Raw genomic sequence first — 288358 nt, forward strand, 5'->3', positions numbered from 1 at the left:
TGGAAATCTGCTCACTCTTTAGGTCCAACTGCTCGGAAGAGGTAGGGATTTTTTTCTGTATTCCCATGGCTACAGCTATTGCCAGTTCAGCCCAAACAAATGCAAGGTTTTAGTCCCAGCCCTCTTTTAAAGTAACATAGCTTGTTTCCACTGAAGACTTGTTAGTCTTTTCTTATTCCCATTTTGCTGATCATTTTGGCTGTCTTTGGGTTAGGCATCTACTCTGAATGGAGGTCAGCTGTGAAAGCAGGCTGGATTTCAGCCTTTACCTGACTGCAAAAAAGTAGTCCATTCTTGGTATTTCATGTCTTTTGTTTCTTTGATGGTCCTCCACAGTAGCCCTGTGTTTTTCAGTCTGCAGCTAGAACAGATGTGCTTTATCAGGGAGTGAACGAACTGTGAAAGATACACTCTAATCAATCAGGAGGCAAATGTAGCTTCTCTGCTGGGTATTTAAACAACTGCATGTTTCCCATGGCTTTGATCAGTGTTTGTGTGGTTACAGCCTCCCCCTAATGCTCTGACTATTGACTTCAGGGAATACCATTTAGCCCCCTCTTTTTAGACTACTTTCCATCTCTTGTTTTCCTAGATGTTCTTATAGCTTTCTTATTTCTAGGTCTGTCAATGTGCTGAGAGTATTCTCTTTGTCTTAAGTTACCAAAGTTCATAGAAAGCATCTATCACCATTAAACCTTCCTGATACTAATTACTGAGCACTTACTATAGTTACCATGGGCTGCAGAGTCTCAACTGAGCAGAGTTAGTCCATGCAGTGGTGAACAAGAGTGAAACTTGAGAATTTTGCTAATTAAAATCTCCTCCTCCCTGTCTTGGGAGGAGATAAGGAAACAGCGCAAACTGATTTATTTTGGCACACTTTGCTAATGTTTTAATTCTATACAGCATCCATAATTATATTTGCTGGAGGGAATTCAAGGCATTGCTAAAAATACTTTTGCAGGATATCTTTAATCACTCAGAAAATAAAATTTAAACAGAAATTAAATTGTGTGACATCTGTCAGCAAAGCTACAGATGCCAGGTCAGTAAGGAACAGTAAGTAAGTCTCAGTTATTACTGACATACACATTATAGGATGCTGCAGTTTCTGCTCTTGCCAGTGCCAGACATGATGGCACAAATCTTTTCTTCTGTCAGTCTGGCATGGCTGCAGTGCAGCTGCAGTGTAGCTCAAGCAAAGACCAAGGGGAAAATATCAATTCAACTTCAAAGCAGGTCCCAAGGGAAGGACAGGCAGCCTTGGCCAAAGCCTCCCTGCATTTCTTTCAGGAAGAGCTTTCCCCAAGGTCACCAGCTGCACTATCTCTGAATTGGCCCTGAGCCTGGGAAGATGGGAGGGGGCTCAGGGCCCTGATATGTCCAGTTAGCCCAGTTTTGTCTTTACTGAAGTCCCCTGACCGCTTCAGCAGACATTTGCTGACCTGTTTTAGGTCATTTTCTGGTCCTGTTTTAGTTTTCCCATCAAAGGCCTCAGCCATGCCAACATACTTCTCTCCACACAGAGTGCTGCATGGGTTCTTAACATCCAGTGTTGATGACCTTATGACTATTGCATTCCAAATCATAATAATATCCATGGTCATCTCAGATACCTTGTTAAGTAAGGCCTAGGAAAGTGTTGCCTAGACATTGGTGGCTGTTCCCTTCACTATGGCATGGAGCTGGAGCATGCACCAGAAGCATTAGGACCTCTGGTGCCTGTCTGAAGTATTCTTGCTCAACATCCTCCTGTTTTCCTCCTCTTCCTCCTCTTTGTGGTATGGATAGGCTGGTGTCCAAATCTACTGAATCTTAACAGCCTTGTGTTGCTGTGGGGAACTTGTTACCAAATGGGTGTTTCAGAAAGGCATGTCTATTTTAACCAGGAAAAAAACGCAACCCACCTGTTTGTATAATACTGCTAAAATGTGAACTCTAATGCTTTGTAAAATCCCAGTTTAGTCAGGAAAACTTCAGTTTTACCTCAGTGTAACTACTCAGGCTTTTCTGGAAGTTGTAAGTAAACTGGAAAACATTGAACTGTTTTTGTGTGTGAGAGAATAGATGGAGGTGTAGTACTGCTGACATTAAATCACAGTGGCTGCTTGACTTTCTGTCAGCGTATTTTGCAAGTGTTCCTAGAAATTAGGCGTATATCATAATTGAGTTAATAATGTTAAAGTAAACAAAAAAAAAGCCCTGCAGACACATCTATGCAAATGGATTTTAAAATTACAGTTGGCACCCATGTAACATTTTGATTTAATCTGGGGAGACTGCATTTTCAAACCAAGTGCTAATGCTAACACTTAGTGCTGGTCACCCAACTACATCAACACACCCATTTCAGCAGTGTGAATGAATTTTTAAGGACACACATAATGGCTCTTGGGCCAGAAATCTCAGCAAAACAGAAGAGGTGCTCACAGAAATTTGATGAATTTATGATCCACTGCAGTTTCTGTTGTGCAAATGCACAAACCCATAGTCTGTGCAGTCCATAGCTTGGAAACAATTCTAGGTTTCTTTCTGATACTCAAACAGTAACTCATGAAGCCAGCACTGTTTAATCATCTCTGCTTGGCCAGGAGACTTGTGTGTTGGCAGATCTGTCATGCCCTATTTGCACAGCCCTTCCACCTCTTGATTAGACGGCAGCTACATTCTGTTTCTGCAGGAGATTCCTGGAACCAGGCAAATCCATGTGGTATGGCAGGCTTGTAGCAGCTCTCCACAAGAGCAGGGGCTCTTCTAAGTATGTTTGACAGATATTTTTGTGGGTTTTTTGCATTGACTTATGAATACTGATCAAAACTCAGGATCTCAGTGTGTGTTATTAGGAAACTGCTATTTAGAATATATTTTGGTCTCCAAACTGTTTTGATAGTATAAAGCGATCACTAAAAAATATTTGAGCACACGCACACCACCACCCCCCCCCCAATACATGCATATTTTTTTAATTTATAATTTATATGCATGTAATATTATTCTAGTATGTACATTATAAAGCATGCACACAGAATGCGAATTACAAAAGGGTAAACTAAAGATAAAATAATCACCTTTAAAATTTAATTGTTTTATTTATTAACAGTACTAAATGTATTTTCTTGCATGGATTGTCTTCTTGCAAACCCTTTGGGTGCACACACCTCACTTTCAAAACCAGTGACCTAGAAAACAGGCAAAAGCTCAAGGCGAAAAAAGAAGACAAAGACCAAAAAAAAAATATTTACTCTTTGGCCCTAATGTACCCTGTGCAGGAGGTTAAAGACTTTCAAAGTCTGCTCCAGGACTATGGAAAGAATTCCCTCAGGAGCTAAAGCTATCACAAACATCATCATCCAAATGAAAACAAGATTTCTTTAACCTGCCTTTATGACATAAATACATTGCAACATATATATTAAAGAAAAGCACCCAAATTATCAAAGCAAATCATTCTACAAAGCTCTCCCCTGGGGCAGAGGAAGGGAGAACAAACGATGTGTTGCTTAATGCGCTACTGGAAAGCAACTGGATATTGCTGCAGCGGAGTGAGAACGTGAATAGACTAGCATGTTTCTACTCTATTAAAAAGCTGTACCAATGAGAATTATATGTCCATTTCAGGTCAACAGGCATATGCATTCTTTTTTTTTTTATTGGATACTGCTTGTTTAGGATTCTTCTATTGTCTTCTTCCTTCTGCAGTGGCACTGTGAGTAAATTCCTTCAGTGACTGTGGAACCGTAAGTTACTATAAATCATTGACTCTAGCTGTGTGTGGCTGTAAAATAAGCCAATTTCTTGAGCTCACTTCAAGAAGCTTTCTTGGGTCATATTTCAGTAAAGCTGGATTGCTTTGTTAGCACAACTCTCAATATAGGTCAACCTTTAAATTACTTGCTTCCAAAATTGGTTCAAAGAAGTATTCTGAGTCAGAAATGCAGTTGATACACAAGACGGTGAATCCCAGCCTTCCTGGAGGTACAAAACTAGTTTATCTGAAGGGTCAAGTTTATTCCACACTGGTGCCTGGCTAACTCTCCTAGTCATTCATTGCATGAGTTGGGACAGACCTGGAGTCAGGAATTTTTCCGCCCGTGTCCTTTGCACAAGGGGAAGTACTAGGAAAGACATGCTGTATGCTCCCACATCATTTATAGCAAGTTACTCACCCAGTTTCAAGGTGCATGTGGGAGTAGGAAGAGGCTAACTTCATACTTCATTCATTGCTTTCTTGATTATGACAGGAAAGGACTCTAGGTTTTAGCAGTGATTAGAGCTGGCTAGAAACATGTGTTTTGCATCAGAAATGTAATTTCTGGGGGAAAAATTGTGTTTTTATAGGCAATTCTTTTTTTTTTTTTTTTTTTTTTTTTTCTGTATCTTTTTTTGACTGAGGTTTCTAGGAAATTGCATCTCTCACTGTAGCACAGTGCTTTCCCTCTGACTGCCCTGGCTGGTTTGTTGTAGGAGATGTAGTTTGACCAGCTTGCCATGCCTTTGGGAAAGAATGGGACATCTTTACTTGAAACAACAGCTCTTTTAAGCTATGGAGCTACACCACAATGCAAAATGAAAGTTTAAAATATTTTTTCAACATGATTCTCTCTAACGATGTTTCCTAACCAAAAGCTTTGGAATTTTACGTTCTGTGCTTCTCCAGGATATACTTTGCACCAGTACCTTTAAACAGTCAAATGCAGCTATCAATGTCTTTGAGTGCGGGAGAGTAACCATTGGTGAAAAATATAAACTTGCTTGACAAGTGTAACGATAAATAAAACTGCAGCAGAATTTGCATCTATTAATAGAATCATAGAATCACAGAATAGTTTGGGTTGGAAGGGACCTTAAGGATCATCTAGTTCCAATTCCCTCTCCCATGGGCGGGGACACCTTTCACTAGACCAGGTTGCTCAAAGCCCCGTCCAACCTGCAATAAAGTCTCCTCTGAGCCTTCTCCAGGCTGAACAACCCCAACTCTCTCAGCCTTTCTTCATGGAAGAGGCACTTCAGCCCTCTGATCATTTTCTTGACTCCTCTGGACCAGCTTTAACAAATTGATGTCTTGCCTATAGCTGAAGCCTGATTCTTGGTGGTGACTAAGTGCTGGTTTTATGTAGGAAATGTTGAAATGTCAACTTTCTTTGGGATCATAAACCAGGATAAAAACAGATATTGACACTTCCTAATTTCCTGAGCTTGATGTAAAACAATATCTTCCTTGTAAGTTTGCATAAACCTATGACTTAACTTTTCTCAGGTATTTAATGCTTCTTATGAAGCTGATCTGAATACGAAGTAGGACACTTTAGTAACATTTCTATAACATTTTGTATAATAGCTCAGTAAGTATACTAGCAACCTGCCTCTTGTCCTGTCTTTCATAAATAATGCATATTTAGTATCAAAGCCAATATTTTAAAACTACAGCAGACATCGAAGTCACAAACAAATGTTTATGTGGGAAAACAAAAATGCAGGATTAATTCTGTTAGTATGGACTATTTTAATCTTGGATATATTAAACCTTATTTCTGAGTAATGGTTGGCTTTGGAGTAAAAGGTTACAGTAAACAGCTGTGGTGTGATGGCAAGTAGACTGAAAGATCTGTGACTAGAAGTATGACTTCCTAGTATTTCTAGAAGTATGTCTGAAGAAATAAATGAATATTATTGAGAGTCAACATAGTGCTTAAATGGCTGTTACAGAAACATGTCATTCTTGTTCTGAAATTCTTGGTCAAAATATCACCACTACCCTTCTTTGGGTATATTTCTTCATTAACAAATGTGCACTTGATGAATTTTTCTACTCTTCTGAGTGAATGAATTCATTCATGCTTCTGCAGTGTTTTTAGGACAGAGCAACCTACTTTCAACTACAGTAACCATGACTGCTCCTGAAAATCTAATAAACATTATATGTGGCATAACTAATCTGTAAATGACAATCAATACTAGTAGGGTTTTATGCAATGAAATTTTGTTTCAGACTTGTGGAAAAAGAGTCATTGCTGAGTGGCTCCAGAAATCTAGTATCATTTTGGTTTTACCCTCATCTTAAAAAAATAAATCCTATTGTCAAGTTATATGGAAATTAAAAATGTATGAAGTTTCATTCTGTCACTCCTTCACCTACCAGCAAAGGTGGTTTCACACTTATTGCTGGAAGGGTTTTGGCCAGTGTGTGCAACCCAGTAAACACAGATGCAGACTCAGTCCTTTGAATTGCGGCTAAATGCAGCTGCTGTCGGAGCTGGAAGCACAGGCACAGTAAAGTTCTAGTGTTATGTGGTCTGGAGTGCATTTTAAAACAGGTAGTGCTCATGCGGAGGACTATAGACCCTTAACTCCCCTTCCCCTCCGAGTACGTATATCCCCAGATGTTGTTGCTGGTGATGATAATAAATAGTGTTATTACTATAGACCCTCCATCATGTTCAGGAGAAATAAAGTGCAAATTTGAGTGCCCTGTTCCAATTATGCATTCAATGCCATGAAGTATAGGCAGATGTTCATGTTACTGCAAACAAGCTAAGATGTAAACAGGCAGTGCCTAAGCTGCATTTTGATCCCTGTGTGGGTGTTCTCACTCTGCAGTGATTGTGAAGCACCATCACTAAGTGTGTGAACCTGCTTTTGAGTTGGGAGAGTGTTCCTCATAGTCCCCTCCAGTGTTGGATGCATGGGTTATACGGTTCACTTCTAAGCTCTGGAGATGCTGTTAACTCTTTCAGGACAGTGGAGATGCATTTCTCTGAAGTTATGACCCTGCACCAAAGTTAGGAAATAGCATGGACAAAAATCTCACAACCTGCATCAGGTATCTTCGGTCTGTCACATCACCAGCAAGCCCACATGACTGCACTATGAAAACTTGCCTTCAGAGATCATGTATTATTGCTGACATGCCCTCTTCATGTCCTGTATGTCTGATGTAAATCTTCGTGAGTTATCAGGGTACCTAAATATGGGAACAGATCAGCTTCCTATTCTGCATCCATGTGGGGCAGCAGGGGAGAGGTGTGATGAGCTTGCAGAGCATGTCAGCAAACACTGGTGGATTAGGAGCCTTCTGCCCTGGGATCAGCAAGGGTAGACAAGTTCCCTCACAACACCTAATGTACGCTAGCTCATTGCTAGTGAGCATTGATATTTTCTTCAGAAGTCCCAGTAGATACTGTGACTGATGGCAAACACTGGCTGCTGTGCAGTTCAGCTAGGGTAGATGCTTGTTAGCCTGTCCCAGTAAATTCTGCAAAGAAGAGGTTTCCTTAGTAACATCTTCAGACAAGTATGGAACAGAGTAATTTTGCATAGGAAGGAAGCAGGAGTTCAGCTGGAAAGAAAATCTCTTCCCAACCCCTTTAGTTTTTTCACTGTGGGCTCTTGCAAAATGTCTTAATCAAAGTTGGCAAACTATGTTTTGTCTGTGGCAGTCAGCTTCTGGTCTGCACTGGGGACGTGTGGCCTGCAGGGTCACAAACAAAATGCCTTATGTCTTTGAGAAGAGTTTTGGCCGTTGAATCAGCCCATGCTTGGTTCAGCTCCTTTTAGACATTACCACAGACTGTAAAAACTTCCTTATTAAATTCTCCATCAACCCCATTGTCCTAGCATTTCCTGCAAATAACATGGTAACCTGGGGTAGGGAGTGTTACCCCTGAGCTGGTTGTGGACTTTGTGCATCTCACCACTGTAATTCTTTGTCTTCAGTCTTCTTGTTTCACATTCTGGCATCTGTGACACTCTTTAGCATTGACTGGTTTCTGCTTTTCATCTTGCTCACACCTTTAGCTGTTGAATGGAGCTGGAGAAAGTCCAGACATCTCTCGAGTGCCTTATTCCTCAAATCAAATCCATCTTTGCAGGCTTGGGTTTGGCTTTTATTTTTGGCTAATGAAGATAGTGATAACAGAATTGCTATGGTGATACTTTTTATCTTCACAAAAATTGTGAAACCTTTCTTCCACTCTTTTCCAAGGTCTTTCTTTCGTTTTCAGTCTCCTGTTGTACAGATGCATTCTGCTGCATTTTTAGCTGTTACTCATCCTTCACTGTCTGGTCTCTTGTCCTTGCTTATTGCCTACACCACTGAATTTGTCCTTTGTATTTTACCAGGTTGTCCTGGTCCCATATCCAGTGTGTGAATAAGGTAATCATAAACCACGTACAGCTGCTTGAGAAATTCTTCTAATAAATGTTCAGCAGGCAGAGTCAGTGCAACAGTCCCAGTAACAGACAGTCTGTCCCTTGCAAGGGATCCTGGCACAAAAACCTCTGTCAGGAAGCGGTTACTGCATCCCAGCTGCTCAAACAGTTGAGAGACTCCCCAGACACCTTCTTGGTTTTCTGTCCAGCTCAGTTCAAATGCAGAGATGAACATTGCCATGTGTCCTGTGACAGTTTTCTTTTCTCCACAGACTACAAATGCTTTTACACCTTTCTTTTTTCTGGAGACATGCCCTCTACAAAATTTAAACTTTATTTTGTACATGCATCTGAATCTTTTCTGCCTTGTCTTTTCTTCACACAGTGGGATGATGAGCTCTTCCAAAAAAATCTGTCATAGGCTGAACAATCATTGCCTAATCTTCCTTCCTTTTCAGGTTAGAGTCTTCACAGGTTTCAATCTTTTTTTCTGTGCCATTTCCTCTTGGGGGTCCCCTTGAGTAAGACTTTCTTTCAAAACATTTTGCTGAAGACATGATTGCATCTCCTTTAGAGTTCTTCCTGAAATAAATTTGTCATTTGTTCATATCTTTCTCAGTCTTTCAGCAGCTACCATCTGTCATGGGCTGCTTATGTCCACTTTTTCCTTAGCTGGATAATATCTTTTTTTCCTAGAACCCATCTTACACTTCTGACTAGCCCCTCTGAATGGCCTGCACTGGTAATTTTCTGTTCCCTCTCTTTTCCTCCCTTCACAGACATTCATCTGGTATAACTCACTCCAGGTTTTCCTTAGGCTGTTTTACAGACTGCTGGCACTTGAGTATTCCTTTCTTTTCTATCATTCATATGAGCTCTTCTAATTCTTCTTGGTTATTTTTCACAAAACATGTCTTCCCTAAAATCTGCATGCTATAATGTCCTTAGGTGGTTATCTCTTGTAGCACCACTATCCATGATACATTTACACTGTGAATATCCTACACTTGAAGTAAAATGTTTGCATGATTTGCAAAGGCTTTGATTTTTAAGTTTGTAAGAACCAAGCTGGAGTCCATTGTCTATTACTGGCATTATCAGTATACTATTCCTGGCAAATACCATGACTACGGCATCAATTATGTGGTCGTCATCTGTGTCATATTTCTGGACAGAAGAAATCATAACTGAGAGACAGAATAGAACCTTTTTCCACATGCAGTCACTGAACAGACAGGCCCCCTGCAAACTGTATGCTCAAAGCGGGGTCAGCTGGAGCAGTTTGGCCAGGACCCCTGGGGTACTCCCAGTGACTGGCCTCCAGCAAAACTTTGTGCCTCTCATCACAGCCCTCTGAGCTCAGGTTGTGCCCAAGGGACAAATCTGCGTCCACCAGTGCAAATACTTTTTATTAGTACACTAGTGAGCCCAACTTTGGATTCTGGTTTTTGCTCTAACTTTTTCAATTCACACTTAGTAGTAGCAGAATTTTATCCATTCGCTATTTGTCTACTTCTTGTAAATTTTTATTTATTCCCCCCCCCCATGATTTCTATACTTGTGTTTAGTGTTGTTTTCATTCGTCCTCATGGGCCTGTCTGACTGCTGTGAGTGCTCTTGCTAATGACGCTGAGGCATCAAGGTCAGTTTGCTGGACACCAGTAGCTGGTACCCCAGAATGTCCTGACTGGCATGTGAAACATTGATGTTCACTGATGGATAAAGCATGGGGCCTACAGGGCAGCCATGCCCTACTGGAACAGCACATGGGGTCAGACAGTATTCTATAGGGCACTTTAAGAGAAGTAAATTACTTATTTAGGCAACTGAATTGAGTCCCTATTACCAAATCCATGTTTTTCAACCCTTCCCACTGGCTGACATGACGCAAACTTATTTTTTCCCAAAATAACTATTTTTTCCTCTTTCTAAAAGGTATTACTTGTCACACCCAGATTTTCTTTGCAAAGTCTGGACAACAGCTGCAGATACCACATCAACCTGACTGAAGTTTTGCAGGGCATAATTTTAGTCTTGCAAATATGGCAGCTGTGGGGAGATAGGTGCTCCCGATCTGAGCTTGTTTCCAGGCTGCAGGCAAGTCTTTATCCTGCTTCTGGCAAAACAGACTGCTTGCCTTTTGAAGCCTCTCCCTAAGCTTTCACTTTTGCTCTAGCTGTGTATGCTGTGCATCAATCTGTGGTTTGCTAATTTAAACCACTGTTTGTTTATCTCCTTTGTCCTCCAGAATTTGCTCTTGGGCTTCTGCCAGGCTGCAGAGCACACATGCGTATTTTGTGGGGGGGAAAAAAATATCCAGTTTAAGTCAGGAGTTTTTCCTTTGTCTTGATCCTCTCCTTCCTGTTCCTACAGATGACATAGATCTTTGGAGGCCACTGAGCAAAGAAGTAGCTCATCTGTTGTAAATGACCTGAAAGTGTTTTGCCTCTTATATGTTTGTATTTAAGAGATATTATTTCTGGAATAATATATATATTCTGGAATAATATATATATTCTGAAATAATATATATTATATATATACACATACATACGCACGCACAGTTTTGTCCCAGGTTCAGTCTTTGTAGGACTGCAGCATGTTTGCGGGTGTGTCATGTCAAGATCTCTCCCTACACCTACATGTTAGGTCCATACCTCCTCACTATCTGCCATGAAAGAAGAGCTGGACCCTTCTGGCCTGGTCTGCCCACCTCTCTGTCGCACTCGGGAATGGGTTGGAGATGATGGCCATCTCTCAGCCTGACTGAGGAAAGGCACTAAAAGCCCCTGCTGGCCTGGTCAAGTGAAAGCAAAGCAGCAAAGTGTGGTCAGCTGTGATGGCCTCTGGTCCTCCACTTCTTTGTACTGCAGGTATCAGTCCTGGAGCAGAGCCCTGCTTGGGAGCAACAGAAGGATCGTATGGGAAGTTACAGTAGTGTTTTGCTGTGACATATCTTTGCTGAGGAAATACAGTGCTGATGGGCTAACAAGAACGGCTTCAATAGGAATCAGTTAACACAAGCCTGAAGCTAAAGCTGGGCTTTCAGCATAAATAAACTAACCAGAAGCTTTTTGCATATTTGTGTCAGAAGGGCTCATGTAGCCAAAAAGGAAAAAAAAAGCTTGTGTGACCCGCTTCCCCTTCTATAAATAGAAGAGGTCACTACTCATATAATTAGAACTGAATGCAGGATATATGTTGGCATACGTAAAGCAATATATCTGTCGGGAATAATATGTATTTAGTCTAAATCTCTCCTTATAAGAGGGAGGTTTAGGTCACAAACTTCACAAGGTTTTCTCGACTAGGTTGAATGGTAACAGGTAGAATGGACCACCAGTGGCCAAATATTCTTGTTTCCAAAACAGGTGTTGGCCAGCCTTTCTGTAAATAAATGAAGAATTTCATGATCTTTTTTACTGGAAAAGGCTCTACATAAAGCCCTCGAGCCTGATTTTCCTTTCAAGCCCCTGTAACTGCAGGGGAGGGAGGAGAGGGGCCAAGAATCAGTTATCCCCACCCCGATCCTGCCACGCCAGAGTCTCAGCTGTGACACTGGAACAGAAATTACGCCCAGTTCATTTCTCTCAGTGGCACCAACCTTTTTGCTGCTCTGAGCTGTTTTAGTAAATTATGGTTTGAGGGTCGGCTGTGCTGCCCTCCTCTTGCCATGAATCATGTGATGAGCTGCTGAGGATGAAACGGTGGTCTTCCTGTGCTCTTGCAGATTTTTAAGTGGAAAGATGTGAGCTGTCCTGGCTAAGATTTTGACATAATCTTCCACTACGAGTCCCTCCAGCAAACAGTACAACTTTATTACCCGGTAGCTGATAAAGGATGAGTGGCTGTTACCAGTTTATTGCTAAGTAGCAGGAATCTGAGAATTTTTTAAGACCCTACCTCAACTGCAATCCATCCCAGGCAGTTCCTCGTGGTAGCAGGCTCAGCCAGGCTGGTGCTGCCCCAGCCCGCACAGCCTCTCACCAAATGCCCACTTCAGCCACGCGCAGGGATAGAAGCCCAACTGAAGCGAAGAGGAGGTGCTGGGTTATTTATTACTACTTTGCTCATAAGATGACAGTGGAGTCTGGAACATTTCAAGTTGTCTTTATGCATACATGGCATGGGTGTGAGGCACAGACAAATGGTCTTTATAAGGCAATGGTTCCTGGGTGGCTGAGGCAATGTTAGTGGGGATGATCCATGTTCTGCTGCTGTGCAGACGTGGGCAGAGGGAGAAACCTCACACTTCCCCACATTCATTTCCCCCCTCTCTAGGTGAAATAGGTCACGGGGGCTGGCTGAGGTGACTATAGTGGGAGCCCACACCTAGATGCTGGAGCAGGGTTGGGACGTTTGAGGCAAGGGGGAGCTCAGAGTCCTGGCAGCCACCGTGCAGAAGGCATCAAAACTGAATTGTACCTGAGGGAGAAAGAGGGAAAAGTATTTTGGAACCTAAATTCTTGGCAGCAGCAGAGGCTGAATTAAATATCAGCATTGCTACAGTGGCGGTCTCTTTGCTGCAGGGAAGCCAGGATCCGCACCACATTTGCAGTTAAATTTTAACTACGCATCTAAGTTGCTGTCTTCCACCCTTAGCCTGTGCTGTGGCTGCTTATATTTTGGAGCCGTTTTCATCACTGACAGATTTGGATTCGACCCAGCAACCAGAGGATACAGTCTTTTCTCAAATATATCAGGTGACAAGTCACCCTAAAAGTTTGCTGTCCCTGATGTGGGATCACAGTTGCTCTGCATGCATCCATACTCTGGAGCAGCCCCTATCCTCTTACATGTCCTGATGGCTCCTTTTTGAGGTATAGAGAGTCCAGAGCTACAGACTACCTGGTTTCTTCCCAGAAAATAAAGCATACCTTACACCAAAGCAGAGACATTTTTACTGAGCATAAGGCTGGGCAAAAAGTCTACAAAAGACATCAAAATATTGCAGAGAAAATTTCCTTAATTTTGGGATGTGACCTATAGTACACATTAAAACAAACAAAACAACAACAACAAAAAAACACAACCCCCCACAAACTATTCAAGATCTGTAAGAAGTGGGAATCATGTATATGAGATTTACTTACTATGTTTTATTTCTCTGAAGCAATGTAATATAGCTGCACCTAAATCTGCAGTTTTATGTCTTCCTCATGTTGAGAGGATGAATGCTTCTAAGCAGTTTCTTCCAGGCATGTTTTGTATGCTAAAGGTGGCTTCTCTTCAGACATCAGCTTTATGTGGACAGGGAAGATGTTCCAGCTGATGCCCACTGTCCTTTGTACAGTCACGGACTCTGCTTGAAATCGTTGCCATCATTCAGTAATAGTTGAGCAAAATAGATACAACAGAGATTAAGTGGCTGGATTTATTCAGTGTATGGTCTTCATCATTGGTAAAGGTTGTGAAAGCTTCTTGTTGCAAAGTGTATGCATGGGAGTAAAACATCAAGATCGGTGGTTTATCTAACTGCTCCTGTTTAACATAACTGCTCCTCCTGGAGAGAAAATTAACCTCTTGACTTGGGAAGCAGGTCAGATTTAGAACCATTAGATCTGTATGGATTCCTGGAGGAGTAAAAGCATGAAACAGGTGTCTTTTATCACAGGATATTGGGAAGATAGTGAAGATGGCTAAAGTTCAGCTCCTGTGAGAGTGGCTCTAGGGTGTTTCATTCCTGGGAGGGTTTGATTCTGCATTTTCTCAGCCCAGCTTTATCATGAACTTCAGGATAGTTAACCCTGATCTACTCTCATACATGTGACAGCAGAAGCAAAAATTTTGCAACTCCTGAGACTAACAAGCTGCTCCTGAACAGAATCATAGAATCATAGAATCGTTAGGGTTGGAAAGGACCTTAAGATCATCCAGCTCCAATCCCCCAGCCATGGCCAGGGACACCTCACACTAAACCATGTCAAGCAAGGCTCTGCCCAACCTGGCCTTGAACACTGCCAGGGATGGAGCATTCACAATAACAGATATAATAGATAATAATAATAATAGATGCATAATAATAATAGATATATGTGGTATAATAGATGTAAATTTATACTGAGGAGCTAAGGCTTGTTTTTATGACAGCCATGTTTCCCTTTTGTCATCCCTATCTCATTACATGGGAAAGTAATTATCATTCCCATTTTGCTGCTAAGAAAAGGGAGAGAAAGAGATTCAGCAACCTGCCAAAGGCAAAGCAGACAACTGTCGAAAGACCTTGAAGTAAGATCTCATTTCTCAGCACTTTTGAGTCCTTTGCACATACAGGCACTATGCTCCATATCAGGGCATGGCTCTGCTCTCTTAGAACTCTGGATAACCACCCACTAACCACCCTAATGCAGGTCTGATGTGAACTCACAATTGTGAATTATCCATAACAGTAATGGTAAGGCCATATGGACGAGGACAGATTACACACGATGAGGAAAAAAAAAAAAAAGAGGTCTTTAGGGGCAAAACTGCTTTTTCAAACATCTTTTGAACACAGTTGAACTGGCAGAAAGATTTTGCACCACTTCAACACCTTTCATCAGACGGCTGTGATGCGTTTGAGCTGCCAGCAGGAGCCTTCCCAGTGGAATTAGCACCCCATGGAGTCACTGCTGAGTGTAACACCCCTGGAAGCAAAGGAGCAATCAAATGCTAAGCCTCTCGGAGGGTATTTTCCATCTGTTTTTTTCACCAGCATGCAACATGCTCCACCATTTCTAGGGAAGCAGGACTGTGTGATCTCCTCTATGTCTGTGTTCTCCTGTCGTTAACATCTTTCAGTCTACTTACAGCTTTGACCACGTCTAATACAAGGGTATATGTCTCAGACTTCCTTCATGTCCAGTATAAATGTTACCAGGGAGAGGAGAGAACTGAGTGTGACTGAGCACAAGATCTGTCCTAGTGACTTCTGATCCTGATGTCTGGGTCACACAGCTGTGTTTGGCAGAAAACACGTGGCTGGCAACCATATGTGCCATGAACTGTGTTAAGGCTTTACCTACACAAGGCAGCCAATCAAGAAACAAAAATCCTCAAGGACTTCAGTAATGACACTACAAATGGAACCTGTTGAAGTGAGGTAATGAATGTAGTGAACAGTAGGTGTTATAATATTTGGGGTTTATAATATTATAATTACTTTCTTAAAAACTGTCTGGCTTTTCACAGATCTTAGGTTTTAACCTGTAAAATCCCCAACATACTTTGAGATAGGAAGGCGCTCAAAGTGTTCATGTACTTAATTGTAAGCCAAACTAATTAACCAATTTACTCAGGAAAATAAGTGCTCAGGAACCTCTTTACTGATGAAGATCATATGTTGTCAATTGAAAATGTGTTTCTTCTCCAAGGAAAAAGCACTGGGGGTTTTTATGTGGAACAAAGACATTCAGACTTTTTTCCATTTTTTTCAGGGATAAAAAAAGAAGGTTGAGAAGGAAATTTTGTGTTACCTCCTTCACACATGCTTCATATATGCTCTTATTTTAGGGTTTCTCTGGGAATAACATGATACTGGAGGCACCAATCCTTCTCTCACTCTTTAGCTCCCAAGCAGAAGGAAGCAGATAGACTAACATCAAGTGGACATGGTGCATGGCTCAAGCACCTAATTATTGTGTATGTCAGCAGCATGACATACAGCAGAAGTTCCCTGACTTTTGCACAGGGAGAAAGAGTATAGGTCAGACTTTACACTGACACTCCTTCAGTCTTGATCTGGGGCTCTGCAAACTCTCCATGTCGGTCTCTTTTCCCAACAATCAATAGGACAAGGAAATGGTCTCAGGCTGCTCCAGGGGAGGTTTATACTGGATATTAGGAAAAAATTCTTCACAGAGAGGCTGTTCAGGCATTGGAACAGGCTGCCTAGGGCAGTCGTGGAATCACCGTCCCTGGAAGTGTTCAAAAACCATGTAGATGAGGCCCTCAGGGACATGGTTTAGTGGTGGGCTCGGCAGTCCTGGGGTAATGATTGGACTTGATCTTTAAGGTCTTTTCCAACCTCATTGATTCTATGATTTCATGATTCTATGGCTTTAAAAGTAAACCTTTTCTTCTTGCTAGTTGGAGTTAGTCTTAAATCTCAGTTCAATATGCAATATGCAAAGGTCAGAGCTCCAAATGCTGCTGATACTTCAATGGTGAGAGAACTATGGCTGAAAGGAAAAGGGAAGAAGGGAGAGAGGAAGGAAGGAAAAGAAAAAAGGAAAGGAGGGGCAGAGGAAGGGTGGGAGGAAGACCAGTTTACTGTTAGGTTACCAAGGCAAGTACTTGAAGAGAAAATAATTTTACTGCTTGGGCTACCGTAATTATTTCCCCTCTGTGTATGCTTAGGATGGTGCTGACATTAACGTCAAAACCGCAGTTAAAGTAGTCACTTATGTACTCACTGACACAAATGAACACTGAAGCACAAAATTTAAAAGAGAAGAATTTAAAAGCAAAGAATTTAAAAGAGAGCAAAACTGCAGTTGCACAGATCCAGTATTTCCTAACGTCTAAGTGCCTGAATTTGATATCCAAACAACATTATTTTTAAATAGCTTCATATTTTAAATAGCTTTAAATATTGAGTCAATGCAGTTTATAAAGCTCTTGGGATCAGAAAAAGGCAGAGTATGGTGCCAGGAAGCTTCACAGCCAAAGCAGTGACAGCCGGAGGTGGCGATTTGAGGCTGCTTTCAGTTTTTATAAGATTGATGCATTTGGAGAACAGGACATCATGTGAGTGGCAGAAGAGAAACAATCTTTTATCCCATGGTCAGTAGTCTGATTCAGAAAGCAGTATCTGAATATTAGTTCTCCTTTGCCATAGCCAAAGCAACCCCACTAGCATGCTACCATGAGTCCTGCAGATTTCAATTGCTGTCTGGCTTCCAAAGGTCAGCCATGTTCATCCAGAGTGTCCTGCCCAGGTGGTTAAAGTTCTCTTCTGGCTGGGGGCTCAGCCTGTGGACAACACAGATACTTCAAAATACAGCCTCTAATTCCTAAACCTCAAAGGTCTTCCATATAATCTCCAGTTGTGGTCTTCCTGGTGCCTGTCATCAACGGAGGATCTGTGGCCATGATGCCAAATGAAAGAAGGAGCATAATTTTCCCCCAGTTCTGTATGTTGTTAGTGAAGGAGGTAAACAGCACACTCGAGAAGAGCGAATTGCTGCTGAGGTGCATATAGTCCCTGTGATATGTTGTCAGTGGAGAGGGGGAAATGGAGAACTTGATTACTCTCCAGTGACTGTATAGAGTGTCTGAGTAACATGTCATATGGATTGGATTGCTTCCCAGGGCCAAATGCTTAAAATTATGGTGAAGTGGCACCTGTATTCCACCTCTTGTTTTTTTATCTTCCTACAGAACCTTTCTTAACAGGATTTGCCAAAAGGAGAAGGCAGTTTCCTTTTCTGTATTTAAAAGACGTATGGGCTTCAGTGTGAGGAGAAAAAGATACTTGGTAGACCCAGTGTATTCTTATTTATCATGTAGATCCTGAGGTTTGATCCAGCGCTGTGTTTATAAGGGCAGTGCTGCTGTCCCACTGAGCATTCATTTTAAGGAGAAGGGCAGTCCTTGAGTTCAAATGCATGTCAGAGTTAGGGCCCCCATTTAGGAAACAACTAAATTCACAGAAAGCAAGTAAACAGATTGTGATAATAGGAGGGTTTTGTGGTGAGGGGTGTCTTATCAATGCAGAGAAATACTTGATTGGGGGTGTAACAAGGACTTAATAAGAAAGACATAATAATATTACATAAGACATAACACATCTAATAATCACATAATAACATTGTGACATTATGTTATAATATGACATAAGACATAATTACAAATAAAAATGACAGCGTAGAAGTTCTCTGAGTGGTATCCAGTGAAAGGACAAAAGGAAATAGGCACAAATTAAAACACAAGGAATTCTGTTTAAATTTAAGAAGGAACTTCTTTTACTGTGGGGGTGTTCAAACACTGACACAGGCTGCCCAGAGAGGTTGTGATCTCCATCCTTGGAGTTATTCAATCCCCAAACATGCAACAGGTTCTGGGTGACTGCTTTGAGCAGAGGGCTGTACTGGATGATCTCTATGATTATGTGGCTCTGTGAAAATCCACTTCCAAAGGAGATGAAATATGGCAGCCTTGACAGCATTGTCTCCAGTAAAAGCTGGAAGTCTAGGAGCCATAGGTTGAATCTGAAAGGCATCAGTGCACAGTGGAAATGCTGCATTAATGATGTGTTTTCATTAAATAACTTATGAAGAATCATGGTTAACAACAGATCACAGATCTCTTCTGTCCCTGTGCTGTGGGATTTGATCACTAGTAACACAAAAAAATAATACAACTGAAGTAGAAATCTGTGCTTTTGCCACTGTCCCAGGCTCCAGTATTTGTACAGACAACTATGTTTCTTGCTTAATCATTCATGAAATAGAAGCAGTGAAACCAGCAGAAACTGTTGTCAAAAAAAGATGTTATGGAACACTGTCCTTAAAATACTACATGTGTATTGTGCCAGTGATTTCCTGAGTGCAGCTCAGTGGAAGTTCTTCAGTGTTTCAGTGTCTGTACTTTGTGAGGCAGAAACATCATTAGTTAAGGAACCTGGAACCTTTGGGGAGATTTTTAATGATGTACTTCAATGAATGTCATTTTAATGGAGCATAAATGTATAAATAAAATCTGTGTATCCTTGTTTCTCACGCTGTGTGTTCTCAGCCTGAACGGTTATTTTTCAGTGAGATTTAAATTCCTTTCTGTACCTTGTCTCACCTTTGCATCATTCCTTAGATACCAGAGCATCCTATGAAACCTGATTCTGTCGGTTTCATCTTTGACTGGACATGTATGTACTGAATGGACAGGCAGGGCAACTACAAAGGCCGGGACTGTGATGGAGAGACAAGAAGAGGCAGATCATTGCAGGTTTTTGCTGTTCTTTTAGCTACCTTTGTGTGTGTGTGTGTGGGTGAGAAGAACCAATACTTTTTGCATTTACTTTTGCCCGCTTCCTACTTCTAGTTCTACAGCAGCATTAATAACATACCTGTTTATAATGCGAAAACTTTCTCTGACAGCCAACATCTTTAGGTTGAACTTCATGAGGACTCTGCTCTGAGTACATTTACCTCTGTCTTTCCATTACTCTTGGATGTTAATCTAGCATAATCATCAGGTATTAACCCTAATGTTAAAATAGATTACTGAGATAAAGCCCATTAAAATAATCAATGTTTGGTCTCAGACAAAAGAAACTCCAGCTGCCAGCATTTGGGGGTGGGAGGCTGTACTCACCAAAGTGACATATTGTGTCATTAACATATAGGGACTATTCGTGCCTATTTTGTGCTCAAATGCTCTATTCCTGTTCTGGTATCAATGCTAATCTGGAACAACTCCAGTGAAATAAATAGCAATAGCAGATAACATCGTAGCATCTGTGTGAGGTCAGAGCCACTGGTGGACGAGGAGCTTGTGGTTAAGGCAGTGGACTGGGATTTGGAAAATCAGTCTCCTTCTCCACCACAGATTTCCTGTGTAAGTTCAGTATACAGCCCAATCCAGAAAAGCAATCACATGCCTAACATGCATCCCAGGTGGAATTTGGCATCCTAGACCCAAGTGACAGTAAACCTTCCTCATTCTGCAGTACCTACCTTATCTGAGACACCTGCATTTTCACCTGTAGTAACTAATAACTTCTTATTTCCTGAGCACCCCTTGGCTCTGTGCTGGGCCTTCTGTCTCTGTTTTATTTCCAGCTTTGGGCTCATGACCCGAGCACTCCTGCCCTTCTAAGAGACCAGTCTGATAGCTGATTATGCCTAATCCAGGCTGACCGCTCGGAGTCAGCAGCAAGGACAGGCATTCACATTAAAATGTATCCTGCTACAGGGCCAGTGTTAGTGCCAGTAGTGCTTGCTTTACATGAAATAGCCTTGTTGACAATCCTTTCCCCACAGGGTAGCAGATTACAAACATGAAGCCCTATGGAACAAGCTTCTGTTTATGTTACTTGATCAGGATAAAAGTCCTGCCTGTTTAAAGCCTTAAGCACCCAATATCCTCACCAGCTTTGTGTCATAAATCCTACCAACACGTCTCAGACTTCGCGCAGGCACTTTCTAAATGGCCTGGTCAGTTTTCCTATTGGCAGAGACAACTGAAGTTACCATTTTATTAGGTAGCAAGTGTGATATTTGATGTATCACAGGTGCTACATGCAAAAACTCCATGTCTGTGCAGGCAGTGTATGCAGAGGAGACCTGCTCACATGCCGCAATCTTATGCAGGGGCAGCTGTTTTCTACAGATCTCCCCACAGCATCCTGGTGACAATCCCGATGGTACATGTGCACTGCAGACTGCTGAAACCTTTTCACCACACATCTGTATGATGGGACTCCAAGGAATATCCCTGTCAGACAGCTTCAGCTGTTACAAGAAAGATGAAGCCTGGAGGAGAATGTGCTATTTCAAATGCATGCACATATATTTATTTTCTAATTTGCTAAGGTTTAAGATTATACAGATATGCAAAAGTGGTTTAGCCTGGAGTTAAGGCAGCTATGGAGGGTGTGCAAACATAAAAGGATGTGTTGTTTTGGCTTCTTTGTTTAGAAAAATTATTAAGTTGGGTTTTTTTTAGGTCTTGTTGGGTGTTTTTTTTTTCTTCTCTGAAACATGTGCAGCAGGAAGGATAGAGCCTGGCGTGTTTCTATATAGAACTTATTTAAAATGGCCACTTGAGAAACTGGTGCGCTCCCCTGTCTGCTTTTGCTAAATGATTGGCCAGGCAACTGAGAGACAGGAATGGATGGAGAACCTCATGGCTGTCACCCATTACTGCTGTAAAGCCCTGACAGCTGAACAGCAGTCTAAGAGGTAGAAGATTGTTCTCAACTGCCATAAGTGCAATCAGGGGAGACACTTTTTGGAAATATGATCTTCAACTGTATTATCAAATTTGGTTTATGTATCAGCTGCAGATGCCCATGCACATTTAAACCCTATGGAGTTTTCCTGGGTTCCGCAGAAGCAGTCATTTTTCTCCTTCTTAGTAGCTGGTGCAGTGTTGTGCTGTTGACTTTCAGCCTGGGAACAGCGCTGACAACACCAATGTTTTTAGTTGTTGCTCAGTAATGTTTACTCTGACCAAGGACTTTCTGAGTCTCATGCTCTGCCAGGGAGGAGGGGAAGCCGGGAGGAAGAAGAGACAGGACACCTGACCCAAACCGGCCGAAGAGGTATTCCATACCACAGCACATCATGCCCAGTATATAAACTGGGGGCAGTTACCCAGAAGGGCTAGATCACTGCTCGGTCAGGCTGGGTATCAGTCGGCGGGTGGTGAGCTGTTATATTCTCTCCCCTTATTATTTCCCTTATCATTATTATTATTGGTGGTAGCAGTGGTGGTTTGTGTTATACCTTAGTTACTGGACTGTTCTTACCTCAACCCGTGGGAGTTACATTCTTTCAATTCTCCTCCCCATCCCTTCGGGAGCAGGGGGGAGGAAGGGGGGGAAGAGGCAGGGGCAGTGAGTGAGCGGCTGCGTGGTTCTGGATTGCCGGCTGGGCTTAAACGACAACAGGAGTAAGGCCCATATCTTTGCATATGGTCTGAAGTTCTCCTAAATAACAGGTAACCCAGGAACAGACTGGGCATAATATACCAACACCTATAGCCAATTAAATTATCATCCTAAAAGCTTATGTTTAGTGGCCAAGCTTTCAGACTGTGTCAAGACTTGCACAGTCTGTGGGAGAAGTAAGCTGTGCATCCTTTATTCAGCAGAGTTGGGAGGCTGTGAACTCCACCCACTGGTCACCCACATTTGGCTACCTAGTCAACGTCCTCGCAAGAACTGCTTACAAGATGCCACTCGCAAATTACTGAGCACTCCTAACCACACAGAAAACACTCAATTTGGGAGCATCTTGCCAAAATAAGCACATCCTCACCCATATTGGACTGTCTGTATGAAGGCAGAGGCAGTTAAATATTTCTCTGGAAGATGTTTTTTCTTGCTGAAAAGGTCCTTGTTTCAGTGTTGATGTACTTCCAAGCTCTGTCAATCCTCTTCATGTAGAAATCCCTGTTCTGCAAAACACACTGAAAAGCTTGGCCTTTGGATCTGTTTTTTTTTCTTACCCAGAAGTAGGTGGAGTAAAGGCATCTTTGAAGGAAAAGGACTTGTGGAAAACCAAGTTCAGCAAGTCTGAATAAAAGCAAAGCCCAGGGCACTCCCTACTTTGGTACCCTACTTGCTCCTTACCTGTGCTGAGCTTCATTCCCAGCTGAGAGCTTTGTCCATCCCTGAGGAGGCAGCAGATGTCAAAGCAGAGATGGCCAAAGCAGTTCACTTGGACCTATTGCTTCTGTTGTCTGCAGAGGCAAGCTGCTATTGCTTATCTGGCTGCTAAATTCTGCACAGCTCCACGTGTTTTCTTATGCTCATTTTGGATTGAACTAATGTGCGGATTTGCAAATAATTTATATGAATCTGCCACTGCTTGCAGTCAGTACCTTTCCAGAGCCATGGCAGGCAACTGGCTGCCCAAAGTCGTGAAGTTTGGGGAAGCAGAGTAGGAATGGGTTCCAGTCGGGGATGATGGATATTCTGAGTGAAGGGTGGGTGTATTGGGCTTGTGTGGGTACCTGCAGCATCTGGCATTTCTGTTTTCTGTTTGTTGCCTAAGGGCTAGTTGAAAAATTGCCAGGATTTGCAGACAATTTTGAGGGTGCTGGCTGTAGGTGGAGGGGGCAAGAGGAAGTCTTGGTTCATGGTGATCTTGGGTAGGTGGAAGGACATGCAGCTCTGGGGGGAAGAGGTAAAATGTGCTGGAGACTGGGAGTGAGGCTCTCTGGCTGGGTCACTCTGCAGGATGGAGATACGGAGCCCATCTGCGATCATTTCAGGAGCACAAGAGAGCTGAAGGAAGCTATGCAGGAGAAAGAGGAGACTGGAGTTCCTCTCACGAGAGGAGTCTCACCAATGGCAGGTGAGAAACTTTTGAGATCTGTCTGTGCTTGGCTCTTTGTGAGGTGCCAGCATCCTTCTTCCTGGCTACTCAGGAGGCAGCAGGGGAGCAGCTGGAGGCACATGGCTTCTTCTTGTGTTCAGCTCTGCCAAAGATGAGGAAACCCTCAAGATGAGATAAAGCAGATCTGATAGGTAGCTTATACTTGCATGTTTTCAAGCTTTTGTTTCCCTCCACAAGATAGATGAAGGAAAGGAAAAGGGAATGTCACAAGGGAAAAAAAAAAGTGTAGGGTTCAAAAAAACCACTAAGAATCATCTCCTTCATTTTTTGCCATTAAAAATATTTTTTCCTGCTTTGAAACAACCCCAATTGTCTAATTAACCCCAGTAAGGAAATGGAATTTCTGTTCTTTATAAAAGTCTGATGTGCTGACGTTTTCCATCCTCAACTAGAACAGGCACAGAGAGAAAACTCAGTGCAACAAGAACTGAGACTATGTTGAAGGAGGGGTTGAGGGAGGCCATAGTTTCATGTTACATTTTCTTTGTGAGCATTGCAGCCCTGGATGTGTTTTGGTTTGGGGCTTTTTGGAGTCCTGTTAACTGAGTTAGAAGATCAATTCACTGATCCAGTTTACGGGACAGCCCCGTACTCAGTGTTGGTACAACTGTGAGGGCAGCATGGTAACAGTGCAGAGCTGAGAACAGGCAGCTCTGGAAAGGCCTGTCAGCTAGCTTTGTTGGAGAATAAAAGGTAACATGGAACTATAGCATTATGATTTTCACCCATGAGTAAAATGCAATCTTTTCAGGAATTAAAGACAATGGGTGGTTAACAATATTCCATAACACTGTACAAAAGCAGATGTTAGGAGGAGAGGAAGAGCCTAACTAATCATAGAATCATAGAATCATAAAATCATAGAATAATTAGGGTTGGAAAGGACCTTAAGATCATCTAGTTCCACCCCCCCTGCCTTGGGCAGGGACACCTCACACTAAACCATGTCACCCAATGTCTCGTCCAACCTGGTCTTGAACACCACCAGGGATGGAGCATTCACAACCTCCCTGGGCAACCTATTCCAGTGCCTCACCACCCTCACAGGAAAGAATTTCCTCCTTATATCCAATCTAAACTTCCCCTGTTTAAGTTTTAACCCGTTACCCCTTGTCCAATCACTACGATCTCTAATGAAGAGCCCCTCCCCAGCATCCCTATAGGCCCCCTTCAGATACTGGAAGGCTGCTATGAGGTCTCCATGCAGCCTTCTCTTCTCCAGGCTGAACAGCCCCAACTTCCTCAGCCTGTCTTCATACGGGAGGTGCTCCAGTCCCCTGATCATCCTCGTGGGCCTTCTCTGGACTTGTTCCAACAGTTCCATGTCCTTTTTATGCTGAGGACACCAGGACTGCACACAATACTCCAGGTGAGGTCTCACAAGAGCAGAGAAGGAAGCATGAAGGAAGATTCTCAGGTCTATTATCTAGGTATATTGCTATTCACTAGCTTGTGTGGGGGCTGCATATTTTAGTAAATACTCCCACCAGAGCTCAAGAAAATAAACCTGTTTGTTCTTTAAGATAACCACTCTTATCAGCTCAGGATGTGGGTAATTAGTAGACTTCAGTATCCCATGATGTTTTGGGAACTCAGTTTTGAATTGAAAATCTATAATTGTGTTCATAGGAAAGGCTGGTCTGGAAAAATGTAACTTTATTTACAGTGACTTCACTTCTGTCCAAACTGATCTGAGTCAAGTAGCTGCAATAATTTGTGCAGGTGACTGTTGATACAGTAAGAGACCATAAATTATTGTTGAATAGCCACATATTGAATAGGTAGGAGAACAGGTTTCTTGCATGCATCAGTTAATTAAAGTACAAGCTATAAAGGCAACTGAGCGTGAATTATGGTGAGGCTAAGTTCCTATTGTCTGAGTCACCCATCGAAGGAGGAATTCAGAGTCCTTGTGCGCTGCAGAACTCACAGTTAGGCAGGGACTGGAAGGCTGCCTGACATGAAATAAATTAGCTGCGACTTGACAAGGAGTAAGGACGCCTCAGTCATATCTCTTTACCCTGACATGGCCTCAGAGGCTCCATCTAACCTGCAGCACCTAGGTGTGCTTTCAAGTTCCTGCAAAGGTGTGCACATCTTGGTCATGTCCTATGGGGAAAGGCACAAATATATGGGCTAAATGTGAGCTGTAGTGTGCTTCAGCAACTGCTCAGTCTGGATGCCTGAAGAACCAAGGCCCATAAGTACGCTGTAACATACTTCAGCCACTGTTCACCTGAAATAGTAGCCAGAATAGGTAATCCCCAGTGTGCAGCCTTCAGGGACTGCCCATGTCCTGTACTATATGATATTCCTGCTGAACATCAGTGTTTCTCAGAGATTCAGTGCTTGTCTTACAGTACTGATGCAACTTCAGGGTAGCAGAAATGAGTTTTAGAGAAGCAAAGGACCTGGCTCAGTCAGTTATGTACAGGTGGTTTAAATGCCACCTGAGTCCCTGAACTGTTAAAGATGGCTTATCGATACATACATATGCACGTGTTTGTAGAAAACAAAGTATGAACAAATTGGGGTAGAAAAGTTGTTTAAAAGGCAGAAACCCCAAGTGCAAATAAGGCAGAAGAAATTTTTTTGAGAAATTATAACTTTTGTTTATATTTTGCTTATTAAGGTCAAACCAATCCACCTAGAATGAAAGGAAAGCAGTTGCTGGAGGAAAGCTGTTATCTCGAGTAGAAAATGTAATCACAATCTTAGCCATACAGGTTAACAAAGCACATTGCTGTCCCATTTCTGTAAAATTTCTCCTTCACATAATGTCCCAGGACAGAGAAACCCAGGACCAACTTCAGAGGCCTGGAGGTCTTGGGAATGACAAGTGCCCAACTCCTGGCTCCTAATAGCCACAGTATTCCAGAGTCTCCTCGCTCTGTCTGGCCAGAAATGTTGGTGTGTGCTGACAGCTGACCAGCAGGGCCTCTTTCAGACCAGAGGTTTGAGTCCAAGTCCTGGTGGCCATTTGCTAAGATGGAGCAGCTAAATGGCTGAATCTGTCTTTTCATTTGGCTTTCAAGCTCAGCCATGGGAAGGGCTGAATGCATCTGCTTCTATCTTCACAGCAACTTGCATCCGGAGCTCACAGCATGTCCATAACCAGATCTGTGTCCAACCGCGCTCATGCTGACCTTCCTCTGTCAAGGGCTGTTAAAACACAATCTACCAGACATGGCAGCCAATTTGATGTCAGCAGTTTTAATAACAGCTAGACTCTCCCACCGGTGCATGAGCTGCAGAACAAGCTGTCAGTTTCACATCTCATGTGGTTTCAGAGTGGTTTCATGTGGTGTGTACAATATCACTACAGAAACCGTCTCCCTCAAGCTTCTTTAAAAGTCAGTACCATGTGTGATCTCTGTAAGTAATGCATCCTTCCAGTGGTCCCTCTGTGTTAGTGTACCTGCATATTAATCTAAAATTTAAACACAGCTGATGAATAGAGACCCAGTTAGGGATCAGCCAGTTAGGTTGTTCCTAATGCCATTTTCTATCTGTGCGTGTACATACTTCAGTATGTGCAGTCTTTTCTGTTTTGATCCTAATATGTTAACCAGGTGGATGTAGTGTCAGTATATGGTAGGGTTTACCTTTGGCACCTGCTAGCAGAACACACTTCCTAAGGGTAACTCAGAGGGAGAGTCACAATGGACATATTGTTCCCCTGGGACACTGTGGCCTCTCCCCACTAAGAGCCAGTTTTCTGTTACATCTTTGGCAGAAGGAAAAGGTAAAGCTCAGTGGAGATGCAGCAATGTATTTTTCACTGAAGATTTACTTTAAAAAGCAACAAGAAAAGGTAAATAGAAGACACTTCAGGAGGGTCAAGGATTTGGATTTGTTTTCTTTTTCTTCATGATCATGCTATGAGTGAGGTGATGTAAAGTGAGGCATGAAGTGCAGCATCCTGTGCAGTGAGTGTGCAGCTTTCTTTGTGCCCAACAAATGATAAAGCTTGCCATGTTGAAAGACCTACCCCACTTTATGACCAGAAAACAGTCCAGCAGCTATGTTAAAAATGGCTGTGCCTTCAGGCAAAGCTCAAACATCACCTTCCTCCTCAGTGGACATGGAGATTTTTCTCTTGAAACATCCAGGCCTGTTCATAGACCAGGCTGTCCTTGCCCAGAGCCCAGCAAGGAGTAAAAGGAAGCTCCCTCACCCCACATACCTGCTGTTATCTCCCAGTCTTCTGTCCCCAAGCCACACGCAGCATTCCTCATTTCTACCCTGACCATGCAGTCAACACAGGTGATATGCTCCTTGGACAAGCCTTTGCTGCGAAGGCCGTGGAATAGGGATGGGGCACAGCACGCTCCTTAGCTGGTCCATAGCCAGCTCTGTGCACAGCGCCAGCAAAACACCATGTGTTGGGCTTGGTTTTGAAAAAAAAAAAAATATATATATATATATATATATATACAGTGAATAAATGAAACGATTAATGAGTGAGTGCAGTACGATTGCCCTGGAGGTTGCTTCACTGGTTATGCCCCATTTCTGAATACTTTTCTGCTTTGTGGAGATGAGGGATGTAAACCTGTCTGGGAGAAGTCTAGCGTGCATAAGCTCATACCTCCTTCTGCATCAGGCTTTGCCTTTGGCAGTATCTTAACATTCTGTAAGTTGGGTATTCATAGAACTAGAGGCAGCTTTGGTGTTAGGGGGTGACCCTGGTGACAAACAAGATTTCTCATTTCTTTATTTTTCAACATTTTCTGCGGCTAAAACCAACAAATCATAATTATTACAAATGCTTAGGTGAACTGGCAAGAAAGTCAGAAAGCAATGTAAAGGAATGGGTTGGTTACTGGTCACATCATGAGGGTGAAGTCTCAACCTGTACTTTAAATCCCTATGTGCAACAGGAAACATTAAACCACAAAGTCCTTGTTTTTCATATTCCACTTTTTATACTTTGTAATTCATCAGAAGGTGCCATGGCAATGACTTGGGGGACATTCTGAACTGACTTAAGATCTTTTCTGCTTGCCCAGTTCAACTGGTTTGTCTCTCCAGGAAGTCAGACCTGGCATCTCATGACCTGTCAGGAAGGCTTCTGGGCAGCTGAAATTTTCTTGCTCCAGCCTTAAAATCTGTCTAGTGACATCCAGTCCATAAGTTTTAAAAATGTGATCACTTGGTATTGTCCTGAGATCCCAGCTCAACTGATGGATGTCATAGACCTGTTTTGGGGGTGGACCAGGCCTGTTGGCTGAAGGAAACTGTTGGACTGGCCATATTATAGGGAGCTGAAAAAAGCATAGCCAAGGAGATGGGTGTTACGGTGCAGAATGGTGCTCTATCCTTGGCTCTGTCACAGAAACCTCATAAATGCTGATAAACCCAGACTTTTCAAAGTGGCTGCTGGTGGTGTTTCTCTCTTCTCTTTGCCTGCTTGAGAGCTGGCTGCTTCATTTATCCTCAGGAAATCAAATCATGTGGAGATAAAACTAAAAAGGTAGGAGAATGTACTCTCTCTTCCTGGTATGTGTAACTTTCACTTTTCTGCAAATGGATTCAATTTCCTTTCGCATAGATATTCTGATTGCCTGCTCCAACTCACAGATTCACACAGCAAGTATGGAGTGGCACAGGGAAGGAGGAAGTGAAATAAGGCAGTATAGTTTACAAGCATTTTATAGCTGTTGTTCATTAACAAAGAGCTCAGTCTCCAGTGAGTGGAACAACTTTAATGTTCGTTTTGCCCTTGACATTTTTCTTACACTGACACAAGCTTAAGGCAATGCCTACTGTGAATTTCATTGTAAGCCTGTTTCTGATTCTATTTGCCTTTTTATGAAGCAGGATGTCTAGTTATCCAGTAAGTGGCAGCAAATGGCTTAAAAATTCATCAACAGTAAATTGTTATCCAGTGAATCTTTGACCAGTGAATGAACAAAAGTAACGGATTTTTGTACACAACTGCAGTGGGTGAAAGAAAAGGGAGAGCTGTGTGCTCTCCACACCTGCTAAAAGTGTTCTTACAAAGAGCTTGCCTTTAAACCAATAGAACTACCTCACTTCACAAGATGCTTTAACAAAAACGATGCATCTATTCAATTTGGAAAAGCTCAACCTGCCTAAGCCAAAAGATGATCCATTTGGCTTTGTGGTGATGTCTTATCCGCATCTCCTGCAGATGATGAGGAAGCTAACACTGAAAACAAACAAAAAACCCAAACCTCCCCCAAATGCCTGGCAAATAGCCACCTTATCCCTGTTTTGTTAAATACCCTGGAAGGTGAATAAATAACGAAACGAGGTGTTCAGAAAAAGAAACACTGAAAAAGAAATGCATTTTCAGATAGCCTACAGCTTCCAGCTTCTTTTCACATTTTTCTTTTTTTAAATAGATTACAAACCAACATTATTATTTATGAAGTGAAAGGAAATGGGAACAAATATTTTCCACAAACTGTGGCTAAAATAGCACTGAAGTTTCTAAAGAGGAAATGTCATAAAGGACTACCTAAGAAAGAAGACACATCTGGTAAAAGTTTCATGAAAAAACCCAAACTATAGTATGTTGAAACAGCAATTAGAAACATTATTCTAAGCATTTGTCTTCTGTTTCTAATACAGATTCTTTTTTTCAAAGTGGAAAGACATATTAGATTCATCTACTTCTGAGATGGAAAACCTCCAGGGCAGTGGGCTGGATAGCAGCGCAAGCCATTAACAAGCCATTTAATGTGCACATGAGGCTGCCCATGAGGCAAATTTCATGGGTAGTTCTGGACATTCTCAGGTGGGGTAGGAGTTACACATTAGTAAATGCTGTGCTGGAGTAATCTCTTATAGTGAAACAATGAGTGCTGTTGCCAACAGTAGAGTATAGAAACCCTTCATGGTTTCCATCTTATTTCCAGGCAGATACAACTGTTTATCAGCCTGAGATGTGTAAGTGGTTACCTTGCCTCTGCAATTTAAAGCAAGGCAGTGAGGCTGACAGGTCGTTGTGGGGGCTCTATTGTCACTGCAGTACAGAAGATACTCAGTCCAGCACTGTCTTTCCATTTGACAGAAAACACCCAGCTAAGATACTCATATGGATGACTGAAATAAAAATGACCCAAGAAAACTGAAAAGGGAGTGAACCTAATTCTGTATGAACAGTCTTTCAGAGACATATATTGAGATTACCCTTGAAATAGATGACAGCTGATGGGTCCTACTGAATTTATCATGATCATTTGAAGCTGCTTTGATGGGGCAAGGGACTGGAGCCATCTCCTTTAAGGTGAGTGGGTCTAGATGCTACAGTGTCTTCAACTTTGAGATGTTACTGAAGTCAGCCTTGAAATGAGGTCTGGTACAGACAGGTTTTCCCTTCCCAACTGTGACACTACAATTTAGGATGACTGAATAATTCTGGGGCTTGGATTTCTGCTCTACTGGCAGGAGCAATTCAAAAGGTTAGTGGTGATATTTAAAGCTCTACATGAGCAATGAGCTGATTGTCAGAAGGATCTGAGAAGTAGCCATGCTTCAAAAAAATAAAAAACCCCAACCACAAACCCACAACAACTATAGCCAATGGCAAGTAGGGGTTTTGTTGTTGTTTTGTTTTGTTCTTAGTAATTGAATAATTGGAGGCAGAGCCTCTTAAACCCAAGTCTTTGTTTTTGCCATGTTAAAGACCTAGACTGCAAATCTAGGAGTATTGAGGGTATGTGAGAGGTAGTGAAGCAACTGGAAGAGACTGCCTGTATCACCGAGTCCAACCTCTTCTATCATAGACAACCCTATCACATGCTCACTCAGAAAGTTTTTTCCTCCAAAGGAGGGGTCAATACACCTTCCTTGAGTCTCTGCTTTATTGCTTATTATGTGCAATGACACCGCACCGTCATGCTTGTGTCAAAGCTGTCCTACGTCAAGTATCCCACTCAGCCCAAAGCAGAGGCCTGTTCTGAACTTTCTGTTCCCTGAATCCCATATCTAAACTGGTCCTTCTGCATGATGGAGGTCTCTTTGCCGTTTGGGTGTCCTGCTTCCTGCTGGGGAATAATGCCAAATAGAGCAGGAGGTGAGGAGTAGCGCTGTTTGCTGGAGGGGACGGCAATCAGTGGAGAGGCAAAGGGGAAGGAAGAGGAAAGACAAGAGGACAGTGGAAAACCAGAAGATTAAACAAAGAACAGAAAAAGGCATAGAATAAGATAAAAAGATAAAAGATGAAAGAAGATAAAGCCTCACATGGCCAGGCTGTACAAATTATGGGTTATGGGTTTCGTTTTCATGAATCTAGAGGTTCTGCTGATGTACCTGAAGAGTTGTGATAGTTACTCTCTGTGTGTGTTCTAGTACGAAATCACATTGCATATATACAGGTGAAAAGAATCATATTCAAGGTTTCAGAGGATGCCTAAGTAAGGTCTTGCAGTGTGGCGTTCACATTTCCCTCCTCCCAGACATACCTCAGTAGTTGCATCCTGTGTTTGTGGTTTGCCTTTTCCATGATCATTTCACAGAGATGTCTCATAGGGTTCTGTTGACTTCTGTGTATGGATCTTGCTCCATCATTCCCAGCTTCTCAGGTGCCACGTCAGTTTTTTGGTTTAAAGTTTTTCAAGCTTTTGGCAATCAGCCATCCACCCTGCTCTCCAGCTGTTGCAATTGCTGTCACTACTGAAGTGCATGAAAGAAGGAAACGTGGATTTTTACTATGGAAAGAAGTTCCTTATTTTTCAGAACACATGTCTGAAGTGCTGGCACAGTCTCTATTGTTGGGCTGCACTAAACAGTATGCTATTTTCCATGTGATGTAGGCAAAAAGACCTTAAGAAGGGCATCTGTGCTGATGACATAAGATGGACTCTGAGATTTCGTGTTCAGGCTGTTATTGCTTGGTTTAAATGTCCTGGTTTTTTTTTTGTAACAGCCAGGGCACACTACTCTGTGCTTCCTGCATCAGATAGACTAAGGTATATAATTAACCATATAGAATGATGTATGAAATAAAAAGACATCATAGTACCTGTAACCCTGTAGTGTACCTATAGGTAACACTCATAAATTTTAAGAGGGTGTGTGCTCTCCAGGGACCATGGTCATATCCAAGGTGAGGCAAAATCCACTGGAGTGGGCAAATGTGGTAGAGCAGGCTGATAAATCTGGGCTGCTTTTTCCCTTTTGTATCTATCCCATCAGTATCCTTGTCTCAGCCAGGAAATAAGACAATCTGTGGAGAGTACTGGAAACCACCCACGGGAAAATTAGCAACCTTTCAATGACTTCTATAAAATCCTGGTTGTCAGTGCCCTTTAGTGCCACTCCTATAAATGTGAGAGGGGAACCTCAGAGCAGCTAGAAGCTTGCCCCAAGGTCTGTGCTGGGATAAGATGGCACTCGACCACATAGCCACTAGCCTGTGGCTGAGGGTGGTCATGGGTTTGTGGTCTCCTGGCAGTGACACATGCACTGGGGAGCTGGTGTGCTGCTCAGGAGCATCCACAAAACAACACTGTCATCCTTGCTGTGATTTCCCAGAGGATCAACGCTAATAAAGTACACTATTTCCAAAATGCCCCACTTAGCAGCTTGCTGAAAGGGAAATTTTGCAGTGCTTCCCACAGCTCCAGATAGTGGCAGTGCTTTAGCTCAAGCCTGATTGTGCTACAGTCTGCTTCCCTAAATAAACTGTAAGCTCCCAGTTGCCATTGACCTATCCAATTGCATTTCAAAGAAGGGCTTGCAAAGAAACAATGATTCTGATGAGTTTTCCATGAAGACCAACTGCTGTGCAGAAGAGAGACCCAGAATCACCTCCTCCCCCAAGAGAAGAATGGTCAGCAGCAGCAGCTCTTCTGGAGCAGCAGGACCTGGGGAGACAAGCTGAGGTGGGAGGGAGCTGGGGGGAAGGGTGCTGGTGTCATGGGAGTCTGCTGAGTATGAGAAGCTCAGCTTTCAGGATGCAAATCCACAGGAAAAGGAGGATTCATTAGTTTGCAGCTTACAGGAATCTTTCTGAAGCTGTTCTCACAGAATGTTCTCACCTTCAACAGAGGCTGACTTCTTGTCAGGAAAAACTAGTAAAAGACACTTAGAAGGCTTGGGACTGGTGGCTCACAATATATCTGCTCCTAGCCGTGGCCAAGGCTTTCTATACAGTCCTGAATAAGTCACTTAATTTTTCTATGCCTCAGTTACCTCATTTATAAAACTGGAGTAAAGATACCTTTTATCACCAATTACCTTTGGTAGCTATAAATAACGTTTCTTAATCATTGTAAAATCTGAAAAACCTTGGATGACATCTTTTTCCCAAACTTGGTATTGAATTTCCTACTTTTGGAAAATAATTTGCCTTCCCCTACAAGTATTTCAAAGAACAGCATGTAACTTTGCTGTGATTGAGATAATGGCATTTAAGAAGGAAGGGATAAATAAAAGCAGTTGCCTGACAGAGGAAGATTAGTCCAGACCAGAGGATCAAAGCCAACTCTTTCGTTCAGAGGAAGATCCACTTCCTACTGAGATGTTGATGATAAGGTCCTCAACCAAGGGAAGGGAAGAGAGCATCCTTTGGTTGCCTGAACTTCCCCATCCCGAGTGTGCCCACAGGGGAGAAGAGATTTACCTAAAGGCTTATTCAACTCCTCCTTTCTGAATAACACCCTAAGCAATGCCTTTACTATCTTACCATGTAGCATATAGGGAAAAACTCTTATTTTTTTCCTTTCCCCTAGCCTCCCTACCAGCCTTTCCAAGTTTCTCTTTCAGAATTAAACCCTCTGCATCTAAGAGAGCACATGTCAAAGCACTTCTAGATTCTGGCGGCTCCTTTTTCTTCCAGCACTTTGAAGTTTAACTTGCAAAACCAGCCCCTCTGACACAAAGTTCAACACAAAGAAATATGCTTCCAAATACAAACTGCTCGTGTCTGGGTGGCCACAGATTCAGCCAGTGACCTTTTCTTCCCTGGTTAAGTCCTATATCCAGAAAGAACCTGCACACCTATAGGGAAGATCAGGGCAAGAGCCGGGAAGGTTCATAGCTGCAAGGCACAGTGGCCAGCGGGCAGAACCCCCCTGGGAAGGCTGTTGGGGGAAGATGGTTTTACTTCCCATCAGGGCCACCCTCCTTACTCACCTTTCAGACTCTTCAGTCGGTGTGAGCAGCAGGTTGGGCCCATCAGGCATGCTCTGGAGAGGATCCCCTGAACTTTCAGGTTTGGCAGCATTTCTGAACGGGTTCTGCTTACCTTTCCCCTGTAAAGCTTTGCCTCCCTCTCTCCTGCCTGGAGACCCTAAGGGCATGTGCTCTCCCTGTGCCAGACTTCACCCTTCTCTGCCAGGCAGCTATGCAGGGATCTGCCACTCCAATCTTAGAGCACCGAAAGAACAAGCTAAGAAGCTCCTTTGGTTTGAGAGAAAGAGCCCCATGAATATTCCTTCTAAACTAAGGAAAAGTGAATATACATCCTTTGTCTACCTCAGACTCTGTGCCTACTCACTTTAAGCAGAAAACAGCGATTTTGGTGGACTGCATTTCGTGCAGAGAGGCCAAGCATGGCCTTTATCCCTGCCTTCTGGGTAACCTTAGGACATGCAAACATGGCTTGGATTTTGTGATTGTGCTCATAGGATAAAGACTGAACTGCAGCGTTAAGCTTCTCAATGCTCAAGGAACACTAAGCCCACTATGACTTGCATGGTGAAATGTTTATGCAGAGGATTAAGAGATTCCTCAGATAAATGTGTTTGTTTTGACTGCTTATCTGCCCTGGGGAGGGCAGAGGAACAACTCACATGCTTTTACATCCAACAGTAACAGTCATTTCTAAGAAAACTTAGAAGTAGCATGTTTGGAGTTAGACTGCAAATCTTCAGTTTCTGTTGAATCCACTTATCTTACATGACATTTCCTTACTAGGCTTGTATTATTTCCTTGCTCATATTGTGATTGTTTGGTTTGGTTTTGTCTTCTACGTTTCAGTAAAGCTACACTGAGAGTTACCTACCTGTGTGTTTTGGGCTGACAATTTTTGTCACTCTTCCAGTGATGGGAGAGGAAATAATTCATCCTAGGAATCAGTTCAGGCTTTGCAGCAGTATACACACCAGTATTACAGCTCTAGTTTTGGCTGCATCTGCCAAAGACACCTGGCTTTCTGAGACTGGCATAGGTAGTCCCAGCCTCTTTGCAAGTGCTGAATTTGCTTGTGTTTGCAGGTAAACCTACATAGTGTAAAGCTGATTTACCTAGGTTCTTACTCCCCCTTGAATCTTCTCTGTAGTACTACAGTTTCTAAGGATTTCTACCAAGTTATCATGTACCAAACAAAGCAGCTTATCTGCAGCACAGTGAGATGCCCTCCGGCTGGCAAAGGGTCTTAATTTCTTGCTCTCTAACGTGTTTGCTGCTTTGCCAGTCCATGATCCTGTGCAGCTTCACGTGTCTGAGAAGCAACCATAACCCCTCATGATGATAACAATGCTCATCCATGATAAGTGGACAACTGTTGGCAATACCACAGGTCCCTGTGCAGTTAGAGGTTGAGGGCAATGAGGAGACCAACAGAGCTCATGGCTGAAAATAACCTTTTGTGTAGCACACAAAAGAGCTGGAAGCCCTGCCCAGGAGCCCCAGGTCTGTGCTCACCAGGCAAAAGTGACAGCCAAGGGGTGGAGAGTTTTTGAAGCCGTTGCTTCTAGAGCTTGTCTCTGGGTCATAGAGCATGTTTAATGTTAATCTGTCAAGATCGCAGACTTACCAAGTGCCAGCACCCTACGGTTCATTTCGTTTAAACGTGGAACACAAAGGCTGTGAATTTATTCAATATTGGCACTGTTTGTTTAAACCACGGTATGGTAAATCTAAAATGAATTGCATTGTTATTTTTAACACTGAGTGACATTTAAATGGATGAAACTTTACAGTAGCTCACTCATGACGTGTTTTATCTGAAATAGTTCTGTACACTTATGGTGGTGAGCAGTAACAGCATAAGCTTTAAAGCTCTACAGAATCTGACAGTGCCTTTTCGGAGGGTCTGTGCCCCAAAGCAAGAGCATGGGGTTTAACCTGTGTACATGGCCAGTTTTCCACAGGTGAAGAGTGACATGGTAAAAGTTGCTACTGTAGGAGAGACATGGTTCCCAGGGCTACCCAGGCTCTCAGGTGTTGAGTGCCAGGAAGCACTCAGGGCTGGCAATGATGGGTGGCAATGATGCTGAATGCCAGCGATGCTCGGTGCTGGCAGCAAAACTGGCAGTCTGTGACTGCACAGTTCTGTCAATTTCCAATAGGAAGTAGTGGCACACATATACCTTAGGCAGCTTCTCCAAGTAACTTCTTTAGGGTGAAGAATTCCACTGGTCTATTTTGCTTTAAATGTCCCGAAGATTTTGGTGGAGAGACCGTCTAATTATGTGCCCACTGTAAAGGGGTCTGGGTGTATGTCCTCCAGCTGATGCAACACAGGGTCCCTTCTTTAATATGTTACTTGATCCTGTTTTCCTCTCCTCTTTTTTAAGAGGATCCTTTAGGGTGTGTGATCTCATAGATCTGATTAAAAAGAAGAAGAAAGAAACAGATATGTGTATGAGTGTATGTCCATAATACATGTTGTAGCCACCCCAGCAGTTCTTCCCTCTATTTACTCAAAACTCTTATCTCACCATTTGGTAACACCATCTGGCCTTGTAGGTATGTAAATGCCTTGTTCTCATCTGGAAGGGGTCAGGGAAGGAGGCAACAAATAAATGTGGGGAGGTGGGTGCCCCGCTTCTGCCCATCCCTTCCTCCATCTCTCCTTTGACTCCTGAAAGCCAACAGTTGCATGATGCAGATGTTTGTGGCCCAGGTACTCCCATCTGGGAAGCAGCTGTTAGGACACTGAATAGAGACATTATCTTTTTCCTGTGGCTTTCAATACATGACAGGAAAGGTCCTGGCCACCTTCTGCAGATGCAGCAGCTGGGGGTTGGACCAGGCATCACTAACTCTGTCTGCTGCACCCCTCTATTGTCTGCATCCCTTCTGTTTCACCTGCAGCTCAAATTAAAACAACCCTGTACCCGTGTGTACCTGCCCCTGCACTAGTCAGTAGCAGGGGGCTCGATGCAGACAGTGAAGCCCACTGGAGATGTGCAGTAGACACCCCAGCAGCAGAGCTCCAATGGGTAAGGTTCAGCTTGGGCAGCCTTGAGCCCCTGGCTGAAACCCCTTTCTGTAGGGCTGTGCATGGGAAATGGGACTGTCCTTGGCTGCAACACTGCTCCCTATGAGTCCAGGAGGTGCTCAGAGCCCTGCAGGTACCAAGATCCCCTGACAGCACATGAGGTTTATCAACAGGAAAGCAGTCACGGCAGCAGGGTTGTGAAGGGGGCTATAAACTGAACCGCAGGCAAGGGCTTTGAATCTCTGGGCTGTACAGCCCATATGAGGGAGAAAAGGTGCAGAAAGGAGCTGTCATCTTCTCACCTACTTAGGGGTATGAATAGCTGAACTGTTCTGCAGGTGAGCTGCTTTGGGTGTTGGGTGTTCTTTGTTCCCAGGGATGCTGCACAGTTCCCTGGAAGAAACCCTCCCACCTCTGAATTTCACAGGGTTTTATATTCGCTGGTCAGATAATTGGGAAGAACAGATGCTTGTCTGTCTTCTCCCATTTCCCTCTTCAGCAGCTGAGATGAACCAGCATGGGAGGCCATGCTGCTATTACCGCTGCCTTTTATTTTTTCTTCTTGTTTTTGTAGTTCGTTCAAATGAAGGAGCCAGTTGACTTTTTCACTGGCAGCATTCTCCCCCCTCCAGGCAAAAGGAGAGAAATTCAAGAGCTTGATCTGCTTCCCAGCTTGCTCTCCTTCCAGTTCTGGTTCCCACCCTCCCTGGGGCTTGTATTCTGCATGGACCAGACAGCAAGGGCCAACAACCTGTCAGCAAACGTCTGCTGCTGCACTGCAGATGATGTTCACCAGCACCATCCTGTACCTCATGTGTGTTGGTCTACTCTAGACATGCTGTGTCACGGTTTAATTCTCAATATCTACATCATTGTCAGACCTCGGCAGAAGTAACTGAAGCCTGTGTTACTCTAAAGAGAGTTCAATTAATATTTAGACAAATGCAACATAAACCAGTACTGGACAGGTAGCTTCACTGATACCACACAATGTGACTCGATGCAACAGGCGTGCTATCCACCTGTACAGATTAACTGGGGCACGGTGACAGTGCTTCCAGTTTACTATGAGATCCAGCTGTGTGATTTCAAGGTCTTGCTGAAGGCGTGCACAAAAGACCACCTGCGTGGAAGGGGGCATGCAGCTATATGGAGCAGGAAATAATAAATCATCAGATGCAAATGCAACAACACCATATTGCTCTCTTGTTTTTGACAGTTGAATCTACCTGGTCACAGCTTTGTGATCCAAATCTGCTCCTGATCTTGCGTTTTTGGCTGGTCCTTGGGCATTTCTGAAGAAAGCAAATTATCAAATACTCCGTTGCTGATAAACCTTGTGGTATAATAAGTAAACAGAGATATAAACTATACAGTTTGATTCCCTAGACCTTATCTACTACAGAAGCTTCTGTCTTAGATTAATATAACTTATCAGTTTAAGTGTATGAGGCAACAGCCCTGGCATAGTAAATGCAGCTTATAACAACAAAAAAGACACAAGTGTATGCTGATCTTGCTTTAAGAGTTGCAATAACCTGGCGGAATTACCCTTTAAAGATACAGACTGGGTCTATAAAATGACTGCCTGCCGACCTTTTTGAGAGGAGGCCAGGCTTTAGCTTGCAAACCATTAAGGGCATGAATTGTATCTTCTCTCAGCCCCCAGCACAATAGAGCCCTATCAAAGCTGTGGTTAGAAGAGCCTTCAAGCTGATTAATCACACCACAATTTGGGTTTCTTCCCTGCGAGCACTTAATTAGATTGAACTCTGCTAATTTAAGAGATAACAAGATAAGGTAAACCCAGCAGAGTGTGTGTGCTGCCTTTATCTTTTATCAGCGGGAGGCTTCCTTTTGTCTCTTTTCTCTTACAAGTGCTTAACTTGCAATTCCCCACGACGTGTTATCAGCATTCACCTGAAAGAAAAGGAACCAGGACTCCCTTTCTGCAGGGAGCAGGCAGCCCTGGAGAGGAGACCCTGCGGAATGCGCAAGTCAATGAGCACTTTGCCGGCCTTCAGAGGGGAACAATGGCCATTGTTTAAAGCCAAGTGGGGGTCCCATTGACACGTAAACTGTGCCTGCACACACACACACACACGCACGGGAGTTAGCTACACCTAGTACTGCACTCCCTACAGCTACACAGCTACTCCCTACAAATTCCTATTCTAAGTACAGAATGGGTAACTACTCCCATATAAACCACACTGATTGTAAAATAATGTTTAAGGCTGCTCTGACGAAAAGGACTCTGACTGATTTCAGTGGAAGTGACATTCTATGAAAAATTGTCCATCTATCCATATATATACATATACATGTATGTAAGCCTCACAATCGATGTACCTAACTTGAGGGTGAACTCTGTACAAGTTTCTAGTTGCAGAACTTGTTTGACTTGAAAGATTTGTTGGTTTCATAATTTCTAACCTCAAACACCCCCAAATAATGAATCAGATCTCAAAACAGTTATTAGGATCTCAAAAATGTAAGGAACTTCTGAGCTTATTTGTTCTCATTTCTTCAAGTGTTTGATATCATGTTTCACACTCTTTATAGTGAAGATGAAGAAAAAAAAGATTCAGTGGAAGCTGACATTCTGTCTAATAGTTTATTTCCAGGAGCCAGAGGCAGGAGATAATTGTGTTAAAAAAAAAAAAAAGGGGTAAATTAAAAATAGAGAGGTGCTGTAAAATCACAGGATGGAGACACCAAAACTGTGTGTTTTGTGAAGTACTAGGGAGTATGGAGTATTGTGCACAGTTCTGGTGTCCTCAGCATAGAAAGGACATGGAACTGTTGGAACAAGTCCAGAGGAGGTCCAAGAAGATGATCAGGAGACTGGAGCACCTCCTGTATGAAGACAGCCTGGAGAAGAGAAGGCTGCGTGGAGACCTCATAGCAGCCTTTCAGTATCTGAAGGGGGCCTATAGGGATGCTGGGGAGGGACTCTTCATTAGGTACTGTAGTGATAGGACAAGGGGTAATGGGTTAAAACTTAAACAGGGGAAGTTTAGATTGGATATAAGGAAGAAGTTCTTTCCCGTTAGGGTGGTGAGGCACTGGAATAGGTTGCCCAGGGAGGTTGCGAATGCTCCATCCCTGGTGGTGTTCAAGGGCAGGTTGGACAGAGCCTTGGCTGGCATGGTTTAGCATGAGGTGTCCCTAATGGTATGATTCTATGATTTCCAAGGTAGGAGCAATGGTGTACGCTTGTGTTCAGGTGTGTAGAAACCTGCAGCTCTGACTCCATGAGGGAACAGGAGCTCACTCACTGCTAGGACACAGGTAGCTGCTCCTCTAAGCCAGGGAAGTGCTGACTCCAGAGTACCTGCTGTTCGCAACTGAACCACCTTGGAAACAGCCACCGAGACTTCCTCCAGAAGCCAGAGATGCTCCCTGATGAGCAGCATCTCCTGGTTAGTGAGATGCAACTGGGACCCCATTCTGTGCTTCTGTGCTGATGTTGAGATGAATGATCCAGCACTGAAGACATCAGGACAAATTGTAAGTGCTCCTGACTATGCATTATGATCTCATTGCGTCTGCCCAGATCTGCAGGGAAGCTACAGTATGAAGAGCAGGACTTCCATAAGCTTCATTTGCATTTTAAAAGAGATGACTTCAACCTGCTCTTAGGTTTGGAAGTCAGAAGGAAGAATAAAGATACAAAGCTCAGGCAGGCTGTTCCTATGTCTAGAACAACAAAGAAGGAATGAATCTGCACAGATGAGAGAAAAGCTATTCTTCTTTGTTGTTCTTGTTATATTTATTCTCGTTAGTATTACTATTGTTAGTATAATCATATGTTAATAGTATTATATTGCCATTCCCATATATTGTATTTTAACATTAACATGTTAACATTAACATTATTATTACTATTATATTTTAATTTATTTAGTTATTGAATACATTATCATATTATTATATTACATTGTAAGATAATTTGCCAGCTAACAGCTAACAGTGTTTGATTCTAAGAGAGCTTGTTTGCCTCTCTTAACATGGAGAGGTTATGGCAGTTTCCAGCATGTTCCCCTGAAACAAGAGAATGCTTGTCAATAGGTATTAAATATTAGCATAGGAGCTGGGTACTAATGTCTGACCTTATCACTAGTCTAAAATTGGGTATTTAATAGACACCATGCGACTGGGATATCTCTTCTAACAGCATCATGAATCTTTAAAATGTGGCTTCCCTCTGCTCTGTTACCTCTTGTCACGGACTCTGCAGATACTTTTCTAAAGCCTGACCTTCAAGCTAGCTCTCTTTAATCTTTTCAGTATTGTTTACAGTACAGTTTTCAGTGCATTGTCTTCTTTAGGTCCTCTTTACTGCCTCTTCATTTCTTCTTTCTTCTTCTCTTTTCTAGTTCTGTCTTTCTTTCCCTCAGAAAGCTTTGCCCATCACCACTCAGGCTCTTTTTATTTCCTGTTCCACACAAGGAGTTTGCTCACTGCTGTATGCTCTACAAGTCAACATTGCTTTGAGCAGCCTGGTCTAGTGGAAGCTGTTCCTGTTCCTTGCAAGGAGGGTTAGACTAGATGACCTCTTAAGGTCCCTTCCAACCCAAACTATTCTACGATTCTATGAAATGACAAATGTCATTGCATGAATGAGGTCTGTGACCTCCTCATGAGGTTATTTATGGTGTTGCTTGTGTGGAATAGCTTGTTGAAACTATATTTTCATAGCACCTCTCCTGTGCAAGACCTTGGACTTCATTGATATGAAATATGAATTGTCATATTCATTGATATGAATATGAATAGTCTCTAAATTGGAGCGACATCAATTTGATGGATGGACCACTCGGTGGATAAAGAACTGGCTGGATGGCAGCACACAAAGAGTTGTGGACAATGGCTCAATGTCCGGCTGGAGACCAGTAACGAGTGGTGTCCCTCAGGGATCAGTGCTGGGACCGGTCTTGTTCAACATCTTCATCGCTGACATGGACAGTGGGATTGAGTGTGCCCTCAGCAAGTTTGCCGATGACACCAAGCTGTGTGGTTCAGTTGATACCCTGGAGGGAAGGAATGCCATCCAGAGGGACCTTGACATGTTTGTGAGGCAGGCTGATGCCAACCTCATGGAGTTTAACCATGCCAAGTGCAAGGTCCTACACCTGTGTCAGAGCAATCCCAGGCACAGCTACAGGTTGGGCAGAGAAGAGATTCAGAGCAGCCCCGTGGAGAAGGACCTGGGGGTGTTGATTGATGAGAAAATGAACATGAGCCAGCAGTGTGTGCTTGCAGCCCAGAAAGCCAACCGTATCCTGGGCTGCATCAAAAGGAGTGAGACCAGCAGGTCGGAGGTGATCCTGCCCCTCTACTCTGCTCTTGTGAGACCTCACCTGGAGTATTGTGTGCAGTCCTGGTGTCCTCAGCATCGAAAGGACATGGAAGTGTTGGAACAAGTCCAGAGAAGGCCCACGAGGATGATCAGGGGACTGGAGCACCTCCCGTATGAAGACAGGCTGAGGAAGCTGGGGCTGTTCAGCCTGGAGAAGAGAAGGCTGCGTGGAGACCTCATAGCAGCCTTCCAGTATCTGAAGGGGGGCTACAGGGATACTGGAGAGGGACTCTTCCTTAGAGACTGTAGTGATAGGACAAGGGGTAACGCGTTAAAACTTAAACAGGGGAAGTTTAGATTGGATATAAGGAGGAAATTCTTTCCTGTTAGGGTGGTGAGGCACTGGAATAGGTTGCCCAGGGAGGTTGTGAATGCTCCATCCCTGGCAGTGTTCAAGACCAGGTTGGACGAGGCCCTGGGTGGTATGATTTAGTGTAAGGTGTCCCTGCCCACGGCAGGGGGTTTGGAACTAGATGATCTTAAGGTCCTTTCCAACCCTAACGATTCTATGATTCTATGATTCTATCATATAACTGGTATTTTCCATGAAAGCCCAGTTAGTCTTGTTTGGTTTAATAACATTAATGCTGCTTGCTGAGAAAATGCATGAATGCTCATTTCTTTCCCCTAGTGTCTTGCTTTGCTAGCATGGTGAACAATGTGGGATAAGGAGCCCCAGCTAACAGTGTTTGATTCTAAGAGAAGCTGTTTACCTCTCTTAACATGGATGATGAAAGCTTTTGCTAATGATTTTGCTGAAATCTTAATAGAAAACAGCTGCTTAGCTATAGGATGACAGTGGAGACTGAAAAGTAAACATTCAGAGCTAAATAGAAGGCTTAAGGTGAGGATTAGTGTGTGACTCATGTTAGTAAATCCATTTCAGTGCATAATATGGGCACAACCATCACTAGTTTTCCCTTCAGCTTTCCAAGTCACCTCCATAGCCTTGGGTTATTAGGGCACCACATGGGAGTCCAGTTACAGTCTTGCTTGGCCAGTCTCTCTACTGCTTCTCTTTAAAAATGCTAAGTTCTGTAGTTGGGATCATGGAACTCCCTGCATCACCTCCTTTTCTGAGGCCCTTTGAGTGGCTTCAGGCAGAAACACAATACGGAAATGCAGGGCAAGGGAGAAGATGAGGTCCAGCGTGCTTATTCCCGAGGCAGAAGTATGCACTTGCATTTGTGTCAGCAGTTGTGCTGATGCTGGCATGGTGCCTTGACTTCAGTTACAGTGACCCTGGAGCTGGACTGCACACAGGCCAGTGCGTCAGCTGGTCACACACAATGCAAAAGCCACGTGGGAAGGCGGTGGGAGAAACACTGAATTAAACATGATCAGAAGAGGAATATTGCAGCATAAAATCTTTGTGGCTGATTTGAGCAGGGGAAGACCACAGCAGTGATCTTGCTACATCCCAGGAAGGAAGCACATCATGTGTATGCAGACCTTTATGCATGGAGGCAAGCAGCTCAGCGTGTGTAATGCATACATGTAAATAACTCCTTAAAACCTAGGCTAGCGTGAATCCACCTGGCCATCCATCTATCTCAAAATGCTCAGAAAGTAGTTCTAAAAATACCACATGCAGCTGCTGTGGGATAAACGGAAGTTAAAACTTTTTGTAAATGCAGTCAACACTAGTGAGATGGGCACTACGCTAAAAGAAAGTAAGACCCTTCTTTGCTCCTAAGGCTGAATAAACAAAGACTGGGGACACATTCACGCATCCTAATGTTTAAAATAGAACTGTACATAAATTGTGAAGTTTGAGTAAGGGAAATGAGATCAGTAGCAGTTGTCAGGTATGAGTCATACCTTCACAGTTTTTTGGGCCCTGGGAGTGAGCAGCATGTTCCAGGCAATATGCTTACTGGAGTAAAAAATTCAGTCACCACAACCTATTTACATCAAGCAATATTATTGTGGCTACCGCCTCCAGGGAGAACCTGAGCTGAATCCATAATGGAACTTTCGATAGCAAGTAGAAGTAAATAGAAAGACTGGGAGGAAAACTAATTTAACGAATAAGTTTTATTTAAATATTTATAGAATAAATGTTGCTCCAGTACACATTCAGCGTAACTGAAAGATCTGGCTCTTCACTGTTTAAAATATGAGGTGGGTAATATTTAATTCAAACAAAAATACTTATTATTAGATGCTGTAAGGTTGCATTGCAATATCTAACTTCTAGATGTCCAGCTTCTTTGGTGAGATCCAGAATGCAGAACTCAGCACCCAAGCTTCCTTTGTGATATATCAGGAAAGAAGTAGAGGGATGCAGAAAGGAGAAACTGCATATTCATCCGGGGTTCTTTTGTCAGCTACAGTTTATTGTGAACCTGCAACATTGTTTCTACGCATCACAAGGGGCAAACATTGCTTCATTTACTCTATTTCAAGCAGTCTTTTGCCTTATCTATACTGGTGTTTTAGTTGAGGAATGTGCTTTTGAAACAAATTGTCCAGCCGTCCCCTCTTACTGCAGCTATTGTAGCATGCTTGGAGTCTGCAACCTAAGACTCCTTTCAGATTAAATTAAACCTTGCGATGTGCTCCAGGAGCAAGTCTGATGTGCTCAAGCCACACGTACATGTTCAGTCCATTGGACCAGAAAAGAGCTCATCTTAAGTAACCCTCCTAAAAGGCACCTAATGCAGATGTCAGGCTTTCAGCATGAACTGTTTCACTCTGCTAATCCACTCCTATCATGCTGCATTACTCATGAGGTAGACAGAGCCCTTTTCTCAGGTCACTGCAGGCTGCTTGGACTGACATTTTTTCCTGCTTCCCATTTACCACTGGCCTGCAGCAAGCTCTCACCTTCACCAGCGTTCAACTGCCTCTTCAGAAGTCATCGCGTCGCTGCACACACAAAAAAATAAAGTCTATCTCTGTGAAGTGCAAATCAAATATTAGCAGATAACTGACAGTCAGTGAATAACCAGCCAGCTATGGAAAAGGCAGTGAGAATTGCTACTTTATTGACTGGCAATAAATACATCTTAAAAAGTTGAACATGTGTCTGCTTCTCTTCCCCTTAGCTACTTAATCACTGACACTTTCAACTCTCCCAGCGATCTGTTATCACAGGAGTACACGGCAGAGCAGATTTCTGGCAAATCCCAACTACCTAGCACCAGTACAGTCAGGCCTTTATGAGGTACCATTATATGATTAGTGATATCAATACACTACATAACCAAATGCCTCTGTCTAGCTCAGTGAATCAGAGTTCAACAAACAATTTGAATTTAAGCCCTCCTGCTGCCTGGCTTGGCAAGTCCTCCTCCTCTCCTGGCCCAGTCATCATTTTCTGCACAGAGAACTGTGTTCAGTGAGAGGGAGCAGGAATGCCTCTGTGAAGAGCCTGTCCTGTGAGTGTGCTCAGCATGCTCAGAGCAGATGCTGTTCCTCACACAGGTATGGGTGTGAAGAACCTGGTGTCTCGAACTCAGGCATTTCAGCATTAGGTAGGCGCTGAGTTGCTCTCCACTGTCAAGGCAGAGCTGCACCACATCATGCTCTGAAGCAGCACTTCAGGTGTAGGAAAGAAAATGGAAGCAGCTCCTGAAATAAGGAATTTTCTGACTTAGGTGGAGCTATGGAGGTGGAGCAGGTTGCAGTAAATACAATTTTAGGGCACCTGAAGTTTCAAAACTGGAATCTCTTTGAACTCAGTGCATGTTAAGAGCAACACAGGAGGAGCTACAGAATAATTAGGGTGCAACAGTACATACTTCTGCTTATTTCACAATAATTTTTCATTGTAAACTTCCTCCTGAGTCATGTTGGATCTAGCCTTTAGTTACCATTCACACAACTGATTAAAAGTGTATCTGACTACCCTAGTAGGGGGTATTTCAACCTGAAATCAAATACCCTTCTATAGACAAAAGGCAGACACAGTGGGTAATCTGTGTAGGGTTTCTCCAAGTTAAATGGAAAGAGAAAAACAGCATCTGAAGGATGTGATAGTTAAAGAGTAGAAACTTATGTAATACATGGCATGAAAGTGTATCAGGAACTAAAACCTGACCTGATGGAATGAGTTGCAAATGCTAAGGAAAGCAGGTTGGCTGCTGGAAGCGTATTAGAGGCTGGAAGCCAGGAAAAATAAGAAAAGTAATGGAGAGAGTTGCCCTGGGACAGATCTCCTGGAGACAGAGAATTTGGGCAAGCACAGCCAGGAGGAAAAGCAGTCTTGGAAAGAGTGAGCAACACAACTGTGCACTGTTTGTTTCCAGATTGTTTTGGGGACATAGGCATGCATGGACCTCCCTGTAAACAAACAGGACTGCACAACCAAGAATAACCTTAGTCATATAATCATTTTCTCCTCTTGCCAGCAGTAAACCCACAGTGCCACTGAGTACGAGTTAACTGAAACAAAACAGTTATAATAGGAGCATGTTGGAAAACTGGCTCCTGCTGCATCAGCTGTGCTGCTGTAGCTGAGCCCTCATGCACAAGAATCCAGGTGGAGCAGGGTCCCATAGCAGACATGTCTGGGAAGTCATCATTCAACCTCTAAGCAGCATCTTAGCTCTGGAACTGGTGGCTTCTGATTGCATATCCATGTCCAGGTCTGTCTCCATCCAGCAGAAAGCAGCCAAGCAGCAAGGTCTGAGACAGCTGTACTGTAGTTCCAGAGTCAGCTACTGAGCACCCTGCCTATTGCTTCTCCTGGAGCCTTGCAAACCATGTGTGTGTTTCTGCAGGGTGTCCACCTCAGTTTAAAGCCATGGAGAGAAGACAATGAGGAAAAATTCTGTGACAATGATCCTCCCTGTAGCTCCTTACAAATGACATATTTCCCTGGCCAGCCAGGGTGCTGGAGGTGTAACCCTAAATGTTACTTTGAGCCAACTGTGGGAGATGCACACAGTTTCTGATTGAAAGCTGAGTTTGTTAGGGCTGGTTTGTTTGGGTGCATGACATGTAATATATTTTGCAACAGCCTTTTACAACAGAAGGGTGGGAACAGAAATCTAGCTAATTCAGGGGTAAGCTTGTTGAATTTCTGGAGGGACTTGCGTGAGGTGGTTGCTATGATAGCAGAAGGCTGGACTCAGCCTGTTTATAAAATCCCAAAACCCTCCTGCAGCAGTACCTTTGAGGATAAGCTTCCTGACAGTCCACATGGTCTTGACTTTAAAGCTCACCTGAAGGTCACTATTTCTAGGTGCCACAACACACCTATTGATCTTCATGGCACAGGCAGGAATCTGAGCTCTGACCCAGGCATAGCCTTGTTCACTGTTGAACAGGATACACTGACAATATTGTAGGGCTCTGAGGGGGGCTTCCTGTGCACCTCAGGAGAATTTCACACCCAAGTCATCATGGAAAAGCTGGGCTGCGACCACATATCGGAAACAGCCCGGGGCAGGTCGTGTTAGGGTGACAAGGTCATGTCTCGGGGACAAACACGCACACTTTGGGTTCCATGACCAGCCATGGCCCGTTCACTCAGTCCCTGCCTCCCACCAGGAGCCACCTTTGGCTACTGCTTAGTCTTAGTCCCTGCAAAGCCTCAGTCCCCTGAGCCTTCATTTCTGCACAGTCAGCTTTTGAAAGCAGGTGGTAAAGCTGGTACCGCATCCGTTCAGGTGGGCTTCCAGGGACAGGGGCTGCGGCGTGAGCCCCATCTGCCGAAGAAGTGATCAAGGCAGAAAGGCACCAGTTGGGACAGCCGTGTCAGAGTATTTCTCTGCGTGCTTTGTTGTCCTCATGCCTGCCAAGGTGGCGCACTGCCTGCCAGCCTGCTGCCAGCTCCCGGTCACTGCCAGCCCTGCCAGTGTTACTGCCACAGGGAACATATTTCTTGCTGCATATTCATCCACCCTGGAATGGAGGTACCTGGGATGTGCTCACACTGTGGTCTCTTTGGAAAAAGTCTTCTGTGTTTAGAAAACAGAAAACCCCCAAACCCTCTCTGAGCACCCCAGGAGCATTTATCCAGAACTGGAGGTGGAAATGGGGAACTCTGTCATACCAAAGCTGTACTACAAACATACCTGTTCCTGTATGTACCTGTACCACATACCTATGAATGCCTGAGATAAGATCTTGTCTCCTATGGGAAATCTGGAGCCTTCTGATCTGTACAGACTCTGATTTAGGCTGAACCCCTGTCAAACGCATTCAGGTTTTGGGGGGCACTGCACTGGAAGGCTGCTCCTTGCTAGTATGGGAGAGCTCCTTTTCCCCCTGTATTGCTGTAAGGATTTGGTGGGTATTGCCTGCCTTTGCATCACTCTATGTGTAGGGTATGAACACATCAGTGTGGTGGAGGAGATAATACAAGAAGGGCCTTGCAGGGCAGCTTGCAAAGGTTTACAAGAAAAGTGTCATGCCAAAGAGCCCAGGATCTGCAGTGGGTGCGTAAGTTCAGTGCTGCTTCATGCAGCACCCGAAGGGGCACCTCAGGTTTGACCTGCCAGAGCACTATAGATATGCTCAGAACAATGCTCATCAGCAACAGGTTTCCTTAGGTGCGCTTCCATTTAGTGCCAGGTTACTGCTCTGCAAACTATCAAGATACTGGCACTCAGAAAGCGTGAAGAAAATTAGAGCTTTGTTTAAAAATAGAGTCCAAATCTATACATACTAGAGAGCCATATAGGTCTGGTTGTCTCAGGGGTGACTGTGCAGATCATATCCTGGGCAATATCTTGACAAGCTCAAGCAAAATATATCCTAGTTTCAGATTCACAAACTGTTATTGACATAACTCAGTCATAATATAACATGCTCTAAAGGAATATCACTACCTGTTCACTTTCAGTGTAGCACTAAATAGAACCCTTGTCATTTGGCCATGAGTAAGTTATCTTGGGAAACCCCCAGCTATTTCAAAGGAAATGAAAAGTCATGCCTACATAAATGTAGTAACTTTCAGTGAGACAAATCAGGTTTTACCTGGGAAGTTTTACATGGGTCTAGTCCAGGGTGGTCCTTCTCAGGACCAGATGCTCATTTTCACATAGGTATCTCCAATACAGCTATTTCCAGACTTCTTTCCTGTCAACTGTATTTGTGTAGTTCGTTATAGAATCACTTTGAGTAGTAAGGGACCTTAAAGGTCATCCACTTCCAACCCTCTGCCGCAGGCAGGGACACCTTCCACTAGACCAGGATCACAGCCCTCAAAGCCAGTCTCCTCTGGTGTGTCACCTCCTCTGACAGGTGTATGCCAGCTGCAGCAAATTCTCATGATCAGACTTTGCCATGGTGATCTTAAACTTTGTGCTTTACTCACCCCAACAGTGTAAGTCCATCAGGGAAGACTGCTTAGTAACAAACTCATTTCTGTTACATGTGGGACAGGTTCTAACACTAGTGGCGCAACGCAGTCCAAGCCGGCTCACCATCTGGAAGGGGTACAAATGAAATGGGGGTTGGAGAAGGAGGGATGACGCACACAATCAAGTAGGGTGTTCCTCTTTCACATAAATAAGCCCTGAGCATAGCTGATGGAGGTTCTGTTTCCTCCAGATCCTGTGGAGGCCCTTCAGATTGTATCCACAAGAACAGTGATAGTGTTCACTGCTCCATAAAGGTCTCTGCCATGTACAGCAATAAATATGTTTATAACATAAATGAATTGCATTTTTAATACTCTGCTTAATGGTACATTTATGGCAAAATAATGACTGTAGCAGAGGACATAAACCACTATATTTAGTGACAGACTTGCCTGTCAGTTGGAGGTCCCTGTGTAATTGAAACTGTCACCTTTAGACTCTCATTCCTTGGGAAAATAGTATCAAGCCTGCAGACAACAAGTGGTGACAAGACCAGCTTTTGGCAGGCAGGCCTGGGGAAGAGTTCTTCTAGCAGCTTTGCATCTTTGGCTTAGAAATGAGAGGAGAAGGAGAGGGGAAAATCTATGCATCCTACAAGAAGTGGTGACACCATGGCTGTGACAACATTTGCTTCAAAAAGGGGTAGAAAGCAAAGCCACAGGGACAGCTGAGGCTGTGGATGCAATCACATAACTCTGATTGTTATGTCACAGTTTTACCAGAAAGAGACAGGGGCTTTACGCAACATCTGCAGAAGTCACAAATTATCATTGGCTGCACTGTAGGAAAATCCCTTTTCAGCAGTAGCTTGTAATTTGTGTATACCAAGCAGTGAGTAAAGACAGGAAAAGGAAATGTGTGTTGCAGGTAATGCTGAAGTTCCAATTAATATATGATAAATAAGGAGGCTTAAAATGCACTTTCACTGAAGAAGAAAAATCTTGATTCTCAGTTTCATAGTTAGCCAGTGTGAGTGACAAGAGTGATGTGTGGAGCAGTGAGTATAAATGAAACATAACCAGCAACAATGTCTGAAATCACTTATAAAAATGGGAACAGGAAGTACAGACAGTCAAGGAAAAAAGCTTGGTACTGTCCCGATGATGTATTGCTACCAAGTAAAATGGGCTTTAGCCACAAAAGCATGTAAAGCACAGTCAACCCTTCTGTTAACTGTCAGCTGAAACAAAGGTCTCATTTACTCATAAAGTATCCCTGTCAAAACAAATGCCTACAGTTTTACCTATTTCTCTGGGCATCTTTAATGGCCACACATTCCTAAACATAGGCCAGGAGTTTGTGTGCAACAAGAGGAAAAATGCTTTCACTAGAAAGGGAAATGAAGCATCAGCGTGGCAAACCTCCTGCTGTTCTGAAGGCACAAGAGAGAATGTGCCTTCTCCTCCTGTAACATGAGAGGTAACCCATTGGCTGAGTAACCTAGCAAATAGTCCAGCTACCACGTCATCATCTGGGATGGTGAATGACCTTCACTACTCAAGTCTCTCTCAGGCTAGGATTCTGCTTGTGCTTTGGGATTGATGGAGTATAGCATCCTACAGATTTGATGGTCATTTAGACCAACCTCATGGAAATGCTTCCTCCTTCTGACAACCCTTAAAACCCAAGAACCATGTTAGACACAAGGACTGAATAATAGTGTATTTTCAAAACACACGTTCAATAAATGCCAGCTGCACCATAAAGAGGTGCAGTGCTATGTGTTTGTATGCCATTATTACTCCAGAGAGGGGAGTTTTACTGACATACTTCCTTTGACTTACCACAAAGACTGAAAAATGGAACGATAACTGAGGATTGCTCAGGAAACCCTCCAGACACAGTACGGATGAAACACATTCTTTGGACATAGCATTTCAAATGATATCTAATCTAACTTATTTTTTTTTAACTGCCAACAATGAAATGTGCATCTGGGCTCTGAGAACCAGTGCTCAAGAAGAACCCTGGCACAATAATGTGATGATAGAGTAGAAATGGTCAGTATATCACAAAGGGTTAACAGCAAGAATAATGCCTGGGACTTAGTGATTATCAAATTGTGTGAAGTCCTTCGCTGTAAAGCAATTACCTTCCACAGTATTTCTGATTTTCACAGTACGTGGCCAGCTCTGTTGATTCAAGATACATCTATGATGTCAGGAGCTATAAAAAGTGTTTCCATGCCTTGGGAATGTGAGTTCTGTTAATGCTTTACTAGCAAATACTGCTGCAGAATATGGAACAAAGCAAGAACATTGACAAATGCCAGGGCCAGGGTTGCTATGACACTGTTACATTGTACAGTAATGCTGAGGAATAAGCTGACCATGCTGTTTAATTTATTTCCTGTCATTCCCTTAGCTTTACTCTTAAACTTGCTTTGTCTTTAGCTGAATGATTTTAAATTATTCTCTTTCTGGTAGAAATTTTAGAGGGGATTCTCTGCATTTGTGTACATGTGAAATATCAATCTGTCCTAAAAAATGGGTGCCCTCTTATAAGAAGTTGCTATCGAGCAGCTGTTTGCCAAAAAGAAAACTATAGTTGAATAAATGCAAAGTGTGATTTACAATCATCCATGAAAAATTTACTAAGTTACCAGATCATGTTAGCTAGCAACTGAAAAACAAAAAGAGGGATGTTTTATGGCACCCAGGTTAAGCACAAAGAGATGAATCTTAATGTGCTCACCTGGTTTGCTCTCCATCCCTGCAGTGCAGTATCTGCTGCAACGAACAGGAAGAATTTGCAGAGAATTTACAAACATTCTGCTAAGTGCAGCAAGACTTGCCTGAAGTTTGGCTCTGCCACTGACATGTGTATCACTGTTATGGTACTGGTGGGGATGTGGACACATAAATATACTCAAATAAACGTAGTGAGGCCAGGGAACTTCATAATTTTGGAGGTTATATTAGTCAAAAAAGTACTTTGATTGGTGCAACCAATTTTGCTTGGAAAACTAGCAGCAGCGATGCTAATGAGAAAACTGAATAATCCCTTACACGAAAAGAGACTTGACAGCCTACATAAACTAACAGTATTAGCTCAGCAAATGTTTTTAAATGTAGAAGCTGAAGTGACGCCTGAATAAAAGTGGAGGCCCATGACACCTCCTTGAAGCTGGACCTGTGAGGTAGGACTGGACAATTTAGCTTGAATCTCTTAAAAATTGATCATGGTAGCTGAAACCATCCAGTGCTGGGTTTCCTCTCCCTCAGCTCAAACTCTCCAGGGCATTGTGGTATCAGGCCAGCCTGATAAGAGGAGTATTTCTAGTGAAGAAAGCACGCATAAACCTGTTGCTACAGCTTCAAGCTGCTTAGCATTTATTTGCCATTTATACGATGTCAGTAAGGGAACAGAGTAGGTCCCTGTACACTCCCTGGTCAAGTGCCCACTTTACAGGCTTCAGGGCTAAGGCTGGGGGGCTTTATAGTGATGATACAGCAAGACTCATTTTTAGGGACCTGGAAGCAAAGAAGCACATTACAAAGCTTGGGTGTTCATATACTTTATGAATCAGGCACACTGGTGGGCACATACTATGCTCTTACACAGGAGTTATGTTTCTAGAGGGATGTTACTGTGATTGCACATGGGCTCTCAAAGGCATAGTTTGGACCCATACAGAGAACATGGGATTTATCCTCTTGTTTTTAGCCATATAAAGGAAAATGCACTGGATATACATTTCAGTCACTGGACCACAGATTAGCAGATGCGAAAGTCTGAATTAAATCCCAGATATCGGCAAGGCTTTTTAATAAAAACTTTATTGTGCCCATTTGCTGCAGCACCTCAAGCACCTGAAAGTCACTAAGTCAAAGCCATTAAAATATTGCACAAACAAACAGAAGATAAAACTTACGTAGACAAATACAGTTAAATCATTGTGCCAAGCAGAAAGCCTCTGCAGACACAGACTTCTGAGAGGATTTGGCGTGGTTTAGTGTGAGGTGTCCCTGCCCATGGCAGGGGGGTTGGAACTAGACGATCTTAAGGTCCTTTCCAACCCTAACTATTCTATGATTCTATGATCTATCCAGCTTCAGAAAACTGGAAGTGATGGGGAGGTTCTTATGGCACATACAGCTCAAATTCAGCTACATCACTTGTTGCTTTGAAGACCTGCAGCCCAGCAAGTTGACCTTTAAACTACATCCCACTTAAACCCCAGTCTTTTTAAGACCTGAATACAGTGGCTTAACAAAGGATGGACTATAGCTTACCTTTTCTTTAACCTTTGCCTCTGATTTCTGCAGGGAACCTGCTGCTCTGGGTTCATCCTTTTCAAGGTTTCTCCATGCACAAGCATCAGCTTTGAAATGGAGCACAGGGAGATGGGAAGGGAAAGGCAGAAACATGCTTGATGGCATATAAAGCTAGAAACTAATACAGCTGCCTGCAACAGAGAATGGTGAAGCTTCATATCTGTTGAGACATCACCTACAGGGTGAAACCACATACAACCAAGTTTCTGAGACAGGTGGGCAGTGGGCACTGATTAAGACTGTGTCTCTGTTGCACCCTGAAGTTTGCTGTAGAGTCGGAGCTCTTTAGAGCTTGGGTACCAAAGGAAACTACTATAACATCTCAATACAGACCAGATCTACAGACATACAAAGGAAAAGAATTTAAGTTAATTCTGAAGGTTCAGCTGGAAAACCCACTGACAGATTTGTCTTCTTTCCCCACAGTTCTGGATATCATAAAAGACACCCATCACCTTTTCATTGTTCATTCGATAATAACTGAGGATCCTTTGTACTCATCAGGTGTGGATTTCAGTTGTATTAACTCATAACTGTGCGGGTTGTGATCTAGTGCAGGGATTGATTAGAGCTGATGAGGAGGCTGTGGTCTGTTCTCTGACACCTTTGCTTTAAATGTTGCAAAGGCTTACTTTTAGAGCACATGGACTTACAAGGACACTGGGGAGGGACACTTTATTAGGGAGTGTAGTGACAGGACAAGGGGTAATGGGCTCAGACTTAAATAGGGGAAGTTTAAATTGGATATAAGGAGGAAATTCTTTACTGTGAGGGTGGTGAGGCTCTGGAATGGGTTGCCCAGGGAGGTTGTGAATGCTCCATCCCTGGGGGTGTTCAAGGTCAAGTTGGACGAAGTCTTGGGTGACATGGTTTAGTGTGAGGTGTCCCTGCCCATGGCAGGGGGGTTGGAACTAGATGATCTTAAGGTCCTTTCCAGCCCTGATTCTATGATTCTATGATTTTAAGGTCCTTTCCAACCCTAACTATTCTATGATTCTGTGACTCTATGACACGGAAGGGAAAGGGCCTCACTTTGCACTGCAGGGAAGGTTCAGAGAGCCAGTCTCCATATCTCCTGGGAAATGGGAAATTAACTAAAAATCATTAATGGGATAGAGTAGCAAGGCCATGCTAAATATGACATGCAAGGTACGGGCTGATCAGCAGCACTGTGTTGGCATAGCTGTGGCTGAAAGTGTAAAACAAGAACAGACCACACTGCATACTACTTTACGTATTTGCATTTGCAAAATCTTCAACGTGGACTTACACAGGGGTAGTGAAAGTTATCTCATGGCACAGCTGAATAGGGAAAATGGTGTTAGATGTACTAACGAAATAGCACTTCTGGTAATTTAAGCTGCATCTTTATTAACCCAGCCTAGAGAAGCTGAAGGCTTTTGTTCTCAAAGAAATAATACTGTGGGTTTAGAGAAAAAATGACGCCCAAGGAAAGGGTGTTGTTAAGAAAACAAAACTGGAGTAGAGAAACTGCAGATGAAAGAGGGGAACAATTCAAACAAAGGAGGAGAAATACAGAGGAGCAGCATTCTTCTTATATTCCTTTAGCAACCTTTTCTGAGGTGTCCAGACCCTCATTTGGGAAGGCGTTTCTGATCTCTCAGCTATCCCCGCTCTTTCCTCCTCTATCAGACTTCAACGTGGTACTTCCCGAATCTCTCAGGCATGCTCTGCTGACTTCAGTGTGGTAAATGGGTTACAGCATCCAAGGTGGAAACATGATCCTGCTATGGCTGAACGTGTTTATTGGAGACTGAGAATGCTGAGAGGAGAGCTTATTTATATCTGAGGTGACAACCATCATTGTAAACCTTCAACCTCTTGTTAAAAAGCCACTAAGCAAAGAAAAGGCAGCTAGAATGGATAATCTGAAGTAATTACAAGCACTTTCATTTGAACAAAATCTCACATTCTCATTTTTTCCAAGCCATGAAGAATATTAGAACCTCCTTTAGCATGGTCTTTATAGTGGTTAATGATGGCAGCAAGCATTCCTTTGGGCTACATAAGGAGGAAAAGACTAAAAAAACATCTAGGGCTCCATTGCTGTAGCTAATGTACAATTCCGTTTCCATGAAGGAAAAGTAAATCCAGAAGGGACAGACTTTTTAGCTTTGTTTTCACTAGAGGACAGATTTGATATGAGTGACAAGAGTTTCAGCAGGGAAGGAAAACACTGGGAACAGCAGGAGATGGGGGAAGAGGCAAGACAGGAGATTAGCTTTTAAAAGTCAGATTGTCCTGGAGGATGGGGTCAAAGACCCCCTTTGACTCGGCCACCTTGGAGCCCTGGTATGGTGGGTTTCCTCACAGCTCACAAGAAAACGGCAGATGCAGTAGCCAGCTCCTGCCCCTTGTTGGGTGGATTCACAGCCCACACATTTGCTTGGCTGGACCTGTCCCACCGCAACAGCCAGGAGCAGGGGGCTGGGGGACACCAGTGCAGCCTCAGCTCTGGGCATTGGGCACCTCCTGGGAATGGGGCCTGGCTGGGAGATGGACATGGACATGGCTCTGTGGGCCCCATAGGTCATGCAGGGCAGGGCTGTTGGGAGCTGAAGTTTGGAGGAGATACTGACTCACAGAGTTGCAGTGGTAGCGGTGTCAGAGCTGTAGCAAATACAATAGGGGTAATGCATGGGGGAGAGAGGAATTATTCTGAAGCACAGTCATTTATTTGTCCAGTCATTTCAAGCACTGTAATAAAAGCATTCACTTTGTGCAAACCTTTGCATGCTGTCATGTCTAAGGTGAAAGGAAGAGCAAACAAGGAACTGGAGTGACATTAGTCTGGTGTTCTCTCCCTTATAACTGCCCGTTTAGTTTATTTATGCATTTGAACTTGATACAGTTCACCCTCCTTTCCCTCTGCTGCCCCTTCCCTGTGCAGGGCTCTCGCTTCTCCCTCCTGCCTGGTCTCCCATGCTGCTCCTTGCAGCCTGCCCTGGCAGGGCTGGGACAGGGCTCCTGGGGCTGGGGCAAAGCTCAGTAGTGGAAATTTCACACTTGATAGCTTTCATGGGAAGGGTGAGTTAATGAAGTCATTAAATCCTTGCTTATCTCTGGCAGGCAAAGTTAGGGAGTCACCTTTACTGGAACTGTTTCAAAGCAGAAGAACTTGAGTTCTGTTTTCTCCTTGTTTCTCTTTCCCACAAAGCCCAGCATTTTAAAGCATGGATTGTTTCAAGCTTTAAAGTAGCTTGTGTTACTGTTTGGTGTATCTTGTGGTTGACTGTACCAACTCTGCCTTACCTTTTTGGAACGTAACAAAAGAATTTCCTTCTTTCCTCCTCTATGTGTGCTCAGGAGCACATAATCACCCTTTTGGTTTCTTTCAGCTATTTTACAAAACAGGAAGTCTTACCTGTGCAAGGCAAAAAAATTAATTTGAACAATTAAAGAAAAACAGCTTAACTGGAACCCACTGCCATCATTTGAGTCTGTTTCCCAGTAGTGCTTTGGGTAATGATGGTGACTGGAGCCAGTGAGGATCTGGTTTATTTTTCCAGAAAGGGCTGAGTCCTGCAGTCAGTAGTGTGCAGGTTGAGCTGAAACTGCTAAAAAGACTTCCCAAAAAAGGCCTGATGAAAAAGCTCAGAATATTGTTCTCTAAACAAAGGAAACGTTGTTCCCTATAATGTCAGAGCTATTGAGATTTTACTGCATTTGAAAATAATTTCTTCTTAGGAATATGTACAGGAAGAGTCATATTACAGACTCTGCAATGCATTTAAACTGTAAGTTTTCCTTCATTATTTCATGACACATGTTTCTTATTCTTATCATTTTCAATAGATTCCTCTGTTGGAAAAGCGTACAATCATTTCCAAGTAGAACTGGTAAATACCTTGGTTTTCAGTTCAAGTAAACAATGGCTGAACCCTGAAACCTGTTGCTCCCCAAATCAGCACATAAATTTTGAGGGATAAAAGGAGATTTGGGGTCTTTATATGACAAAAGAATTTTAAATTTTTAGCTCCAGTGGCTGAGACTTCCCGTTTTCAGGCTGTCCTGGGTTCAGCAGTAGCAGTCATGTTTCTCCTCCTTGGTAGCTGGTGCAGTGCAGTGTTTTGACTTTTGGCTCGGGAACAGAGCTGATAACAAGGATGTTTTGGTTTGGCCAAGGACTTTGTGAGCCTCATGCTCTGCCAGGGAGGAGGGGAAGCCGGGAGGAAGCAGAGACAGGACACCTGACCCAAACGGACCAAAGAGATATTCCATACCACAGCACGTCATGCCCAGGAGGTAACTGGGAGTTAGCCGGAAGGGCTGGGGGACTGCAGGGTTGGAGGAGGTATCGGGCGGAGCTTGGTCGGGCTTGGGGGGCGAGTTATCGGTCGGCTGGTGGTGAGATGATGTATTCTGTTCCCTTGTTATTTCCTTTATCATTATTATCATTGGTGGTAGCAGTAGTGATTTGTGTTATACCTTAGTTACTAAACTGTTCTTATCTCAACCCGTGGGAGTTGCATTCTTTTGATTCTCCTCTCCGTCCCTCCGAGAGCAGGGGGAGGGCAAGAAAGGGGGGGAAGTGAGCGAACGAGTTACCTGATTGGGTTTAAACCATGACACAGGCCTTCTCAAGTGTGAAGAAGACTTTGCTTTAAAATCTTATTGTCAAGGTTTAAATTCCCCACAAACAAATAACTCCTGGAAGCTTTAAAGAAAACAGTCGAGATTGAAACACATCCTATAGAATTTCAAAACCAAATCTCATTGGCTTGTAAGAGCTACTTAAAGCAAAAAGTACCTATAGCTATTTCTGTTCTTCTGGAAAAAGAAATGTGGAGCTGGAAATACCCTAACCTTCTCAGACAACGCTGATACTCTTCTCATGCAGTTAGTCATCTGGGGGTATTCCAAGGACTGGGGGTTTGTGCCGTGGGCTTCATCAGATCCTTTTAAGTTTCTCCCCTGCTGCATTTCAGTTATAAATTGTAATTTCCGAGTGTGGTATCGCTAACCTCAGAATACTCATTGTTCTCTGCTCGGCTGTTTTGGTACTTTACACATAAACTTAATCTCACAATTAGGTTAAAAAGTAGTCCTTTATATAAAGATAGGCTTCTGCAGAGCCCTTTTATTTACTTGCTTGTTTATTTGCTTGGGGGGAGAAGTTGGAGTTGCCAAGCCCTCTTCTGTTGTAATTAAATGGTACACTTGGAGGCAAAAGGAAAATATGTAATGGTTTGTTTATTCAGGAGGAAATGTTTGATTTCATTTAACAGATTATATTCTTGAAAAGAAACAGGAACAAAAATAGATCATGAGCCAAATTCTGCCTTTAGCTACATCTTGCAATCTGAAGTGATGCCAGAGCAGTGGTAGGGAGTGGGTCCCTGAAAAACTGTGGAGGCTGTGGTGGGAGGGAGATAATTACCTCTCTTTGACAGCAAGAAAAACTGGCCTTTGGTCTGCTTCTCTGCCAGCTCCAACCTCTGCCCGCACCAGGGGGAGAGGCTGGGGAATGTGCTCTGCACATGAAGTTCCCTGGGCACAGCACAGACCATCTGTGAACCACTGTGGAGAACAGGGCGTCTGTGACAAATGAGAGATACTGGCTGAGGTCACCACTTTGAGGAAATACACCATAGTTTTTGCAGTCACCTTGAATAGGGTGTGGAGAGTTCACGCATCTCTTCTCCACTGCTAGCTCCCATAGGCAGTCTGAATACTGAATTCTGCTCTTGGAGATACCCGTATGAACCAAGGACCTGAAACAATTTCTGCATGTTGTCTTGTAGGTTAGTCTTAGGAGCTAGATTTTGTTCAATGAAAGCCTACTATTGCTTTGTCCTGGGGTACCTCTGCAATGAGGTGCTGCAGTGAGGAGCACTGATCCCAGGTAGTGTAGTGCTACTCTGCAAACGAGCCAAGGACTGGTCTTGGAAAGGGCATAGTTTTGTGAAAGGTAATAAAATCTTAAGGATTTTAGTTGCACTTAGGGAAATTCCTCCTCTCTTTTTTAAGATACAGACAGAATGCCCTGCATGTATTACAGTGACATCCCATCCCTATTTACCTTCCTTCGCAACTCCAGGTCTCAGTGAACACAGAAGCAGGGGAGAGGAGAGGGTGGAGAATCCTACAGACCATTAGAGTGAGCCCTTTTTCTCTCTTCCAAAAAAAACCCCAAACCACAGTTGAAGAATTTTAATTTCTGGGAGTCCCCACTGCATGTTTCAGGAAACTGGAAAATTTCAACTAGGAAATAAAAAGGGGAAAGGAAATAAAAGAATTCCCAGTGTTTGTCATCTACTATGAATTGCCGTGATTCAGCTTTTCCCCTTTTTGGGTGGAATAAGGTGAGGAGAGGGCTTCTGATGTTGTTAGGGCTTGGCATCCTTAAAGGGGAAACCACTAGCAGTGGCTAGTACACCAGCGGGTAGTTTTCAGGAGCTCACTGACAGGGAACAACAGCTACTGTTGAGGATGCTTGTGTTCAAGCTCTGCAATTCTGTCGTTTAAAGGTTTCATCTTTTGATCCTCATCTCAATCCCTTCTTTACAAAAAGCGAAACACTGAACAATAGCAGATACTTAAGGAAGAATATAAACCCAGGAAAAATACAGAAATACTATATAAAGTACTTTCTTGGCCATTTGCAGCTTGAGACCACCATAGATAGAAGGGACGACTCCTATTAAATGGTATTTAATGGCTTTTTCTGCTTTTTTTGTCCTTGCTCCTTGAAATTACAGGAACTTCAGAGACTCCTAGTGTCCTGTAACAAGGAGCTTCACAGCTTAACGCTGTATGGTGCTAAGGAGTACTTTCTGTTATTTAACTTTTGTTTCATGCCTCCTGATTTTTTGTGTCATAAGAGAAAGTTGTTCACTGGTTTTATTTGCTGCATCAGTCATGATTTTATCATACTCTGGTATAAGCTAGTTGATGTCCCTGCTCGTTGCAGGGGGTCGAATTAGACAACCTTTAAAGGACCCTTCCAACCCAAACTGTTCTATGATTCTACGGTAAATCCTCTGCCTCCTTAATTTCTTTTCCCTGAGGAACAAATGACCTGGAAAATAGAGGTGGATGAAATCCTTCCAGGTGTATTTAGCACAACACACAGTCATGAAGGGTCTCCTTGTAAAAGCAAATGCAACAACCTTAATCTCTGCTACAGTCTCCTTTCTTGAAGGAATGTCTTTGTGCAGGATAACACTTGAATTTGAGTCCTAAAAGCAAGACCTTGACCTTACGCCAGTCTAGTTAAACCAGCTTTACAAGCGTTATAAATCATGGGCTGGTTCAAAGATTTCGAACAACTGTACATTGTTTTGAATCACAAGCAGCAACAAAACTTTTGTGTTGCATTCCCATGACTACTTCAGTGAAAACTTTAAACTTTAGAGGAATCAAATGTTACTTTCAAGGCTTTTAGATAAAAGTCATACTTCAGGGAAGTATTTTTAATATTTGCAGCGAGTGTTTTTCTTTGGCTCTTCTTTCTTTAGTTCTAATTGTACCTTATTTCCCAACAAACTGCAGCTGCCCTCCTGTTTTGGAGGTCTCTACTTTGCAGCTGTATTTTAGGATATGCAGGAATTTGGAAGTGTTAGGAGGCTCTGATGCTCTTACGCAATGGCTCTACTGCTCCACCTGCAGGCCTGAGGTTTATCTTTAAATGCACTTTGTATGGACCCAAGAGTTGCATTTCAGGCACAAAGGTATGAGATCAGTGGAATTGAAGACCTGGCAAGCGATTTTATTGCTATTTGGTTTGGGAATAGCTTTATGATGGAGAAAGTGAAAACATGTATCTATCTGGTACCTGTAAACCACACTGTTTGGTTTGACTACAAGTGTTTTCTGACTTCACTTTACACTCACAGACTATTCTGGTTACACCTGCAAGTGCCCAGGAGGATTCTGGAACATAACTTGTTATGAGACAAAACCAGCCCTTGCTGTCCTCCCTGCAACAAGACTTTGGCATGAGATCTCGGAGTGAAACCACACTTCATCTCAGATATAACTAGGAAGCTCGAGGACAGAAGGGAGGACAAAAACAGCTGGGAAACACTAAACAAATCAGCCTGAACACCCACACCTCATTCTACTCAAGTGGCCTTGAAATGTGTTTACAGACAAAAGAGCTGTGAATTGTGCTATGTGACTGTGCTGGGAATTACTGTAGGAAATCAGCATAGGAAGCCAGAGTTAGTTTATTACATTCACAGGTCTTAGGATCTTGGTTTGTTTTCTGTAAAATACTACTGTGCTAAGAAGCTTTTGATAGCAGAGCCTTTCCTATGAAGCATCAAATTTACTGCTGGCCTTATTTTAGTAACAAGCAAAGTAAGAGGAAGGAGCACATTGCAAAGCAAAGGCACAAACCCTTCTGATTCTGGAACTGCTTGCAAGACAGAACTGATGATTGGACAAGAATCTAATCATGGCCACAGGGGAGTGGAAGTGGTATTTCAGGTTCAGAGAGGGCTCTATCAAGGTGCTGTCATTGCTAGTCAGGTCTTCCCCTTTGCTAGGTCAGGAGAGGTGCCTGCATTGCCCTTGGCTAAGCACAGTGGCAGCAGGCAGTGCTGTGAAGGGCACCAGCTCTGCACCATGCCTGGCTCTGATGGCTGTTCATAAATGTGCTTTCTTTGCTGCTTGTTATGCAGCTCAAAATATGATGTCTAACAGGCAAGAAAGCTTGCAGAGTGCAAACATGTAACACCTGTTTGCCTGCCTTCACAAGCAGTTCTCACCCACATGGTCTCTTAGACCTCTCTTGCTTATGCTGCTCATTAGACTTCTAGTCCTATAGGTGCAGAACCAGTGAAGCCTCTGTCAGGAATCAATAAATGCAAAGCAGCAGGCAGACAGTATGCAGCCCATTAGATACCAGATGCTTGTACCAGGGTGCTTTCCTGTATCAGCATACCAACAAACCTGAGAGGAATATCTGAAAAGGACTCCCTGTATCTAGAGCCTTGCATATCTGTGCAGTGTCCTTGGAACACAGCTTTCCAGAATTGGATGTGATGTGATTTTTAGAGTCATTACCACAGAAAGTAAGCAAATGAGTCAACTCTTGTTATCCCTCAGGCCTATGTCCAGGCACAAGACACACTGCACAGTCTGAAAGAGAAGTGCCCACTGCAGCTGTGAGCCTTCTCCCAAACTTCCACCATCTCAGTGTAAATCACTTCTAGCCATCAACTTACTTAAACTTCTGTGTTTCCATGTGTACATGTTATTGGTGTTTGCACATTTACTGCTGTTTGCTCTTTTAGTAGGGGTGCTTGAGGGATACCAAAGTTGCATTTCATTTAAGTGTAGGAATGGTTTTGTGAACACTTGGCATTTCCCATGCAAGATCCACAAAGCATCTGCAGCACAAAGCCTTTGTACAGATTATGAACCTACCTCTGCCTTGAACCCCAGTGTTTAATATTCATGGGGCACCAGAAGCACAGCACGCCCCATGGATGGTTCATAACACAGCCAAATGTGGTGCACCATGGGACTTAGGCTTCTCATATAAAGTGTCCCGTGTGGTCAAGTTTTCCAAAGGGACATCAAAACCTCTGGAAAGCCACGCAGTCTTCATGTCCCAGCCACGGCATGGGAAGGCAGAAACAGTTACAGTTTGAAACAAGTATTGCTCCATTGCCTTAATCTTCCTCTTAACAGCTACAGTGTACAGCTCATTTTCCCAGCCACTTTCAGTCCTCTTAAGAGGGGAGAGTTAAACAAGTTCTGCTCTGTCAGGCAGTAGAAGGCTTCATTGCTTTATGCAGGAGAGCACAGGGTGCTTCAGGAGAAGACCTGAGTCTGTTAACACGCATCAGACAGAAGAAGAGCTTATGGTGCTTTAAGCTTCCATGCAGTGAGGACTAGCCCATGTGTCAGAGGTCCACATGACCCTGTGTTCATGCAGCTGCATCTGCCTGCTGTTTGTGGCATTTGTTCTCCCTTCTCCCTTGAAAGAGAGATCTGAAGGCACAAGCGATGCCATTTACTGCCCTAACACCATCATGGCATAAAGAGCTGCCATGCCCATAGCTGTCTGCTGGCAGTTTGAAAATGTCAGCCTGACTGAGCATCTAGATGGGGTGCGGAGAGAAAAGCCCTTCACTTTGTCCCAAAGGCTGAAGTTGCCTGTATCCTGTCAGGATACCATGTATCCTGCCGACACTCAGCAAGGGATCCTTTTACCAGTGCATTCCCAGGGGAGCAGTGAAAAGCTTTTCTGTAAGACTGTTGTTTGAGAGATGTTCCATTTCATGTCAGATAGTTTGAACCTGAACTAAACAATTTTGAAAGCACATCTATGCAGGTGTGTGAGGCAGACTGGAATCTAAACAACATATCTGCCCTCAGGGTGGGCTCTCCCCACATGTATCTGACCCTTTCACAGTATTTTTGTGGGAGACATACACAGCAGGTAGGATGGTGAGGGACAGTTCCTCTCTGCAGCGCCTTGGGCAAACATGGTTCTGTGTGAGAACTGCAGAATTTCTGCTGTTAAAAAAGGAGGAGGGAAAGAAAGTGAGGCAGCCCTCACAGCTGCTGCCCGTGCTGTTTGCACGGGAGTGGGAGACATCAGTGGGGCTCAGAGAATCATTAACTGCCCCTGCCAAGGTTGCTGGCCTCAAGGACACAGAGCCATAGTGCACTGCAAGACTTGCAGGAGTGCAGCAAAACAACTCTGTTAGTGCTGAGAGAAACAGAGGACCTTGTCCATGAAAGGCAGAGCTCTGCACACACCTATAAAGCTGTATCCAGGTTTACTTCTGGCATTCTTCATCCCTGATGCTGACACAGCATGAGGATGTGAGCAATTGATGTCCTAAAAGCTGTTTCTTTAATTTTTATTTTTTTATTTACTTTATTGCTGTGCAAGGGAAAATTATCCCTAGATGTCTAACTGCTAAATTTCTGACATCCTGGTCTAGTTGCCTTGTCTTCAAGGTCTTGTTTTCCTCACTGGACAATGTGCTCCCTATGCTCTGGTTGGTATATGTGTTGCTGGGAAGATTAAACCCATCTCTCCTCCACAAATACCTGGCAGCTCCCTCACTTGCAGTGCAATCAATGAAGCCTCTTCTCCTGGGTGAGAGCAGAAAGCAACCTCCTTTCCTGATGAACTTGAGCACAAGCAGAGCCTTTATCTGTGATTGCTTGTTTCTAGTAGTACATAAAGTGAAAGCAAGGATTGTTCTCTTGGTGTGGGTTGCATATTTTGGCCTTGTTTCTCACTCCCCAGCCCAGGTGAAAATACAAAGCATATGGGGAGATGGAAGGCAGATTCCCCCCCAAACTGTGTGCCCTCACCAATGAACGGGTGGGTTACTGCTTTCTCTAAGGAGATCCCCTCTCCTATCACCCTAACTATAAGAGTCAAACTCCACCTATGCTCCCCTTCAGTGACGGCATCCTATTTCCAGGTCAGAGCTTGTAGCTGCTGTGCATGATGCCGGAGCTGTGCACAGTGCCTGAGGTCCCTGCGCTGGTGACAAGTCCCATGACTGCAGCCCAGCTACCTTGCAGTGTCCTGTGCTCGGGGCTTCATTCCTCAGACATCAGCCCAAGGCCACAGCGCCTTCCACCTGTCCCACATCCTCCATGTTTCCTTATAATATGACCTGGTGTATGGCATCCATGTGCACTGACATTCATCCATCCAGAAAAGTCTTAGTGTTTACAAACTCAAAGGTCAGTGCATCTCACTGGGCATGAGCAGGCGAAACAATCAGCCTTGTAGGAAGACAGCTATGTTACTGAGTGTAAGTTTACTTTTGTGCACTGTAAGCACAATCCTGAGTTTTCAAGGCTTGCTCTCACTTGCTTTTTTATTGCAAGGAAGGTGCAGTTGTAAAGTGCTGCCTGCACGCAATGCCCTCATGTAATGCAATTAACATTTTGACCACTGGATGTTACCCTTGCTCCAAACATCAGCAGGGGAATGCAGGATAAAGACTTCCGGGCAATGCGATCTTACTATTTTTTAACCTAGAGCCTAGATAAATCAGACAGTGACCTGTGGGTAAGTGAATCACCTACTTATTGCCTGCCCATCAACTAAAGATGAATAGTTAGAAAGCTATTACTCAGATATAAGGGAATGTCTGCATCCAGGAACATGCAAACAATTAATTAAATTAATAGTACTGGACTGAAATTTTAGTAATGAAGAAGCAAGTGTTTTTTCAAACCATTGGTCACAGGAATTCTAGCACACTGCCCAAGGCAGTCAAATGGTTTGGTGTGTATTATACTAGTGGTGCATGAAGCCCAGAGATAAACCACATTTTTTAGGTACCTTTGACCTCTTACACTGCACTCATTGATCCACCTCCCCTAGAAGAGTTAGTAAGCTTTATGTGTAAGCAGTTTATTCTAAAAATCTGGGGGGTTATTATTATTATTCTAATCATATGCAAACATTTCTGAACACTACCCAGATGTCTAATTACTTTTGCTGTCTACCACATGCCTTCCCCCAGCCTTTCTGTAGGGATCACACACACTTTGTGAATACAGATTTCACTGATGTGAAGTCTTCCTATTAGATGAGCACAGTTGGTACAGCTGAGATGTGCCTGGAGCAATTCATCACTTATTGATTGGCACCTCTGTGGAATACTTCCTTTATGCATAGCGCATTGCAGGAGCTCCTGTTTTCATCTTCCCCAAACAAGGAGAAGAGCCTTTGAATTTGAATGCATGGTAATTTGTCCACTCATAGGTGGACTCTGTATGGCTGGATAATATATCCATCTGTAGGTGGACACAACCATTACTACACTCTACATGATCTGGCAGAAGTTCCTTATGTGGCTGCAAACCAGTTGTCCACAAAGGTGATTCTGTGGGTTTGGGATTCCTCACATATTGCAGGAAACATCCGGGAACTGTGCCCCCCAGCAACACGGTGTTTTCATATAGAATAACTTTACCTGTTATCCAGTAGCTTATTTACGCATAGCCCTATCGTTCCACAGTTCCAGTATCTCCAAGTAGGCATCTCGAAGAACAGGTTTTGCACACTTTTCTGAGATCACCATGTGACTCCTGAGCCAGGTTGTCATGTCTGAAGAAACACCTGACTTGAAATCAGAGGTAAAACTTCTCTTTTTGACTGAGCGTTGCCACTTTAAAAATGGCCAGCCAGAAAGTTTGAACTTTGTCTCATCCTCAGGAATTCTTAGAGTCTTGATACTGAAAATAGTTTATTTATCAAACTTTCCCTCTCTCCATTTTGTATACTGTAGTTCCTGCCTTGTCTCTGAAAGACTGATGCTGGGATGCTGGGGTATTTTAACACAGAAAATGTGGGAGTTTTTTGAATTGACATGTAAATGGTTTTGGATATTTGAACCTCCTAATCTAACTCTGCTTGCTTGCTAGGGCAGAGCAGCCTACATCTTTTGCTATGCCCTTGCCTGTTGTCATGATTGACACACTGGATTAACATGAGGAATAATAACAAAGTGTAGCTCCATAGCGCATAATCCTTCGTGCTTTAAATTAAAACTGTCTGCTGTGGGGATGAGAGTGATTGGAGCAGAATTTTGCCCTGCAGGCACTTTTTTCACCAGCCTATCTGTTGTCCCAGATACTAGGGATGGAAATGCCCACTTTGCTCATTTTGCTTTTTCTTCATAAAGGTTGTTTTTTTTTTTTTTAATATATATTTTCTTTCTTGAGACCATTGCAAACAACTTATGAAATACAATGTTCAAACCAGGGCACAGCACTGGAATGCATACAGCAAGCCAGAGCAGTATAAAATATTCAAAGAATGAATACATACACATGTAGGTCAAGTGAAATGAGGGATCCCTGCACTCACTTCTTTCTTGGCTTTAACATATTGCTACTCCTTAGGAATTTGCCTGGAATGTCTTATTTTAGCACCCTTCAGCTGAACAGAGTCGGTGGCCTGACCTTGGAGTCTTTTCTGTGTGATCTGCCTCCTTCTCACGTCAGTCCTCTTTCCAACAGCTTGAGGAAGCAACCTGAGCTTACTGTAACCCCGCATAAGACATGTGGGATGCCCAGAGTAGAGCAGATAAAGTTCAAAGCATCAGATTACCTTATCCCCTTGAATTTAATCAGAGGCTGGTTTCGTGATTTCTTTGAATTGCCCATGAGTTAACCAAAGGAACTCTTGCCCAGATTAGCTCTGAGATGTTTGAAGAGGTGAGTCCAACTGCAGGCCAGAGCAGCATTTACAACAGCTTTATCTACAGGAGCTTTGCTTCCCCCTCTTCCTTTCCCCTCTCTTCAGGACCATTATTTCCTGTTATGGGCTGGAAAAGCATCTGCTGTGGGAGAAGATGGAAACATGGGACACAAATTACTGTGAATTATTTGCCTTTCATTAAACGTTCCTTTATTCTTCCATTCTTTCATGTACAGGGCCAACAACTGTATAGAAGAAGAGACCCAAGTCTCTTTTAAGGGTACCTAATTGTGCAAAATTCCCTGCACACACTTGTCTCTTTTTTTCTTCACATATTCTCTATGTGAGATTGCAGCAGTGATAAGCTTCTTTGCCATACCTGAATCTTGCTCAGAGCAACCAGTATGTGAGAGTTAGGATGAGAAAAATTTGAACTGTTCATTTCCCACAGCAGTTTGCCAACCCATGGGATGAAAACTGATAGGTCAATAAATATAGATAGTCTGGTTTTTAAGCTTTGCACACAGAAATAGAGGTCTAACTCACTGAATGTCTGAAAACTGAACAGTTGGACACACTTGCATGTATCATTTACCTATAATGTAAAATCAACTGTTTCTGAATTATTACTTTACATAGTAGTTCCCTCCTACCTCACATAAAAGCCAGAATGGACTAAATATCAATGTTGACTTCCACAGATGTAGGATCCCTGTGGGACCTGAACATCAAATGTCAATGTGCAGGTTTCAGGCTGTACCATCTGATGCTGAGAAAGAGTTGATTGTGGGCATCTGTTGTTACATCTTAGCAACATGTAGAATGAAGATGGGGAAAAACGTCCCTAGTTTTCCTGATCTCCTGTTCCATCACAAACCACGTGTCCGTTGATATGTCTGGAACATAGCAGCCCTGGACATTCCATCATTTCAGATCCAAATGCTCTGACAGTAATCGCTTCAAACACCACCTTAGGCAGTCTGCTCCATATACCCCAGGGCCCTGCCTGCTGCCCCCTGCAGGAGTCACTGAAGCCCTTCTGGGCACCATGGCTGAAAAACTGCTCTCTGCGGGGTTTAGGTCCCTGTAAATGTCTTTTCTCATCCTCAGAGGCAGACAAGTGATATCAGATTCTTGCTGGTTGAGGAGGGAATTGCTGCCTCCAAAACCAGGCAGGCTGCTCCTTCTTCCCAAGGCAGTCACTGGGAAGCAGTAGGTCAGGGCTGCTCTGCCAGTGGGAAGTCCTGTGAAACATCAAAACAAACCCCTGAGTCAGGATTTTCCTGTTTGATTCTGCGCTCTCTCTGTTCTCTCCTTTCTTCAGACCTACCTTAGGCTCCATCTCATTTACAACATGTGTCTGATTCTATGTAACTGCTCACCTCCAAATTGTTGGTATTTAAGTAATACAGTAAGCACTAAAAAGTTTCTGTATTTAATACAGAACAACTGGATCATGTGTCCCCCTCCGGCTCTCAATGTACCTGTTCTTCTCCATTACTGTTTCTTAATTCTGCCAGTATATAGTACAGAATGAATAAAATTAAAGCAACCACATTAATAGGAGCTTTTCTGCCTCCTTTGACAGGCGCTACCATTTGTATGGAAGAATGGGAGAGGTTGCTCTGTATGAATTTCCATCCAGTACTGCTGGATCCAGCCCCAGCACAATTGTTCAGAGCTGTTCCTTGTGGTGTCTGTACAGAGAACTCAAAAGCGGCAAGGGAAGCCACTGGGCTGCTCATCCAACTCAAGCCTTCCTGAGATACCTGTTCTCACACCGTGTTAAAGCCGCATTAACAGAACAGCCCCTCCATGTGGTCCAGATATGGTGGCATATGTGTTTAGTAGTGGGAGCAGTAGTAGCAATAGCATGTAAATTGTGGAGTATTTTGTCAAGGACAGACCAGCTCCTCTAAATGGATTACATTAATCTACAAAGATAACCCCTTGGGTTTTCACTCTCCTTGCAAAGAAGAGTGAGCAGTATGTTAAAAAGCTCTCCCCAGTAGTTTATCTAAACCTGGCTTTTCCTAATCCCTCAGTTTTAGCCCTTAAAATTAAAATACACTTGCTTGCTCCTTTTATCATGAAGTCACTCAGCACTTAGCCTGCTGGAGATTTGGGGAAATTTGAATTCACACTAATGACACACAGTTCTCTCCTGACTGCTATCTGTCCAAGGAGATTAGGAGAAGGTGAAGAAAATAATGTGTCTAAACGGGGATGGAATAACTGAAGGTCCTTGCCAAGACACTGGGCACATCCCCTTCTGGAGCATAGCTGGCTGTATCCAAGGTCGGCTCCTCCGCTGATAAGGGCTGTTGTGAAGAAGCACAGAAGCGAAGGCTTGCTGCTCCTGCCTCATGGGAACTGCTTTTCAGCTGAGGCTTTACCCCTGGTCCCGTCACTACTATGCCCCAGTGATGTCCCATGGCTCCTGTGATTCTGGCCCTGATCGAGCTCCACTGGCTCAGCTTCCTGCCTCACCCTAGGACATGTCTTGCTGCTGCGGACTTACTTGATGACAAGCTGGCTGTGTCTGAATCCAGTGACTATCGTGGACCTGATCCTGCCCTAGACTGGCTGCTCAGCATTCTGGTCACTTGGTGAGAGCTCTGTCCCACTGGCAGTGCTGCCACAAAGCAGCACTGCAGTCCTCACAGCCCCCAGACTTGTGTTTGAGCTTCCCAGAGAAGAATTTAACCCTACTCATTAATATTGTTTTCAATTCAAAACCCAAGTGAGACTGAATTGGCCTTGTGTGGCCACATGATAATGCTGTTTCTGCCCAGCTTATTATTTCCACTGACTACTAGAAGATTTGTCAATATTTACACTGCATCCTCAGCAAAAGTCAGCTTGTTTAAGCTGAAGTCAATATAAGCTACTCTAATACATGCTGGCTGGAAAATTAGTCCACATTTTCTAAACACTTCAGTTTCTGAAGTGTTCTGCACCTTTAGAACAAGAAATATCTTGTATTAATATTTCTATGTTAGCATTTTCCCATTATGCAGATCAGAGAGTTGGGGAAATGACACTAGCATTTTTCCCTCAGTGCCATTTATCGCTTTTGACAGCTTCTTGTCATCAATTAAGCATGTTATGAAAAGCAGAGTCAGCAGGCTGAAGACACCAAGTTATGTTTTTATTTAAAGTATTATTCAGCTGTCACGCAATGTCACATGTAAACATCCTCACAAGTTTCTAGTGAAGCAATGTCATATATGCAAATGGTCTCTGTTTCTACTGTTACTTTTGAAGTGGGTATAAGGATACCACATAAGCAGAGAGAGAAGGGAATGGGACCCTAAAACTCAAATCCACCCCTCCTGATTCATGGGTGACCTGAGGCATAAGCACAGGATATAAGAATAGACGCATAGCTTTATGAGAGCAGTGTTAACTTTCCAGATGTATATATCAGGTACTAAACAAGTACCTATAAGAATAGACGCATAGCTTTATGAGAACAGTGTTAACTTTCCAGATGTATATATCAGGTACTAAACAAATATTTAGAGACACCATTTTCAATCCACTCACTCATGTGAATAAATGCTGTCAGATTGACCTCCTTTATAAAACTCAGCCCTGAGCTCAGTTGTGATGTATTATGTGGAGATTACTCGGACATCTCCTATTGCAGTATGTACCTCACAATAAGCAAAGATATATCTCTACATACTGGACTCACCACCAAAACCTTGCCTCATGAAGGTACACCCTGCCTAGTTCAGGGACTGGTTATGAGTAGCTGTGCAAGCCTGGGACTCATACTGCAGTCTGTATTTATGCTGTATTTACAGCCTACAATTCAATTCCTTGCACTACAGCTACATTACTGAAAATCCCAAAGCTAAGGTAGTATGAAGCTGATCTGGAGTAACCACAGTGATGTGGCATTGAGGGGCTTTCAGACTGCCATGACGCAGCAGGGTGATGGACAACGAGAGGAACCGCAATAGAGTACCATGATTGACTGGGCCTGTGAAACATGTTTCTATTTGTATCTGGCATTGTTTTGCCAGTACTGATGATAGCAGACGTGAGTTTGGAAAGTGAGGTCTGAGCACAAGGCATGGCTAGGTCTTGCAGCTTGATGTGTAAGCCACAGTGGTGGTGCTTTTTTTCTCTAAGTAAGTCCCACTTTTTTGCAGTTCTTGATTATATATGCCATTCACCTTGATTTTTCTTCTTTTCTTAATGGAGCGGGGCTAATTAAGCTGTTTTGACTCTGATGTACATGTGATCCAGACAGGGACAGCACTGTGTCATTAAAACTTCCCAGAAGGCAGAAAGATGAGTCTGAGGACATGATCAGCGTGTTCCCTCAACCTTCTGGATCAGAAAAGAAAGTGAAAAGAATCAGAATCATATCAAACACCATTTTTAAATTCATTTTCATGATTTTGGAAGTTTTATCCTGTCTTCAACAGTGGCAATAAGAAGGAAGCAAACAGGAGAGTGTGTGATCCTGGTCACTTTGCACTGCTCATTTGCCCAGTGCATGCAAGAACATCAGGGCTGTGAAAGGGGACATTCTTGCCAATTCCTTTTAGTATTTATAGTCCTGTTATCTGTGAAGAAGAAAATATAAGGTAAATAAAGAGAAGTCTTATGAGAAAGGAAGACTGTTGGAGCTTTGTCTTCTTTTCTTCCCTCTAAGAGCCACCTCAGGGTGCCTTCCTCTGGCTGCTGGTCTCATGGGTTGTTTCTGGCCTCCAGTCTGTTGTTCTTCCTCCTCTGCCCTGGGTGAGGGAACCATATGGTTTGCAGGCTGGGAGGCTGCAAGCAACACATGATAAGCAGCGAGAAGGGAATTCACTGTCAGCAGACCAGGCTGTTTAACTACAGCTCCTATAACCGTTCACTGCGCAGCTTCTGGAGGTGCTCTGGGGAGAATCAAGTGGAAGGTACCAGCCTTTACCCTGGCTTTGATAAATGAGTACGTGTGCCTTCCAAATGTTGTCCAATGGCTGTGAGACAGCATAACTGCAGTGAGGTGGCAGTTGCTACAGAAACAGGTTGCTTGAACAGCCAAGCAAGTAGGCTAGTAAAAGCCAAGGAAATCATCCATGTGTAAGCGGACTTCCTAAACATCCACACCTCCTATTGTAGGCACATAGATGGAGTGTGTACATAGGTGGAGTATTTATCATCCGCCAGTTTGAGATGGTTTTTTTTTTTGTGTTTTTTTTTGAGGGGGGAGGGGGATTGTGCATCCTCTTTAAAAATGAAAGAAATGACCACTTAGAGACAGAGGAAGCTTTGCTAAGAGGTCTATCTTCCCCTGGCCTTATTTATTATTTAGTTCTTCAGCTGACACATTTAATACTGCAAGGTACTTGGAGATTCCGGTTTGAAAGAAATATGCTGCACAAAATCAAGCTTCCTCACAGAAGCAGGAAACGTCTTTAGAAGATAATTACTTATTCTCAATTAAATAACCTTTATTACTGCCCTGTTCAATAAGAAGAAAGAGTGTGCAGCACATCTTTAATTTCTTCAAGATGCATACTACACGGGTAGCCTGATTCCCCTCTCATTTTCTGTTTTGATGATAGTGAAAACTTCACATCAGTGAACTCACTCTGACTGTATCTTGGTAAACATAAGAAGAGAATTAGGTGTGTTATCTGTGATATTTTCTCTTAACACCGAAATTGGCTGGAGACACAGAGCCACATACTGATTTACTTCCTAAACCCCGAAGTTAAAGCATAGAAGAGATGCAAAAGAAGCTACATACTTTGTCCTAGGCTGTTTTAAGTTGACAGCAGCAGATAATACATTAAGTGGAAAGCACACTGGAGACACCATCGTGTACTGCAGTCACAGGAGGAATAAAAATAGAGTTCAGTGTTCAGAGAGAACAGCCACAAATATTAGCTCTTTACCCAGGTAAGAAGGTACTGGCTCCAGGCTGAGCAGCAAAACCATTCATATGCCTCTTGCCTTCACCGCAAACCAAATGTTGCTCATAAAACTACTGTGAAGACCTTGATCAAATGATTAATTATCATGGATGTGTTAGGAGGTGAATTGCAGGACATGCTGCCTCACGACTTTGGAGATCACACTCTTCTATACCTTCAACCCACGGCACCTCAAGATCTGTGTGTATAGGGAGCTGTCATGTGTTGACTTCTGGCTGTGTGGAAGAGGGTACACACAAATCCTTTCAGCAGAACAGACAACCATCTGTTTTCTGAGACCTCCTTACTGGTGCTGAGGATGTTGCTATTTATTGTGTTTTGCATGCTCCCAGGGCTTTACAGAACAGATTAAAAGTTTTTGCCTTTGGATGTAGCCCCATACTGCAGTGCAAAGTGAGTGGCAATAAACATAAACCCAGCCAGGAGCCCAGCGTACTCACCTGGTAGAGGTTTAAAAGGACAAGGCTGTGACCAAAGTTCTGGCTTGCCTTGCAGGGTCCTGCCTGTGGGAACTTGACCAAGATCCCCCAGCTGCCGTCTTAGAGGATGAAGGAAATAATAACTGTGAGTTGGAGTGACCAAGTGTGCTCATGGCTGCGTGAAGGAGAAATGGAGCAGCAGGGACTGGATGCATATGTGAAAGAAGTCAAACAAGTGTGCACATGAGGGGCTGGATGGATGTGTGAATAGTTACATTACAGAGGGAGACATGGAGGTTAAACAAATGCATATTGTAGCTCTGTCCCCTGCTGTACTGCACACCAGGAGTTCTGGAAAGAGCTTTACATTATTTATCTTCCAGCCACTTCCAGATAGCACCAAGAGGCAGCCACCCTGAAGCGCGGTTCTTCAACATATCTCAACACGACTTTCCTCCAAAATCGCAAAGGAAAGCCACCTTGCTAACAGCACACTAGGAATGCCCATCAGCCCCTGCTGCCATGAAGGGAGCACAATCTGTACTGAAACCAAGCCTGACTATTAATCAGATTCATACCAGAAATGCAGACTGTTAATTTATTGAAGTCATGGAAATGAAAAATGTGTAATACAAAAATACCACTTGGGGAGAGCGGGGGAGTTTTTCAGGAACAGAATTTTCACAGCTATTTACCCAGTTTGCATTTATGCATTGACTTAGAGAGATGCTGCTGCAGCAAGGACTGAGACTGGAGCTCTCAAAGCATCAACTGAGCAAACTTGAGCTGAAAGAGAGCTGAGAGATGCAAATTTGGAATGAGGGTGTTAATAGCTAAATTCAGCCCAGCTAGTGCTGTAGGAGGGCAGAATACTACTCTAAGAGGCGTGAGTTCTCCTTTAGGTTACTTCAGGTTATGTAGTGCAGGTACACTGCCTGCAATCGGCCAGTGGCATTGCTTTATTGTGGCTTCCACACAAACTCCCTAAGTGACTTCATGGACAAGTAAGAACACCCTCAGGGCTGCATTTAGCACATGCAGCAGTGCATGCACAAAATATACAGGTTTTTGCAAATGAAACAGGTACCAGGATTTCCTCTTTGAAGAGAGAAAAAATAAAACTGAAACCCACTCAGGCTGGGGATGGTTCTGTCTGTGCACAACCACATCTGTGCCTCCATGCTGCTGGTGAGCAGGGAAGTGGCTGCCCCAGTTTTGACAAGTTCTGGTGAAGGTTTAGGTTCACTGAGAAAACATATAAACTCTGTGCTGCTTCTAAACAGGTAGGTACATGGTAGGAGCAATCCCAGGCACAGCTACAGGTTGGGCAAAGAGGAGATTCAGAGCAGCCGTGCAGAGAAGGGCTTAGGGGTGATGGTTGATGAGAAAATGAACATGAGCAGGCAGTGTGCACTTGCAGCCTAGAAAGGCAACCATGTCCTGGGCTGCATCAAAAGGAGCGTGACCAGCAGGCTGAAGGAGGTGATCCTGCCCCTCTACTCTGCTCTTGTGAGACCTCACCTGGAGTATTGTGTGCAGTTCTGGTGTCCTCAACATAAAAAGGACATGGAAGTGTTGGAACAAGTCCAGAGAAGGCCCACGAGGGTGATCAGGGGACTGGAGCACCTCCCGTATGAAGACAGGCTGAGGAAGTTGGGGCTGTTCAGCCTGGAGAAGAGAAGGCTGCGTGGAGACCTCATAGCAGCCTTCCAGTATCTGAAGGGGGCCTATAGGGATGCTGGGGAGGGACTCTTCATTAGAGACTGTAGTGATAGGACAAGGGGTAACGCGTTAAAACTTAAACAGGGGAAGTTTAGATTGGATATAAGGAGGAAATTCTTTCCTGTTAGGGTGGTGAGGCACTGGAATGGGTTGCCCAGGGAGGTTGTGAATGCTCCATCCCTGGCAGTGTTCAAGACCAGGCTGGACGAGGCCTTGAGTAATATGATTTAGCGTAAGGTGTCCCTGCCCACGGCGGGGGGGTTGGAACTAGATGATCTTAAGGTCCTTTCCAACCCTGACTATTCTATGATTCTATGATTTTATGAAAAGAACAGAGGAAGCCTGCTTTATCTGTTCTGTTGTGGCTGAAACTGGAAGGACGGTCTGTCTTCTCTGGGGAAATTCTGTTAGCGCAAGAACTGACACATAACCACCGGATGGTTATATGAGTTGCTTTACTGCAGCGCTGGGAAACCAGGGGCACACACCCAAATCTGGCTTTGACCCCGTCACATCGCGTTCGCAATTTATACACTAAAATTTCGTAACTAATACATATGCATCAAGGATTACTTCATTAGTCCATTACGACATCAGCCTCTTCTGCGCTTGCGCAGTCCCCTCTGGTGGTTGTCCCGATGAAGTAAGGAGTCTTCCTCAGATGAAGTAAGGAGTCTTCCTCCCCTTATTCTTTTCACCTTTCTGTTCTTTGGACAGGCCCCAACCGTTATGTGGATGTCAGCATTCTCGCTTTCTCACTTGGCTTGTCCTTTTGTGTTGCAATGATTTCACAAAGCTACCAATATTGCAGAGATGAAACTTTCTGCTGCTTAAGATACATGGTTTCCATTTCTAGACAAAGCTTCCTTGTAAGCAATACAAAAATTATGGATGTCTGTATTATCAAGACGCACAGTTTGACAAAGCTTCCCTGTTCTAAACTACAACGTCTTAGGCCAGGCATCCTGTATCCTTCTCGTTGTTACGTTAGTTTCTACTGCTGAGGCTACCACAGCAAAGTTACAGCATTCTTTTAATACACAGAAGTCTACTATTGATTCGAAAACTTTTCAAATATAGTCATTTCTCTTGCTCTAGATAATCATTTTAAGGTGAAATTTCACTCTTTTCCTAACAATTCCAAGGCAGGATTTTTGCAAGGAGTTTTAAAGTGAGCTTTATAAGATCAGGTAGAAAGTACATTAAGAGATGTAGTATAAATAGCTTCACAATAGTCTGAAGGAAAATCTAACTTCCATGAGTTGTGAGGGTGGTGAGGCCCTGGCACAGTTTGCCCAGAGAAGCTGTGGATGCCCCATCCCTGGAAGTGCTCAAGGCCAGGATGGATGGGACTTTCTGGTCTAATGGAAGGTGTCCCTGCCCATGGCAGAGCGGTTGGAACTAGGTGATCTTTAAGGTCCCTTCTGTCCCAAACTATTTTACAATTCTATGATATCTGATTTGTGCATCTTGTATGTTGGAAACATTTCTAAGTGAGATTGTGATGAACTGCCTCATGGCTGGGTAATGGCAGCAGGGAGCCGACAGTGTTACTAGTAAAAGATTAATGAGATGAATAAATCTTTAATCTCAGTGTTTATAGTCTAATTTGTTGCTCTTATTTTCACTTTACATCGCCTAGCCCAGTGAAGTGCCTTATCAATGGAAGCAGCCATTTGCTTAGAAGCTTGAAACAAAGATTTTTTTTTTCTCTTCAAGAGGCTAGATCCTACATTATCAAGGAGCTATGAGGCTTGGCTTTTTGTTTGCAAAATAGGGAAGGAAAAGATGTCTGCTGAGGGAATTTAAAGGCTGAAGTTGTGTGGCTTGTGTTATGCAAGCAAGCAGACTTTTGCAATAGTCTTTTTTTTGCCTTTAAATCCACAAATGATTTGCAGCAGTTTCAGTTAATTGGGTCATAGCTTTTTTTCTCCCTTGCAACCTATTAATTGGACTCCTATATATATTTCTGCTAGCTCTAGTTCTGCTTTTCTTGTCTGCTTCTAGCAAATGATAAATAATCTTTATGTTTTGGCTTACCAGTAATAAAGTAGACCTGGTAATACCTAGTCATCTCACAAGAGTATACTGAAAGTTAGCTACAATTTGAAAAGCAATCCTAAATCCTCTGGTTCTTAATTACTATGTAGTAACTGTACAGCACTGCAGCCTTAAAAATAATTTAGTACTGAGTTACTGGAGACATGAGCTCATTTTATTCCTAGTATCAAATTTCAGAACATGAAAATATTCCATTTAGTCTGTTTTCTGGAATAGAGTACTTGTGACAGACTAATTAGCAGCATTTAGTTGATACTGATGTAGTTTAGCTAAAGCTTTATCTACAGTATATTTACTACAGTACTAAAGGTGCTTGCTGCAGATGATAATGCCTGTGGCAAAGAAAGGACGGTGCTGCCAATCAGTATAGTGGAAACAGCTTGGAGGCTTGAGAACACTTTATCACATAATTCCTGGAGCTATAATTGAGCAAATACAAAAGTTTGAATGAGAAGTTAGAAGCATTTCTTTTGCTCACCAGGAGTGAGGGTGGGAAGGGGCAGGAGAAGGAGAAATACAAGTATTCCTAGATATACACAGGTTTTAGTAACTCTTCAAAGGCAAAAAGCAGTGACATTAACATCACTTTAATAGTTGCATTACATCACTGTTTTTCATGTGATGAAGCTTATAGCATTCATGCACCTGTGAGCACATCTATGCCAAATTTCTTTAATTTCATGCAAAATAAGCCTTGATAATGAGTTTCGAGGTCTTAATTAAAGTAAGCACAGAGGTGCTCTTACTTTATTGGGAAATGACGAAACGACCAGGAGACAGAAAACATTCAGACCCATGGGGTGCTCTAGCTCCCCCTCTAGTGCCTCTGTGGCTGATTTAACACAGGGGTCGATTTGTAAAAATGATTATTATTTGTATCTTTACCTGCCCTCAAGGCTGTGCACCTCACACTTGGTAGCGGCTGTACAGAGTGGGTGTCAGTTGCTGCTGCTGATGGGAGGCTGACTCCCGGCTGACAGCCTTTTGCATGCACCCAGGCATGGTTACAGGAAAGCTTCATGTAGGGGATGTCCTGAAGCCTGGTCCTTTGATGGAAGGTTTAGCTCCTGTAAGGATTTTGGAATTTAGCCCAACACAAATAACTGTCTTATAGGTAGGTTACCACTGTGCAATGACCATAGAAGCTTCTCGGTGATGGACTATTCAGCTGAAGTTCTTTTGGAGGCCTTTCCAACAGCCCTGCCCTAAATGTATCAGTACCCAAAATGATGAGAGCTGTGGGGTAATCTTCTTGTAAAGCATTAAACCAACAAAGAATTTAACTCTCACTTGCGAATGCGGCCTTGGAGACACTCAGGCATCTAAAGAGGTAGAAAGGCATCCACAGATATTTTCAGCAACATACCACACTTAGTTTGCCGTGCGGTGGAAGCCTATGAGATTTTAGAATCCTACTAGGCATCTGCTAATCTACCCCAGTGCTTATGGTCTTGACCGGGAAACACTAAGAGGTGTGACATGTTTTCCACAAAAGGCCTTTAGCAGGAAATTCATGAGTCAAAACTATAGACTCTCTGACTTGCTAGTCAGCTGATACCCAGCCTTAAAGAGACACTTATGTGTTCTGTGTCTCTTTTTGATGGTACAGTTACTTGAGCAAAGGCAGTTCTGCTTTCAGAGATTTCTATTGCTGCTTCAGGTGGGACATACTGCATAGGATTTCTGATCCAATGTATGCCCCTCTTAGGCTGCTAGGGCTTTGATCCAGTACATACTTTCAGAGTTATGCCTGGTGCATCTTTTGATCCCATGAACAGTCCCATTGGAGGGACTGAACGTCATTCTAACCAATGGCAGGGTGCTTTGCCCTGAAGTTGGAACAGGTTTATGGGAGATAAGAGCTTAATTCCCTGCCTAGAAGAGCTAGTTGGATTTAGGCTTATGTTAATAAAATCCTCCTTCAGAGGAGCCAGGCTGCTGGTGCTCCTTTGCTGCATTTTGAAATAAAATGTTAGACATGCTCCTTCGGACACATTTCTCCCAGAAGATGATTCAAGGCTGTGAATGAATAGAGGACATTTTGTGCCAACTAAAGTACCACAACCCTGCCAAGGCAAAGCATTCGGGACAGGTTTCTTAGCACTTTCTAGGGCTTAGGTATATGACCTACATGATTCAGGTCTGAAATGCTTTGGGATTTTGCTCTTCTAGGCAGGGAATTAAGCTCTTATCTCCCATAAACCTGTTCCAACTCCAGTGCTCAAGGACTCAGTACCAGTGATGGGTGAGCACCAATGTGAGCAACTGAGGGGAGTAGCCCTGAAGGTTTTAGTGCAGAAAATACCCAGAAAACGTCTGCTAAACTAGCAGCAGATGTGTGCAGTCCTGGTAATAGGAGCATCCCTGAGGAGCGCAATTTGGTACCAATAACCTGGAACAGCCCAAAGTACCCTTGATAACCACAGAATCAAGAAACAGCATTCACAGACCTATCATCTGGAAAGGGGAAAACTAGTCAAAAAAGGTGAAAAACAGTCTGGGAAAACAGGAATCAGCAAAAGGTACTGGCTGCTTCAGCTGGAGGGAGAGTGAAACAGCCTGGGAAAACAAAATTGGTCTGAGAAAACCAGGAAAGAACATGATGTATGGGCAAAACAGAAACATCTGCTCCAAACAGTGGTGTCCAACGCCCTCTCTTGTCACTATGGTATAGAAGAATTACTTACATTCTATCTCAAATGGAGCCTCTCTCTGTAGGAAGTACTCTACATCCCTGCCAAAGGATGCCTGCCTGATTCTGGATTTCCAGCCATGCATCATCCGTGCAGGGAGACTTTGTCCAGCATCAAGTGTCCTCACTCCTGGGATCAGTTTGACGAGCACATTTCCAACAGTACAGGTATTCATACAAGAAATAAATAATAGATACACATACTTCTAATATTGATAAATCCCAGATACACATACTTCTGATACTGGTATATAGATACATAGATACTTGCTGCTTAGGAAGTGGTAATTTTTGTAGTAGCTTGAACTATATAAACATGCTTGCTTTTCTGGAAGTAATTTTGTAGCAACTTGAAATAAATACTTGCTTTACCAGTAGTAATTTGTTTTCTTGGCATACTTGCGCAGGCCAAAGCACTTGTGCTGCTCAGGATGGGTGCTTGGTCAGGTCCTGTCTGCCTTCTACAGCAAAATGACTGAAGAGCCCAGCCTGATGCTTACAGCTGTGCTAATCAGGTGCAGGGCTCCTTAAGCTGCCAAGGCTTCCCAGAGAAGGGGAAGAGGCACATGATGAGGAAGGACACCAAAGCACAAGCAGGAGGACATGGGGGAGCTGGATGCAGCAATACCTCTTCCACAGGCACATCCCAGCACATGACATACAGAAGCAGGAACCTATTTGCTCAGGACACATTGAAACTCTCATATACTTCCTACCTTTCCCAAAGGCTATTTTTTCCCCACCTGATTTAGCTGTTACGATCCATAAAGGTATTTCTGCAGCCTAGAGGAGGCTTATCTGGCTCCCGACACAGCCACTCTGCATAAACCTGCCTAAACCCAAGGGCCACCAGGTGAACCTCGAAGTTAAAACCTCCCCTGAAAAGCCCTCACAGGGTAAGCTCAGAGGCAGTTCTGACCTTGTCTTCCCTGGGTGGCATCTTCTGCCCCGTCCAGCTGCCCCTGGGACTACTAGATGCGCCAGCGCGGCTGCATGCCAGGTCTCAGTGACTCAGGGCACCGACACCAGTTAAAAATGCCCTCACCCAACTTCAGAGCAAGGTTGTGGGTTGGTTTTAAACCCAGCTCAGCCCCTGAGCAGCAACCGCTGCAGGTGAAGCTGGGCTGCTTGGGGAGGGATGGGATGGGGATGCAGGAGAGCTGGATATCAGCAGAAATCCAGCATTCCCGAGGCCTGCCCACCAAAGCCCAGCAACAGGGAGCACATCCCTGCACTGTTGCAGTCTTTGGGTATCCCCAAGGGGTCATTTCCCACCCTTGAAGATCACGACAGTATCAACGGGAATAACATATGCACTTTTGTTAGTAGCAGCAAACCTTAAAACACCAAAATGTCTCCAAAATGATTCACAGGCGACTCTGAAAGGTTCAGTGAAGTATTTTCTGCAACCACGTGGCTACAACCCTGTTTGCTCTGGGAAGAGGCATGGGACAGCCTAGCGACTGCTCACACCGTGGGATATGACCTGATCCTCTCCTGGGTGCATTTGTGTTCTCCAAAGAGAAGGGATAACTCTGAAGAGAGGGAAACTCACCTCTCCTCAGGCCAGGAAAGCCTTTTGCTGCAGAAGAAGCAGACACAAGCAACAGGAATATCACCCTGTACTGGTCTCCATTTGTTGACAGTGCCTTGAAGCAAGATGTCCCCAAGCCACCAGCTGTTCTGGGAGAGATGTGACCATCCAGTAGCTAGACCAGGGCACGCAAAATGCCTGCAGCCTGCAGTGGGCTGAGGGTTGACTCAGTGGGGTGCTGGACCTGGAGATGACCCATTGGAATGAATGATGGGTGCGATCACTTCAGGCCCAGGATCAGTCAAGGCACTTTGCGACATTCAGCACTCCTGGGGGAGTGTCCAGTTTTCTCCAGTAATTTCCACTATAAGAACAAATAACACCCTTCTCACAAGCAAAGCCCAGAAGAGCTTTACAGAAGCAGCATGGCGAAGGGAGACAACAGGGGAGGGCTGGACCAGTGCTGCCCCGGCCAAACCAAAACAGACCAAGTCACCCACAGGAGCATAGGAGGGAAGGACAAGCTCACATCAGCACATGTACAACCAAGGCGGCAGTTGCTTGGAAGGGAAGGGGATGTCCCAGATCTTACCAGAACCCAAGGCTGGAGGACAGAGGAGCTGGGCTGGGGAACATCCCTGCATCTCCCTCCAAGCACACCGCTGTTCTAACACACCCGCACGGGGAGTTCTGCTTTCTGAAACAAAACAACTTTGTTGCTCCATCCCCTGCCACCTTCACACATCTCCTGGACTCCCCAGTCACATGACATCAAAATCCTGCCCTTTTCCCTCCTTCCAAGGACCAAGCTGAGTAGAATGCCTGCAGTCCCAGAGCCTGATCCACCCTGGCAAATCCCAGGCACAGCACACAACAGCACTCCAGCAGGCAAAGGTGAAGGGCTCAAGCCCTGGAGAGGCTGAGCTGGCACCACAGTACACACCAGCACTCCCGGGACCAGGTGTCTGTCCGGTGGGGATGGTGACTCCTTCCAGAACCGTCAGCAAACCCACAAGCACTCAGCCCACATGGCTTCTGGAGGAAGCCAGGTGAGGTCAGGAGCTCTGGAGCACAACAGCCACATGCAGCCCTGCCAGGGATGCGCACGGTGCCAGGGGAGGAGCAGGACAGCACAGGAACAGCCCAATCTGGGATTTTACACAAAAACATTTGTGGGGTTCAGCCCCTGAGCAATTCAGAGGTGAGCCCAGAAGAGGATGGACAGCATCGGACATCTGGCACCCTGCAGGCAGCACACACCATCAGGGGAAGGCAGCAAGGGCACAACTCTTCAAGCTCTCTGCCCCCAAGGAGAAGAGACATCTCCATCCAAGCTACCTCTTGGGTGCAGATCATTCGCTCAGACACCATCGGTGACTTCCCAGCACTGCAGTGCTGGCACTGGCAGTGCTGGGAAGGTCTGGGCTTGTGTTCTACTCCAAATTCCAGGAGCTACCTTGGCCAGCTTATCTCTAGGAGAAACTACCTGTAACCTGGCTGCACGTGACAACCGAGAGCTCTGATTTTCAGCTAGCCACAATGTGGTTTTCCATCCTTAGGGGATCACAACCTTATCCACACCCTCAGCCCGAGCTTGTTGTGGTCATACAGAGCGAACACAACCCAAAAAGGTTTCGAGACTCACTTCTCAGAAACCTCAAGAGCCCTCTGGAGAATTCAAACCAACCCACCCAATAAGGAGCATTTTTCAGAGTGGGTCTGCTCCACTCCAGATGCATCTTTCTTCCTGCCACTCTGGCAAGTGTTACTGGAAACCAGAGTGTGGTCTCTTTGGAGAAGTGGAATGCTTCCCCTCCGGGCAAGGTTCTGCTCTCCCAAAAACCACAGAACGAGCTGATGGCTACTTTTGCAGTAGGAGGAACTGGGACAGGACCATCACTTCTCCCAGCACATCCTATTGCAGAAAATGCACAAAAGGAATTAAAAAGCCAGCACTGATGGAAAGCAGGTGATGGAGCTAAGAGATGATGGGCTGGGAGCAGCTCAGAGATTCCCCCATGCCAGGGGTGCTCAGCAGAGGCTGTTGGTGTCACAGGAGGCAGCCTGCAAGAGGCCTGTAATGCACACCAAGGATCTTGCTGTTGATGCAGGAATTGATGCTTGCTGCCGGCATTGCTGGCAGGTGCTCTGCTGCTTGCTCCATGTTCCTGCTCTGGGAAGCACTGGTGCCACCATGGGTGTGGGAATGACGTGTGGGCTGAGTGGCTGGGGCCTTGCTGCTGTCGGCTGCTGGGATAGTGCCTGTTACTGTTCTTGCCACTGCCGCCCTGCTTTGTGCTGGCTCCTGCTGAGCTGCAGGCTGCTGGCCGGGTCCCTGGGTCCCTGTCAAAGGAGACAGCCTGCAGCACCTGCTGACAGTTCTCTCTGAATGAGGTGGCAGCGAGGGTACCATTGCCACCAGACGGAGTATCTGCTCCTGCATTGTCATGCTGCTGTGGGCCAGCACCACTCTGTGTCCCACTTCCAGGGACGGTGACTCCACTGCTGCCTTGGACAGCCTCTTCCAATGCCTGACTACACCTGAACTGAAGAAATGATTCCTAATGTCCAGTCTAGAACTCCCTTGGCTCAGCCTGAGGCCGTTTCTTCTTGTTCTATCCCTTGTTCCTTAGGAGAGGGTACCAGGCACCTCCTGGCTCCATCCTCCTGTCAGGCAGCTTTAGAGAGCAATAAGGTGCCCCCTAACCCTTCTGTTCTCCAGACTAACCCCCCCTGCACCTCGGTCCCTCAGCCATTCCTCATCACACTTATGCTCCAGGCCCTTCATCAGCTCCATTGCCCTTCTCTGGCCCCGCTCCAGCACCTCAATGATGACTTTCCTGTAGTGGGAGCCCAGGTCTGAAAACAGGATTTTAGGGGTGGCCACACTAGTGCCCAGTACAGGGGAACAATCACTGCCCTGGTTCTGCTGGGCACAATAGTGCTGACACAGGCCAGGATGCGCTCAAGTTCAGGACCCAGCACTTTGCCTTGTTGAACCTCATACCACTGGCCACAGCCCATTGATCCAGACTGTCCAGACCCCTCTGCAGAGCTTCCTGCCCTACAGCAGATCAACACTCCCACCCAACTTGGTGTCATCCACAGACTTACTAAGGGCACTTGATTCCCTCATCCAGATCATCAGTGATCTGGTTCTGTGATTCTATGATTCTTATGAAGATATTAAGCAACACTGGCCCAAATACCGAGCCCTAGGGGACACCGGTAGTGACCAGTGGCCAACTAGATGTCATAATATTCACTTCTGCTCTTGGGGCTCAGCCATCCAGCCAGTGTCCAACCCAGAAAAGAATACAGCCATGACAGGGCTGTATGGCTAAAAGCACCACAACAGAGGAGCAACCCATTGCTGCACTAATCAAGAGGAAAAATGCCAGTGCAGCCAAGAAACAGTGGCACTGGATAGCAGTAGGAGATTCTGCTTTGAAAAGTAGAGGCACTGCAACAGGTTGCCCACAGAAGTGGTAAATGCTCTGTCCCTTCTGGCGGAAGAAATCAGGGTTGGAAGGGACCTTAAAGCTTCTCCAGTTCCAAACCCCTGCCACGGGCAGGGACACCTTCCACTAGACTAGGTTGCTCCAAGCCCTGTCCAACCTGGTCTTGAACACTGTCAGGGATGGGGCAGCCACAGCTTCTCTGGGCAACCTGTGCCAGCGCCTCAGCACCCACACATGGAAGAACTTCTGCCTAATGTCTAATCTGAATTTCCCTCAAAAGCCCCTCTGTGTGGATTCAGCTGAGATAACACCCAAGGTCCTTACAGAAACACCAGCTTTAATGGAACAAATATTCTGTGAATGTTCACCCTCTCACAGTTATCCTCCACCGGAGCTGTGCAGCTTCATGAGAAGATGAGGCGGACCTTGTGTTACTTAGCAGCTTTCAAAAAACAAGAGAGAGAGAGGGAGAAAGGGGGGTGGTGGGGAGGCAGAGAAATTGGGAGATCATTGGTCTGCCACTGGGGGAGAGTGCCTCAGGGCTCACACACAGGGGCCCCTGTTTATTGGCCCCAGCTCCTGCAGTTCTGGAAGTTTCTCTCGCCCAGTTCCAGGAGTGACTGACACAGCAGTCAGTCAAGAGAAGTTGCTACAGGCCCCTCCCCATGACTTCCCTTTCCAACTTCTGGGATCTTCTGTTGATGCATTCTGTATCTGCCTTCACAACCACAGTCCCCTAGTGAGGAAAGAGTCTGGCACATGGAGTCAGGGAGGGAAGCCAAGGCCATGCACGTGCTCCTGCTACACTACAGCTTCCCAGACACAGTCTTTAGAGTTGGTTTCCAGCAAGATCAATTGTTCTCTGCTTGCTCCAGTTGCACTGTGGAGCTTTGCGTGTCAGCCGCACATAGGGTGGCCAGGAGTGCAAGGTAGTTTCCCAACCCCAACCCCAAACCAAGAGCTGTGTCTGCATTCCTGCACAAGTACATCTGCAGCCTCAGGCCCACCTCCCTGTCTTTTTGCTGCAGCGCCAGGGACACAAGCCCATGGCTTGGGGCAGCTGCAAGATCCCCCATGCTCAGTCGGTCGAAAGGTGCAGAATGGGGAAGGGGGGGATAGAGCAGGGCCACCTGTCTGCTGCCCATTTACAGTTCTTCTGGAAACACTGCCAGCTCCTCACTGCATTGCTCCAGTGCTTCCACGTGCAAGGGGCCAGGAGAATCACAGTCTCTTGTCCCTTATCTCTGGCCTTAGCAACTCCAAGCCTCGCTCCTTATTCCTCCCATCCCTTCTACACCCCTCTCATTCCGGTCACTGGGCTGCAGCACGCACTGGCCTTCAAAAGCCAGCTGACGTGAGTGCCACTGCATCACACACCATTTCATCCCATTGGGATGCGCTTTTCCTACATGGGCAGCATGCACTGCCAAGAGCCAGCAGGACTGCAAGCTCACCAGCTGGGAAGTGCTGCAAGGAAAGAGGTCGCTCTGCAGGATTCTCTGCTACCAACATGAGGGAAACGCTGGAGCAGGCAGAGGTGAGCACTGGGGACAAAGGGATATGGTTTATTGGCTCCACAGCGAGCACAGGCTGCAGCACTATGTCCTCAGTGCAGCTCCCTGGGGCCTGGAGCTGGCAGTGAGGCAGCGCTTGCAGCCTGATGCAGGAGCAGCAGAAAGCCCTGCGCAGAGCCTTTAGCACCCTTCTGAAGCAGGATGGTCGTCGCTGTTGGGCTGCTCCTGCATCAGAGAGGGCAGCAATGCCTGCGGGGGAAGGAGAGAGCTGTAGGTGTGGGGCTGGGCAGGCACCGGGCAAGCTCCTGCTGCCACCCGCCACTGAGAGCTTACCCCAGGGACTTTCCACCGAAGGCTTTCAGCCCTCGACCAGGGAGGGGAGGCCGGGGCATGGCCAAACTCGTGCACATGCTGCTGCCTGCCTGGCCTTTGTGCCACTCGGCTCAGGGACGTACCTGGCTTATACTCGGTGTCCTGAACTGCTGCCAGTTCATCCTTGTATAATGGTGGGGAGACAACAGCTGTGCTGGCCTCTCCCTGATGCTTTTCAAGTGCTCTCCTCACTTTGTGCCTGAATGAGACCTGCAGAGCTCCCTCAGTAAGTATGTGCTGCCTTGGGGCAGGTGCCTGTGCTGGTGTCTGCTGCTTGTCCACGCTGGCCTCTGCCTGGGCCTCTGCAGCCACAGGAGAATCCTGCTCATCAAAACAAGGGGAAGCTGGTGGTGGTGCTTCTTCCGCCTCCTGTTCCATGGCATTGAGAGGTGAGCGGTGCTGCTCTTCCTCAGCAGCTGGGCCAACATCTACTGTTGTGGCCTCTTCCTGATGTTTTACAGGCATAGAATCATAGAACCATAGAATAGTTAGGGTTGGAAAGGACCTTAAGATCATCTAGTTCCAACCCCCCTGCCATGGGCAGGGACACCTCACACTAAACCATGTCACCCAAGGCTCTGTCCAACCTCTGAACACCCCCAGGGATGGAGCATTCACAACCTCCCTGGGCAACCCATTCCAGTGCCTCACCACCCTCACAGTAAAGAACTTCTTCCTTATATCCAATCCAAACTTCCCCTGTTTAAGTTTTAACCCATTACCCCTTGTCCTGTCACTACAGTCCCTAATGAAGAGTCCCTCCCCAGCATCACTATAAGCCCCCTTCAGATACTGGAAGGCTGCTATGAGGTCTCCATGCAGCCTTCTCTTCTCCAGGCTGAACAGCCCCAACTTTCTCATGGGAGACACCATGTCTTCTCCAGCCTTGCCTGCTGCTGGGATGAGAGGGGCTGTGCTGGGCTCTGTTTGAAGCTGTGCAACCACAGGAGTCTTGATGGCCTCATCTGCTGCAGGTGTCATTGCTACCACTGAAACATCCATGCTTTGGGCCATGTCCTGGTGTTCTAGAGGCTGCTCGTCCATTTCCTGTATGACAGCCAAAGCCTTGTGCAGGATGTCCCTCACGAACCACCTGGCTGTTTCCTGTTGAACCAATTCAGAGGCTGTGAGGTTGAGCAGGGCAAATGTTCTTCTCTGTGCCTCTTCTTCTCCCTCCTACCCGTTGAAACTTCCTCCTCTTGTGCCACAGCAGTGAGAGGTGTGCGGTGCTGCTCTTCCTCAGCAGCTGGGTAGACATCTACTGTTATGGCCTCTTCTTGATGTTCTCCAGACATGGGAGACACCATGTCTTCTCCACACTCCACAACAGAGCTTGGCTGTGTCCTGTTGTACAAACTCAGAGGTTGTGGGTCTGAGCAGGGCAAATGCCCTTCTCATTTAGCTTTCTTCGTTAACTTCATTTGTCCTCCAACACAACACAGCCAGCTCTGGGGCAGAGCACAGCAGCAGCACTGTGGCATGGACAGAGCCCCATCTGCTCCTCTGGGTGGGTTGGGTTATGGAAAGGTACTGGTCTAGCTACTCATCAGCCATTTTACTTTCCTTGAAACACGTTAGTCTTTCAGAAATGGCATTTGGTTGTAAAACATTTGCACTTTGGTGAAGGCTAAGCAAAAAAAACCCAACTCTAACACTTGGAAAATGTTTTGCTTTATTTGCAAGCCTGCTCTCCCTTTGTCCTGTTTTTGGTTTTTCCCTTGACAGCATGAAAAGGGAAATGAAGAAAAGAAAGAGAGAGAGGTAAAAGAGAGAAGGGAAAAACAACAACAGTAATAAAAAAACTTGGTAACTAGAACTTTCTCACACAGGTTTTAAATTTTTGGCATGATATGCAAGAATGATTTTTTAGAAAAAAACACTGGGAAAGCACTAGGAAATTAATTAAATAATAAATTTGTCAACACTTTTTGCCATATTTTGGTTAGCTCTAGCAGCTCTTTCAGCTGAGATTGGACCTTCTCTGTTGCCTTTTCCACTGCAGTTTGACCATGAGAATGAGCAGCAGTGTCACCCTTACAAATGGATGAACCTGGTGTCATGGTGCTGTGGCCAAGCGACATCAGGGTCCAGCTCTGCTGCCCCTTTGGAGGTCAGCCTCATTGGCAATGGGAACAGAAACTGCAGGCAGCAAAATGCACCTTCTTTCCCTTCAGAGCTGTGGTTTTGCAGACAATCCCCCTCCCCAGAGCCAGTGGCTGAAGGAGTCCGTGGACTTCCCAGCTGCTGAAGACTGCAGCAATTGAAAGCTGGATGCTTTTCTGGAAGGGCCCATCTCCTGGATCCTCTCCCTTGCCTCCTTTGGCAGGCAGAGAATTAGCTGCTCCTCAGTTCAGTGGGGTGGGGGACAGAAAAGTGAGGGCTGGTTCCTTGGTTGCAGCCTCATCCACATTTGACCCTTCTCTTTCCTGGGCTTACACACTCTTCCCTGAAGGACAGCCCCTTGGGCCAGCAACTGTGCCTGGCTAGCAGGAGCTCACCTGCCCTGGGGAGCAAGAAGATGAAGCTGACAGAAAGCCACTAGCTTCCACCAAGGGTATCTGCTCCTCTAAGCCATGCGGTCCCATACAATCCCTTTCTTGTGCCATACACAACTGGGGTGAGAATCATCCCTGGGTGGGGAGTCTGGGGAAGAAGTGAATTGGGGAGGACTTTTGGAAGAAGTGAATTGGGGAGGACTTTTAGGGCTCCTTGGGTCAGATTTGTCACTGAAGCAGTGACAATCAGTGAAGCAAAGTTACTGCCCATCTCTCCCTACCATGAACAGGAGGAGATTCCACACTGTCAATGGTCTACCAGACATATACAGGGCCAGGATCTTATCCTGGCTCTCTGCCCAGGGACAAACTGTCCCGATGACAGAGGGAGATGATAAGGGATGTTACCAAACCTTTTATTTGGCTTTTTCAGCTGGAAATTGTCATTCATGGTCCTCTCCCTCTCCTCCTCATCCCATATTCATCTCAATGTGACCACATCTCAGCTTTTCTTTCCTTTTCTAACACATCTCCCCACCCCACATTTCCACCCAAGACAAATGGCCATAAGCCATTTGCTTTTCCTGCAAGGAAATGAAAAATTCTATGAGGATCTGTATCCTCTTCTCTCTCCTCCAGAAGTGGCTCAGACCAGGGGACAGATTGGCATGGTATAGAGCCTGTGTTTGCCTGTCTTGCCACCACTGCCGCATGCAGGCTTTGGGATGTGCCCTGCTGTTCCACTCGCTGCTGGCTGGTTCTCTTGACCACAGCCACAGACCAGACAAGTGGCTTCCTCTCTTTATGTGTGGCTGTCACCTTCAGAGCTGTGTCCGTTACTTTGGTCATCTGCAGGGCAGGTGCCTGTCTCTGTCCCTGTGCTGCTGCCTCCTGCTTGCCAGAGCAATAGGAACCTCGTGCCGGTGCCACAGGAGGGAGAGGTGCCTGGTACTTCTCAGGAGCTCTGGCCAGGCAGCTCCTCTTTGGCTGCTCCAAAGCCTTGATGTGGGGCAGTGAGGGCAGACGCTGGGGAAACACCTTCTGGTGCATTCCTAGCGAATTGCTGTTGAGGCTGCCCTTGCTGCCTGCTGCTGGCATTGCTGTCAGGTGCTCTGCTGCTCGCCCAGTGCTTCTCAGTGTGTGCTGAGTGGCTGGGACCTTCCTGCTGTTGGCTGCACAGACAGTGTTTGTTCTTGTTTGTGTCCCTGCAGCCCTGCTCTGTGCTGGCTCCTGCCTTGCTGCTGGCTGCTGGCGTGGTCCCCGGCTTCCAGTGCTGTACCTGCGCAGCACTGTGCTTGTGCTCCCTGAGCTATTAGTTGTGGGAGCAGAGACTGTGGACCTGAGTGGGGCAGGCTGACAGGTCTCTGGCCATGCATCTCTGCTGCTGTAACTGGGGACATGGTGCAGCTGAGCAGCAGTTGTGAGAAGCTGCTGTTGGTTGCTGCTTGTGCTGATGATGGCCGAGTTGCTCACACTTCCAGAAGCTGCAGAGGCTGCTGGTGTTACAAGTGGCAGCCTGCAGCAGCTGACGACTGCTCTCACCGAGTGCAGTGGTGGCCGGGGTACCATTGTCAGCAATGGTGGCAGATGGAGTGTCTGCTCCAGTCTCGACCCACTGGTGCTGGGCAGCACCACTCGGTGCCCCAGGCTGCCCGTATGCAAGAGAAGCCGAGGAGAGAGGCTGTGTGACAGTGTCCCTTGTGCCTGCGTCCCAGTTGGCTGAGCTCCGGCAGTTGTGCTCCCCTAAAAGCCCCAGGGCAGGGCTCAGCCCCACTCTGAGGTGCTCATCAACCCAGAATGAGTGAGGGTCACCCAGAAGGAGCCTTTCAAATACAGCAGAACAGGTGAGCACATGCCAGCCCCTTGAGCTGCCATGCAAGGGAAAGGGGCCTCTGGCGGCTCTGAAGGGACCCAAGGGAACTCAGCATCCTTACAAGGAGCTGGGGAGATCTAGGGAGGGAGGAAGGCATGGAAAACCCTGAGCCGGCAGGAAACCTGCACTGGGAAGCTCTGGGTCAGCTCCAGCCACAGCTTTGCAGAAACCTATCCCCTCCTCAGGCTCCTCACGGCTTGCAGGGACCTCCAAATTTCCAGAAACTGTGCAGAGTGACTTGCCCCTCGCAGAGTAGGAACACACTGCCTCTGCCTGCATCCCTGTGCTGGAGAGCAGGGGCTTGGGACCTCCTGGATGTCAGGCTGAAGGTTTCTGCCCAAGGAACTGGCTCAAAGTGAGCAGTCTGGAGCTGACCCAGTTGAGTTCAGGGGACAGGACACAGCTGAAAAGTGAAGGCTGCATATAAAGGATCGCTGGGACCCCATGTTGTGCACTACCTCATGGTGTGACAGCACAGCAATGGAGGATGCTGCATACAACACAGTGCCATGGGGAAACTGAGGCAAGGAATCTAGCCAAGCCATGGGTCATGGGCAGGTAGGGAATCCAAGTTAGCATTCTGCAAGCTGTGCTCCATGACATTGGAGAGTGCTCCACAGAGGGGCACTAAGCAGATGGAGTTTTAGGTGGCAAAGCAAAGGCAGATTGCCTGTTGGTAGCACTGTTCCAGAGGTCTCCATGTGTAGGTGGTGTCCAGCATGGCCATTGGTACCATTGTTATGGTACAAAACGCACCATCAGGATTTAAAACTGTGAGGCATCTAGCTGGGAGCTAAACTGAGGAAAACCCATGTCTCTCTAAACCTGTGTCTTGGCATTGCACACCATGATGGGGGGTTCTGGCAAGTAAACACCTAACTATAGGCTTTGGTTAAAGCTGCCAGGTGGCACTATGGAGCATGTCCCATGCTCAGTCTTGCCTCTTTCTTACCTATTGCCAGCCTTCAGACTTCTCATTACTGACCAGGTTTCTCCCTTCAGATATATCATCTATATTTCTTTTTCCAGAGGGAATTGGACCAGTGCGTCTCCCTACATTCCATGGCTCATCTTGCCTAAATTCCCATGGCCACAACCTCCACTCTGACTCTTTGTAGGCTCCCTATGTAGTTGTACTCCATGCCCCATTCCCTTCTCTGTGATTCTCTACTCAGGTATTTCCAGTCCCCTCCTTTCCTCCATACATTCTGCAGCAGCTTCCTATCAAATCTTGTTATTCCCAGCATCCCACCCCCAAATGCCTCTCCTATTTTCCCTTTGGGGTGTCTGCTGGCTGAGAGAGGAAGGTGTGTTGGCATTGCTGTTCTCAAAGGGAGGAATGTGGTGCTATTTTGGAAGCTAACCAAAGCTTAAAGGCAAATCCTGCTTCAGGATGTGCAGTAGACAAGTAGGTGTGTCTGGATGCAGACTGGAAGGTGACGAATATTGTGGATTGCTCAGAGAGATGGGGCTGGCTTTTGCCTGAGGCTGTCTTAGGGAATCCTGATGTTCTTTCTGGCTGGCAATGTATTTCCTGTATCTCCACAGTTGGTGTTTTACAGAAGCCTCGTCCTGTTGAATGAAGCTGTTGTGGAATTATAAAAGAATAATCCCTGCTGCTGGGCATGCAGTGGAGCAAGATGGCTTTCCTGAATGTGTGTCTAAATCACTCATGCTATTAAATTAGTTGTGTTCCCTGCCCACAACTCGTTTACCTGCTGGGACTATAAATATTCCTCCATATGGTTAGAGTAGGTGTCAGAATATGCCAAGTATCACAGGTTTGTGTCTTTCAGAAAAAGCCTTTACCTCTAGTTAAATGGATCAGAAACCCTTTTGACAGAGAGGATAAGGAAAGTCTGCTTTGTTAACTATGATACTCTTTGCTTCAGCAGGGATATTCCTGCAAAACCTTCATCTTGGGTCTTTAGATCAGAGAAAATTCAGATTGTGTCCTTGTGAACCCCTGCTCTGGGTCTTTTCCAGGCTCCCCATCTCTCCCCTTAGAGCTTTTCTGGAATGATTTCAGTGGTTGGTGCCTCAGTTTCCCTGCCTGTAAATCAGGAACATTAGCAATTTCTCTGCTTCTCTGGGTTTCCAAAGTTACTGGTTTTATTTAACCCCCCTCTATGTTTCTTTGGAAAGCAGCTACCACAGAAGTACCAAATAGTCCTTTTCAGCCTCAGACCTGGGTCAGCTACACAGGCATCAGCCAGTCTGTGCTGCAGTGACAAGAGTGTGCTAGTGACACTAGTCCTCCACAGACAGTAAAAATAAGAGTACAAAGGGAAATAGGGGGAAATGAAAGTGTCTAAAGCCATTTTTCAAGGTTCCAGCACACTCTCCAAAATGTTTGCATCTTGTTGGCACTACCTGATGTTTTGAAGAGCTTTGATGATGCTGGATTGTATTAGCAAAAATGTTTAGACCACTCTAGTAATGCTTTTGCTGGCCTCATGTTGTCAATTCTTGATTGTTTTTCCTCAGCCTTGTTACTCTTGTTTGCATGTGATCATCCAGAGCAAGACTAGAGGAAAACAGGGAAGACTGCTGGAATACCTTCCATCCTCTCCCTACGTACCAGAAACTTGATCATCTGACAGTAAGTAATATTTATATGTTTTTATACATCATACATAACCTCTAAAACTGCTTTATTTCCAAGTTACCATCATGTATTACCCAGAAGCAGCTGAGAAATTTTGGGTTAGCTTTTTATATAAATGAGAGAACTGAAGCATGTTTTTCTGTAGAAAATACCTATGTTTATATCAGACTCAAATATATCTGGAAAAAAATATTGTTCCTTATGCTGCTGCTAGAGTCTGTTTAGAAGAGATCCCAAGCAAGGATGGCTCTGTCTAAATAACAAGTATTATTAGTCTGGGACCATTTTATTCACTGGAAAGGCTTCTGGAGAAACATATACATATCTTCTCATGTGCTCTGTTGAATGTGACAGACAATGCCATTATTTTGCTCAGCACAAGAGATTCCAGCATATAGTTGTCACAGTTCCCCACCTCTATAATGGAACTTAACTTGTGTAAAGGCATCTCACAAGGTATTATGAATTCTAGAGAGGTTCCTGCACTAGTTCTGTATTTCCAGTTCTCTGAATTTCAGTTTCTGTGCTCAACCTGATGTAAGGATAAAATATTTGTGAAATGCAATTTAGATTTGTAAAATACACATTTCAGCTTTGTGCTCTCAAAGTCTGTGCTAGAGTCATGTTATTCCGCATATGCCTCACACTTCAGCAGGGATCAGAGACTCTTGGGGTTGGGTTGCGTATGAATGTGCTGTGAATGCTGGTTGGCCTGTTCCAGTGCTCACCATGTGGAGGTGATGCCCAGCAACAGCTTTCAGGGATGAGCTCTAACAAGCTTATTAAACATCATCCCTTATTAAACAAAGGCACGGGGATGTTACTTGGCCAAAGGCAACCTGTGTGTGGTGAGAGGGGTGTGTAGGAAGGGGGAGAACTGTGCTGCGACTGCCTATTAGCAAGCACACAACTTAGAACCTGTTGCACCCTACCACTGTCTTAGTGCAAATCCCTCTGATGACCTGACTGTGCAGATATATTCTCTAGTGTTTGGTCTAGTGTGGGACTGAATCCCACAGTGTGAATCTGGACAGCACTAAGGAAGCTAATAGCTATTAATCCCATCTTGTCCTATCAAAGAGGCTGTTGGACATTGAAACATACTTTTCCCATGTGGCTTGCAAAGGAAGGTGTTCCTTTAATTGCATGCTTATCTGTTCCCTCTCCAAGAGCACCTCTTCTTTTCCACAACATGCCTTTAAAAAAATAAAAACATAAACCAAAACTAAACAGCAACTTACTTCCTTTGCTCCTGAACCAATCAAGCCATGGCAATACTGATTTACATGGACTGTTAAATGTAAAAAGTACTAAAGCTGTTCTTGATGCCGAGATTGGCATTGCAGTTGCAGGAAGGAGGGAAGTTGAAGACTTAAGGACAGTTCAAGGTATTTGCGTTAACGAACACTGCTGCCTTTGGACTTGACTTCAAGAAGTACATTTTGTACCAGCATTTATGATTGCAACAGGATGAAGTAATACTTGTAGAGCTTTTTGTTGCATAAAATTTGAGGAATTGCTGTAGTACAGATGGGGGATAAAGAGAGAAATGGGATGTGAAGGAGCTCAAGTACCCCTTACAACTATGAGAATGCAGACAGTGAGGAGAGAGCTGTTTTGTGAGATCTCTGAAAGCAGCATTCACTTCAAGGCTGGGGAAGCACTGGCGATGCAGTGCACCAGTGTGTCTGCTGCTGGTGCAAGAGACCCTTCCACAGGGATTTTTACACTCAATATGCAGCAAGGAAATCTAGACAATATTGTTATCACTTCCATAGAACTCGTTGCTATTCAAACGTGCTGTGGAGCAAGGTACTTATTTCCTGCCAGCCTGTGTTTCCTGCACAGCCTCAGGTCAGGGTCTGACTGCTGCAGTGTCAGCTAAACCCTGGTCAATGAAAAGCTTAGCAACCTGCAAAAACTGTTTTGCTACTTCAGAACAACAAATGCTTACAATCAGCATGGTTTTCCTCCTGTTTCCCCAGTGCAAGGTCAGCAGGGATGCTTGAAGACTCAAGAGCTTGCTTGGGATTGTAGCTTGGAGAGAGGTATGCCTGTGGGGTTGTGTGGGCTCCTGTTCTAGTGCAGGGCAGGACAAGCTCTTTCCAGACTGTTCTGGCAATGATACTATTATTAGCAGCTCTGTCCATCCCAATGACTTTCCTTGGTCACTGCCTTGCAACCCTTCCCCTGTGCATGCTTGGCTGCTGTGGGAACCGGTCTCCCATGTGTGCACACAGATGTGTCTGTCTACTGGGGGCTGCTTCACCCCCATAGATGCTTTTTTCCCCTGTAAAATCACTCTCAGGCTCTGGCAGCTTGTCCTGACGCAGGCCAGGGAAGAATGAAGCAGAGGCGTTGAAGTTTGAGAGCTGATTTGCTTAGTTCTTGCCTTTCATTAATTATTGCAGACTGAAAGTCTGCTCTGCCTGCCAGGGAGTGGCTAAATCCAGCTGTGAACTCAAGTCAGAGGGCAACTAATGCTGCTTTACAATGCGGGTAGGGAAAAAGTGCTAATTCTTTACTTCTGGGGAAAGGGACCAGAGGCTGTGGTGGGGGCTTAGCACTTTTTGTCTTCCATCTCCTCTCTAGCCAGGGCTACGTGTAAAAAGGGAATATGTAAAAAGGGAAGATGTAGGTTTTTCATGTCTCTCTTGCATCTAAAATCTTTCTGAACAGGACAGCTGGGGACTTGATTGGGATTTGATCCCACAAATAGCCCCGTTGCCACTGTGAGTGAGTCTCAGCTGATAGGGAAACCACACTGTGGAGTGCCTAAGGGGACTGGGAAGGGGCATTTATTAACTTGGACACTGAGCTCAGCAAAATGTGTGCTGACTGTGCACATTAAGGCCACACCTGCATTGAACAGGGCATTCCTCCGCTGGGTGAGTGGGGAGTGCATCAGCAGTGGTCTGATCCACTCAGGTGGGCTGGTGAGTATCACTGGCAGAGGGTCCTGGACCAGCTCTCCAGGTCATACTCCTCTCCTGGTCTCTAGCTCTTGCTTTTTGGAATGTGCTAGTAAAATATCCCTGTCTGTAACAGAGCAGTGAGATGCTGACAGCTTCACTGCTCTGCAGGTTGGTTCCTCACCAGCACTGCCAGGACTGCTGTTAAAGTAGATGCAAAGTGGGGCAAACTTTAATGCTGTTGATATTCTTCCACTGTGATTACAGATCACGTATCACATAACAGCTGCTCAGTGGGAAAGCTTGAGACTCCAAGTGGAGTACTGTGGGGAAAATTTTTTTTTTTTTTGTTAAAAGAAGCTGATGTACTTTCTGAAATATCTGAGTTTGAGCTTTGAAGCAGGCATAAAACATAACTGAGATATGTGGGATGAGCCTGCGGTGAGAATCATACATTTGAGCAAGTTCATTTCTGTGCTATGCGATGGAACAAGGTATAAACGTGCAGGGATATATTCTACTCGCTGTTTTTATGGCACCATTGTAACAGCCTTCAGCTGCAGCTGTGCAGATCCTAGAATATCAGCACGCATTCCTTTACCCTAGCAGAAGCTCACGTTCCTCAGCTGTCCTGTAGATTTAAAAATACCTGGATTTGCTGCTGCTGCTCTTTGTTATGTAAAGCCAAGCCATCCTGAGTTGGCACCTCCTGACTCTCTATTGTGCTCTGCCTTGTGACCGCAAATGCCGAACAATTTAGCTATTCACACAGCCCATGCCGTGAAGGCCTTGCTGCTCAGTCTGCACAAACATTGATCTTTTCAAACAATTAAATCCATAGATGTCAAGGCCAGGGATTTGAAAAGGGTGGAGGAAAATATCTCTTTGGTAGTTTAATATTCTTGGTGGTCCTGTAAAGCAGCCTGCTGTGCAAAACATGTAATGAAAACCTCTCTTCTCTTAATGTTATTTTAATGGAAAGGGCTCAGATTGCAGCTGGGACGGTGGTGGTTCTCTTTTTCAAGGCTCACTAACACACAATGCACTGGCTTGGCTGGTGCAATGCTAGCGGGCCCTGCAGCGCAATCTCCAAAGTGAAAATAGAATCACAGTTTAATCTCTGTAATGTGGTGTGATTTGTGAGCGTGCGTATGCTTTGCTGACGAGCATAAAATACACCGGAGAACCGCCAGCACGGGCAGCTTCCACAGCGGCACTGCTGGATTTCCTCCCTCGTTGTGCTTCGGCAGCCTCCTCCTGCTCGTTGTGTTAATTACAGGCACAGCCTGTTCACTTTTCTCACGCAGCCAGCGCAGGGTCGCGTTAGAGATTGCACATAGCCGCAGGAGCCGCCCAGGACGCGGAGCTGCAAGGAGCACTGCAGGGACCAGGCGCTGCCCAGCAGCGGCAAATACAGCCGGTGCATCTGGACCGATGGAGAGCCCGCGGCCGGACGCGCCCGGGTCCATCTCTAGCACTGCTAGCACAGGATTGAAGGCGCTGCGTGCACGAAACGCGAAGACCCTCTGGGCTCGCCCCGCCGGTCCAGCAGGTGACCCGGGGCGGCTGGCGGTGGCTGCCGGGACAGCACCCGCCGTGCCCCGGCTGCGGACCGTGACCGGGCCACGCTCACCTGGGCGCGGCGGGGCGCGCCGTTGACTGACGTGAGTGGCCCCGCCCCCTTGAGCCCGGGCGGTGCCTTTGCCGCCCGCCAGCAGCCGGCGGCTGAGCTGAGGGGAGCGGGGACCGGCCTAAGGACTCGTCATGGAGCCCCCGAGGGACCAAGGTAGAACGGGAGGGCGGGGGCTGTCGCAGCGCCTCAGGCGGTCCCGCGCGGTGGGTGGTGGTGCCTGGCGCCGCCGTTGCGCGGGGCGACGGCGGCTTCTCTCGCAGCTGTCGGCACTCTCGGCCGGGAACAGCCTTGCCTTGCCTTGCCCTGCCCTGCCCTGCCAGCGGTGGGCCCGGCTCGGCTCACCTCTCCCCGCCCTACCCTGTGTCCCCCTCCGTGCCCCGCGCCGGGCGGGGAAGTCCCCTCATGAGGAATCTCCCGCGGCGGCAGTGAGGAGATCCTGGCCACGCAGTTCCGCCGGGCCCGGGGCAGCGTGGAAGGGGTCCCCCGGCCTGCCGCGGGCTGCGCCTCCTGCCGCGGGAAATGCGGAACCGAGCGGCGGAGCGGCTGCCTTCACCCCGCCCGCTCCCCGGGCCGCGGCGGTGTATGCCGGCCTTCCCGACCGGGATTGTGGGGAGAGTAAACTTTGTGCTTGCCCCCTGAAGTAGAACAAGTCCGTGTTACAGGTGTGCAACTTGTGATTAACTGGCGCGCTTCGCAGGGTTATTTCCTCTTCCATCTACCCAGCCCGGCGCTGCCCGGCAGCTCCACGTTGGCGGCTGCCCCGCCGCTCCCCAGCGGTGGCAGGGTGGCTCCGCGGCTGCCCAAGGCGGTGGTGCTTCCCTCACCGGGTGCTTGTGGCCTGGGGAAGAGCGTTATGCAGGCTGCCGCGGTTGGAACAGCCTGCCTTAATGGTTTATTTAAAACAGAGGAAAAACCCTTGGGGCTGCTGCCGAAGAGAGTAGTTGGTGCCTTCATGAGGGCTGACCTGATTGCGGGCAGAGCAGGGTTTCTTGCTAGAAAAGCTTCTCCCGCAGAGGTGTATTACATACATCCTACTGATCCGTGTGTCAGTTTGAGTCTTGTGTGGTGTAGTACTGAACTGCACACGAGCTGCTTTCCACCAGCCGAAGTAAGGCAGGCCGGGGTCAATTAGCTGCTTTGTTTGAGCAAGCTGGTAGGGCTGATGGGCCTTTGTGCCCTCGGGCTAGCTCTGTTCAGCGTTTGCCTGCTCAGCATGCCCGGGACGGTGGGAAGTGTTCATTTGTGGCAGCACCAGTGTTGGAGGCACACGAGGTACTGGGACTCTGCAGGGTCATCTCTGCCCGGTGAGCTGGTTCAGGCACCATCCTTCATCTGTCCATGCTCTTGTTTAAGTGTTTTAAGGTTGCTGTAGTACATCTGTGCAATTAGCAATGACTTCTGATTTAACTTGCCTTTTTCTCTATATACAGATTATTTTTGCAAGAGCAGAAGATAATCTGGTGGAGGGGCTTAAACCTCTTCAGGGAGGTTCCTTCAGCCGTTCTGAAATCGTGTCTCTATCTTCAATTTATATACATTAAACCAACCCAAACAAACTCACCCCCCCAAAACAACAATAACAAAAAAGGATACCCTTGCCTCCCCAACCCATATTCTTGGGGACTGACAAGAGGAACCATTCAGCTAGAAAACAGCACAACTGTCAGTTATATCAAGATTTTAATTGCAACTGCAGGAGTGTTAACACAGATTTCAGTATTTGTCAAGGAGTTCTTTCCCTGTGTTTGAGCCTGTTAAAAGGCAAGCACCCTTATTGCAACTGTAGGGTCTCGTACAACTTATAATGGGAGAGTAGAAGACTGCTGTCATTTGAAAAGCTTTAGTGACAATGCTGATGCTTTCTAGAGGCTTGTTTTGCTGGTGAACTCATTTTTGTATGAATACTGCTTTAGATGAAGAAGGTTCATCCAAACTGCACCTCAGAACCACACCTCAGGTGCAGAGGTAGATCAGAACAATGTATCTGGTGTGATGTGACTGCTGTGGATCAAACATGGTGCAACACCTTCTCTACCTTCTTTTTGGAGGTGATTATGCTATTTTCTCTTTTGGGTAAGGTGGAGACCTGCAGGTACAGCAGGAAAATCTAGACTGGCCAATACACTTGTGCTTGTTCAGTCAGTGGCTACTAATACCCTGCTAGTTAGCCTTCAGAGACCCATTTTCCTGGGAAACTGGAGTGCTGGTGTTTGAAATTGTGCTTGATGTTATGGTATTACTCACTAGAGCCACGTACTTGGCTAAAATCCAGGATGCCAGGTCCTGTCTCTGGGGCTGGCTTGAACATCCTGTATTGCCTCCGCTAACCAGAAATTAATTTGTTTAAAAGTGAGTCAGAGGTTGCACTTTTTGTTGTTACCATGACAGCTCTCTTGGCTAGCAAAGTTAGGAGGTGGGAAGAAAATCCACGTTGTAGTTAAGACTGCAGCCAAACTAGTACAAGGCTGATAATCCAGGTGTATAACGTGTTTTAAGTCTTCCCTTTCTCTTGAGCAGTCAGGTATGGCAACAGTCCTTAAATAGTTGTTACTAGCCTGCCACCAGTGAGCAACTGTTCACTTGAAGTGTCATTGTTTACAGCAAGCGATGTTTGGCCTGGCTCTGTGCCTCTACATGGTGCTTGGTGCATTCCAGCTGCTCTGGGAAGCCTGGTCGGAAGTTCTTGGGGTCTCTTGCTTTGTGGTTACAAGCACCAAAGCAGTAGGGTTGGCTCAAGCCAAATGCATATAATAAATATTTTCCCGAGATGAAGAGTGTGTCCCTGTCCCCCCACCCCAAAAGAGACCCAAAGAAATCCTGTACCTTGTTTTGCTTGCAAAAAGAGTCTGTGTGTCTTGGCACTGTTAGTGCTGGTGCAGTTCACTATTGGGAAAACAAGAATGAAGCTGCCTCAACAGTAGAAACAATGTGCTGGTGTCCTGTGAATGAGGGGACTGCTGCTTAGTCTCATGGACATGTGTAGCACAGCGCAAACAGTTCCCTGGTAAATACTGCACCTCTCATGTTGTGTTTAGGAAGCTCCTCTTACTGTTCAGCAGCAATTCACTTACGTAACGTGGTGTCTTTCAACGTCTTTTGGATTTGTGAGACTTGGGAGTCCCAAACCACTGAACATGATTCCTTGAGACAGTAGATAAGCCTTTCTTTTCCTTGACGCCTTGACTTGCGTTTCTGGGCCTGACAAAATGGACCTTAGTGTTCCTTTTGTTCAGAAAGGTCTTGTTGCTGGCAGCAGGACAAGATTTCTCCCACTGTCCTAATGGACGAAGCTCCACCTTTCTCTGCTGCTTTATTTGCTTTCTTTATCACTGGGTACTTGCAGTACTGTAGGTGAGAAACTTTTTATTTTCTTAACATGCAATTGTGAAATCAGAGACTTGTAAGTAAACATGAGTGGACAGCTGGTGTTGGAGCTGCAAAGGAAGAATGGTTTCACTGAGCTGACTGTCTGCAGCAGCAAGTTGAAGATGAAAGAGGAAAAAATAGCAAACCAGTTCTATCAGTAGGTCCCTTGAGCAATAGCAAGTCTGCCCCTGTCTTGCATGAAAAACTTGGGGAGGGGGTGTGGCAGTCACGTTTTTGTGACCCAGGCTGAGGGTCCTGGCTTGACAGACTGGTGTTACGTGTGTTATTTAGTGCTATTGCTGTCCTTCCTGTCAGCTGGTGCAGGAATGAGGTGCTGACATGCAGGGGATGGGTGAGCTGTGTTGGGGGCATGCTGGAGCAGCTGATGCACAAGCAGCTGCCCGTGCATCAGCGTGGGGTGGGAGGCTGGAGCAGTTTCAGCTGTTCCTGCTGTCTCCAGAACTTGGGCATTGAGGGGTGACTTGAACTCTTCATTCATGCTTGCACCCACCTCAGGAGGAGGTGGAAGGGGGAGCCTGCACTGCTCTTCAGCAGTGGAAAGAATCTGCTGCTTGTGGATATTCTGTCCCTGTTTCCTATAACCAGCACTGTTGCCTGCAGTCATGACTTCAAGTGCTTCACCCAGCCAGACTAAAGCCTGCTCTCTGACCTTTTGTGATAGGTAGAGCTTGATTAAGGATCTGCTTCCTTTGATCCTCCAGCTGAGGTCAAGCTGTAACTGCTGGAGGCTTTTAAAATCCCAGTGACATGAAATTGATACAAATCCTGTTCCAGTTTCCCACACTTCGAAGCCGTGTGAAACAGCCCATGGACTTCCCCTTTTCCCACTGCAAATGCCCACCTAAGCACTGGGAGACCTTGGAGGCTATGTCTGGGCTTGCTGGCTCAAAACAAAGTGTTGTGCCTTGGCTCCAGTTTAAGAACTGCACTGTTGCAGGCTGGGCAGGCAACTGGCTCTGCTTGATCTGGCTGCTTTGTGGGGAAAGTGGGAACAGCTGATTTCTATGGCTGAGGTTGGCTGCCATATGTTAACACCTTTCCTAAAGCTGGTCTGGGCACAGGTGCTATTGAGCTGCTTTCAGCTGCATGTGGAAACTTCTGAGTACGGCCCCTTCCATCTGCAGGGGCTCGCAGTAACCATGTGCTGCCCTAGTCTTCCTTGGAAATTCTATTTGTATTAATTTTCTTGCTCCTGTCTGTCTTGTATGTGCATCTTCTTTTCCTTATCTTCTACAGCTGCTAAATACAGTAGCTCTTAACTAACAGCCTCTGCTTCATGAGCCAGATCTCAGCATAGTCCTGGGGGAAACTGGGTGTCAAGGGAAGTGGGCTTCTGATGCTTTCTGCCATGCACTGGGTGAGTGCACCCTGAAACCTTTGGCTGTCCCAAGTGTTGTGAAGGCTGGGGTGCTGGGTAGGCTTTTCCTCTTCCTTCACAAGCATTTGCTCCTTTAACAGGAACAGGTCCCCTTTAGGGGGAGGGATCCTGTCAGCCAATACAGAGAAGCCTTGTATGAAGTTAAGGGATGAGATTCACCACCTGAAATTAGTGAGTTGTTTGTGGACTGTGGATTGCAGATTGCCGAGGGTGGTAGACATGGCTGCAGGTGAAGGATATTGGCTGTCTCTTTCAAAAAATGTTTCCATGACAGCAGATGCACTGCAGGGAGTCATCTTGAAAGCCAGTGTTTTCTTGACCAGCTTTCAAAACATAAATAAAACCCCAAACAACTTCATTCTTAGTTTAATAGGAAAGAACAACAGTGTTGATTGTTTCAGCCTGTGCAGCCAACATCTGATGGATGTGGGATTTTTCATCTTTTTAAGAGAAGCTCACATCCAGGTAGAATCATGATGATGATGACCCTGCTGTTGCCTCTCTGTGATATGGGTGCTTCTGATTTGAGATTGGCTATATGGAGCAAAGGAGGTGTTTGCCATAGTGCTTTTAATACCCTGCAGCGAGTAAACAGAAAAATGTCAAACAAAGGGTGACTGAAAGGGAAAACAAGCATTAAGTGAGATTAAGCACTAAATTGAAATGCTCTTGTTCAGCCAGAACTGTCAGTCTGTCAGCTTCAATTTAAGACTCTGGAGGGATAGCTTTCTCTCCTGTTAAAGGTAGCAAGCATCTTCAGAATCCCTCATATTTTGGTGTGTCTTATTGAGACTGGGAGCCTTGAGACAAACCCCTCATACTGGAGGACAGGCTTTCAACAACAAGCCTTCTTTTGGAAAAGGGCAGCAGTAGCAGACCAGCTCTCCATAACTTTCTGATCTGGTTCTCCTGAAGGTTCAGTGTCACTCCTGCTCTTTCCTCTTGCTACTCTTCCTCCTTCCTTTCTTCCCCTGGTTAAGGGAGCTGAAAGAATATGTAGCTGTGTGTTGGCTTTGGTGTTTTGGCAGAGTGGTATCATGAACCGACGATAAAGTGGTTGCCCCATTAAGAAAACACCTCTGGTAGAGGTGTAGACAGCTCTATGGGTTTTAATTCTATTGGAGCTACAAGTGGTGTCAGTTGCCTGCTGGAGTCTGCAGCCACTTGCCCAGGGGGGTCTGGGGACACAGCAGGGAGTTCACTGGCTGCCAGCAGATGCTGGTGTGTGGAAAAACAGTCGTGCTGTTACTCGCTCCTAACAGAAAGGGTGGATTGATGCTATCTAGCGAGAAACCAGTGCTGCTGTTGAGGTCTGAATGCTGTCACTGACAGAAGCACCTTTCCTGTTTCACAAGTTGACTTCTCCGTTGCAGAGTGTGAGAGTAGAGCAGTAAGTGTCTTTGGATGCTCTGACAGTGGTCCAGCAAATGTACACACTGCCTTGGTTGAGCCTGGGAGAGGTGGTCAGCAGTTCCTGCAAAACTGAGGTCTGTAGGAACATGCTGTGCTACACATGTTCAGAGTGACAGGTTTTGAACTGCCCTCTCTTGCTTGTAGCCTAACAGCAGCACAATAAATGTGTCCTGTGCTTAAAAACTTCATAGGCAGACAGGAAGCGTGCTTTGTGTGTGTGTATCTATCTATATATCTAAAAGCAAAAAACATATAGTTGTTTCAATTGAAATTTTAATGATTTAATTCAAGAATGAGTATTAATTTAGATCTTACTACAGAAAAAGACTATGCAGATGAAGTCTTAGTGCATACAACATTACCTTTATTATTACTTACTTTGTACACCTCTTCCTGGTGTTATATTCATCCTTCCCCTGGCTTCTGAAACTGGTAGTGTCATCTGGGTGGTGGCAAGGATATTATAGCACGTTGTCAGCATTGTAACTCCTTTGCTGGAGTAATAGGATATTGATGGCTGCTTCTTCCTCACTGTAGTATCCACTGGGGTCCTTCTGTCATATTTGTTTTTTACATGTTTGCTCTTTCTTTCATTGCTCTGCAAGCTCTGTGTTATGTCCAAATCTGTTCTATAAATAATGTATGTTAGATATTATTTCTTTGCTCTGTTTGTTACCTTTAAAATAGTTTTGTCCAGCTGCAGATCTCTTTTGGTGATTGATGACTTTCCTACAGCTATGGGGTCTCCAATGTCAACCCTGTGCCCTATTGCTTACCATACCACGTCTGTACTGTCACATCCCATCTCTGCTTTCTGAGGTACACCAAATTAAGCTGCAGGCTAATCAAGAAGAGTTTAGACAGAGCAAGCCTGACAACCCTCTAGTCCCGAGGACTTGCAGACTTCGTTTAAAGCTTATGGCCTGTTTCTAGCAGTGGCAGTATGGTGTTGTGGGGTAACAAAGAGGCTGGTGAGCAGCTGCAGCTTGCTGGGGGTGGTGGGAGAGGCCAGCAGAGGCAGAAAAGCAGAGTTTTTTTCCTGTTTTGCTTTCTTCTCTGTAGCAGCTAGGGGAGAGTGGAGTTTCATCAGAGCCCCCTGAGCCAGACTGAAAGATGTGCCAAGGGAGGTGACCTGGGTTGGAGTTGCTGTTTTCAGTCAGATGCTTCTCCTGTGCTTCGCTAGGATCAGAACCCATGCTTGACAGCGATCTTGGGTTATAAGGAAAGACATCAAAAATGTTGAAAAAGAAGCTTTGTAAGTAATGCTTCTCAGCTGCTCTTCAGCATGGCAAACAGCCTGCTTCAGCTGTCAGCACTGGGGATGTTGCTCATGTCTGTTTTGCTTTGTTTACTTGTTTCTAAAGTAAACTGCTAGCAGAAGTCCTGTGATAAGCAAAAAGCGATCCAACTTGTCCCTCTCTTCAGCTGTTCTTGGCTTAAACAGTATCACATTATGGCATTAGAAACTCTTGATTAACTTTATCAGGATGGCTGAATTTAAAAGAAACCCCTCTGATGATGCTTCTGGAGTCACTGCTGTCTGATGTCCCAGTCCAGATGCTGGGAATACTCTGCTGGGAATCTGCAGCACCTGGAAGGGAGGGCTGTCTTTGAAGAAGGCCATTTATCTAAATTTGGATCTTCTGGTTCTCTGTAGTCTCTGCAGTGTAGTTTGAGTCCTGATTATGTCCCCTGCTTTTTCTCACAAAGGCTCCCAGGACTGGAGCTATACAGGGACTTTCCTGTAAGTGTCTTTAAATAAACTGTCCTGAAAGTAGGAACCAGTACTTCCAACCCAAAAGAAAGGTCGGGGGTATTAAATGAGCACAGCTCACGCTGGCTGAAGTGTGTCTTGCTCACTAGTTGCTGTATTGCTCTGTAGAAGACACATCCCTTCAGCACAGCTCCCAAGTGTTTTGCCTACATCTGAGGAGTCTCAAAGGGCAGACTGAAGGCAGAGCAGAAATGCCCAGATCTACCGCTGTTTATAACTAAGCTGTTGACTCTTCTCTTTGATTGCTGTTTGCAAAGCTTAGCTTTGTGCCTGAACATAGACAGGCTTCAGTCCGTGTGAGTGGATTGCAGGCTGCTGCATGCTGTTTTCCATGGCACCACTCAAATCTGTTCTAGGCAGCCCCTGAAGAAGCCTGCTAGGCAGCCCTTGAAGAAGCCTGCTGAGCAGCCGATGGGCCTTCAGGGATGAGGAGCACCAGTCTAGTGAACCAGCTGGGGAAGGAGGCAGGTTTCAGTATTGACTTTCCTGTTGTCAGATGTGCCTGTCTTGGCAGAAGGAAAATGGGCCATATTACTGCAGTGTGCTTTGCTTGGAGGCATGAGCTCTTGAAAGCACCATTCATGCTGTGTTTCATCCCCTTCACAAGGCACTTGCACTGTTATGCTCCAGAAATTTTTTGGAGATGATTTGAGCTTGAGTAAAAGGATGGACCTGCAGTGAGTTTTTCTTCTCCCAGAATCACTCTGGTGCCTGCCTGGCGGGTATTTGTTTTAGCTTCTTGTCATCTGGGTTGTGACAGCCCTTTATGTCACCTGCCTAGGAAGACTCTTTGGGTGCCATGCAGCTACAGCACTCCAGCTATAGGTAGTGTGTGAGCCCTTGAACAAGGGATGTGTCTGCCCACTGTAATTAGAGCATTACCATGTGGGCTATCACCACCTCTGGAATCACGTGAAGGGCCAGGGAGCAGAAGTTACTGCAGTGGGGATCCCAAAGCCATGACTGTCTGGACATCTGAAGAAGGCTGGGTGTTGTGTCTGAAATGAGCAAGCTGGGGTTGTGCTGCTCCTTGCCAAGTGGTTGCCCATTCCTGATCTTACAGAGCAAGACTGAACACAGTGTGGGTCCTGCTCCCTACTTCTCCCAGGTGTCAGGCCATGTTTTGACCCTTGCATGCTATCCTCCCTACCAGTTCTTGTTCCATCCTGATGCTCTGGCAGGGCTGCAGGTCAGTCTAAGTAATGGTCCTTTCTGGGTTCACTGCCTTGCTAAAAGGTGCTAGCACTATTCAGTCTAGCAGAACCAGTGTGGATAGTTAGTAGTAAACTTCTTTGGAAAAGTAATATGCAGTGGCTAAATGTTAATCTTTAAATAGTCAGTGAACTGTATTTTTTTTTTTTTTTTTTTTAGGAATCTCTGAGTATTCTGTTAGGGGCAGTATTCAGTTTTGGACTGCATTGTATCCAGCAGTTAATTTGTTCAGAGAAATGTGTCTACCACAAGTGCATCCTTTATTACTCAGTTTCAGCAACCACCAGTGCTGCTGTTCAGTACAAACTTGTTCAGTTGTGTTTCCCATCAACGGAAAAACAGAAGATCACCGGGCATGTGGCATCTGCCAGAGACACTGCATAGGCTGCAGGACCCTGCTGCTGTGTGCAGGGCCACACAACTGCTTGCTGGCTGGTCAGACAGTACAGAGCACTGCTGTAAAGAAGCATTTCTTGGCTTTGCTGGCGTGTGTATGGGGGTACTTGTTCAGTGTGTTTCCCCATGAATCATGGTTGTGAAGATTTGGTTTTAGCAGTCCAGCAGTCCTGCAGGGAAGGTAATTGTTGCTCTTAGAGTATAGCTGGAATGGTAGGTGAGCCTTTTCCCTAATGCACCTGCCTGGGTACATTGATTAAAACATCAGCTTCTGAGTTGTAAGTTGTGCACACTGTTAAGTGTGGAATTTGTTCTGGAAAATTGTTGTGGGTCAGGGTAACCCCCAGTATCAGGACAGGCTGGGGGGATGAATGGATTGAGAGCAGCCCTGCAGAGAAGGACTTGGGGTAGTGGTGGATGAAAAGCTGGACATGAGCTGGCAGCGTGTGCTTGCAGTTCAGAAAGCCAGCCATATTGTGCAAGTGTGACCAGAAGGGAGAAGGAGGTGATCCTGCCCCTCTACTCTGCTCTGGTGAGACCCCACCTGCAGTCCTACATCCAGCTCTTGAGCTCTCAGTACAGCATGGATCTGTTGGAAAGGGTCCAGAGGAGGCCACAGAAATGCTCAGAGGGCTGGAGCACCTCTCCCCTGAGGAAAGGCTGAGTGTTGGGCTTGTTCAGCCTGGAGAAGAGCAGGCTCTTGGGAGATCTTATTGCAGCCTTCCAATACTTAAAGGGGGCTTATAAGAAAGATGGGGAGAGACTCTTTAGTGGGGCCTGTTGTGACAGGACTGGGGGTGATGGTTTTAAACTGAATGAGGGTAGATTGAGACCGGATACAAGGAAGACAATTTTTACAATGAGGGTGGTAAGGCACTGGAACAGGTTGGCCAGAGAGGTGACAGATGCCCTGTCTCTGGAAACATCTCTGCTCATTGCAGGGGAATGGGCTAGATGACCTTTAGAGGTCCCTTGCAACCCAAACTGTTCTATGATAAATCACAGATACTGTCTGAATCTACAACTGGGGAACTTTCAACCCTTAAAGAGTATTTGGGGTGTCCTGGTTTGATGCCTTTCTGTGTGTATTGCAGGTGAACATGAGTGCTGTGGTTGACAGGAGCAGGGGTGAGCAGGGAGAATTTGTTCCTGCACATTTCTGAACAGTAGCATGTGAAGACAGTTGGAATTAATGCTCTGAAGCTGAATGGTTTTGGTTGGCTTATGTGCCTGTCACTGAGAAGGGTTTTTGGCGTGGTGGGTTTTTGGAGATAGTATGAGAAGGAAGGCAACTCAAGTGTCAGCAGCATCTGCAGATCAACCTGTTAAGTGCTTCCAGCAGTAGCAAGGGAGTGTTTTTTCAGGAAATGTAAAGGGGAGAGCTTTACTGGGATAAATTCACAGTTATTTTTAACTCTGTTTTAGCACATTGGTTCATGAAGTCTTTAATATGCTTTTGTTTCTTATTTACAATTCAAGAGCAAACTTCACCTTAGTGAATGACAGAAACATACTTCTATCCCCAATGAAAAGTACCTTCCTATACAAAAAGCATCTTTCGAGAAAGTAAAAATACAGAATGGGAAGTCAAAGGAAGACCCCTGTGAATTGCCAGGAGGAGCTGAGAAGACTTTTTAAGCTCTTTGAGGGGGAGAGCTGCTAAGTTGAGGACAAAGCAAGTATCAAGTGAAATAACTAGACTTCTGTACTCTGCCTGTTCCAAGGCAGTATCACTTGAGAGGTCCTGTTTCCCCTTCATGCAAGGTGGTGGCAGCAGCATGTCTGAGGGCTGTGATGGCTTCTTAATAACAGCGCCATACAGCTCCCTAGCTGAAGTGTGCACTTGGGGATTGACAGCAGTATGCAAGTCAATGCTTGGACTGCCCCTTCTTCAATATCCTGATCAAGTTGCTATCTGGCAAAGCAGCATGAAGAATGGTGAATTGCATTATTCATACCTATTTAAGCTCTGAATTATTCTGAGCAGTTTTTGTGCTGATGACTGAGCTGTGATGTGCCAAACCTGATGTAACAGTAATTTGCTGGGTATCAACTAGACCAGTCCTTGAGCATAAAGTCTGAAAAGTTTACCAGGCTAATCCATTAAAAAGAACTGATCCATTGAACTCAGAGTGGAGTATGATCAGTACTTAGGGTGGCTGCAGATATATGTATTTTTGGTTGTCTGATGTTTATAGTTGTGAAATGGGGTGTGTGCTGGGTTACCTTGTGCAATAGGCAACATTGCTAAACTTAGACTTCACTTAGTAATGCAAGGCTTTATTCTTAGGGTTTGCAGTGATGTTCAGTTCCAGGTCAAACACTGTAAGAAGGCAACTTGTAGAAACACTGAATGCGGTTCTGGGCCAGCTGTTCACTAAAAGCAGTGGACGTGTGGTTTCTTAAAAAAAATAACCAACAACAAAACTCAACCAAAACCACATAAACCCAACAAAAACCCTTTTCCTTCTTCCCCCCAACTTATAGAGCTGAATCTTGGTTTCCTTCGAGATACGCTGCACTTCTTCCCTCCCCCTGTAGTTTCCATCATGTCAGATGTACTAGAATCAGACAAACTGTCTGCCTGAGTTTGTGTTCATCTAGGTATGTCTTTCCAGGTTTGTCCACTCTCATACTTCAGTACAATAAATGGTTTAACGTGCTCTGCTTACTTTGCTGTACAGTAGAAGTGAGGAGCCTGGAGATAGTTTACCCAAGCATGTTGATGTTTAGGAAAACTTACCTTCATGTGGAATTGACTGGGACACAACTACATCATGCTTAAATACAGGAATACTGTTTGGAAATCTTGAGAGATTAATACTTTTATGGTAGGTTGCAAAAAAAAACAAATACAGATTGCTTGTAATGTCACCCAGAGGTGAAAAGTGATCTCTCATGTCCAAAGTCTGATCTGATGGAAGAGGGTATGTTCAGGTTCTTCTGAGACCTGGAAATCAGTAAAAGCTTTATCTCTTTTGGGGGGAATCATCTCTGAACAAACTTTCATGACCCTTTTTTTCCTATGCTTCTGGAATGATTAGTGTTTTATGACTGTCTGTTGATTTGCGTGACAGCAGTATCTCTCCAGGCTAACAGTTTCATTTAATTTTCTGTTCTAGTCTGACTTGGGAGTAGGAGCAAGTGTCTCTTAACAGGATTTACTCAGCTCAAGCAGCATTAAAAGTTAGTCAAGGACATATCAATCAGATAAAATCTGGGAGTATTTATTAATATAATGAGAACTTCAGCGGTCATAATACTTTAAAGGTAGATGCATTATCTGCATTATGTAAGGGAAAAATAAACCCATCAGTGCAGTTGGTTTATTAGTGAATTGCTCTTGTTCATTGTGTGGGTGGTTGCAGGATTCTCCCTCTTATCTCTCAAATGAAACTAAAAGCAGTGCAGAAGTATTCAAGCCCTGTATCTTGAGTTTAACCAGTTTGCAGCCCTGGCAGAATGTGATTCAAGGTCCTTTGCTAGTGACAGCCATTGCTCCAAATCTGTCTGGAAGCACTGCAGGAATTGGTGCTGCACAGCTGCGTATGCTCTGTAGGGGCAAGTAGCAGCCAAACTCCATCTGGAATAGAACACTTCAAGCACTACATGGTTGGGTGGGTGTGAAATACGAACACACTCCTCTAAACAAGATAACAAGGTTTTATTGAGGGACAAAGTCAATAAAACAAAAGCAACAGCACTGGGCGCGTGACCGTAGCCAGAGGCGCGAGTGATTAGTATTTGTTACAGGTTTATATACTTTCACTATTACATTAGTTACATTCATATTCATAATTCCCACATATAGGCGGGGGATATTCTAACTAGCTTCAAGAAATTATTATCATAAGTCTCCTCCTCTTGGCGTCTGCACAGTGCTCTGCGGTGATTGTGGGCAGGGGTCTTGAGGATGAAGTAAACAGTCTTCCTCTTGTGAGTAGGGGTCTTCAAGATGAAGTAAGCAGTCTTCATCACAGTGCACTTTTCACCTTTGGCAGAGTTCGACACCCCAGTAATCACACAACCAGCTATATCTGTAATTATTCTGATCACTAGCAAAGATTTAAAACAGTGTGGCCTTCCTGGAAAATTTATTGCAGGATGGGCAGACAAGGAGTATCTCAAGCTAGCAGATGTTTGGGAGGCTCTGTCTCTAAACTAACTGATAAGTAGGATGGTGTGAAATAACTCATTCATGTTTAGTGGGGCCACTAAATCCTGTTATCTCACCACAGACTTACAACACAAACATTGTTCTTTAAAACTAAAGATACTTTAGAAGACTGGTGTGAAACAACTAATTCATGTTTAGTGGGGCCACTACATTCCACAGACTTACAACATAAACATTGTTCTCTTTCTACAACCTAAGTTAAGCTAAAAAAGTACTTTAACTCTATGTTTTTCCAGGCGCTAGCTTACCTTACATCAAGCCCCCCCTCTTTGTTTTACCTTTACAAATTCTTTTGCTATGTGACTCTGTTTTGATCAAGAAATCTGAACCTTTTTAACTTGTTGTCTAGTCTTGTGTCTTTAGCGAGTTTTGTTTCTGTTATTGTAAACTCGTACAGTTATATCCACATAACCACACCTATGATTTGCGAAAGCCAATACATTTATGTGTTTATCACAGTGGGTGACTGATAAAATGCTGGACTGTGGAGGAATAGGAAAGGTATCTTGTTTGATGTTGCAGAGAAAACAATACAGCTTACTCTGGGTTAGTGAACTGCTGACAGTACATCATACTAGCAATCTGTTGGTGTGCCATTAGCACTCCTATGTTAGGTCTTATTTTCCTAAGCTTAGATGGGCTCACCAAAATTCTGTAGTGGGTGAGAAACGTAAATGAACAATGTGGGCTCGTCTTTGCTACTGGCTCCTCTGCTTGGATAAGCTACGTAACTGACTCAAGGTCTTTTGCTGGCTTTTAAGTGCCTCATGGACAGGCTGGTTCTCTGGAGGGTGTGTGGCAGAAAACGTTGCTAGTCTAAAGGTGTGATTTGACCAGTTGGGGAAAGGGGATCAGGAGCATGTTCTTATGATACAGGAGATTCCTGGGTCACATATGATTGCAGGTTTGTTGTACCAGTGCAGTACTTCTGCTGGCTAGGCAGGGTTTTGAAGTTTCATGGACATTTCATATGATGTTTTCAGGTAAGCCAAAGCAAAAATGTTAATAGGATTTCCATGCAGCTTGCCACTTGCAGTTGCTTGTGTGGAGAAACCACCCTTTGTGTTATACAGTTACACTTGTTTGACAGCACCAGTCTAAACCTTAAAGGTCAGTCAAGGCCTGAGAAGGAAAGAGAGTATCAACCTGGTGGTTGCCATCATGTTGAATTATTAAGCACTTATCTTTTGTCACTGATAATTGAGTAAGTAACCAGACTGCAGCAGGGGTGCAGCTTAACCATACATCCACTAGCTTATGTGTGGAAATTCAGGCTAAAAAATGTACGTTTTCACAGCTCTGCAGTTTCCAAGAACATGATGTGACTGCAAGGATCTGTGAGACTTGAGAAATTAGAAATGTTTGTGGGACGTTTCAGAAGGAGGGACCACTTAAAAGTAACTGTGTCCTAGGAACTTGTGCATAGTTCCCTATTTGATAAGAGTGTGTATAACAAGGGTAAGATTCAGCTGTAAGTTTTCAAATTAATTTCCACATTTTAGTGTGCATTTATCAGAGGGATGTAATTCTCTCCCAAGTTGCAGTAAGTTCAAGGGTTTGAAGATGAAAAGACTAAGTTAGAAGCCTGAGCTCTTGTTCATGTAGCTTACTTGAAATGCCCCCAGGCTAGCATCAAGTACCTTCAATTGACTTCTGATACATTGTTTGGATCTGTTTTAAGCCAGCTGATGCTGTGACCCTGGAGGAGGGCAGGGAAGCTCAATGAGGGGATTAAACAGAAAAAACCCTAGTAAGGCATCCAAACAATCTGGTAAAAGGTTGATTGCCAAGCTTCTGTGTAAAGGCTGCCACTGAGCAGTGTGGGTATGTGTAACAATGGAAGTCAAAGTGGTGCTTCTGTTAAGTCCCATCAAATCTGCAGTGAGGTGGCCAGAGCTGAAGCTGTCTGAACACTGCCTGCATTTGGAAAATTGGGTGGGATTTTAGGAGAGCGCAGCCAGCTAGCTGTTTCTTCCCCTAGTGCTAGGGGTGTTTGGAGTTGAATTATGTCAACAGGAGAAGGCTGTTTTGACAAAATGGAGCTTTCCATACTTTGTTGTCTTCTGATGGTAAAATTAACCATGCTTCTGATAATTCCCTTCCGGTTGGTGCTGTGTGCATCCTTTTTGGGAGCCCACCTGCAGATTACTGTACTCTGACTATTTCTGGGCAACTTGTGCAACATTGCTAAGAATTACTAAGTCCCAAGCACAGAAGACACTCTCACAGTGCTTTTGAAAGGGAAGCTAACGTCTGTAGTGGGACTGATATGTGTTTGGAAGTGCTTGTGCCAGCTTTTGTCTGGATTTAGGAGCTTTGCTAGGAGAACCCAAGAGTAAGCACTAGGGAGAGTTGCTGGAGGACTAAAGGAAGCTGTACTGGAGTGGGTAAAGAATAAATTGAGGAGTCTGAGAAGGGAAGTCAAAGACTTCAGTCTAGTTTTCTTGGGCTCTATTTAATCAATTGATTACAGGGTAAGAGGAGGAGAGCCTTCTGCTATAAGGTAGCTTTAGCAGGGTGACACTAATAGCTAATTTGTCTACTTCCAAGCTTTTCTTTGTATACAAGAGTGAACTATTCCTGCTGCAGCAGCATACATTCACTTCCCTCTGGGGAAGGCGGATTGTCAGGGAGAAGTGGATGGCTTTCTAAAACATTTGCCAAGAGCTGCTTCTGTGTTAAAGGTCTGAAATCATGTGTCAGGCCCAAGAAGTTGCTCACTCATTCATCTTGTAAGCAAAATGTATTTGTATAAAAGGGACTGACTTACAGGACAAAACTTCGGTATTGTTTTCATGGTGGGGCCTGATATTGTGGAGTGTGAATTTTGGGCTTTTCTGGAGCTGCTTTTCAGAAATGGAAGCTCTGGGATGCAGCGTTGAAAGAGGGAGTTTTGCTTTAAAAGTAGAGCAGACTTGTCTTCTGAAGGAGGCTGGGAGTTGCTCTACTTGAATTCACTCAAGTAAAGCTTTTAATTAAACTATAAGGTTCCATACTAAAACTTTGTTTGAAACAATTCTGTTCTGCGCTACAGCCTTTTCTTCCTCGTCTTTTCCAGGTGTCATCTGGCTCCAGCTCAGTGCTGCTTCTCCAGCTCAGTGCTGCTTCTCCAGCTTTTTTGATAGGTTGAGTCTCTTACCATGGATCAAAGTCTATAAAGAATGGCACTTAACTGGGATAAGCGGCACTTAACTGGGATAAGTCAAACAACTAAATACATTCCTCTAAAATCTACCTGGCAGGATTTTGTCTCTGTTAGTCTCGCTTGGAGGCGTTCCTCTGTATTTGTAGAGTTTGGCCTGACTTCTCCAAAGTCAGTGCAATCCCCTACCTGATCACTGGTTCTGGGGTGCTGGCTACTGTGTCCTCTTGGACTCTTCCCATAGGTTAGAAACAGTTTTCTTCTCTTACTGCTGGAGCTGACAAACATGACTGCTTTGACCACTGTTTGAGAAAACAGTGGTCAAAACTTTGCCATAAGCCAGGGATTTCGGCCTAACAAAAACCTTAGAAGTGCTGAGCAGATGTCTTGTAGCAGAGAATCTGTGGAAATACAGACTTTCGTCTGATAAGAATGGGTTAAGAGGCTTACTGTGGTGTCAGCTTGCCTAGTGGCAAAATACACTGGAACGTGGATCTACTCCCTCACAAGATCTCAGGAAATTAGTCTGAGGAGGAGAGAATTAGTGCCTTTGCTAAGACGTGCATCAGCTGTCAGGAGTGCTGTGGGCTGAGACTTTGTAAGAAAAGATCAACACCAGCAACCCTGTAACCCTTAATGGTAACATTCACGGGGGTTTGTTTTGCAGGGTGATGCATCTTGGGAGGATACTGATCATTCCAAGAGGGTTTTGTTTGGTTGGGGTTGTTTGTCTGTTTTAATATGAGTAAAGGAAGGCAGTATTTAGTCTTAAGAAAATGCTGAAGAAGGTATTTCTATACAAAGAACTATGTTGAACAATGCTGTTGCATCAGGGAGAGCTAGTCCAGAAAAAGTATATGGGGAAGGTTGAAGTAATGAGATTAATATGGTGATGCTGTGTTGAACTCTGCTAGGAGACAGTAAATGCCTAAGCCATTAAGCCACAGTCCACTGAGCATTACTAACAGGGCTGCAGAAGCCTGTGCTCACACTATTCAGCAGCTGCTGTAGCTGTGCAGCTCTGCTCATGTTGTGTACAAACCTTGGGGGCTGAAAGAGGTATCTGCTGTTACAGGGAGGTGAGAGAGCACATTGTGGAAATAGGAGCTTGAGTGTACTAATATGAGGCTTGGTTAGTGTTAGGGCTTCTGTCCTATAGTTTCATGGCTTCTTTCTCTCTTTATGCAGTTTTAAAGCTTTGGATCAGGTGCTGAAAAGCATTACTCATCTGTAAACTGTAAGACTTTGAAGATCAAATTGGTGCTACAGAACCTAGATTGGCTTAAGATGCTTAAGTAGTTTTATAGCTGTTAAAATGGTTTATGTCCTATAAAACTCAGTTGGAGCTGGGAGAAGAGCCTGACTGTTGCTGCCTGATTGGCATCTATGTGGTAAAGATGGGGTGGGGGAAGACCTGGCTGGAAGTACTTACCCCAGCTGCAGTTGCTGGAAAGCTTCCAGAGATGCAAATTCAAACCTGGTATCAGCTGAGCAGGCAGTTGAATCGTACCTATCAAGCTTGAAATAAGAGATTGGATCTTTTGCTAAGCCTCACAAACAGCAAGTGCCTCTTCCTCCTCTTAGGCAACAAATCCTTTCCCTCATCTTCCCTGTCCTTTTTTGATTGCTGATTTAAGTGCTGAAGTAATGTTAGGCTTGCCAAAATTAGGGACTGGTGTACGAGTTTGGCAGATCTGTGCTTAAACTGGACACAAATGTAAGATGGTGGAGGTGGCCACCTAGCAGCAGAACTCTGCCTTGATTAGGCATAGATCTTGTGAATTGGTTATTTAGGTAGCTTTAACCAGAGTATTGTTTGGATCTTGCCTAGGGTAGCCTCTGTATTCTTCCAATCCTGAGCCATTAGTGGTAGCCTTTCCATTTTGTATTTAACTCTTGCTACGAATCACTACTAAATATGTAGCATAGCTTCCCCAAAGCCCTGAGATGGTATTCAGTCATACTTGAGCTGGATTTGGTTTCTTTAGGGAAGGAGAGATATAACTTTTTCATGTGTAAACAAAATACTGTTCTGCTAGATCTAAATGTGGGAAAAGCAGTTTTTCTGCAAGGCTACCATAACATCTTATCCTTGCTTAGCTACCATGAAGGCAGAAGTGCCTTAATACTATCCTGCCTTACTTAAATTGCTGCTAGAACTTTGGGCTAAGGTGGAAGCTGTGGACCTGGGTAGCAGGTGGTATTTGAAGAAAGAATGTTATCTGAGACTAGGCAGGCAAATACCTGGCTAATAGTGTTTGCTCAAACTTAACAGCTTTTCTGGCTGGGCAGGAAGTTCCCACCCTTGTGATTCGGGATTGCTGACTGTTGATGATAAACAGTTACCTGGGAAAGCTTTAAGTACACTCTCTTACCTTAACAGAGGAGATTGCAACATGCTTAACGGTAGGAGTTCTGATGATAACGCTTTGCTGAGGCTTTCCTGAGCCAGTCGGTGACATTTAGTTGAACTTGGCAGTAATTGGTTCAGGCGTCCTTGACAGAAGCTACCTACCTCATGCCTCAAACACCAGCTTCTAAAATGGCATTGATGACTTAAGTACCAACCTCTTAGTTATCCTGAGTTGTTAAGGCAAATAAATACTTGTTCTGGAACAGCAAAAGCTTCAGTTTTAATCTCTATATAGTGAGCAAAACCCCATTGCTACCTGTCTCTGGAGCAGGTGCATCCTTAGGCTTCTGGATCTCTTTGAATACTGGCTTGCAGGAGATACCTGCAGCAACAACCAAAGTACACCTGTAACAATTGAATTTGCTATGCAGGGCAAAGAATAAAGGTACGTGATGCACAGTAAGTGCTCTAAGGCACAGAAGTCTAAAGCCTCAGCACTCAAAAGTATGTCTTGCACTGGGAGCAGTCAATCTTGCAGGGTATGCCAGCTGTGTGTGCTCTGAATTACTGTGAGGAGAAGGAGGAAGGCCATGCAGTGGGATATTTTGGTCATGGGAAAGCCTTTTAGAAAGGCATCATAATGAGACTGTTTTTATAGCATAGAGAAATCTTGATTCCTTCCATTCTCTTGCTATGTTCAGACTGTCAAGAGGTGCTAAACCAAACACTAAAAAGCTTCACACTGCAGAGCAAACCCGTTATTTTTGGTTCCATGTGGCTGCTGTCATCCTTGTCGTACTTTCCTTGGGCTTCCTTGGGGTCATTGCTTTAATTTGGGAAGTCCTTTGGAGAGAAATTAATTCCTCCTCTGAAAGCACCACCAGCAGCTAGCAGAGTCTCTCTTCAGACTGTCTTTAGGCAGTATAGGAGTGCTGCCCTGCTCTGCCCTGAATCCTTGGGTATGCTAAGAAGCTACTGGGAAAGAAGTGGATAAACTGACTGGCAGGGGAATACTTGTCTTCCTAGAAGTGGAGGAGTGAGGGATAACAGCCTAAAAGCTGTGCTGCAGCAGGTTTGGAAGGGCGGATTTCAGTTCTTTCTCCTTACAGCTGGATTGGCTTGTACTTCAGGGTGAAGACCATAAAACTTCCCTAGATGATGAGGAAGCAGCTTGTTGAGGAAGACAGCTTCCTTCATCACCAGTCAGGATTTGACACTGAGCAAGGAGGGGTGCTCCTGTAAATAAACTGCTGCAGGGAAGAGAGCAGGAAGCTAAAGCTGATTTGTTTGGGAGGTGCTGTAGCAATCCAGCTGTGTTGCCACTGTAAAATAGATTAATCTGAGCAGACAGGGTAGTCTGAAGTAAGGAGTGCTTGTATGATCCCTCTTCTGGCAATGATCTTAGGACAGTAATGTTTCTTAAAACTACAAAATTGTCTTGGGTGACTTCTGGGCTTGTGCTCAGGCTGGGAATAAGCCAGGGCAGAAGCAGAATTTGGCCTCTTATGGAGGCCCAGATCTGTAACTTTGCAAATCTTCCCTGTAAGGCAAAGGTGTTCTGGCAGCAGGCGATGGTCCTGCACTTGTCTCTAACCAGGCTAAAGAGTTTGTTCATACATGGTTCTGTCTGCAGCAGTGATGGGCCAGGCCAGTGGTCTTAGACTGGCAATGTAGATGCCTCTGGAGACATGAAACCAACTTTTGCACATAAAGATGCAGGAACAGAACCAGACTTTTTTTGAATGGCTGGTATGGGGTAAAACTGAACACAGTGTATTTAGTGTAAATGACAAGAACGTAAATGTTGAATCCCATAAATGCCCTTGGCCAGGAAACAGTGTTCCTGCTTGCTAGCACAGATGAGCAGATCTTCATAAGGTGTTCTTTTTTGTGTAATGGCTACTTCAGTTGTCATAACCAGCTAGCGTTGACTGATGTTACACTGAGTGACTCTTTGGAGTGAGAAAAGAGTCCTAGTGGATAACCTCACTTCAACTCTTTCTTTGTTGAGCGAGTGATAGTAGAAAACATACCTGATCGCGATCATTTCACCTAACTAGTTAGTATAATGATTGCCTGAGCCTTTTGTACAGAAGGCAGTCCCCATCTGCTAAGTTACGTGAAGAGAGCATGCGAAGCAGAATTGGTAGCTATTCATGTTAGTGTGCTTGGTTAATAGGGAGTATATCATTAGTGTAGCTGTGTTACAATTCTCTGCTGCCTCTGAATGCTGTAACTAGAATCTGCAGCCAAAGCTTTGACCTTTGTCAGGTGAACTTCGAAGTATTTCTGGCAGATGCCATAGCCATGTGTCAGAAGTGCAGAAGGGCATTGTATTTTCTTTTCAGGGGGTTTGGAAAATAGCAGAGACCTGTGTTTCAGGCTCCAATGCTGTCATCATTATGAGCCTGCAGGTAGTCTGCAGCAGCAGCCAATGTAGGTCTGCAGCCTAAAGGAATGGATCTTTAATTATCTGGAAGGTCTGTTTGTGACTGCAGTGGAAATGGGAAGTTTAAAACTTCAGAAGTGATATGCTTTCTTCTCGTGTCCCCAGAGAATACACTGGCCAGGCTCCACATGGGTATGCTGCAGGGCTCCTTCACTTCTGCTGCTTTGAGTGGAGGCTGGTGTAATGTCTGTCATTGGCAATGTCTTGAAACATCACTCTTGCCATGGAGGAAAAGATTAACTTTCATTTGGTCATGTTTCTCTGTGTGCAGGCAGCAGTGAAGAGCCCATCTGAAAGTGTGGGTTGGTAGGAAATTGTTCACTGTGAAGGTGGTCTGCACTGGCTGGTTTATTCACTGACAGAAGCTGACCTTAGAAGTAAAAAATAGAATGTAGTGAAACCCTGGAAAGCTGTGCTAAGTGCTTCTTTTAGGTAAGAAGTCCTTCTGCTTCCAGGGCTAAATCCATACATGCAGCATAATGTTAAATGGCTTACATAAGTTCATCTTTCTTTATCATAAATGTGTCGAAGCATAAATACATTTCATAAGGACAACACATTCCAGCATGGCCGGTTCATGGCATAACTGGCTACTGGAGAAATAGTTACACATGCAGAATTTTCCATTAATCAGAGGAGAAAGTCCTGCACAGATGGTGTATAGGATAGATTATGGCTAGTAATCCTTTTGTGTCCTAGAAGATTAAGAATATCCTGGTGTAGCTGCAGTCAGCTGACCTTTTTTAGCTGAATGATTGGAAGTTCTTGCTGCAGTTCTGCAGAGGACCAGCTTCTTCCAGAAGCCACGGATAGTGCGTTGTGAATGTTTGTCAAAGGAACAGTCTATGTAAGTCCAGCCCTGGTTATAAATTTACAGGAACTAAACTTGAGCCATGTAAACAACAGCAGCTACAAGATGGCTAAGGAATCACTTGCTAGACAGCTCTCCCAAATCTAACAGGGGGGTAAGAGAGATGAATGTTCTGAGAAGGTGCAGCAAGTATCATGTGAAGAACCGGAGTGTGTCTGAATCCTGCTGCTTGGGTTGCCCCAGAACACGAAGATGAATGCTTCGGTGGAAGAAGAGGATGGCTACACGCTCTGAGTTTTCTGGCATGGATCTGTATGAGGATTACAAATCACCCTTTGATTTCAATGTTGGAGTGAACAGAAACTATCTTTACCTGTCGCCTACCATAAACCTTTCTCCACCTGGATCACCTACGCTGTCAAAGTCTGGTAACTTCCTTTCTTCCTTTTCTAACATCCTACATGGAAAGCTTAGTGATCAGTATCTGTAAAAAGGAACTTCTCAGATTAAGAACCTGTAAAACTTGGCTGAAATGCAGGTGTAAATGAAGGGAAAGGTTGTCCTGCTGTTAACTCTGGTAGCTTATTAGCTTCAGCGTGTCAGGTAGGTTATATCCCATGTGCTATATATTTACCAGCTTTACCTTATTTGATATTTCAGTGGAAAGGCATTTTGAGGGAGAGACAAGTGAGCAAAAGAAGGTTAGGAGCAAAACGGCAACTTCTGTGAGAATGAAGCAATTGGCCTATTTTGTCTATTTGTTTATTTTTGGGGGGAAGGTAGGAATTGCATGCTTAGTATGACTTCAGAGCTCTGATACTCTTAATATCTGCCCTTGCCTTAGTACTGAAAATATCTCTGATTAATGAAAATGCTCTCTAAAACCTTTACTCTGTTCCATCCAGCACTTAAAATGCTGTAAATCTTACACATGAAGATTCTGTGCTTGAACTCTCTTGAGGAAGTGGCTGTTGGGGGCTGTTCTGCAGCAGCATTCATATATTGCTTAACCACACTAGTTTCTGGCTAGTAACCTCTCATACAGAACATCTACAGCCATGCCTCTCAACACATCATGGTCTGGTTTTACAACCTTTCTTCCATTTCTGTGTTCCCGGATGTCATCTTCCAGAATAATTTAAAATATAGACAGCTTAGCCCTACTTCAGGTGTGGCAAAGCAAAGTTACAGAGGTGTTGACTTCTTTTTGATGGGCTTGTTCTTTAACATCCTAAGAAACGTGCATACCTTGGGGGACCTCTGTGTGAAGTGAACCAAACTCCTCTGTGAACTTCAGCTAGCGGCTACTTTCACCTCTGCAGTTACGGCATCTCCCACCTCTTCTAAAGGTGGGGGAACCATCCTTTGTATCTGGTGATGCATCACCACGAGCACCAACCTTTGCTGGGTCTTTTGACATTCTTTTTCATAGAATCATAGAATAGTTAGGGTTGGAAAGGACCTTAAGATCATCTAGTTCCAACCCCCCTGCCATGGGCAGGGACACCTCACACTAAACCATATCGCCCAAGGCCTTGTCCAGCCTGATCTTGAACACTGCCAGGGATGGAGCATTCACAACCTCCCTGGGCAACCTGTTCCAGTGCCTCACCACCCTAACGGGAAAGAACTTCTTTATATCCACTCTAAACTTCCCCTGTTTAAGTTTTAAACCATTACCCCTTGTCCTGTCACTACAGTCCCTAATGAAGAGTCCCTCCCCAGCATCCCTATAGGCTCCCTTCAGATACTGGAAGGCTGCTATGAGGTCTCCACACAGCCTTCTCTTCTCCAGGCTGAACAGCCCCAACTTCCTCAGCCTGTCTTCATACGGGAGGTGCTCCAGTCCCCTGATCATCCTTGTGACCCTCCTCTGGACTTGTTCCAACAGTTCCATGTTTTTTTTATGTTGAAGACACCAGAACTGCACACAGTACTCCAAGTTGAGGTCTCACAAGAGCAGAGTAGAGGGGCAGGATCACCTCCTTCGACCTGCTGGTCATGCTTTTTTTAGTGCAGCCCAGGTTGGCTTTCTGGGCTGCAAGTGCACACTGCTGGCTCATGTTAAGTTTCTCATCAACCAACACCCCCAAGTCCTCTGCAGGGCTGCTCTGAATCTCTTCTTTGCCCAACCTGTAGCTGTGCTTGGGATTGCTATGACCCAGGTGTAGGAGCTTGCACTTGTTATGGTTAAACTTCATGAGGTTGGCATCAGCCCACCTCACAAGTGTGTCAAGGTCCCTCTGGATGCCATTTTCCTTCCAGCATATCAACCGAACTACACAGCTTGGTGTCATTGGCAAACTTGCTGAGGGCGCACTCAATCCCACTGTCCATGTCAGCGATGAAGATGTTGAACAAGACCGGTCCCAACACTGATCCCTGAGGGACACCACTTGTCACTGCTCTCCAATTGGACATTGAGCCGTTGATCACAACTCTTTGTGTGCAGCCATCCAGCCAGTTCTTTATCCACCAAGTGGTCCACCTATCAAACTGATGTCGCTCCAATTTAGAGACAAGGATGTCGTGTGGGACAGTGTGGAACGCTTTGCACAAGTCCAGGTAGATGACATCAACTGCTCTACCCCTGTCCATCAGTTCTGTAGCCTCATCATAGAAGGCCACTAAATTGGTCAGGCAGAATTTCCCCTTAGTGAAGCCATGCTGGCTGTCACCAAGCACCTTGCTGTTTTTCATGTGCCTTAGCATGCCTTCCAGGAGAATCTGCTTCAAGATTCTATCAGGTACAGAGGTGAGACTGACTGCTCTGTAGTTCCCTGGGTCATCCATTTTCCCGTTCTTGAAAATGGGGGTTATATTTCCCCTTTTCCAGTCATCAAATTTTTCATTGAGTTTGAATGATTATATGATTGGTGTTTAGGAGAAGCCCGAGCACTTTCTCCGCTCAAGAAATATGTCTCTTTTGGCTTTTTCACTGAGATAAAGGGGAAGCACTTAAATTAGATCTTTCTTGTATATAGCAGAATAAATATCCTCTGTAGTACTGTACATTACTCAAGTGTTGTAGGGATCTTATAATCTTGTAACAGCTTGTTCTCCTGAACTCTAAGAAGTGCCATTTTTCTTTAGCTTTGCCAAATGTGTAGTGATAGCTAAAATTCTCATTCTGAGTGTTTGACACAGAATATGTCTGTCTAAAGATAGAGCTGTGTGAAGGCTGGCCCTCCCCCACACCAAGAGCTGCTCATGTGAAATGACCAGTACTTCCTTAAACTGCTGATGTTTACTGCTAATCTCTGAATTCAGGCCAGGAAGAGGTAGGAAGTTCTGGTCATAACAGAGCACGAACTTGGGTTGAAACCAACCACAGCAAACCCCAAACCAGAAAACCTGAGTGTGAACTGAATGACTCTAATGCTTTGCCTACCCCAGCAGAATAATAGGGACTTAACTGCCATTTCCCGTAATGCAATCTCTGGAGTCCTAATCAACCAGCTTGTTCATGTCTGATTCATTTAAGTAGATCTAATAAACTGCTGGGATAATGTGTTAATCTTACAGACACCTAAAAACTGACCTTAAAACTAGGTATGTTTTCTGAATATTAGGTAAGTCTTCCCAGTTTTTTCCCCAGTAGAATTTTTACCCTGTTTAAAGATTTTGAGATGTGAAATGCTCAGCGAAACTTGCAGAATACCAAATTTTAAGTCCTTTGCAACTCGTAAAGGTGCAAGAGAACTAATGTAACAAAAGGTGACAAGTTAAAAGCCAGTAACAACAGTTCTGCTGGTTAGCAGAGAAGACCACACATGAGAAATGCTCTCTTAATAACATGGAGCTCAAGTGTTTCCATGTGTTGACTGACTGCCATTTCCCTTTTTTTTTGCCCCACACCCCACAAAAATACCTGACTTGGCTGTGCACCTTTCCGTATAAAGCTTGCTCAAGTCCAGGAGTCAACTGTCAGCCCTGGTTTATGATAGAATGATAGAATGGTTTGGGTTGGAAAGGACCCTCAAGATCATCTAGTTCCAACACCCCTGCCATTGGCAGGGACACCTTCCACTAGAACAGTTTGCTTAAAGTCTCATCCAGCCTGGCCTTGCACACTTTCACAACTTTGGACATCCACAACTTCTCAGGGCAGTCTCTTCCAGTGTTTCTCCACCCTTATAGTAAGGAATTTATTACTTATATCTACTCTTTTTTAGTTTATAACCGTTATCTTTTGTCCAGTCACTAGGACGGGGTATATTTGGTTTGTAGCCACACCATTGTTGAGGTGTGTGGGTTATCTGTGTAGATAACTGCTGCTTGGCCTTCATGTAGCAAAAATGAAGTGTCCTGCGTGTATTGACGTGAACTGAAGAATGAGAGCAAAGTGATCAGAAAGGTGAAGAGTAGCAGGGTTAGAGGGAGGTGCCAGGATAAACAGTGATCAGATATTTGCATACTTCAAATGGAACTAATGAAAAAGTTATAAATGGGAGTGGGGCAGGCAGTGAGGAGAGAAAGGCATGGTTAGGTGTACAGGGTGAGGTATGGAGGGCTGTTAGTAGCAGTGAATTCTTTTCTTCCTAAAGGATCTAGAAATGGGAAGGGGAGGAGAGATCATGCCCTTGTTTCTTAACATTGTATCTTGAGTTCAGTGTAGGCAACCAGCAGCACAAATTCCTTTAAAACGCTGCTTTTCCAAAAAAGAAGTACATTCCCCAGGCAAAAACTATTACAGCAGGAGACAGTCCAGCATGATTTCCTGCTGCTGGATTCCCTTGATCTATTTTTGGTGTGATAATCCAGATGACTCTTTGTAACCAGATTGAACAGGCTTTCCTGTGGATGTGCTAATGCTCTTGGAGTCAGTGTGGTCTTTGGTACTTACAAACTTTCTGAAATGGCTTTTGCAACAACGAGCTCTGTAGTCCCTGAAAAGCCTGCGAATGGAGAAGAAGGCCAGGAGCCAGAGGCTGATGTACCAGGGGTCATAGAGTGCGAGGGAAAAATGCAGCTTAAATTGTTGGTTTTCCTTCAGTCTTACAAGTCTGTGTAATGAGTAGGATAAATAACAATTTGACAGAAAGGTATGGCATTCTTAACAGTTCGATGTTAAGAAAAAGAAATATATAGAATCATAGAACAGTTAGGGTTGGAAAGGACCTTAAGATCAATTAGTTCTAATCCCCTTGTCATGGGCAAAACAAAAATGACCTGATTTGTTCTGAGATATAAGCCATAAGCCTTTTTTTTTTTTTTTTTTTTTTTTTTGATGCTGCCGTGCTATGCTTTGGTTTGGGCATTAGACTCAAACTTTTTTTCTGCCCTAGATTACTGCCAGAAAATAATGTATTGGGAAGCCTGTAGGAATGATGTTGTGTTTGTGTAGAAGACAGACATAAATCTCTGGGAAAACATGTAGGTTTCAAAAACTAAACCCCATTCTGCATTTATTTGTTTTCTCTATGCTTCCTTCTCACTGTGCTCCTTGGTAACTTACCATTTACAAATGTTCTGCCCATGCAGCAGTGTGCTTCTAGAGGGAGAAGCCTGCTACTGTATATCTCTGGACCCAAATACAGGCTCAAAACATGTTGTTTTGAAAAGAATTTGTGGGATTGAGCTTTACCTGAGTACAGTAATTTGATCAAGAACAAGCCTCTTAGGCTTGAGAGCTGCTAGGAGCATTCTTCATAGGATACATACAACTAATTACAGACACGCAGAATCTTTCTTCTCCCTGACTTTTCAGTTGATTGTGATGTAGCTATTAGATACCAAGCCTCACAGTGAAATCATAGTGGTGGTCTCATTGCACATGAATGAGTTCTTAAATTCCCAGACCAAGTGGTAGTATGGGCTGCCATCAGAAGCTGCTGAAATCAGGATGGCTTGTATGTGGTTAATTACTATACTGACTAGTAAGGTAACATTACTTAATATGTCCTCAATTTATCTGATTTATATATTTATGTAAATACATATACACACATACACACACCCACTCTCTCCTTACACACAGTCCTCATGGTTTGTGTGGGGCTTTTTTCCCCTCTCATGTTAATTTTTATTTATTTATTTTTTATTTAATGATATATAAAGCTGTTTTTTCTCTTGAATAGAGAATTAGTTCTGGGAATCCACAAACCATTCCAGCATGCAGCCTCTTTGCAAACTGGTCTCTTTGCCAATTAGAACAGGATCCCTTACTGTATGTTTAAGCGTCAGCTACAAAGATTTGGAATAGTAAATCTTTAGCTGAAAGATTTGTTTGTTGCATTAAAATGTGTTCAAAGTGATCTTACTGCAAGGACTAAGAATAAATAATGAGCACATCATGGCAATACAAATAATATTGTTCTCCTTCCTGTCCCTGAAGCTATGAAGGTGAAAACTGAGGATGGCCATAGGGATGTCTGGGATCCATACAGAGGAGTTTAGCAGAGTTTTGGTTTCTGGATTTAGATTGGGAAGAGGCAGCACTGTGAGTGAATACACATCCTCATCAGTCCCTTTTCAGTACTCCATCACTTTCTGTGAAGCGATTGCCTTTTGTTCCCAAGTTCCTTTTCCAGGCTTATCATCTGTCCAGGTGCAAAACAGCAGCTTACTTCTAGTTCTACCATATCAGTGACTTTCTAGACACAGTGGTCCTGCTTACTCGGGATGGAGAGGTTGAACAGGGTATGTGCGAAGTTTGTACTTGCAGTGCAACCCTTTTCTCTGCTGTTGTTGAGCTTGCTTATCACTGTAACCATTCCTAGTGTGTGCAGAATGGACATTTTTTTGTAATCTGATGTGGAGAGCAGTGAGGGGAGAGCCTCTGTCTTGGTCCTGAGCACCTCCAGTGCTTCCAGAGTTTCTGTGTTGCATGAGTGAGATGGAGCAGGGAGCGTGTGGGCTCCTAGGCTGTGTAGGAACTGCTGGTTAGGGTGTAGGGTTTTGCACCTTGGTCTCTATCAGAGCTGTGGGATGTGTTGTTCTCAACATGTTTCCAGTCTCCTATTATAGCAGCAGTTGCAGTTATATTGAGATTTTATACCACTTGATAGAATTAAACAGACAGTAAAATAACTTTGGTTTTCTGTATGCTGTGCTACTCAGAGAGCATGACTTTGGTATCCTCTCATCGGTTTTCTTGGTGCACTGGCACAAAAAGGCTATATATTATTAACATTAGCTGCTATCTGGCAGACATGTAATGATCTGACTTCTACTGGTTTGTTCATCCCAAGGGCTGCTGAGAAGTGACTCTATACCTGAGGTTGGGGAGGATGCTGCTGCTACAGTTGGTATGGCAGAAACATTTTCAGAAGAAGAACAGGATGAGCTAAGAAAAGAGCTTGCTAAGGTAAATCTCTTGCAAATAGCTCTTAAACTGGTTTTGAGAATGAAAATCTGGGATAGTGCTATCTTTGAACATACAGTTAATGCTTTGCATATTTATTCTGTGAGAGTCTGAAGCAGAGTGTAACACTTACGTGTATTGTGGGGAGGGTAAGGGAAGGTGTCAAGGAGAACAGGCAGTCCTGGCTGTAGGGAATTAAGCTGGAAGTGCTGAGCATACAGGTCTTAAACCTAGATACATGAATGGTTATCCCTTTTTTAACTCAAGTGGGAGAGGGGTAAATAGGGTGTCAAAGAGAACACGGTTGGAAGCCAAAACCAAGTATTGTCTTAACTGATGTGGAGTAACTGAAGCTAATTTTTTCATGAAGGATGCTTTGTAGTAATATTCAGGTAGACACTGTTTTGCTAATTTCTAACCATGTAGCTATTGTTTCTAATTCATGCAGCAGAATTTTTTTAAGAGCGAGTTAAGGAAGCACTCTTCAAAACGGACTCAGATATTCAAGCCTGATTCATCAATTAAAAAAGTTGTTAAAGTCAAGCTTTGAGTCACCAGTCTTTTTTCTTTTGTAGCTCTTTAGAACCCTAACAAAAGACCCGAACTTAAGCCTAAGGTTGGCAAACCAAGGTCAGCCGTGAGATAAGCACATTTAATGCAGTCTTGGTTTTGGTAGTCCTGATGAGTATTATTTAATGCCAAACCAATCAGCTGAAGACGGTGAGGGAAATCTGGTCCTGCTAGGTAGGGTACGTCATGCTGGTCTTCTGACAGTATCCAAACACAAGTGCGTTGAAGGTTTGGATGTATGCCTTCACCTTTGTACATGTGGCCTTTGTGCCTATGTCACATCTATACAGCCCACAGAATGACATTGTAAAGCTGTTGATATCTCTGATCATGATCTAGTGGTGCTTCTGTGAAAGGCGTAAGTGACCTGTGTAAAGAAGGAAGTACACAACCAATAGAGTTTTCTAGTTGCTGAAGAGGTGCTGTGTTTTTGTTGTTGCTGGGGGAGGGTTGTTGGTTTGCTTTTTTGGTTTTCTTTTTTATTTACTTTTTTAACTGCTCAGTCTTCCACCATTTCTACCCCTGCTCTGGGGAAGGCACTCCTCTGGCTAGATCCAGCCTGCAGTTGCTGGCTTAAGCCACAAAAGAACGTTTCTGTTCAAGCAAGGATGCAGACTTGTATATGGATCAGATACGCTCTGAGTTTCCTGATACTGGTCATACCTTGGTATCTCTTCTGACGTGGAAGGAGAATACAGGCTTGGCAATTGTCCCAGGTTTGTCTAATCTTCAAGCTTCATATAGACTAATGTTGTCTAAAGGTAATGATTTCTAACTATACAGTCTTATAGTTACCAGCTTCCTTGTGCATATCCCAGTAACAGAGCTAGCTGCAGGTAGATTACTTTCTCATCAGCTTTTCTTGTAGACTATGCTGGATTTCCCTTCTAGTATTTAGAAACAACTTTGAGGCAGTGTTAAAAACATTAGCCCTTCCATTACTGATACCTAGTTAGATGTTTTAATAAATACATAGTTAAATGGCTGGGTATATTGCTTTGTAATTTACGTCTCACCATCTCTACTGCAACAGGTGGAAGAGGAAATCCAGACACTCTCACAAGTGCTAGCTGCCAAAGAGAAGCATCTAGCGGAAATCAAGAGAAAGCTGGGAATTAACTCATTACAGGAACTAAAGCAGAACATTACCAAAAGCTGGCAAGATGTCACCTCGACCACAGCGTATGTACTGGTTCACAATGATTGCTTCACCTGTTGAGGTGGAAACTATATTGTTCTTGTGTCATGTCTAAACCCTCTGCGCTTGTGAAAAAGATGAGTGAAGGTAACAGTTATGGTCACTATTAGCCATATTATCTCACGCAAAATAAGCACAGTTGACCATAATATGGGCAATTCTATTACACTTTTTGTCTGATGTACCTGAGATACCATTACTGAGATACCATGGTGTCCCAAGTCCAACAGAATACCCTTCTTTTCCAGCCTGAAAAATTGTGGTGAACTGAGCTCATGCAGGAAGAGTGCAAAGTCAGATAACATTCTTGCCAAACACAACTGTTAGCTTAAGGTCTAGAGTGAACTGTCTTCTGCAGTTAATGACTACACAGAACATAGGAGGATATACCTCAGACTTTTTATGCTGAAATTTATTAACAAAACTATTTGGTACAAGATTTTAGGCACTTGGCACACACAAAAAACTAATACTCTGTCCTTTTTCAGTGTGTGTGCTTTTCAGGGTGTTGTTTTCTTGGTGTTTTGTGTGTGTATGATTTTTTTGTGTGTGTGTGTTTTGTGTGTGTATGATTTTTTTGTGTGTGTGTGTGTTTTGTTTTTTTTGTTCTAAGTCCTGCAATAGCAGATGGCATCTGGTCTGTGGGTGGGGTAGTAGGTTAGGTTTGTATTGGTGAACCTGATCTGAAGTCTGAGGTGACAGAGATGCTGTAGCCAGGAGGGACTGCAGTGGCTAAAAATAACCTCTTAAGTAGCTTATCCATTTGATCCTAAAGGTGAAGTATACCTCTGACACAAATCTATGTACACTAAAAGGTTCCTTATGTGGTCTGTTAAAATAACCACAGACTTAATTTTGTTACAGATACAAGAAAACATCAGAAACCCTCTCTCAGGCTAGTCAGAAGGCATCTGCTGCTTTTTCATCTGTTGGTTCAGTCCTAACCAAGAAGTTTGAAGATGTCAGGTAGGTTTCTTTAGCTTTTCCCAAGTAGCTGCATTTTGGTAAGCGTGTGATCACTGAAATAAATTTCTGCTGTTAACATACCTAGCACTTCTAAAAGTCAATCTGTCAAGAACCCTCAGCATCTGTTCTAGGAGATCTGAGTGACTTGCTGCAAAATCTTGCATGTCCTCTCTGATGCAGAAAAAAATCTGCAAAGTTCTATGGTGCATAATTTATGTATGGAAGGAAAGTAACATATGCTATCACATCCACTGCTACTTTTGTGTTTCTGATAGTATTGCAGGTGGCAGCAGCTCTGCCTGCCTCTGTGTGATACATAGAGCACTGTCATTTCTGTTCTTAGACTTTCTCAGCTTGTGAGAAACATTCAAACAGCTAATGTCTTGTAAGTGTTTGTGGTTTGGTGGTTGTTTTGTGAGTTTGGTTTCTTTCTTGTCTTGTGTGTGGATTCCTTTCAGGTGTGTGTTATTTCTTGTAAGCTGTTCTACCTCATAGCAGTGGCTTGATTTTATTACCTTTTTAATAGACTGTTGGCAGTTTCTAATTCTTAAATATTGGCATGCAACATATTTTGACTGTGTCAGATGACACAGTCCTTCATGCAAGTTAGGTAAGTTTGGTGGTCATTTTTAGCACCCTTGTGAGCTGCATGCAAAACTCCTCCCGGAAGCAATCCAATCATATGTTTAGCTTACAGTTCTTTGATTATATGATTTTTACTACTGGAACATACACAGATATTCATCTCCGCTTGTCATTTGTTGTGAATAGTGGATCAAACTTTTTTTACTTTAATTATTGGACAAATAAAAATCCACACATTCTCACAAAATATTACTGCATTGGAAAGCAGTGTAATAAAATCAGCTCTCTGTTTTCAAGTGCTGCCATTCACCTCTTTCTTGCTTTTGAAGTCTAGTGAGAAAACACTTTGAGGTGTAGTTACACAGTTACATATTTTTCTTCAGATTTATCAGAACTTCCTTTCTCTCTTTAATGCTTACTCTGGCATTGTGCAGACTACAGGCATTTTCACATTCGTTTAGGTAAGGTGGGCACAAGAGTTGTTTCTGAACCTAAGCATGTAGTCGAACTGTTTCCATTACAATTTTTAAGTTTTTGCCTGTAAGAGATATTTTTTTCCTCCAGTGTTAATGTAAAACTGAAGATCTTTTAATGCCAAGGAAGATGTTTCTTCATGTTCACCTGGTAACTATCCAAGAACATGAAATCTTGAGCACACATACTAATCAGTCTCTCTTCCTTGTAAGAAAGGAATCAGTTAAAATGATTCTGCAAGGTTGTTTGTTTTGTTTTGTTTTTTGGTTGTTTGTTTTTTTTTTTTTTGGTAAAGAGACAGAATATGGTTCTGAGGTCAATAGCTTGCAGAATTCCTCCTTGTCCTTGTCTGTACAGTGTTTGTGCCTTGACAGAATAGAAATATTCCCTTTTTTGTCTATTACAATGGGTGTTTAGCATTACGACTCAAATCTCTAGAGTCTGAGTGTAAAATAGTTCATGCATTCTCTATTTATAGTTTGTCTAGTGGACAGTCCTTATCTTTGAGTAAGTACTTTAGCAGCTCCAGACTGAGTGTTTTAGTTACCGTGTCTGTATTGCCTTTTATCTGCCTAGTCTAAGCAAATATTCAATGTTTTAAGTAGTTAAAATTCCTGTGTAGCAACTTTTGTCTATTGCTCTCATCCATCTGTGCACCTCTGGGTGTGGCTTTGCCTTTTCTGTACTCTCCCACTAAGCAGCTAAAGACAGCAGTATTATCTCTGTAAAGATGCAGGGATCTGGCTTGTGGAATACTAGCTAGGAGCTATAGCTGCAGGGGCAATGCCTGGGGAGGAGATGGTCAGTGACAGGGTAGATGTTAACAGAACTCAGACTCTGAAGCAAGCATAGTTTGCTCAAGTATAAGAATAGCAGCCTATCTGAAATATCTCTCCTTTAGCATCAGGAGCGTGGAAGGTGTCTCTATACCTTTTGGATGCAGAGCTCAGCTGCTTACTCAGCAGGGTTCTGCTGGTTTCTTCCTTAAGGCTACAGTGCTCCCCTACTAGTATTAGGCTATTGCATTTGGCAAGGGCAGACTCATAGCTCTCTTCTGGGTTCAGGAACTTAATACCTCAAAAGAAGAGTGTCTAATTACACAGGTTAGTGGCTAGGTGAGTGATGAGTACTTTCTATAAGAAACTAGGCCACTGGAAGATGATGTAATAGGGCCAGAGGAGTCCACACTGTTGGTGTGCTTCTTGGGGAGAATCATGGGAATGGAAAGTCAAGGTATTTTTATAATTTCTGGAGCAGCTGGGTTTAAAAACAAGACAACAACATCAAAAAGTGGGAAGAACTAGTGCTGTTCAACATCTTAGCTGCACTTAAACAGGGGATTTAAAACCTCTGTTTCTTGCTTTCATGGGGACCAGGTTTGTCTGGGATGCAACCAGTGAATTCAAGTCCCAGGGTTATGTGACTACTCAAGTGCTGTCTACTTTTTTAAGACTGTACAAGTCTGAACTTTCTGAAGTCTTAGAGGTCCAGGTTATTCTGTGGAAATGAGAACTCATGGGCCTGATGTTTAATTGAATGAATACTGGATACACAGGTGTGTTTTTATTCTTAATCTCATGTAGCTGCTTCATCATGGCTTTGCTTTTCTTGTATTGTTTTAGCTTAGGGACTTCTCAGCTGTCATGGCATGATTTCTTCTGTGTTGGACTATTTACACATGTTTCATGTAGCAAACATCACATGCAGGTTTTCATTCTTGCACTGCAAAGTGATTTCGGAGGGACTTGGAAAAGGGAGTAAGGCAGCTAGCAGAAATGTGAACTTGGAAAGTACTGAAACAGAGGGAGAGAGGACTGGTAATGTGAAGTCAGTGCATTATTGCTTCTCTTTTGTGTTTGTTTTCTCCACTTTTTGTTTTGTTGAAAATGAACTCTGTTCCTTCTTAGGTTTCTCCTAATACTTTATTCTCCTTTTATAAGAGCATCTTGAACTTCTGATGAGCTAGCCATCCTTTTGTAGGCAACCTTGTTTTGCACAGTATTATGTGCAAAATGGCAGTAATACCCAGATGTAGCACTCTGCAAGCTTCCTTGGCAATCATAATTTTGCACTTGGCTCCTCTTGTGCTGCATCCCTGTTACGGGGCAGAAGTCCACCTGTGCCCTGTTCTGAGACTGCAGAATAATTTTCTTTGCTTGCTTTGGAAATCTGATATGATCATGGATTCCTAAACATCATCATGTATCAGCATATCAGCTATTAACAAAAGCAAATAACTAGTGCTTGTGCACTCTTAAGCCCATGTTTTCCAGGCAGGGACTCTGGCATATCTCCCTATGCCTTTCCAAAATGTGAGGCAATGTAGTGGCTATAAAAAATAATCATGTAAAGGATAAGAAAGCTTTTAATGCAATAAAAAATACACGTAAGGCTGGAGAACAATTTACAGTGCCTTTTTTTTTTAAGCTAGAGGTTTGCTTATGAGTATTGTAAAAAGGGTTCTCTTTTCACACCACCCAACTTGATGGCCTAGTTGAGTGAGTGCTCTGATGCGGCATTTTCATTTGCACTACTTGAAGAACAAGTGATTAGATGTTAAAAAAACATCAACTGCATTTATCTAATTTAGTTCTCTTGCAAACCAGATCATTCTGTGATAAAACTATATACTATCTTGTGGTGACGTTTTACAAAATAGATGCCGAGTATATATAAGTGTATTGTACAACAGCAAGTAAATCCTTCATGAATCTATGAATAGTTCTCACATTAAACTGTCTCTCTGAGATTAAACTAAACTTCCCTAGATGCCTGTTAAAAAGATCTGCAATACACCACATGTTGCTGCTTTTCAGTGTAACAGATTATAGATTGTGAATATATATGGGAAAAGGAGGTAGTTTTCACCCTCTTTAGCCTTAAACTACTTGCAGGGTGGGGGGAAGTTGCTTAGCATGACTGGGCAAAGAGAACTATTTTAGTATCATCCTAGTTCTATAGTAAAACCTGGCAAGACCAAAACTTGTAGCAATCTACATCACAGTGAGGAATATGAATTACACGCCAGAAGACAGTCGGCTTCTATATGCTCTGGAAAAGCTTGTGGAAGCCAAACCATCCATGAAGATGAAACACAGCAGCTGAGGAAAGGGATGAGATGTGTGTGGCATGGATTACTGACATGTGTCAGGACAGCACCTGGCCTTTGCATACCTGATTCTCAGTATGCTTAACATACAAACCAACCTTCAGTTGTGCATCTGCCTTAAGGGATCCCAGCCTTAAGGGAACTTTTTACATGTGGTGTATTTTTCTATCACTGTATTCTACTGATGAGCCTCCCAATGAATCTCTTAAAACTTGTTCTGCAATGAACACGGAACCTTTTTGCATCTGTGAATGTATCTTCCATTGTGCTGAAATACTAATTGGAGTTTCGGAAATGCATCAAATATGAGAGTTCCTCCCACCCTTTCCCCCTCAGCAATTGTCTGGACAGTATTCTCTTGAAAGGCATCATAAAACAATCATAAAGCAGTCCCAGGCACAGCTACAGGTTGGGCAAAGAAGAGATTCAGAGCAGCCCTGCAGAGAAGGATTTGGAGGTGTTGGTTCATGAGAAAATGAACATGAGCAGGCAGGGTGCGCTTGCAGCCCAGAAAGCCAACCATATCCTGGGCTGCATCAAAAGGAGCGTGACCAGCAGGTAGAAGCAGGTGATCCTATCCCTTTACTCTGCTCTTGTGAGACCTCACCTGGAGTATTGTGTGCAGTTCTGGTGTCCTTAACATAAAAAGGACATGGAACTGTTGGAACAAGTCCAGAGAAGGGCCACGAGGATGATCAGGGGACTGGAGCACCTCCTGTATGAAGACAGGCTGAGAAAGTTGGGGCTGTTCAGCCTGGAGAAGAGAAGGCTGCGTGGAGACCTCATAGCAGCCTTCCAGTATCTGAAGGGGGCCTATAGGGATGCTGGGGAGGGACTCTTCATTAGGGACTGTAGTGATAGGACAAGGGGTAACGGGTTAAAACTTAAACAGGGGAAGTTTAGAGTGGATATAAGGAGGAAATTCTTTCCTGTTAGGGTGGTGAGGCACTGGAATAGGTTGCCCAGGGAAGTTGTGAATGCTCCATCCCTGGCAGTGTTCAAGGCCAGGTTGGACAAGGCCTTGGGTGATATGGTTTAGTGTGAGGTGTCCCTGCCCATGGCAGGGGGGTTGGAACTAGATGATCTTAAGGTCCTTTCCAACCCTAACTATTCTGTGATTCTATGATTCTGTGATTTTAAAACCCAGTCAAAATTTAACATTTCAAATATAGTTATGAAAAACTATGACCATAACTCTTCCTAACTTTTCTAACTTAATATTGTGGTATTTGACAAGAAACATTGAAGTTAATATCAGACTAATATGTATCAAGACTAAACTGAGATTTTGTAGAATCTAAATTAGGTGGTCTTGAAGGTATTTCGGAGCTTCTTAATCTACATCCAGTCACCTTCTAGGTGTAGGTACGTGTTGTCAGTAAGCAAAGAGTAACTGTAATGGCAACACCGGCAGGTTATAGAAATCCTCCAAGAATATCAGAACAGGGTTGAGACTAGGACTTTTTCCTGCCCTCGGCATAAACCTGACCTTGACTATATGGATTGATGTGACTGTTCTCGACAGAAAACTTGTATTGGTGAGTATGGAAATCTTGCACTGAACTGAAACTGAAGACTTCTGAATGTAGGAATAATTCTTTCCATAGGAAGATTAGTTGATTGATAAGACTCTTGTGTGTTCACTTTGTACCTGATATTGTCACAACTGTAAATGCAGCATGACTCTTATTGCTTGAGAAACTTGAGTAGACACACCGTTGCAGCTATGCAGAATATGTACTACCAAGCATGGCACTTGAATCTTGCTAAAAAGGAAAAAAGTTGTTGTAGCTTTTGCTCTGATGTACTTGTGTGTGTGCATGGCTAAGCAATTTGTGAAAGCAAAACCAAGCAGTTGGTACATAAGACTGGCTATTTACCAAAGACAGTATCCAGAAGTCAGCTCTCTAAGGCAATTGCTTCTCAGTCTATCACTTAAACTAACTTCTTGCTTTCTTTTTTCTTAATGCTGGCATTTAGTATACGCTCCATACAACATTCAATTAGCATGCCTATTATGAGGTAATGTATGCATAATGGAACTGTTGGGTTTGTTTATGTTCATTTATGGAATCAAGTAAAACTGCACTTAAGTCAACTCACATAAATTTAAAACAAAATCAAAAAAGCCACCCAACTTTGTAGTAAATTGGAATGTAACAATATTTGGTTTTATTTCTGCTTATTGGTGGCAGTTATCACGCATCTGGGATGTGACCAAGTATACTTTCCTGCTGTTTAGGGAACTATGACAACTTTTCCCTACCCAATAGAAATGTACTGCTACTAAATGACTCCACGTTTAAAAGGCACTAGCTTCTCACATGGGTTAGAACAATGAAAGTGAGTAAAAAGTACTGTGGTTTCACAACAGGGCTCTTGCTGACTTGGAGTGCTGGCCTTTTCTCTCCCCTTGCTTGGTGCTGTGTCCCTCTATCTCTTAGGAGGGTTTGGTTTGATATATATATTGGTGCCACTGCGTGCTTTCTCAAATGAAAGAGTGCTGCTAAGTGTGGGTGACTTACACAAATACCAGGCTAAGGGGGAAGGGAAGTTTAAGACTGCTTTTGAAAAAAAAAAAACAACAAAACAACCAACCACTGAATAACCACCCCCCCCCACACCCCCTCCTGTTTTTCATCTTTAATAATTATTTTTAGTCTCCTGTGAATCCTTGGGCCTGGTCTGCTGAAGGCAAGCATTTTCCATTCTGCATAAATACAGGAAAGATGTACAGGCTGTTGCACAAATTTGAAAATGGCAGTGCTAGCTAGTTGGAGCATTAAGCCACTCTTCTGACCCTAATAAATAATACACTGGCCCTCAGCATTGAACATCTAAGGATATTCAATGCTGAGTGCTGCTTTTCATATACAGAATTTACCATCTGCAATCACAACTGTCTCCAGCACTTCAAAGGCAAGGGGGATTCTCCCCAAATTTAACATGTTAGCAGAAAATGTCCTTATTAACCATATTTCATTAATTGAACACATGCCCTATTAAACTGGTTTTCCTATAACAAGTGGAAAAACTCTGGCAAGCTTTCTTTAGCAGTAACATACTAGTCTAACCAGAAGTGATGACTAAGCTGTTCTGAAACCATTTAAGCCAGAAACATGTTTGAAATCACTGGGAATAATAAGCTAAACCTAAAATACTTTCTAGTTCTCCCTTCTGTGGTATGATGAAATATCCTATTGCAGAGTGTGGCAGTGCTCAGTTGCAAGAGATACAAATGAGCTACATATTGAGTGCATTTGAATTTCAGTTATGTAATATTTGGGAAATCCAGATAGAAACTATTTTTAGGCTACCCTTAAACCAAGGAAAGAGCCCCAAACAAAATTTATGTTGACATTAGAAAAAGCAACTGTCTGCTTGTTTTGTGATATTTACAGACTAACACAGATATGGTTGTAATTCTGTGGTTCCTTTTTCTTTTATTATTATTTTCCTAGAAATTCTCCTACTTTCAAATCCTTTGAAGAAAAGGTTGAAAACTTGAAGGTAAATATCATTAAAACTCCTTGGTAATTGTGGAGCTCTGGATGTGGAGAAAAGACAGAAGTGGACTCAGGGCAACCTGTGTTTTAGTTACTGGTAAAGTGTTGAAGGTGCTTAGATGACATCCTTTTAAGTGTTGTGGAACTGGTTTCTCTGCCTAATGATCTGAGGATAAAAAATGGGTTTCCTGCACCTCTTCCAGGAGGGTGCCTTTAACTAGGGGGACTAACAGCTACCTAACCTGCACAAACAGCTAGGACAACATACCTAGTGTTATGTATCCAAAACGGTGTAGCCTTTTATTTCCATGCCTTCTTAAGGGCTAATACCCTACACAAGAGAACAGCTTGGAATGTTTCTCTTATTTTTGGCATAAAATACACAAGGCCTTTGTACCTTAATTTAGAATTTACTCACAAAAGCTTCAAGTGCCAGAAACAACCATTATTAACTTCTTGAGATTAAAAAAACTCACTAATACATGTAACTGGAACCAGATTTGACTGTTCTCATGGGCACACTGGGCTGTATGAGAAGCATGCAAGTGATAACATGGGGAATTAGACGTTCCCTTGCAAACTAATGGACATTAACACTCCTGCCATTCCCACAGGGATATAATGTAGAGGGAAAAGGAAAACACATTACCTAGAGAAAGTAAACTAGTTGCTGTACTTCACTGAAGATCTTGGGAATTGCTGTTGAGAATGGAAATTCTTCAGTGTTCTTTTTTGAGGTTCAGTGGTCTTTTTTAAGCAATACAGAAGTGAGTTTTAACTCTGAACCTTTCAAAGCCTAAATGGCTTGAAAGGCTGCAAACCCACATCCATTTTTAACTGAGGGCATGTCAACCTTCAGACTCCTTGGAATGAGGGCTGCTGCTTCATGCTGCGTGCATCAAGAAAGCAGAGGGAGACTGCTATGTTAGTCTGCTGCTGGTGGTTGCTTTCCACATGATACTTAAAAACTTGCCTTTAGAGTATTGCAGAGGTAGCTCCATCCTGGAAAAGCTGCTCTGCTGAAAAGTTATTAAACATTCTCCTGCAGAGGTACTGGTTTACACTGTTCAGCATGTTTGGCATGTCAAATAACTGCAGTTTTATGTTGCGGCGCTCTCTGTGTTCTAGTCTAAAGTTGGAGGAAGACAACCTGCTGGAGGAGACTTTGGAGAAGTTCTCAACTCTGCTGCCAATGCCAGTGCCACAGAAACGATCACAGAACAAACACAGGAGGAGACCCACTGAGATTCCTGCTGCTGTCCTGCTACCCACTGCCAGATGCTGCAAGCGAAAACTAAGCACACTTGTAACATTATTTGCGCTTTTCCCACCAGATGTGCTTTTATTTAGCATGTAGCTGTTTTACCAGGTTAACTGATACCAAGCTTTTTTGTGGGTTCAAAAATATTTTTGAAACTAAAATACACTGTTTGGGGTTTTGTGTGGGAAGGGGAATTTTTATGCCTTTCAAGGGTTTAAAGGACTTACTTGTAATTTGAAGGCAACCTGTAAAATATAGCAATGAAAAAACCCTCTTTGGAGAAGTTAATTGTATTGTACATATACTGTGGATACATAATTCCTTTTGACTCTGTAACTACTGCTAAATTTAATTATTACGAATCTGCTGCTGCTGCCAGACTGAAGCTTGTGATTACTTCAGTTAAGCGTTGCCTGCAGAGGACATCAGGCCAGGGGGATTGTGCCCAGCGAAAGACAGGACTTCTTCAGGCTTTAAATAAGTTACTTGTAGCAGGATTACACCTGGGTAGGACAGAGCTGTCTTACAAACATGTTCCTCATAAAACAGTTGCAGACAGGGTAATACATAACATCTGGAACTTACCCATTTGTCTGTGGATTATCCACCTAGGAAGGAAGCTCCTAACCATCACAGACGGAAGCAATATGCCTAGCAGTGCTGGTTTGGTTCAGTTACAGTAACATTTTCAGTCTTGTTTTTTGTCCATGATGCTAATGTGGCAGGATACACTGCTGAACTTATGATCAGTTGTGAATAAATTCATCTTAATTCACACATGGTGGCATCAGACTAACAAAGCATGGACTGTAAGAGTAAGCCTGAGAATGACATTGGCTCTTTTCTAGGCAGCAAGAGAACTGCTCTCAAATGCTGATGCTGCTTCCTTCATAGGCTGACCATTGGAAACATCTGCTAGACTGTCTTACACTCTTTTTACATGTTAAAAGCCCTGTTCCTGTTTAAGAGTCCAGCAATCTGTCATAGCGCAGTGTAGCTCTTCTACGAGATCTGTTCTCCTACAAGATCTTTCTCCTATATGTTGCTTTAGCTGATGTACTCTTCAAGTCTCTTGTATGTGGTGTGTTTCTGGCACATGGAGTTGGTATGGTTAGAACTGGAAACAAATTTTGAAAACAGTTGTGTGAAATTCATGAAACTTTAACCTGCCACAAATGTTTGGAGGAAAAGAAGTTGGCTCCTGACAACCTTGTGTGTCACATGTAGTAAATATGCTTAATTACATGTGAGAAGCTTAATAAAAACATGTATGTGAGGAATGTATTGTCCTGTGAATACGGAGGATAATTGACTTTTTTATTTCTACTTCAAACAGTGCTTTTAACTTTGGTTTCAAAGTAGTGCTGATACGTACTACTCACATGGGGGATCTACACTGAGGAGTTTGATGTTCCTAGAGCCTAAGCCTAGGTTGACTTCCAGTGACTTACATAAACTGACGTGATTCCATTTGGAAGTTTAGAAAAGGGGTCGACGTGCACCCTCAGCCTCTGACAGCTCAGAATGGAGAACTGATGACACAGCAGGAGTGGAGCTCTCTCTCTCAACTGTTAGTAACAGGTCGAGCAGGTCCTTCCGGAACGTTATCCTTCTTGGATGGGTTCTGTTTCGGTTATTTAACTGATGAACAGACACCTAGTCCAGAGCTGGGTCTGCACGCTGTTACGCTCAGACTTGCAGCTGCACCCTCGCGTGCAAACACCCTTAGGGAGGCTGTTGCCACTGAAGTTTTACTTTCGCTGCGGTCTGTGCTAACGTCGCCGTCCCCAGCCCCGTCCCGCCGGACCGGCTCCTCCAGCCAAGACACAGCTGCAGGCTTCGTTCACCTCCCCTTGCCAGGTGCTGGCCGCCTGGCTGGGCACGCAGCGGCTTTCCCTGCGCTGTCCCGTGGCCAGCCGGGTCTCCTCCCGCAGCAGTAGCACGAGGGCCGCAGGGACCGGCCGCCTCCTGCCCCTAGCAGCGGAGGGCAACCCGCCCTCCTTCGCCGACCATGGCGTCTTCCTCGCTCCGTCTCAGCCCAGCATGATGCGCCTGCGCCCGCCTGGGCGTAGCGCAGGGTCAGAGTTCACGCTCCGCCCTGCACGCGGGCAGTCATGGCGGCGCCGAGCTGGGCGCTGTTCGCTGCGCGGGCCGCGCTCCGGCCGTGGTGGCTGCGGGCGGTGAGGCGCTGCAGCGGTGCCCCGCCGGCGGCAGCCGTGGGTGCCTCCGCTCTCCCGCAGCAGACGGCAGAGCGGCCGAGGGCAGATACCGCGGCCCCCGGCCCCCGGCAGGTGAGGGCGCGGTGGGGAGGCCGGGTAGGGCAGTGGTCGAGGCGGTTCCGGCCCCGCTGTCCCGGTGGGGCCGTCCCTCCAGTGCCTCCCCGCGGATCCTCTGCCGCCTTCCTCTGCTCTTCGGCCGGTGCAGGCAGCGTGCGTCCCCGCTGCTTCGCTTTAGCCTTCCTGAAACGCTGGCCCCGTGCACAGCCCTTTGCCCGCCACCCTGCTTGTTGCCGCGTGTGTGCATCGCCTGCTCGGAGGAGTCCTGTTTGCCCCATCCCTGGCAATGTTCAAGGCCAGGCTGGATGGGGCTTTGAACAGCTTGGTCTAGTGGAAGGTGTCCCTGCCCATGGGAGTGGGGGTTGGAACCGGATGAGCTTTGAGGTCCCTTCTAACCCAAACCATTCTGTGCTTCTCACCTCTTCATCCTTCGTAATGACTGTCCTACAGAAATACTGACAGTTTTCATGACGTTTTACTTTTAACCTACTCCTACAAAAGTCTAATATAGAAAGTGTACAAGTAGTTTTGCGTGTGTAGAATGCAGAGTACAACTCTCTGGGCAAAACTGTATTCTGCCTTTTACAGGCAGGCAGGGAAAATGTGGAAAATCTTTAGCTAAGTATTTTAGCAGGTCAAATCAAAGACCTGTCAGGCCAGTACTTTACAGATTTGTAGTGGAAATATGAAGGCTGGTGTGAACGAAACACCTGTGGAAATGCAGGTGTATGAAGGCATCAAAAGAAATAGCAGGACTGGGGTAGAAAGAATGTATGTTAATGTGGAAAACCACAGTTTTCTGGGAAGCTGTTTTTGGAAGTGAAATTGCTGTTGTCAAGGCCTGCACTCTGATAACCTGCAGCACAGATGAGTCACCAAGAGCACACCCTGTTTCTGAACCACAACCGGAAGGCAATAGGCTTGTGTTGTATTTCATGTGCCATTTGTTTTCCTGTTACTCCATCATGAAAACAAACATGGAGAGATAGACAGTGAGCAGCAGCCTGCTATTTATTGAGGCTGCACTTAGAGATTCTGGAGCAAAGGAGCACCCAGTAAACAACTGTTGGTCCTGAAGCGTGTAAAAGATTTGTCCAAACCCAAGTTCATCATTGCCAAACGGGAAGAATGTTGGAGGTGTGATGATAGCTGCCATCCTTTGTCCTTGATGTTGTACTTAAGTGCTCTTGTCCTAGAACGATTTGGTTATGTGTCTGTGGGTATGACAATGTGAGTGTATGGAACTTGGGAAAGAATGAGTATGAGTGGTAAAGTGAACATGGAAGTTTTGTGAACCATTGCTTTCTCTGGCTGTTGTGCTGATTTTTGTCATGCTGATTTTCTCACAGTGTCTGTTGTGACAGTGGCTGTAGCTGACATCTAGGGAAGCAGAAAAAAGCACTGTGTGTGTTTGTACTGGTGTATCTCTTCCAGGCTGAAAAACCCCAGCGTCTGATTTTTCCTTGGTTGGAAGTGCTGCTCTTCATCCTTGTCATTCTTTGTTTGCTAACTTTTCCAATTCTGTTTGATCACATGAGTGGCTTGGAGTGTGCCTGGTAGGCTATGGAGATTAATGCTGTGAATTAATAATGCAGGACTGGTTTAGTACTGGGAGTATAGAACAAGAAATGCCTCCGTCATTGAATCCAGAACTTGGTATCTCAAATTACTGCATAATCTGTGCCTCTGTTTTCCATTGAGTATCTGCACTGTCAAGGCTGGCTATGCAAAGAGCAAACATCTGCCTAATCCAGGGTGCTGGCTCAGGTAGGGTTTAGGAAGGGATTCACTTGATTTAGCTATAGAGGATGCTGAATGCTACTTCAAGTATTTGAGGGGTTAATTTTTCATTCCCTTTTTCTTTCCATGGAAGTAAGAAGCCAGAAATCTTTTCTCTTTCTATCAATAAATAAATAGTCATCAAGACTTTAAACTGAGATGTTACATAGTATCCACAACATCATTTTGAAGTGGAATTACATACACAAATATAAACAATGCAATACGTAAATCATATTGGAAGTGTAAAGTGAAGAGCTGGCCTACGACTCTGGATTTCACAACACTGTCGAGTTACTCTCTCAAAAAGAGGAAGAGCAGTAGCTTGCTTTGCAGTGTCATGGTGATGTTAAAAGCGTAACAGTGAGATGAAGTAAGATTACCATGAGTCTACTTTCATGCTGTTCTTAGCCTAGTCAGGAAAGACTTTGGTGAGCCCATGTGTGATTGATGATTATTCAGTGATTGCTCTTTTGAGAGTGTGCAGAAGAGGAAAATAAAAGTGCTCTGGCTTGTAGTGTAATCTCTTAGTTCTGTGTAGTTTCCTTGAAATCGCCTTTTCACCATTTTTAACTGATTTTAAAATGCTAGGAGTTATGTTACTTGGTAAATAAATTTTCCACAGCAACCCTGATGCTAATGTGGGATTCCCCAGCATAAAGCTGGGTAATACTTACGGGAGGATGTACTAGATGCTGCTGGAAGAACTGAAGGCATTAGACCTTGCGAGAAAATCCCTCTGAGGGGAGAAACTCAGGAGCTTGCCTCGAGAGGATGCGGTGGCTCCGCTGCAGTCCCTTCCTGGGGTACCGTACATCTGCAGGATCTACTCTTCCAAGCAGGTGGAACGTGGTCTTGCTCATCCCTTCCCTGAGCTGCAGCCAGAGGAAAGTTTCTGCTCCTAATCTGGTGGCAAAGAGACAGGTACAAAGTGCTACCTGGCTTTTGGTTTACTTGTAAGAGCACAGAGATGTTATTTGGGTCCTTAGTGTTTGTATTGCTTTCCAGCTTGCTTCATAGGTACTTTATAGTGCTCTCTGCCATGTTGGGAATTTCTTAGGGTTTTGTTCTTCTGTTGCTGTTTTGCAAATAGGGAAACTTACAGAGCACTTAAATAGTGCTTAAAATTGTTAAAAAGTTAGCAGCTTTATAAGCAAAATATTCTGCTAAATCCACATGATATTTAACATTGTCTACAACAGGCAGCTTCTTACTGCTTTTTGGTTTTTTTGGTCTGTGTTTTTATAATGTCTTAAGTTTTGCATTCTAAGCTGAACAAAAAAATGACATGTTTAAAGTTCTTTTCTTCTCTGTAGAATTGCTTAAACCTTTCAGAAGGACAGGAAATACTTTAGGTGTTACCTTTATTTGCAGACTGAAGCTGCCTGCTGAGCAAAATGGAAAAACTTGCTTTTTAGGATGGAGCTGATGATTCTTGTTGATATGGGTAGAGAAATGATTGTTGAACTACGTTCATAGGTAGTTTACCAACATTTGAAGAAAATGTAAGAATGAAGCAACTAGTTAAGAATAAATGGCATATTTTTGTGCACTATGGACTAAATAGTCTTAAAGTGTTTTAAAAAATAAATGGTAAATTTGTCAAATGTAGTTTTAGGTAGAAATGGGTTATTGCTATGCTAGCTTTACTGCTGATCTGTAATATGTATCATGGTGTGATAAAACTCTTCTGGTAACTTTTTACTTTATAGTAACAGGGACAAGTCATCAAGTGAGTGCTGGAGCTCAGTGAAATGAGGGAAACGTTGTCTTTCTTGAGAAGCGGAGATCTCCAGCCCACAGAGGTGCTGCGCTTGGGTTTGGGTGCACTTCCGTGCCCGGCACAGCAGAGGGCATTGCTTGTTTCTAGATGTCGCCGGAAAAGTAGCCCGTTTGAGGAATTTCGCATTTGGTTCTTTGAATACTGTCTTTTAAGGGAAAGCATTCATTAAGAAGTGTAACTGACTTTGTCCAAAGTTCACATGGAAGGGGCTGGGTTGGTATCAGTACATCGTAGTAAGTAATTTCTGAAAGAGATTAGAAATTATTCTTCCAGAAATGACTGTATTTTTAAATCTAGTCAGCTATAGGTTCTTTCTTGAAAGGATTTGGGGATTCAGAGGTTTCAGGAGTACGTCCATATATTTAAATTTCAAGTCACTATTTAAATAAATAAAACATCAATATCAGAGCAAATACAAGCTATTTTAATAGGTGATATAAAGAGTTGCCTTCTCTATTTATGTTTTAGGGGAGGGATTAAAAACTAAAACACAAAAGTGAGAATTTTAAAAGAAGTTTTACACTTTGTTCTGAAAGCTACATGGATATGCTTTATAAAGGATTTGTATCTTTCTTGCTTGTGCAGTATCTTGGCAACTCCAGTTCAAAATAGTGTGTAACACTGGATGTTTTGAAATTAAACATTAAAAAAATCCAAACTATTTTAAATGTAATTGTTGGTGGGGAAATATTTCCCCCAGTGTATCTTCCCAGCTAAGTTAACATTTAAAAGATGATTTTACTGAAGTTGCAGTTACTTGAGCATGAAAATACTTGTTTATATTTTGTACAGTTTTCACTTGTAATTTTGTAGCGTAATACTTCTGAGGACAGACACCTATAATCTTTGCATGGATGGAGTGCTCTTCAAGCGTTGTTAAGTAACTTATGAACTTTTTTTGTTTTAATGGCAAATATAGCAACATCATATAAAACCTATATGCCAAGAACAGAAGTTACTCTTTTAAGCAGGTTACCTTCTGGCCAGCATTCAGGTACTGAAAACTGCTGACTGAGAGTTGAACTTCCCAGTTGTGGGATTAGTGGGAGCTGGAGTGAGTTTTCTTTACCTGGAAGTCTCTCTTGGCTTACTTTGCCACCTTGTACAGCAGCATTTGAGGAACTTGTGACATGTCTGCTACTGCTGCACTGTGGACACATGCTAGTGCTTTCAGGTTAATGCTAAACAAGGACTGTATCACAAGCTTCTCCGCATCCTCTTGGCTGGATCTGCTCGAAATGCTGGTTTGCATTATAGTGGGAATGAGCCTGTTTGACCCTCATTTGACCTCTGCAAAGGAGCAGTTCTAACTTGTGAATGCTCTGGCTGAGGCATCAAAACTTGGCTCTTCTGACTTGGGTTTGCCCCGTCTGTGGGCACAGCTGGGCCTGATAGATGGCCTGCTTTGCATACAACACAAGTGCTTGCATGGCAGGATTTTGTAAAACTCGCATGGTGTTGGAACAACACTGAAGAAAACAGGACTTGTGCTCTTGTGGGGTGGCAGGAGAAAAACACATGCCGTCCCTTTGAAGGTGTAATTATAGTAAAATTGTACATGGTTGTAATAAGCAGTGGTGACTCAGGAACACAAATCAATGTAGGCAGACCCTGAGCACGTTGCACAGCTCTGTCCTTGGTTGGCATGAGGAAGACCACAGTGCTGGTGGAGAGTGGGTTGCAGTTGTCTTCTTTCCTTCAGAAAACTATGGGTTAGCAAGTGCTCACTTTGGCATTGCAGGAGGTCTGTGAGTGATAGACATTATGTGATATGCCTTGAATGACTGGCTGTCAGGGTAGAATCCCAAAATTCAAACTGTCTTGGGACTACCAAAACGGCGAAAAGCAAGTGGATATCAGGTGCCCACTCTTGATTGATTGACTACAGACGATATAGCTGGAAGAAGGTGCATGGAACTGTAATGTAGAGGTTAAATAGGAATTTAAATACTCCTAGTGGTTAATGTTATCAACAGGATATTTACATCCACTGTTGCTGTAGGAAATCCCAGTTACTCTCCTATGACTATTGAAGCAGCAGCCTGTCCTCCGGGAGCCTGGAAAAAAAGGGCCTGGAAGAGTGGGGCGGTGATAATTGGAGAAGCTGTCAGTCTGGAGATAAGACAGTGCTGTTGTACGGGGCTGCCAGTGTCCCATTTCAGCATGGCCACCCTGTACAGCAACCTAATGTGAGGATACGGACATACGATTGCTCTGTGTGTGCTAATCTGGCAGAGTTTTCTTTTTGAAGTAATCCATGTGGTAGGTTCACTCCTTTTCCCTGGTTTAGAGGGTAGGTGATTTCTGTTCAGAATTGCAGTGGAGGGTTATACATTGTATTATAGCAGGGAAGAAATGCAGAACAGGCAGTGTCCTGATTTTTTCCTATAGTCTTTAAAGAAAGCTACAGGCAAATATTTTTTTTTTTTAATTATGTACAGAAGTTACTTAATTTCAAGAAAAATAAGCAGCTTTAGTGTGACCAAATCACGTGCTATTTTATGTTAGGAAATAAATTCTTAGCTCAGCATTGTTTAGCAAATGATCCTTCTGGCTAGTCAACAGCGGATTTTCAAAGCTGCATTTGAAATTCTTCATGGAAGTCTTGTTTCATGAGTTCTGCACTGTGTTCCGAATTGAAGTGTGAAGATAACTGGAAAACCTTCTTTTTACTACGAACGCAAAGAAGTTGGTATGGAGTCACTCAGTGCAGCAAGTTGTTCCTTTATAAGATATGTTGGGTAAGCCTTGATTGTTTGGGTAGCATTATAGTGTGCTAGCAATATGATTTTGCTGCTTTCTGCTGTTTTAAATGGGCAATTGATTGATGAAGAAGTTTCAAAAAAGTGTCTAGAAGCAGCTGCGGATCCAGCCATGATGTCCTTCCCCTCCTTGGACGTACTCTAGTGTTTTATGGTATTCCTCCTAAGCTCAGTTGTGTAAAGTCAAAGGAAAAAGAAGTGTAGTATTAAATTTTAGTAATGTATATTGCTGTATGTAACACCAGAAGATTCAGACTCAGACAAAATAGAGTATAGCAATAGTTGACTAAAAAAGTCACCTGCCTATGAGCAACATCTAGACAATAATATGTGTCATTGTTATTGTAAATACTTATTCTCTTTCATGAGTTTGACAAACAGTTCGTGTACTGCATCTTGAGGATAAGTCTAAGATGCATCCATCTTCAAATACAGAAAAAAAGCTGCAGATAGCCTTAACAGGAACATAAAGAGATTTCTAGACAACAGAGAAGTTCTAACATTGAAACTGCAGTTGAGGAAAGTCTGTTGAATACTATGACAAATCCTATTCCTGTGATCTCTCTTTAAGTTTTGGTTTTTTTTGTTGTTTTTTTTTCCTTGAGATCTGCATGATCCTACTTGAAAACTGTAACTGTGAGAGGCAAAAGTTGTTTTCACCATGATGTTTTACTGATTGTGCTACATGTATTTGGTTAATTCTTATTAGCATCTCTTTTAAAGATGTGCTTAGTTAACAATATTATGTTGTTCGTTATTATGAGGACTATGTATATACGAATATATACATACAAGTTTATTGCGTGTTGTCTGCACGGCTGTGGTACTCTTAATTAGAAGTTATTCTGTATGCAAAAGTAAAATCAGGTGTGGAACATACTATATTCATCAGTCAGTACCAAAACACAGAGCTTGATGGAAGGATGTTGATGAATGTAAACTGACACCAAATCATGTATGGTGAACCTTTCATTGTTTTTAAAATACAAGTGTAATCTTTTCCTAATCTCCAATCAAAATATAATTTAAAACATTATATATATAATTAGCCTTTTTAGAAAGCTAATTTCAATCTGTGAGGTTGGCTTAAAAATCCTGTCTGTAGCCAAGCAAAAACTTGCAATGCTCTTTGCCAAGTATGACAACTATTACCCTTATATCTTCCTATTACTATGTTTGTTTCCATTTGGATAATGCTGTGAAATATGAATCGCCCTATTAGTAAAACTGAAGTTTAGTTCTTCCCATATTTTTTTAATTTTGGGATGAGAAAGGTTGGTAAATAGGAACTGTGACTTAGACAAAATGAAGATGTTCAGTGAAAATCAGTTATTTGTGCATTACATGCATTTCAAAATAGTTTTGTAGATATTTTTGTGTAGTAGCCTCTTTCTGAGTCACAGTTCTTCCTAGGTGGAAGTCAATGAAGCAGCACACCTCTTACAGATTTTCTTTAGGAGTTATGTGCCAGAAGATTTTATTGCTTACATATGATGTTGGGAAAATGGTATGTCTATTTTGACAGTATAACCACACATTTATGTAACTGAAGATTAACCAGTTGATTTTTAGGCTGGAAAGGATCACTGTGGCCATCTAGGCTGACTTTGACATAAGGCACTGAATTTCAGTCAGAGACTCTTGCACTTACCTTAGCAAGCTTGTCTTTCAGATAAATTAGGGTACTTAAAGATAAATAAATACCCTCTATTCTGCTCTTGTGAGAATCTTCCTGGAGCACTCGGTCCAGTTCTGAGGTCCTCAGTGCAAGGAAGACCTAATGGGTCCAGGGGACGGCCATGAAAGTACCTCTCCTGCGAAAAAAAGCTGAGAGAGTTGGGGTTCAGTCTGGAGAAGAAAAGACTTCAAGGAGACTTTATTGTGTCCCTTCAGGATTAGAGGGCTTCTAAAAAATATTCCTCCATCTTTCTTACCAGGGCAAGTAGTGATGGAAAAGGGACAATGGTGTTAGTCTGAAAGAGGGTGGTAGGAACAGGTTGTCCAGAGAAGTTGTGGCTGCCCCATCCCTGGCAGTGCTCAACGCCAGGTTGGATGGGGCTTTGAGCAACCTGGTCTAGTGGAAGGTGTCCGTGCCTATGGCAGGGCAGGGTTGGACTGAATGAGCTTTAAAGTTCCCTTCCAACCTAAACCATTCTATGAAAAAAGTGTCAATCATAATACGTGTATGTAAGAAAGCAACATTAGAGTTTGTATTCCAGTACTACTTCTGGTGTTTTCTGCTTTGTGAGGGCAACTTGGATATCTGTTTAATGGGATTTTCTAGAGTTTTGTGTTTTTGTTTGTTTTTTTTTGTTTGTTTGTTTGTTTTTAGGGTTTTTTTCCCTTCTTCAATGTTATTCTAGTTTACTTGGGACTAAATTGAAAATAGAGTAAGGTATTCTTAATTTCCCAGCTTTATTGCTCAGCTGGTTTCACATGGATTGGCAAGAGCAATGTTAAGTTCTCTGGCTTGCAACTAAGGTTTGTAATGTTGTCAGATTGTTTTGTCCGAGCTGCACAGAAAGCTTATGGAGTAGATCATGCTCTTTCAGGTGTTCCACAGGAGACAGGGTGCTCTTCTCCAGGCAGCTCAGTTCACGTGTGCTCCTAAGTCATACTGGGACACTGAGACTTCTAGCAAATTGTATGCAGCCAAGTCACTGCCAGATTTTGCCTTCAGGTTAGCAGTGAAGTATGGAGGTATGTTAGCTTTGATACCTGTGCTCCTTACAGCCTAATCATGTAGTGTGTTTAAAAAAATAAAATGAATCAGGGTTAAAACAAAGAGGTCTTTACAAAATACTACTAGACTTGCATAGTAAATTAGTTGCCAAAAATTCTGATACCTACACTGGAATTTAAATGACTCTTTGCCAAAACACTTAGTCACTGCTTCTCACTAAGGGATGCTTAAATGCCTAGTATCAGCTTTTTACTTCCAGCCCTTTTGGCTGAAGAGTTTGGTTTGTTTTGCTTTCTAAAATAAAACTACATTTCTGCACTGTGCTGAGGAGAATATATGGGTGCTTGTCTTTTGGTTTAAACAGCAGAGGTTTGCTTCATTTTCTGGCAGTTCATTGGGGGTGCTTGTAGCTTAAAGGTCGTGATGGGAAAAAACTCTGGACAGTTAAACTCCTAAGTATGCAAGGTTTTTGAAAGTTAATGCAGATATCATAAAGATAAAAATGAAAAATATATCAGTCAATTTTCTTCATCCTCTTCTAGGCAGAAAAAGCTGTTTTCCTTTGCTTTTTCCTATCATAATATCTGGGGTTTGAGCAACCTGGTCTAGTGGAAGGTATCCCTGCCCATGGTGGGGGACTGGAACTAGATGATCTTTAAAGTCTGTTCTGTGATTCTAGGAGAAGCTTTCATTGCTCACTGTGCTCTTTTTGAAGAGCAGTTTTGTAGTGCCGTATTGTATAAAACAGTGATGCTGTTTTCTTTCTCTCCTGCTTTCTTCAAAACTTACCTTTAAAAAGATGGGTACAGACACACCTGTGTTTATTCCAACACTATACAATTTGAGGTCTGCTGCTTTTGATGGTGCAATTCAAAACATTACTCAGGTATGGACAGAAATTAATGAATATGGTATCTGCTGGAATTTTTAGCTATACTGATACTTCTTCTATTGGACTGTAGATATTAATTACTTTTAAATGTATATTAGAACCCTTATAACTAAAATAATTACCTTAATTCAGGTCATCATAGCATAAGCTGTTGTGCAAGTGCTGTCTTTACAGAAATTGGGCCTTGTAACAATCTGTAGGAAGTGATTCATATGAAGCTTTTGTAATTATCTCCTTGTTTACTATCAGGGAAGCTTCCAGCTTGCTCCTTGACTGCTTTCAGAGCCCTCCTTTTTGACTTTGCAGTCATTAATTTTAGATATTTCCCCTAAATCACTGCTTTTATTTCTGCGTTGAATCACAGCTCCTCCTTTTATGCTTTATCTTTGGATTATTTTCCTGCAGTAGTTTTATTACATGACCCAAATCTTGCTTTTCTTTCAGCTTTATACAGTAGTTAATCTTTAAAACCCTTTGTTAGCCAGAAGTTTTTATTAGTTCTTCACTTTTATCCATTTGTATGGAATTAGAAGGAAAAGTATCCTATTTAGAGGAAACTGAGGATATCTTCCTTGTCTTTGTGGTTGTCCAATTTGGGTTGTAAGTTGAATCTTTTGGGAAGCAGTATGAACTCCGGTTGTTTTTATATTTCTTTTATAGGACAAAACCTCAGGCTGCTAATCAGGGAGGAAAAAGAAAAAGATCTATATTATGGTGGGGAGGAAATGCAAAACAGGCAGTGGACTTTAGAACAAGCTGTTGAGTTTACGTTTTTGATTATAACTGTGTGCTGTAAATGGGAAGATGTTGTGCTGTCACTTGTGAGCCTTAGTAGATGATTTTCATGGCAGTGGTATTTAATTACTTGTATACTAGCTAAAACTTGTGTCCTAGTTTGCATTACACAGAGCAGTCTAAGAATAATCTCCCCGTTTTCTACTATATGCATAGTTTCGCATGGCTGGTTTATCCATAAACATTTGGGGTTTTTAAATAACAGCATTTTAATATTTGCCTTGGCTTTCAATCAGGCTTCAAAATAGCCTTGTGCATCTTTTAGTCACCGGAGCATCGAGCTGGTGTCTATGGTATGTATCTCCATGTGTGGATAATGTTTATTAGCTAGCAGTTTGCAGACTGACATCTTTAACGCTGCTTGAGACAACTGCTGGTCACAAATAAGAGGATAACAAGTAATTTGATAATCTTTGCAAATGTCTTTTTTCCAATTGATAGAATGGAGATGGAGAAGGGAGACCAAATAGTTTAATGTATAAACAGAAGGCATCACCCAGAGAAATTACTGTGAGCTGTAATTGCATGCATGCTTCTATGTTGAAATTTCAGTCACTATAATCACTGTACATCTGTCCTCACAGTGCTCATCCTGAGTCTTCACCCTTGTTTCTTGGGAGACCTTTAGTGTGCAGGGAGCTTTTTTTCCTCTCTGCTAAAGAGGAATTTAGTAGCTGAATCACTGTGATGTGTTATACCCTAGTAATGCCTAAACGAACTTTTTAAATATTCCTGGGATTTCGATTTATATCTAAGCAACAAGGCACACTTTGAGTAGTAGCTACAAGGTATGGGAAGTTAAGGTCTCGTGGGCTAGTACATAGTGAATTCTGGTTTAGGTTGCTGGTTGAAGTGCATGCTTTATCAATATATACTTGGTCAGAGAGTAGTTTAATGTATTGAGTTTTTGTTTAATACTCTTTATAGCAGGCTCCCAGTCTTTTCTCTTTCATAAATAAAATAGTATGCATTGAAAGTGATCTCAGGAGGTCATCTGTTCAGACTCCAGGCAGGACAAACTTGGTTCAGGTTGCTCAGGTCCTTTTCCACTCAAATTTTGAAAATCTCCAAACCATTGGGCCTTTAGCTATTGTGGCATCATACTAACTTATTATTGCAAGTCAGTTTTCCCATTTTGTTATTTTGTGTATCTATCTTTGGACAGCTATTTCTAGCTATTGGTGATAGTGCTGAGAAAAACAAATTTGATAGTTAGAGAAGGTTGTGTTTGTAGCATGCTGCTTGATGTTAATATGTTAGTCACCCCTTAATTGTAGCAGTCAGATTACCAATCTCCCATCTCACTTCTTCATGTTTCATCCATATCTCTCACATTCTAACATGCAAGCTGCTTGCCTTTCCAAGCAAACATAAAACACCTAGCTAGGGTTTTAAACACCTATTGCTCAGTGGGTGGGATAGACCACCCGGCTTTTGTATAGTCTTAGGCTTTGCTCCAGAAATGGTATGTTACATTCCTCCACTGGAGTTACTACTTTCATTTGGATCTTACTGGGTTTTAAATGTATGACTTTTTCCAGTCTCTGGTTAATATCTATTGTCCTGCAGAGTATTCTGTTGTTGCAAGAGCTACTGTTTTTGTTGGACTAGGTGTACAGAAAGTGAAAGGCATCCAAATATTTGTGAAAAATTATAAAACCTAGAAATTAGAAGGAAATAGGTTAGCCATTTGAGGAGGAGGGGAAAAAGCCTTTACCGTTCAGTTACGTGAAAAGAAAGTTCCCTTTGTGCTTCTGAGTTTTGTAATATTCTCCGTTTTTTTGCAACTTGATGTGTTATTGATATATCTGTCACAACTGCATGGCCAACACTCCCCAAGAATCAGAAAAGTAGAATGCTTAATAAAGGATGTTGCCTTCTTATCTTATTGTTTTACTGTTTTTCTGTCACATTACTGTGGGCAGTCCAGTTAAGAAGCTTTAGAAGTTGTGGAGGAAAGTACTTCAGATGTCATTAAATCTCTTTAAACGCTTGAGATAAATTACTGTTAATGAGATCTCCTCTAGATTATGCAGAAAACTGGAGAAGATACTGTATTTTAGCCCCCTCTGTTTTTAGACTGCCTGTAAAAGAGTTATTGATGGCAGTAACCAGTGGAGCCTCCTGAGGATTCTTATATACGTAAATCAGATATTTGCGCTCTTTAGAAGTTCCTGTCCTGGCAGCAGAGTGGGGAGTGCTGCAGACGTGTAGTCCTGTGATAGAATTCAAACCTATTCCCCCTCCAGTGGCTTCTTGAAAAACTGTCCTCAATGAAGAATGGCCAGGTATTTCTTTGTACATTAGCATCTGTATCTTAGTGAGTTTAGACTCCATTACAGTAAGGAATGAGCACATCTCTCAGTGTGTAGAGCCAGCACTTGCGTGTTGTGTATGGAGATTATTTCACAGGCAGAATTATTTCACAGAGGCAATTTTGTATCTGTATTTTTTCCTGCCAGGAAAGTAAACAGGAGGAATTTTAACCATAATAGACCATTTTTAGGTGATAAAGACAGGAAAATCCATAGGATGTTAGTGTACCCATCTTCATGATGTGGAGATGAAAATTTCACAAGCAATGAGTTTTTTTACAGTTGAGAACCTCTGTGTGTGATGTTGTATGAAGGCAACAAGAATGGGATGAGTGCTATTTAATGAGTATGATTGCAGAGGTGGATGACTTTACTGTGAATTGTATCATTACTTTAAGAAAAGCTCAGTGTTGCTCAATTCAATGGCCATTACTAATGCCATCTTTCTAGGTAACATAGGAAAATCTTCAAACCAAACTTGAAAGTTCTACTAGTTCAAGCTTTTTCCATATGATCTACATAGAAGACAAGGCAGTTCAGTTGTTGGAAATGGATCATTCAGTGTAGTGTCTGATTCCGCAAGCATTAATTGGATTGGATATAAGGAGGAAGTTCTTTCCCATTAGGGTGGTGAGGCACTGGAATGGGTTGCCCAGGGAGGTTGTGAATGCTTCATCCCTGGCAGTGTTCAGGACCAGGTTGGACGAGGCTTTGGGTGACACGGTTTAGTGTGAGGTGTCCCTGCCCATGGCAGGGGGGTTGGAACTAGATGATCTTAAGGTCCTTTCCAACCCTAACTATTCTATGATTCTATGAGTCTATGAATTAAATTAATTCAAAACATAGGTGGACATCCTCACATCCTGTTGAAATATGAAAACAAAGCTGCTCTTTACCTGAACTTAGCTTTGGAGTGTGTATATATGTATGTGTGTGTGTGTGTGTGTGTGTATGTATATATATTTGTGTGTTAGCCTATGAATGATAACATCTGCCTTCTTTTGTAGGATTTTTTGTTGTCTTCTTACTCATTCCTGCTCTCACTTTCTGAATGATTGCTTTCATTGGCATCATCTTCCTTAGACAAATCAAGTTAGATCAGGAGTGAAGGGTGAAGAAATGAGTTAACACTGGCTAGAGAAATAGGGAATTGAACCGTCAACTCGATGCATAGAGTTTTGTTCTATTTGGCAGCTCTAACTTTGTGTTGAGTCACAAGGTATAACTAAGATGAGACGCATCATCTTTGAAAACAATGTTTGTGAGCATACAGGATGATGGGAAAGTGGTTTTGTTACTTTTTAGGGGCGAGCAGTTGAATTCCAAGGCAACCAAGTGATTCTGCAAACCCCAGAGAGTTCCCAGTGAGAAAAGCAGTGGAAAACTACTGAATTTTGCACTTTGGTGTACCTCAGTTTCCTTTAAAACAGATTTTAGCATTTTGGTGTGAGGATTGATTTATAATATCTTGCCCAGATGGAGTCATTTTGAGTGGATGTTGATTTTGAAGTATTTACTTTTAGTTCATGATTTATACGTTGATTTATAGTTGCATTTAGATTGCTGCTGCTCCATTAATTCATATGAGAAATATAATTCATAGAATTAATAAATTCTCTTATTGCTTCCACTATTTTGCATTTATTCCTGGTGCATCCTGTGCAGTTAGTTTTCATATATTTGAATTTAGAGTGCATTGTGAAATTGAAACATTCCTGTGTTTGGAGCTTTGTCTGATACTGACTTTCCTGTGTAAAATCCTACTGTTGAGGTTTACCATCACCAGCCCTTTTCTTTTTGTGGTGTGTATGCATGCGTGTGTGTGCATGTTGCACTTTGTTCAGCTCTTGTCCTTGGGATGTTGCATTTAACAGTTCATTTCTGAAGCAGCACATTTACCATGTGTCAGATCTCTAGCTTAGAATTCCTAAGGCGATGTCATGTCAGAACAATCCATACTGTTTGTGCCTTCCAGCAGAGTTGGAATTTAGAACTATCTCATGTTTTAATTTAAAAATAAGCTTCCAAATGCACAAGTGGAAAATTGTGGCATTATTCTCTGTTTACATAAAATATAGATAGGTTTTTAGCATCCACTTGAAGTAGTCAGTGGGGAAGTATGTTTCTGAAGCCAACAGAGCTCTAAACCTATAATTGCTTGATTATTTTGTTCTCTTTAGTTCTTCTGCTGGCTTGAAACTAGTCTGGAATCTTTCATGAAGTAATTATTATATGAATTACTTACCACTAACTGCATGGGAAAATTAATAGGCTTTCTTTTTTTTTTGAATGCGTTTATCCATCTATAAAATAATTTCCTTAGATTCACTTTCAGATACATACTGCTTCCAAAATGCATCTTCCCTTTCATTTGTTGCTGGCAAGAAGGCTTTTCTTCCTGATTGTATTTCAAGGATGGGAATCTTAAAAAGTGGTCAAATTTAGTATATCAGGGAAAGCTTATGTGAAGAATGAGTCTCACTTTGGTATAGCTGGGTGTTTTCACCTGGCACATGATTGGAAGCCTGAGATCATCAGCTTTCTCAGGTGAAAGGATAGAGACGTCTCCGTGAAGAAGAGCAGGAGGATTTGTGTTTACTCATATTCCCAAAGCTCTATGAGAAGAAATTGGCATTTTGTTTATCTAGTTACAGAATTTAAGTATTTACTTTGATATTGTAGGATGAAAAATGAGAGAAATGATGGTTCAGTTTTGTTTAATGTGTTAGATTAGTCCTATGCATGCTTTCTACCTCAGCTGCTTTGGCAAATTGGGTTTATTCTTTAAAATAAAACATAAAGTATTATTAATTTTTTAATAGTTGCATGAATAGCTACAAGATATTAATTCTGTTCTGGTTTTCACTAAGGAGATAACAAAGAGATGGGGGACGTTCTTTTCAGGAGTGTATCCTAATATTGGGACTGCATTTTTGAAATCGACTTACCTAACCAATAGTACAACTGGCAGATGATTTCAGGAGATGCAAAGTGTTATGTTTTTTGTGTGACTGAATTAGTGAAAGCTTCACATTTAATAAGTACAATGCTTGGGTTGGAGAAATGGACCAGATGCCTCATTAGAAGTTTTACTAAAAATGCATTGTACACATGAAATCTTTACTTATAATTTAGTGAGGAAGGCTTTTTTGCATGTTTAACTTAATTCTTCCTTCAGATACAATGTTTTGTGAAATGTTTTTTGATTTATTTTATTATTTATTTGTAGGTCCCTTCAGGGAACTCGGAATCCTTTGCATCCATGTTGAGACGCTCTCCTTTAATTCAGATGGGACCTGCCAAAGATAAAATTGCCATTGGTCAAATATTCCATATTGTAGAAGATGATCTTTATATAGATTTTGGTGGAAAGTTTCACTGTGTGTGCAAGAGACCAGAAGTAGATGGAAAGTAAGTAATAAACTCATGGTAAGCATGGTAATATGTGTGAGTGACATACTCAAATGCGTAACTAATGGGTCTTGACCATCTTCTGGACTGAACTTGCATAGTTCGTATGAATTTTGTGGTTTAAGCTGTAGTAGTTAACATATTGTGCAGAATGAAAGTATGACCACAAACAGATCTGTGTAGCTCGGACGTCTTGAATGCAGATTCCTTTTCAAGCTTGCACTACTGCTATCTACATTATTCCAACTTAAGATGACCAAGGGATGTTACTGGGTGTTTTGTCAGTGAGGAAAAGGGAAATCGTTGTCATTTGAGCTGTTAAAACAAGTACTGTTTATTGAAATACTTGGCAGTTCTGTGAATGTGGAACTTTAATCCCATGTAAGTGGTAAGCTTCCTTGGGCAGGAGCTATCTATGTTAAATATATATACATGAGGTGATGTAATGGGGAGTTCACGCAGTATTTTTGATAATATAGTTCATAATAGTGGTCAAAATAGTCCACATTGTAGAAGATTTTATAGATTTTGGTGGAAAGTTTCAGTGTGTGTTCTGAATTAGAAGAGTTGTGCTGTATTGGGAACATAGTAGTTAGAACTAAAAGATAAGAAAGCAATGACTTCTAGTGGAAATAGTATTTATAAGCTTTCTAAAGTGTCTAGCGCCTTATGATTATGTATTCTTCAAAGATATCTTGTTTACTTAATTTGCCTCCAGGTTGCTTTGATGCCTGGTTTTTAATATGTAGGCAAAATACCATGTTTTTGAATTCTAGGATGAACTGAGTCCTTTGTGCCTGTCACATCTGGCAGCAGGCAAAGATTATTCTTAGTCTTGATGCTGCTTTTTGCATCTCTTACTAATTCTAAATGAAGATGAGCTTTGCCTTTCCCAGTCCCATTTTTGTATGCTTGAGGAGTGTTTGTCTGTTCATCTCAATCTATGACCAATCATTTTGGCTTTGTGGTGGAGTTCAGACCGAAGTTCCCAGTTCAACTGAGGTAGCCTTCTGCCAGGCCTGCTCACTTTTTTGCATGCTGGTGAAGAGCATTGAGAAGTTTATCCTGATAGATCAGTAGCCTCTTCTGGGCACCTTTGCACATCAGGACAGTTTCTTGTCTACCCTGTATACACCAAAGTCTGCTGTTCTGAAGACCAGATTTCTCTTCTGCCACTTGCCTTTCTCACTTTGCTTCAGTATTTAAGCTCTGTCATCAGTGATCAGCTGAGGCTGCCATCAGCTACCATGTTCCCAAACAGTTCTTTTCTGCCTGTGAGTAACGTGTCCAGAAGAAGACCCTGTCTGGCATCTCTGGCAAAAAATTGTCACCGGGATACTCACTCAGAATTGCTTACTTCCCTCTGTGTGTGTTTCTGCTTAAGCAGACATGAGGGTATTTGAAATCCCTTGTGAGAATCAAAGCCTGCAGTCATGGGGTGACTTCTGGTTGGTTGAATGAGTCTTCATCCTCTCCCTCATCCTGACCAGACAGCCCGTAGCAGGCATCCACCCTGATACTGTCTTTGTTGGTCTCCTCTCTTACTCTGACCTGTAGCTCTCAACTGTCTCCTTGCATGGTTCACAGCAAGGCTTCCATGAAGTCATGCCCCTTCCTTGCTTCCAGTGCAGCCCCCTTTTCCTGGTCCCATGTTTGCTCCCAGGTTTGGGGAGCAGGCAGCTTTGTGCATTGTTTTCAAATCCCTGACTACGATTCATTCACCTTGTGAATGCTGAGCCCACTGCTTTGGTTTTAGTGTTGCCTTTTCAGGTATTTGGCAACTCCTTCAAAATACTAGTTTAGTGTCTTTAAAGGAAAATCACCCTTTCTCTTGCCATTTATATAAGGAGGTATTTCCATGAGGACATGTGCTTTTGATATTTCCTTGGTCTGTTGTGTTGCGGGTTTTTTTTCTCAGCAGAACTCAGCTATTTTCATGATACTGAAATCATATTTTGGTTTTCTTATGTAATATTCTTTGCTCTTTGACGGTGTTAGAAGTTACTTGAAAATAAACACAGATTCTTGAAAAAAAACAACAAGAGGTTTGTATTTGTAAAGCATGTTCCCTTAAACTGCTCAATCCTGATTACCAGAAGGTGAGATTTCGTGTCCAAGTGAAAGACCCTGTAAGTGCTATCACCAGGTGGCAGTAAGAAAGGATTCCACCCTCAAGACTGTCGGGTAAAAGAGCAACTAGAAATGAAAGAAGTGTTCCTCACTTGGAAAATCAGGAGTAGCTGTAAATACTTTTTTTTTCCCTGTCAGTTGTTCTAAAGCAAACTTAGACATTAATAAACAAATAATTAAAACCCAAACAAAACACCATAAGCTGTCAAGTAAAGGAAACCTTAGAACAGTAATGATACAAAATTGAAATTGAATAAACATTTGGAGAACCTGCTAGCAACAGCTAGCACCCCCATACCCCTTCTTCCCATCCTCTTTGGGAAAACTGTTTCAGAGAGTTGCAAAAATGTATTTCATGGTATTGAGATTGGAAGCATGCATCAGTGTAGTTAGAGGCCAGACTGGAGTCAGGCAAAGATGTATTTGGTTATAAATATCAGCAGCATTTTCTTGTTTGGGATTTATTTAATGTGACAGAGGTATTTATTACCCTTATGATTTCCAGGTCTCATTTAACGTATGTTGTACTTATTAAATATATATTGTAATTAGTAAAAACACATCTCTAGGTACACTTTGACTTAAATGCTGTGTTAAATTTACATCGTTTGATGCTAACAACATACAGCAGTTCTGTAAAGCAGTTAGAGTTTATACAAATGAGAAAGGGTCTGTAGAAAAGTAAAGGTAAAGTAACTTTTCAGCTGTAGGAAACAAGTGGTGTGTTTTTCCTTTTTTTTTTTCCTTTTAACATGCAGAGAAAATAAATTCTTAAAGAGGATAGTGTCTTAGATCTCTGAATGAGCAACAACTTAATCCATGGCAAAAAGGTGCTGTTACAACCTGCTTCTGCCATTATCAGATGTAATTCCGAATAACCAGAAAATGAGGGAAGGGGTTGTGCTGACACTGCCTGTTGCATGGTCTGCACCTGTACTGTTAATGACCAATTCCCATCAAAAGCACAATGGCTTTCAGCAATTTTCTAAAATACAGGATTGTGGGACCAGTTTCCAAAGAGATTAAACTGCACCTCTCCATGCCAGTGTAATGAAGCTTTTATTTTCAAAAACTGCTGTAACATTCCATCAACTTCAGTATTATCAGGCTGTAGGATCAGAAAGACACTTCCTTTATGTTTGAGTATGCAGCTGGTGCAGGGATTTCCAGTATATCCTGTGGCAATTTTACTTGACACCTTTTATACAGTGCGTATTTGCCAAACTTAAATAGTAGAGAACGGAAAAAAATCATTTGATACCGGTTGTGATTTAGAACATGACAGCTTAATGTGCATCATAAAACATTACCTAATGCTGTTTCTGTAAATTGTACCAAAATATTTACGCTGTTTGAATGGCTGCCAGGGTAAGTTTTATTTGGGAAACATTCTAAATTCTTCTCTTTTTGTTCTATTTTTAAATATTTTATAGATAAGGGCAGAATGGAATCCAGTTAAAAATAACGTGTCTTTTTAGACCAGGTAATGTGAATAAGGCTGGCTGTTTATTGGCACATTCAATTTATTAAAATAGTCTTAAATTCAAGGTAATAGCGATAGGTGAAATTATTTAAAAGGTCTTGTAAGATTAAAAAAAACAACTTCTGGAAAAAAAGGTGCATGGAGAGAGGCGCTTTGCAGGGGGGAGGATTTCAGTAAGACACTATTTGGTTTACTTGCAGTTTGCATATTAAACAAAGTCACTGCCTGTTAAGCTGGAGGGTGAGTTTGAAGTTAACTGCCCCATTTTGATGACATACGAATATGCTGTTTCAATAATTAGTGCATCTTTCAACCAGAATGAGCTGCCTCAAATACAGCAATGAGTAAGCTACCTTGCCGTCAGTGTGAGCAAAGATAGTTGCATGAGGAAAGATGTGAGTGTGTGGTAAATTCACCCTTTGCTTGCTGAACCCTAATTTCTGTGACTGTTGTGTATATAATGGTGCAGGGTTATTATGGAAAGATTTAAAGAGATCATATAAAAGACATAACCTTTCTAACTCTTTCCTTTTAGAATTAAATTGTGGTGAGACACTGGAAGAGATTGCCCAGAGAAGCTGTGGGTACTCCATCCCTGGCAGTGTTCAAGACCAGGTTGGATGGGGCTTTTAGCAACCTGGTCTAGTGGAAGGTGTCCTTGCCCCTGGCAGGGGGTTGGAACTAGATGACCTTTAAGGTCCTTTCTAACACAAACCATTCTATGAAATAAGGATCAGACAACAGGCAGGAGACTGGCCCAGCAGGGAGACCCAACACCCCTTTCCCTTCCCTGGGGCCTTCACTATTTCATTGCTAGAGGCATCAGATTCACACTTAACCTGATGTCTGTGACTAACTGGGAGCAAAGTGTCTGACTAGCAGTATGAGCCACCTGTAGGATACAGATCTGGTGGCAGTGGAGAGACTTAATGCTGTTTTTCCTTAGAGTATGTATTTCTTCCCTATCCTGTACTGCTGCTGACTGGAGTGGTGCTGCAGTGGTTCTGGCAGTCTGGCACATCCTACAGCTTTCATGTCAACCTTTGAATGTTGATGAAACTATTACTGCTAAAAAAAAGAAAAGGTAATTAATGTGATGTATTAAGGAAACATTTCTTGCCTATTTTAGTTTTACATGTTTGCTTTTATAGTGTTCTACCTCCTTTTTACTGTTTTTTGCCAGTAAAATAGCATCCATTGATAATATGTAATTCTCAAGGCGGGGGGCGGGGGGAAGAAGGAAATTACCAAGCAGCAATACAAGTGATAAATGATGCTTTTGCAAGTACAATTTTCAAACTTATGCAGAAAAACAAGATCATATGAAAGAGACTGAAAACCTGTAGAAGCTTAGTTGGTTGGTGGTTTGGTTTTTTTTTTGTTTGTTTGTTTGTTTGTTTTTATTCTTTTAATGATGCATGTTGAAGGTACCGATAAAATGCACACCATGCTGGATTGGGGTGCAAAATTGGTTTTGATTTCTGTAATGTATTCTTGCTTAAAAAAGGGTCAAGGTCTGCTGAGGAAAATTTCTTTAACTTCCACTTTTGGTAAGTGTAAGATACTAGCAGTGTTTTCTCATGCTATTTATGTGTTCACTGTAAAAAAAAATCTCATAAGAAGATGGAGAAAATATGGAACCAGTCTTAGAGAATTCATTATCTTTCTTCCTTCCATCATCTTTTGCTCCCATTGCCTTGTTTATGTGCTTCATTGTTAACTGTTTATACTCCTTCCAGGCTAGTTTTCTGTATTCTTTTTTCCAATACTGGTTGCTAATACTAATATCAAACACAAATATAATGTAGTTACATACATAATTAACTGCAGTTTTATATTACATCTATTCATTATTACATGTTATTAAGCACTTTTAGCTTACTTATTATTGCTCACCTTTTAACCAAAGTTATCCCACTGAACCATTAGAATTTGCAGTTTTGGTGTGTGTTTTTAAGCAGTCAGCATGTTCTAGAGCTGCCAGTATTGCAGCAGTGTGTATGTTCCTTCTAATAATGCTTTTGGAAAGTTTTTTAAATGATTTTTGCTCACTTATACATAATTAAAGCAGAAATTACATAACTTACACAAAATACCTATTACCATAATCTCATTTAGTCAGCATGAACATTTACCTGGCCTTTCACACAAGATTTGCTCTATTCCTGTGTCATATTTGCTTATTTGGAAAGAACTTCTTGGCTATCAAAACCCCAGCAATATTAGTGGCATAAGTAAGCAACCTGGGAGAATTTGGTAAGTTTACATAACAATGATTTCCTTCCTGCCTATAACTTCACATGGTTTATGTCCATCAGTGCCATGTTGCTGACTAATATGTTTGTAGTACTAAATAGCTGTCTGAAATCAAAGCAGTCTCTATACTTCCCTGCTCCTTCCTCACCCTTGTTAGCTTCCAAGTCGTTTTACCTATTAGGTAAGCAGCTACTTATTGGAGGGCAAAATTCCTCTGCATTTTCAAAGATGAACTTAGATTATATTATTTTTATGTTGAACAATTATGACCTGTTCAAATTTGCTGAAGTATAAAAGGAAGTGTGCACACACACACATTCCTGAATCTCTTCCAGTTTGTATCTTTTATGGAAAACATAATCAGACAGCTGGTCTCCACACTGTGGAGATTAAAATTACCAGAATGCCATGTTGAAATTCTCCGAGGACCAAGCTGGTTTGCAGCAGTCATCAACAAACTTGGGGTTTGGCACTCTGATCAGCCTTTGGTCTCAGACATTGCCCAAATTCCAGGGAGAAATGCTAAGCAGGACTGATGATGATGTCCTGTTCCCACATACCAACGCTGCAACTTAAAAAGGAAGTTTTATTGTTTATGTTGAAGAGGGCTAAATTCAAGGAGGTGGCATGAGCTCCCTTTTCTACAAAGCTTCCATATAGTGCAATTGGCCACTGCTCCGAGCCCTAGTGCAATTGGCCATTGCTCCGAGCCCAAACAATGCACATGGTGCCACTCTGTCTGCTCTTGAACAATTTCAGCTCCCTTTTCTAAAAAGCAGGCATGCAGAATAGCTGTGTGATTGCAAACTTAATCTTTGTACTTCAGCAAATAACCTCTAACTTATTTATAGCAGCATGCATTTTGGAAATTACAGCATTTTTATCCCCTATGGACATAGCTTATTATTTGCATGGTTTCTTTACAATTGTGACTGCTTTTGCCACCCACTGTATATCGTTCTTCAGTGGTTATTTTCAACCACAAATGGAGGTGTTGGCTTTGTGTGGCTCTGTAATACACACAAGACTGTACTTCCAGGGTTCCTGGAGCTCAGTCTGTAAACATTTTTCTTGGACTATACTGCAAATTCTTTGTCCTAGATAGATACATTGAAGTTTAGTTAATGTAATAATGCCATGGGACAGGTGTCAGTTATCAAAAGTACAATTAATCCATCTTAATGAGGCATCCCACACAGCATTTGGTACAGAGTATACAGCATAGACCTAGGATTACAGCCACAGCTCTGCATGCAAGCCTGGTAATCTTTCGTCTTTGTTTTCACTTCTGTTGTTAGTTTAAAGTAGCAGAGAGTTATGGGATTTGATGACCTTTGGAGGAAAAAAACCTCACGAAACTTGTAGCATTTACTAGTGAAACCTTTGTGCCAGCTCTGTCTTCCCAGGGCATCATGATGAATGGGACATGGAATATGCTGTATAAAACATCTTGGGAGAACAAAGCAGTCCATAGGTGGCCTGGAGATTTTTTGGCAATGTCAAAGTCTGTAAATAACTCTTTAAGCCACACTTTTTCTCATATGTGGACATGCAGACATACACGATAAGAAAAAAAAAAAAAGGCTTGGGAAACTTATTACTGCAGTAGAAGACTTGAGTCTGTAGAAGGATGAGGTCAGTTAACTCTCTCTTTTTCTCTAACCCAGGCATTGGCTGTCAACAACTTTAGAAACTAGAATTATAAAGTCATGGCTTGGAACAATTTCAATTCTTCTGCCTAGTGTTTTGTTTTGATGAGAATAAATGACTTGAATCTGTGTACACAGTGTGTTTGCAAGTTCTAGCTCCCCCCACACCCACACTTTGAGAAAGCCGTTCTGTTCATGTGCAGTGAGGAGCTCTCTCACTTCTAGTAAAGTGCAATTACTTCGATAGCTAGACAAGACTCAAGGGACTTCAGCCATTCCAGATGCATATGATCATGAATTTTAGTGAAAATCCTAATGTTTCCCAACATGTTTCACTGACCAAGGACTCTGGGTGACAGCAGATGAGGTAGGGACATGTCAGTTATACAGGTGTGTGGTACTTTTCAGGGGTACAGGGACCTATATTAATTAACCCACAGAGCAAGGTGCAGATGTTTCTGGCTTAAAGTCTGGTCAGTTTGACCTGTTCCTGTAACGCAGGTAAGGACTAGATGGAAAAACAGTCCAGGTTACCAAAGCAGTATAACTGCTTTATTAGGTTGGGTGTAACTGTGCATTAAACCCTCTTCTTAGCATAATGAGTTGAGCTGCAGTGCTGCTGATGTGGCCTTTGATTCCAGTTTGGGAGCCAGCTTGGTATAAACTAGCCCATGGCTCTTGCAGTGCATGGCAGAGAGGTGTAGACTTGCCCAAAGAGAGAAGCTGTTTAGTTTCTGGGTTGAGAAACTGAATTAATGATGGTTTGGACCAAATGTAAATTATAAGTCTTCATATAGCATAGATCTAACTCAGGAAAATTAATGCTATCATATAACCATGGAGTGGTAATTACTCATCACTCTGGAGCAGTTTCAGTAAGCAAGTCTGGGAAGGGAATTAACACAGCTAGGGAAACATACTGCAGGTAATACATCAACCTTGAGCTCTTTAGAAAGCATGAGTCAGGCCTCCCACAGATCATGATATTAAAGTTGGTTTTATTTTTTGTTTTGTTTCCTTTTGCGTTCTTTAGGCTTTGGGTTCCTTTTTTTAAAAAAAAAAACAACTTGGCAGAATAAGAATTTTTAATTAAACCAACTTTTTTTAAAGGCAGCTGAGTTTCTTGTGTGACTGCAGCAACCAACATTTTAAGACACTAAATACTGGAAAGATATGATAAACTTGTTAGTGTTAGCAAAGCTAGAGATGTTGTATGGAATTTTTTCACTGATAATGCTTCTCCATCTGCTATAGAATACTAAGATTACTCAAGCTAGAGGCCAGTAACTAGCAGTGTACCCCAGGGGTCAGTACTGGGTCTAGTACTGTTTAGCGTCTTCATAGTGACCTCAGTTGGGGCAGAATTCACCCTCAGCAGAGTTGCACAGAGTACAAAACTCAAAGTAGTTGTTGCACAGGGTGGCTGTGCTGCCATCCAGAGGGACCTCAATAGGCTGAAGAAATGGGCTGATGGGAGCCTCATGAAGTTCAACAAAGAAGTGCAAAGTCCGTCCTCTGGGGAGGAGCAGCCGCAGGCATCTGTACATGCTGGGGCCCCCTGGCTGGAAAGCAGGTTGGCAAGAATGGCCCCTGGGGGCTCTTGTGGGCATAGGCTGACCTTGAGCCAGCAATATGCGCTTCTGACAGAGAAGGCGAATGGTGTCCTGGGCTGTATTAGACAGGGTACTGACAGTAGGTGGAGGGAGGTGATCCTTCTCCGCTCAGATCTGGAGTGCTGGGTCCAATTTTGGGCTCCCCAGTTCAAGAGACCCCTAAGTGAAGGGTCCCTAAGAAGATGACTGGAGCATCTTTCCAGTGAGGAAAGGCTGATAGATCTGGGACTGTTCAGCCTGGGAAAGAGAAGGCTCAGGGGGATCTCACCAATGTGTAGAAATACCTGAAGAGAGGGTGCAAAAAGGACGGAGCCAGGCCCTTTTCAGTGGTGCCCAGTGACAGGACCAGAGGCAGTGGGCACACACTGAAACACAGGAGGTTCCCTCTGGAATGCTTTTTCAGTGTGAGGGTGACCGAGCACAGGCACAGGTTGTCCAGGGAGGTTGTGGAGTCTGTCCTTGGAGATACTTAAGAGCTGCCTGTGGCCATTGATGATTTAGTCACGCATTTGTATTTGCAGTCAACTGTCCGTACAGAGAGATTGCTCATCAGAGGGAGGAGTGAATGTTGACTGCTGCTTGGAATAGGCCCAAAAGATTGATAAAATGAGTTGTTACTCCTACACACCAAGCCCCTGACAGATGCTGTTCTTCCCCTGATGCTTTCTGTAACTTCTTGTCAGCTTATTTAGATGCCGTTATCCAACCAGGACATGGTTGGATAAAAGCAGGTAAATACCTACAAAGCAAGGTAAGCCTTTTAAGGCAGAATGTCTTTGAGCTGTGTAGGGGATCCAGCTGCTTTGCTACTATTAAGCAGCTCAGCAAATTTGAATAAAAACAAAGGTGTTGAGACAGAAATAAATACTATTTTATTGCATGATTATTTTCCTTTTCTTTTCATCAGTATGCTAACAAAACCATCACAGGTCTTGCCACTTAACTTTTCGCATGCACTTGTGTGGAATTAGGATGGGAATAGCAATTCAGTATAATTTTTGTATCAGATGTTTTTGAGGAAGAAGCAGAGGCAACAGAAGAACTTTTAGAAGTTGCTTTAGAAGAAGTAAAGCAACACTTGGGTTGTGTGTAATTGCCTGTATTGAGTAAGGAGCATCTGATGATGCTGTCCCTGCTCTTGTATTTGCTTGCCTGATTTTCTTCAAATTTTCAAGGTTAAATTTGAGATCCTAGGCAGGTGTTTCTGTTGTGCTGGAAGAACTGCAGTGAAAGTGAAGAGTTAGGTATTTTAAAAGAAAAAAAGAAAAGGCAAGAAATAAAAAAGTGTTACTCTTCTAAGAGTATTCAGTAGCTGTTATAACTTGCCTTAATAGATTTTGGAGTCTGTGTGTGGTCACTGCTTCCATGGCTCTGTCAGCATTTTAGGCATGACAGCAGCCAAGCAGGGATGCAGATGTCTGCTGCTTTGTGAACTTGCTGAGCATAGCCATGATTTATGGACACTGAAATACGAAGTATGATGATATCCAATCATGGAACTTTTTTTTAAACAAAGCCAAAACTCTGCTTTTTCCTCTTGTGGTAGCTGTCAAGAGAGACAAATTTTCTATTTTCCTTTCTTAGCTTTTTACAGCCATTTATTTTTTTATCTAAAGAGCTCAAAATCCAGCCACCCAGCTTGGGCAAGAAATAATACCACCTCCCAGTGCTCCAAATCCCTGAAGGGATTGTTCCGAAAAATACTGAAGCTATATTTTAAATGGTCTGCTTTGAGACTTGGCAGGCTCTGATCACACGGAAAAGTGCACATAATGTGCTCATGCTGCGTGAGCATGTACCCCCTTAACCAAGAAATTGAGATACGACACTAAAGGCAGTGAAACAACTATTGCGTACAATGAGAAAAGCCTATCACTTACTGGTGTTTGGTTACTTCCCATTAGTAGGGGAAAAGGGCTTAAGCAATTTTTATTTGATTAATGATTTCATTAGAAGGAGTGAAGGATTGCTTTCTTGTCCTCTGTGAAACCTCTTATTCTTTATTTTCATAGTAGTTAGCAGGCTCTTCCAGAGGCAGTGAGATCTTCTAAACCAGTTTCATGGTTCATATAAACTCATATAAAGCATGTCTTTATAGAAATACGGAGTGCCCAGGTTTAACCCTTTTTGAAACCTTCTGGAGGAAATGGACTGTTAATTTTAGAAATTTAAGTATTTAAGTTATAATATTCTAAAACATGAAATCCCAGTCAAACTTTTCAGGGTTTTTTCCATACATCCTTTCCATACATTCATTTCCTTACTTAAGGAAATGTGAGTAGCACACAAGCTTAATAAATTAGCAATTTGTACCCATTAACTTCAGGTATTCAGGTAGAGATCTTAATCTGAGTGGTAGTTATAAATTGATTGCTGATCTGACCTTCCACTTGGGAGTTCAGTTAGTTCTTTTCCTACGACTTTGTACATTTGAAGTTACCCAAAAGTGTTTTAATCTTTCAGATTGAGTAGTGCCTGCTCCCCCTCACTCAGCTGTGGGTCCCTGGTGCCTGACCAGCTTACTTTACCACCTAAGTACTAGATTTTGCTCCTTCTGCAGCCTTTCAAGACTGTTCTTGGCAGCTGGCTTGACAGGGCTGCTGGAGAGAAGACTGAAACACACTCTGCTTACTCCAGACAGAGCTCAGTGAAAAAGCTGTGATCCTCTGCTTGGCAGGAGGCAGCGCTGCCACTGCTGCCAGCCTGGGGGGGGGGGGGGGGAATGCAGAGCAGTGGTGATGCGTGGCAGCACATTCAGTATCCCTTTCTGGGTCTTTCAGTGACTTGAATCACACATTGCTGTAATGTGAAGGTTTGTGAAATACTCCTCTGGTTCTGCAAAATGTTCTAAGAGTATGCTAAGCTTTGGCCTTGTGTACATGCCAGCAGTCCATTTAGGTAAAACTAAGTTACAGGAAGCCAGGGGAAAGGAATCATGTATGGTTGGAGCAGGTTAGGCTAGGTTTAACTTGTTAAGCAGATATTTAAGCTTAAAAAAAATGAAAAGAAAACTGGAAAGGAATTTTGCAGTGATTTATCACAGAATGGTTTGGGTTAGAAGAGACCTTAAAGATCATCTAGTTCCAGCCCCCCCGCCTGGGGGGCAGCTTCGTGTCACTGGCAAACTTGCTGAGGGTGTGCTCATTCCCGCTGTCACTGTTGCTGACAAAGGTGTTAAACAGCACTGGTCTGTTACCTTTTGCAAGCAAAGACTTCACTCCTTAGAATAAAGTATCCATATTTTGTTCTATGCTCTTGTATAGGAAGGAGGTGAAGGTAACAGATTTGATGTTGTGCTAGAGGGCTGCTTTTGTTTCTTAAACACGCTTATAAGGATGGTAATCTAAGTTATATAAGGATGGTAATCTATCTGAAGTGTTGGTGGTTGGTTGCTTTTTTCCTCTGCTAATCAGTAACTAATATCCAGGTGTATATGCAATATTATGTATATCTGATAAATTTTCTCTGACCCTTTATTCACAGAATCCAAATGTTTTATGTGAAATAGAGATGTGATTGTCTTTTGCTACTTCTCTCATCCTGCTAAGAGAGGAACGTCTCTCTTACAGTTCCTTTAAAAGTCGTTGCAGTGGTGATCTTCTTGAGCAACCTGGCCTAGAGGAAGATGTCCCTGCCTGTGGCAGGGAGGTTGGAAGTAGATGACCTTTCCAACCCAAACCATTCTGTGATTTGATGAAAATGATCACTATGTTGTTACTGTCTTTGACATGCCATTTGAGGGAATGTAGCTGTAATTCCACTTCCTGTGCTCCTTGGATGAAGTTGCAGCCATGAGCTGGCTCATGGTGGGAGGGAAGACAGTGCAGGTTATTGCGTTTCTGAAGGGGATATAACATGTTCCTTAAAACTACCACACTGTCTCCATAGCTGCATCATCACCATCATGGCGCGAGGCCGAAGTGAGGAGCGTGCTGCCGTGCGGTGGGCCTGTGGGAGCCGTATGACCGGTGGCTCCAGGCTTCCCGCCGGAGCCGTCAAGCGCAGGGGGATACACCGCTGGCTGCCAGGGCGAGCGTGGAGCCATTCTTCCGCCTTCACTTCCTCGGCTCTTTAGCCCCCATTGAGCGGCGAACAGTGGTGGGGGACAAAAGCTGTATACACTGTACAAACAGAGCACTAAAGCGGCAGTACACTGACTCATTCTTCGCTCTGTGTGAGAACTGAGGGGGACTCTATTCACCGCCTTTGTGCCGGTGTCTGTCAACAGCGCTGTTTGAGGCCAGCCCCATTGTGCCAGCCAATGTTTCTTATTGACCCGAGTCTGTGCCCGCAATGTTCCCAGGGTCGAAGTTGCGAGCGAGAGAATGTTTGAAAAGGGGTAATCGTGGGCTAAATGCGTTTTGCTGCATTGTCGTCTGACCTATTAAATCTAAACTGCGGTCCGCGTTCATGCAAGCAGGTAATTATGTAGTCACAGCTGCGGCCATTGACATCTGGTTACCGCCCTGTGGAAAAAGGGGATGGGGTGCTCGCCTCTCCCTCCAGGCTCTCAAGCGCTGAACTTTAATGATATTAACTGAAAATAGAGGGTGGATTAGTGAGACTGACAGGTCAACAAGGTGGATACTTTATCCATGTAGGCAGAAATAAGTCCGAGTGCAGTTGCGTGGGTATTTCTGCTACCTTATGCATCAGATTTTTCCCATAGCTGTGAGCTTGGCTGGGCTCTAGATCCAGTTCTTATTTAGCGGTTTTAGATAGGGGGAAGCTGCAGAATACTTTTGTCATCCTGTCTGGCAGAATGTGCAGAACAACTCTGCAAACAGCCACCACATTAACTAATTTTATTTCTTTTTCTTAAACCAAGCAGCTTACAATGGCTCTGGTCCCTGGAGGCCAGGTTGCCAGGATTTCCAGATAACAAACTTTCATTATCTGTAGGCCAGCATTTCAAAACTTCGTGGTAAGTGTACAGGGGTAATAAAACATGGCTGGCCATAAATTGTTTTAGGGCAACTGCTTTTTCTTTGAATGTACTTTGGAACTGAGGCATAGTATTTGCATGTGAATTAGTCTGACACATCCTCTCTCTCATTCCCTTCTGCTCCCCCCTCCTCCTAGGAGGGAGGAGGTCTCCATGTAACATACATAATTATTAAAACAGTGTGGTTTTCTGTCCTGAGGAACTTTCATTGGCAACAACCACTATGGAAATTAGGAGACAGGATTCCAGGGCCCTGGGTGACTTTCATGGCACATCAGAGCTGGGAGCACACTGAGTGCTGGGCAGCCCTGGCTGCAGGGCAGGAGGGGAGTGCAGCCAGCAGATGAATCCCTGCTCTAAGTGATCTCTTGCAGGAATGAATGGTTAAGCTGCTTCCCCTTGCATTTGCATCCCAGCACTGATCCTTAGGAGCCAGTTATTCTGAAGAGTTGTGGAGTGTAATGCAACAGGGAGAGTTGGTGCTACATGTTATGGCAAACATATATATATAATTGTTCATAGTTATGGGAAGATTGTAATTGCTAAAAGTGTGAAACTTTCTCCTGCGAAGACACGTCCACTGTTTTGGAGCAGGGGACTAGCTCTTCACTCATGGATCAGGGAGGAAGAGAAGCTGGTCTGCTCACGCTTATGGGGACCTGCTTATATTGTGGATCTCTGAAATGGTCTTGACTTTCAGCTCAGGAACAGAGCTGATAGAGATGTTTTGGTTTGGCCAAGGACTTTGTGAGCCTCATGCTCTGCCAGGGAGGAGGGGAAGCTGGGAGGAAGCAGAGACAGGACACCTGACCCAAACTGACCAAAGAGCTATTCCATACCACAGCACGTCATGCCCAGGATGTAACTGGGAGTTAGCCGGAAGGGCTGGGGGTCTGCAGGGTTGGAGGAGGTATCGGTCGGAGCTTGGTCGGGCTTGGGGGGGCGAGTTATCGGTCAGCTGGTGCTGAGGTGTTGTATTCTCTTCCCTTGTTATTTCCTTTGTCATTATTGTTATTGGTGGTAGCAGTAGTGATTTGTGTTATACCTTAGTTACTAAACTGTTCTTATCTCAACCCGTGGGAGTTGCATTCTTTTCAATTCTCCTCTCCATCCCTCCGAGAGCAGGGGGAGGGCAAGAAAGGGGGGGGAAGTGAGTGAACGAGTTGCCTGACTGGGTTTAAACCACGACATACAGGCATCTGTTACACAAGTAGCTTTTTTCTCTTTTTCTGTAGGTTTCTCTTTTTTCTATAGGTTTCTCCTTTTCTTACTCCTTTTAGGCCTCTACAGAATTTACTGAGTCTATTATGCAAGAAGCAAGGGTGAAAGAGCGAAATCCAAAAATATTTCAAATGTATCCCCAAATATGTTGGCATTAGCATATTTTTCAGGCAGACGACAGCAAGGAAGAATGAAGTCCCTTTACCGGCAAAGGACAATTGAATTACTTGTTCAAAATTGTCTGATTCTGTGGCTTTTCGATACTTACTGGTGTAGGAAGGAGTATATTTCCTTAGGGACTTCTCTAGGATATACTAGGGCTATATACAATCTCTTTGCTAACTGTGTGTCAAGAAATTTTTTTCCAAATATGCAGAAGATACTGTTTATGCCTTCTCCAATAGATTTATTAGCTTCGTAAAAATATGACATAGTCTTCTGAATTTGTTGTTTCTCACCTACGTAGCTCTGTCTCCTAAACCATTCACCCATTTTTGTGCTTATAAAAAGAAAATACCCAAAATAGAGTATTTTGTCTTCAGCACCTACTGTTTTTACTACTGTAAAGGGAATACCAAAGAATAATATTTATCTGAAGGACTCAATTGCCTAAAACAGTGTTTTCCTCAGCTCTGTTAGCTGTAGAGGATGTGAATGAGACTGAAGAGTTATTCTGTAGAAGTTTGTAAATATGTTGCAGTCTTTAAAATACTTTAATTCTATAAGTAAGAAAACCTGTTCTACTCCAAATCTGAAAAGTAATGAAGAACTTGAAGTGAGAATTTCCAGCAGAGATCAAGAAGCCTCCTGGGCTAAGTTATTTTTTCTCCTTACTTACCAATAAGTAAAACTTGAACAGACTTTTAACTCTGTTACCTCAGTGTTGATGCCTTGTGTTTCCTGTGATGTCTCAGCTGTAATTCTGAGTGTCTCTTTAGGTAATTCAAAAAGAGTTATGAGAACACATTTTTCAGAGTGGTAAAGAACATGTTTATGCAACATTAGAGCACACAAGAGGGATGTGGCCCTACTTCAGCAAGTCCAGAGGAGGGCCACCAAGATGCTCAAAGCGCTGAAGCACCTCTCCTCTGAAGACAGGCTGAGAGAGGTGGGCTTCTTCACCCTGGAGAGTTGGTTCTAGGGAGACCTTATAGCTGCTTTCCAGTACCTAAAGGGTCCTACAAGAAACCTAGAGGGGGACTTTTTACAGAGTCATGTAACAATAGGACAAGGGGAATGGCTTTAAACTGAAAGAGGGAGATCTAGATTAGTCATTAGGAAGAAATTCTTTACTGTGAGACCGGTGAGGCACTGGAACAGGGTGCCCAGAGAAGCTGCGGCTGCCCCGTCTCTGGCAGTGTTCAAGGCCAAGTTGGATGGCACCTTGAGCAACTTGCTCTAGTGGAAGGTGTCCCTGCCTATGGCAGGGGATGGAACTAGATAATCCTTAAGGTCCCTTCCAACCATAACCATTCTGTGATTCTATGAAAGAGGATTTCTTGTCTTTAGATATGTCACCCAACTTACTGACATAGATATTAACCATGGCAGCATTCTTGTCTGTTTGGAAGGTGACTCTTTATAATGAAAAGCAGGTTGAAAACTAGATGCAGAAATAATTATTTGCTCAGTGAATTGGAGTGTTGAAGTAGTAACATCAGTGTAATCGGGGGGAAACCTTTCATGGTATATGTAGCTTAGTTTAATGCTTCAGCAAACAAGGCATTATAGACAAACTTCCTACAGTTCTAGACAAAATGAGAGGGCAAAGAACGTAGACTGCTTGGATAGGCGCTGAAAACTGACTACCTGCACATGTGATGTATGTACTCAACATCCAGGCCTACACTTCACAGAGAACAACTTCAGTGTGGGCTTCCCAGAGTGAAAAATGCGTAATTACTTCATTTATGTAATTCATTTTATTGAAGCAGTGGTAGCTTGCAGAAGTAAAAGGCAAATAAGCATAAAGAATTTGAGTTGTCATTAATAATGGTGTGGCTTTATTTATTTTTTTCCTTGGAGGTGATAGTACTTGGAATGCTTACTGTTAAATAGGAAACAAGATATCTCTGATCATTGCTTAGTATCTTTATCTTTTGCAGTAGCAGCATGTATCACATGAAAAATGATTATAGAAATTATACATTTACAAAGAAATGCACTTCTTTTTTGCATGTATCTTTTTACTTTTTTTTATGTAGTAGTAATCATAATTCAACAGTATTATCTATCTATGCAATGGAAATGGAAACGTATAATATTCTTTCTGAAAATGGTATACTTACTCATGAAGTCAGTGCTAAATATGAAGCATATGTAGCCATAATCTCAGTGTGCATAGTTCATGTACCTTTCTTAGAAGGAGAATGAAGTGTGAGTCAAAAAAAGGTTTATAAGAGAAATTAGTTGGCTTGTTTCAACAGAGGGCCTCAGGATGTCATAACCTGTGTGTAGAAACAACAGTATGCTTGGCATGCATTGCCGCTGCAGGTTGAAAAGAACTCTGTGGAACCTGAAATAACCTTTCTAAAAATATATTCGGGGCAGCCTTTGAGTACGAGAAATAAGGTTCAGGTAGCACAGTGTGGGACAGCCCTTTTCCCATACATAGTGTCTGTGGATATATAAAGAATGTACAGCAGTGAAGCATAGGAATGGGCAGTACCTATAGATGAAGGCTTAAATGTCACCACTACTCCTTTTAGTACTTGTCTTTGTACAGCCATGGGAAGGGATTCCTAGTTCTGTGAACTTGCAATGCAGCTGAATGTTAACCATTTCCCTTATTGTGAGCATGTTCGTGTAACGTAGTTTTCTGGATGTGTTGAAATGAAGAGCTCAGATGTTGCTTTACAGAAACACACCTATAAGGAGGATCAAATATCTTATTTGTTAAGATACTATCGAAAGCAGAGAAATTCACTTTAAAAAAGGAAAACTTGTCCACAACCAAGATAGGATCAGTAATAGCTTTGGAAGATAGTTCCCTTTGCAGTGGGGGCTAATGCACAGTAAAAGCAAAGAAAGCAGTGTTGGTTTACAAATTACCTCATTTAGACTGTGTGAAATTTAGATTTATTGCCCCAAAGTAATCCAAACCTCCATTACAAATGCCTTGTTATACTCTGTAATACGAGGGCAGCTGGCTAGTCGACTACATTTTCTAGTTTTGTAACTTTAAAAGTTGAAACAGTTTGATTTTTCCTGTTGGTTTTATTGCACGTAGACACTTCTCATATTCAAGTTAAGATTTTTTTTTTTCCCCTGGTTATTAGAATGAAATTAAGTTATTTAATCTCAGTCACATTGTGGTTTATATTGCTTTTCATTAGGGGAGATTTCCATGTATAGACAGGATGCAGTGGTTAAACAGGGTTTTAGAATAAGAAAATATAGATTACAATCAATACAAGTCAGCCTTGACATGGGCTTCCTTTTACCCCCTCTGACTGTTGTCACAGCTTCCCCTCATTCAGTGTGTGAGACCAATAGATAGTATTGATAGATCAGCAAATGTGTTTATATTTGTTGTATTTATAGTATTGGTAGATCAGCAAATGTCGTGTTTATATTAGATCTCTTGTAAAATCCAAATACAGCTCTGGATCAGAATTCTTCATTTCCCTCATGACAACATTACTGCTCTGCAGCCTTTAAGAATGAAACAGGAAGCTGTTTGGAGAGTAAAGAATTTTTGACAGTCTATTCTTGCTTTATTTTTGTAAAGCAATTTCTGCTCTTGGATAATCTGAGATCTGTCTGTTGTTCTTTGAAGGAAAATAGACATGGCAGTACACACCAGATTCATGCAGGAGAAATACTTCCTTCTAGAAATTCTGCTCAAAGTCGGTAGTGCCAACTGCCTGGTTAATTCATCTTGATTTATAGAACTGGTGAGGTAAAAATGCAAAGAAGGGGCTTGGAGCCCTCACATTACTGGTGATGGGAAAGCTGCTCAGGTATTTCTAGCAAGAAGATGCTTGTACCTTGGTTGCTTTAGGAGAAGGTGGGTGCAGCAGAGGGTTAACTGTCTGACATACTGAAGTGTCTTAATTAGAACTTGGCAGAGAGCCATGGTCAGTCGAAAATGTTCTGTGCCTGAGACAGCAGCAGTAACTAGTGGTTTGAGCCTCTGGTGAGGTCTCGTGCATTCAGCAGCGCTCTCTCCTTATGCCTACCTGTTGTGGGAAAGCATGATGCTGTCCAGACCTGAAACAAAGCAGCTGAGGTTTTTCCCACCCAGCTTCACTATTGAAGCCTTAAAAAGAAAGGATGTGGGGATGCAGAGAGGGGGGAGATACCTGTCAATAAAAGTAGTTTGTGCAGCGGCTCACTGCGCATAGCAGCCTGCAGTTGAAGGAGGGGCTAGTTAAAACTGCAGGGCAAATCTGGTTTTGTACACTGCAGAGAACGGGTACAGTATTTGCCTTAAAATGGGAGAATTTGAAGTTTGAGTCTGAGAAGATTTTAAAATGTTGATGACCTGGGGTGATGCTTTTGAAATTGGGAATCACTGTATGTTTTTGAAGAATAAGGATGATTTCCTTGTAAGAATTATTAATAAATGCTGCTTTCCCAAAGTTATTTACCGTCCTGATGGGGAGAAACATATTACCAAGTTGTCCAATTAATCATATATTGCCACAGAATGGATGCTACAGATCAAATGTAAAGCAGAACATCAAACCTACTGCTTAAAATGAAACAATAAAACTGGTTATGATTTCAGGACTAAGTTGCTGGATCTTACAGTGAGAAACAGATACAGACTTGTGATAAAATTGAGCTAATAGCATTGTGTATGTAGAGACACATATTCAGAGAGACAGTGGGGTAGGTACTCTTTAAGCTGGTATGTTTGTAAAATGTGTAGAAAGAAATGTGTTTTTTAAAAAAACCTCCAAACCCAGCAAACAACAGATTTTTTTAAGACTGCATCTTGGGGTCTGTGTGAATGTTGAAATGTGTTTGAAAAGAAGAAAAATGTGTTGTAAGTTTGAGGGAGTTTTCAGAGGTACCAGCAGGAGTTAAGCTCTTCTATCTCTTGCTGAATTTCTGTGGAAATTAAATACCTAAAACCAGTCTGTGAAGGTCTGAAAGTCATCTCCATTTAGGCACAACATCAATAATGCATTGCAGTCTGAATTTACAAATCCGCAATACCAAAAATAGTCTTTACTGGTATTAATATTTAATAATAAGTAACAAGACCGAATCAAAAACATACTTGTGTATATTTGAATGTCCAAGTAGACACTAGTCAGTTCAGTGGGACTCTGCATGACATAGTAAATCCCATCAGAGGAGACTTGCAGGTCACAGCAGAGTGGAAGTCCTGCTAATTAGGTTCTGAATGACCATTTAATCCATGCCAGTTCTGTACATAACAAGATTGTTACTTTAGCACCTCACTGGAGCATTTATTGAGTTTCTAACTCTACCTTTGCCCATTTAGTGACAGCAGAGTGGCAATGCTAGTGTTGGCTTTGTGTGTGCCAGCTGGCAGGTACCATTATGGACCTGTTCTGCACTGAGTGGGCTTCGGTTATATGGGAGAAACCTAAAATACCAGATGTGAATTACAGTCTGCAGTTTGCTCTGATAAAACCCCGCCTTTAAAAAGATGGTACAGGCCCTGGAAAGACTGTCTCTCAATTTGTTCTTTCTACTCACAAGTTTGGCATTATGCCTGAGGTTATGTATCACTTCAGAGGAAGCCATCAGAACCTTCCAGCAGTGAAAGTCCATCCTGTAAAGGGAAAAAAGAGACCTTTTTCCATAGCATTTGGTCATAGCGCAGGCTACTTCAGAAGAGAATGACCTTTTTTGCAGGGAACGCCACCTGCCTAGGTCTTACTGCATGAGGAAGGGTTACCTTCAGCTTGAAAAGGGTAATCTCTCTTAATTTATAGTAAGTGCAGATTGTAAAGAATTCTGAGTCCTATGGTAACTTTTTTCACCTTTCCCATGTTTGTAATCCATACAGCTCCCTTCTCTTCATCCTCCCTGTCCATCTCTGGTCATGTGAGAAACCAGGGAGTCTGTCCTCTTGTTGTCCCTCATGATGGGACAAATCCTTAGGTGTCATAAAACGTGTTATATTGGGAAGGTGGCATTGACCTGCCTTGGTTTTGGTGAGTCGAGCACCATAGCTGCCCTTGTCAGGTTGCAGTTGTGGTGTCCTGTGGCTGGGACAGTTACTTCCTGGTCAAAAGAATCTTTCAGGCTGCATGACCTCCTTCCATGTCAGATCAAAGTCAGTCGCAGTGTGTTTTTGGTGAGCAAAGTATGTGTTATGAACAGTTTCCCTCAATATAAAAGGATTTTGTTCTGGAGAAACTTGTTCCTACAGCTATTCAGGGATTGAAAATGTATGTTTTTAATGGAGAATCTCTTGTTTTGATCAAATTATGTTAAAAGAAGCGCTGAGTCAGTTGCATGCATTTTAATAGGTCTGAAGACATAGCAGTTTGCTCAGCATGCAATTTTCAGGCAAATCCTAGGTTTTTATTACTTCAAGTGAAAGAGGCTGTACAAGCATAAAAAAAATAAGCCATTTGAAAAAAAATAAATCAATTAAAACAAGATAGCATTCCTGATGGAAAAAAAAGGACTTTTTTTGCTGAATTGCCTTCATTTTGCATTCAGACTTACTTTTTGCATCAGTATTTTTAAACCAGTCTTTTTTAAAACCTTTTTACGTTTGTTTGAATGACAGAAAGTTTCCAGGGCACCTGTGTTTTCATTTTTCAGTGACTTAAGTTTTACTTCCAGGTAAGTCATGAGATTCCTTGTCTTTGGGTATTTTGGATTAAGTATAAGGGTAGCTTTTAAAGACTTTACTTCCCTCTAATCACAACTATTTAATTCTTGTTTGGGGATATTTGAAGGTAATTGAGGTTTTTAAGGTGTTTTGAATGAATGCAGAACACAGAATTGAAAGGAAATAAAGGACTAACCAGCTGAGGACTCCAGATTCCTTTTGCATCCACATCCCTCCAGCCTGCCTGGGAGCTGATCTCCTACCCCCAGAGCCTCTCATTGTGGTTGCCTGTGGCTTCTGATGCCAGAAAGAAGGATGTAAGAACAGCTATTTTGGGTAAGAGAGCAATACTTTTTGCAGTACTTGGTCTCCAGCAGTAGTCAGCGCTTGGGGAAGCTTTATGGGACAGGGCAATGGCGAAGTGGCACGTTTGTTCAGCTTCCTGCTGCTTGGGACTGGAGGGGCTTCCTGAGCAAAAGGTAGTGTCCTTGTGGTTAGTAGCCCTTTGCAACTCTCATGCCTCAGTAAAACAGTTCTTGAACTTCTGTCAACTGTTTCAGGATCAGCAGTAGCTAATGAAGTTCTTTACTGTAAGGGTGGTGAGGCACTGGAGTGGGTTGCCCAAGGTAGTTGTGAATGCTCCATCCCTGGCAGTGTTCAAGGCCAGGCTGGACAGAGCCTTAGGCAACCTGATCTAGTGTGAGGTGTCCCTGCCTGTGGCAGGGGGGTTGGAACTTGATGATCTTAAGGTCCTTTCCAGCCCTAACTATTGTATGATTCTATGACAGAGTATCATAGCCTGTGTGATAAATGAAGTTACTCTTTCTTAGCTTATCAAGCCAGTTTTATTTAATACCCACTTATTCTTGCATTAGAAGCAGCAATGAACTATTTAACTCACTGAATGCTTTCCATGATTCAAGACTCCAATATATTTCTGTTTGTCACACAAATTTGAAGTTTACTGGGGGTCAGAAGCAGGGGATACCGGTCACACTGCTCAGTCCTTTTTTTTTTTTTTGAGGCTGAACAGTCTTGGATATTTTTTCAACTATTCTCTGAACATTTGGAAGTTTAACTATATCCTTTTACAAGAGGGAGAATGAATAAAGGGGGCACTTCTTAAGGCTGTTATTTTGTACAGCAGCTTTAAATATTTTTGGCTTAGTTCTCTTTTGTATCTGAATACTGAGTTTGGTTTTTGCCTACAGCAGAGTCTGAAGCAGATGTTTTCTTCAAAATCATTTCCTTGTAACCCCACAATGTTTTTCCTGAGCAACAGAAAATAGTTTAGTATGCATGTAAAGTTTGGGCATTTTTCTCTCAGTGTGAAGTGCTTCACACTTACCTGTACTGAATTTCATTTGTCAGTTTATACCCATTCACAGCTCTTTGTGACTGGCTTTTTTACTAACATAAAGAGTTGTAACCCAAGCCCTGTGGGACTTGATTAATGATTTCCTTTTATTGAGAAAATTAACCACTTTATTCTTCATTTAATTTCCTGTCTTAGCCCATTCATTGATGTGATGATTATCCTTCTTACCTCATGACCGCTTAGCTTGGTGTTCTGTGCAGGGTAAGGTTTTTATGATCTCCTTGGAAGGGACCTTCTGAAAACCTCTGGAAATTTAAGTAAACCATTTGGGAATTATACAGGTCTGTAGTTTGGCCCCTTTCAGCCTTGCACCAAACAACCTGACTCGGTTACATAGTCTCTTTAGTTTCCTCAATAAAAAGTGAGGCAGGAGGGCACCTAAGGGCTGCCTCTCCTTCCCTGTAGAAGCTGTAGTGGCTCTTGGTCCACCATGTGAACCAGATTGTGCTAGTTTTATGAGGTAGCCGGTGCCCTCAGCTAAGGGAAGAAGAACCCCAAATTTGAGGTAAATGTAGCGAGTGGGAAATGAGGTATGTGAAAACTTAAAAGAACATAAATGGAATGCTAGCAAGTCACCTCTTGTGTTAGAATCATAGAACAGTTAGGGTTGGAAAGGACATTAAGATCATCTAGTTCCAGCCCCCCTGCCATGGGCAGGGACACCTCACACTAAACCATCTCACCCAAGGCTCTATCCAAGCTGGCCTTGAACACTGCCAGGGATGGAGCATTCACGACTTCCCTGGGCAACCCGTTCCAGTGTCTCAACACCCTCACAGTAAAAATCTTCCTTCTTATATCTAACCTAAACTTCCCCTGTTTAAGTTTTAACTCGTTACTCCTTGTCCTATCACTACAGTGTTCTTTAAAAGTAATTTTTTTCTTGGTGCCTGGGCCGTTGTTCACAGATTAAGCAATGTTGTGTGATATGGGACTGTCTGGGAGAAGCCTTTCTTTGGAATTGTCCCATTGACTCCACTGGAAGTTTGATCATACTGCACATCAGAGGTTGTTGGATAAGTGAAACCATGGTGTTCAATGCCTGGATGCCATTTTAGGCGAGCTTGTCCAGGAGTCTGTCTTCTAAAGTATCCTCCTCTGTGCTAGCATGTGTGCTGGAGTATGTCTGTCTCATATGCTTGCAAGGGTGCGATTATACATCTGTAACTCCTAACTTGTTGTTAGTTTTTTAGAAGAGCTTGGTTTACTGGTTATTAGAAACTGTCAATAAGAGATTGGATACCAGCTCTCGTGGTAGGCTCAGTGTATGGGATTACTTTGAAGGTAACTGTTAACACTTGGATGAAGTAGAAGGGCTCCAGGATATGGTACAGTATAAGCTGTGAGATCAATAATGTCATGTCAGTGATATAAATCAATGATGATCACAATTATCATAATATGGCAAATAAAAAGAAATAGCATTCTTAAAGGATCTCCAGTCTAAAGTAACTTTACTCAGGAGAAATGAATATGGTTAAAGCAGTGAATTCTTAGCAGTCATAAATGAAGGTCATGACCTTCATATTTTCTGTCTGGTTCTGAGATTATTTCTGGATCTGTTATGTCTGCTTTCATTCCATTATAGGCACAACTTCATCAAATATTAATAGCAAGGGGTGCAGGGTAAAACTTTTGCATCTGGTTCCTTGCTCTTCCTCACTGCCTTATAGAATATTCTGGAAATCATGGTCAAATACTGCTGCAGAGACAGCAGATGGAGAAAAAGAACACTATTCTGTTTCTATGTGAATATGAAGAATGACTGTTGTTTGAACTAGTGTTAAAGAGTAAGTAGCCAATCAATACCATGAATAGGAAATCAGAAGGTTGCATTTTGGAAAGACACCTCTCCTCCCATCTATGCCCCCTGTGCCCAGTTAGTTATTTTCTTCCTTGATACATTTAATATACTTAAAACTTTCTGGCTGTGCAAATTGGCAATAAATGCATGTAACATGTAGTCTCGCAGCATGGATAGCTTTTACCTGGATTGTTTATTTTAGCTTTTTACATCCTGCAGCTGATAGGATGATGTGATCACAGAGGTATTGCTCTTAGGAATGCTTTTGTTTTAACCAGGCTTGAAATTGGCACCTGTCAGGTATACATCAGCGCATGATTATAGTTATATGAATAGTGGTATAGTCTCGCCTCTGAAGGCAAACACCTGGACCAGCTGGCAATACAGCAGATATACCATTTTATCAATCAGTCATTTCCCTAACAGAGTATCTCCTACTCTGGTACTCCTCCTTTCTTGATTTGAAAGTGCAATTTTCAGTCACTTCACAGAAGGTTGCTTTGTAGCCAGCTTTAATCATAGCAGAAAGCGTAGAAAGCGTTCATTATATAGTGAACTGTATGACATGTGCTGACAAAAGTATAAAATCTTTCCCCATTTTTCATATCAATAAATCAGATGACTTCTAGGATAATAATAAAAAAGTGTAAAAAAAAAAGTGTAAAAGAGTAAAAATGTTGATTCATGAGAAAAGCAGCTTTTAATTGAGGTAATAGTGAAGCTGTTAATAATTCATGGTTGGAAACAAATGGTCTGCATAATTACTTAGAATTCTCACTTATGACAAGAAAATATTTTTGTTCAGCAGTGCTTATCTGTGCTCACTCTTGTTATCAAGCCTTAAACTTCTCCCGTAGAGTTTTAAGAAGTATTTTATGGGCTGTTCATAGCAGTGGGCCTCATATGTATCCAGGCTCAGCCTCTCATAGCTTATAGTATTCCCTTAAGGTTTTAGTTGTTTTTAACATTACTTGATGTAATGAAAGGATAGTGGTCCCAACTGCACTTTGAATATTAAAAACAAACTTTCACCAATGTCCTACTGTAGATTAGGGCAGTGAAGTTTTATTCTGGTTATGTCCCCTCTCCTGCTCCCATCGCCATGTACATGTGCACATTCCAGCAATGCCGTGAGAGGCATGGCTAACATCTGTCGCATGCAATCTGCTCTTTGTGTCTCTTTCCTTTTCCCAAGGGTAAAGTTTCATATGGAATTTTGTTTTTACAGATTTCAGTTAGTATCTTGTTTGTTAAATTTGCTTCCTAGAAGGAGCCCCAGCTGAAGGAATGCAGCTTGTACTTGAAACACAAAGGTGTGCCAAGGGGTGGTTTTCATGTAGGCAGGCACTCTTTTTCAGAGCCTGTCTTGGAGATCTAAGTTTAGGTTTGTGAATAAATAACTCCACATGCTTCAGCTTCAAAAATACCGCTAAATAATAGAGATCTGCCCACTAGATCTTTTATGTATCCCCACCCTTTGTCTTGAAATACCTCTTTAGGCCAAGGGATGAAGATCTTGTAATCCAGTGTTATATAACTCGGTATGTTGATCAAAGGGAGGGCTTTGATGTGTTCCTGGTAACCTGTTTTGTCAAGGAACTTACAGCTGTTGTTTCCTCAAGAATGACTTGGTGCCTGGAGAAGTGATGATGCTGTTGTCCAAGTGCCTGTTACTTACCTCTGTCCTATTGCCCTGACAGTTGGGAAACTGAGTCTTTGGGTGGCTTGATGTCTTTTGGGTGGTTGAAAATGCTGTTGACAGGAGAAGGTGGAATATGATTGTTTTCCTCAATTCCCACCTCTTAGAGGACGTGTGGTCATTTTGTTATCTGAGCACTCCTGAGAAACAGCAGTGTCAGAAAGTAACTTCAGAAGAAGGCAGTTGCCCTGCTTGCCTAGTTTAAGATGTATTTATTTCTGAAGTCAGCATCAATCATGATACGACGTTTATTTTTTCAATATCTGGTTGTGGATATCACAAAGTATTATGTTAAGTTTTACGTGAGACCTTAGTGCAGGTGGGACTTTTGTAATCATTTTTCTTAGAATCGTAGAATCATAGAATAATTAGGGTTGGAAAGGACCTTAAGATCATCTAGTTCCAACCCCCCTGCCATGGGCAGGGACACCTTACGCTAAATCATATCACTCAAGGCCTCGTCCAACCTGGTCTTGAACACTGCCAGGGATGGAGCATTCACAACTTCCCTGGGCAACCCATTCCAGTGCCTCACCACCCTAACAGGAAAGAATTTCCTCCTTATATCCAATCAAAACTTCCTCTGTTTAAGTTTTAACCCGTTACCCCTCATCCTGTCACTACAGTACCTAATGAAGAGTCCCTCCCAAGCATCCCTATGGGCCCCCTTCAGATACTGGAAGGCTGCTATGAGGTCTCCATGCAGCCTTCTCTTCTCCAGGCTGAACAGCCCCAACTTCCTCAGCCTGCCTTCATACGGGAGGTGCTCCAGTCCCCTGATCATCCTCATGGCCCTTCTCTGGACTTGTTCCAACAGTTTCATGTCCTTTTTATGTTGAGGACACCAGAACTGCACACAATACTCCAAGTGAGGTCTCACAAGAGCAGAGTAGAGGGGCAGGATCACCTCCGACTGCTGGTCACGCTCCTTTTGATGCAGCCCAGGATACGATTGGCTTTCTGGGCTGCGAGCGCACACTGCCGGCTCATGTTCATTTTCTCATCGACCAATGCCCCCAAGTCCTTCTCTGCAGGGCTGCTCTGAATCTCTTCTCTGCCCAACCTGTAGCTGTGCCTGGGATTGCTCTGACCCAGGTGTAGCAGCTTGCACTTGTCATGGTTAAACTTCATGAGGTTGGCATCAGCCCACCTCACAAGTGTGTCAGGGTCCCTCTGGATGGCATTCCTTCCCTCCAGGGTATCAACCGAACCACACAGCTTGGTGTCATCAGCAAACTTGCTGAGGGCGCACTCAATCCCACTGTCCATGTCAGCAGCAAAGATGTTAAACAAGATTGGTCCCAACACCGATCCCTGAGGGACACCACTCGTTACTGGTCTCCAACTGGACATTGAGCCATTGACCACAACTCTTTGTGTGTGGCCATCCAGCCAGTTCCTTATCCACCGAGTGGTCCATCCATCAAATTGATGTCTCTCCAATTTAGAGACAAGGATGTTGTGTGGGACAGTGTCGAATGCTTTGCACAAGTCCAGGTAGATGACATCAACTGCTCTACCCCTGTCCATCAGTTTTGTAGCCCCATCATAGAAGGCCACCAAATTGGTCAGGCAGGATTTCCCCTTGGTGAAGCCATGCTGGCTGTCACCAAGCACCTTGTTTTTCATGTGCCTTAGCATGCTTTCCAGGAGAATCTGCTCCAAGATTTTGCCAGGCACAGAGGTGAGACTGACTGGTCTGTAATTCTCCTGGTCATCCATTTTCCCGTTCTTGAAAATGGGGGTTATATTTCCCTTTTTCCAGTCGTCGGGAACTTCACCTGACTGCCACGATTTCTCAAATATGATGGCCAGCGGCTTCGCAACTTCATTTGCCAGCTCCTTCAGGACCTGCAGATGGATTGCATCAGGACCCATGGACTTGTGCACGTTCAGATTTTTAAGATGGTCTCGAACCAGTTCCTCTCCTACAGTGGGTGCAAGGTCTTCATTCTCACAGTCCCTGCATCTGCCTTCCAAGACTTGGGTGGTGCAGTCAGAGCCTTTGCCAGTGAAGACCGAGGCAAAGAATTCATTCAGAACCTCAGCCTTCTCCAAATCCTGTGTAGCCAGTTCTCCTGAGAGCTTCCTGAGGGGGCCTACATTCTCCCTAGTCTGTTTTTTATTTGCTATGTACCTGTAGAATCCCTTCCTGTTATCTTTAATACCTCTAGCTAAGTTTAATTCTAACTGAGCCTTAGCTTTTCAAACCTGGTCCCTAGCTTCCTGGACATCATCCCTGTATTCTTCCCATGCCACCTGTCCTTGCTTCCACTTATTATAAGCCTCTTTTTTCATTTGAATTTTCCTCAGGAGCTCCTTATCCATCCAAGGAGGTCTCCTGGCCCTCCTGCTGCACTTCCTTCTGGTTGGGATGCAACACTCCTGAGCTTGTAACAGATGATCCTTGAATATCAACCAAGAGTCTTGGCCCCCCCTGCCCTCTAGGGCTGTATCCCATGGAACCTTCCAAAGCAGGTTCCTGAAGAGGCCAGAGTCTGCTCTCTTGAAGTCCAGGGCAGTGAGCTTGCTGCACGCTCTTCTCACTGTCCTGAGGATCTCAAATTCGAGCATCTCATGATCGCTGCATCCAAGGCTGCCCTGGAGAGTCACATTTCCAACCAGCCCTTCCCTGTTGGTGAGCACGAGGTCAAGCAGGGCACCTCTCCTTGTCAGCTCCTCTATTACTTGCAGAAGGAAGTTGTCTTCCACACAATCGAGGAACCTCCTGGATTGCTTGTGCCGGGCCGTACCATCTTTCCAACAGATGTCAGGGTGGTTGAAGTCACCCATGAGAACAAGGGCCTGTGAGCGTGAGGCTTTTCCTATCTGTCTATGGAGTGCTTCATCCGCAGGTTCTCCTTGATCAGGTGGTCTGTAACAGATCCCCACAGTAATGTCTCCCATAGCTATATTCCCTTTAACCCTGACCCACAAACTCTCTGTGGACTGCTCACCTGTCCCCAGACAGAGTTCCATACTCTCCAGCCTATCCCTAACAGAAAGGGCAACTCCCCCTCCCTGCCTGCCAGGCCCGTCCTTCCTAAAGAGCCTGTAACCTTCCATTCCAACACTCCAGTTGTAGGAGCCATCCCACCATGTTTCTGTAATGCCTATTATATCATACCCCCACAGACGTGCACACATCTCTAATTCCTCTTCTTTGTTCCCCATGCTACGGGCATTTGTATAGAGGCATCTGAGCCGAGCTCCAACTGAAGCCGGCTCGTTGGCTGGAGCGGCTGGGATATCTCTACATTGCTCCAAAATTTCCTGGCTCTTCTAGTCAGGAAATGTCCCTCTGGTACAAACCCAGGAAACACATGGGTCAAATTTGCAGAAGTTGGCTTGAAATCCTTTTGGGCTTGTTCAGTTATTTCCTTATGTGTGCAAGGATTGAACTGGAGGAAATTTGCAGAGTTGTTTAATTGGTGGTGGAAGGATGGGCTCATGGCACTAAGGGAAAATTTTGGATACCTGTGGTGAGAACAAGTCTTCGGATTACATTGAGCTAGACCCTGCAGTGAACTGTGCGCTAAACTGAGGAGGCAGTGCTGAGTAATGCTGAGATGCTGAGTTATTCTTTGAACTGTGTTTTAGTAGCTCATACCAAAAGAAAGTGTCTTTTTCCAGTCTCTTGGTGTCAGAATTAGCTTTCCATAAACAGTGACCACATTTGCTTTCTTTTTTGTTTTAGAAAATTAGGCAGGTCTAAGGTGCCATGAGTTGCTCACTGGGATGAGAAGTATGATGACCAGAGTATTGTCACTACTGATACACCACCTCCTTTGCAGATTTGCAGATAGAATATTGCTGTCCTCCAGTCAGTTTGGTAATTTGAGCCTTTGTGAACAGACCATACCTAGTTGAATTGCTGAGGTTTGTTTGCTTGTTTGAATGAATGGTAGTTCAAAGGTATTATTCAGATTTTCCTTCTCTGTTGGGTCTGTTATTTGTCATGTGTTTCACTGTGAGTTAATATTATACCTGCTTTCCATCTCAGTTAAAATATATAAAAAAGTTTGCTTGCTTGCTTGCTCTCTGTTTTCTACCTTATATTTAAAAAAAAACATTAAAATCACACCTTCAGATTGAATATAGTTTCGATATTTCCCTGGTCATTGCAGAGGGGTTGCACTAGATGATCTTTGAAGGTCCCTTCCAACCCAAACTATTCTGTGATTCTGCCATATATTTATGCTTTAGTGGCTAATTTAGTATAATTGAAGAAGCTTTCTTTCCCTTTTGCTTATATTATTGATGTACCTTGAAGATTATTTTCCTTTGCTTTCAAGGGAAAAAAAGCTTAATACTTCTGTTAATTGCATAACAGAATTAACATTGTCAAATGCCTGCTTTTGACATACCTTTACATATGTTTCATGCTTCCTGTTCCACGCACAGGGTGGGTGCAAGTTTTCTGCCTGCAGTTTGACTAAGACATTGGGTTTCGTGTTGATCAGGGCTTGAGTATCATGTGAAAAACAGAGCTTACAGGCAGCTTCTTCTCACCGGGAGCAGGGATGTGCATGCGCCAGTGTTATGCAGCCTGTATCCAGAGTGACAGTAAAGAAAAAGGAGGGGGGAGAGGAAAAAAAGGAGAAAAGAGGAAGAAAAAGACTGGCTGCAACCTGCTGAGTGTAAGCAGCTGCTGCTCGCTGTCTTGTGCTGTGAGAGCACCTTTCTGACAGGTTCTCAGGCTCGGCTCCAAGGTCAGCGTGGGATTAGGATGGGAACCCACTTTGCCTCTCCTGACAGCTGCAGTGTTTAGTCACCACACAGTGACTTCAGCCCTGTGGCTTCTAAAGAATGTTTAATTAGTTTGCCCACTATCAAAAATTATCTCAAGCAGAGACACAAACATATGTTGGAATTGGAGAAGACATAGTAGGGGGGCTGGTGGAGGGTGCATCCAAAAATATAATAAATTTTTTTTTATACAGGCTGATGCACTTTGATTCTGATCTTGTGATTGAGTGTTTTAGTATTTGTTTATATATTTAGTTTTTAAATTTCAGTTTAGTATAAAGTGTGCAGGGAACTGGTGCTGTTTTCACAGATGTACTTTGATGATTTGATTTGTAATGTAAGTGTTGTATCTGGTGTTACCATAGTTCTGCATGGTCTGTGTTTTGGCATATGGAAGTAAAATTTATAATTTGCATAGGTGGTAATCCCAAACTGAAGAGATGCTTTTGTTCTACATAATTATTTTTGAGGCATCCCCTGAAACCAACATTTCTTCTCTACTGAAAAAGTATGTTGAAGTGAACAAGTGCGCTGCTGTTCTCGCCCACAGAGTAAGAGGTTGGTGGGAACTTGAGGAGTCTTGGGAAGGCACAAGTGCCATTCTGTGAGGAGAGCCAGCCCGCCTCACCAGCACACTGAGAGCATAAGCCAAGTCAAGCAAGTTTGTAATAGATAAAAGCATTGGATCTCTTCTGCCTTCCCCTGTGACTGGCGGTGTCTCACTGTAAATGGTGATTCCTATCACACCCTGAAATACTCCTGAAAACCCAGTTATTTTCTGAATAGCTTTTAAAACTGCACAAAATGCATTGGCATCCTTTCCTTCGGAAGCTTTCTGTAGGAGAGCAACCCACGTTTGAAGGGCAGAATCTTTTTCATTTGCCTAAATGTTTACCTGCATGGCTTACAGTAGGAGAGGGGATGCAGGAGGTGAAATGTGGCAGCACTTGCTGTGTACGAGATGCAGCCTGGAGCCCCTGCTTCCACTTGGCCAAACAGAAGTGGTGCTCCTGTTCAGGGGTATTTTCCCACCAGGAGGAAAGCTGAGGAAGAGGCTAAGGAGAGCTCATTGGCCTACCTGGTAGAGTTGCTGAATATTTAGGTCACATTAGACCAGCAGATATTGCAGTACAGAAGTACATGAGTAGGCATTCATAGGAACACTAAGGACAAATGCCTGGCTACCCTGTCTGCAGAACAAAGGGTTTGGGGTTTTTTGTTTGTTTTCCTATCCTTGTCTCTCAGTATTGTTCTACCTTTCTTTTATTGACTGCTCTTAGGAACATTTTTTCCTGTAATTTTAATTGTAACCTCCTTGTGGTACAGACAATCCCTAGAATTAACTTCAGTCCTTATTTATTTTGTTTAAAATTGTTCCAAATTATAATGATCCGGCAAATGAAGTTGCGAAGCCGCTGGCCAACATATTTGAGAAATCATGGCAGTCAGGTGAAGTTCCCGACGACTGGAAAAAGGGAAATATAACCCCCATTTTCAGGAAGGGGAAAATGGATGACCCGGGGAATTACAGACCAGTCAGTCTCACCTCTGTGCCTTGCAAAATCTTGGAGCAGATTCTCCTGGAAGGCATGCTAAGGCACATGAAAAACAAGGTGCTTGGTGACAGCCAGCATGGCTTCACCAAGGGGAAATCCTGCCTGACCAATTTGGTGGCCTTCTATGATGGGGCTACAAAACTGATGGACAGGGGTAGAGCAGTTGATGTCATCTACCTGGACTTGTGCAAAGCGTTCGACACTGTCCCATACAACATCCTTGTCTCTAAATTGGAGAGACATCAATTTGATGGATGGACCACTCAGTGGATAAGGAACTGGCTGGATGGCCGCACACAAAGAGTTGTGGTCAGTGGCTCAATATCCAGCTGGAGACCAGTAACGAGTGGCGTCCCTCAGGGATCGGTGTTGGGACCAGTCTTGTTCAACAACTTTGTCAGTGACATGGACAGTGGGATTGAGCACTCTCAGCAAGTTTGCCGGTGACACCAAGCTGTGTGGTTCGGTTGATACCCTGGAGGGAAGGAATGCCATCCAGAGGGACCTCGACATGCTTGTGAGGTGGGCTGATGCCAACCTCATGAAGTTTAACCATGACAAGTGCAAGCTGCTACACCTGGGTCAGAGCAATCCCAGGCACAGCTACAGGTTGGGCAGAGAAGAGATTCAGAGCAGCCCTGCGGAGAAGGACTTGGGGGCATTGGTCGATGAGAAAATGAACATGAGCCGGCAGTGTGCGCTCGCAGCCCAGAAAGCCAACCGTATCCTGGGCTGCATCAAAAGGAGCGTGACCAGCAGGTCAAAGGAGGTGATCCTGCCCCTCTACTCTGCTCTTGTGAGACCTCACCTGGAGTATTGTGTGCAGTTCTGGTGTCCTCAACATAAACAGGACATGAAGCTGTTGGAACAAGTCCAGAGAAGGGCCACGAGGATGATCAGGGGACTGGAGCACCTCCCGTATGAAGACAGGCTGAGGAAGTTGGGGCTGTTCAGCCTGGAGAAGAGAAGGCTGTGTGGAGACCTCATAGCAGCCTTCCAGTATCTGAAGGGGGCCCATAGGGATGCTTGGGAGGGACTCTTCATTAGGTACTGTAGTGACAGGATGAGGGGTAACGGGTTAAAACTTAAACAGGGGAAGTTTAGATTAGATAGAAGGAAGAAATTCTTTTCTGTGTGGGTGGTGAGGCACTGGAATGGGTTGCCCAGGGAAGTTGTGAATGCTTCTATTCCTGGCAGGACAGAGCCTTGGGTGATATGGTTTAGTGTGAGGTGTCCCTGTCCATGGCAGAGAGTTGGAACTAGATGATCTTAAGGTCCTTTCCAACCCTAACTATTCTATGATTCTGTGATCTGTACTTTTAAAAATATGTCCTCAGTAACCTCGTGGCCTGTTTTTCATCTTTACCTGTCCTTCCCTTCTGCTGTTTTAAGCTCAGTTAATTTTTCCTTAAGAACAGGGTTGTAGGCTTTTCAGTGTAGGATTTGTATCATCTTGCCTGTTCTGATCCTGTTCATGATCTTGGGCTCATATGAAGGGGTAATGGCATTATAGGGGAAACAACCTGTCACATGTAGATATCCTAATTTTTGTGAGTAACTGTCAGTAAGATGTGTCTCTGTACAAGTTGTCATATCAAATTACCGATTTCTGTTGCTGACTTTGGGATCCTCAATATATGTTTTAAATATTAATAAAACATGTTTTTCAACATCCCACTGCCGTAATAAACTATTATTCCCATTTTAGGAAAGAAAAGAATTTTAGCATGGAAATTTAAGGTACCCATGAATGCACACTTTCTTGGCAGGGCTAGGAAGTAACTGAATGTATTATTTCTGTGTTTTAACCAGAAGATGTTATTCTTCCTGGCTGAAATTCTTTGATTCACATCATAATTGAAAGGATGCTTCTGATAAATGGCATAAATGTTGCTATGGCTTCCCAGCAGCTAGTTTTGTGACAGTCAGACTGCAGAGCAGCTTGGAGCTAGTGAAGCCTCTACCTCTACTCGTGCCAGTTTGCAGAACTGTGCTGTAATGGAAGGCATCAGCAGGATTCTTCTACTTGGCTTTGCAGTGAGAAACGAAACTCAACACTGCCTTCTTCCTTAGTATTTAGATTCTTATTTTGCTTATTTAAGATTTGTAAGAATAAATTAGGAGGGTTAATAGTGTAACACATGTAATTACTACATAAAAGTAAGTAGTTACATCATCTCTTAGCCACTTGCCAGAATTAAACATTGATGTTTTGCTTAATGTGACATTTCTGAATGCTGAGATAAAAATGATGCACATGGTCCTGTAAACAGGTTTTTTTCTTATGTTTTGGATAAGGATGTATAGAGAATTGCATGTTTTAGAAAAAAAAGTACGGATTTTGCTATAATCCCATTATTTATTGTCTGCTGGAGTTGTTTGCTGAGCTTTTTCTATGTAAGACTTGTTTGTAGGGAAAATGTTAATACCTTAATTGATTTCATCTCAGAAAAGTAAAGGCTAAATAAGAGTGTGGAATTCCTCTGAGATATGTGGGAATTTGCAGTACCTAGAGAAAGAAAATGAAGAAAGTCAAATTTTCAACCAACCCATGTACAAATTGGAGTTGCCACTTGTGGAATATAACAAAAACAACTTGTATGAAGCAGCATAGTTATTATGCTATGAATAGAGGAATAGAGCTAAAACTGTTACCTTCTCCAGAGTACATACTGCTTGTGCACTCTGTTGTTGGGGATTGGCCCGTCTCTGCAATGCATCTGGGAGTATTTCTTGTGTGAGATTTAACTATCTAGGACTGTGTTTTCTGCTGACATTGTTTCAGAGAAAGGCAGAAGGGTTTTGTTCTTATTGCCTATCTTGTACATCCTCCAGTTACACATCAGCCGCTCTTCCCATTGTGCCTCTGGTACTGTAGATACGATAGTCTGCTACCTGTCTAATATCAATCAAATGTAGAGGAAAGCAGGAGAGTACCTAACAGCAGGATGGTGTAGTTATTATTTCTCTAAACCTAGCTAAACTAGAGAGAACCCTAACTTGCTTAAAATCTCCAGATCCTTCACTGGTATTTTTGGGTGAATGATAGAAGTCATTCTTTTCCATAGCACTGGTATGTGTTGGCTGTCATGGTAGGAATCTAGTCTTCAGCTAGAGGAATCATCAAATCACAGAATGGTTTGGGTTGAAAGGGGACCTTAAAGATCATCTAGTTCCAACCCCTCTGCCATGGGCAGGGATACCTTCCAGTAGGCCGTGTAGACTTCCACCCGCCTTGGTAAAAGGTCTGTCCCCATCTTTCTAATAAGCCTGCTTTATTTACTGAAAGGCTGTTAGACGATCTCCCCAGAGCTTTCTCTTCTCCAGGATGAACAACTCCAACTCTCTCAGCCTGTCTCCATGGTAGAGGTGCTTCAGTCTCTGATCATCTTCATAGCCCTCCTCTGGGCCCACTTCAGCAAGTCCATGTTGCTTGTACTGGGGCCCCAGAGCTGAACACAGTACTGTGTGGTCTTAAGAGAGCAGAGTAGAGGGGTGGAATTACATCCCTTGACATGCTGATTACCATTGCTGTTTTCTTTTATATTGTATACCTTGCCATTCCTCTTCTGCTCTAAATCTTTGGTTTGGGAGATATTTTGAAAGTTCTTCCTTGATTTCTTCAGCTATTTCAGTGTACATTAGTGTTCAGCACAACAGATGTATCACAGAGAAAGGAAAATGCCATTGCCATTTTGGGAAGAAATTACAAGAGGCTCTTCATTTACCAAAGTCTTGGAGAGTGGGCAGGGAAGTTCTTCACTGATAGAGCACTAGAAGATAACATAATTGAGTGGAAGGTAACATTATTGGTAGTGAATTAATTTTACCTTTGTATATAGGGTATTGATAAAATGCAGCATGTCGCACACTTCCATTAGAAATGCTGTGTGAATGACAGGAGTTGGGCAAGAAGCAGTAATTATCAGCTGGAGTTCTATATATAATCAGACCTGTAATGAGAGGTGTGAGTGGTTTGCTTACTGTGTGCTTCAGTTCTGAAACAGAAAAACACAGCCACCAGCACAATGACAAGTTGTCCTCATAAGTTTGCTCAATTTGATACCAGTGTTAAAATTTATTTGGAATTAAAACAGTGCAGCGCAAGCATACATAATGGTACCAGTCATTTCAATGTACATTTAATATATATGGTTATATCCTCAATTTTGAGGCAAGACAAAAGATGGATAGAGGAGAAGTTGTGGCTGACCCATCCCTGGCAGTGCTCAAAGCCAGATTGGATGGGGCTTTGAGAAGCCTGTTGTGTAGCGGAAGGTGGTCCTGCCCACAGCAGAAGGGTTGGACCTAGATGGTCTCTAAGGTCCCTTCTAACCCAAACCATTCTATGATTCTGTGAATATGTTCAGTGTTTTTTGCCAGCTGCAGAATATCAGCAGAGATCACTTTTTCCAGAAGTGGTATAAGCTATGTGCAGTATTTAGGTTATGCAGTGAAGTATGAACTGCTACATAAGCCTGCTGAGTCAGGGAGCAGGGAAAGCAGGGTATGTTTCTCTGGTATGTATGTGTTGTATATTCGTGCACTCCTTTCTTATGCACAAACATGCCTGAAAAGCAGCCAAAGAGATTCTTACAGCTGTTTCCAGAATCTAGGTAGTGCTCAGAATTTGGAGAGTGCTTAAGTTGCCTATCCATCATCAATTTTTGTCTTCAATTTTTCTAAGTCTTTATATTGTTTACTGCATAGAACGAATGGTATTTATGTAATAAACAGATATACCATGCTTTGAATAGTTTGTAAAGAAGATGAGAGTTCCCTGTTTCTTCTTGACATTGGTAAGATATCATTATATTTTCAGGATCCTATGAGCAGAGAAGCATGTTTATCCTATATTTATCCCAGTTTGCAAACGCGCAGCTCAGGATCAGAGGTTAAGGATGCAAGTATCTATTATAAATTCTGGGAATTGCAATTGCACACCTTGAGCCATTTTATCTATTTCTCATCTGACTTTGATACCTAGCACTCTTCCTGCAGCTGTATGAATCAAGCAGCTGCCTTTTCAGTCAGTGCCAGTATTAGATACTGGCCTGTGCCTCCAGCTGGATAGGCAGGCAGGCAGGCAGGCAGCTGCTTTTATGTATTAATATGTGAAGCTGGCATTGCTTATTAAGGCAGCTGCTCGTCTGTCCTTACAGCTGGAGGAAGGGTGTTTCCTACTAGGAACAGCTGGTAAGAGTGGAGAGAGACTCCAAAACAAGGAGGGTATGGCCCTCTTTTTCATCTCTAAGCTATATTGCTTAGGGCTGCAAAACTGATTTCATTAGGAAGTGTAAACAATTAATGGAAGTAATTGAGTACGTTGAAGTTACCATTTTTTCTTCTGCTTTTTATGGGTTTTAGACTGGTGACAAAGTTACTGTGTAACTTGATTTTTATTTTATTTAAGCAAAAGTGGTTTTATTGCTTAATATTAACCACATGAGTTGAAATTCTATACTGATTTTAAAATCATGTAACACTATCTCTTTAAATTGTACAATTAGTGTTAGGACCTGTTCACAAAAATTTTAATGGTTTTCTGTGATTCCCATACACACAGGTAAAACAGAAACTAGTGCATGGCCATCCTTCCTTGTAGCACTTGGCTATTTATTCACAGTACTTTTGTGGGGTTTAAAAATCCAGATGAGTTTGAACCTTGAGCTTTTACTTCTGCCCTTTTTTAGAGAAAAAGAATGAATGCTTGCATTACAGTTTATGCAGCTTTTGACAGATGAAAGCTCTACTCTGCTGTATTTCATTTGGTCATCAACAGCCAGCATCAGCTTGGTTTTGGAAGGCCTTGTCCATATGAAACTTCTTTCTGTCAAATTCTCAAGTAACATATGGGTTAGAAGAAAAGAAGAATGGGGATTAGTGAAAAGCCTGGAAGTGCTGTGTGTGACAAAGCCATGCCGTCATCGGTAAATGACATAAAGCCCACCACTAAGCTACTTCATGCTTTGTGGACAGTGTTGAATGAAGTAGCAGAATTCTGCAGGGAGCACCATAGCGTTTCTTGAAAGGGGAAAACAGGGAGAGAGTGAACAAGGTGATCCTTAATATTCTGTTCTGAGTGGGCAAAGAAGGCTTCAGTGGCACAATACTGTGCACCTCTTGAGTCTCTAGAAAGCTTTTATACAGAGCTAGTGAAATAAAGGAGGTGTTTGAGGAGTAAATAGGAAAGCGTGAGAGGATCTCAGTATTGATGGGAGCGTGTTCCTCCATGCAATTGGGAGTCCCACACACCATAAGCTGCTCTTGGAGCATAAACAAACACCTCTTGGAAGAATGTGGCAAGCTTTCCTTTGATGTTGCAGACAGGTTTTGGAGTACGTGTAAGAAGTAGTCTTCCCCTTTTTCACACCCACCTCCTCATGCCTCATAGTTAAAATTAGTTTCTGTTCTTTCCTTTGGTATTTGCAGTATGCAGAGTGGAAGTGGTTTTTTGGGGGGTTATAATGAAAATTTCTTCTCCCTTTAGAAGTCTTCAGACCAAAAGTTTAGTTTGTCCTATACTATTTTTGGTTGACAGTTCAAAGAAACATTATTATTGAGCTTAATTTCTCCTTTGATACACAAATGAGCTTCTTTTGATGTGGGACAGTTGTTCCCATAGCAAAGCAACTCTTCAGTGCAGTTCATTATTAGCAAGCAGTTGTTAAATGTGTACATCTGTTTATCCTACGTAGGCAAAACTGATTGTGGTGCTAACAAAACGAGCTTGCCTTGTACACTGTGTTCTATACCTGCTGTTACTCGTCATGCTGAATTCTGTCAGATTTTGAATGCTTGGAATTAAGTTACCCGTTAAGTTATTTTTCCTTGATTCTGCTGTTTGTTTGTTTTGCTTTTTGCATTACAGAAATGTTTCAAGCATTTCTGGAAGTACATTGCTGTGGGTGTTTTTAATGAAGCGTTATCCTGCCCTGCTTTGGGGCAAATCCTTGAAATTTGACTGGGGTAGCCTTCACCAGGGAGGTGCCTCATGCTACTTGTTTCCTAATCCACACAGACTGAGCTAAGATAGTAGGTGTTTGTATATGCATAGAGATTTTGTAGGTGCTTCTATTGAGGATTTTTTAATTCATCAGTTTCTCTGGGCAATGGTCATCTTCATGTTATTTTCAGTCTCCATTAGTGTTTACTGGTTCTTCTGCCAGACCAAAGGCAACTTGAGTGCTGACAGCTTTTCATGTGCTATAGCCCAGTGAGAGAGAATGGGTATTAGTCAAGAAGAAATGGTGATTTCTAGACTTCTTGTTATATTTCTTCTGGACAGAAAAAGAATGTTTTGCATTTCACAGTCACGTGATCACTGTACCAGTCACCAGTCATATAATTAAGAATCAAGGATTATTTTTTGTCTTGGATAATAGAGAGATTACACAGGATGATTGCTGCTAGTGCCAAGAATAACAGCTAGTAGTAGTGCTGATGTTCTCAGGGGAAGAAGAGAAAACTAAACTGGGACTTAGAGAATTTAGCCTGTTTTTTCTGCTTTATGATATGCAGCCTATAGCAGTAAAACCAGTGAATACCTTGAGTGTATACCTGAGGGACTGTTGAAGAAACTTAGTTTTCATCTTTAGCTTTAGAAAGCTTATTTTTGTCACCTTAACTTTCTTTCAGCTTTCTTTCATGTCATATATACCAGAATCAAAAAGTGTTAAAGGAAGTCTTGTATTTTACATTTTTTTGTGTGTGTTTTAATCATTTCAACATGAAAACAATTAGTGCTTGTATTTGAAACCTACTTTCACTATAGAAAATGATTCATAGAAGGTGATGCAGTCATATCTTTTGATCTTTGCTGGAGGAAGAACAAAAAGAAAGTTGGCTTGGTTTACACAATTAGCTTAAACAATTAGCTTAGATATTAGGTAAACAAGTACCACTGTTAGGGCGGTGAAACTCTGAGAGGGTTTACCTAGGGGCTGTTTAAACAAATCTTTCCTTCATAGAAGTTTCTTAAAAACAAGTTAGATAAATATTTGTCAGGGGTAGCCTCCTTTAGTGTAAATGGGAAGACTTGAAGCCTCCTCCCACCTTTAATTTTTCTAATTTAAGTCAAGCATTTAAAAAGTGGCTGGTCACTAAAGACTTGTTTTTGAGACCCTTTAAGCAAGTGCAGTAGAAAATCCAGCTTTCCAATACAGTAGGTGCCAATAAACACTTCCAGATTTCTGCAGTAAACATTTCTGCATGCTGTGTGTTAAAACACAGCCTTTTAAGTTCCCTTATAAGTGACCCAGCTGGATGAGAAATACTCAAAAATACAATCTTGTAGTAATCTGCTCAACTTCCTTTGTAAATGACCGTGAAATAATCAGGGAAGCATTTGGCTGAAATACTGATGGAGCTCTTACCCAGAATTGATTCTGCCACCTTGGTTTCATTTTCTGCATTTCAGTCAGTTCTTATTACTTTCCATTAGCTCAGTAAGTGCTCGAAGGAGCTGAGGTGGTCAATCACACAACATTATCTCTAAAACAGTTTACTAGCAGGCTTTGCTGAAGTGTAACTTAAGTACATAGTGTCTTTTCTGGCTCACCACGAGCTTGCACTGTTTAGCAAGAAATAACCTCGTGACTTGCCTTCTCAGCTTCTGTCCCTCTAATTTCCTGTTTATCTCACCTATGCTATTATGAAAAGTGTTTCTATTGAAGAATTAATATAACACTTACAGCTTTGCACCTGTATTGTTTTCAAACTAGAAAATGTTAGGGAAAAGAAAGAGAAACATGTGAACATCCAGTATCACCATCACATAGCAGTATTTAATACGAACCTACACACATTATAGTTTAATTAAAATCTGTCATTGCTTGACTGCTTGCTTGCACACACATGCATAAACCAGTGTACTCCTGAAAAGGAAATTTTTTAAGAAGGTACCTTGGTATTGCCAAATGTATCGGTTATTTCATACAAGTTATTTGGATATCAAAATCGGGAAATACCTGTTAATAATGCTGAAGAGTTCTTAACTTGGAATTACAGTTGTTTTCTGTCACTTACTATGGCACACTCTAGCAGTTTGAGATTGAGACTGCTATAACTCATGTGTTGGAGGATAGCACCTTTCAGACCGATATACTACTACCCTGAAAAATCTCTGTATTTCCAGTCTTTTGATGGATGCAGTTTAGTTACCTGTGTTTGATACCAAACTGCTAGCCTGCAGATTACTGCACAGCCTGCGCAATTACTACTCAAAGCAGTTTGCTGTGAAGCATTTATCTTGCAACATCCAAGGCATGAACTAAGTATAAAACTCAGGTGTTTGAATATAAAATTATTTAATTTTATTAGTCTTCACTTTTTTTTATGTTTTGGGCTTTTTTTAATACTTTATTCAAATTTCTTTAGAGTAATAGTAGTATAAGACATTTTTAGTCCAGTGTTACCTTCGCAATTGTTATGTTTGAACATAAATTGTAGGTTGTAGCTACAGTGGTGCTTATATTGCAATATCAAATGACATGAGTGTTATGTTTTGTTCTTTTTCTATTGCAAAGATGGCTGAGCGTGTATTTGGCATGCAGACTGTGATGATGGTATTCCAATCTCCAGTCTCTTCTCCAGTCCCTCCAGCAAATTTAATTTGGTTTCTTAAGTAAGGTTGAAACACTGGAATCACACCTGATGAAGCTGGTAGAAAACCAGTGAAATAATTATGGAGAGCTAAATCTGTTCTCTACGTCATTACGTGACAAGAGTGTGAGGAGTCAACTGTTCACATAGTAGAAGGGAACTCTTGAACTTTCCAGAGCCACTTCACTATCACAGTTGTAGCAGTGATGTTACAATAGCTGCTGCCTTACCATTACCCCAGCTCTGCAGGGTGAGCCAGCCTCCTGTTTCCTGCTGCCATTCTGATAGGCTGCTGTTGTGTCTCTTGGCTACAAACATTGCTCTTGGGGCAGAGAATCCCATGTACAGACAAATCTAAGTCCCCTGTCAGGGCTTTCTAACTCTTGTCTAACAAACAGTAATTGCAATGCTAGCTGAACTATAAAATTTCTGTTCTTTCTGATTTTTACTGCAGTTGATGAAATAAAGCCATCATTTTTGCTTTTATTTGCTGGCTTTCTGGATGTTAAGTGTGACACAATTCTAAAATCATGTTAAATCTTTTTATATATTACCTTTTAAGTATCTGTATATAAGTTTTATTTACATATTATAAACAACATGACTTTTCACATATTAAAATGATTGCTATGCAAAAAGTGCTATTTTAAGGGTTAGTTAATTACTCCTGTGTTCTGCCCATGGTCAAAAGGCTAAAATAATTTGATCACATGGTAAAACTAAAGTTAAAAATATTTAAACATTTCCATTTAAGACCTTTTAATTGCAGTGTGGAGTAAATAGTAACTTTTTAACTGACATAATTTTCTTTGTGCGTTAGTTGTGCACAGCCATCAGTATTGAGGTTGAATAACTTCGTCTTAAACAGCGCACTTTCTTCTAAGTTTCTTCTAATAGTTCATGAAGTTCGTAAGTGTGGTTAATGCTGAAATGGGTCAGATGAGATGTGGCCGAGACAGGGTCTGAGAGGGTGCAAGTGCAACGCGCTTAAAGAACTTGGTAGATAGACAAGTGGTGATGATAGCAGTGCTGAATGTCTGTCTGTCTGTGGAGGGATGTATGCTGTGTGTCCTGGTTGAAGATTGAATTTCTACAGGTGATAAATGACCAAGCAGGTACCAAAGATGAGTCTATAGCAAAATACCCATACCTGCTTTCATGTGCTCAACCATACTCTGGGCTTTGTGGGTGTTTTATCACCCACATAATTTGAGTTTATTCCCAACTATAAGAGAAACTGAATTGAACCTGGGTGACTGAGTGCCTGGTTTTGCCTTGTATACTCATTATTGTTATAACTAATACCACCAGCTGCAGAAGTTTTTTACCGCAGGCGTAAATCTTTCAAATACATAAGTAAATTCTTTCAGAGTTGATAAAAAACTTCAATGGAATTGATGTATCGATAGGTAAAAATCATTTGTATAGTTTTTTTCCCTTGCCCTGCGTGAGAAAACTTTCAGAACTATTCTTTCCACCCCAAGAGTATTACAGATTGCTTGGACCTTCAATACTTCCCTTAAATCTTTCGTGAAGTACAATAAACCTGCCTGTCCTTTTTATAGAGCAAGTGGTAGAATTTCACCCCCCGTTTAAAATGCAGATAATACATTGTTTGGAGAAGTTTGGTTGAAAAGGTAGGTTAAGCTGGAATGAGTCGTCACCTAGGCACTCTGTGGGTGTCTGCATGTATCGGGAACTTGATACTGTGGGAAAGCTGTAAGGCACCTTCTAAGGTGATGGAAAAGAAATACTGTACTACAATTAGTTTTACTCACAAACGAGAAGAGGATTTTGTTATCATGATTAATTGCGTCGTGCCCTACATCACCAGAAGGAAAGCAATAGCAGGAGCTGGAATTCTTGAACGATAGGCAGAAAGAAAAGACTTAACAAGTGAAAGGTACGGAAGCAGTCTTGAGATCTCTCTTACTTCTGCTAACAAATATAACCACAGGCTCTGGCTTCTGAGATAGATGGAAGTGATAAGCAGCTCCCTTTCAATGACAAAGCTTATTTAAACATTGATTGGGACAAAACTGTTCTTTGTTTTATTACTATTGCTAAATCTTTAGTACAGAGTTGGCATTTGAGCCAAGGGCTGCCTTTACTACAAACTGGTTTCTAACATTTTGAGTGCCCGTTTGATTCCAGGCTTATAAACTGAGTTTTCCGTTGGCTTTCATTTGCTTTAATGAAATAATATAATACACTGGCAAAGCTTGCTGTCATTTGTCCTGTTCTCAATCTAACTTGTTCCTCTTGATCTCAGTTAGCAGTGGACAAAGGGATGGAGGGGTTGCAAATCATTATCATATCCTTGTCTTCTTCTGTGAGCAGAAGCAGGCAGTGTCCACGCTGGTATTGTCCTCAGCCCCTTCACTGGCTATCTCCCTTGTGCAGCTGCATTTGGAGCTGGGTCAGGGAGCCCGTGCAGAAGAAAACTGCGTTTTTTTCTTTTATTATTCTTCAAATGTATTCCTGGTCAAGTTGGCAGCCTGAGGGGTTGTCCTGTCACAAGGACAGCATCAGGAGTGGGCAGGTAGGGCTGAAGAAGGCTCAGGCTGCCCTTTAAACAGCTCAGGTTTGTACTGGGTGAGCATGACCCAGCGTCACAGACTCCCACATTGCTGATTCATTTGCAGCTCTTATTTTTGTTCTGCCCTGCATGTGTGTAGCCTTTTCCTTCAGCTCTTTTGAGGTAATTTACCATAGCAAAGCCAGTGCACGAGCAGCCTCTACCACAGCTCCCTACAAGGGTCTGAGGGTGGTAAGGTAAGCAGTCGAGGTTTTCAAGGAAGCTTGGGAAAAGAAAAAGAGAATAAAAGGTTAAAAATGGAAAACTAAAGGGCGTGTGTCCTGGAGATGTGCATTGAAGGGTGATGGGTGGATGTGCTGGGCTTCTTCGTAAATATTTCCCTAACCACTTGGTTTTGTTCATGTGTGCCAGATGAACTTGGAATCTGCCATAATTCGCTGTCAGGATGTGTTTAGTTTATTATTCCTGAACAGCTTTAAAACCTACTAAAATACAAAACTCATTCTTACCTGTCAGAACCCAAGGTGGACATAACAAACATCTGATTGCAATTTGCTGTAGAATGGTTTCCTGTGTTTGTAAAAGGGCAAAGTGCATTTTATAACTATTTGAAATCTTGGAGTCTTAAAATATCTTTTCAGTGTTTTTAAGAATATAGACTTAAATGTTCAGAATTATTTTGCATATAAAAGAAGATTAGGGAGGGGGCTTGAAGTCTGTTTCTGTGATTTGCAGATAAAGGGGGAAACCTTTCAGAGCCACAGTACAAATAAATTCTGATTGAACACGTGAAGACCCTTGCAGAATTGCTGGATACAGAGGAGATGTGGACTTTTACTTTCTTCAGTATTGAGCAGTAGGGCTTGAAGATCAGGACTTGGAAGCACTACAGAGGAACTGCAGTGATGAATTGAGATTGTGGTACAGGGTTTGAGTATTTTTGCATATTATCAAGGGTTGGGTGTAGGATGTTCAGCAGGGGTAGGTAACAGAGAGAAAATGAGACAGCATCTTAACAGCTTCCCTTTTCCACTCCAGTAATACAGGATATAGGCTGAGGTGCTTGGTCTTCTAGGAGTTGGTGGGAGCATTAGCTAGGAGCAGATGTTCTCACTGAATGCTTGTATCCTGTGACACCAGCTACAGAAATTTGTGGTGATGTTTTAAAAATGAAATAAATGCTGATGAGGAGAAGAGGGGTACCAAAGGAAGTTACATGGGGAATTCCAGTTTGACTGCATAAAGTTTGGAGGAGAATGTGGAAAGTAGAGTAGAAGTGTGTTACATTCATGAAGACGAATTACTGCTCTGAAAATATTCCAGCAAATGAGAAATGTTGCCTCCTTATTTCGTTCTGTCTGTTCTCGATTACTTGGGTTGGGCTTTTTTAGCCCAAATTCAGCAGCCACTTGTGCAGCCAGATTGTACAGCTGTATGTAGTCCTACAGAGATCAGTAAGCTTATCCATGACAGTGACGTGGAAACAGAACTGTTGGAGAATGCAAGCAGATATTTCAGGATTTGCTGTCTCTTTACATGTTTGCACAGAGCCCAGCACAGTCATGCTCTGAAACTGGGTTGAGGATTTGGCAATACCAGTGAGGAAAAAGGAAAATTCTCTAAATATCACATGTACTTCTTACATTTGACTGACATCACCATTTTAATCATGTTTTCATGAGCATTCACATCAATGGGTTTCACTGAAAATGGCAAAATGAGAATTAAAATATATTTTCTGTGTGTGCCCATATATTGTATAAAGAAATGACTGTGATTTTCTGATAATTTTTATTCATGCATAGAACAGGTGAGATATTTTTCACACAGTATTAAGCTCAAGTAAATTCTCTAGCTAGTCAAGTATTTAGTTGTGTTTTATCTAATAGAGTCCTCATTTAGATTTTGTGCTTTGCAGTCACCTCTTTTCCAAGGTGACTGGGGTGGAGATAACAATTTATTCCATTTGCTAGGATCTCATGGCTATGATGGGATGCACTGGCAGTACATCCAAGTGGTTCTATGCAGATGTTAGCACCCGCTAACCTTGAGGTCCTTCAGATGTGGGCTGGTTTCTTGCAGTGCTGTGTTGTGGTCCTTGCTGTCCTGAGTTCCAGCAGGATATACTAGCTAAAGTGCAATGCTGAACTGGAGCTGACTCTTCCCATGCAGGTAGCTATATAGTTGGGTCAATAAGACCTTCTGGAAGTTGCATCCCAGTGCAGAAATGTGTAACCAGCCTTGATTTGGCAGGCTCAGGGCTAAACAGGAGCTAAAAATTTTTCCTTGTCCTTAGCAGACAGTCTGACAAGTCACTTTCACTGTGCCTTTTGGAGCTCCTGGTGTTGGGAGTCTAGTGTATCAGATCTGGCACCACAGAGAAGCAGTTTGGATCTGCATGGTTTGGTAGTCAAGGTCTGCCCAGTAAAAGTGCTTGGCCTACTTCCACACACAGGGAGCCCTGCTGCAGCTGAGCCCTGCATGCTCGGGTTCAGACCTCTCTGCACCGAGTCTCCTAAACTGGGAGCGCTGAACTGGGGTCTCCAAATCCAGAGTAAAATGCCATGGACACCCCTCCCAGATGACAGGGCTGTTTTGTTACCTGTGGGCAGGAGCTGTAGGAGTTCCTGTAACTGAGTTTCCTCTCTGGAGAAGGCACACTAAGACTGCATACTGTGAGCAGGAAATGTTACATTCTTTGCCTGACATGCAACAGGTATGTCAAAACCTCTGCTTTGCTCAAGCGTGTTCCCAGCAAGGCGAACGTTTGAGAGGCTGATTGAAAGTCTGAGTTCCATTGCAGATTTACATCTCGTGGCTCCGTTTTCCCCAAAGGGAAGGGGATGTAATTTCAGACCCTTGGTTAAAGAGTTACAAATATTTGGGGAAACAGATAAGTTGCTGCTAATTGATTCCCTTGGCCACTTGTTCCCAGTTTTGGAAGTACTGCTGGCATTAAAGACGAGGCATGAAGCAGCCCGAGTTGATGGTCTCTGCCAGATTATTAAATTGCACCACAGAGGTTGGGAAGGAGCAGCTGGAGAATAGGCAGGAAGAAAAGGTGAATTTGGTGTTAATAAGCATAGTTCCAGAAAAACAGAGTTTCTTCTGATTTTTGTATATAGCCAGGAACCTGAATATATTTAAGTGTCATTGAATCAGAGTAGTCACACCACCAGAAAGTACTTCTCCACAGCATTTTTTCATCCATCAGTAAAGAATTGTTGAATTATTTAAACAGCTGGTTAAGTAGGTCTTACAAAAACAAAATATAAATGCTCATCGGTTAAGTGATGGACTTCAACCTCTATAGAGGGTTTTTCTATAATCACTTGCTTCCATTGGGCTGGTTTTCATTGCTTTATTGTTTTAATTTCATGGTACTGCAAGTTCCTGGTTCACATTCTCTTTTGCTGCTCTCCAAGTGATTGACCCAACGTTCAGGAAGGCAGCAGTATTTGTACTTCTTTTTGTCTGTTTTTTTTTTCTTCTCCTTCTTAAACTTCACTTTGTTCATAATCAAAGCCCATGAATGCATCCATCTTGTAGGAGACATTTTACTATCGGTAGTTCAGCATTTAATGAATAAGATCTGCATTACAGTCATCATAACTTCTAAGTAGACCCAGAATCCTCAAGATTATTTTATGAAAAGTGGATATATGTGTTTAGCACCTAAAGAAATCCTTTCTGGGTAAAACCAAATCCAGGCTAAAGTTAGATAGTGGGAGAAGCTTAACCCTTTTCACTGGGCTTGGAGAAGTAGTAGGTAACTGCAGCAGCTCTTTGACTTCCTTATTCAGATTAAAAAATAAATTAAAGGAGGAAGGGAATGAAAGAGCATTTCCTTACCAGGCAGTCACACAAGCTATTGTCTGTGAGCTCCCCACCCCCATCTCTTTCACCCAGGCGCGCACACATGCACACAAAAAGCCAGTTTTGTGTCCTTCTGAGCACACAGATGTTCCTCTTGGCATCCCTACAGTGTGGATAGGTTTTTTTGCAGGCACGGAATGTGAGGCTTCTTTGTTGGAGATAAAGTGTTGCCTGTGGTGGGAACTGCTGCAGTGATGGGAAAGTATCGTAATGTATTGTTGGATTACTGTGGTTTTTTTCCCCAGTAGAGACAGTACATTAAATTAGCTTTGTGGGCAGTGAATTGTTTGAGCCAAGCCTGGCAAGCAGTTGTACAAGGTATGGTTGGCATAGTTTGGACGATCACAGGGTTTGTCCTGGGCATGTGCGGTGGTTCTGCTGCTTTGAGTAGGAAGTCTGACCAGCCATGTTTGGTGAGCTAACAGAAGTGATCTGTCTGTGAAAATAGAGCTGTTGTACTTTCAGCTCTTTTCAGTTGTATGAAGATTTGGTATGATATGTGCCTTCTTCTAAATAATATTGAGGACATTGGTTTTAGGTTTTCTATATAATGGTGTTAAGAAACAGCTTAAAATTAGAAGCTAATAGCATTAGGTGTTTGCCTGAATTTTCATACAGAAAAGGATGTAGCCCTTTCAGTTTTTTTCATGTGCTGCATCCTGTCAGAGAACGTTGGTGCTTCTTTGGGCACAGTTGATGACGTTGCCAGCCTGAAGCTCTATCCAACTCTTCTGTTGTTCATGGTACCAAGCAAAAGAAGCACAGACCTGTCATTTGGGGTCTGGATTAAGATCTTTTTGTCCATATCATGTTATTTTTTATCTCCGTTCCTGAAATATTCACAGATTGTCATGACTTTAACTCTTTCAGTTGGCAGTTTTATACCCATACAATAAATATGTTCTAGTGTGAAAGATCTACCTGTGTAGATCCAGTTGAAAGAATGTGCAGTTTAAGATTGAGAAAGTGAGGTATGGCTCAAGAAAGAGCTTTTAGATGAAAAATTTCTCGAAGAAGCTGCTTCTAGGGAGAATTTGAAGTTGAGACTGTAGAGGAGAAAGTTACCATTAATTATTTCATTTATCAGTTTGGTCCTCTATTGATAGGAGCTCTGTTCCTTCCTTTTTTCCCCAAATATTTTTATTTATCTCTACTTTTCCTCACTGTGGAGAAAGACTGATGAAAATGATTTAATTTTCTGTAGAGTTTCCATCTTTCCTCATCTAGAAAACAAAAATCCCAAACCCAAACCATAACCTTGTTTGGGATGTTTTCTAAGTCTACGTTTGTGTATTGTGTTTAGTGAGAACATATCAGTGTTTCTCTATTGATCAGAAGACAATGTAACAGTTATAAAAGAAGGCATAAACCAAACAAGTAGATCGGGAAGATGGTTATTCTCCTTGTATGTCATCACAGCAATTGTTGCAAGCTGATTTCCAATGTATTCCACGTACTGGGTGCAGTTCTACTGTCATGAATACACCTACTTTTTGCTATTCTTAGATAAGCTTTTTTCATCCTGGGGCCTGTTTCTTGTTTGTCTCTCCAGTTCCCCTGAATTGCTTAGATTGTGCTTACTCAAGCTTTACATTATTTTTTTCACTCCACCTTTAAAAACTACAGGCATGCTTCTGCTTTTGTGTCAGTGTCTCCTGAACAGAGTTCCCTTTGGAAACCCTTCCTACCCTTCTGCTACCTTGGTTTCAGGAGCCCAGGACATATTCTGCTGCTGTACCCAGAAGCACAGATTCTTTCCTAGCTTTCCCTGGAGGTCCCTCCTGGTCTACTTCCAACCTGCAGTTGCCATTTTTGCCTGCGTATCTCTTTTGATAGAAACTGTGCATTTTTTCCTTATTGCCTCCAAAATGAAATTTTCTGACATTCCTTCTAAATTCCTTTTGATAGTTATATACAGTGATAGTCTGTATTTCCTTAACCTCAGGCACTATAGCATTAGGTTAACCTTTGTCTTTTCTAATACCTTTATAGTGTCTGGTAGTTTCTTGTTTCATGCTATTTTGTACACTTTTCCCCTCCCTTTAGTATTTCTAAAAGCTGCCCTGAGCAGTCTGCACTCCATCCCTGGCGGTGTTCAGGGCCAGGTTGGACAGAGCCTAGGGTGGCATGGTTTAGTGTGAGGTGTCCCTGCTCATGGCAGCGGGTTGGAACTAAATGATCTTAAGGTCCTCTCTAATCCAAACCATTCTGTGATTCTATGACATATCATTGGTGCAATAGGTGAGTGGCTTGCTAGGTGAGCTGTCTCACTGTTGACCCCTTGCCTAGGCCCACGGTGTTCTTCATGGATATTCTCTGGATGTTTTCCTGTTTCATGAAGCACATATTGTTTTTAAATCTGAAATGCACTTTTTACACAACTGCCCCTCTCCAGACTCCAGTTAAGATCTCTTATTATTAGTTATTTTCAGCAGAAAGTGGAACCATCAAATCCTGGGTTTACTCAGACAGGTGCATGGCATTCTGCAGAGAAGTGCTTCTGTGCTTCTGTGAAGCTTCCTTGCCAGTTTGTGAAAATCAAACTGACAACATCAAACCAGTTGTATTTTTAAGGCGCCACTCCCCAATAAGATTTTCATGTTGCCTCTGAATAGGCTTTTATTAACTGTGAAAGCCATTTGAATGAATAACACAAGTGTTAGCTGACAAAGAAATGTTCCTGACCAAATCTGAGAATGTCGCTTTTACAGGAGTACCATGACCTCTTTTTTCATCAAGAAGTCTGTTCAGTATTAGTCTGTGTTGTTCATTCATAATCTAAGTAGCTGAGATTGTTCTTAGGACACTCAGATTGAATGGGCACCAAGAAGAAACTGAAACTTTGCGAAGTATTACTTGACATATCTTAAAATGTTGGATAATGTTCTCTGGTATTTAAATACAGGTCTGTAATGTAGATTTGCACACTCAGTGATGCTTCAGGGTGATTTGAGTGCACTGGAAATAGGTTTATAATCTGCTGTTACGGTGGTGCTTTTTCCCTGCAAGGTCCCGTTTTATCCTCTTTCAGCTCTGTAAGACCATAGTGTTGATACTGTCAGATATTTTTAGCTAAAATCTTTGTTTACTTCTTCACTGTCTTACAGTTGTCTGAGCAACCTGCATATGCTGCGTCTTCTAGACCAACTGCCACTTAAATGTATTTTACCACAGGTGAACAGTAAGAGTGACTGAGCAAGCCTGTGGACAGATATTACAGGCAGTGCTTTTGCATAGGCACTAACAGCCAAGAGGAGAATTGGGGAAAAGAATGGGAAGAGAGGTTCAGGGAAGAGACTTTTTTCAGCAGTCCTTTGGGAAGAAGTAGTCCTGCATCAGGTTTAGTGGATTGATAAAGGAGAACTCCAGATCCTCTTGTCTTAGAGCCCCATCCAGTTCTTCTTCCTCTTCACTGAAGCCCACTGTCACCAACCCAGTATTCTCCATAGACTTCACCCACATTCTCCAAAGTTGCATTTTTCACCCTGTATCTCCTCCAGACCCCGCTCTCCTCTCAGTCTCTTTCTGGGATCCCAAACCATTAGTGCCCAGCCTTCCCCCATCTTTAGCACCTTTGCCATCTCTCCTGTTGGATTCACATGCAACTGAGAGTTCAGGCATCTGCTTAAGCTGTTCAGCACCTCCATTTTCTGTCTGTCTGTATATGCCAGCCCTGACATTAACATGGTTACTAGTACTGTCTGCCACTGGAATAGCTGTTTCAGCCACCTTACCCATCTTCTACATCCAGCTCTCCTAAGAGAATAATAAATCAAACATAAGGTGACGATAGAGTTTAAAGACAAAGAAAGGACATGAGCAGTACTCACCATCAGCACAGACGGGAACTTCAGAGTAGGATTGGATTAGAAGGCATGTCTACAAAAACCTGCTGACAGTATGGGAATTCTCCTGGTTTGCTGAAGTTTTTCCTGTGTGACAGCTTCTCCAAGCAGTACAAAGCTTGAGGGTTGAGCACTGAGGCTGGGCAGGTTTTTAAATTTATTGTCATTCTTCCCATAGGTACTGACATTACCCAGACAGCAAGGGGCAGAAACAGTCTGATTTGAATTTTGGTGATAACCATGATTATCAAAACCTGCTATTTTTAATCACATATATATGTATAAAATCCTTTATTATATATGAGCCCTGCCAGGATGGCTAGTGCAAGGGGACTGGAATAGGATGAGTGAGAAGACTGAGAAGCACTGCAAGAAAAGAAGACAACTGAACTTAGTTGGTACTGGTGAAAGAAAAAACTGTGATGGGTTAAGAAACTGAAAGGAGAATGAGGTTGGCTGGGATGAGGATTGGTGAGGAGGCAGTAAGTAAGAGAGGACAAGAAAAAGTGTCTAACAGCTTTTCCTGGGGTAGAAAACTGGAAACAGCTTGGTAAGAGATCTGAGGCAGCCAGTGAGAGATCAGAGAAGTTATGATTAGGGAAATGGAGTAAGTGGAGGAAGAGAGTAAGATTGAGACTATGTGTGTTAAAACTTGAACGATATTGTCTAAGCTCTGTTTAAAATTTGGAGGAATGAAGGTTTATGACTGTGTGCATGGAAAGTATTTCACTGAGACACAGTCCCAGCATGGGAAAGGGAAGGGTCAGGAGCTGCAATAGAGATCACTTATGGAAAGACGGACAGAAGAGTATAAGCTAGAGCATGCTTTACATGAATTTGATTGCTTTTTTTTCTATTTTTCTTACATCTTTTGAGCAGTTTGCCTAGCTTCTAGTGCATAAGCATGATGAAGGGCTATGAGGTTTTTAATTTTTCTAGTATAATGGCTAATTTTTTAATATATTTAAGTTTATAATCTTTATTTTTTAGCATTTTGTAATTACAAAGGAATATTTTTAACCAAATAGTTAATTGCATAGTTTAAACAGCAGAAAAAATACAACAATTAGGACTAATGGCTCAGATTTCTTTTATTTTAGAGTCGTGTTTCCTCTCAAGTTGAAGGATATGTTTTACGTAATGGACTGAGAAAGCAACTGGCATAAATTACTATATGATGACATAACTATACCTGATACAAGTTCTTAGATGGCAGGAGCCACCTATTGCAAGTTTCGTTTGTCAAAGCTTACCTTACCGTGCCACAGAGAAAAGGTTATAGCATTCATCTTTGATGCGCTATGAAGTCATTTTAAAATATAGATTATTCTCTGGATTCCTTCTATAAAAAAGGGAGCAATCCTGTCCCAAAAGTCTTAGTGAATGAAAATTGATTCTTGCAAAGACTAGAACAAAAATTACAGCGAGATTTTTTTGGGTTGTTCTAGTAAATATTGGATACTTTGAGTTTAATTAATGGCAAGCAGGTTACTTTTTAGAAGTTTTTCACAACTGAGAAGTTCTGATGAGTCTAAATGTCCAGACTGAAACTTCCATGTTTCATTCTCTTACGTCTGCGCCACTATTGGTCGCCTGCCAGCAGTGGAAACACAGGGAACAGTGACAAGGTCCCTGAACTTGGGTCCCACAGAATAAATATGCCAGGGCTTCACCAGCATGTATGCTTGCTTTGTAAGCTCCAGTTGGCCAGGGTTATATTCAAGGCTTCAGGGTGTTTTTGACATCAGGATCTAGCTAATATCCTCAATCTCTTTCTGGTATTAATTTCACATTTCTGCTTTAGCAGTGGTCAGAGCAAAGTGGGGTTTGGCTTTAGTGCACAGAGCACCTGTTGGTTTTAAGAGTGCTTGGACTAGGCTCTACATATGCACTCTTGTTCGAAAACACAAGGTGACAATGACTGTTGTTTAAGCTGATGGTTTCACTTATGCTTACAGCATTCTGCTAAATGCTTCCAGGAATATGAGAGGCTTTTATCTAGCAGAGTATCTAGATCTCTGCTTGTATCTAGCAGAGTATATAGCCTTTTTCCTTATAAAAGGATGGCTTTGACACAAGGAGCAGAAATATTCTGAAAGATTATTAGGTGGGTGTCACAGATGGTAGATTTTCAGAACAAATAAGAGCATGTTTCTTGCTTAGTTCATGGAAAGAGGAAACCAAATTGAGCAGGAAACAAATACAGCTGAAGTGGCAATGGGTTGATGAGTCCCAAGAAGAAAGATTGCATTTTCTGGCAGAATATAACCAGCAACCTTGGAGCATTTTTTTGTGAAGTGTTTGATTGTAGAGAACAGAGATGCTTTGAAAATCCTACTTTGAGCATCCATTCTTTATTTGACTGACAGGATGCAGTAGTAATAAATAATGGATGAATAAAATTTAAGCCAGAAGGGACCTTCAGGTCATCTCTCAGGACTTCACTGTATCACGAGACATGACATTTTGGCAGGTTATCCTGAACTGAACTAACATATCTGTTTTCACATGTCTTTAGCTGAATCCATCAGTGGCTGAAAAATCTCAGCGCTTGGAGTTTTTTTCCTAGTACTTCGTCAATATTATTGGCAAAATTGTGATTCTCATTTGCATCTGTTGGACTTCCCTTTCCTGCCATTACATGCTTTTCCCACATAGATTTAAGCACCTTTTAATACCAGTATTTTCTTTCTGTAAAGGTCTGGACAACTCAATCTTTCTAATAACAGATCAAGATCTTTACAAGGTTATTCAGTTCTATGCATGTTCTTTGTCCTCTCTTTAATAGCCTTTAAAGAAATTTAGGCAATGGGATACTACACAGTCTCCTGGTATCTCCTACATGCCGTGTTCTGCTCTGTGCTGAATTTGTTACCTTTCTACTGCCATTTTCTGCCCTCTTGCTTGTACAAACAAAGGTAGGATTTGGATTTTTTTCCCCAGCATTGCCTCAGAGCTCATACTGAGGGGTATGTGTGTTATGACTGCTCTATCAAGCTGCTGGAAGCAGGATCACCGTCCCCCCATCACTATATTTGCAGTGTGAACCTCTGCTGGAAAAACCTGCTTCAGCAAGATGTAGATGGCTACACAGAACTAAGCTGCCTTCAACTTGACAACAGTCTGCTAATTTCATCCATGTTTCTTCTGAACAAGAATTTTATATATACTGGCAACCAGTCGCTGGGAAGTGATGAGCTCCTTCCCTGTAGAGCTTTAGAGGGTGACCTACACAAAATCATGTCAGTCTGTGCCAGGATAGCTCCTTAAGCCAGCTGTGTGGCCTTCCTTGGCTGAGAAAGTTGAGACCAATGTGGACTTCGGGAGTATCTGTGAATGCTTCAAGACATTTTTGAGAAACAAGATGAATTGTTCTGCACACAGCTTCGTTCCATCCCAGCTGCACTGCAGCTGCAGTTGGAGGTGGGCTTGCTTCTAGAGATATATCACAGTATCAGTACTACTGATGGGGAGCTACAGGGTGATTTTGAGTAAAATGGTGAACAAAATATGTGGAGAAAAAGTGATGGCCAAAATTATTTCATTACCTTTCTTACTGTGGTATTTTTTCTGAGGTTGATAATATGATGTCTTCCACATAATTAAAAAAAAAAAAGTTAAGAATCTTGTAAACTGTTCTGTTCTGTACTCTGGTAAGGCACTGAAACAAAATATCTTGAATAATAGATCTGAAAAACATTCTGAAATTCTCACACTACAAAACTGAAAGACATCAAGACCTCTCATGGCATTCTCTGAGAGTACCATGGCTCAGCTCTAACCCTGTGTGTGGACTGGTTTATATTAATCTATGATGTATGGGAGATAATCCAGGAATTCCTATTATTGCAGTTTTTAAAAGCCATCGCTAGAATGTGTTGGGAGATGTTAAAAAATAATGATGCAAAGTATATAAAAAAAATTCAAATTAAATTCTCTAAATGACACCCTCTGTATAGGAATTAAAACCCAAGTTTAATAGTTGCCTTCCTACTCCATTCAGAAATGCATGTTTATGCAGGATGGGAGAGATGGCACAGAAGAGTCAACAGTGGGTGTGTGTGGTCGAGCCAGCCCTAGGTAGTTGATTCAGCTTTGCAGTGCAGAGGTTATCATTCCAAAATGGGGCAATGGAAACTGAAAACCAATAGCAAAAGAGAGGGAATATAAGATAAAATATTCCATTTGTCTCAAAATATCAGTCCTGTGGGTTTATAGTATGGAATAAAGGGTATCTGTAAATGCATGTGTGGGAAATACTAGCCAAGACCTGGTGAGACTCCACCATTTCTGTAATTGCATTGTTATTTTTGTAGCATTGTTTCCAAGAATAGAAGGTTTGTTGCTTTAAATTTTAAACTAATAACTTTAGTAGTTTTAATAGAAAAAGGACTGCTTGCTAATTTGTGATTACATGCAGTTTTAAATATTGGATAGTTTAACAAAATGCTTTAAAGTCTACGCCTAAAATTTAGAGTTTGAATAAAGTCCATACTGCCATGCAGTAATGAGGATGCTGCTTCTTCATGTGAAATTGCACACCTGCAAAACTACTGCCCCATTTTCTTGGTAGCAAATGGTATAATTAGGATCAAAACTCCACTTTTAGTTATATCCTCCTTATTTTTACACGCTTATTGCTTTCCAAGTTAACTCCCTTTGTAAACCTTTAGCTGTAACCTGAAATGACTTTTAAATTAAAAAAAAAGAACATTTCCCCTCCAGCATTCTTGAAAATTAGCAAGAGCTGAAATTCATCATTCCATGTCCTCCCGTCCAATTTTATTAGGTAAAAATATTGAGGGTGGGAGTGTTGTTTATTCATATAGTCTACGGGGATGTAGTAAATTTTAAAAATTGAAAGTTAGCAATCTTGATTGAAGAGTTTTGGGGTTTTCCTTTAATTTATCATGAATGTTTTCAGAGATTTAGAGCTTCAGTGCAAGAGTAAAAGGATTACCATAGAGACCAAATTGCAATAAAAGGGGTAGAGTCAGCCTGGAAGTAAATGCTGTGCTATTCATGTGTATTTAGCAAAGAGAAGACCTACTTTATGTAAGTTAAGACACAGTAGTTTGCATGCAGTTAAAATATCCTAGTTTTAATGCAATAAGAGGGCCTAAACTTTAATTTTTGTATTTGCTTTTAAAGTTTCTTTAAGCAGCATTAGCAAGGCTGTGCTGTACGCTTCCTCTGTGTTCTTGCATACTGTATTATATTGGTGATGCATGGTTGTGCAGATTTACAGTTCAAATAAGAAGGGGTTTCATCTTGCTTCTTTTCAAATTCTTTTCCATGACAGTCCAAAAATGGCAAAGAACACTGAAGTAACTTAAAGTCATGTTGTAGAAGCAGATGTTTGAGGAAAGACACACCTGCACGCAGTGCTTTGCCCACTCCAAAAGAGATGGAGAGAAGCCTGCAAGCATTCATTCAAGCTAGAGAAAGTTTTTTGGAGCCTATTGATCCTTGGCTGATGTTCAGGTGAAGGTTTCTGGTGGATGCTTCAGTTGGTGCTCTATTGACACTGTCCTGACATTGGGTCATGGTTCAGCAACAGCAGCTGGTGGATTCCCACCTCTGGAGCTGGGTGTTAGGCAGAATCCTTCCATGCAAAACTGCTGTTCCCAAGGGGTTAAAATTGGTAGCTCTTTTAAATAGATTCTATAGAAGTGGAGAAAGCTTTGGCTCTACTTGCAAAATAATTAAGTTCTGTATATAGACTATATAGGTAATTCCTATGTCTTCACTTATATATGCAACTAAACTTCCTTAGTCTACTTCAAACTGAATTTAATACTTCTACCTGGCAATAGGAAGTGGTAGGAGTAAAACGCATGCAACCCTGACAAACACAGTACTTGGTGGCTGGGTGAAGATTAATGGTTCCTGATGATGGTCATGAGATAGGGTGATCTTGTATACCAGCATTATTCCTTAAAAATAAAGCAATTTCTTTTGCAGAATGGAGTAAATGGTTTCTTTCCTTTTTCACTGGTGTCCTATGTCTCCAAGAACACTGTTCCTGAGAGTCATAAAATGCCTGCTTTGTTTCTGGGTCCTGTTTCAAGCTTCTGCTTTAACCGTAGGATAGTTTTATCTGGTTTAAGGATAAAGAACTTCATGGATAGAATATGCTTACTAAGCATAGAGCAACCTATCATTGCTTCTTGCTCTAAATGTGGTGGAGAGACCACCACTGCATATTGTCTTTGTTTCTACTTTTTCTGCATCTTCCACTTCTCATTTATTCTAAAGTGTGTTGGCTGTAGGGAACATCTGTCACAAACCCTAATGTTTATATTCATACAAATTGGCAGTTGTGTCAGCTCCTTAAAATGATGTTCTTCAGGATCTCTTTGTAAGCAGATGTGCTGTGACTGGAAAACCTTCTTTAATAATTAAGTACAATTAAAGAATCGTTGGAATCTGTTGGAGTTGCTGAAGCAGTATTGAAAATTGGGGGGGCGTATGAAAATTCAGTTGGTTGAATTTTGCATTACAAATATATGCTGAAGTTGTGTCTGGAAATATGAGCAAAGTCTTCATAATGCTAAAATGGGGGAGTTGCACTTAAGATTATTAATGTATTATTAAATTAGATGTATTAATCACGAGAAGTACGGTTTCTTCACATATTTTCTTCATGGATTTTCCTGGTTCTACATACCACTTTTAAAGGCTTGATTGGAAAATAAAGTTTCATCTGTTCACTTGCCAGACACCACTGTAGTCTAGCAACCACCCCAAAAAGGAACCACTGGATGATGAAAGCAGTATTTTGTATTTCAGTTACAAAGATGGAGCTCAATTGTCTCTCCCACACTGTGCTGCCAAATAGAGAGAGAATTTCTAATTGAATTTAAACCTTGTTCAGTTCAGTCTTTTGCAGAAAGTTTGTTGGACCCTGGAGCTGGTTTTCAAACGAGTCTCCTGCCTTAGGTAACTGGTGAGCTGTTTCGCTAGGAAGAAGGAGAGGAGAAAAAGGCAAAGGGATGGGTGGCCTTAAAATTTGTCACAGAACCACTAGGTTTAGTATTAAGTTCTATTAGGTTAATAATGTGTCCATCTTGTAAAAATAGCACAGAATGTTGTAGTTCACAGGTATGAGTTCAGTGTCACTCAAGCATTAATAGTTTTATGTAGTCTTTTCAGTGTGGCTCTACTCTGTGTACAGTTTCCTTCATTTCTACACTATTTGCCCAGTGTTTTCAGTGCTTTTTGTCACTTGCTTTATCATTTAGCCCCTCTTTCATATCTTCCCAAGCATGCTTTTTTCTCATTATAGTGTGTCTGCTCCCTCTTTTCTGTTTCCACAGACCATTCTCTCTCTCAGATTTCCTTTTGTTCCTCTTATTTTACTTTCTCTCAAACTGTAACCTTTCTCTCTTTAAAAAAATTTGTCTTTTCTCATGCTTCATCCACTTCTCACTCTCATTGATAAAGGCAGAAAAGGCAGGTTATTTATACCAAAGGTGATATTCAGGATAATGATAACTTCATGGTTGGATGCAAAGGCAAGCCATCTAGCCAGCAGCTGTCAGTAAGGTAAAGGTTTTGTTCATGCTAGATAATTTTCTGGACATTTCTCCCATATATCCAAATGACTAAAACCACAGATATCTTCAGTTAAGGTTCTTCAGTGAGCAACTTTCCTCTTCATCCCCCTTCTTATCTCAAAACATCCTGACTTCTCTGGGGTACTGTCTATTTTCAATAAGCCTAACAAATCTGGGAAGATACTGCCTATCTTTAAGGTCTTACGCATTGTCTTTTAATTTTGTTTTACTCTTGTCTTACTCCTCTGAAATGTTGCACATTAGCTTCTGTGAATAGCTGTCATCTCTTGTGAAACTGTTCCATTTAAATGTAAATATTTCATAGAGAAAGGGGCAGAATTGATCCTCTCCAGCTATCCAGGTAACAATCAGACATAACCTGGTGTCTGTCTCTGGTAGCTGTGCCGTACTCTTCACTGCAACAGTAGTTACTTGCATTTTGGACAGATGAAGGCCTTCACTTTTATGTTTTTAATGTGGTATTTCCACTGTGTTGCTTCATGCAGATCATCACAGGATTCATTGGGATGATTGTCAGTAGAAACCTTGCTGGGCAGAGCATCCAGTGTAGTTATTTGTTCAGAGTGGAGATATCAAAGGATCTTCTTTTGAAGTTTGTAACAACACCAAGTATATTACCCAGGATTAACCAAGAGCCACAAGAAATTCATGTAAGATAGAATTGACAGAAAATGGAGGAAAAAAAAGACAAGTGCAAGTCCAGGGTCTTTTTCTGTAAGATGTTTAATTCTCCAAAAGGATCTTGGTTTGATATGCAAGTTGAAACCTGGTTCAGATTTGCTTCACACTAGCAATCAGTTGTCATTCAGTAAAGATTGTCTGCCCAAGCTGAAGGTGGAAATCTGGTGCAGCTAGACTTCCCTGATACATTTGCTCCACCTGCTAACTGGAGGATGTTTCAAACTATATCTTGCTTTTGCTCAAGGTGGCCAAGTTTGAGTCATCTTCTGCTCTTTATGCTTTGACTAGAAAAAAAACCCAAAAGTATGGCTTGAACTTTATAAAGAAGAATAATTCTCATTTTCATTGCTGGACTTTGATCAGTACATTATGAAGATTCCAGTATTTCAGAAATCCTCACTCATTTGGCAGGGCCATCTTGACACACATTTTTAAAACATGTTGAACAATTGCATCTTCTGACTTAAAAGGAAAAAGAAAGAAAATGTAAAACAATAAAACTTGACCTCTTAGGCAGAATGGTTCATTACAGTAGTTGTTGGGTTTCTTTTTAATTATATGTAAGAAAAACTTGCAGATTATACCACTCTTTGGAGAAGGGGATAAGACAAGAAAAGCTTCCTTGCCTAAGGCCCAGAGTTGGAAATATAAACCATAGTTAGCTGGCATTATACTTTTTGATAATAGCAATGTCACCAGTGCTCTAATGATGACTTGTCCTCCCTTTTAATGGTATGTTGTCCTGCAAATAATTGTGTGCATGGTAGCAGATGATACAGTAATATATTTTAATGGAAGAGACAATTTCCTGTATAATGAACTGCTTCTCTATAAGGCCTGCATTCTGTAACAGGGTCTGGTGTTATCTGCTCTTCTATGGGCAGGATTGTACCAACAAGAGACTGGCTCTGAGCTGTTACAGAGAGTGTCTCAGCAGTTTTAGTGCTGATGTATTGCAACCATTTTGGACTTCTGTTTCAGCACCTTGTTTTCTGTGGGGCTGCTACTTCAGTCTGCTGACAGGAGAACAGCCTTAGGAGATGCAAGACCGTAGCTTAACAAAACTTACCTTGTCTCCCCCCACTCTTTTCTTCACAGAAAATATCAGAGAGGAACCCGAGTACGCCTGAGACTGGTGGATCTTGAACTCACATCTAGGTTCTTGGGTGCAACAACTGACACAACCTTGCTGGAAGCTGACGCGGTGCTTTTAGGGCTTGTCGAAGGCAAGCAAACAAAATAAAAGCAGAGTAAATTTCATGTAAATAAATGCATTTGTGCTTTATATCAAATTGTACAGATGAAATGTTTACTCAGGAATTACATGAAAAGTTTCTGTCAGCTTGGGTATGTAAATAATGAGATCAATAAAAGACAATAAGCACATTGCACCTGATTCTTGCTCCTCCATATTTATTCACTTATCTTTTTAGCTCTTTGCCTTTAGATATAAATTAAGGTTAATTCAGGTAATATTAGTTGAATGTTTGCATATTCTTATATAAAGAATTCCAGAGTTTGTCTTTCCATCCCAAAGGGATGTTGATTGTACTCCCATGGAGGAAGTCCAAAGCTGCGATCATGGGGTTCCTTCAAGTACTGTGTTTCAAACAGAACAACGTCAGGGTTCCTGATTTCTGAATTGCAATGCAGAATGCTTACTGCAGATATTGGGTTTAATCTCTGTTACAATACATTGTGCAATCTCCATCTGCATGAAGAACTAGAGATTATTTTTTTGCTTTAATTGGAGCTTTCATTTGCAATGCATATTAATAAATTTTCTCTGGTTATTAATATAAACAAAGTATTTCAATGTAGTAGGCTAAGTGTAGGTGTTAGGTTTCTGTAAATATATTTAAGATAAATATAATAGGTGTTTGAACACACAACCACAGTCACGCTATAGTGTTTCCCGTATCTTTTTGGAGCATTTGCCATCAGAGCATTTCTTTTTGATTTCTGGTATATCTGAATCTGAATTCTGCAGTCATTTGCCATCTGCTTAGTCTCTGGAAGTGTGCTGAGGTTAAGTGAAATTTGCTATTTATATCACCAGATAACAAAAGAAAGCCTGTTTAATCACAGTATCACAGTATGTTAGAGATTGGAAGGGACCTCAAAAGATCATCTAGTCCAGTCCCCCTGCCGGAGCAGGAACACCTAGATAATGTTACACAGGAATGTGTCCAGGCGGGTTTTGAATGTCTCCAGGGAAGGAGACTCCACAACCTCCCTGGGCAGCCTGTTCCAGTGTTCTGTCACCCTCACTGAGAAGAAGTTTCTTCTCAAGTTTAAGTGGAACCTCTTGTGTTCCAGTTTGTACCCATTACCCCTTGTCCTATTATTGTTTGCCACTGAGTAGAGCCTGGCTCCATCCTCATGACACTCCCCCTTTATATATTTATAGACACTTATAAGGTCACCCCTCAGTCTCCTCCAAACTATAGAGACCCAGCTCCCTCAGTCTTTCCTCATAAGGGAGATGCTCCACTCCCTTAATCATCTTCGTTGCCCTGCGCTGGACTCTCTCCAGCAGCTCCCTGTCCTTCTTGAACTGAGGGGCCCAGAACTGGACACAATATTCCAGATGGGGTCTCACCAGGGCAGAGTAGAGGGGAAGGAGGACCTCTCTCGACCTATACTTTTCCAAATGTTGGAATGAGATTGGCTAAGGTAGTATGCCTTGTTGGTCTGCAGTGACTGTCCAGTGACACTGTGTTTTTTGCTGTATGTACTAACTCAGCAATGTAAACACCGGCTTAAGCATGTATTATTTAAATCCACCACAGCCTTTCTCCTGGAGCTGGCCACTTGAGCAGAGATGGGTACACTGAAAGGTGGTATAGCTCCTTCTGCCTGTCATTACTTGGGTATATTGGTATTTCAGTCATGTGAGGGAAGAAGAGATAAAGGGTCCCTAAACAATCAGGGTATCAGGGAGCCAGCTCCAGGCTGCCATAGCTCACGTGCCCCTTTCCTTGCCTGCATCTGAGACATACTTGGATGAGATGGGATCAGAGCAGAAAATGGGAGCAATTCTGTTAGATTGCAGCTGGCCTATGGGTCAGATTGCCACCCAAACTGCAAGTCTTCATATGGCTCAACAAAAGTAATTTAGAACAGGACACAAAATCCTTAATCTGTTTAGAGGTCTTTTCCAAAAACATTGTCATTTCTCTTTTAAAGTTTGTTGTCTTTTAGTTTTGATGGGACTTTGAGCAACCTGTGACCTAGTGGAAAGTGTCTCTGCTGTGGGTGTGGAACTGGATGATCTTTAAGGTCCTTTCCAACCCAAACCATTCTATGATTCTATGATTTTTTTTTTTTTGTTAGGAAGCACATACAAAGAAGAGTGAAAGTAAAGCTTAAGTGACCTATGAAGAGCCCTGTGACACAGTGGTTTGATTCTTTCTTACTCCTCTACCCAAAAGAAAAACTTGACAAAAGAAAACTCCTTTCCTACCTTTGCCCCTTTGCAACACCAGTGCAGGCTATGGGGAGTTGCCAAAATGCATGATCTGTCAAGGAGAATATTTTTAATATATTTATTTGCCCAAAATACTAGCAGGAATCACATGGAAGATACACAATCATTCTGAAGGGAATGGGCATGTTTTAGCAGATCCTTTTACAGTTTTTCAAACTGAAGTTTGAAATCAGTAAGGAGTCAAGCATGAGAGGAAATCAGCAGTGTGAGCTTGTTTCCTCTTTTGCTTTAATTTGGTCATTCATCTCAGGGATCTTAATTAGGGGAGTTTGAACATGAATTTCATTGGATGTTAGCCTCCAGGCAAAGAGTTATCCTCGCACTGGAGCAGGAAAGGAAGGCCTTTTTAAGAACTTGGAAGGAATTTAAAATATCAAAGAGAAATCCTGTCTGTTCAATGTAATTCATCCTACATGCTTGATCAACCTTAAATAAGAGTGATTTGGGAGGAAACGTGTGAACATTTTGGGGGCGGGCTAAGAGTTATTTCACAGTAGGGTGTCAGATAATGATTTTATCAGATCTTTCTCTGGATAACCATTAGAGAAGTGGCTTCTGGAGACTGTAGTCATTGCTATTTCAAATCCAGCTTAGTGTTTTATTTGGAAACCCAAAAGTTCACATAAACCGACCCAGTCTTAAAAATTGTGTGGTTGAACCTTCAGTGGCTTTAGGCTGCTGCTGGCCTTTCTGGCCTTTGGAGAACTGGTATCCCCAAAGCTCATCTTTGGTGACCTTTAAGACAGTTATTTATTGGACCTCTAAACTCATCAGACAAGAGCTGTCCCATGAAGGAATCTCTGATTGGGGCAGCCTGTGCCCATCACACATAGCCTCAATTCTGTGTAACTCCCAAATGCAGAATTACAATGGCAGAGCAGTGAATTCTGAAATGTCTTTGTGGTGGGCTCTTAATGTACTTGTATACTAAGTATACTTGTAATAACTACATATGCCAAGAATATGTGCAGAATATATGTCTCTAATGCAAAGTAAGGAACCACCAATGCTCACTGTCGAACAACCATGATGGCACAACTCCATGGCCCTGTGTCTGTAAGACTGTTCTAATTTTTGGCACCGATCTTTAATCCAAGTAGACACTGATAATGTAAAGAGGTATTTCTAGGGCCATCCATACAGAAAAATTAACAAATGCAGACATTTTTCTGCTGGTTGCCACCTATCCCTAGGAGTTCCCTCCTTTGTGGCCACGTTCCTTTTTGCTCCTTCTCTTTGCATTTTTCCAGACACACACAGGGGTATGTACAACCCATTCTTGAACAATGCACAGTGAAGTCTCCTTGCCCACATGGTTCAGATTCCTGAATGGCCTTGCATGTGCCTTGGATTGGGCAGTTGCATGAATCCAACTTCTTGTTTGGAGGTCATTCTTATTTCTATCCTCATATGTATGAGGATGGTTGTTTCTAGTGACAACAAGGAAGGGTAACACCACCCCAGCAGCTCCTGCAGCACTGTGCCCAGTCCACAGCACAGCACCACCTGGGATACTCTTAGGTAAAGTCTGATATGTGCATTACTAGTACTAACCAAATGAATGGTACTGATTCAACATACTGAGACTTTGTAGCTTTATGTGTAAATCCACAATTTTGCTGCACATCCTGAGGCTGGTGTAAGCCGAGTTCTGCAGCTACTTTCATCTGACTGCCAAAAGCAGGAATATATCCATGTACCATGCTGTGTTTTCTTTTAAATTTTGGAATTTTGTCTTACTCTAAAGCACTGACCAGATGAGCAAAGGCAAATACTAAAGTTATGTGGGGAATGCCCAAGGAACTTGTGGCTGCCCCATCCCTGGGCAGTGCTCAAGGCCAGGTTGGATGGGACTCTGAGAAACCCGGTAAGTGGAAGATGTCCCTGTCCATGGCTGGGGGATTGGAACCAGATGAGCTTTAAGGGCCCTTCCAACACAAACCATTCTGTGATTTCTATGATTTAATCTCGCACAATTAGTTTTTTGGATTATGCAGCTGAGAAGACAGTTGGCGTTGGCAGATCTCTTTGTTTCTTGATCTGTTTTTCAGAAGTTAGGGTGGGGTTTTTTTCCTATAAACAGTCTTTATTTTTGAGAGTGTTTAAGGTGTTTTTTTTCTCTGAAAATTTTCAGGTACCTGAAACGGGTCTCAGGTAACAGACCCCAATTCATTAGCAGGTACTCAGTTCTCCATCCTCTATCAGATACGGCTTTGCATGCTGCCCACATCTCTTAATAGACAAATTTCTCACTTAAATTTGGAGGAGGATGGCAGGAGGATGGAAGATTCACTTCAAGTAGTTGTAATTCATGTTGAGCGTGGTGTAGAATTTTCACTTGGAGATGTAATGCTGAGTGCTCAGAGAACAGCATGAAACACATCCTCAGCAGAGGAAGAAGGGCGTACTCCCCTCTCAGTTTTGCTGTCCCTGCTCCATTGAGTTCTCTATGTATGTGTGGGCGATGCTGGGTGATTTGATGGTGAGTAGCTGTGGGCAGGTACAAATCTTCACTTCCATGCAAACAAGAAATGTTTCCATACATACTGCTAGAAGGACACTTACTTTTTCTAAGCCATAACTGACGAGCCCATTAACTTCACCCTACCCCACATCCACTTCTTACTCCACCCAAATATTATACTTGAATGTCCATAGTGCTTTCTGGTTTTACAGATGTGCTTATAAGCAAGGTTAGCTTTAATATAAGCAAGGTTAGCTTTAATAAAAACCTGAATTAAGGCAGGTTTGGGTCTTAGCTAAAGCAATACTTTACCTTTTGTGTTATTAAGGTCCTATTTGAAGGCTTTAATAAATATTCCTGAAACTCTACCTTTTATTTTCCAAACAGAGCATTAAAACACTTTATACATGCTTGGAAAGCAAAATAGCTTTATCATGATGTGGAGTTGGAAGAAAATTGAAAGTAGTCCAATGTTCTTTTGATGGCTGATGTGCAATAACAAGGCCTAGTAAATCCCCCTGGGTTTGTCTGTCCTTTCATATTCCAGGCCTTTAGGTGCTGAGATGAGGAAAAAGGGAAATGCTGAAGAAATCAGACCTGCCTGTTGACTTTGCTGTCAATAGCATCTTGCCACCAGAACTTTGGCACTGAGCTCATTTCTAAACAAAAGAATACTTCACATTTTACTTTTCTTCAGGTCATTCTGCAAAGTTTGCGTTCCTCCTCGTTTCTTAATACTGTCACGTTTATAAACCAGGCAAATTATTGTTCAGGCTTTTCTTCTGACAGCTTTAGTCCCTTATGCTTGGAAAGCTTTTCAAGTCTGTTTTGGCTACAGAGCATTTCTGCTAGATACAAGCCTGCACACTACATGTGTTTTCTAGTAAATTATGGATTCTGGGGAAGTGTTATCACATATGAAGGGTCTGGACTGCCCAAATGAGGCTATTACGTTGTCATCTGGCCATAACCCAAAATAAATATTATCCCTGGTATGACTGCATTAGACTAACACCAGTAAGTTCTTAAATGCTCTGTAAGTGTTCTTGTTTCCTTCTGGGTTGTGTCTTGTTCAATCAGAGTTAAGCTGGCTGATGCGCTCTCTCTACATAGTGGCTGTACCAAGGGAATCAGCCATGTGTTAATACTGCAGCCTGCCTGCAGCAGGCTGGGTGGCAAGTGCAGCCAAGAGTAATGCTTCCCAAATGGGTTAATCCATCCAAGGCACCCTTTGGGGCAGATGCTGTAGTCACTCTGCAGCTTTGGGTTTGCTTCTGAAAGTGGCAGCATGTTTAGATTATTTTTAAAAGTTGACATTTAAAGTAGTGAAAAGGTCTTTTTTCTCCTGTCTTTAGGAGAAATCAAAGAATTACTGAAATAATCAGCTCTTTTATTAACTGCCTTTCACATAACAGTAGCTCAGCTGATGTAATCTTTGCTTGTCTGTCTTCTCAGCCCCAGACCTGGTTGGTGTTTAAGACATGACACATAGGGGAACTTGTGTTATTTCAGTCTCAGTCCAGTTACCATGGGGAAGAAAGTTAAGAGCTTTATTAATACTTCTCTTCCCAGGGAAAGGAGTTGCCATCTTCTCATGAAAATAAATAAAATTAGATAAAAATATAGATAAAATAGATAAACTGAATACAAATAAAACACAAAACTATCTGAAGCTGAAGGCCACAGTCTAATGAGCCAATACCAAAACATACAGAGATATCAGAGAAACGAGTTCTGGATATGTCCTGACCTGCCTCACAGGTGTATGTATGAGTGTACGGGCATTGTGCTGAACATCTGAATGTTCATGGTGACCAACAGATGTGTTTGAGGACTGGAGGAAAGCAAATGTCACTCCTACCCGCAAAAAGGGCCTGAAGGAGGACCCCAGTGGTGCCCAGTTACAGGTCCAGAGGCAATGGGCACACACTGAAACACAGGAGGTTCCCTCTGACCATCATGAAACATGTTTTCACTGTGAGGATGACCGAGCACTAGCAAAGGTTGCCAAGGAAGGTTGTGAAGGCTTCATCCGTGGAGATATTCCAAAGCCATCTGGAAATGCTCCTGGGCAAGCAGCTCTATATGGCACTGCTTCAGCGGTGGCAATGGACCAGATAACCTCCAGAGGTCCTTTCCCACCTCAGCTGTGCTATGATTGTGTGATCTGCCAGCATCTTCTGATACCACTCTGAACACTGCTTCTTTTATTTCTCTAACTTTGTGAAAGCTTCAAACTCCCTTTGTACACCCTGACATGGAGATGATCTGCTCCTGAGCTGGGAGGGTATGGTTTTCACTTTGAAATCCAAGTGCTAAAAAGCTTTCTTGAGAAGTGACAAAGGTGAAAATTGTTACCTTCTGTGCATCCTTGATGCTGGCTTGCTCTTTGTTCAGCATGGTCTTTCCTGCAGTGGAAGGGAAATGGTGGCTACTGCATGTGGCTACTGCCATCTCCCACTTTCACCAAAGGTATTGTTCCTCTTGCTTTATTCTTACTGCATGTATGGGCAAACCAAGAATAGGTCCAAACTTAGATTTCCTTAGGTTCAGGCTCCTGTACAGTGTGGGTAGGGGTCTGCTACATCAGCTCAGAGTCTGATATCAGCCACACCAAGTTAAAGGGCAGTTTTGTTGATGTGGCTTGCAGCTGGCACAGCTGCTCTTCAAGGATGTTTTTCAGAGTGGTGATAGTCCATGGACTGTGTTTGAATGTCCTCTCTTGGTAGTCACTTCTCCATCTGCCAGAGCCCTTGTGAGAGCTCCCCTGGCTTGTTGCAAGCTAGCATGGACCTAGCTGTCAAATTGCTTCACCCCGAGAGTGACATTTCAATAGGACTTGTGTGGTTTACTCAGGATCATGTAAGTGCTGAGCAGGCACTGGAGTGTGATTTCATAGTGTCTTGAGGGCCAGACTTTGCTGTCTGAGGGGCTCATGTGCCCCTTCATAGTGTCTTGAGGGGCTCATGTGCCCATTTAGGTTCCCATTTACTATGGAAGACCATCACTGCATTCATAGCAGCGTTTGGGTGGCAGGATCTTCAGCAAGCTGAGGAAGGACCCGCTGGTTCCGGTGGTTGGGGTTTCCCTCCGCTGAGCGCGCAGCGGGGAAGCAGGAGCCGGAGCCGGAGCCTGCAGAGGCAGGCGGCGGCCTGACAGCTCGAGCTGTGAAAGAGCAGCGTAGTCTCAACGTGTGTGCCGGGCCCTGCGCAGCTCGGGCCGCGGATCCTCTGCACACGCTGTGTCCCGGGGGAGCCGGGGTTTCATTTACCGGTGGAGCCACCCTGGAAAGGTGCCCCCGTCCCAATTAGCGCTGCAGTCGTCGGGCCCGATGGCGGCTTAAACCGAGTGGCGCGGGGCCGGGGGACGCCGGCAGGGGAGCGGGCAGCGGGCGCCGAGGGGGGACCGGGGCGCTGGACCCTTTCAAGCTAGCTGCGGCGCGGCGGGTTCTTGTGTGAAAAACAAGGGGCACAATGCTGGAGTCGTAACCTCCTCACCCCTGACGGCATGGGAAAGTGCTCTCCTCAGCTGTTGGGTATAGAAAGGCTGCTGCAGGCATGAGAAATGTTCATAAAAATGCCGTTTAGAGCCTGCCCTTCCACTCCGCACATGTCATCTTGCCTATCAAGCTGCCTAATTGGAAAATTAGGCTGGCCTTCGTTTACAGCCCTGAAAGTTTGTGCCAATAATTTCCCAGAGACTTTCTTCCCCCCCCCCCCATTATTGCTATGAGCAGTTTCAGCACACTGGAAATCGTCAACAAAACCCAACCCACCCGGAAAGAGCAGATCTTTCATTTCAGAGAGATTCTCTGATTTCTGTGTGTGAAATTGTATTGTTGTGCATCCTGTGAATGGTCTTCTGGAGATGAATGTGAGCACCTGTGTTTTTTCCATGCATGATTTCTTTTTTGACCGTATGCAGAGAGCTGAGCATATTTTAATTTACAGCATGTTATAATCTTATTTTAGGGCTTAATGCACCTGCTATTTTCTATCTGCTGAGGCTCTTGAAACAGCAGTGAGCAGAATCTGCTTTGCAGCTGTAAATGTAACACACACACACACACATCCCCCCTCCCGCCCAGGGTCTCCTGCCTGTGGACACCGCTGATCCCAAGTCACTAAGGAGACCTGCCATAGTGTGCAGGGTCAGGCCAAGGGGTTGAATCCTTCCTGACTGTGATCAGGGCTCAGCCTTGCAGTTAGCCACATCCAGATAGCTGCTTTCTACATCTCTGAGATGTCTGGTTTGGACTCAGTTTAGATGACATAATGGAGATCTCATCCGTGTACCTTCACAGTCCATCAGTCACCTGGTGGGGTAAAGGCAGCAGTGACCATGCATGCCAGGCGGTCTTGTTTATCCTTGACTGTTAGGACAAGGAAGAAGGATTTAAGCTGACTGCAACTTGTCCTCTTCAGATGTGAGCTGAGCTCCACGGCTGGCTGAGCAAAGAGTGAGGGAGGCAGCATGGCAAGGTGCTTCTGTTGCTCCTGCTGTTGGCTGTGTTGGACGCTGGACAGGCTGACAAATCCTTTTACTGTGTTTCTTGGCAGCAATAGAAGTGCTTGACGTGTACAGCAAGGACTAGAGCATGACTTGATAAACCTGCTAGGCCTCTGGGTTTTTATTTTGTTGCTGAAAGTTGTGCATTTGAGCAGCCAAAGAGGTCCATATCTAAGATGATTTTCAGGGTCAACACTGGATACCTTAAGGTAGCTGCCTTGTGCTAAGGCCATGGACACATCCTCCCTGGTCCTGCTGAGTCATCTGGAGAGGCTGATGCTCTTGCACAGCTGCTCTGCTACTTCCCACTCCAGAGATACACACCTGGGTGAGCTTCCAACCAACTTTGACCATGCTGTTGTACAGTTTAAGGTCATTGTGGTTGCTTGTTTTGGAAGATGTGCTTTCAGGAACAGGGCTGGGGAGTGGGAGGGAGGGAGAGGGAGTGGAAGGAAGGGCATCTGGCATGAGATGGGGGCAGTTGCCTTTCCATCTCCAGGAGGTAGAGCACAGCTGAGCACTGGAGCAAGAGGATGCCCATGGGTGAGGCAGCTTAGGGCCAGGATGGAACCCCAAGGTTAGGGTTCGGAAGATTCAGCTCTTCTCATGGTGAAGCAAACTATATGTGGGAGCAGAACCCTAAGCTTTCATCTTCACCTAAAATTATCACCACACACAGGCTGGGGCTGAGATCCAATGCTGGTGCAGAAAGAAGTGTTCACTTAATGAATTGCCACCAGCAAGTATGACAGTGATTTTTCTTGAACTATCCTATGACAGCCCCAACCTTGGTTAGGCTCTGGCAAGGCTGTGGAATTAAATGAGTTATGTCATTTTACTGGGCAGAACAGGTGTGTGGTTCCTTGTGCAACCCAGAGAGGTTCATAGTGTACAGTATGGAGCACAAATGTGCACGGGTACTGGGTGGAGAAAATAGGTTGTAAAAGGCATATTTCTTCAATTCACATAGAAAAAGCACACTGCTGACTGTCCACAGCAGTACCTCTGGCAGCACATCACTGCATCTCCCTTCAGTGTCATGGTAAGACACAAAGCTGAGCTGAGTCCCTCCCATAAAAAGGCCAATTGCAATGTCTCTGACCTCACTGTGGGTGCCTTGTTTGCTGATACAGGCTGGAGGAGCTGCCACTGAGCACCTTGATGCAAACACAGTAGCGCCCTGTGAGCTCTGAAGATGGGCAGCTGGGGAGAACCTTTTCCAAGTCATTAGCCCCAGATTACCTGCTATTCATAGGAAAACACAGCCATACATACATGTTACCCTATTTGAGCTCCTTGGGATGGGATGTGGCATCCAGCCCTGCAGGGATGTGCCCCCTTTATCGCCTTCCCTCCGGGCAGGTCCACACTTTGGCCAGCATGAAGTTAGCAGGAGTTATCTTCCCTGCCTTCCGCTGCTTACAATGGAGATTAGTTCAGCGGGATGAACGGTCGATGGTGGGAAAACATGTCAGAAAACACAATGCAGAGAACACAACTCTTGGGAGAGACGTTTGTTTTGTTATTTGAAAGGGCTCAGGATTTAGCCAAGGGGGCGTAGTTATAATTTACTTTAAGGGATGCTGACAACTGCATTTGTCAAGTTAGATTATGGTCATACTGTCATAAAGGATCACTCTGTTGTTTTACTGCTAGTGTATATCTGCAGAAGTACTTTGGGCCTCAATGAGGATAAAAATACGGCTCTGATGTGTGAAACCCCGTACTGCTGCTTAAATTTCCACGCTGCTCTGTGGCCCTTTGGACACGATGGAACTATTCATATATTCAGTGCATAGATTTGAGGATTTGAATGGATTTTAAGTCTGTGTAGATCTGAAACAGCGTGACCCTCTGACAGTCACACTCTCTTAGTTACTTGTCCTAAATACAGGAGGACTGAATGGGATACGCCCAGATATTTTCTAAAAGATGTGAGCTCAGTGCTGAAGAGATTGGGCTGACATGGGCACATTGATCTGCCCATATGCTCAGAGGTAGGTACTTTTATAGCAAAGTGACCTCATGCCCTTAAACTTACATTTTGCTATCACTGTCATGACTTTCTTACCAATTTATGCTACCGTGCCTGCACAGACTGTCTGCATCCCGCTTTTATTTGTCTTAATTTTTAATTTCAAGCTTTAAATGTCTGAGGATTGATCTATGGGGTTTTTTTTTTGTTTCCTCAGAAGAATGCCTGTCACTCTTTGTATTTCTCAATGAAATGTTTCCTTCCTACTAAAAGACCTGCATATTTGGAAATCCAAGTACTCCCAAGGAAGCTGCTAGTACTACAGCCCAGCCCGTTTGCTAGTGGGATGATGTTTAGCAAGGGTACAGGCACTTCTGAGGTACTGAGCCGCATGGGACAACTGTGAACCATTTCAAGCTCCTGACATGAAATATAGCCCCTCTCAGGCTGTGTACCAGTGAATGTGGCAGCCCCCTGCACAACGCAAGTCTGATTTGAATGTAAATGGTGGGACTTTGCTGCAGTTGTCCACACTGAGGTGCTAGTGAAGAAACAGCTTGAGATTGGCGTGCTTGTGCTAGATTCCTCACCATCCCTTCTCTGCGTGGGAAAAGAGGGGTGACAAACTGGATCAATGCATGAGGAGACAACTGCCTGTGCCATTGTTTTCCCATTACTTTCCAAATACCTCTCCCCTCCTGCCCATGTTTGCTACTCTTCCTGCTGTGCTCCTGTAATGCAGTAGCTCAGCTTAGGTGAGTGCAGTCTTTCCACCCTGGAGGGTTATTGTGAAAGAATTATTTTCTGCATGAGAGTGGGTACATTAACACACACCTCTCACACCTAGGCGGAACAGGATGCTAGCAGTGCACATCTCATTCACCTGGAGCAGTTTTTTGGATGCTCGCGCCAGGTATTCACTGCATGCTCACCTGAATGGAGGCCCTTCTGGAGTGCTGCCTCTGGCTTTTTGCAAACCAGGGTTAACTGGCAAACCCTGAGTTTATTGTATCATGCTACATTTTGGTATAGGGATGCTCCAGTTCTGAGTCTGGCCTTGCATCTGATTGCTGTGAAGCACATGTAGGTTTAGTCACTGGAGCTTGCTTGCTGGCATCCATCTCTCCCATCTTCCCAAGTTCACGCTCCCTTGGAACTGATGCTAAAGGAGACTCCACTGGGCTTTTCCTGGTGCTTTTCCTCCCAGAGGCCGTGTTATCCGTGTGAGTGCTGTGACAGCCGGGGTCTGGCCATGCCGTGTCGGTGGCACAGCTGTGCTGCTGGCCCCAGCTCAGAGCCAGCTCTGCAGTGCAGGGCTGTGGGCACACCTTGCATTAGCCATGTGTCCAGCGTTTAACCACAACATCACCAGCTCACATCCCGACAGCTGACAGCCTGAATAATTTACTGCATGCAAACGGTGGGACCTGCTGTCTCTGTTAGTGCCCGGATCCGATTGCCACAGACCATTAATCGTAATTACTAGTTTGTGCTGACAGGAGCAGAGCCGTCATCCTGTGAGCGATTAGGCAGCTACTGGGAGACCGTCCTCCTCCTTGCCCTCCCCTGCAAGGCTGCTGGGGCTTCTTTCTTTCTTTATCCTTAATTTAACTGAACTGCGAGACCAGACCCAGTGACTCCCATATGCCGCGCCCCCCCCCCCCCCCCGGGCAGCGCAGGAGGAGGCCCTGCCCCCAGGGAACAGTTGTTTTAGGGACTAATTGGTGCCTGAGGGTTTTGTGAGCGCTGCCCCAGGGCAGGCAGGACACTGCTTGAGAGGAACAGGTTCCATGGCACAAGTCCTGTGGCAGGGGATCAGGGCCACCAGCCCCAGCTGGCTTGCAGGGACTGTCCTCCAGTGTGGCGTCTGGCACGGCTGTCAGTCCAGTTTTAAACAGCTAAAGCAAAGGAGCATCCTCTCCCTGTCTTGTCTCTTAGATTTCTTTGTGACAGCCCTCCTCTCTTTTCCTGACTATCTTTCCCACCCTTACCTGGGCCATCCCTTACAATGGCTCAGGTGCCCTCCCTGCATTGCTCAGGTACCTTCTCTGCTCGTAAACCCTTCAAGTTCTTCTGTGAAACAGATTTGGTTCTCAGTCGTCCTCACTGATCAATCAACTCTATGAACACACTAGCTCTCAGTTTTGGGTGCTTGTGCAGTGGGGGGAATAGCAGGATGCAGGTCCCCAAAACACAATGGTTATATTCTATTGTGGTATTCGTAGCTGCTGCTCAGCTGTCACAGCCATTGGGAGCACCTGGGAGGGTGGATTGCCAGCAGACATGGAAGGAGCAAGGGGGGGAGGCAGAAAAGAGGAGAGAAAGCCTTTCTCCCTCCAAAGCTTGGGATAGTGGGCTAGAAGGAAAAGAGGGAGGGAGGCGAGAGTGTTCGATGATGGGTACAGGGGACAGGGAACAACAGAGGAGGAGGCAGCAGAGGGACTGGACAGTGAGGCGAGAGCATGCACAGCCCTGGAGCAAGCCCAGGCCTTTGGAAGCTCCTGGTCAGAGCTGGGCATGAAGGAGCAGGGCTCTTGCTTTGGCTTGTGGTGACAAATGACAGGTTTTCAAGTCATCACTTCCTAATTGATGACTGACTGCGTGAGAGCGCAAGCCCACATGAACAACTGTGGCTTGGGTAGCTGGGGGATGCAGGGGGCTGGGGAAAAAGCCCCTCTGGCAATGGTGTAATGAGCTTGTTGTTTGGCATCTCTAAGCATGTGAGCTATTTCAGGTATGTTTGCTAAACTTCTCCGTTACTTGCCAGCACATGATACAGCTATGCCTGTGTGCGCACACATGCTGCATATAAGAGACCATGTATCCTGGTGCAGTGATACACAGGTTTCTTTTAAATCTAGCATGTCAAGCCCCCGTGCACAGCAGATGAAAATGAGACGTGCTGAGGGGTTTCTGCTCTTGTTGACACAAACTGTATTTAGTCTTGACCAGCTCTTGGACATTTGAGAAGAGGGAATTATTTTTCGTGTTCCTTTTCTTTATGTACTCTCTGGCACAAATCACAAATAGCACAAGCCCTCTGTTACCCATCTCCCCTCCCTGTCAATCACGTACTCGAAATACACAGCTGAATCCAGGCAAAAATGTTGGAAAATCTCTGCTGGGGGGAAGACATCATCTGATCCCTTCCCTAATTAGAACACAGGCTTGATTTGTCTATCTTGAAATGTGAAAGGCATTTGTATGCCTTATTTCAACATAGGCTTATTTCAACCCTGCACAAATGTATGCGGCTCTCCAGCCTGCTCAGTTTTCCCAGGAATATGAGCATTAAGGGGAAGATGCAACCATTTGTGTCCTTCTGGTGCTGAGAAAAAGAGATGACTGAGGGCAGGTGTAATAGAGGTCTCTAACACCATTTTATGGTAGGGATTGGTTGTTTTTCCAGTGCAAGGAACAGGGGCATCCAATGAAGCCAGCAAGAGGCAAGTTCAGAGCAAACAAAAGAAAAAACCTTCCCCAGATGATGTATAGCAAGCTCCTTGCTTGCAGGATGCTGGGGAAGCTGGAAGGGTGCGCACTTTGAAGGGGAGACTTCACACATCGAAGGAAGGGAAAGCTGTCGTGGGTTCTTAAATACACAGAAGCTGCTGCTGGCTGCAGCAAATCTGTCAGCAGTTGGGCAATGCTGGACTGACCCAGTACAGCTGTTCTCATTTCAGCCTTCCCCCAAAGAGGAGATCTGCTCTTGATGAGGTGTCTGGGCCACATCCCATGCGCTGCATCAACCAGCTTGTGGTTGGCTAAAATCATCTTCACCCATGACATTTGTCTGGCCCCACCATTCCTCTGATGGGCTACAGGAGCTCTGTGTCCTCCAAGGCATTTATCAATGCCTACTTGTGACTGGCCTGGAAAACCACTCTGCTTGAGCTGGCCTGTGAAGGAGGCTCAGTCAAAGGTGCGCTGAGGTCTGCCGGTATTTCCATGGCTGAGGTCATTACTTTGCCTTCATGCAGAGAAGGAGTTGGTCCCCTAAGTGCTGCTGCTCATGACGCCAGTGGAATTGCTCTGGCTCAGAGGAGCGGTTTCTCATCGCACGTAAACACTGGCCAGGCTGTTCTAAACTGCAGCTGCCACCTTGTACCAGTTAAGGCCTCCTCAGAAAGCACCTTCAAAATTGCACTAAAAGAGATGAAAAAATCAGACCCAAACCAAACAACCCAAACCCACCACCAGCAGCAAAAACAAGCAATTTTTAAAGTTCGATTATCGAATTTCATGATTTTTTATTGTTTTGATCTGAAACAGTTTCTAAATGATGAACGTGGGGTTAATATCTAGAATCTCATTTGAAATGCTAGAAAAGCATACTTCTGCCCAGCCTATTCCAGTTTCATCTTCCAAATCCGTGTTTTGCTGGGATTTGCTGTACCAGGCAAGTCATGGAAGGGCCTCAGCAGCTCTGCAGGTGCACAGGCTGCTAAACACAAATGGTTTTATAAAGACAAACTCACTAAAAAAGTTTAATTTGTATATTCTTCTCTTTGCTTAGGTGGCTTTGCAGTATGACCCTCTGAAATGCATCTCCACAGGGGTAAGATGTCTTACGTGTCTGCATGCTCTGGGATGCGCCATTTTCTATGTCTTGGTGCTTTGCCCTCCCTTCATGTTTGGCTTTTATAAGGAGCTATGCAGCAGAACAGCCTGGGGGACGGGCAGGAAGAAGTGACACTTTGATTGACCATTTTACATAATCTGCAACAATAGAAGGGGTTTAGTGACTTGGTACAGCCTGTACTCAACATAGAATCCAGTCTCCCAGTCTGTTATCTAGAAGTGCTTAGATGGTGAGATAAGCTGTTAATGCTAGTGGAGGAACATAACTGAATAAGAACACAATGATGATTATTTTTTTCCCACTTCCACTCTTTTTTCCTTATTTAAAATGTTCCCTTGAGCATTACCTGATACACTTGGGTCCTGCATCAGGTCATTGTTTCGGCTGGACATGCTGAGATCTTTTCCTCATTTTAGCTGATGCTAAAATTGCATTTTATTCTTTCTTTTTTAAGTAACTCAAAATATAAGCTAACCGAGATACTCGTGTTCCAATCTGATAGAAAGAGGCTTTTGCATCCTAAGAAGTAAAAAACCCCTTGTTCCAGATTACAGGGATATGTATTATCCAGTGATATTAATACTTAAGTAAAAGAAAACTATGCAATGAAAATTTCCCCCTGCTTTTTGCTGAAACTCTTGGTGAACTAGCAGCTGTTGTACTCCATACCAGGATGTATGCTGATGGGATGTATGCTGATGGGTGTCCAAATGGCACTTAAATTGCAGATGAGAATGATATAAGGACAGTCTATCACCAGAGTCATCTTCTGGGGCTCGTCATGGAGGAATTAGAAAGAAACCCACCTTCAGTCATGCAGGAGGTGCCTGTGTTTCCAACTGAGCATTGGGAGAGCATGGATCAGTGGTTTTAGATTCCTTGTATTCAAAGGTAAGGGGAATGGAGTCAGGCTCTGGCATTTGTCCATTGCATGTGCACCTCAGTTCCTGAGAGTGCTGGTTGTCCTCAGCTCTGCAGAAGGAAGATGTTCTCCAAGGCAGTGCTGCTGCCCTGGCATTAGTGGAGGGATTGATGCCCTTGTGAAACTGGCCCTTCCCAAAATGCCCCTCCATGGAGTCAGGGATGCTTGTCCACATTCAGTACATCTTAGTGGGCCTGTTGTAGTTCTGTCTCAGCTCCATCCTGCCCTGCCAGGAGGGAGAACAATATCGAGTATGGGGGGGAGCCAGGGCGACTTTAACTAAGGGGAAATTCATTTTTACAGGGGAGAGGAAGGCCCCTGTGATGTGAGAGGATGTGAGGATGGATACATGTTTTGGGGAAGTCCTGGTGAGAAGAGGCTTCCCCTTAGGAATAGCAGGTTTGATGGAATCCAGCTCCAAACATCCATACTGCAGGGGGGCGGCAGGGAGGCACCTGGGCCCAGTGGCTCTCCTTACTTGTGCGGTACAGCTGTAGAAGAGGCATCAATTCTGCAAAAATGGCATTGCAGAGGTTAACAATTCAGCATTGTCACACTGCGGCAGGGAAGGCAAGTGTCCTACTGGGACACGTAACAGGAGAATAGCTTGGTAGGACCCACAATCCAATCCTTCCACTCTCCTCACACTTGTGTGGCCTCCACTGGGACACCAGTTACAGTTTTAGTTTCAGTACTGCAAAAAGGAGGTGGGTCAGTTGCTGAGAATGCAGAAGAAAACAGTGCTCAGGGGCCTGGGTTACATTTCTGAGGAAACATTGAAAAATCAGTATTGTTCAGACTAATGAAAATACGGAGGGTTTCAATTCATACATGTCAGCCACGGGGAGCAGCATTCTCCATGTCCATGGAAGACAGGAAAGAAAAATGATGGTTTAAGTTGCAGTGGGGGAGCATTGCATTAGCCTTCATAAAATCATTTCTATCAGTAAGAAAACTGAAGGAGTAGGATAAATTTCCTGAGGGAATTTGTGGAGCTTTTGTTACTGGAAATCTTGAAGGACAGCTCAGACAAACACTACCTGGCTGCTCTCGTTCCCTGAGCAGGGGAATAACTGAGATGACTTCTTGAACTCTCTCCTCTTCTAGGGCTTACTCAGTGGAGGGTGCTAAATGTGTGCTTGAATCAGACTGGAGTCATCAGCTTTGTCTTGGCTAGGATACAAGCGTTGTAAAAAGTGCTAAAATTGATCCGTGTTCAGGAAAGCATTAAAACATACGAATCATTTCAGACACGTTTATCACCCAGTGGGTTTTGTCTTGCGTAGGAAGGAAAGGGCTGGTAACAGAATGTCTTAATTAACACGTTTCAGAACTCCAGTGTGGATGCAGTTGTGTAGCTTTCAACATCTCACTGGCCAAGTTCAAAACAACGCTGCCAGAATTTCCCAACACATCTTTAGATCCCGGCTGAGAACCAACCCAGAGGGGCTTGAGCATGTATTTAAAATGAAGCTTAGTTTATGTGCTGCCTCCAAGGCTGCCAGGTGGGGAGCTTCGTGTCTTGGTAGGCGCTCACCCAGTGGGAGGACACATCATGGTTGACTTGTGCAGGATGAGCCCAGCCTTTGCTGGGCACAGGTCTGGGCAGGGGCTGCTCCCCGTAAATCTGGTTTCTGCCTGACAGGATCAGCATGCCCAGGGCTTATCAGTGCAAGTGAGGTGAGTCCTGGTCTCAGCAGCATGCAGTGGACCTGGCAGAGTGGCAGCCCTTAAGGTGATGAAGGTTTTGTCTATTGTCCATCTGTTTGGGCACCACCACGGCATGCAGGATTTTGCCATCAGCTCTGCTGGGTGCTGGGTGCTGACAGCAGCTCCTGCCTGCCCCAACACCCAGCCCCAGTAAGTCAGGCACCTCCACTTCGACTGCTCATGTTGCTCTGTTCATTGCTCTGAGTAATCTCTACTGTATTTTTCCATCACCCCCAAATTTTTTAAACACCTCACTGCAGAGGATAAAATTTAGTCTTGAAAGTGATGCACAGATGTTGTTACCAAGCAATGCCGAATGAATGATGAAATGTGAATTAATATTTTATTTTGACAGTATTTTGTGTGTGAAAGTCCTTCTTTAGATCCTGCATAGTTAGATATTTTCTGCTTAAATTTTTGTGTTGTAAAGTTGGTGGAAGAATACAAATTACACACTTCTATATTTTTAAACACAGTATTTAGAGGACAGACACTGTGAAATACTCGACCACCTTCATTTGAAAAGGACATACATCAATATACATGAAAAATCATTTCCTCCACCTGTGGGATGAATGCAAGCTCACAGTGGCACTTTTCATTTCCCTGTCAGAATATGATTTGTATCAAACAGTTGTTGTGTTTGTGTCATATCTGATTTACCACTTTTCATACATGCTTTCCATGCCGGACACTGTCTTCTCTCTTGCTTCTTTTAAAGCCATCAGCTTTTTTTCCTTACTGTTGGATACGTGCCAGAGTTCTTTGTGTGCCACTATGCCACTAGTATGTTTGCTGACCTTCCAGCCTCCTTAGGATATATTAATTTCCTCTGAGCAATTGCAAAACCTTACTGCTATTTTTAGCAGGACTTCAGCATGACTTGAAATGCATGCATCCAATCTGAACCAGTGTGATTTTGTTTAAACACAGAATGGTGGGTTTGATTTTTTAAGCTATTTACAAGGGTGCTGGATGGTAACCTCAGGCAGGTGCTCCCAATGGTGATGCTCATCATGCAGCCTGTTTTCAGTCTAGCAATTGCCCTGCACTCTTGGAAAACATTTAGCTATGGCCATCATCAGCAAGAGACCCCATTCTATTACCCCTGCCTAGGTAGATAGATGTCAGCCAACTTCACTGCAGCATGTGGAGGTTTATGTGCATGAGGCATCGCCTTCTGCCATATACGCACAGGATGAGGACCTGAAAGAGCGTGTCCTTTTGTTTCCTCAAAGCCACCAGGGTAGTTCCAGCTCTGTTGCAATGAATGGCAAAACCTGTGTTAAAATCAACAGGAACGATGTTTTCCCCTGCGCAGCTGGGGAAGGCGGAGGTAATACTGTAAAAAGCCTGATGTAAAGGAAGGATGGAGAGACTCTGGGGATGAGTCAAAACTTAATTCATTTTTAATCACAGGGCTGGCCCACAGTTGCTATTCTGTTATCAACCTTTCTTCTCCCCTCAATATTTTGATCCCCCCAAAAGAGACTAAACCCAATAACTGCTTGGTTAGCAGCAGTTTCTTTATAAACAGTATAAATAGATGAGTACTGCACTGCCCTACACCGAGAGTTTGAAAAGGCTATTTAGAAGGCTTCTTAAGTTAAATGAAGTATAAGACCTTTATTGGTTTGTGGGCTGTAAATGCCTGTGGCAATCCAGAGACAAACCAAGACCAACAGGAGAAAAAGTACCCTTTGATAAATAACCTTTCCATATTAAATGCACATCAATCTGACATCAACAATTAGCTGTCAGGTGCTTGGCTTTGCTAGCAAAGGCCAATTTTCAGATTAGTGCTAATTGCAGGGCGGGCTGACACATCAACTCAGAGCCCCAGTAGCTAACGGCCGGGGTAGGAGCGGGCTTCAATAGCGGGAGCAGGGGAGGGCTGTGGCTGCCTCTCTCCAGCTTGCTGGCAGTTTGACTGTAGACTAAAGTAATGGAGCTGGCAGGGTGGAATCAATTACTGGCCAATGAAGATTTTCCCACAGGTCGAGTCTTGGGAAAAAAAGGACGTTCCTGCTGCCGAGACAGCTGGCATGGACTGTCCACTGGGAAAGGAGCCTGGAGAATGAGAAAAAGAGGGACAGTTCTCGGTGATAAACTGGTGACAGACTATAAATTATGAAAAGGGGATTTGGCAGAGGATTTAGAGCTTGCTACCTCTGCTTTTCCCTCCCCCAAGTTTTTAATGCCAGCCATGTTCACTGAGTCATTCAATTATCTTAGTTAGAAAATAAGAAGTGTTAAAAGGCTCAGAATACATTTTGCTGAGCAGGGTGTGCACACATGTGAGCCGAGCTTTTAAAAACCTTTACATGAACACTTTCCCCTCCAAGAAAACCTTCAGACTGACTCCCTGGATGCAAAGCTTACTAATGCTGCTGCGTCTGGTGCTCGCTCATGAGACAGTTGTATTTCTGCAGGGCTGTTTCAAAGGTCACAAATTTTGATCAACCTGAAATTTATTTTCCTGCTCCTTTTCTATAGCAGTTTAGTTCAGTCCCAAAGGAAACAGTAGCAGTGCAGGAGTGAAGCACATACCTCTGTGTTTTGCTGCATCTGGGCAGCAAATCCAGTGATGCACTTGCTCTGGAAAACAGTGTACTTCACTGGCAGAAAGGAATCACCAAAGCATTCATGGTGGGAAACAACCAGCTCTTTCTGTATTGAAAATAACGTGATTAAGTTCTCAAAATTAAAATAAAACAGTTCAAGCATTCACTGTAGTGAAATCTGTACATAAAAGACTGGCAGAGATGCCAAACATCCTATTCTTCCTGCTCCCTTTTAATGTGTTTTCATATTAGGAAGATGATTAAATTGTTTCTTTCTGTCTCCTTTTTTGAACTCAGAAGAATTTAGTTGGAAAATCAGGAGGTGACATGCAAGCACTTGTCATTTTTTGATGTGTAATGTTTATTCTCAATATCATGATCAGAAAACTATGAATCTTCAGGTTATCTTTTGTATCCTCATTATAACTGAACAATGTCTGTAGTGGGACTTTTGTGAGGCTGATGAATTTGTCTGGATTTTACATTGGTGTAACCGAATGTCTACACCAGCCAACCTGATGGTTGACATGCTTGCCTTGGTGCTTGTGCATGCGCCTATATTGGTGAATGTCTTTGAACCTCTGTGCACTCCAAAATAAAACATAATGAAGGCATCCAATCACCCAACCACAGCCAAAGAGAAATGTATACACCTTTATTTTGTAGTGCATAGTGGCACAGGACAGTTCACCTTAGAACAGAGTCACAGCCATGCAGTGATGCCCCAGCGGTCCCGAAACAATGTTGAGCTCTGGGCATGGTAGTTATTGTGGCCCTCTTTTAACTTGTCTTCTGTTTTCTAAGCCAGTAGGACATGCTTGATTCACATTTTTTTGAGCTTTCTTCAAATCTTGAAATTTTGAGCTTGCTTTCATGGCCCTGAGGGATAGAAATCTACTTTGTAATGAAAGCTGAGAAGATTCTCGCAGAATTTTTTCTATTTGGGAGCTGGAGCTTTAGGAAAAATACCCATTATCACAAGACATCAAGAAAAGTCTCGGGACTGGCAATGCTAAGTTTAGGTGAGGTTTGAATGGCTTTATGGTTTACATCAAGTTTAGCTAGATCTTTCTCAAACTTCCCAGATGCGGGTACCAAGAGGTGGATGGAAAGGAGTACCTTGACTGGTACTTCAACTTGCAGGATCCAGAGAAGGATTTCTCTTGGCTGTGCCCAAGAGCTGTGTCAAAGTGCAGAAAAATTCAGCGGTCACCTGGCTCAGGCAGAGCCCCATTCTCCTTTGCACTCCTCAGTGTGGCTGATCCTCCTCTCACAGAAATGCCTTTCTATTTTCCCCTCTACCAATGCTAAAACAACTCCCACTGCTGTCCCTTGACCATGACAGGGCAGACCAGCTCTCATGAGCTTTGCAGGTTGCTTCACCATTTCTTGTCAAGTCAGATTGGGCAGTGCTCCTTATCAGCCACAGCCACAAGAGCCCCCAGTTTGAACTGCAACTTACTTCCTCAGACAGACATTTCCAGGTTGGGTGTCCTATGGGATGAGCAGCCCCAGTGCTTGTTTTGAGATTAGCCTGATAGATGGGAATGGTGACTGAAGTACTTACTGCAGACAGTGCTGGCAATTCAATACCAGGGACATACCTTTATAAACTCAGGAGCTGTCCTCTAGGGGCATGCAGGTCAAAGGGGTTTTAAGTGTGTCATACACATGTTGGCCTGGGAGCAAATAGGTTTGATTGAATGGAGCAAAAATGCACCCTCAGAGGTTCGTTTCCCTCTTGGGTACCTGCAGCTCCTTGCCAGTGCCTAATGGCAGGGTGATGATGGATTTGGTTAAATTAGATGATACCATCGCTGCAGAGCAATGCAGTAAGATAAAAAAAGACAAATTCAGACCTGACTGGTGTCTTGGCTATGACTTTTCATTATAATTGCTGAAGACTGTCTTCTGTTGCCTGCATCCTGTGGCCAATGCTCGTTAAGGGAATCTCTGTGCCTTTTTCTGCTTGGTCTTGACTGTTTTGTGACTCACCTTGTAATAGGTTCACCTTTCCCATGTGACAAGTAACATTCAGAGTAGGAGAGAGGCTCATTAATGGATGTGAATATGTGGTAGATATGGCACCAAGATGTCAAGAAGAAATCCAGCCACAGGCTGCTGGCTGCACTGAGAGAAAGGTGTTTGAGCAGCAGGACAGCCTCTCCCAATCATTTCCATTGTCAAAATCTCTCATTAGACATATTGAAAGTGCACTGGGAGGTGAACAGATGGGACAAAGATGATTTTAGTATCCACCAGGCAATGCAGGGCTATTGTACTGACTGTATAATTTATTTTTATATGTAGTTCAATAAAATTCTCAGGGATAGCCTTGCCTCAACATTAGGCCTGGCTTACAGCAAACTCTAAGAAGTTTTAATGACTCTTATTCAGCCTTGGAAGAGGCCAAAAAGGTCAAAGGGGAGATGCAAAGCTCTTCCACTGGGTAAAGGAATTATTTTCATCATCCAAAGTACCGTCTCCAAAGTTTCTGCTTGAAAATCCTTCCCTCTGCCCAGAATAATTCAGAGCAGGAAAGCCACTCAGAGCAGGTTTTCTATGGGGGCTTCCCTATGTCTAAGGAATGGCTTGTAGTGATAAAAGGGAAACACGTTAAGTGATCCAGAAACCCTGTAACGAGAGCTGTGTCAGATATCTGTGCTCCTGAAGGCTTTTCACCTATCTTTCCCCTGCCTCTCCCAGGGAGACAAATGGGGAAGTACTTTTGGCTGATGGAAAAGAAGGCATGAGGGCTGCACGGCCTCCTGTCACTTCTGTTTTTTTTCATGCCCCCAAGCATGGACTGGAATTGGCCATGTACGCCACTGAGGGTTGTAGCAGCACTTACACAGCTCCAGCGAGGCCTGCTGGGCATCCTAGCAAGCACACTACTCACTCATGGAGGGACAGGGCAACAATACTGTGGCCCAGAGGATATCTCCACCCAGAGACCTGAGCTGATTCCAATCTTGAAAAGCTGAGGAAACAATTGAAAGCTTTCAGGCTTAGGTAAAAGGACTGAAAAAGGCTTTGAAAATGTGGAATGGTATTAATCAAGTGTGAGCATCCTGAACAGATCCTGTTTAAATGCTGGCACAAAAGACTTCCCCAACAGGACCCACCCTTGCCATCCCTAGGGATGTTTTGTAGACAAAAACACAACATGAAAAAAAAACCCAAAACACTCAAACACCCCAAATCTGGCTGTTAGCATCAGTCAATATCTCCACCTCCACATCCCTGATCACATCTGAAAGCTGAATCACTCTGGCGTGATCCAAGCAGGCTTACATGCACACGTTGAAGCTCCCGTGGTGGTGATGGTTGTGGGGTCACCAGCACTGCCTCAGCCAGTGACCTGGGACAGGGTCTGCAGAAGTGGCTCCAAGTTTCCCAGCTCGTATACATCCTTTGAGTGACTTTAAGAAACTTGACTTCTGACAGAGGCTTTCCATGCCCAGAGCCAAAATGTGAGGCATTTTAAAGGACTTACTCAAACCCACTATGACTCATGCGAAAATAAAGCATTTATGGATATGAAAAGACCATTTATCCCCACTAAACACAAACCCATTTTTTTTTCCCTCACCACATTGTAAGCTCTCTGGGAAAGCGTACTTGTTATCGCTCTCAATTCAAGGCTTTATAACCATGTGGTATCTGATTTTTTTCCCAAAAGGAAATAATGAAAAAGCATCTTTTTCTCCTTTTTTTTTTTTTTTTCTCAGCAGCAATTCAGGCTGTAAGAAGATTAAAATTATCGGGTTTTCTACTTCATGTTTTCTGATGTAAATACATAAAATATCGTGACTGGGAGAGCTGAAAATCTGTCTATGAAACACTGGTATCTGACAGATTAAAGCTTCATTTCCTGGTTTGCCATGTGTTAACCTGTTCATAAACTTAGTATAAAAAAAAATTCAAAATGTTAATAAAATACAGAGTAAATTTGGCTTATCTCTTTTTCTTTGTTCCACTATTTGCCCTTTGTTCAGATAAAATCAACACCTGACTGCCCAGGAAGCTCCTCTGTCCTGTGCTATCCTTCTTTAGACAAATGTTTCAGGTATTTCTTCCTTAAGAGCTCACACAACATCCATCATCTGCAGAAATCAGATCCAAAGCTCAGCCTGGTCTATCAGGAAGTGTATGGTCGAGCTCATGGGACAGTACTGGTGGAGGGGAGTGTGCAGGGGGGCAGCGGGCCCTTCTCTCAATGCCTGGTGACACATGACAGGGCTGCTGTAGAGCACTCTTGGAAAGGCTCTACTCACGATTTATTTTTGCTCCTCTAAATATCTTTTAAAGTCACTTCTGCTTATTTGTACAGCTTTCCCAGAGTCCTCTTTTCCCAGCTTGTTTATAGTTGGAGGCCTTCTGCTTATTGCTCATCCTAATCTCTTGCATCTTTACTTAGCAACGCTGAACCTATTGCCCTCATCCCTGTCTCCACTTTACTACATTTGATTCCACTTTCTTTATGAATCCCCTCTCTCTTTGTCTGTTTAGCTTTTCTGTCTATTCACAATGTGTTTGCAGTATCCAGGATCACAAACATGCTTCCAGGGCTAACTCTTACCTTGCAGAAGGATCCTTTTCCTAAGATTAGCTCCAAAGCTAAAGCTGTCTTTAGCTACACCCCCATCAGCCTTATGTCTGAGGCAGACATCCTCTGGTTTGCTCCTGTTTAAGGGCAGTGTTCCCTTTTTCTGGACTGTGAGGAGACCACAGTGCCATTGGTCCCTGGGAATCAAGTCTTTGTTCCTAGCCTTCCCGTTACCTAAAGGCCTGTAAGCTGTGGCACTGCTTTTCTCCATGAAGCTTTCCTTCTTGCTTCCTCCCTTTGCTCCCTCTGGTTCATGGCAGTTTGCCTGAACCCTTTTTTGAACCCATTTTTGTTGTTTCTAGAAGCCATTCTGAACCACTGATACATGTTTCCACTTTTTCAGAGGTGTAAAGGCTGGCAGTGTTACATCCTTGGCATATGTAAAAACCATCTCCCAAATGTCTCTCCTCAGCATCTTTGGAGGTCCATATAGCATCCATCCTCACATTCCTTGGCCACAGTGTTTTCCTAATCTCTGCACTTCCTTGGCTTAGTTAAAGTATTTGTTTTCAATTTCAACCTTAAGAAGAAGCTTTTGCTCCTATATTTGTTTAGTTTCATGCAAGAGAGGCAAACATAAACTCTCCAGATACTTATATTTAAAATCCCTCAGTAATTTTCCCACTTCATCCCTTTATGTCACCTGCACACGATAGGTATTTTAATGAAGACAATATTGCTAGCTCAGCACTTATTGTATATATTCAGGTAACATGCAGTAAAGCATGTTGCTAGTCTTCATTCTCCATTACAAGTATTTTCTTTCTTTGCCAATTGGTAATTGAGGAGCACTTGCCCTATCACTACTTTCTTCATTCCCTACAAACATCTGAGGTGCTAACCAGGTTGCTTTTCTGTAGTAGCAGGTAATTCGTCTCTGTGGCGATAAACTGTTGGCGTTTTCATTCATGCTGTTTCATCATTTAAAAATACGAATTATCTCAGAAATCCTGAAGTTCTTGCCTGACTCCTCACCCTGCCCAAGTTCCTTATGAAAGCCTCTAAACCTAGAACCCTAAAACCTGATTTTAGATTTTTAACAAAGGAAGAATGTTTACACATCGCTGGTGAGGATTATTCACTAAGAATATCTTCCAGAATAAAATTCTGTCTTATGTATTTATACTTTGTCTTTCCTCAGAAAGTGCTTTTGAACTTTTTAAATGGCCATAATAGTAAGTAGAAGGACATCACATACCACTGGAATGTGTAGTATCAGATGTAAAAAACCCTGCAATTTTGAACATCTTATCTTTGTAGGCTTCCTCTTTAATGAACAGAGAGGGAAAATGAGCACATAAAATTAACCTCCTGTCAGTATCTCACCAGTTTCCAAAGAAGGTGATCTGAGCTCCAGATCTACCCAAGGAACTTGTCTCATTCCTCCAAGTTAAAAAATACTGAGTTGGAGCATCCTGGTGTTATCTTTACCTATCTGGACAGCACAGACAGCCTACATTCTATGACTCATGTGGTGTCTGTGCAAAGAGGGAAAAATTGTCTCTAAAAAGAAGGAAAGAAGAAAAGGTGCTTCCACAGATCCTGCCTTATCATTGCTTAGGTTAATTCCTGTCTGCACACTGATGTGGAGCTGTATCTCAGCCTTATGAAAGGAAACAAATGACAGTCTGGTTTGCAGATTCGGCTGTTTTCTAGTAAGTCAGCTCCTGATCTGTGCCCCTCTTGCCAGCAGAGCTTTTTGACTTGTACTGCCTGCTAACTTTGACTCAGGCCTGGCTTGGCACTCTCTAAACGTAGGGAGTGTCTCCAGTGACTTCTGGGCACGTTGGCTCCATCCTGGGTTCCTCACCACAGATGCTTTCGCAAACATGCTACAGACCATCATGACTCTATTTCTTCTTTTTCCTTTCTTTTTTTTTTTTTTTTCCTGGAATTAACTTTTGTTTGTTTGTTTTTTCCCATGGCTGAAGGAACCCCCAGCTCAAAGTGTCTTGAGAGTCGTTTGGGCAACAGTGTCAAAGGGAACACGTATTTTATTCTTTCTCTTCTTTGGAGTAAAATATTCTCAGAGGCTTTTGGATGGCCTTCCTTTTCACTCTCACCGCTGAATGAGGTTGTTGGGCAGAGGCAGCTCAGCTCCCTTGTGCTCTGCACTGCAGTCCCGTGAGTACATAGTGAAGCGACTGATACTGCAGCCTCTCCTTCTGTGCACAGACCCTTTGAAGTGACTTCAAAGGGGTTGTTTACAAAGGGGCTGCAGGTACAAGGCGGTCAAATATGGCCCATACCATCTCTACTGTTTAATGATTCAAACATTATTTCTTTTGAGCAAACAGAGGCATTTTTTTATATTGTTGACACTGATCCTCTAGCTTAGCAAAGGGCACTCGTGCAACATTTTCTGACTCAATTTATCATCTGCCCTAGGCATTCACTGGGCTTTGCTCATCATTAGGGAAGAAATAAAAGCCATTCGCTAATCCCCAAACCACTTTGTTTCTCTATGGCCCTTCAAAGAGCAGGGCCCCTAAATGGTGATTAAGGACTCTAGAGACCTTTTTCAAGAGAGATTCTTTTCCTTCCCCATATCAGGCAGAAGGAATCAAATTCTCAATCTGGGTATAATGTTTTTTTAATTAATACCATGGGACCGAAAATAAAATAAAATAATTATATGGGACTTTTAACCTTTTTAATAGGCTTTTTATGTTGCCTTTAAATAAAAACAACTCTCTCTGCTCAGCTTGTGGATTTGGGGTGATGGTGTTAATTTGCAGGCTGAGGCAGAGATGATGGAAACAGGGAGTTAGGATAAGCTCTACCTGGCTACAAGAACATCTCCTTGTGCCCTCTTGTTCTTGTCCATGCAACATTGTCTGCACAAAGCCAGAGGAACTTCAGCTCCCCCCAGGAACATGGGGACAGGAGAGGCCAGGGCACGGGCTGAGCTTAGGCCCCACAGCAGCCACTGGACATGGGTTGCAATGGGCATGTTGCATCTCAAGAGCAGCTGCCTGTGCGTGGAGCCTCCTCTCCCCAGCCCTGGGTGTTTGCTAGTGGACATGAACCCACAGCACTGGCAGCTGTGGCAAACACTTGGTTTTCTGTCCCTTGGTGCTAACTGCATTCTTGCACGTATGTGCAAAATGCGGGGAAAAATACTGGCGTCTGCAGTCATTTGCAGGGGTGTGAGCCAGGTGCTGGGCAGAAGTTCAGCAGAACATACCCACCCAAAAGTGGTAAAATGTAGATGCCTCCTTTTCTATTTCATGACACTTCTATTTTTCATCTGTGTGTTCCTTCTTCTCTTCTGGAGCCCTTTCCGGTAGCATGTGCCCTGTGAACACTGTTGAGACATGACCTCTAGACTTCTTTCCTCTCACTGTCCCTCCCAGGCTAATGGTCACATTTCTCATTTTCCTTTGAGCACAGCAAAGCTTTTTATAGCTCTGCTGCTGTTGTTGGAGGGGACACAGGTGCATGTGTGGGAGAGCAGAGGCACAGCCACAAATTGAACCATCTTTGTTTCACCGTTCCTCTTGTACCTTCATCCCCAACCAGAGAAAATATGGGAGCTCAGAGGTAGCCTTTATGACAGAAATGAGATATGTTTCACCTCTCACAGTTGGCTTCAAAAGCTCAGCACAATAGAAAACTGTGATGAGTCAGTAATACCCATGAAAGAAAAATAATTGACATGGTTCTTCTCATTAGTATTTCTAGGTGTGCTTTGTTTCAAGCCTCTATTTTAGGAGAACAGCAGGAAAAACTCTTCTAAAAGCCTCCTCCTGATTCCAGCAAAATTCTGATACTCGTATTTAAAAAGCCTATGAAATCATCTCAGAGGTAAGGGCAATGGTACTGGAGTTGTAAGGGGGCTGCAGAGCCACCACTGTTTCCATCAAGCAGAGCAGACGCTGGAGGCTCCAGCTGATGGCTCAGCCCAGCGACGCTGGCTGGTGGTCCCCAAAATGCAGCTCAGGCACCAGCACTGCCCTGGCTTACCCTGTGCCCCAGTCTGAGGATGTGACATGCAGAACAGGTCTTATGGGGGCTCTAGTTCTGGTGTAGCCCTCAAGAAATGACCCCCAGAGTCTGCTAGAAATTGGTGCTGTTGGTACCCGCAGGAAGAGGAAGAGGGCACTTCCTGTGGCAGTAAGTGAGCAGGAAAGCTTTGCCGTTATCCAGAGTGAACGTCCCAGCACTTTGCCAAACCTGCAAGGAGGACTGGTTAGTGCCTTTTGTACAAACCTCTGGCCAAGCTACTAAGCTGTATTCTCCTCTCAATTCAGGCCCTCTGGTGTAAATCTGGAGTAAACTGGTGTGAGCTGACAGAGGCTCAGCAGCGCTAACAGAGCAGAATTTATCCTTTTGGTTTTTCTTGTCCTTGGCGGATTCATCTGTCATTGGGAAGAAGCAGAAACTTATAATTAACAGAGAAGCAGGAAGGGAAAAGCAGAGTTCAAAGCCGTCTGCCAAAAGAAAATGATCCCAACCGAGTCTCCCATGATTGTGTCTGGGATGACAATCGCAGCCCAGCACTTCCAAGGACAGCTTATTGTTGTGCCGCTCTCCCCGTCCTCAGCAGCTGCTATTGTCCGCCTGCCTGGCCTTGCTTGTTGAGTTGTAAGTTGCCAACCCCAAATTAGGACTCTTCAGGGGCTAAAGGTCAACTGGCAGCTTTGGGATCTTTCGGAGGATGTGAGTTACAATGAGATCACTGAAAGCGCTCAAACAACCAGCAGCGCAGTGGCCAAAGGGGTTGGCTTAATGATGAGGAATGGGGCAAATCCGAGAGCTGATCCATTCCTCTGGGTGAATTTCTATACAAGCGCCGGTCCTTATAAAACAAGCCCGGTTTAAGCTATTTAAAATGGGGTTAAAAGGGGTCATAAATCTCTACAGGAGTTCAGGATCCACAGAAAACTCGATCTGATCTCTTTTACATCTGTTCCAGGTTCTCAGCCTTATCTGCTTCAGCTGCCTTTACTCTTTGTGGTTGCGCACAAATGCCATTAAACAAAAGTCCTTTTGCCGGGGCTGAGTGGCAGGTATAGGGTGACTGTGCGGCAGGGGAGGAGGAGAGCATGGAGCGGCGGGAGCTCTTGCCGCCGCCGGCCCCCGAAGCCCGCCTGATTGACATTGTAAATCTATACAGAGGGGTTGTTTGAGGGGAGCCTGTCAGATTGACAGTGTAAATGTGTAACACACACAGCCTGGGAGAGAGGAGCCTGCCGGCGGGTGGGAGAGCGCCGGCGGAGTGTCGGTCACACGGAGATTGAATTACAGCTGCATTAGATCAGAGCTGTGGGAAACGGCACCTCCTAAACACACACACGGCCGCGGCGGGAGGGAGGGAGGGAGGCAGGGAGGGAAGGAAGGCACGCCGGCAGGCAGCTGCGGGGCCGGGCTGAGGGCAGCGCGGGCGGAGCGGGGAAGGGGATGGGAATGGGAATAGGAATGGAGCTGGGAATGGGAATAGGAATGGAGCTGGGAATGGGAATGGAGCTGGGGATGGGGCTGGGACAGGGGCTTGGCTGGAGCTGGAAATGGGGATGGAGCTGAGGATGGGAATAGGATTAGATCTAGGGACAGGAATGGAGCTGGGGATGAGGATGGGAATGGAGATGGGGCTGGAGCTGGGGCTGGGAATGGAGCTGGGGCTGAGGAAATGGCTGGGGCAGGGACTGGGCTGGACCTGAAGCTGGGGATGGTAATGGAGCTGTAGCTGAGATGTAGCTGAGGATGGGGATGGAGATGGAGCTGGGGATGGATCTGGGGCTGGGCTGTAGCTGGGGCTGAGACTGAAGCTGGAACTGGGGATGAGAATGGGGCTGGAGCTGAAGCTGCCCTGACCACCCCACAGGGCCCTGGCTCCACTGCCCACCCAGCTCACCTCTCCTCAGCCAGCAGTTGGACAGAAGAGCCAAAAAGCCAAATCAAACAGCCTCCCCCCCCCAAACAAACAAACAAACAAACAAAACCTCCTCCCACTACCATAAAATAAAGGAAAAAGTCCGGGATGGGAGTGGTGAGATGGCAGCTCCGCAGCTGGAAGGGGCCAGACTCCAAAGGGGATTTTGCTGGCTTTAACCGATACCTTTTAAGATTCATGGGTTTATAGCGTTTCACTGCCACTGTGGGGAAGAATCTCAAGACCCTACAGGCCCCCTCAGATACCAATCGCCTTCCTAATCCTTTTGATTTGCCATATACTCTGCTGGCATTTCACAAACCTGTGGTATTAATGCCCCCGAGCTGGAGGGGGTGGGGCTGGAAAACAGAAGCATTTTAAGCTCTATTAGAAAGGGCAAAAAGTCAGCTGGCTTTGAAATGAACTCGCTCAGCAGGAGCAGTGGAAGCATTTCCAGGAGACAGCGGGAAGGCATTTGTTTTCTTGGCTGGCACCGAAGCGCCGGCTTGACAATGCATGGCCTTCTGTGGGGCCATTGCACCTCGGCGCCTGCAGCCACCCGGCTTCACCCGCTGCCACCAGGCTTCACCCGCCACCACCCCACTTCACTCACCATCACCCGGCTTCACCCGCTGCCACCAGGCTTCACCCGCCACCACCCCACTTCACTCACCATCACCCGGCTTCACCCGCTGCCACCAGGCTTCACCCGCCACCACCCCACTTCACTCACCATCACCCGGCTTCACCCGCTGCCACCCTGCTTCACCTGCTGCCACCTGGCTTCACCCGACACCACCCCGCTTCACCCACTGCCACCCCACCGCAGGAGGAATCAGCTTTCTTTTGCTGGGGAAGAAATAGCCTCCTCGTCTCCCCTTTAATTGCCTGTGTTTGCACATCTCCCTGAGGGTGGGGTGAGCAGAGGTCAGAAAATGACCATAAAGGCTCATAACCAGAGACCAGACTTTTTTGTCTTTTTGTTTCTAATTGTTATTCTTGTTGTGCAACCCACTTTTCAGGACACTATCTTCTACTTGATTTTCCAGTGTCCCCTGCTTTGCATAATCTCCTCTCTGCCCAAATCTACTCACAAACATTGGCCAGTCCATTTGGAATTTCTCAGCCTCCAGTCTAATTCTCATAAATAAAACCCGAGCCAAAGAGCAAGACAATCCCTGACAGTGGAGCCAGGGCTCCACAGAGTCCACAGATCCACAGGGCAGCTTGCCCCCAGCTACAGGGCAAGATCAGACCTACGCTTTACAGCTCTTGAAGTCTTGGAGACTTGCTGCAAGGCTGATCTGTGCAGCTTGGCTGAACACCAGAGTGGCTGGCAGCAGGGAGAGGCTGTTGCTGGGATCATGCAGTCATGGGTCCAGAAATGGACATAAAGGTATGCTGTGATTTGTAGCAAGTGGCCCTGCAATATAAAAAATAGAGGCATTTTTCTTCTGCCCTTCCCAGGGATTTACAGACTGGACTGCAGCCCTGTAGGTTGCTCCCAGTAAAGGCAGATTCCTGGCACTGTCGCATTTTGTCACACCGAGCTGCAGCGTGAAGCAAGCAGCAAATGACTTGTGCTTGGTGTGAAGGGCACACAGAGGATCACCACACATCCCCTGCCCGCATGTCAGCTGGCGGGAAACTTCCCTGGCTTCAGGTTGTTTCACCTCCTACATACACCACAGCTGATCACAAAATCAGTCCTTAATTGACATCTCTCTGAAGGACCCTACTTACAGAATCACAGATTGGTTTGGGCTGGAAAGCACCTTAGAGATCATTCAGTTCAAACCCCCTGCCATGCGCAGGGTCACCTTCCACTAGACCAGGTTGCTCTAAGCCCTGTCCAACCTGGCCTTGAACACTGCCAGGGATGGGGCAGCCACAGCTTCTCTGGGCAACCTGTGCCAGCGCCTCAGCACCCTCACAGGGAAGAACTTTCTAATGTTCAATCTAAATCTACCCTCTCCCAGTTTAAAGTCATTCGCTTTATATCACTATGTGCCCTTGTAAAAAAGTCTCTCTCCAGCTTTCTTGTAGGCCCCTTTAGGTACTGGAAGGATGCTATAAGGCCTCCCATGAGCCTTCTACAGGCTGAACAAGCCCAGCTCTTTCAGCCTGTCTTCACAGGAGAGGTGCTCCAGCCCCCTCATCATCTTTGTGGCCTCCTCTGGACTCAAGTGAGCAGGTCTACATCCCTCTTGTGTTGGGGGTCCCACAGCTGAATGTATCACTCCTGGTGTGGGGTCTCACAAGAATGGAGTAGAGTGGGAGAATCATCTTCCCTGATCTGCTGGTCACACTGCTTTGGATGCAGCCCAGGATACTGTTGGCTTTCTGGGCTGCAAGCACACACTGACAGGTCATGTTGAAGAAGGTCCTTGAAGAACCTTCTACGAAATCCTTTCAAACTAAGCCAGATTTGGCTTATCTGACCTTGGTGAATAATTCCCACAGCTGTGGTGAGAATAGCAACTGCTTCAGCTGTATCAGATGCAGCCAGACCTGCTTCAGGATCCCTATTTACAGCAGGATGTACCTTGGCAGCAGGAGTGGCTTGCAGTGGGCTTGGCCACTCTTCCATGACTATCTAGGTTGTCTGGTTGCTCACCAGCATGGTTTTAGTCCAGTCTCCAATATGCAGAAGGGAGGAGGCTACTGTCCTTTTAGGGGACAGAAACTTAAACTGTATTGTGGCACTTATCCTCATGAGCCCTGGCCTCTTTATTTAAGAGTATGGACATAGTCCAGGTAAAGTAAGCCCAAAGCTTTACAGCAGGGCTTTGCTACTCCCAGTTCACAGACAAACTGCCACCCAACAGACTCTGACACTGCTTTGGGTCACAGGAAGTTAAGTCTCAAGACAGAGCCTGACTGACTCTGCAATGAAAGTGTCCCCTGCCGAGCATCTTTTGCTCAGTCCCCTTGCTTACAGGCCAGCCAAGGTCAGGGAAAGCCACATGAGGATGGACAGATCTTTATGTCTCCTGCTGTAAGAGATGTCTCTGTTACTCAATATAAGGGGAGCTTTGAACTCTGACTCCTTGCAAGCCTCATCCACATAGGGTTTCTTACTGTTTGTTCAGAGCTCCTTACAGTTCTGTCTGCTACAGTATTTGGGGGAGTGGGGTGTGTACATTCAATTTCATGGTTGTTTATAGTTTGTTCGCCTTTGGAAAGAATGTAAGGATTGTTCTAGAAGTTGTTGGTAGACAACAAACACGCAGTTCATGTCGTTTTGATATTCATACCCTATTACACTTATAAAATGAGAACTAGAAAGATGTGTCAGGCAGCATCCCTCTGTTCTCTGCCTTCAAGCTCCAGTAGCTGCCATGCTGTGTTCTCACTGACCAGATCACTGACTGACCTTGTCATTTGGCCAGGCCTAACCTTGCTGGAGGAGATCAGCCCAAGGTAAAGCTGACACAGCCCTGTAGAAGAGTGATAAGGTCCAGATGCCTCACTCTTTGGCCAATGGCCAGACCTCCTCCAGCTAGTACTAACCACGGGAAGATGTTTCTCCCGCAGATATCTTTTGTTGAAGTCTCCCAGCTCAGCTTAGGATGCCCAGGAGGGAAGGTATGACTCCTTCAGGTTGATCCCATAGGACTAGGAGATGTTTTTCAGCGCTACATTACTCTGCAAGGAGAGAATATGCTTCTCCATCTTGTTGGCTGATGTGCGGTTTGTCACAGCTCACATGCTGAATAACTCACAGATTCTGGTCCCTGCTGCTGTCACTCAGGGGTAACCAATAACACTACACTGGTGGTCAATCCACCCTGTGGAAGGGCTGCAGGGAAAGAGGGATTGCTTCCATTTCCTCATGGATGCAGCGAAGCAGTTTGGGTCCTGAGAAGGGAGAAATAAACTCTTCTGAAGAATCTGCTAGTTGACAGCAGAGCATTACTGGAGACATTTTCTCGTACAAAACAACAAAAGACTCTGAAAACAATAGAGGCTTTTATACTGTGCAAGTTTTATAATTGAAAAACTTTTCATGGCTTTATGAGCCTTTTTCATGGCCTTTATGAGAAAAGACCATTGAATGAGGTAGGAAGTCAGAGCTACAGGTGCATTTGAGCCTCAGACATTTTGGCAGGTATGGGCCTTTGGGTGAGAAGGTGCTAATGCAGTGTGTCAGGGCAGGAGGCAGCATAGGGTCCATTTGTAGTTCTGCAGAAGACAGTCAAGGCATACAGTGCAAATAACTCACCTTTGAATTTCCAGTGCTATCAGGAATGAATCAGTGAATCCACAAAATCTGGCCATCAGGAGCTTTCTGTGAAGTATTGTACAAGAGCAAACAGCAACTCCTCAAAGCAGAACTCTTCCCAGAATAGGATTTTGGAGAGAGAAGTGCTTCAATTTATTCAGTGTTTGAAATTAATATGCTGTGTTATAGTCAATGAAATACAATTTAGTTTTGACATTGCAGTTGATTTACTTTAAAACATGATTGAAATAAAATTGCTGTTAAATAAATAGCTGTGCCTCTTTCCTATATTATGAACTTGCCAACATTTTTGAGAATTCAGTTCAGAGTCTGAATGCTTAGTATGAGAGGGTCCTCACCCTGTAGCTTCAGAGAAGACCCACCAAACAGGAACAGCAAGAAAGAGGATGATGCTGTCCTTCATACAACTAGAGTGTATCATACCTTGATGAGATCCTGGTTATTTATTTTCCTGCAACAGGTAACTCCTCTTCTTGTTTACTGGCTGGTTGCAATATAATTTTTCTTCTCGTTCTCATGACATGTTAAGGATCACAAATCATGTTTTGTGTCTGGGTTGCTCCAGTTTTCAGGAGAGATGAAGCAGTTCAGGTAGGGAACAATCCAGTCCCTATACAGGACTCTCCTATCTCACATAACCACTGATCCCTCTCTGCTGAAAGCAAACCTCTGTGTGAAATGCACTGATTCAGCCACTTCAGGACACCCCTTTCTTTTATTATTTTTTGTTTTTAACCTGAATTCCTGACAGCTCCCAGTGCAGGATTTTTTTGGTCCTGGCTCACAATGGAGCAGGAAGGTTTGCTACTGCAAAAGTATTCGGGTTTGAAAGGGCTTGTGGTGCTGGGGAAGCTCACAGGTTGCAGCCAAGAAGGGCAAGATCACACTTCCAGGAAAGTATGACAAACCCAATTTCCACATTGACTTAGCACACAGAGTGCCCTGGTAAATATAGCACCTCTGAGGTCATAGGGATGGGGTGCTAGGGGTAGAGTTCAGTTAATTTATGGCTGGGCAATGCAAATCAGGGGATTCATCCCTTTGATGTCAACTCTGTTATCAGCACTGCTCTCTGGGTGTGTGAGATTAGCTAGCGTGCATTATAAGGTTGCAGAGCAGGATGTTGTTTCCTGGGCAGGCAAAAAGAGACACTGCAGAAGTGGGGTGGTGTGCCCATCAGAGCTGGTAGGCTGCTGTCTGGGCAAAGCAGGTCTTGGAGGGATAGTGGGGAGGATGTCACCAATGAAACAACTTATCAGGGTGTACTTCTGCAAATGCATGCTTCGTGAGCTGTGTAATCTGCCCTGACCTTCAGAGACCATCCACAGGGTAGTAGCAGCAAGTGTGGGCCAGCTCCTCTGCTGCTGGCAACAGCAGTGATAGCCCTTGGTCTCCAACACCTGTTCCTCCAGAAGTCATTCAGTATGTTGTCTGGCCACAGAAGATAAATGCCGCACTTTTCCTTGTCTGCACAGGCCACCCAAACTGGGGGTCCTGTGAAGGGGTGTGGACACAGGACCCTGAGAGACCTGACAGAGAATCCAGCAACTGTTGCTCTCACCTAGTTAAAGCTCCTCTGATCAGTCTCAGACAGCTTCTCTCCTCTCTTTGCCCCTCTGCTCCTAACAACCTTCCAAAGAAGTTTCCTTGTACAAGAGCTAATAATGATATGTCTCAGTATTTTCAGATAAAACAAAACTACTTTGTTTTATTGTAGCATATTTTAAAATATATGGTGTATGCAGAATGTAGAGCTGGGCGATGTCTTCGTACCACACCTCCTTGATGAACCTACCCAACATCTCCATAGTATCTCCACTGATAATGAATGAGGACACCTTGGCCCTGTACTAAAAGCTGCCTGGTGCGCCGCTGAGCACCCATGGGATCTCTTCTTCAGTGACTGTAGCATGTAACATGTAACAGGGGAGCTACCGCGTCAGTCATGTACATTTTTTTGTAGCTATAATTGAAACAAGAAAGATTTACAGGAGCCTTGAAAGCGTTATACAAAAAGCTTTCCACGCTTCTAAATTTTGATTCCTTTTGAAGAGTACAGGAACTTGTATCTGAAAGTGTTCACGTACACCTAAAAGAAACAAACAGCAGCCTTGTTATTTACCATGTCCGAAACCACTGGAAACTGGAAAGTGGCCCTCTAAATATACTAAAAAAGAAGAAATATTGTGTAACGGGTGAGGCAAAGGAAGTGCAATCTAGTGATTAAGGCAGGAGCAGGACTGCCACGAGGTCTTTCTGGCAACAGTTTTATTCCTGGCTTCCTACCACAGGCTTCCTGTGTGCCTGGGCAGGCGCTGAAGGGCCAGGCAGGGTAAGCAGGTCTGGGTGCACACCGGGAGTAATGCCCTGGGACTGTGGCCAGGGCGTTCATGGGGTCAGGACTTTGCTTTTGGAGCAGCTCAGGAGCTGCTCTCAAACTCTAAGCCAAGGAGTCTGGGGCCTTGTCTGAGGCAGGGATGTGGAGAAGAGCCATCATGGGAAGGTTGTCTTGAGATGGAAGGGCATCTTGGCCATGGCATCACTGCCTCTGGGTGGCCTTGCGCAACTGGAGCAAAGCAGGGGCTTGAGTTATGGCTTTCTGAGAACACATATGTTTTTCAGGGGCAGCAATGCACCATGGCCTCCTCCTCTGCACTCACAGTCCCTCCTCATGTGGTCATGATGGGAGTGGACTTGGGAGACTATAAAGCTGCCTTCATCAAAGCACACCTTCTTAGGGGAAAGAAGAAAGCGGGATTGAAATACAGAGGATCATTTGTGATCTAATCAAAGGGGCTTTGCCTTCTGCTCTCATCACCCTCCAACTTAGTTTCCCCTCCACAGGCAGGATGAGCAAGGCGGGTGAGGGAGGGATACAAATTTAGAGGCACCAACCACCCTATTTATATCCATTGAACATTAAAGGTGGCCGCCCTGGGGTGTTCGTGTCCCCCCCCACTGGCTGCCTCACGAGGCTCAGATAACAAACAGAGCCCTGGCTGCACAGCAGATCTGTTGTGGGGATTATCTACCCGTTTGAAGTGAAATTTAGCTGGTCTTAATCAGAAATCTAACCGCATCAGGTTCGCATTAGCTTGTGCGGAGGTAGGAGTTTCACACGCTGACATGGTAGCAATTAAGCGAGTCACTACTGGTTCTTACCCCAGGGTATAACTTTGGTTTCTTCCTTGCAGATTAGTGGGGCTGTGCGCCTTTCCACATAGTTTTCTTTCCTGTAGAACCTGGCTATTTCATGTTGAACCCTCTGGGACCGTTTATTAGACCACACAAATGGTAATTATTTTCCAAAGAGGCGGACAGAGTTCCAGACCTCTAGCATGGACAGTTATTAAAATGCTATGAATCTGAGCAAGAAGAGGGATATCACTAAAGCCAAAGAAGCCTTAAAACTACATAAATGCAAGGACTGACATATTTCTGTGTGGCAGGAACAGAAGACAAATATTCATTTCAAAATGCATCATTATGCCTTTCTTGGCATGGGAGGTGAGAATGAGGGGAGCTCCTCTTGGGTCCCCCTTCATTTCTTCCCTTGGCTCCTCGGCTTGGACAAAGCCACAGACCTCATCCCGTCTTCATGTAAAACCCTCCCAGAGGACCCAATTATAGCCTGGTTACCCCTCACATGAGCCCACTGGGAGAACCCACATTTATTTCAAGACTGAGGCTGAAGGCCTGACATGCAGGAAGGGGAGGGATGTGTCCCACCCTTGGAAACAGCACTTCCTATGAAAGGAAGAAGTTTGCATGGAAAAAAAGGTGAGATCTGTGAGTTACAGCTGATCAAAATGAATACACACACACTATCAATTATCTCAGCCAAAAGTGAGCCTCCTGCCACTATGAGAGCAAATGCTTTTCACAAGACAAGCTGCTCTCAGATGAATTTTCAGCATGTGACAGTTTTTCATCTGTGTGGCAACTATCTTTTCCTAAACAACCCTATGTGTTGTAGATGCTGTAACGAAAGGACTGCTTCCAATTACTTTCTGGAGTTCCCACCTACAGTATTCTGAGGTAGCCACACAGGGGAGTATCTTGTTCCAAACCCATTGTGTTTCTCTTAGTGTTTGCATCAGTCAGGAGTGAATTCTTTTCATGTGAATTGAGAGACAAAATTCATATCTATTACCTCAAAAATGTAGAGTTCTGTAGACAAAAATTCTTCCACTTTCTAGACTGAGCCATAAAAATACAAGAAGAAGAAAAAACAATAAAATAGTAATTTGCTGCTTGGTTAAAGGCAATAGGTGATCACATTACCCTGGTGTTAACTTATACAGTAAGTTAATCTCATTAAGTCATTTCAAAACAGGCTGACCCTGATCCCAAATATATAGTCACTTTCTGCAAGGAAGGATGCATATAAGCTAATATTGCTGTTGTATGACTTGGGCAACTCTTCTACAGCATTTGAGTCCCCTGAAAGCTGTTTGAAGAGCTGTGATTGCTCATGCATAGGATTGGCCTCAGCAAGGCTTCTACATGAGAACCTGCCTGTGTTGGACAAGCACAGAGAAGCAAAGGGAGTGAACAGATGCAGGAAGGCCAGTATGAGTTTTCTCAGCTCCGATGTCTACATTTCAGAGGGGCTACAACATACAAATACAAATAACACATGAAGCAAGGAGGCCAGCATTCGAACAAGCTCAGCCTGAATCTTTGCAGCAATCACCACAACAGCTGTTAAGTCCGTAGAGCATTTGAAAGGCAAACATTAATGCTAGCAAGCAAAGATGATGGCAAATCCAGCTGTAAGCCACCAGATGAGGATTTTCTAGAGATAGTGAATGGCCTGCTGCAGAGACCTGACTCCTGTCACGTCTGTGGGCTCAGTGAGTGTCCCCACTGCTACTTGTGCCTTCTGATGAGGCTGGCAGATGAGAAGCAGCCCAGGGCCATATAGTTCTCCTTTGCTGGTACCTGCTCTTGTCAGGCAGCCTTTGGCACTGCATGGAAGAGCTGCCCATGTCAAGGGTGGATTTCCGGATCAAAGACCCAGTTCTGGCTCCAGTTACACCTTTGTCATCTGGAGGGAACTGAGCTCCAGGTCAGGAAGGTCTCAGCTCCAGCAGCTGTAAGTTATACCTAGCTAGGAATCAGTCCATTGGCTTCTTATCTAAGCATACGCATTTTAGCTAACCTGCACCAAACTTGTCCTGCTACCAGCAGCAGCCCAGTGGCATAAACTCTGGGAAACCAGCGACAGTCCTTGGTAGGCTCGTCCAGATGGTGGCTGGTTCTTCACAGCTGAGGTTACCTGTGAGCACCTGCTGCATGCCATTACACGTAGGCTCTGTGCTGAGGAGCACTCCTCCTCTTCCAGCTCCACAGGATCCTGTGGGCTCTTTGTCTATCTCTGTAATTAACAGGACTACTTCTGACATTAGCAGGGTAATGGCTATTTTTATATTCTTGTAGCACTTTAACTGGGAAAGTGTTGTACATTGCCTCAAAGAATATGGTGTGGGTGTGTGCCTGTGTCAAGAGGTTTCGTGGACAACATCATAGCTATGGATTTTAATGCCCTCCTCCACAGTTTTGCCAACAGAGTGAAATGCAGCATTGAGCATTTTCCATGTTAGTGGCCCCAGATCCAGACTCCCTGTCTTCCTCTTGGTTTAAGTTCAGATGCTGCATTTCTTTATGGAGACTCAAGTGACAAAGACTCCAATGAGCATAATTTCAATGGCTTTCTAAACTCACCCCATAACAGAGCAGGCATATTGTATTTTGTAGGGCTTAAAGACTTCTAAGCCAAATCAACTGACAGTTCGAAGGAGGCCAGGACAGATATTCTTGTTCCATACATTATGCCATTCCTGACAGCAGCTACCACTTATATTTCTTGCTGTTTACTTTTCAAGAGGTCAACAACCAGTGTATGCAGGGAAGCTTTGCCCAGGAGTTACAATATTCCAGTTGTGTTGTTCCTTTCAGCAGCTCCTGTCTTTTACTGGTCCAAGGTAACAACCTTCTTTCCATATTTTCTTTTTTCTTCACTGAATCAGAACTACTCTCTTAAATTATGTATATATATGTTTCCCATTCCAAAGCTCCCCCACCCCCAGTATTTATGAAAAAGTATAACAATGAAGATATCGACTTCCAGTTTTGAGCCACAAGATTGATATTCCTCCAAAGTAAATACTGGCCTTGGCTGTGCCACAGTCAATGTTTACCTTGAGTAAAATAAATGTTGCTGACAACCAAAATCTGAAGTCAATATTGGTCTGCTGTAATCCACCTGGTATAAAGTAATCAGTTTCCTTTATATTGCCTGAATGCTTTACACAAATATTTTCAAGTTAAAGGTGGGCTCTACATTCCTGTAGTTGTAAATGCAGTACTGAAACCATCCTCCATTCTCAGTTATTACAATCCTGGGAAATGTTCAAGAGAGCATATGAAAGCTCTCCTATCTCAGAAACAATCTGTGAGTGACTGATTAACTATCTAATCCGTGTACCTACTCTGAGGCCCATTACTCCAGTGTCTAAGAGTCTTACAAATCCTTAAGAGAGGAAAAGTTTGCAAAGAAGGAGAGTATCTTTTACTAGACCAGGTGATATAGCTGAGAAAGTGGATAAACTTGGTACATAAACCTTAGATCTAAAGATATTGACTCTTCCTAAAAAGCCTGCATCTCATTTATTTAAACCATCAGGGCTACAGCAATATTGTCGCTACTACTACATCTAAGGACAGAGATAATTTCTTCCTCCTAATCCAGGGGAAACATTTCAGTAGTCAAAAGAGGCTCTTTTAAAATGAATTTCTTTTGGTAAGCAAGCTTTGGCAACCATCTCATTTATCTGTGCTGCTGTTTATCTGTCTAATGATCAGTCACTCCCTACTCAAGTAACACTGAAGACTGTTGGCCAACACCCGCCATTTGACAAATGGCAGATTCAAACTAATGAAGATCCTACCTGTTTTATGCAAAACTGGAGAAGAAGAGGGACCTAGATTAGTCTTACATTGGTCATGCCAGTGGAGTCAATCTAGGTAGTCAGCATGCCCAAGTCTTCATGCCCACGGCAGCACAGTCTGCCCCCTGTCCAAGTGCCAGCCTGTGGGTACGGGCAGCAGCACTGTGGAGCCAGCTGGCAGGTATACATAGTGGGTCAGTATCAGGATGTAGAGCATCACTCCTTAGGTTTGATTCATTCTGCTGACCATGGAAAAGCACCGTTTTTTAAATTTCTGTGTGTAACCAAGTATACTGTACCAGGACACACACACAGAGAAAGTTGAAATTAGGTCATTCACTTAATTTGTAGTTCCAAATGGGGTGGACATCTTCACACAGCATTTTGCAATTACCGTGACCAATGCACCCAGAAGCCTCTCTTTTATCTGGAACTATGTTGTTCCATTGCAATGGTTGTTTTAGGCAGCTGTGGCCATGAAGTCTGTGTGAAGCTCCCTCAGGCAGCTAAACCAGTCGCCAATAGGCTTTGCATATCAGGACAGAAATCGTGAGCTGCTTTCCATATTCAGTGAGAAAACAGGAAAAAGAACAGAGAGCTTTCGAATGACTCACTGATGGGCTGGGTTTTTTGTCCTTGCTGTAGCTTTTTAATTTCTAAATATAAATAATGAGTTGCAAGAACTAAAAAATCATTAACTAGATTAAGTCCTGATGAAGTTTTGTAATTATTATAGTGCACAGAGTTGCTTTGCTAGATTATTTTTCCTTTGGTTCAGGTTGCTTTGTGCAAAGATGTTGGTGGTCCTCACAAATCCTTAGAAGATATCAGAACAGAACACTCAACAATCCCTGCAGTGCAATTCTGCTTGATTAGCAAAATGTCTGGGAACTCAGTGGCTACAACAGTTTGTGAGTTGTATTATAAAATAAATAATTAATAACAAGTTGTAATGTTTAAGGCCAGTGGAAGACCACAGTTGCTAAAAGCTGCAAACTCCATTGACTCTTAGGGATACATTAAAGCACGGCTTTCCCCTCAGTAACAGAGCATTCATTTCCAAGGAGAGGGATGCTTTCCACCATGAAAAGAAAGATCTAACAGGGCACTGCTCAGGCGTATTTGCTTGTCATGACTGACAAAGGTATAAACCAATATAAGCCAAGCCTGGGGTTATTTGATGGAAATAATGAAGTTAACGATCCAGATACAAATGTCCTCCATATTTCTATAGGGTGCCTTCCTCGCTGGCCACCTGTTTCCTGAGTAAAGCAGGTTGTGATGCAGGGAGGGCTCTGCAGGTCTTCACCTCATTAAGCTTCTCCGCATTCATGGTGGATGACCCTGACTCCAAGGCAGACCATGCCTGCTCATCTGCAGAGGGCTGGGGCACCAGCTACTTGATCACATCTCTCCTGAAATTCTAGCTCCTTATCTCATTGAAAGCTAGACTGCAAATATTTCCCCAATTTACCTACCAAAGTGATTGGAGCTACCGTATGGACGTGAAGTGTCTCTAAGTGGCAAAAGATGTTACGAAGAGAAAGCAGGATGTGCAGGGTGGTATGAGGATGCCAGCTCTGAAGCCTTGCATAGTGACTCTGAAAGACACTTCTTCCCATGGCAGGAAAACTATCCAGCCTTGCTCTGGGCCAGTCTGTACCTTCAGTAGTTCAAAGTATTTTCCTGTACTCCAAGCTGAGGAGGTTATCGTGAGACAGGTAACCCAGAAAGAAAAAACAGGGCTGGGGGATGACATAAATGACAATGTCCAAGTATTAATGTGACACTCAAAGAGATGCCCTATAAAGCTGAGCTGACTCACAGGGAAGTGTTTCACTGTTTCCAAAACCTGGGACTTGTTTTCCCCACAGAAAGGACAGGAAAACCCCAAACCAAACAGACTGAAGATACTTCAATTTTCCCCGACCCAAGTGAAAATAAAAACAAAACAAAACAAAACAAAAATATTGGAATTTCCCAGAGGATGGAAATTTAGCCTTTTTTTTTTTTCTAGCTGCAATCCCACAGCAGCACGGCAGCTGAGCCATTTCTCTAGGCTTTTCCTTAGACATTACTGGAGCTGTAGAGCACAGGCTGTACTTGCACTGAGCCTGACTAGAGTTATTAGCAGCAAACCTCTGCTTTCATGAGCTTGTGTGTGGTGAAAGAGAATCAAATGAAGCCTTAGACCTTCTCCTGTTTCTGGGTGAGTGCTTGGCACTTCCCCTCCAATGTAATAGGTTAAGACCTGCCTCCTCCTGAGCATGCCTGTGCCTTTGCTGGGCCTGACCCTGATGCTGATGCAGGCATTAGACACTCAAACCAGTTGCCCAGGATTGAAATGTGAAGAGCACGAGCTATGACTCTCTGGAGTTCACTGGCTGCAGGAGCCCCCTCCCTGTGCAGCTGCAGCACTTGTCTTTGCTTGCATACTCTTAGCCCCCCACTTTTTTCCCCATCCTGTGAAACTGTAGAACACAGAGGGTCACTCTAGACCAGCAGGGAAAGGACTATTAATGCCTGAGCACAGCCCCAGGGCTTGCTGGCTGCAAGAGAAGGATGGGTTTCAGCCAAAGCCACTGATGTGACACCAGGGGTCAGTGGGACCCTAGCAGCTCCCACTGGATGGGCTCCATCCTGTGCCTGTGTGGGCTGCCTTTTGCCTGCCCAATCTGAGGAGGGTCTGGTGTGCTTGGTGTTTGGAAAGCACCAGGTTTATGGGTAGGAGGATTTAAGTGGAGATCTAAAAGAAAAAACCACAGCACCCTAAATCAAATGAAACATTGAGTCTAAAACCTGATCCATGCACAGGTACTTGGTCTTGCCACGTGACTTGGCCTTGCTGCCTGACGCCTGCACTAATAAGCGAATGCCATGACTCAGGTAATTCTCTCTCTCTCTCTCTCTGGGTCTCATTTTGTTTTGCAAGCCATGGCATGAGCTAGCTTTAGCCTTGCCATAAAAATCTGACTCATTTCCTAAGGGCAGGCAAAAATAACCTGAGGATTTTTTAAAATGCTGCTTTCACCTTCTTAGCCACAACAGAAAGACGTCGGGGACTTCTTGAGGGAAAAAAAAAAAAAAATCAGGTTTTTAAACACAGATGAGATGTTCTTTCCAGCCTGATTTTCTTTGACTCTGTGAGCTGCTCCTTTTCAGAAAAGAAAATCTGTGCCTTTTCCATTGCTAGCATTTGACAATCAGCACTTCTTCTCTCTTCCCTAAGTGGTAAAGCCAGGGGGAGGGAGAGGGCTGAAAGTAAAGCAAAGAATTGTTCAGATTGCCTAGATCCCTCCGGGAAGTGATCTTTCTGCTTTTAGTCCAGACACACGCCTCCCAGCTAGCCAGCAGCTCCAACTAATTAGCACACGTGATGGGAATAGGAAATAAAGCCACAAACAATAGTAGCGTGGGAACGCAGTGTAAACTGCAATTACATAGACACCCCCCCACCCCCCCCCCCGCCTTCCCCCACCCACCCCCCACTCTGCCCGGCTCCAAATAAATAAATAAAGGTATAAATAAATAAAGTGTATAAATCCCCAAGAGCTGCCGAGGATACAGCAGATAAACGTGGGAGGTGCAAACCATGCAGACCAGGAGGTGAAGGTCTGCATTTGCAGGATGAGCAAGAGCCAGCTATTGCTTTCATTCCATACTTCAAGTATATAGAGGCTGCTCCGTTTCCTTTTGTTCAGTGCTTGGGCACAACAGAAAAATGTGTTTGGGGAATTTCAGCACTTGCCAGGTCATGGAGGAGGTCACTCCACTTTTGTTGGGAGAGAGGCAGAAGAAGAAAGGGGGCAATCAAATATCCTCCTTGAGACAGCTTACAAGCACATGTCTCATGCTGTCAGGGGGCTAGGCTCCAGTGTGACACTTCCAGCTTCTTGTCTTGCTGCCAAGCTGAATATGTTTGGTATACGTTATATATGTGAGAAGTGGTCACCACCTCTCCAGCCGACCACAGCTTTAAGACATATTATAACAGAGCTATTGTGTGGGATTAAACACATTTGCTGTGGTTTAAGCATTACGAGCGTGTGACTGTTTGTACTTGCTTTAGAGCACTGCCACTAATACTGACCATGGAGGTGCTCATACAGAGCTCATAATCATGGCATCACAGTGCTCAGACAGTTATGTATCGAAAGGCATGTCCTAGTCATTTGGTTTTTTGACAGGTAAACCCAAGGGATTTTTATTGCAGCTACAGCAGTATAAATCAGAAAGGAAGCCTGGGTATGCATGGAAAGTTACTGTTATAGCTGACGTGGCATGCTGCTTTGGTAGCTCCTGTTCCCATATAACTGAGATTATCTGGAATAAACCTTTCAGGTGGCTGCTATTTTGGAAGAAAATTATTTCTCCTGGAATAATTTTTCTTCTTTAAAAGCAGACAAAATGAAGGTCACTCTGAAAACTGTGGACCCAAAGAGGGTATTAGTTATAGTTTTTCTTATTTAAAAGCAGATGAAATGAAGGTTGCTCTGAGAACAGTGGATCTACACAGGGTATTAGTTTTGCACTGCTATACCGGTCAGCTCTGCAGGATTCACAAGTCTTGACTTTTCTGAAACCTGTAAGAATGCTGCAGCTTTTAAATACTGTGAGCAAAACTGAAATCAGGCATTTTTCAGGAAAATACCCTCAGTGTCAGCACAGGTCATTGTTATTTTGTTACTGTGTTTTTGTGGCACTTCAAAATTGGCTTGAATCCCAAAACCAGCTGCTTTACAACCCCTCAGTCTGGAGTTAAAAACTCTCAGGTCAGATGCTGATACACATGTAGATTATTTATGAAATAAAAACAATTTAGGAACCTAACAGAAAGTAGGCTCAGTATGTAACTTTATTCTGGCAAAATCAGAGTGGCACTTTGGTTGTTTATTTTTATCCTGGTATTCCATAACGTCATGGAAGAGACAACTGATGATAGGATTTGATTTTGCTATCCTCCAATGTCCAAATACTCTGCCTGCCTGGAATAAGGTTTCACATTCAAGCCAGTCAAGCTTGGTCTTTATTTTATCTGAAGTAGGCAAAATCAGGTTACTTTGCCAGGATCTCCATGATGAGACCTCAGCCAAAGCCCTGATGGCCTTGTGGCAATTAAAAATCCCTGGCACTTTCTCACTCGTCACACATGGTAAACATCCCCTCACAGTTCATTACTTTGTGACTGGGGGTGTCTCATGCAGTGGTTGTTTCCCCAGGTCTAGCTTTTGTTCAGGTGGCTGATTGCTGTGGGACAGCGGGTGTCTGGTAAATGCTATGGCAGAAAGGTGTGAGGTGAATATAAGTTATCAATAAGTTATCATCTGAGAGAAAATAGAGACACTTTTCCAGGAGTCAGTACTCACCACATCTGATAGGTAATATCCACTGCTTTCATTTAACCTGTCTGTGCAATGGTCATCAAAGCTTTCAATAGCTGGTACCTTCAAAAGCAATAAACTATTGCTTTGATTTGCTTTATTCCAAGCTGTACTTACCAACATGTAAGTTGCATTCTCAACTTGCATTTTTATTTTTGCATGATGAAATTGAGTTCTTAGAAACTTTTTAGGAAAAAAGATTGTTTCTATTTGCCCCAAAGTCATGTTTTCCCCTTGAAAAGCAGACTTTTAAATAAAATCTGCATGGTGAAACAGAAGGTCTGAGAGTTGTTTTCTATCCTATGCTTCCTCACAAGCACACACATTTTTCTCAAAGCTTCATCTTATTGGCAAAGACAACTCAAAGTAGGGCTCAGACTGTAGGCACTCTTTGGAGCAGAGACTTCCACACATCATTGTATAACACAGAACATGGTTTGAACACTGCTCTCAGAACACTTAAGTTGCAAAATTGAACAGGAAAAATGGCTAGTCAGGCTGTTTCTTGGCGGACTGAAAGGATTTCGACAGCAGGAAACCAGAGCAAGTTTCTGTATGATTATTCCTCAGTCCAATTATGAGAAAAGTACTGCAGGAACAGAAGAAAACTATCTGGGCAAACTACAGAGGGTTTGCATGAACAGATGTCTGCAAAAAGAAAAACAGGATTTTACTCTGCAATATCTGGTGCAAACTGTACTGTGATCAAACTGTGATACTGAGAAATGAATACAGGCATAAATGAACAGCTCAGGTACAGTGAAACTGTCAACTTGGTGCGATGGTGTTTGTAGGTGACCCGTGTCTGTGGCCACTGTCCACTCTAGCATCTGGCAGTGCTGACGGAGGCTGTCCTGCAATAAGATGTCACTAAATTTCTTGTGTGATTTTACACACAAGGTACACTCTTACACACATAGACATGACATTTTCCTGAGCAAAGGTGGCTGCAGATGAAACCAGAATTTTCTACACTGTGCCACCCCAAGTCAATCCCCTTTTCATCTGTTATGAGACAGCCATTAATTAACATGACCTGGTCTCATTTCCCCTGTAGCTTGTTGGCCTCCTTCAGTGCACAGGATGGACTGTGCTTTGGGAATGGAAGAAGGGATGTCTAGTGGAAGAAGCTGCTGTCTTTAAGAGCTCTGGCTCAGAGGGAGGCCTTGCATAAAAGAAGAAAAGGGGTTGAATTGATTGGAAAGGAAACCAGGTGATAAAATAGACAATCTACCTGCTCCCCCTCAATCAGAGGACTGACTGAATATGAGGTAGCTTTGCCTGTCAGCAGCTTGAATGTGGGTTCACAAATTAGGCTTTTACAGTTATAGCCCAGGTCTGGCTTTGGAGATGAGCTGAAGCCTTATCAATGCAAAGACTATGTAAATGTAAAGACTACCTGCATTGCTTGGAGCCATTCAGAAGAGAGATCTGTCTGCATTGCTGCTGTTAATATCTTGACAGCGATAGTCTTCCTTATTTCTAGCTATACGCTACTTACAAAAAAATGAGAGCTGAAACCTAACGCTGCAGCAGAAGTGTTGCAGCTAAGGCATTCTGCTTACAGCAAGGACTTTGTTTGTAAAAATTATCCTCATCCTTGGCCAGCTTGAAGACAGAAATGTCCTGATGACCTGGACATCACTATAGATGCATGTCAGTGTGAATGTCCTGCTGCTGCAGCTGATGCTCCAGCACAAAGGTATCTGCACTGCAGAACTTCAGACCAGCATGTTCAGAGAGAACTCAAACCTAACTTCTGAACCAACTAACTCTGGTTATCAGAGATGTGCAGACACGAATTTCAGTGTTCAGCTCTTGCAAAAATACATTTACAGTCATTTATATGACATCTACAGTTATTTACTGCTCACAGATCATGCAAGAAGTCTAAAGAACTCTTTTGTCACTCCTGTTCACTTCCGTTCCATCTGTGGTAACTAATTTTGAACTGTGTCAGTGGAACCAACAATCAACACAGTAACTTCTTGCTTGCAGAACTGATGCTGCAGCTTGGTATACAAGGGAGGGAGGGGAGTTGTAGAGGTCGTGGGGAGCGTTGGTGGTTTTGCCTGGCTGTAGGGTCAAAGCCACTGGTTGAATTGGGCACAGTCACCATAGTAACGGTGAATTTCCGGGACTCGGGGCGACAGGTTGACGGGATTACTCTTCAAAGCACTTGCTCCCTTGGGAGAGAAGACCTAAAGGAAGGGGACGGGAGTTAATTTAGCGCACACAGTAGAGCAAGGGTCAGCAGTGGCAGGTCTCTGCTGGAGGGAAGCCTGCAGCAGCAATAAACAACTCCCTTTCAGCGGGGCTTTGACTAGCACCGAAATCACCGTAGGAGGCATTCAACAAAGAAAAGCAGAGGTGCATACAAAAGGTGACAGTCTTCTAAGGGACCGAGTTCTAAGTTGCAACCGACAGCTTCTGAGTGTCTCAAAGCTGAGTCTCTGCTTTACTGTGATGGCTTTACTCTGTTCTGCCATCCCTGTTTCAAGCACTGGGATGGCCAGATGGAGCTGCAGTGCCTGGATCTGGAAGCACTGAGTTTTGCCAGACCTGGAAGAGACAGAGAAGCAGAAGGGAGGCAAGCATGATGGTGTGTATGGTAGGAAGGGGTGTGGGACAAAGTGTTTGGAGGGGGTCATTGAGGCACTGGCATGGCTGTAGAGAGGTAGGCATGTAGAAGGTAAGAATATGCCTGTGCTCCAGTGTGAAGCAAGGAGAAGGGAGGCACTGTGGCAGTGTAGGGGACAGGGGAGAAGTCTGTCATCTCCTAAGGTTCATTGCCTCACTGCTATGAAGGTATATGTGTGGGGCCTGAAATTAAGCTGTTTTTAGAAGTGCCAATCTTCTTGTACACTGTTATTCTAATTTCCTTGGACTTTGGGGAGCAAAGGGCTGCTCTCCTGTCTGCCCTTCTGGTGAGATTGGAGCAAGACAGCACCATCTCAACGTATTGGTAATTTCTGCTAATAAAACTTCCCTTTGGGCCACTGTTAACAATTAGACCAACGCTGAGGATCAGGCCCTGCTCAGTACCAGAGAAGCACAAGAGTAATTTAAATCTGGTTTGGTTGCCTGCTCCTCCTAAGTGCCAGGTGGGAAGACTGAACCACACATGGGCAAACATTCCTTATCTTCCCATGGCTGCTGATGGCCAACTGCAACTGTTCACACTGAGGCCCAGCCACACTTCTACATGCTTCTTCCTGTAAATCGTTTGGAGAAGTCAGTGTCTTCACAAGCTCCGAAAGCACCTTTGAAGGCTGCCTGGCCCCAGTGGCTCACAGAGCCAAGGATGGGAGGCAGGATCTGACTGCTGGGAACCTGGGTGGCCAGACCTCTACTCACAAGCAGTGAATGCTTAATGCCAAGTAACTTCTTTTACAATTTTTTTTTTCCCCTGTAGTAGGAAAAAGACATATACGTGTCTGGATGGGAGAAGACAGATCTGTGGTCTGCAGGCCAAAAAAATTTGTCACTGCATCTTCCACTGACCTGGCCTTTGCTCCTGGAATAGCAAATGGTGCAGGCTGAGATACTTCACAACTAAACTATAGAAGCTGTAAATGTGGATGTAATAGAAGTGGTGACACAAGCTTAATCATAGCACTGAAGAAAGCATAGATTTATGAAAAATGTAATGTGGGAACAGAATATTTCTATCGCCTTCTGTTAGCTTCTCAGAGGAGGCTGCAGGACTGTTTCTATCTTGCTAACTGGAGCTCTTTTACTGCCTTTAGCCTGGTCCTTGCTTCCATTTTTTTTTTTTCCCCACCAGGGATGCTTTGCAAAAATACGGGCAACTCCATGAAATCTGGATCAACTCTGTGGCAGGAACTTTTACCTAAAGAAGCAGGAGGTTGAAGGCAGCTATTTCAATATGGGGAAATGGGCAGATCTGAGTTCATCAATTCTTCCCTGTCACGCTGTGCACACCTTGGTTATTCTCCAGCCCCTCCAATTGCAAAATACAAAAGAATCAGCTTGGAAAAGTAGCCTCAGTTGAAAGGCTTCATTTAAATGAAAACTTAATTAGTATGAAACCACCTCAAAGAGTACACCCTCATTTCACCTGTCCCATTTTGCCAGTACCTGAGCATGAGAAAGCTGGCAGAATAACGAGCACTTGTGCAGGGGAACACGGCAATTCGGGGGCAACCGGCAGCAGGACTCAGGGCCCCCTCGTTCGGTGCAAAGCAGCGTGTGCGCACTGCGAGCGCACCAGCCTGAGCTCTGCACACACTGCAGACGACGCTAACCTGTCTTGTCACCCCTTCTTCCTGGCCAGCCACTGCACAGCAAAGCCCGTTGTTTGCTTTCGACTCGTAAAAGCTGCTCCTGCTTCTCCCCGCCCCGAAAATACAGGGAGGGTGGGAGACACGGAAAGGATTTGGCTGGCAGGTTAGAAAGGCACAGGCAAGAGGGACGCCTTGATTTCCCTTGCAATGTTAAAACCCCGAAGTTTAACCCTCCTCAACTTTGGGGCTTTAGCCCTCCCATTTAACACATCTTTTCGAAGGAGGGCGAGGGGCGAGCAGCTCCAGCGCAGGCTTCCCCTTCTCCTCATGCAGCACGTCGGGGTCTCTGGGAGCCGCTCCGACGCCACGCCGGCCTCCGCTCGGTGTCAGTGACACGCAGGGCTCGGGATACCGGGGCGGGAGGGCTGGGGGCAGCCCGGCGGGCGCCCCGGCTTTGCCCTGCGTACCGGCACAGCTCCGTTCCCAGCCGCGGACGTGCCACCCCCCCCATCCCCCTCCCCACCTCCATCCCTATCCCACCCCTCCCTCTCCTGCTCCCCCCGCCCCGCGCTGAGGCCCGCACGCGGCACCCGCCGCTGCCGCGCGCCTCCCCGCGCCGAAGCGCCGCCGCCCGCCGCACCCCGCTCCACTTTCCCACGGCCGGCGGCGCGCGGCCGCGCCAACACTGCCCCCCCCCCCCGCCCCGCTCCCAGCCGAGGGGGCGGGGCTCAGCCACTGGCCCGCGGCAATTGGCTGAGGCCGGGGCGCCGGCTGCCAATGGGGGTGGCGGGGCCGCGCGTGGTGGTGCTGGGCGGTGGGCGGTGGCGGGCGTGCTTTGCCAGGCAGCCTGACCGGCTACTGCCTCCTGCCCGCCCGGCAGCCTCCTGCCCTGCCCTGCCCTGCCCTACCCTGCCCTACCCTGCCCTACCCTGCCTGGCCGGGCCCGCCGGCCCGCCCGCCCGCCCTCCCCTCGGCGGGTAAGAGGCGAGCCGTGGGAACGCCATGGGGGAGACGGGCGCCGGACGAGGCGCGGGTCGCGCGCTGGGCGCCCTCCTCCCGCGCAGCGCACGCCGCCTCCCCGACGGCCGCCCGCGTCCCGCTGTGACCACCGCCGTGACCACCGCCGTGACCGCCGCCATAGCCATGAAGCGGGCGCACCCCGAGTACAGCTCCTCAGACAGCGAGGAGCTGGACGAGGCCATCGAGGTGGAGAAGGAGAGCGCGGACGAGAATGGGTGAGCGTGAGGCGGCCCCTGCCCTCTCCTCAGCCCCGCGGAGCACCGGCACCCCGCGGCCCCCTTCCCCGCGGTGGCGGTGCTTGTGGTGATCGGTGTCCGCTATTCCCTGCAGGAACCTGAGCTCGGCGGCGGGCTCCATGTCTCCCTCCACCACCTCGCAGATCCTGGCCAGGAAGAGACGCCGAGGGGTGAGTGTCTTCCCCCCTCAGCCCCGGTTACCCCTCAGTCCCGGCCGCCCGCCCCTGACCCTCTGCTTTCTGCCCTAGATCATCGAGAAGCGCCGCCGCGATCGCATCAACAACAGCCTATCCGAGCTGAGGAGGCTGGTGCCCAGCGCCTTTGAGAAGCAGGTAGCGCTCTGTGGTCCTCCGCTCTGCCTCTCTGCTGTTCCCGGGAGGAAGGGTCACCCCTCTTTAACATTTCTGGATCTGTCTAAACCGCGTCGTGCTTCCCTTTCTCTCCTAGGGATCGGCCAAGCTGGAAAAAGCTGAGATTCTGCAGATGACTGTTGATCACCTGAAAATGCTGCATACAGCAGGAGGGAAAGGTAAAGTGCCTGACAGTAGGTGAGCAGCTCTGCAGGGAGGCTGCTGTGAGAGAAGTGCGTTTCGCAGCATGGGGTGTGAGGAGTGCTGTGGGAGTGCATGGAGAAAGTGAATGTAAACTCTTAGGTTTCATCAGGAATTTGGGACTTTCTTCTACTTGGCAAGATTTGTGGCATCACTAGCACTGAAGCGAGCTCTAGGTTCTAGGGGAGAAACTACAAGTCTCTACTGATGCGTCTGTACTGCTAGAAGGCTTTTGGCAACTTGGAAAACTCAAGAGTTTTTGTTGTTGTCAAGTGCTTGTTTCTCTAACTTTTAGAAAGTTCAGAACAGAAACTAGAAAGAAATACAGGCTGAAATAAGTAGTGAAAAGAATTGGCATAAACGATGAAATGCACTTTTAGGGAAAAAGTACGTTGTCTGCCTAATTCCCTTCTGTTAAGTTAGGACTTGTGTTTCTAATGGATTTCACTGCACTGTGGTTTTGCTTGCACTGGAGGAGACATGGAAAGAACAAAAGTACTTTCCTTCACTGCAGTGTGCAATTCCAGTTTGAAAATGGCAGTCTGTGACTGGTCTTGGGACTTGCAGCATCACAGCACAGATATAAAAGAAAAGCTTGTTAGACAGAAAAGAAGGGGGAAAAAAAAGGAGCTTGGCAACTAATCTATGGTTGAGAATACTAACCATATCCAAGTGAAATATGCTTATAGGGGAGGGTGGAGTGGGGAGGCTGCATGCAGACAGCGACTAGAAAACAGCATCTTGAGACTCCATTCTTTGTTCTCTTAGGTTATTTTGATGCTCATGCTTTGGCTATGGACTATCGGAGTCTGGGCTTTCGAGAGTGCCTGGCTGAAGTTGCTCGATACCTGAGCATTATAGAGGGTCTGGACGCCTCTGATCCTCTGCGAGTTCGCCTCGTGTCTCATCTCAACAACTATGCCTCTCAGCGGGAAGCAGCAAGTACTGCACACACTGGCATTGGACACATTCCTTGGGGCAGTGCCTTTGGACATCATCCTCACTTATCTCACCCATTTCTGCTGGCTCAAAATGGGCACGGTAATACCAGTACTACAGCGTCTTCCGCAGAACCACATCCCCAGACCAGAATTGCTGCCCCCCATGCTGAAACTTCCTCACTCAGAGTGCCCCCAAATGGCAGCGTTGGACCAGTGCTCCCTGTGGTCACATCTACTACCAAACTGTCTCCTCCTCTCCTCTCCTCCATGGCATCTCTGTCTGCGTTCCCTTTTTCGTTTGGCTCCTTCCATCTGCTGTCCCCCAACGTGCTGAGCCCGTCTACACCAACGCAGTCAGGAGCCCTTAGCAAACCATACAGACCATGGGGGACTGAGATTGGAGCCTTCTAAGAACTAACTCTTTAGTGAGGGTGGGGAAGCCTACAAGCCTAGCTGAGCTGGGTTATGCTATGGTTAAAGTTGAAGTTCTTAATAACTGGGACAAAGGTACAGCTTCACCTTAACTAACTTTGTCTGAAAACTAGCTCTTTGGTTTTTTTCTTTTTTATTCCCTACATTTTTGTATTAGCAATTTTGTTAGGATTTTTTTTTTTTTAATGGTTGCTAAAGTTGTGCAAAAATAAAATTACAATAGTGGTTGTTAACACTTGTGTTAGATCTGTGCTGAGGATTTAAATCACTTTTGTAAACAGTTTGTTTCAAATGTTTCATTTTTCCTGAGTACATCGGACTGCCTTTTTGTGAAGATCTGTCACCTAGAATTGTTAGCAGCAGCTTGTTCATTTTCTCAAGACCACTCTTCTCAGTGCTAACGAGCTGTGGTTTTGTGTTTTGACATTGAGATGTTCTATAAAGAATTACTCTTTTTGTAAACTATATTTGAGTCTTACGTTTCTGAGCAGAGCATTGACAAATCAATTGGACCAGCTTTTATCTAAGAGCTCAATTTCTATTTCTTCTGCAGTGGTTTGGTCTTACTCTGTTCCCTAGTGGACAGTTTCTCACATCTGTAACATTATTTCTTCCACCGAAAGGAGCAGTATGAGCAGACTCTAGAGTGGGGAGGGTAAACAAGCCAAATTACATGCTGTGTGGTGGTGGGTTTAGTTGCTGGGGAAGTGAAGAGGGAGAGGGAGGAAAGTTGTCACCTGCAGTAGTCTTCCAGCCGGAGCTGGAGATATGTTTATTCATTTCATAGGGCCAGATTCTCACAGTGGGGAGTGATTGTTCTATTGCCCTGTATTCTTGGGTAGCTGAGGTCAGGCTCCTTCCCCTGTGTGAGCTTCAGACTTGCACCTGAAGTGGGTGATGCTGGTATTTAAATAGCTAATGGAGTAGTACAGCAGGAACCTGTTGAGTGCACAGCCTTGTTACTTAACAGATACATCCTAAGCTATTGATTTTTCTGTGGTGATCCGCTTTTAGGTGCGGGTCAGTGCCACCCCTCATTTTGTAAGTGCTCTGCTGCGTTCTTGTGTGTGTGAATGTGTGTGCATGTACATCCATATTTTGGTTGATTTCATAAGAATCTTAATCTGAACAGGTTTATCTAGCGAGTTCCACTGGACAGGGTTTGACTGCTCTTGTATTTGTGTTGTGGCTAAATAAAAGAGAAAGAGCAAAGTATTTTAAATTACATGCTTGTCTGATATATATCAGTGGGGAATTCTATGCCTCTGGGTATCATGGGAGATGTCAAACGATTGCTACTTAGTCCTGCTGTGGGCATTTGTACTTACTTTTTTTTCTTGAATACTATGGCATACTTGTTACACTGGCTGAGTAAATAAAGAACCACAGTGCCTCAGAGTAACAGTCGAGGGAAGGAGAACATGCGATTCATTTTGCATGTCACTTTTACTCACCTGCAGTGTGTGGGCAGACAGCGAACGCACTGGGGTTACTGCAGAAGAGGAGGTTAAAGCTGTACTGCCCCTGAATACTCCTACTTATTTGTATTGACATTAAAAAGTGATCACCTTTAAAAATGCGGAATCTCATGAGATCTTTATCTGTCCTAAAGCTCTGGAGCAAAGTTTTGTACCTAACAAAAGTCTGATTAACTCACATTCAGTGCGTTAGAACAGAATCTACCCAAGGGCTTCTATGGATCCTGTATTTGTTACTGAACTATACTACTGGTGTCTCACACTTTTTCTTTAAGTAAAAACCCAGCAGGCTGACACATAGATATCTTTTCTCCAAATGCAGTTCATGCTACCTGCAAATCTCTACCTGCAGAACACCACTGACTTTTCCTGGAAGTACCTTACTTCTTCCCTGTATGTTTGAATTTGTAGTATGCTTGCAGTGGTAAATGGCACATCCTTGTCTGGATTTAGCTCTGCCAGAATAGCAGAAAGAGTTGGCCCTGTGGGAGACGAGAGCTTTGTTTAAAGTGGGGCTCTCGGGCCAATTAAGGAGTGGCATTGATGAGAAGCTTTCTCAGAAGGAGGATTGCCGAGAGGCTGGAAAGAGTGGGAGAGCATTCAAGTGCGTAACCTTGTTTTACCTTCCTCCCTAGGCTGCAGGAGACCACTGCTAGAAAGGCAAAAGGCAAAACACTGTGGGAGCTGGAAATACATAGGTGTTATTAAGGACAGATTACAGAGCATAGTATTTCATGTAGAAACATGAAATAAGAGGCTGTAAAACTCCAAATCCAGTTTCCTTTTCACAGTGTGTATTGTCTCCTGTTTAATTATGCTCTGCCCTGTCCCTAATAGGTTTTTATACCAAATTAACAGCTCCTACCTAGAAGATTGCTATAGTGCATGCAACTATTCTTTAGATCTTTTAATAAATGGCAGTGCTTCTCAGCCTTTTAATGGTTATTTCATTGACATTCAAATGACTTTGCCTGCCTCTAAATAGCTGGCTCTTTTGTGTGGAAAGACCCCTATAATTATTTTTGTCCCACTGTCCTATTCTTGAATAGACTTCAGAAGCAGAGAGTGCAATAAAAGTTTAGCTGCTGGTGTTTGTCTCTATATCTACTGTCATCTCTTTCCATTACCAATAGCAAAGGTATTAATGAAAAGGACTGATTTTATTCTTTTTTTTAAGTTTTAGAGACTCAAAACCTACTGATTATTATTGTAGAAGGAGATGAACAAATCCTAGGAACTCACAAAACCTAGTAATTCAAAGGGAAAGAGCACTGGCCCAGAAGCTGAAGCATCAGGATTGGAAGTCCAGGGTTATATTACTACTTGTGCTGCTAACTTAGTAAATCATTCTTGGTGATCACTTAATCCATACCTGTTTTGTCAGCTGTGAAAAAAGGAGGGCAGGATTTGTTCTCCTTTCATCAAGAGACAGTGGTAGTTAGAAATTTTCTATGTGAACGACATATGTTTTTTTTTTCTTTCTCAAAACCTGCAGTTTTGAGGTATTTTGCTATTTTTCTTTCATGTAGGATGCCAAAGACAGACTGAAAAAGGCAAAATAAATTTGCTTCTATAGACACCAGATATCTCTTGAGCCCCAAATATTTACTTGTTTACCCTATTGCAAAAGAGCAATTCAGGAGCACAAGCTTAACCAGAGGGATGCTGGAGAAGAAAGGAAATGCATATGTGACTTAATCCCATGACCCCCCAGCTACCTTCAATTGCTTTGGATGAACTGTGTCTGCCCGGGAATCCTCAGGCTAAAGTTTTGTGTGGGAAGTAAGATGATGGGGTATTTCATATGAGCTAGTATTATCTTCCTTTATCAATTAAGCTGGATTTGAGTGCAGAATAAATGTAAGAGGCTGGTAAATGCTGCATAAACGCAGATCCAAACATTTGGAAATCCATTCTTGCTCTGGCGTAAAGGAATAGCTCATGAAAGTGACATTTTTTAGCTTTTGGAAAGAAGCTGTCAGTAGTTCTTAAGACAGTTTCTGTTCAGCACTCATGTCTTAACACTAGTAGCATGACAGAGTTTATTAGGATCATGCTGAAAACTCTCTGAATCTTGGCTATTGCTCTCTTCACTCACATATCAGCATGAGAGTCCCCAGGTGACAGCAGCCTTCCTAGACTGTTGCATAGCAGTGGGAAGCCTGCCAGCTTTTCTTCCAAGCAACAAACAAGCCCAAGTGAGCACAGATAAACTGAAATCCTACTTCCTGTTTCATATTGTGTGCATATTCACAGGCACTTGTTGCCAGAAACTCCCAGTTCGGATTGTAACATACTCTGTATGGAGCTGGAAGTCTCTGTAGTGAATAACGTGGAAGTCACGGGCTTTGTCTTGGAAGGCAGCAAAAATGATTTACAAAGGCCTCTTCTGAGGCCTTACATGAAATTTGCAGAGATGTGTTGTGGTACTGGTGACTCAGTTTGGTGAAGCACGAATAAGCCCATGTATTAACCAGCCTACCCAGCCTCGTGGAGCAGAGTGTGATTTGCCTGTAACTGAATGCCTTTCTCTCTACTTGCCCAGCTTATAAATAAAAACTAGAACAGTACTTTTCTTCTGGAGCCAGAAGATGCAGGCATTGACTCATGCTTGCAGTATAGCAGCTTGACTGCAGTAAATGTTGAAATGCCAGTGCCTAGTAAGATACAGACACTTGAAGGTGTCTTTTGGGAGTCTGAAGTGTTCATTTGGTGAAAGCTTTTATTAAGGAAGTGCTTGGCTATTATACGTTGTTCTCTCTTATTCCAGCTAGTCCCACGCATATTTTTTTCTCTGGCAAATTCTACTAATTATTCATGCAGCTTGAAGGAGCAGAACAAACTGCCTTGCTTTGACATGTGCTGTGTGAGCCTGCCCAAGTCTTTCCAGAAGAGCACAGTTCATAGGCAGAGGCTCTCTTCCAGCTGATTCTTCTTTTTTCTTCATCATGTAACACAGCTGTATAACGCAGAAAGGGCTTATCTAAGTGCTCAAAACAGCTGAGCACTAGGGGCATTGTTCCCTGCTTATAAGAGGCCTTAACCACATCATATTGCTCAGACCTTTTCAGAGTCTTTTATGAGGCTGCTTTCTTCAGGTGAAGCCTCCTGGAAAAGAAGGTAGGGTAACTGGAGCCAGTTCTGCATGTTGTCTGCACAGCTGCTTGTCGGGGCAGCTTCAGCACAGGGAGACCTTTGCAGGCCACTCTCTTCTCTCTGCGTTGGAGGAAAGGCTTCTTGGAGCTTTCCAGGTGGCATGTGTTTCTCCAAGGTAAGCTGTAAAACTAGGCACAGGCAGTAGTAACAGGTTACGTACTGATGGTATGTGCATTTCTCTGTTTTGCACCCCTTTCTCAGAAGAAAGGATGTTGGAATAGAAAAGTTGGTGGAAGAGCTCTGCAAGAGAATGGCAGGGAACAGGAAGGAAGACTGATGTACGGGATCAGAGGAAAACTGAGGCTGTGAACAGATGAATGAATGTTTACATTGCCTGTTGCAAAGATATGGAAATAAGTGATGTCAGATGACAAAGTAAGCTGCATGCAAGTATGTAAAGCATACAGAGGGGCAGGTAATACTCTTAGTATTCATAACTTTGCTCAGTAAGTTAGAATCCGATGAGCAGTGTACACAGACTGAGGCACATAAATTAAGACTGGCAAGGTGCTGAAACAAATGTGTGTGAATGTCTTAATTGAATTTGACGGGTCACTGGCTAAGGAGGAACCAGGGTTCAGATGGACTATTGCTGGCTATAGGAATGCATCACAGCGTGATTTACTGATTGCATTTGTACAATCTGGTCAAGTGAGTATAAGGAGGACAAGGAATTAAAGCATGGTCCATGCACGAGATGGGGCTTGTGCTCAACTTGACAGAGAATTTGATACATCAGGATAACTGGTATGAACACCTGATGACTGGCAGCCACTTCCACAGATCCCTCAGCCTTCAGCAGCAGCTACCAACCAGCTGCTAGTGCAGCTGCTTAGCTCCTGGACTTTGGTATAGTATTTCTGGGCATATGTTAGCCATCTATGAAGGCATGAGGTCCCCTTCACCATCAGGTGAGTAGGGCAGGTGTATGTTCAGACCAGTAGTGGAAAAACAGCTCTCCTAGTGAAAGTGAGTATGGAGCCCAATCCTGAGTTAAGGGACATCTGGTAGAGAGAACAGAGTTGCTAACTTGCTTAGTATTAAATCTCTGCTCTTGATAGAGTGGATAATAACTTGGTAATGCTGGTTCTTATTATCACCAAGCCCATCTCCTTTACAGAGGGGCCATTTCAGAGGCTGAATTTCAATATTGAAAGACAAAATGAGAATAATTGTCATCTGTTGTCCTTCAGAGATGGTTATGTAAAAGTTTTTGGGGTTGGATAGTGATTAAAAATGTAGCAGAGGGAACCAAAGTGTGTGCTGTAGGAACTCTTTTACATGTTACCCAGCAGGTAGATCTATTTTTTACTTCGTCAGGAAAACATCAATGTGATTGAACAATGTTCCCTGTATAATGTAGATGCCTAACTGTCTGTAGATTGCCCCTTTGAATTTCTCTGGGATTCATTGCATCTTCTGTTAAGAGGAAATTATCAACAAGAGGAAATCCTGTACTAGTACTGAATAGTCCTTATTTTAAAGGTACTTCCCTTCTTGTGGGAATTGTATATAATCAGAACAACACTCCATAAAACAGAGAAATTATTTTAAAAGGAGACGGCTCAGCCTTTTATTCAAGAGGTCTGACGTTATTGTACCTAAGAAAACCAATTGTTAGAGTGGATGACATTCTTCCATGAGCTGCCTGTGCTTCCCAAAGGTGGGGCAAAGCTTAACGCATTGGTAACAGGAAGTTTAGGCTCCTTAGAGACTTTCATGTTTTCTGGAGTGTGCAATGACAAAATTACTCTTTTTCTTCCCCAGAATAGCTCCAGGAATAATAATGATTAAATTTTACCCTGTTCAGAATTGGATTAAGTGGGGATGCAAATGGCGCACATGCCTGTTGGACAAAACCCATTAAGCTGGTGTGGGCAGAGGTAAGGTACATTAGTCAGCTGTGTGTTGTAAAGGCAATGCAAGCAGAAAGAGTAGCTCTTTTGAAGACAAACCCTTCCCTTCCATTAGGTTTCCAACATCAGTCCCTCTGTACTTCAGTTCCAGCTGCAGATGTTTTCCACCACATAAACCAGAATTGGTTGAGTTGGGGGAGGAGCAGTCCCCACCTGAAGGCAGGGGCTGAACTGCCCTGTGGTCACAACCATGTCTTGAGGTTTGTGGCACCAGATCTACCAAGAACACAGAGAGGTGTGATTGTAGATCTAAAGCTGAAACGTTGGCACTTCCTCACTTGTTAAAGCCATGCCTGTTACAAAGGAGAGGGTTGAAATCCCACGTACCCTTCCTGGCCCAACCAGCCGTGCTGCTGTGAGAGCCCTGAATGAGTGAGATACTCACTGAAAGAAATTAAAGCAAAATTGGTTACGGGGCTTTACAAGTCTTTGGGTGGTTGTTATTTTAGACAGGGTTTGTCTAATTTTTATGTCCTCTTTGGGAAGTAAGAATGTTCCCTGCTTCTTCACGGTGCTGACAGAGGTCTGCAGGACTCTTTACACAGCCCCCTCAGGCCTGACCTCATCCTGCCAGTTAAGAAACTGAAGCCTCATTTTCTGCCCCTGCAGCACAGCAATATCCCAGGCTGAAAGCACAGCTTCAGTGGCAGGGCTGGCTGCGAGCCACAGGGGCCCAAGACTGGGAATTCCCATGGTCTGCCTCCAGGGACAAAGCTGAAGGAGTGACGCATCAGGTTTCCGGGTAGAAAAATCCCTGCTTTGCCTTTTATTTTATTTTCCGTTTTTTTTTTTAACAGCATCGGTATCCTCATAATGTGCTAGCCAGACAGTCTGACTCAAAGCATTTTTTAAGCAAAGAGGGAGCAATAATGAAATTATTCTTTAGCTTTCATTTTGGCTGTATATTTTCTAATGCAAAATGAAACAAATACAAAAAGTGCTTCAGTATCCCTTTTTATTGCCAGGTGCTCTTTTAGGAAGTGCAGCCTTCCCTCCATGCTATTTTCTTTGCCTTGTGTGAGATAGGAACCCAGTCTGTACCAAGCAGTTGCTGAGAAAGCTGTGATGCAGCTTTATATAATGAAATAGTTTTTATACCAGAGCCTATTGGGAAACAGCCTGTTCAGCTCTGCTATCTGCATTGCATTAACTTTTATAACCCAAAACTCCCATCAGAAAAGAGATTTTTATGAGATTGTATTTGACACATCCCAAACAAGGTTCCTTTAACAACTATGTCTGACTGAAAAAGGCTAGAGGAGACCTTGCCAGGGGCTAGTGCCACCTCAGATTTAATTTTTTGGCGACGGTGTCTGCTCCTTACTCATTGGACTAGAAGAGCTGTTGCAGCAATACGGTTAATCCTATGGGACAGTGAGAGATGATGAAAACAAATTTGTGTACCAGACTTGTACCCAGCATCTAGCCCCATTTTGTTCCAAGATCGCAGAAGCTGCAAGATTAAGTGTATTCCAGGGAGTGGGTAGGGCACAGGGGAAAAGTTGAGACGACACCTTTTATGTTGAAGCCTGACTCTAAAGAGGAGTTTTTTATCAAAAAGCCTCTGTCTCCCTATCCCCAGGGCTTTTCAGTCTCAGGACTATTATATTTGCTCCCCCAAAATTCAGGGATATTTGCAGTGTCCAGTGTAGGTGTAGCACTACATTCTGGGTAGGGAGTTGGGAATCAGAAAGTTGAAAATCAAATAGCTGAGTTGCTTGGCTGATATGTTTCAAAACTGGGTTTGTTTCTTGCTTTTTTTGACTTTTGCAGTGGTTTCTGGATTCCAAGCACAGCTGCTCTTGACTTTCTGGAAGCCGCAGAGGGTTAGTACTTAGAATCATAGAAAAGTATTCTTCACATCAGCCTGAGCTACTTCCTCTGTCAGAGTTTCAGGCAGTGGGGAGCACAGGGAACATTTGGAAAGCCTTTTCTTAGTCTCCTACAGCACTTAAGCAAATGGTAGCAAAAAAAAAAAAAAGAAAACCAAACCCAAAATAACCCAACAAAAGGAATCCAGTTTCCACAGTACCTTCCAGTACCCTTAACTGTAAGACTATTTGACACTCCAAAGTCTTCTCACACATTCAACTATTTCAGCAACAATTAGACCCCTTCACTACTCCCTGCTGAAAGAAAACCCAGCCAGTGGTTAGAATGAAACAGATTTCTTAGGCAACATTTATACTCCCCTTAGATGTGTTTTTGTGTGTTTGGCTTCTTAAGTCAGCATTGTATTTTTAACACAGTCTTTTGTGTATAATGTACTAAGTCCTAAATAAATTATTTGAAGTCACATCTCCCCTTACGATGTCTCAGGTCATCATGTGTATGGTTCATCGGTAGGGCTGAAGGTCTTGGATTTGGTGCTTGGAACACTTTAACTGGGAGAGATAATTGGTGACACATGTAGGTTTTCTTCATGTGGACCAGATCTGGAGAATAATGGGCTTAAGGGGAAAAAGTATCCAGTTGAGGAGCTCAGCATGGGGGTGATGGTGGGGGATGCACTGCTGAAGGATGTGTTGAGATAGCACAGATAACCAGTGTGGTGCTGAGCCATGGTAGGGACGTGGGGAGGTGCAAGCTGGGATCCCGGGGGAAAATCTAGCGTAGACAAAAATGTTTAGGAGGTGAAAATTGACAGTTAGAGTGCAGTATTGGGAGGAATAAAGGCATGAAATGAAGCTGTCTGGGGCTGTGGAAAGAGGTTGGGGCTGTGGAAAGAGGTTAGGGTTGAGGAAAGGCTAGTGTTTGAAGGGAGAGGATACTTTCCTCAATCCTCCTTGTTTGCCAGAAGTGTCATGGTAGTTACCAGCCCTTACTCCTTGGCAACTTGGACACCAGAGGCAGGATTACCATTAGTTGGGCTATACCTTTATGCTGACTGAAGTTGCCTCTATTCACGAAATGAATGTAATTACCTGGATGAGAAGCTGGCAAGAAAACATTGCTCCTTTTGAACAAGGTGTCCCAGAACCTGAATTGCTGCAGACGCAGCTGTGCTCTTGCAGTCTTCCCTGGGCACAAGCAGTACCATAGCAGCATATTTTTCCCCTGACTAATTGCTTGTTTCCCTTCTGTTGCTTCGCTAGTTCTACTGTCTGATACCAGGAACACTCACAAATGTGTAGCACTAAGTAAACAACTAGGTGCTTCAGCAAAGCATTTGTGCCTACACATGCCTTGGTTACTTCAGATGGCCAGTTTGTACCTTGGAGTGGTGGCAAGAACCTGGTCAAGAAATGAACATGGAGCCCTTATAACCTTGAGCAAGTTGTCTCCTCATCATGATGTAAGTCAAAAAATGTAATTTGTACAGGAGGTTTGTTTAGGAATCCTTTGTAAGAAGATAAAAAGTAAATCTCTTTAGAGCAGTAGGAAAACTTTTCTGAAGGACACAAAAAATACATCAGTTATGTCTCTTCTTAGGGAGTGAAACCACATTACAGAGTAGTCTCTGCAACAACTTTGCTTTGTGCTCTGACTTTCACAAGACAGAGGAGGAAATCTGAGAGGTAGCAGAGCAATTGCTGTTTTCAGTGGCATGGCCCTTGGGAGCGAAAAGAGCACTGTTTGGGGCGGAGGTGTTGGCTGCACAATAGCAAGGGAGCTGTTGGGAAACACTTTCATACAATTTTATGAGAGAGAGAAAATAGGCGCCTATAGAAATAACTTTTACAACTTCATTTAAAAGAGAATGAGAGTGCAATGAGGGTGCTTTTGTTCAGCAGAGGACTTTATAGTATGTATTGTGTTCTGAGGTCTCTGTGACTTTCTGCTGGTTGGGGCGCAGCAGGCTGACTCTTCTTGACGTTCCTTCACCTCCCTTTAAGGCCAGCAACTGTGTCTGAGCTCAGTTCTAACATGTAT

The 288358-nt window shown here is 43.6% G+C and overlaps 2 protein-coding genes across 7 annotated transcripts; both read left to right on the forward strand.

Moving 5' to 3' along the window:
• Nucleotides 1-99737: 99737 nt before the first annotated feature.
• TPD52 (tumor protein D52) lies at nucleotides 99738-222624 on the forward strand. 6 transcript variants are annotated; one of them, XM_061448240.1, is made up of 8 exons: nucleotides 99738-99845; nucleotides 129378-129493; nucleotides 131094-131242; nucleotides 132123-132224; nucleotides 133244-133270; nucleotides 138373-138414; nucleotides 139854-139902; nucleotides 141027-142455. In XM_061448240.1, the coding sequence occupies exons 1-8, from the start codon at nucleotides 99824-99826 to the stop codon at nucleotides 141141-141143; spliced, it is 624 nt and encodes a 207-aa protein (XP_061304224.1). In that variant the 5' UTR covers nucleotides 99738-99823; the 3' UTR covers nucleotides 141144-142455. The 6 variants fall into 6 exon arrangements, with proteins under 6 accessions (XP_061304224.1, XP_061304225.1, XP_061304221.1 ...); XM_061448237.1 differs by lacking the exon at nucleotides 99738-99845 and adding an exon at nucleotides 122046-122612; XM_061448238.1 differs by lacking the exons at nucleotides 99738-99845; nucleotides 133244-133270 and adding an exon at nucleotides 122059-122612.
• Nucleotides 222625-275704: 53080 nt separating this feature from the next.
• On the forward strand, nucleotides 275705-278400 carry HEY1 (hes related family bHLH transcription factor with YRPW motif 1). Its single transcript, XM_061448243.1, has 5 exons — nucleotides 275705-275990; nucleotides 276106-276181; nucleotides 276260-276343; nucleotides 276459-276540; nucleotides 277331-278400. Exons 1-5 carry the CDS (start codon nucleotides 275758-275760, stop codon nucleotides 277912-277914), a joined length of 1059 nt encoding a protein of 352 aa, XP_061304227.1. The 5' UTR covers nucleotides 275705-275757; the 3' UTR covers nucleotides 277915-278400.
• Nucleotides 278401-288358: the final 9958 nt, after the last annotated feature.

Source organism: Pezoporus flaviventris, unplaced genomic scaffold (genome assembly GCF_033815535.1).
Source record: "Pezoporus flaviventris isolate CSIRO_AGI_PZ_B2104156 unplaced genomic scaffold, CSIRO_AGI_Pfla_v1 ptg000007l, whole genome shotgun sequence".
Lineage (NCBI taxonomy): Eukaryota > Metazoa > Chordata > Aves > Psittaciformes > Psittacidae > Pezoporus > Pezoporus flaviventris.

What these genes read in the sequence shown, in the direction of transcription:
- TPD52 (XM_061448237.1), top strand. Translation starts at nt 122,441, where the DNA reads ATGCTTCGGTGGAAGAAGAGGATGGCTACACGCTCTGAGTTTTCTGGC. An exon ending in TAAGAAAAGAGCTTGCTAAG is followed by an intron (nt 129,494 to 131,093) that starts GTAAATCTCTTG and finishes CTACTGCAACAG; the next exon opens with GTGGAAGAGGAAATCCAGAC. An exon ending in ATTAGCATGCCTATTATGAG is followed by an intron (nt 138,415 to 139,853) that starts GTAATGTATGCA and finishes TTATTTTCCTAG; the next exon opens with AAATTCTCCTACTTTCAAAT.
- HEY1 (XM_061448243.1), top strand. Translation starts at nt 275,758, where the DNA reads ATGGGGGAGACGGGCGCCGGACGAGGCGCGGGTCGCGCGCTGGGCGCC. An exon ending in CCAGCGCCTTTGAGAAGCAG is followed by an intron (nt 276,344 to 276,458) that starts GTAGCGCTCTGT and finishes TTTCTCTCCTAG; the next exon opens with GGATCGGCCAAGCTGGAAAA. An exon ending in GCATACAGCAGGAGGGAAAG is followed by an intron (nt 276,541 to 277,330) that starts GTAAAGTGCCTG and finishes TTGTTCTCTTAG; the next exon opens with GTTATTTTGATGCTCATGCT.